The sequence below is a fragment of the Nycticebus coucang genome, chromosome 6 (assembly GCF_027406575.1).
Source record: "Nycticebus coucang isolate mNycCou1 chromosome 6, mNycCou1.pri, whole genome shotgun sequence".
NCBI lineage: Eukaryota > Metazoa > Chordata > Mammalia > Primates > Lorisidae > Nycticebus > Nycticebus coucang.
Window position 1 is genome coordinate 6186522 of NC_069785.1, and position 288358 is coordinate 6474879.

A 288358-nucleotide genomic window follows, 5' to 3' on the forward strand; every position below is an offset into this window, starting at 1 on the left:
CAACAGCAATAGGACCATGAAAGGTTTCCAGAAGCAGGTCTGTCTCCAAAGTTTATAGGGCAGCCATATGCTGTTTTGCACATGCTGAAGGAAGACAGCCCCGGTCTGCTTTCTGACGCCCTCTGTCCATCTCCATTAAGATTATCAGGTGGAATTACAGGCAGGCCAGTTGGTTAAGTTCCCTGACCTGGGTCTTCAAGGCAGTCTGTGACAAAGAAGGCATGGGCACTGGCTTCCCAGCTGTGAGGGATGTGCAGGAGTGATGTGTGCTTAGCCGGTGGGCTAGAATTGCTGGTTATACTGCAACTGTGACCAGTCTCCAGCTGCAGAGCAACGGGTCAGTAGCAAAACTGATTACTACAATTACTACAGTGTTAGTATTACTTGAAAGTACTAAGAGCTAATCCAGGTGCCAAAGGGAATGTTCTTTGACTCTGAATTTATTTCAGGAGAAGTAATAAGAGGGTATTTCTTTTTCTCTTTACTCCTGTGATGGTTCATTTTCTGTGTCAACTTGAGCCAGCCATGGGTTGTTGGATTAAACATTGCTCCCAGGCGTGTCTCGAGGCTGTTTCCAGATGAGGTCAGTGTTTGGATCAGAGGACCCTGTAGGCTGCCCTTCCCAGGGTGGGTGGGCATCACCGGCCCCTTGAAAGCATGAACAGAACAAAGGCAGAAGGGAGGATTCACCCTTTTCTGCCAGCCTTACTGCTTATGCTGGGACTGGGATTCACATCATTAGCTTCTCTGGTTCTTGGGCCTTGGGACTCCGACTGAATCACACCCCCTGGCTTTCCTCAGGCTCCAGCTTACAAACAGCAGACCGTGCGAGTTCTCAGCCTCCATAATCACACATACCAGTTCCTCCACTAACTGTGTGCCTGTGTCTCCGTCTCCTATTGATCCTGTTTCTCTGGAGAAGCCTGGTAACACAAGCCTCTCTATGTAAATTTGCAGAGGAAGGAAGTCAGGCTCTGCTTGCAAATGTCACCCCTTCCCTGAGATAAGTGGTGGGATCTCCAGATGTGGGTTCAATCTCTAGATGAATTCCACCTTTCCCTCACCGAGGAGAGATCAAGGTACCATTTTTTATTGTGGTAAAATATACATAACTTAAAATTTACCATTTTAACCGTTTATAAATGTGTAGTCCAGTAGTATTAGGTGCCCGCACAATGTTGTATGAAAATCTTGCCCATTAAATATGCATAATAACTCCCTATTCCTCCCTCCTGGCAACCACCATTCTATTTTCTGTGTCTATGAATTTGACTATTCTGTGTACTGCATATAAGAGGAATTATACAATATTGTGTGACTGGTTTACTTCACTTAGCATAATGTCTTCAGGGTTCATTCATGGTGTAGTGTGTGTTAGAATTTTATTCTAAGATAAGGCTGAGTGCTCATCTATGCCTCATTTTATTTGTGTATGTGTTAGTGGACATTTGGGTTCTTTCTACCTTTTGGCTATTGTGAGTAATGTCACGATGAATGCTGTACACAGGTGTCTGAGTCCCTGCTTTCAACCCTACTAGGTATTAAAAGCCTGTCACACCTATTTGGTATAGTGTACACTATCCTAGGATTCCTATTATACTAGGAAAGGAATTATTGGGTCATATGGTAATCTGAGGCATCACTGGACCTTTCTTTCCTCTTCTTGTTTTTTAGCATCTTTTAAAAGATTTTTTTTTATTTCAGAATATTAGGGGGTACACACGCTTTATTTACAGACTTTGTTTTTGTACAGACTGAGTCAGTTATAAGTGTGCCCTTCACCAAGGTAGTGTGTACTGTACCAAATAGGTATGACTGCCTTTTCTTCACAGTGGCTGCGTGATTATATATTCCCACCAAGTTTCCCATCTTAATGCCCTTGAGAAAGTATAAACCTCTATGTCACTTGCCCAGAGTCCAAGGTGCTAGGGGAAGATGGCCAACAGACCAATCCTGGGAATCAAATACATTTCTCCGATGTTACCCTGAACTCCTGATTAATTAAAGCCAGTACAGACCAGTTGAATGGCTACTCTGAGCCAGCCACATGGCAGGCATTGAAGATACAAAGAACTCACAGCCTGGTGAGGCAGACAGACATTTACATGCAATAGTGTGGTGAGACAAATCCAACACGGAGGTACCAGGCAATAAGAGGGCAGCAAAAGTTTTGCAGAAGGGACGGGGCTAGGTCTTTAATGATGAACAAGATTTTGCCAGGTGGGAGGAAGAAACACAGGCCAAGTGGGGAATAGTAAATACAAAGAAGATCCACAGGAATGTGGCCCTCTCAGGGAACTGCCTATGGATCAGCATTGGCCACAGCTTGCTGCCTGGCTTCTGGCCAATGGTGTCCCTCAGATACCCTGTGGACAGAGGAGGAAGGCATGCACACGTGCTAGCACGCACTCATATGTGGGCTCGAATCTGAGGGTCACACGTGCTGGCACACGTTCATATGTGGGCTCAAATCTGAGGGTAGGAAGTGGTGCACTTCACAAGGTGGTCTCTGGAGTCCTGTGACTTGTGGTCAAATACAGGAGCCCAGAGGTGCTGAGTCAAGAAGATGATTGCAGGGTGACCTCTGACTCCTTGCAGCACTGAGGTGGTTGTTACCAAACAAAATTTTAAGGCTACTGGAGATGGGAAATATGACCCATTTAGAACTTCAGAAAAATCTATTCCTGATTGATCTAATTTCAGCAATATGGCAGACTAAGAAACTTGAAAACCCGCCACTGCTAGTCCCAGAAAGGATTTACAAAATACAATAAAAATTATTTTAAGAGCAATAGCAAATTCATATACACCCCAAATAGGAACATCACCAAGTGTCAGAAAATAGGTCATCGGAAGCCAGAGCAGTAATCTGAAACCACAGGCCAGGTTGTTTCAGGGAGAGGGTGCAGGATGGGTGGAGAAGGGTAAGGGAAGGTTCACCAGGAGGAATCGGGAAACCCACCATCACCATCAGATTGTCAGGCACCTCTCTCAGTCCAAGTAGATGGTGGGTCAGGACCTAGGTTTGAGTAATAATTAGCATCTTCCTTGCCAACCAAATATCTTAGGAACTCCAGCCAAGGAGCAAATTTCCATGATATGGACGTGAAATGTGATTCCCTCCTGTCTGGGATCATGCATTTTATGTGACTCCTGATGTTGTGACAAATGAGCACATCTCATCAGGGACAAAATGGATGAGAAGGATTCTTTTGACCCTGATTAGAAGGGAAGAGGAACAACTGAAAAATAAATATTAGAATTCAACGATTGTTAATGTGACTGGGCGTGGTGGCTCATGTCTGTAATCTCAGCACTCTGGGAGGCCAAAGTGAGAAGATCACTTGAGCTCAAGAGTTCTAGACCATCCTGAACAAGAACAAAACCCTGTATCTACTAAAAATAGAAAAATTAGCCAGGTGTTATGCTGAGTACCTGTAGTCTCAGCTACTTGGGAGGCTAAGGTGGGAGATCACTTGAGCCTTGGAGTTTGAGGTTGCTGTGAGCTAAACTGACACCACAGCACTCTACCCAGGGCAAAGAGTAAGACTCTGTCTCAAAAAAGAAAAAGAAAGAAAAGAAAAAAACTGCTGTGAACATTTATTAATGTATTAGTTTTCTATGCTTTATCACACATTACCATACTCTTAATGGCGTAAACCACCACTAAGTGAAAGAAGTTTAGTCGCCAAAAACTGCATATTATAGGATTTCATTTATACGAAATGTTTTGAATAGGCAAATTTATAGACAGAAAGTGACTTAGCAGTTAGCTAGGGCTGAGGGCTGGGAAGTGACTGCCAATGGGTATGGAGTTTCTGAGGAGGTGAAGTGTTCTAACATTGTGGTGATGGTTACAAACTCAGCACACACACTAAAAATCACTGAATTGTACACTTTAAATGAGTGAATTATGTGGTATGTGAATTATATCTCAATAAAAAACTATTAAAACATACAGACATGAACATATACGTTTACCATGACACAGCTTCCACAGGTCATGATTCCAGAAACTGGTTAGCAGGGCACTTCTCTCGCATCTTTCACAAGGCTGCAATGAAGGTGTCATCTGGGCTGTATTCTTTTTGTTTTTTGTAGAGACAGAGTTTCACCTTGTCACCCTCGGTAGAGTGCTGTGGCGTTACAGCTCACAGCAACCTCCAACTCCTGGGCTTAGGTGATTCTCCTGCCTCAGCCTCTTGAGTAGCTGGGACCATAGGCACCTGCCACAACGCCCAGCTATTTTTTTGTTGCAGTTTGGCCAGGGGTGGGTTTGAACCTACCACCCTCGGTATATGGGGCCAGCACCCTACCCATTGAGCAACAGGGACTGCCCACAGAGGCTGTATTCTCATCTGGAGGCTCAATTGAGGTAGAATTTTCTTCCAATGTCACTTGATTGTTGGCAGGATCCATTTTCTTGCATCTGTAGAAGAGAAGGCTTCAGTTTCTTGCCATTCTAGAGGCTATGCTCAGCTCCCAGGGGCCGCCTGCATCTTGCCCATGAGCCACCCCAGAGGCAGCTCATGGCAGGCCACTTTCTTTGATAAAGTCAGCGAGAGCAGAAGTGAGAGTTAGCTGCACAGGGTCTTAGCTAATGTACTATAATATAATATGATCTTTCCCTTTGCCATATTTTATTGATTAAAAGTAGGTCACAGGTCCCCTTCAAACTCAAAAGGAGGGAATTTGAATACCAGAAGACAGGGGTCACTGGGAGTCACCTTAGGGTCTGTCCACCAGTGGCCACCACTTGGATACAGTCACTGTGTGTTGCTACCTCCCAGGAGTGTCTTTGAAGAGAGTCCTGACAGCTGCCAGAGCGGACTACTGACTTCCCGTATATCCTTGATATACTATTGCTATGGTCTGTCCCACAGCCATTGCCTACAAATGTTTGGGAATACAAGATATGTTGGTTTTTAATTTGTGTGCTTTATAAAAGTACTAGCCAGTTAGGGAAACATTCCAGACAGTAGAGATAGATACGAACAGAACTACGGATCCTCCATCTGCTATATCATTCACAACCCCCCAGTCGAATTCCCAGAGGTCATCTGTGGAAAGCATTTCTGGTACAAATTATCAAGACTATCATCATGTCAGTACACCAAGCAAAAACAAGAGCTGTCCTGGGGAAAGTCAGCTACTTAGTTTTCTGAGTACCCAGGTGAAGATGAGCAGACGAGGTCGCTGAGGGGCAGAAGATGTGAACACAGGGCGTCTGCAGGGAGCAGGCTCCAGCCGCCCTGCAGTGCTGCGGCTCAGAGTAAAAGTTCAATGACAGGTTAAGAAGAGATAAAGCCAAAAGGATAACTAGAGGAAATTAGAAGGAATGAAATAAATTTACTTAGGAAAAAGATTACTTAGGAAAACTATTAATGTGAAAAACATAAAGTAAATAAAGGTCAAAATTAAAAAAAAAAGTCACAATGAAGGTTAAAGTCCAAACAAGGAACTACAAAAGTTAGATCTCATCTTTTTGAAGGACAAGTAAAGACCTGAGCTACCAATTCACAAAAAAACACAGATGCCCTGTACGTGTGAAAATGTTATAATCACCCTTATAGCTGAAGAAATACTAATAAAAATCACGGACACTATTTCTTACCTGTTACATTGGTACAGTCTTATAAGTTTGGTAAAATCCATTGTAAATATGAGGAAAACACTTAGTCTCTCATGTGGTTGGTAGGAATATAAATTTCCATGACCAGTTTAGATGGCAATTTGATAATATCTATAAATGTTTTAAGTTAGTTGAATTAGCAATTCCATTTGTAAGAATTTATAAGTACATTTGCATGGTCTGTAGGGTATATACGTGTCTGTGTATACGTGTGTGAATGTACCATACATCTCTGTATGCAAGCTAGATAGCTAGATACGTAGGCACATTGATCAGCATTGATTATAATAGGGAAAATGTAGAGCAAACTGCATGTCTGTCAATTAGGAATTTGTTACATGAGTGATTGTTATCCCCAGTGAAATGACTTATTCTCACAATATATCCATTTCCGGAAGACCTGAAATGATCTTCCCTTCATTTTCCTCTTTTAGGAAGCCTTTTCAGAATAGTCCATGTCTTCATGCTGACTTATTTAGTAGATGCTAAGCTATTCCCCATGGTATCATTTTTCACTATTACTATCCTGCAGTGATTGATCAATTGCATTATGGTCCCAGTTGATGACCCCTGTGCAAGCAGCCCTTTGCTTTGTAACTTGGTAGTGCTCACTCAATTTGATCTGGGTTTGGCCATGTGGCCTGCTTTGACCAATGAGAAAGTAGCAAACTGCGCGTGCGCGCGTGCGCACACACACACACACACACTCCACATGCTTGCCAAAAAGACTAGTCCAGTCATCCTAGCTCAGCAGTTCTCAACCTGTGGCTTGCAATCCAAAGGAACTGTATTAAAGGGCCGTAGCATTAGGAAGGTTGAGAACCACTGTCCTAGCTGAAGCCATTATAGTTAGGCAAACTGACAGCTAATTGCCAAGCCAGCAAGTAAGCCCCACCTGCGACCAAAGCACTGCCCAGCCATACCCAGTTAAGATCAGCAGAACTACCCAATCAACATGTAGATTCATGGGAAATAATAAGTGGTTATTGTTTTAAGTTACTGTATTTTATACTTGTTTGCTACATAGCAACCGCTAACTGATACACCTTCCAATGTACCTCTTTTAAAATATGTATATATTTCTAGGCTTCTTGTTCTTCTTGATATTCACTGTCTATCTTTAAAAATATTTTAAAAATATAATCTACTTTAAGTTCAAGATAGTTTACTATCCTTAAAGTAGTTTCATTATTATATCTCCTATAAACCTATGTGTTTATTTTAGTCTTTTTTAATCTACCTCCATTATTTGCAACAAAGAACCAAACATATATGTAAAATATACATTTAATATATAAATAAAATCAGTATCCATGGAGGACTGATTCCAGGACTCATGTGAATACCAAAATCTCAGATTGCTCAACTCTCTCATATAAAGTGGTATAATATTAGCATACAACCTGTACACATCTTCATGCTGACTTATTTAGTAGATGCTAAGCTCTTCCCCACTGTATCATTACTTACATTACTTCATTTACGTGGATTCATTGTAATACTTGGCATGAGTCAAATTCAAATTTTGCCTTTGGGAACTTTGTGGAATTTATTTTCCAAATAGTTTTGATCCATGGTTGATTGAATCTGGATGTAAAAGCCACATATGTGTCTGTTTCCCTTTGAAAAATGAAAGGTACAAATATTACATATTTAATGAAATAACGAATTCAGTGGTTGGAGTTTTTTGGTATTTTTTAAATGAAGCTATGCTATGCTCAATAGTGTTATAATCAAGAGGACAGTGATTATGAACAAAGGGGAGAGAAAAACCTTTGGAGAGAATTTCCTAAAGTCACTAGTTTAGAGTTTGTTTCCCTCCATCGTATCCCAGCTTCATCCGTGGCTCAGGTTCAGTTAACACAGACTGGCTTTAAATATAGGAAAAAGATGTGCACCCACCATTGATTACCTATGGGAAGAGAATTTTATTTTTTTAAAAAGGCAAGAGCTTTTCAGATTGAGATTAATATGTCTTTATTTTAATCTTGAAAAAATTTCATCCATTTTTACAACTGTCTATGACACAAGTTAATTTTACCCACTGTTCTCACTTGCACACTCTAAAAGCCTATGGAAGGTAGATACCACCCAAGAAGAAGGTGTAAATATTAATATTTTAAATCACTAACTTTTAAGTCCATCAACTTTTCTTTCTGCTTAGTGCCTTTTCTGAAAACTAACTTTTCTTCATATTCTTTAAAGAAAAAAAAAAAGCAGTCTCTAATTTTCCAAAATAAAGGAGAATTGATTAGGTTCTTTCTTTGTGCTTTGGGGACCCCATCCTTGGAAGATGGAAAGCTTCTTCAGACATCTTTTCCAAACAAGTTCTTAAGTTAATCACTCTCCTTTTTTGGTAATGTAAAACAAATTGTACCATTAGTCATTTCACACAAGCAAAACACCTCTCTTTGTGAAAATCACCAAGCCATTTGGTTAAAAACCATCCTAATGGAGGGAACTTGATTATTTCTCCATATGTTTTTACTAAAATTGACACCGCAGAAGTTGCCAACAGGAAGAGCTAAACAGTACTCTAAAGAAAAAAAAAGTTGTTAAGCCCTCATTAAATGTATCTTTGTTTTAAAGTTTGGTTCTGTGTCTGCCAGGAAATTAATCGCCATTTTCATTTATACCTTTGCCTATAATTAAACAACTTAAAGAGCTGTTTTCAGAACAACTGGTATTCCCAAAACCAGTCCATGGAAAAAGCAACATTCCCAGGTAACTTTGTATGATACTTAGGATACTTAGGCTTATAAATATGATCTTTTTATATTTCATGAAGCAACAAAAGATGCCCACATCTGCATCATTTTTTTCCTCAGTCGACCTTGGCACTGAGCTCCCTCAGTTGGACAGAAAACTGAAGCAGAAATGACCTAAGATCAAATTTCTTTTTCTGAGTTCAACCTGAATCACTGAAGGTCATTGCCAATATCAAAACATACGCTTGCTTCTGGTAATTATCCTGTATACCAAAGGAGCTTCCTCTAAAGAAACTGAAAATTCCATCATTGCGTTTTGTTATTTGGCAATGCTTTTCCAAAAAATTAATTGAGAAAGGCTGTAATCGCAGGCAAAAATCACCACACGCCATGGCAGGATGCCATTATTAAATACATATATATATATATTTGCCTCACACTAGTCTTCCTTATTTTAATTTTTCAAATAGTTTTTTTCACTTGTCCAGAGAGGACACAGCAAGAGACTGTTCTTTTATAATAAAACTGCACAGTGTTGTGGTTCTGGAGTTGTTGAAAAATGCCTCTTGCTTCATCTGCTAAAGAGAAGTTCAACTCAAAGAGAGGGAAATATAAACTCATTTATTTTATATTCACAAGCTAATTTAGTTTATATTTGCAAGCTCTGTGTGTGTGACCATACTTAGCCCTCATGACCAGGCTGTAATTGAATATTAACATTCCTGTTTTATAGTTGAGGAAATTAGGGCTCTTAAAGAAATTAAACAACCTGCCCCAGGCCATGTATGGAATCAGAATTTGGTTCCCCATGGATCTGACTACCAGGGCAGTGGCCTATCCAGTTCCTACCCAGTCAAATTTGAATAAGACATATTTAAATGACTCTTGTAATTCATCAAGATTGATTTAATTTCATTTCTGCATCTAGGATTATTTCCTCATCTTTTTAATTTAATCTACAACTTGCTTATATTTGACCCCTTTGTAGTTACCCAAAATTCAAGTTATACAATTAAAATGCAGTCCCTTATTTCAACAAGCAGGGCTTCCTTGGTTTACAGGCAGGAAAGAAGCTCTTTGCACCGGCTCAGAGGAAGCTTATGGTTTAAATTTCTGACTCTGTCATCAGCCATCCTAAGTTCAAATCCTCAGGGGATTCATTTGAGCACTAAATAGGGCCCATATGTGTAAGCCCCTGATAAACTATAAATGTTTACTGAGTAGCAAACAAACCTGACCTTATTTCTGATCCCATTAGAGGGGCGGGGCCATGGAAGGAGGCAAAGGGAATAAAAAGCGAAGGGGAAGAGAAGAGAGAAAGGGAAACGTGCCTAGGCCCAAGGAACAAACACTTTACACAGTCAAGGGCATGGCTTTTCATTATATCTGAGGCTTGATAAAGCTTTTCTCTCTGTTTAGAACCTTCTGCTTCCCACTGAGAGGGAAACAATCAAGCTTGGCAGATAACACCCAGTTCTGTAGACAACCTCAGACATGAAGCCTGTTGACAGGACAAGCTGGCAAGTTCATGCCCTCTATGTGGGACTGCAAATTCTCAGATCTGTTTTGACGCCTTCAAGTGCAGACAGATGTATTTGGGGAAAAAAATGATTCTATTACAAATTGGATTTTTCATGTGTTGCTGAGCAGCCCCTGAAGTTTTGACAGGTGCGGGAGAGGCAGTGGAGGCAGGTTTGCCAATCCAACCAGGATGCCTCCCCCGGCTGAGCAGGGCAGGTGATCAGCTGCATGTGCTGATCGGCTCCTACAGTTCTCTGTTCCATCAGGGTATAAGCGACAAGCCCTGCTGGAAGAAGCCATCCTAAAACTCCACCTCTGACATTCACCCGTGCCAGGGAACTTCTCTGGAGAGGGTAACATCAGCTCAGCGCCGTTCTGAGTGCTGTGTCTGTGATAAAGCGCTTTACCTTTGCATCAGCCTATGAGGTGGCCCCTGCATCCTCCCCATTTCATAAATGAGGGAACAGAGTCACAGAGCCTTTCAGTAACTTGCCTGTGGTTCTACCTGTAAGTGAGTGACTGCCCATGTGCTTTACCTAAGCAGAGAGCTGCTCACTGGAGTCCACAGGACACATGGGGCCTTGTGTTTGAACAGCAGAGACACTCTGCCTCCCCTCATGGGAAGGCTGTGTTCACTGGCCTTCTGTGGCCCAACCTGTGCTAAGTGTCTTCACTATGTTTCCATTTAACACAGCACCTGGAGGAAGTCAGTGTCCCCACTATTATGCTTACAAATGGGGAAACTGAGGTTTAAGGAGGTTAAAAAAAAGACTTGCCCAGGTTTCCAAAACAAGTAAGAATTGGAGCCAGCATGAAAATTCAGTTTGTCTGACCCCAGCGCCCATGTTCATGGCCACCGCAGCATCCTGCCCCCACCCTTGTTGCCTGGGCTCCATCACTCCAAGTTGCAGCCTCCTTCTCTGTGGCGGGGGCAATGTTAACAGCTCTCTCAAGAGCTTAACATGCACGTGAACATGGAAAGGCATGTGAACGTCTGTGACGTTCTACCTGATCTTAGTATCATTTTTCCACATTGCTCTAGCTTTGTTGCTTATCCTTCAAGTATTTGCGGCCAACTAAATCCAAGTTTCTCAAGGGTGGAAGCAATGATTTCTCTGCTTGTAATTTTATCTCCCATATAATCTGGCGGTTTCTAGGTACGGAACTGGGGCTTGATAAATGCTTCCTAAGTAAGGCTTAACTAAGCATAGACGTGTGGGACAGCAATGCCAAAGGTTTTGTCACGGGAGGAAGCTTTGTTAAGCCATTTTTCAGAGGTCAATTTATGCTTTAGCCAATAGTCATTCTATTTATGGTGTAATGATCATGAAATGCATATACATTCTTTTAGTTTAAAATACACAAACTGATGTAAATCAACCTCAAATCAATGTCTGAAAAGACACACACATTGTCATGTCATGAAATCCCTTAACCTGAGATGTCCCCCCTCTACATCTGTTCCAAAGGGTCATGTGATCACAACAAAGACAGTCTCCTTTATGCGAAATATATGATTAGTATATCAAGACTACTGAATATGACCTTCCTCCTTCCTGAATTTTCTAACCTATTCTCCCTGCACCAAACCCCCAATCACTGAAGCACAGCCGGTGTCTTGGTCTTGAGAATAGCCATGAACGTAACAGGGCCTTTTCTACAAACGTGGCCATTCCTTACACACCTGTGTCAGGATCTTTGCCTCTGCTCCTCCTTCTGTCTGGGTGCTCGTCCTGTGTTTCTCCTTCCCATCTTTCAGCCCCTTTTCTCAAGAGGGCTCTTCTTCTCTGCCAAAGGAATCCCCGCTCAGTCCTGCCCAGTGACCCTCTATAAGCAACCACGCAGCACTTTCCTGGGCCTGAAGTCACCTCGTTTGTTTATGTGCTCACGGTCTGCCTTTCTCCGCTTGAGTATAAACCCCTCGAGGACAGGAACCCTGCTGTGCCCACTGCTGCCCCCGCAGATGTCTGGCCCAGCATAGCTCAGCAAGTATTTGTGGACTCAACTGCAGGAAGGCAAGACAGCCGTCGCCAAGCCCCAAGCCGGCGGGGCCCCTGGTGGCGTCCTGCAGTCACAGCTGTGGCAGCCTCTGTATAAATCCTAATCCACACTCTGAGTGTATTGCCGCCGGGTTCAAATCCCTGCTCTGGCTCTTACTAGTGGGGTGACCTGGGGCTGGACATGTAAGCCCACTGGGCCCAAGTTTCCTTGTACTCACAAGGGAGATACATAGCACGGATCCCACTGAGTTGTGATGATTGAATAACACACACGCCAGGCTTAGCCCAGCATCTGGCACAATGTAAGCTTGCTATAAATTGTATCTCTGAGTTTATGACGGATAAAAGGTAATTTATTCTTGTGCCACTAGTCCCTCTCCCATGGTAGACCTAATTTATTGTGGCATTTCTTTCTTAAAAAAAAAAAAAAAAATCGGCCTCACAGCCTTCTCAGTATTCTCACCTGGCTGGTCACCACCCATCAGTCACTTGGAGCTGGCGTGCAAATTGCCATCTCTTAGTTCGACCTGAGTCAGAAGGCACTTAACGGGCTGTCAAGCAGGATTATTAACATTGAGGGTGGTGTCCAAAAGTAAAATGGTAGTTAATTCCCCCTCAGGGCATCCCTAGACAAACTCACTGGCAAAAAGGAAGAGTAATGGGAGGTGCTTGGCAGATAAGAGAGTGGAAGGAAGGGCCTCCCTTCTTCACTGACTTTGCCTCCTCAGAAGTCACAGAAATAAGAACTCTTAGAGGATAGGGTGTGAACAGGGCTCGGATCTACTTCCTGATGTGCTCTTTGAGATGAAACAGTTCCGATGGGAATTGGGGGCCCACCAGGAAAACCATCCATGATGTTGACTGGCTTCCTGTGAACGCTACTAAACATTCCAAACACTCCCTAATAATTTCTGGATTCTAGTCCATATCAACAGAGTTCTATAATTTTTAATAACCTATTTTTAATAACTTATTTTTAAATGATAGAGAATCTAGCAGATTATTACTTTTTTTTTTCTTGGCTCTGTTTCAGAAGGGACAATGGGATTTGTTAAGAAGCTTTTCCAAGAGCTGAGGAGCCTGCTGTCTTGGTTGGAGAGCAGTGACGCTTTCAGAATAAAAATGAAAAGCTGGAAAGATAAAATATAGAAGCAAAAAATAGAAAAGGATGCTGTTTAATTTACTTCCACAAGTTTGGCCCTGCCCAAAACAGCAGACTGAGAGATGCTGACCTTCTAGTGTTTTTTCTCGCTTCCACTTTCAGTAGCTTTTCTTCTTTCCCTACAGGAGCCAGAGCCCGCAACTTTCTCCATCAGTTTCCTCAGCAGGAAATTAGTTGGGGAAAGAATAATTTACATCACAGTAGAAATGGCTGGCTTGATATTTCATCTTAGAGAAAATCCATGGACTTCATGGTTTGAGGACTGTTCCGGGCTGAACTATGTTCCCCCCAAATCCCTATCTTGGAATTCCTAATCCTCAGGACCTCAGAATGGGACTATGTCTGGAGATAAAATTTTTTTGTTTGTTTGTTTTTGAGACAGAGTTTTACTATGTCACCCTAGGTAGAGTGCTGTGGTTGCTCACGCAACCTCAAACTCTGGGACTTAAGCAATTCTCTTGCTTCAGCCTCATGAGTAGCTGGGACTCCAGGCACCTGCCACAACACCCAGTTTTTGTTGTTGTTGTAGTTGTCTTTTTCGTTTTAGCAGGCCCGGGCTAGGTTCAAACCCACCATCCTGGCATTTGTGGCTGGTGCCCTGAGCTATGGGTGCCCAGCCAGGAGATAAGGTTTTTAAAGAGGCAATTAAGGTTAAATGAGTTCCCTGGGGTGAGCCCTGATCCAATCTGGCTGGTGTCCTTGAGATTAGGACACAAGTGAAGCCACAGGAGAAGACCGCCATTTATAAACCAAGCAGAGGTCTCAGGGAGATCAACTCTGTTGAGACCTTGACCATGGACTCCCAGCCTCCAGAACTGTGAAGAAACAACCATCTGGCGTGGAACCTTGTGACCGCAGCACCAGCAAACTAACGCTGACCAGAGTCAGTCAAAATCCGGTTACAATCTCAGCTCTTCCATTAGAAACCATGAAGCCTCAGGCAGTTAACATCTGAGCCCCAGTTTCCTCAGCTGCAAGTGGAGCCGATAATGCTATCCTCCTGGGCTGGGTGTGCGGGGCACCTGGCACTCAGTACTCAGTGTTTTACAAAGTATTACTATTACTGCGCACGTGCTAGGCTGGAATTTTAACTGGATACAAATGGCGGAAATCCGTGCTTCTGCACCATCACTTATCTCTCAACAGTAGCGATAAAGATATTTACTAATGACCACACTGCTCTGGTGGCCGCGCACTCCTGGGGGCCCTTAATTCCCATACAGGTGCCATCAGAAGCTACAGCCTTGACATCTAAAACGTAGACGAGAATAGTGCGAAAGGAGAATCAAAGTCCATCTTACAATAAAATATTCAGAGAGGAGTCTTCTCTGTGAGAAAATGCCTGTACCAACAAATGAAATAAATGTGAAACCTACAGAGCAGCGAGTGACAATGGTTAAACAATTGGCTTATTCAACCTTCTATACTAACAAGGAAGTAGCTTGTCTCTAATTTTCTAGGAAAGGTTCTTAAACATAGGTTCTTAGGTAAACGTCTTAACTTAGAGGACAGTTATCTAATAATTATGGTTTCAGGTCAGACGCATTAAATCTCAAATAAATAATATGAATTTAAACATTTAAATTATTTTTAATATAAAGTGTTTCTCTAGCAACCGAAACTTTCAACGTGGGAAGAGAAGACATCAATGAAACCTGCAGCGTTTCACAGAGACATTCTGGGACAGATCACCCCAAAGGATCACCCACAAGGCGTTCTGCTGGGCCGCCTGGGAATGTCACAGAGCCCGGTTTCCCCAGGGCGTGGGGACAGGGCCTGCGCAGGCCCGGGATTTGGGGCTCTGGGCCCCGGATCTTAGAAGTGAGCACGTGAACACCCGCTGCGTATTTCAGGACTTCCGCCTTGATTGTATGTTGGGCGAAAATGAAATGGAACCAGTCAAGTCAAGCTCAAAACATAAAACCTGGCGAGCCACGGACGGCCCTACCTGGCCACTCCTTCCCGGCATCGTGGAACCGTCTGCGTCCCCTTGGTCTCTTTGCCCAGCTCGGAAGGGGTCGTCTCCATTCGCTCATCCCGAGTCCATAAGGTGGCCCGCCGTGCTCTCTGCGCCATCCCCTCCTTCTTGCCAGGCCTTCCCTCCGCTCTTTGGCGCCCACAGCCCAATGCGCCCCCTCTTCCCAAGCGGCCCGCGTACCTGCTTCTCCGCGACCTACGGCAGGCGGCGCTGCGCGCAGACCCCGGGAATCCGCGCGGACGGGCCAGCTGCGAGGACTGCTGGGCTCTCAGACCAGGCCTCCTCCCGAGTGCCCGGCGGCCGGCTGTGCAAAGCGCTTCATCAGCCTGGAAACTCAACCTCTCCCCAAGTCCAGAATTGACCCAGGTTAATCTTTGAGATGTGGTCTATTGAAGAAAAGATTAGATGAAGGTTTGCTTTTCCTAGACTGCTTTTATAATTAATGACCTCTTCAAGAACAGCGTAAACAAGCTAATTTCTTTTAACGTGAGGTGAAATTCTCTGTTGTAAATGGTCGTGTATGTGAGTCTCAACTTCATCAAAACAGAGATGACCCTTAGCTCCTGTTGTTCCCTTAGCTCCGTTGTCTTGACACTTCCCCATTATCCAGCAGAAGAAAGTAAAAGCTGATTTATAATTTTTATAAACAGTATAATTGAACTTTATTGCATTTATATTTTTGCTGAGAGATCAGGAGACCCAGTAAAGATGTCAGTACTTGTTTTCCACTTTGCATAATTAATGACAACTCAATTGGTTTATTGGGCTTACATCTCATAGTAAATTTGGAGGGTAGAAAACAGGAGCTCACTTGATTTCCTTCGCATTGCATCCTTCAGTCTCCAAGAAGCTTTCCTGACTATTAAGGTGACCTCCCTACCTAGGCTGCTTAGCTTGTCACAGGTGCACTAGCTTTGCTCATGTGTAGTGATCCCTGCATCACTGACTTCCATACACTGTCTCTCCTTTCATCACATTGTAATTTGTCAATCAACTTTATTGACCAGTCATTGTGGTTTTTTTATTTATTCATTTATTTTTTAAAGATTTTATTAATTTTTTTTTTTTTTTTGCAGTTTTTGGCCAGGGCCAGGTTTGAACCCACCACCTCTATATATGGGGCTGGCGCCCTACTCCTTTGAGCCACAGGTGCTGCCCTGTGTTTTCATTTTTTAAATTCTTTTAGTCTATACTGATAAAAGAAAACAAAAGCTAATTACATTCTAATCCTCTGCATTTCTTTTTTAGAATCCTTAGTGGTTCACGAAGGATTTTGGATTAATACCACTGAATGTGCAGGCTGCCATGAACACCGGAACTGTCTCTTACAGAACCTGATAAAATCTTCATAGGCTCCCACAAGCAAGTCTAGATGTTGTACGTGCAAAACAACATACCAGAGCATACAATTATGACGAGCCTAATCACAGGATCCCTCCAATACAATAAATATAAATAAAAGCAAAGGTTAAAGATGAAATTAAAAGCAGCAAATATAATGCAATGCTCACTACAAACATTTAATAGATGGCTGGACACGGTGGCTCACGCCTGTAATCTTAACACTCTGGGAGGCCAAGGCAGATGGATTGCCTGAGCTCAGGAGTTTGAGACTAGCCTGAGCAAGAACAAGACTCCATCTCTACTAAAAGTAGAAAAATTAGCTGGGCACAGTGGCAGGCATCTGTAGTCTCAGCTACTCAGGAGGCTGAGGCAGGAGGATGCCATTGCACTTTATTTTTTAAAGATTTTATTTATTTATTTATTTTTTGCAGTTTTTGGCCAGGGCCGGGTTTGAACCCACCAGCTAGACTCTGTCCCCAAAACATTGAGTAGATGTCATTAACAAAGTAAAAGACAAGATACCAAATGTAACCCAGGCCTACACTGTCATAGATGTGCCACCACAGATATTCATAGCCTGAGGTTTCCTTAGTCCCTGCAACAGGTGATGAGGACATTTGCTTGGGGGAAGTGTCCTTTAAAAGGGAAGTGTATTTTGTGGTGGTAACATCAAAGGAATGGATTTCTTTTGTTTAGTGAAAATCACCTGACTAAGGAAATTCATATTTATTATTAACTGTCTAGTCAGCACTCACCAGAAGGCATATACTCCGACTGGGATGCTCAGTGCTCTGCTCCATAACGTACTGGGTCTTTGTTTGCCTTTAGTATAAGCAGAAGAAAATTTTAAACTGCCACTAAGTTTATCCCTAGTCTGTACTGTCCTTGAAAATTATTGTTTATTCTAGTAATTATTAAGAACTGAATAAGGCAGGCTTTAGGAAAGGAACCATCAGCTACTGAACTGTACAGACCTGGGAACAAAAGCTCTGGCTGATGCTGATTCATTCGTAAAGGGACTGGGTGTTTCCTCAGTCAAACCCAGGGACAGGAGAAGACAGCCCATCATCAACCATCTCTGAATAGGAAGGGAGGTGTTCCTGGAAAAATTGGAAAAAATTCTGGCTGCTTCAGTCCGTGTCCTCATGTCTTATATGACCAAAACCACCCAGGACTAACTTCCCTTTACTGCGAACATATCTTCAAAGGCTCCAAACTCCAGTTTCTGTGTCTACTTCATACCCTACTAAATACAACCTTCCCTTCCCTGACTGTTTCTTCTGAAATCCCACTCACAAAGACTTCAGACCTCCTCCACAACACTCTGGACCCCTCTCCTTACACTCAGTATCTTATGCTCTGATCATGAATGGCTTTTGTCTTATTTTCTCCAATAAAATGTTAACCCTAAAAGAGCAGGATGGCTTCCTTGAGTACCGCAATGCTTTTTAAAAATTAGATAGTGTTATTCTTTAAAATCAACCCCGTATCATCATCCCTAACCATCAGAGAAATACAAATCAAAACCACCTTAACATATCACCTAACCCCGGTGAGATGAGCCCATATCAGATGCTGGTGCAGATGTGGAGAGCGGGGAACACTTTGACACTGTTGGTGGGACTGCAAATTAATACAGCCTATTCAGAAAGGAGTATGGGGAATTCTCAAAGAACTCAAAGTAGACCTCCTATTTGACCTGGAAATCCCACTAGTAGGCATCTACCCAGAAGAAAAGAAATTGGTTCGGCACCCATAGCTCAGTTGAATAGAGCACCGGCCACATACACTGAGGCTGGCAGATTCAAGCCGGGCCCAAACATGGGCCCAAGGACAACTGCAACCATAAAATAGCTGGGCATTATGATGGGTGCCTGTAGTCCCAGCTACTAGGGAGGCTAAGGCAAGAGAATCGCTTAAGCCCAAGAGTTTGAGGTTGCTGTGAGCTGTGACACCATGGCACTCTACTGAGGGTGACATAGTGAGACTCTGTCTCAAAAAAAAAAAAAAGAAGAAAAGAAATCATTTTATAATGACCAGATTGCTTATCACATCTCAATTTACAATCTCCAAGATGTGGAAATAACCTAAATGCCCATCAACCCAGGAATGGGTTAATAAACTGTGATATATGTATACCATGAAATACTATTCAGCCATGAAAAAGATGGTGACATCACATCTTTTATATTAACCTGGGATGGAGTTGAAACATGGTCTTCTTAGTAAAGTATCACGAGAATGGAAAAGCAAGCATCCAGTGTACTCAATACTGACACGAAGCCAATAGCCAATTTAATTCACATCCACATAGGAGAAAAACTTATTCAATTCAAGTTGGGAGGGGGAATGAGGGAAAGAGGGGAGGGAAGAGGGGGTTTGGGGTGTTCTCACTGGATGGGCACAATGTAATGGTGTGTGGCACACTTTTGGGGTGCAGGACATAACTGCAAGAGGGACTCTACCTAACAAATTCAAATATTGTGACTTGGTTGTAACCTCACATTAAGCTGAAATAGAAAAATAAATATAAACAACATATAATAAATAAATAAAAATAAAATCAACCCCATAATTATCTTTACTCATTTTTTTTTAACTGCTATTTCAGGGAATCAGATATTTTCAAAACCAAAAAGAAACATGACACTCACATAAAAGCCCCCATGTTACAGTTAATTTGAATCCTTTAGACCATAAAAGAGGATGTCCATTTGAACCACAAATAATTATTTATCACCTACACTGCACAAGGAATTAGGACAGGAGAACTGGAAGTCACAGTGAAGAACTAACTGTATATCAAAATTTGAAGTGGCATAAAATAATTTAATAGGCAATGTATGGAAAGGTGATTGTAAGCAATTAAAGAGATTTAAATTGTGAATTTGGGGGCAAGGACAATGACTGTTCTCATTAAAAATAAAATCAGAAGGTCAGTAAAATCAAAAAAGCTAGGGCTCAAAAACCAACACTGAAACTATCCAAAAATTTACATAAGGCACTCTAATAGAGTATCCGTTAGCTGCATGAAAGAAGAGAAATACGGAGAAAATATCAGCCATCCCATAAAATTTGGTGTCTCATTTTACCAGGTAACTACTGTATAAATATTGTTGAAGTGGAGAAAACATCGAGTAGAATGTCACTTCTACTTCCAAAACATATGACAAGAAAATATTCTCTTATGAAGATAATTTGGCTATTCCTCTGAGGGACCTGAGTTCTTCTCTACCACTGTCCTGGACACACTGGGTAACCTTGACATTTCCCTTCCCTTCCTTTCCCCCTTCCCTTCCCTTCCTGTCTCTCTCTCTCTCTCTTTCTTTGTGGCCCTTGGTAGAGGGCTATGGCATCATATCTCACAGCAACCTCAAACTCTTGGGCCCAAATGATCCTTTTGTCTCAGCCTCCCAAGTAGCTGGGACTACAGGCACCTGCCCCAATGCCTGACTATTTTTTAGAGACAGGGTCTCGCACTTGCTCAGGCTGGTCTTAAACGTGTGAGCTCAAGCAATCCACCCTCCTGGGCCTCCCAGAATGCTAGGATTACAGGTGTGAGCCACTGCACCCAGCCAATCTAGGCATTCTTAAGACTTGGAAACCTAGGCCCTAAAAGGTACAGGAACTGTACTCGTGATCCTGAGAAATCTAATATTAGAACCATTGATCTGTCCCTCTTCAAGGAATAGTCAATTGAAAGATTCAGTCTATTTAAGATCTTTACATTCAAATCCAATCTCTTTACGAATTCTCTTACCTTGTTCTTTCGTGAATATTATTTTTAAAAATTAAAAGGTAATAAATTTATTCTTGCTTTTCTGCTGGGTCAGTGCAGTGGAACAAGAACTGGACTATCTGTCAGAAGTCTTGCCTCAAAGACCTGGCTCTGCTCATCACTATGTGATCTTGGAGAAGTCATGAGTTTTCTTTACATCCTAATTTGAGCACCTGTAAAGCTAAGATGTCTGCCTTGATTGCCTCCCATGTTTTAACAGATTAGATAGTAAATAGAATATTTTCTATATATTATACAGCCCTGAATGAACAAAAGAACCCTTGTTATACATCCTGTGATCTCCGCAAAGGTTTTTAAAGATTAAAAGAAAAAATTATATTCTATGGGTAGAAATACAAATAAACCAAATTCTGATTAAAAATGGAAGCATGACATCAGCAATATGATGGGTTAGGAGGTTCCATCCTAATCCTCCCACAAAGAAATCAATTTACCAACAATTTATGGAGCAAAACGTTTTTATGGAAACTCTAGAAGCTAATTACGAAGCTGTAGAATCCCTGGTGAGCACGAAGCAGAGCAGAGCTGGGATGAAACAAACACAAGCCATTGTCTCCTACCTGCAACCGCCTCATCCAAGTTGACTCTGCTCAACACAATCGGGGGAAATGCCCACTTTGTGGCTTCTTCCCAGGAAGAGAAGACAATGTTTTCGCTTTTCAGGAGCTGTTCAAGGCGCTAGTTTCCATTTTGCCTAAATTTTCAATTTAGCTGAAAGAACCCACTACTCTGAGGCCCTGAGACTAGGAGAGAGCTTAGCGGCTGGCTTGCTGCAGCCCCACTGACAGAAACCAGCACAGCTTGGTGCCATTAGGAAAAAATGCTCAATTCTTGGCTTTGGAAAAAAAGAATGCACTGTGCATCTGATATTCAGCTTGGCAGTGGGTGGGGAAGGATGAAGGACTGGTTGCTGTCTCTCCTGACTCTGTCAAGTGAAAAAAACTGCATACTCTGAATGCCTGGGGGCTACATAGAGCAAAAGAGAGCTTAGCCAACTTGTTGCAGCACCCAGAATCTGCAATACAACAAGACAGACACACCAGAGGGAGCAAGAGCGACTCAAGAAAAAACTGGCAAACCTCTCTAATAAAGAAAATACATGCACATGTCCAAAGATGAAAAGGTCCAAATTTTGATCCAGGCTGACTGGCAAAAGTCTTACCCGCTGCAAAGCTACTCCATAAAGACAGGGAGAAGTAGTTGGGGGGAGGGGGGGTGTTCTTGTCAAATGCCCACATCTCAGGAGAAAAAAATCTCAAAGCATATGAAGAAACAGGGAAACATGTCCCAAATAAAGGAAAATAAAATTAATCCATAGAGGAACAAAGATTTATAAATTACCCAACAAAGAATCCAAAATAGCAATATTAAAGAAGGTCAATGAGCTTAAACAGAACACAAATCGATAACTCAATGAAATTAGGTAAGCAATGTCTGAACAAAACAAGAATATCAACCAAGAGATAGACACAACAAAAAATGAAACAAATTCTGGAGCTGGACAATATAACTGAAATGAAAAATTCACTGCAAGGAGTACAACAGCAGACTTGTTCAAGCAAAAGAAACAATCATGCATGTTCTTGAAGGCAGGTCATTGAAAATTATTGATTCAGAAGGGGAAAAAGAAAACAAGAATGTACTATAAATATAAGCTATTTTATGTAAGCCTCACAATAACCACAAATGAAATACCTACAGAAAAGACACAAAAGAAAAGGAAGAAGGAATCTAAACACATCACTACAAAGAATCAATGAAACACAAAGAAAAACGACCAGAGACAAAACAATTAAAAGAACAAATATAACTCAGAGAATAAGTAACAAGATGACAACAGTTCTTCCCTGTCAATAATTACTTGCAATGTAAATGGGTTAAACTCTTCAATCAAAATACAGAGAGTAGAGGCAGGTGGATTGCCTGAGCTCACGAGTTCGAGACCAACCTGAGCAAAAGCAAGACCCCATCTCTAAAAAAACAGCTGGGCATTGTGGCGCACCTGTCGTCCCAGCTACATGGGAGGCTGAGGCAAGAGGATCGCTGGCACTCAATAGTTTGAGGTTGCTGTGAGCTATGATGCCATAGTACTCTACTGGAGGCCAAAAAGTGAGACTCTGTCTCAAAAAAAAAAGACATAGAGTAGCTAAATGGATACAAAACAAGACCCCACTGTATGCTATCTATAAGAGACATGCTTTAGACTTAAGGACACACATAGGATAATAGTGAAGAAATGGAAAAATATATTCCATGCAAATGGTAAACAAAAGAAAGTGGGCTGGCTATACTTAAATTATAGAAAATGGACTTTAAGTGAAAAAAAAATCACAATAGACAAAGAAAGATTTTTATATGGATAAAAAGATACATTCATTAGGAACATATAATTATTCTAAATGTATATGCACCTAGCATCAGAGCAACTAAATACACAAAGCAAACACTGAAAGATCTAAAGGGACAAACAGCAATGCAGTAACAGTAGGGAGCATGGATACTCCAGTATCAATAACGAATAGAATTCCTAGAAAGAATATCTATAAGGAAATAGCAGATTTAACACTATAGACCAATATACCTAACAAACATGTACAGAACTTTATACACAACAGCAACAGAATACACATTGTCTCTAAGCAGACACAGAAAGTTTCCCATGAGAAATCACCTGTTAAGTCACAAACGAGACTTAACAAATTTAAAAAAACTGAAATCATACCAAGTCTCTTTTACGACTACCATGGAATGAAATTAGGAATAACGGCAAAAGGAATACTGGAAAATTCACAAATGCATTGAAATTAAACAACACACTCTTTGACAACTAATGGGTCAAGGAAGAAATCACAAGACAAAGCATAACTTTTTTCATAAAGATGTATAAAGATAAAGCCGATTTCAACTCAGATGCAACGCTAAAGACACCATATCCTAACACCTCCTTTCACCTCATTCATACTTAAAAATTCAAGTGAATATATTTATACCTAGAGTGGATGCATTGGTTGCCTTTTAACAAAAGAGAATCACAATAACACATTAGCCTGCAACTTCCTCTTTTTCATTTGACAGGATTTCAGGGTAAACCAATATGTCAACATCTATTAATCTAGCCTTTTTCTTTCAAAATAGATGTGTGTTTATGTGTGTATATAACACATAGACATTCGTAAAGTTAGTTTACAAAAGCAGAATATCCTATATGCTGGGGAAGTAAAATTGGTACATTTTAATAGCTTCTACCTTCCCCCTCCATTTCCACTAATAATCCATCCCCTGCCCTTTACAGTTAAACATGGTTTACATCTTGGTGAGCAGGCTATAATAAGCTTCTACAAGTTCATGTAATCGTATATAAACATACATACATACAGGTGCTTTAAGGAGGAGTATTGTCAGCCTGCCAAAAGCAAAACTGTCTTGTGTACACGCTTATGTATCCTGCTCTTTTCAATCAACAATATTTGATGAAAATCTCTCCAAATCAAATGCTAATGAATTTCATTCTTTTTAAAAGGATTCATCATACTCCACAGTTTGGGTGAAATATAATTTATTTCACCATGACCAGTGGAAGTTTAGCAATGTGCTATGGTTTGAATGTGTCCACTAAAGTTCATAGGTTGGAAACTCGACTCCCAGCACAGAGGTGTTAGGAGGTATTTGGGTCTTGAGGATACCACTCTCCTAGATGGATTATACAAACTATAAGTTTGTTATTGTGGGAGTAGATTCCTTATAAAAGGCTGAGTTCTGGGCGGCGCCTGTGGCTCAGTCGGTATGGCGCCGGCCCCGTATACCGAGGGTGGCGGGTTCAAACCTGGCCCCGGCTAAACTGCAACCAAAAAATAGCCGGGCGTTGTGGCGGGCGCCTGTAGTCCCAGCTACTCGGGAGACTGAGGCAAGAGAATCGCTTAAGCCCAGGAGTTGGAGGTTGCTGTGAGCTGTGTGATGCCATGGCACTCTACCGAGGGCCATAAAGTGAGACTCTGTCTCTACAAAAAAAAAAAAAAAAGGCTGAGTTCTGCCCTCTTGCCCTCTCAACATGGGATGATTCAACAATAAGCCCCTCAATAGATACCAGTGATTTTGGCCGTCCCAGCCTCCAGAACCATGAGCCAACACATTTCTGCTTACTATAAATACCCAGTCTATGGTATTCTGTTAGAGTGGTACAGAATGGACTAAGACAGAGTGCCTTTTTTACTTTTAGAAGGCTGTATAATTTATTTCACATCCTTTTCATCTTTAAGGTTACAGAAGGAAGTCTGATGCCCTCTGGTTCTTTTGTTCTTAAAAATTAGGTTGTTCTTCCTTTCTGGGAGCTTATGTTCTTTGTATTTTCTGAGTTCAAGAATTATATCTGTATACAACTGGGTCTTTTCTCATCAGTGTCATCTATAATTCCAAAGTCCCTTCAGTATGTGAACGTTTATCTTTCTTTGGTGCAGGGAAATTGCTTTTTACTTTTGTGGTTTTTGCTCCATCTGTGTTATTTCCCCATTCTGAGTTTCCTATTATTCCGAGTTAGGTCTCCTAGATTTATCCTTCAACTCTCTTACCTCAATATAGGATACATTAAACATTCATTTTTCTATTACTAGAAATACTACACAATTTGAATAAGGTCATCTTCCAGTAGTTCTAAGTAGGCAAAAAAGCTCATAATTTACTGTATTAATCACAAAATTAAAAATATCAAAGAGGCAAAGCACAGTGGTTTATGCTCATAATCCTAATACTTTGGGAGGCTGAAGTGGGAGGATAGTTGAAGCCAGGAATTTGGGTGATAACAAGACTCTATCTCTCTACAGAAAGTTAAAAATTTAACCAGGCATGGTGGTTCCCACCTGAAGGCCCGACTATAATGAGGCTGAGGCAGGAGAATTTCTCTGCCCCAGAAGTAAGCTGTGATGATGCCACTGCACTGTAGCCGGAGCAACAGAGTGAGACCTGTCTGAAGAACTCAAAGAACATCAACAATAACTAAATGTATGTTATTAAAGGATCAAACAAAATATTCTAAGTATAAAATGAAATATTAATATGGTAAAATTTCCTCACAAAAAGGAATTTTCACAGAATTTGTTTTGAAAATAGAAACATCACTTTTCAAATAATGCAATTTTTACAAACCACATTCAGCAATACCCTTAATTAAATACTTTAATAAAATATTTTTATATATGTTTCAGAGTATCTTTTAAAGCAGGTGTCCTCAAACTGCGGCCCGCGGGCCACATGAAGTGGTGTGAATTGTATTTGTTCCCGTTTTGTTTTTTACTTCAAAATAAGAAATATGCAGTGTGCATAGGAATTTGTTCATAGTTGTTTTTTTTAAACTATAGTCCAGCCCTCCAACGGTCTGAGGGACAGTGAATTGGCCCCCTGTTTAAAAAGTTTGAGGATGCCTGTTTTAAAGGGTTAGAGCCTATGATCAGCTCCTTTCATTGATTTTTTTCCAGGTCAATTAAGGATAGCTGGGTCTCAGAGAGACTGTGGAGAGGAAATGAGAGAGAAACCGCTTTCTTCTCTGGACTCATTCACCAGACTCAAAGACGGTCTTGTTCATAATCAAGCATTGTAGTCAAAAGCAAATGGGAAAGCAGCTCAATTTTTCATTGAAAAACATTTATCTTGTTCTTTTTTAAAAAAATGGAAAGGCTGCTACTGCATTTTAAATTTGTTCAATTCATTGCTACAGAACATCTTTTGGATGAATAGTAAGTTTCAGGGGATAACCAAGCACTTTACAGAAATGAGAACATATGAAGTCACCCCAGGAATGATGAAATTACTCGGCCATCAGTCCTTGTGCTTCAGGGCATGGACTGATCACTAGCTGGGAGAGAAGCTATTCCCCCAATGGTATAGCATTTCTACAGCGTCATCAATTACAACCTGATTTTCATTGCCCTTTAAACATGACTCTTTGGACAGCTTTAAAGTACATTATGGCCACCTAGTGCAACACGACAGGAAAATTTTCAATGGCCACAAAAATCTTTTAGAGAAATTGTGGCTCAGTGAATAGGGCGCTGGCCCCACATACCAAGGGTGGCAGGTTCAAATCCGGCCTCAGCCAAACTGCAACAAAAAAATAAAATAGCCGGGCATTGTGGTGGGTACCTGTAGTCCCAGCTACTCGGGAGGCTGAGGGAAAAGAACGCCTAAGCCCAGGAGCTGGATATTGCTGTGAGTTGTAACGCCATGGTACTGTACTGAGGGCAACAAAGTGAGACTCTGTCTCTAAAAAAAAAAATAAATGAAAATAATAATATTAAACTCTCAGTGAAAGTAAGCAGAATATCATAGATACTAACAAAGAGCATTTGGGGTATTTATTACGCACAGAGCCTGACAGGGAGCGAAACTCAGCATTTGTTGAACGAAGGAATGAAAAAAGGAACCTGCAGGGGCCTGGCTTCTAATCTCGCCCTCACCAATATTAGACCTTGAGTACTTAGCCATGTGTTTTTGCTTATCCTCAGTATTCTGCTCTGTAAAGTGAGAATAATTATATATGCTTCTTATAATTACAGAGATTGAATCAAGTAATGTATATAAATAAACGCACTGCCTGAAATAGGGTGAATTCTCAACAAAAGACAATCATTCTAACAGCTCTCCTAGTATTCAATAATGTAGCTCAATCCTAACCAAACAGATGTAACCATTAAAACAGGTGAAGATACTTCATAATAGATGAAATCTCTCTATACTGACTGTTATAAATCTGTATTGTTCTTTTTCTTTGTAAACTCAAGACTGTATTACAACATCAGACATCCTCTAACACTGTGGCCCCAACCCTTAGACCATGGACCAGTACCAGTCCATGGTCCATGACCGTTAGGAACTGTGCCACACAGCAGGAGGTGAGCAGAAGACCAGCGAGCAGTTTTGTCTGTCTTTACAGCCTCTCCCCATCACCTGCATCAGGACCTGAGCTCCGCCTCCTGTCAGATCTGTGTATTCGGCTCCTGTGAGAGTATATACTGTAAATACTGTAAAATGTGCATATGAGTGATCTAGGTTGCACCTTCTTATGAGAATCTAAGGCCTGACTATCTCAGGTGGAGCCAAGGTGGTGGTGCTAGTGCCAGGAGCGGCTGCCAACACAGACTATTATTAGTGGAGAGGTCCAACTGCACAGATAGATCATTGCAGGCAGACTCATATCAAAGCCCTATCAGTGAGTGACAGTTAAGCTGCATCTGGTGGCAGGCTTTAAGTCAGCTTATGGCACTTATTTTAGTCCATGCATGGCCCACCCATTTTATTTACTACTTCCATCGATGCCTCTTTCCTGCACGACACACGTGTCTGTCACACGTGTCTGACACGTGTCTGTCACAGTTTCAGTAAGGTTGCAAATAAATCTTGGCAAAAGTGAGTAAAAAACAAACATCCCTGAAGAGCTTCTTTGTAAAGAGGGAAAGGCCCAATTGAAAGTAAATCTTTTTCTTGCCTAAAAAGCTCACTTTTTGAAGTACTTAAGGAAAAGAATCTGTCTGCTTGTCCAGACACTTACATGTGTGTCTGCACAGCAACATGCTACATGATGTGTTTTAATCCATAGTTTCACTCAGTAGTTTGTTGTGGTTGTCTTTGATCATTTAGATTTTCTGGGATTAATTTTTTATTTTAAAATATGCAGAATATGATAAATTTGACTTACATTCTTTTTTTGTTGTTTCAGGTTCACTGAGGGTACAAAGAATTAGGTCACACTGATGGCACTTGTTAGGTAAAGTCCCTCTTATAATAATGTCCCGCCCTCAAGACAAATTGGGCACTTGCCAGATGGTTTGCCATACACTGTAACCCCATTTCCCCACTCTCTTCCCCTCTGATCATTTAGATTTTGAACTTTATTCCCTAATGTCTTGAGGAAATTTGATCATTTGGATGGATGTAGCATAATTTCTTTAGTTTATCATAGGTAGATATTTTAGTGTTTCATTCACTTTTAAGCTCTGTTCACTTGCATAGAGTTTTATACAGCTAAATTTCTGTACACATCTATAATTAATCCATTTATAATTATATAAAAATGAAGAGTTGTGCTAAAAATTTGGCACATTGTATGTTTTGGAGATAATCAGGTGATAAGAAGTTTTTTTGAGTTAATATTTCCTAATTTTTTTTTTGTTGTTGTTGTTGGGGATTCATTGAGGGTGCGGTGGGCCAGGTTGCACTGATTGCAATTGTTGGGTGGAGTCCCTCTTGCAATCATGTCTTGCCCCCATAAAGTGTGACACGCGCCGGGGCCCCACCCCCCTCCCTCCGTCCCTCTTTCTGCTTCCCCCCCATGACCTTGGTTGTCATTGATTGTCCTCATATCAAAATTGAGTACATGGGATTCATGTTTCTCCATTCTTGTGATGCTTTACTAAGAGTGATGTCTTCCACTTCCATCCAGGTTAATGCGAAAGATGTAAAGTCTCCATTAATGTTTCCTAATTTTAAGACTATAATGAGTAATTACTAATATTTGTAAAATATCCAACAATATAGTACAAAGATGTTCAATAAAAATGTTTCACTTTGTTAAAAAAAAAAAAAGAAAGAAAGAAAAGAGGGAAAGGCCCAATGATGAGACAAGAAGACTCTGAGACTGCTAACAAAATGAAAACTACATATAAAAGAAAATACCAAGAGTCCTACTTAAACTATGGGTTCATGGCAACACGTGATTCACATTCTCCAAGGCTGCTTTGTGCTGTGTACAATACGTAGCAACCAGCTATCCCATGAAGCCAGGAGACCTTCAAAACTGCTTCTCCACAAGACCTGCATTACAAGACAAATGTTTGAGCTGGGCATGGTGCACAACCATAGTCACAGCTACTTGGGAGGCTGAGGCAAGAGGATTGCTTGAACCTAGTAGTTTGAGGTTGCTGTGAGCTATGATGATGCCACGGCACTTTACCCAGGGTGACAGAGTGAGACTCCATCTAAAAAACAGACAAGCCTTTGGAGTTTTCCAAAAGAAAAGAACACAAACATGAAGGACAGAAGCAACCATTGAAGGCCACCACTTTATCAAATGTGTTGGCGTTGAGAGCAGCTTTCACGCCACTAAAGCAAAGTGGAGAGTTCATCCTGCCTGCTGCTATTGACATTTGCCATGAACTTTTAGGAGAGGCTGCAGTTCCAAAGGTACCACGTGTTCCTCTTTTGGCTAGCACCATAACTAGACATATTGATGAATAAGCTGACTTGTCCTGTGACTTATCACAGCAACTGAGGCACAATTGTTGGAGAGGATTAACGATTCACCATGATACACAATCCAGGTTGGCGAGTCTACTGGTGTTGACCACAAGGCAACAGTGTTTGTTTTTGTGCAATATATTCTCAGGAGGATGTGCATAAGGCTATATTATGTGCACTTTTGTTGCCAACCAAAACCACAGGTGCAGAATTATTCAAATCTGAATGATTACACATCAAGAGAAGTGAATTGGCCATTTTGCCTGAAGGTATGCTGCCCTAACACTGTCCATCTTTACTTTGAACGAGGCATAAGCTTTCCGAGCACAGCTCTTGATGATATACTGGTCCAAGACTTGTGACTTGTGGTAAAATGCACAAAACCCAGGAAAGGACCAGCTAACCCTTTCTCAGTAATTAGCTACATGTTAAAAGTAAATTCCCCTGGGATCCGTAAATTAAACATATCCTGCAAGTACAGATAACCACCCAATCACACTTGCAGAAATTCTATGCCTGAAAACAGAAAACACCTATGGAGCTCTGCTCTCAACCAGTTAAAAGCCAGGTTTAAAATAAATCAAGTAGCATCTATGATCAACACGGCTTTAAATAACAATAAGGACTTTTTCCCCCCCATGCCATGGTCAACTGCTGTTCTCACTGCAACTAAAGAAGGGCTTGGAAAGATAACCTAGTTTACTGGACTACTTCTATGTGTATAAGAGCGGAGGTTTTTTCTGGGTAATAAAGTGGTTTCAAACTATAAATGTAGCTGCATATATCAATTATCTCTTTTCTGGAAGGTGGAAAATTGGAAGATTTTTTAGAACTTGCAAAGAGCTTTTGTCATTTACTTCATGAATCACTCAGCAAAAGCCAGTCATGTACTATTTCAAATGTTACTACCTCAGAATGTCACTTAAAGGTTTTCCTTTTCCCTTTTTTCCCCTCCCTTCCTCTCTCTTTTTCTTCTCTCTTCCCTCTACATGGGCTAACACTTAGAACCACCACCACCATCATTATCACATACGTCACTGTCACTGGAGGAAAAACACACCCTGCTGTGAGCTGTGGCAGATGCTCAGGGCACGTGGCACTGAACGATGCTGTTTGGAGTCAAACATTGAGACTCGGCACTCCCACAGTGATTCATTTACACAGCTAGTGCTAAACCATGGGCACTGGGAAACAGACAAACTATTCCTGCCTCAGCTGAACCCCAGGTCCTCCTGGTCTGATAAGAGCTCAGACAGGTGCTGAGGACAGGGTGCGGGGACAGCCGTGGGACGCAGGGAAGAGGCAGAGGGACAGAAGCACGTTCGTTCGCATCCCAGCCCGCTAGCCGGAATGTCAGGCGTGAAAAGAAGGGGGCGGAAATCTGAACTAACGCAGCGCCTTTACCTCGGTTACCCAGTTACATCTCACGGCAGCACGAGGACATCGATATTGTCAATCCTCTTTTGGAAACGAGGGGCTGAGTATGCAAAGGGGGGCGTCTCGCCACGGCTCCCGCCAGCGCCGCCCGACTCCCGGGGTGGGGGGTGATGCTCTGGCCGACTAGGGCGGCTTAGTGCAGGCGGTAAAAGCCCAGCTGCGGTGCAGAAACCCAGGCCCGGGCGAGCCGCCAGCAGCGGAAGGAGCAGGGGCGTCCTCCGCGCTCCGCGCGGCGCCCGCCGGGGGTGGGTGGGCGCGGGGACCGGAGCCGTCAGCCACACGCGCACGGTGCCGCGGCGCCCCAGCCCCCTGTGCCAGCCCCCTCGCCACGGGGAGGGGTTTCTCACGCCCCCTGTTCCAGGGTGACTGCGCCGGAGGTCGGAAGGAAGTGGGGCGAGAGATGAGTCATCCGCCGATTCCCCCTCCCGGTCCCCAGGCCCCCGCACGCCAACCCCCGCCCGAGATCCTGCAGCCGGGAGCCAAGCCTCCCCTGAGCTCCAGACTCCGCCAAACCCCCCGTGGCCTGCGGAGGCGCGGAGACGGACAGAGCATCTGGCCAATAAGAGCTTTGCTCTTCGCTCGCCGCCCAATGGGCCGCGGCTCACAGGCCGGGGCGGGACTAGGAGGACGGGAGGGGGCGGCCCGGGGCTGGCGCGCCGCGCGGCGGCTCCGCGGCTCACAGAGCGAGCGCCTGGCAAGGTGCAGGCGCCAAGACGACGCTGGAAGGCGCCACCGCAGCCGCCGCCGCCGCTGGCCAAGGTGCTGGACTAGACAGGCCCGTCGGCCGCCTCGCGCGCTCAGGCACCCGCTGCAGCATCGCCCCCGACCGGTCCCCATGGAGGAGATGGAAGAGGAGTTGAAATGCCCCGTGTGCGGCTCCTTCTACCGGGAGCCCATCATCCTTCCCTGCTCCCACAATTTATGTCAGGCGTGCGCTCGCAACATCCTGGTGCAGACCCCGGAGTCCGAGTCCCCTCAGAGCCGTCGGGCCTCCGGCTCTGGGGTCTCCGACTATGACTATCTGGACCTGGACAAGATGAGCCTGTACAGCGAGGCGGACAGTGGCTACGGCTCCTACGGGGGGTTCGCCAGCGCCCCCACCACCCCGTGCCAGAAGTCCCCCAACGGCGTCCGCGTGTTCCCCCCAGCTATGCCGCCACCGGCCACCCACCTGTCACCGGCCCTGGCCCCTATACCCCGCAACTCCTGTATCACCTGCCCCCAGTGCCACCGCAGTCTCATCTTGGATGACCGGGGGCTGCGCGGCTTCCCTAAGAACCGCGTCCTGGAAGGGGTAATTGACCGCTACCAGCAGAGCAAAGCTGCGGCCCTCAAGTGCCAGCTCTGCGAGAAGGCGCCCAAGGAGGCCACGGTCATGTGCGAACAGTGCGACGTCTTCTACTGCGATCCGTGCCGCCTGCGCTGCCACCCTCCGCGGGGACCCCTAGCCAAGCACCGCCTGGTGCCCCCGGCCCAGGGCCGCGTGAGCCGTAGGTTGAGCCCGCGCAAGGTGTCCACCTGCACAGACCACGAGCTGGAGAACCACAGCATGTACTGCGTGCAGTGCAAGATGCCCGTGTGCTACCAGTGCCTGGAGGAGGGCAAACATTCCAGTCACGAAGTTAAGGCTCTGGGAGCCATGTGGAAACTGCACAAGGTGAGTCCTGAGGAAACCCGCTCTAACTCCCCGCGCTTCCTATCCTCGGGTGTCGCAGCACACTGTTCCCTCTTTGGCGCACAGCGCATCCCCGCGGGGGCGCAATGCAGGTGCTTCGATGTTTACCTAGCTAGTCTGGTGCATTGCAGGCGGCGTGGGGGGATCCTAAAACGGCTGGCAGGGGAGCTGAATGTCCCTAGAGAGTTGGTGCGGGGATGCCTTGGAGCAGGCCTGCTCGTGCGAGCTGGGTGCAGGGCGCCCCCTCTCCGCAGCGGGTCTGCAGCCTGCGGCTGCGGTCAGCGTTCCGGAAAGCGCTAGGTATCCAGGCACGGCCGTGCTAGTGCCCTGGGCGTCCAGTCACGCTTCAGAGCTGGATGGGCTGAACTGGGAGAGAGAATGGGGTAGGGGTGTGTTGGGGGTGGTAGGGTCGCACGGGCACCAGCAGACTGGAGCTGCTGGTTGGGCGGACGCAGTGTGGCACCACGGGGCCAGGGAGACGGCGCCGCGGGCAGAATGCTGATGAGCCCGCGCTGGAGCCCGGGTGCCTGCAGCTTAAAAGCGGAGAGAAGCCTACAGTTGCCATGGCAACACGACGTATCAGCCCCGGCCCTGACCTTCCTGTAGGGGGACCTGGGATTGACGTGCCAAGACGCGAGTTTTCTGCAAGGTCTCAGCCTGAAAGTCAGTTGGGTGCATGTCCCTGGGACACCCCCTCCTCTCAACTACCTACCACACGCCAGAGCCCGCAGTAGTTGTTATGTGCAAACTCTGGGACACCTGTTACCAGGTTTATCTTTCCAGTAGCTTTTGATGGTGCTTTCACCATACCTATTTTAAAAGAGAAGCGTGTTTAACAAAGTATGAAGTCGTGCCATTCCTCTGCTTAAAGCCCTCTATGGTTCCCCGCACTTCTCAGACTGTGGGTAGAATGGCCTGCCAGGACCTATGTGACCCCCTCCCACTCAGTCCCTCGGCCCCAGCCACACAGTGTCCCTGGCTGTTCTGCTAACACCAGGCACCTCCCCACCCTAGGGCTTTGCATTTGGTGCTCCCTTGGCCTGAGCCTCTCCTTCCCCAGCACCCTGGGCTGCCTCCTTCAGGTCGTTACTCAGTTGTCACCTTTGCAGTGCCGCTCATCCAGACAGACCCCTCTGGTTCTCGCCCAGCTTTCTTTTGCTCACTAGTACTTCTCATTACTATCTGGCAGGCTGTATGTTTTCATTATCATGTTCCTTTTGTATTTATCTGTCGCTCCCCCTACACACACACTGGAAAATCAGCCCCACTAGGAAAGAGATCTTTATAATATTCCTCCTACACGGCCTAGAAGGAAAGGGACCGCTGCAGGAGAGGGGCATACAGTTGACTTTTATTTGTGTAGTCCGCTTGGTTGGGGGTGTGGAAGGCAGGATAGGGTTCAGGATTATAGGAGGAAGGTGTTCTTTGCATCACTAACTGGCACACCCGAGAATGAGGCAAGGCTGAAAGTGGTGTTCTTGCCTCCTCTGTGGCCCCACTCAGAGTTCACAGCACTCCTTGGAGACTAGAAAGACTGCCCATTGAGTTAAGGTTGAACATTTTTTTATTTACAGCAAAAAAAAAAAAAAATAGTCACCATTGGCTACAGTGAGTGAAAGTTTTTCTCAGTTCCTTATCCCAGGGGATCCCTATTCAGTTACCCTATTCTCACATGTAATCAATTACACCAGGTTAGGGGTAGTGGAGATCTCCTGTAGCACAGATTTTAGCCCCACCAGACATATGCTTGAAGCTTTCAAAAATGACATTTAATTTTGAAAGGTTTCAAAACTTTAGTTCACAGCCAATTTTTTCTTCATATTATGATTTCACTCTTAAGTTGCTAACAGTATTCTATGTTAAACCGCCCTCAAAGTATCCTTGGAGCTCGTAAATCAATCACTCTGTCTGGAAAAAGAAATTAGAGCCACAAGCTATTATCATGGTTAAACCACAGCATTATTTTTCTGTGAAGAAATGCCTCTATTGGATCCCTTAAGGCCAAAAGGAAACTTTCAATCTCTGTTGATCCCCGTGTAGATTTGAAATGTTACCCATTTGTTTTATTAGGAATAAAAGTTGTGGGGACACGGTGGTGCTGAAGGGGTTAAAATTTGAATATCTGTCTGCTAAAGAATAATTTAAAACCCTTGAGACATAAGATAAGTAGGACAAAAGACCATTCATTCTCTGATCTCTTGGACATTTTTTCCCAAAATAATAAGTTGGCATATTATTGTTCAGTCAATATAAGGATTATTAAACTGCTAAGAAAAAGTAAGGCAGAAAGATGACAGATTTTATCATTGACTTGTCATCTTTTAGATGAACCACAAACGCTACTCCCCCACCTATTTCCTTAATAAGCAAGTTGATGTGTTAGTGCTGGTTTTCTCCGGTAGTCTGTTTTGGTTAACGATGCTGTCTCCACAATAGTTCATGGGCTGGAATTTCTATGTCCTTCAGAAATAGGAGAACAAAGAATTATACTAAGCGTGACTCCCTAAGTTGGGCAGCTGGTTTTCAACACGGGTTATTACTAGATCTGAAGAATTTCCATTCATAGCCTACCATATTAGTCAGTCTACTAATAAAGAAAATCCTATGACTAAGGGTGGAGAAGGGATCCTCATGACCCTGACAAGAGTACAGCCATTTTGGGAGTCAGCTCGCGAGAGAAAATGGCCAGGAACCAAACTGCATGATCACAGCATGATCCGCCCCACCTCCTGGAGTGCTTCAAGGCCAGGGTTCCTGGGAACCAGAAGAACAGTAACTTTCTACCTCAGAGATAAGCCCCTGGTCCTCTCCACTGAAGGGCGTAACTCCAAGATTAGCCCCTGTGTAAGGATCAGTTCCTCTACAGACAAATGACTCCCCTAACAACCCGTTTTCACAATCCAACTACACCCATAAGGCTCCGATTAATCAAAGTCTCTTGAAACTGTGTGACAGTGAGCTGACTTTTGGTCAGTCTCCACTCTGCTTTTTTCCCCCTAAAAAAACTTCTCCTTAACCCCCAAACTAGCCTCTGCTGCTTGTATACCATCACCCCAACTCTGCTCCCCAACCCTCAGTAAGTATGTCACACATATTACACATTCAAGACAAGATGGATTAAGTTTATTTTTTAATTGGTTTTAAAAACTACTGGTTGAAATTCATTCGTTGTCATTTGACCAAATTAAAGTGTTTTTCAGATATGTGTGGCCTTCAAGAGCCATGAGAAAATAACAGTAAACGAAGTGGTCTTATAAGTCAAATGTCTGGTAGCAGTTTTTATTTGTATCAGTACTTTCTGTATCCCTTTATTCAAGTGAGGTTGGTAAAAGAGTGGCAATGCAAAAAAAAAAAAAATGATTTTGTGGACACTTTAAAATGGGCAGTTGGAAGCACTGTTATTTCTTTGTAATTTCAGGGAGTTCAGATCCCTAAACCCTAACATTATCCTTGAATTCCTGAGGTGTTTTATCAATCAGTAGATAAGTAATATATTTGTCACCATTCTTTTGTGTTTGTGCTAATGAGCAAAGACTTTCTTTTCCTTTCTATCCTAAACTCTAGTCATTCTGAATCTTGGTCACAAATGTTATTTCTCTCTTACCTTTGTATTTTCAGTGGAGATTTGCAATTTAAATAACATCTTAAATTCTCAGTTTATACACTTTCATTTCCAAAGTTTTCTGGAAAAAATACCTGCTTAGGTTTATGGTGGCATCTCATTAAATACTTGCATATCAAAGTGTGTTCTATAATGCTGCTAAAATGATACTCGGTGAACCATGGCCCAGTAGCAAACACATTCTAATCTGTATGTTCCTGTGCTAAATGGAACAGGTAGCATATGTTCATGTTTTTAAATTTATCTTACTTCTGGTACAACCAAAACATTCTGTGTTCAGAATGTTCATCTGTAAACATGTTTACAGATATGCATATTAAGACAATGCTACAGAGAAGACATTGGTTCTGCTTTGTACTGGGGCATAATGGAAAGAGGCTGGGTGACAGGAGATCCGTGTCTGGAGCTGATGCTGCCACTGACTTACGGGAGACTTTATCACGTCCCACGAGGATGTAAAGGAGTTAAAACAGTAACTGTGAAAAGATTTTGAGAAAATAATTGAAATTTTTATAATTTACTAATTTCAGTGTGGCACAACCATAAACTATTTGTGTAAAACTGAAGTCAGCATCCCACTGTCAACGATTACTACATACACAATGTAGGGCTGCATGGCACACCTTTTGGGTACGGGACACAACTACAAGAGGGACTCTACCTAACAAATTTAACTATCGTGACTTGGTTGTACCCTCACGTAAACCTGAAATAAAAATAAATAAATAAAAGTGTACATCTGGTAACACTGCTAATGTAGGACTTACCAGTTATATAATAACTAAAGTAAGAAAAATACACAGAATAAACCTAATAAATAATAATATTTCAAATTTTAAAAAATTACTGCATAAAACCCTCACCTCCCAATTTGGGGTACTTTGCTTGCTCCTGACTGATCATAGAGTGTAGTCCAGAGCTGCCCTGGACGTTGGCCTACAAGACGGAGCCATATCCTCCTGGGTCCAGAGAGAATACTCAGTTGAATTAGCTCAAGAAATGAGACTACTACCCAAAGATTTACATATTGAGCAAAGGTATTTTGTTTTTCCATAGCAAAGCTGTAATACAGGGATAACTGATAGGACTCAGTTTTTTTTTTTCCAAATTGTCTAATAAAGATACTGTTACTGCTTTGAAGTACTAGAAATTGTTTGTCCTGTAGACGCTATGAAAAGATGATACTAATTGGGATTTCAGGTCAAATCACAGTTTGCATAAAGTAAGAGAAAATTATATAGCCATCTGTTATCAGGTGATATGAATAATATACAGGCAACGAATTATCTTTTCCATTAGTATATTGCAATTCCCTTACCCTAAACAAGTTAATGGGTTTTTCAAAATGTATATTTCCCCATAATTTAACTTTGAGGATTAAAGGAGGATTGAACCCATTGAGTGATAAATGTTTAAGAACAAAATACTTCTGTCTCTTTTTTTTTTTTTACTAGTTTCAGCCAGGATTGTTGGTTGTACAGAACAGAAACTCACTTAGGAGATCTCAGACAATTTCGTGGGAATTGAAATAAAATCAGTTCATAAACACAGTAGAATTGGACAGTGAGTAAATAAGTTCACTGCTGATCAGTCGGCTTGGACTGTTATCCTGCCCTAACAGTCTTTTAATCTCCATGAATTACAACAGTAGCATCTAAGTTCTTACATCTCTACCCACCCAGAGTCCTTTTGTTTTCTTTAGCTGGTTTGTGTTGGTTTTCCACCACTCAACTGAGAAGTCCTTGCTTACAAAAGCACATAAATTAACATGTATAAACCTTTGTCTTCGACAGTTCTAATTCTTATTAATTCTAGATGTTATCTTTAGAATACTGAGTTTAGAAGGCTGTAGTCTCATTTGGGTGGGGTGTCTGGTGCCTACAATCCAAGCACTTTGGGAGATCAAGTTGGGAGAACTGTTTGAGGTCAGAAGTTTGAGACCAGTGAGGGTAACATAGCAAGACCCCATCTCTACAAAAGATAAAAATTATCTGGGTACAGTGGTGCACACCTAGTGGTGCACAGCTATGTTCCTAGCTGCTTGGAAGGCTGAGGCATAAGCATTGCTTACGAGTTTGAGGCTGCAGTGAGCCTTGATCTCACCATGGTACTCACTCTAGTCTAGTTAGCAGAGTGAGACCCTATCTCAGGGGGGAAAAAAAAAGAAGAAGGATATTTCTGATGCCATGAATACAAATAGAGAGGCAGTTTGGGTTCAATGGAGCAGAAATACCCATTCAGTCTGGGTGGATGGCCTTTACTAGCCTCTTGATTAGTTTCTCCAATGATTTTTATTGTGAGGCTGCTTCCAAAGAGACCTAAGGGCATTTTTTTAAAACTCTAAATTACTGGAATGTGGTAAAAGCATTTTTAAGAGCCTTGGACAGGGCAAGGAGATTTTAAAATCAAACTTCTGCCAAGAATCAATTTTGTTTCCTTCCAAAGGCAAGAAACCTCCGAAGATATGTATAAGCAATCCAGAATTTTTTTTTTACCCTTTCTTAGAATTTCTCAAACTGTATTCTCACAAATGTCCCATAGTTAAATAAGTTTGAGACTCTCTACTCTAGAGACACTCCCGAAAGTAAACGTTGTATGTTATATCTATATACTGACACCTCCAACAAAGAAAGCTATTTGATTCAACCTAGCATTTTTCAAACACAAGCAACTTTGGAAATTCTTTCTGAGTGGCACACAGTTTGGGGGAACGCTAGTACAGGCAATGATTAGTGAATAAGTTAATAGGAGGTAATAGTTTTTCATTTCTTGTCCATGCAGAGTAGAAAACCCTAAAACTCCATCCAGTGGCTAAATGTCTGCAGTAAGCCTGTCCTTAAATCACATGTCAATGCTTAAAGCAAATTTATGTTATTCTTTAAATATTAAAAGCCAAACAGGTAACAACGAACGTAAGGCTTGTAGTATTTATAGACATGGACTTTAACACGTGTTGCCTCCCTTTCTGTTATAAATAATTTAACTCCTGAAAATGTTAGGCACGAGGACTACAAATGTAATATGATTTTTTAAAACTACTTTGATCTATTTTTGACTTTTAGGCTTTGTATACATGATGCCAAGTGACTGGCTTACCTGAATTTTTCATTAAATTGTGATAGGTAAAGATTGTTTCAAAAATACTTTTTACAATGGCTCACACCTGTAATCTAGCAGTCTAGAAGGCCGAGGTGGGGGGATCACTTGAGCTCAGGAGTTTTGAGACCAGCCTGAGCAAGAGTGAGACCTCGTCTCTACTAAAAATAGAAAAACTAGCTGACCATCATGCCAGGTGCCTGTAGTCCCAGCTGCTTGGTACACTGAGGCAGAAGGATCACTTGAATCAGGAGTTTGATGTTGCTGTGAGCTAGGCTGACGCCATGGTACTCAAGCCTGGGGCAAGAGAGTGAGACTCTGTCTCCAAAACCCCCCAAACTTTTGATAAAACAAAAGAAAAAAAAACAGTATTAAAAATGTTACCATTCTAGTGTTGCTCCTGGAACAACATAGCACACCACAGTTTATGAAAGTTAGCTTTGCTAATATTTTCATATTGACATTTGGGGTCAGTTTCTAACTTAAGGGGAAGTCATCCACAAAATGGCCACCGGCAATGTACCTGGAGCCCCAGGCCCCGGAGCTGGGTTTCATGGGCAGCGTGTCTGATTCATGAGGACATCTTAAAGCCGAAACCACTGCCCGGGTGTTCTCGTGTCATCCCCGGCCCTAAACTGGGCCTCATCCTAAACTGAGAAGTTTCTCCAGGTGAGAGTACTCAGGAAAACTCAAGCCAAGCGCGTGTGACAGCAGTTATTCTGTTTCCTGCACCTGCATTAGGAAAACCATCTCACCATCATTTCATTTTTGTTTGTCCCCGGCTTTACCATCTTTGTGACCTTCCTGGTTTAAAGTGCTGGCATATTGGCCCTGGGTCTAACCACGGCCCCATCTGCTGTTCACATACCTTCCCCTCTGGGATACCATCTGGCCTTCCAGCTTCCCCACCCACCAGCCCCTTCCTCTCTTCTCGTCCACCCAGCTTGCCCACCACCATTTTCTTACACCAGACCTTCGGATCACCCAAATGACTCACCACACCCAGCTCCCATGAGCAAGCCTTGCTGGCCTTCAACCAGTCCAGGCTGCCAACTTACCAGCTGACCAGAGAGCCTGGTGTTGCCCGCTCCCCACAGTCACAGCCTGCTCCAGGGCGTCCCTCACCTCAGCTGGGTCTAATACAGGCTCCTTCCCTTTCCCTTCCCTTCCCTTCCTTCCTTCCTTCCTTCCTTTCTTTCTTTCTTCTGTAAAGAGGGAGTTTTCTTCATTTTGACTTATTCATTTTAAGCTGAAGAAGCAAGAAAATTTTTCTTGCATTTCTAGATAAACTTTTTCTCCTCAACATGCCTGTTTCTAGAAACTCACCAACTCTGTAGTTTCCATTCCTGCTCGTACCTGATTGGTCATCATGGTCACCTTCCCTTTCACAGTTTGACCCCAAAGTGTCTCTGCAGCCCTATCCTCTGTTCCTTGCCCCCTCTTCCAGGGCTCCCACGTCTGAGGATCTTCCACTGGGCCCTAATAACTCTGAGTCCTAGACTGTTTCTTTCTTTTTTTTTCTTTGAGACCAAATCTCACCCTGTTCCCCTGACTAGAATGCCATAGCTTCGTCATAACTCACAGCAACCTCCAACTTTTGGGCTCAAGTGATCCTCCTGCCTCAGCCTCCCAAGTAGCTGGGACTACAGGTGCCTGCTGCAACCCCCAGTCAATTTTTCTTTTTTTAGTAGAAACATGTTCTCACTCTTATTCGAGCTGGTCTTAAACTTCTGAGCTCAAGCAGTCCACCTACCTTGGCCTTCCAAAGTGCTAGGATTATAGCCGTGAGCCACTGGGCCCAACCATAGACTGTTTATTAAATATCTTCCTTTACTCCAATTTCTGGACTTAGTAGATGTTAAATGAAGTTTGGTTTGATGAAGAAAATAATCAGAGGAAAACTAATAATTAGCAGTATAGCCAAATGTTTTAAATTTCTCATATTAGCCTGACTGAAATCATTACATTTGACAACTCGTATTTCACACTTTTTGCTCAAATGGACTGTGCATCTGCTATATGCCAAGCACTGTTCTAAGCTCTTTACAGGATCCTCTCATTTAATCTTCGTAATTACCACATTTTCTATGAGAAAACTGGGACACAGAAAGATTATGAAGTCACGCCAGTGGTTAGTGACAAGGCCAAGAATTTGAACCCAGGCTGTCCGCTGGAGCTTATATACTCAGTGGCCATTCTGTCCTACTTTTCTGACAAGCCCAGAAAACACATGTCCTATAAAGCACAATTCCATGGCCGTATAAACGTCAATGACAGACACACCGCTGATGTCCTTTAGTTCATTATCAAAATTATTCAGAAATTAAGATTCATTTTTCTCCTAAGTTTCCTTGTGAAAAAATAAATTGAAAGAAGAAAATATGAGGCAGGAGGAAAGGAGAGACAAGTTTGTTGAGAATTCCACAGACCTGGGCATCAGAGGTGCAGGCAAAGTGACCTCATGAGGGGCCCAGCCTGCTTCCCTGTCAGAACTAAGTGATGGGCAGTAAGGCTCAATCAGTTCAGCCGTGGAGTCATTGTCTTTCCTCTTACAAAATAATGCACCTTCAAATTTACAGACAAATATAAAAGAGTAAGTAGATTTAGAAAATAAAAGTGGTACATAGACATCTTAACTATCTTTGTATTTCTGTAGATCTAAAACATAAGTCTACTTTTTTTTTATTGTTTGGGATTCATTGAAGGTATAAAGAATTAGGTTACACTGATTGCATTTGTTAGATAAAGTCCCTCTTACAATTGTGTGCCACCTCCAGGAAATGTGCTAGACACTGTCACCTCCATCCGTCTTTCTCCTCCCCCTCCCCACTTGCTCATTCCCCTAACCCCCCTTTGTATTAGATCATCTACTGCGTCATATTACAATTGCGTACATTGGATTCTTGCTTCTCCTTTCTGGTGATGCTTTACTAAGAATGTGTTCCACCTCCATCCAGGTTAATACAAAAGATGTAAGTCTCCATCATTTTAGTGGCTGAATAATATTCCATGGTATACATAGACCACAGCTTGTTAATCCATTCTTAGGTTGGTGGGCATTTAGGCTATTTCCACATTTTGGCGATTGTAAATTGAGCTGCGATAAACAGTCTAGTGCAAAAGTTCTCATGATAAAAGGATTTTTTTTTTCTTCTTGGTAGATGCCTAGTAATGGAATTGCAGGATAGAATGGGGGGTCTAATCTGAGTTCTTTGAGGATTCCAAAAAGGAAGGCAACAGAGTGAGACTCTGTGGGATCAGCTTCTGACTTAAGGGGAAGAGTCATCCACGAAATGGCCACTGGCAGTGCACCTGGAGCCCCAGACCCCGGAGCTGGGTTTCGTGGGCAGCATGTCTGGTTCATCCCAGAGGACATCTTAAAGCCAAAACCACTGCCCTAGGTGTTCTCATGGCACTTTCATCCCTGGCCCTAAACTGGACCTCTGTCCTAAACTGAGAAGTTCAGGAATAAAGAACAATGTACAGGCAACAAATTGTCTTTACCATTAGTAAATTGCACTTCCCTCACCTCAACAAGTCAATGGATTTTTCACAAATGCATATATGCCCATAACTTTGGCACTGCCAGTGGCCATTGTGCGGATGACTCCAAAAAGGAAGGAAGTACCTATTAGTACTGTACCAGTTTGCAGTCCCACCAGCAGTGTAAAAGTGTTCCCTTCTCTGCACATCCACACCAGCATCTGCAGCTTTGGGACTTTGTGATGTGGGCCATTCTCGCTGGGGTTAGGTGATATCTCAGGGTGGTTTTGATGTGCATTTCTATGATGATTAGGGACGTCCAATGAGCATTTTTTCCTATGTTTGTTAGCCATTTCTTCTTTACAGAAGGTTCTATTCATCTCTCTTGCCCGGTGATAAATGGAATTGTTGGTCTTTTTTGTTGATTAACTTGAGTTCTCTGTATATCCTTGTTATCAAGCTTTTGTCTGATTCATAATATGCAAATACTTTTTCCCATTCTGAAGGTTGTGTATCTGCTTTGGTTGTTGTTTCCTTAGCTGTACAGAAGCTTTTCAGTTTAATTAAGTCCCATTTGTTTATTTTTGTTGTTGTTGCAGTTGCCACAGAAGTCTTTTTCATAAAATCTTTTCCCAGGCCAATATCTTCAAGTGTTTTCCCCACACTTTCTTCGAAGATTTTTATTGTTCCATGCCTTAGTTTTAAATCTTTTATCCATCATGAATCAACTTTTGTAAGTGGTGAGAGGTGCGGATCTACTTTCAGTCTTTTACACGTGTTTAGCTAGTTCTCCCAACATCATTTATTGAATAGGGATTCTTTTCCCCAGAGGATGTTCTTGTTTGGTTTATCAAAGATCAGGTGGCTGTAAGAGGTTAGTTTCATCTCATGGTTTTCTACCTGGTTCCAAATGTCAATGTCTCTATTTTTGTGCCAATATCATGCTGGTTTGATCACTATGGCCTTGTTGTATAGCCAAAATTCTGGTAGGGTGATACCCCGGCTTTGTTTTTATTTTTTATTTATTTTTTTATTTTATTTTTTTTCGTAGTTTTTGGCTGGGGCTGGGTTTGAACCCGCCACCTCTGGGATATGGGGCTGGTGCCTACTCCTCTGAGCCACAGGCGCCACCCGCTGGCTTTGTTTTTATTACTAAGAATTTCCTTGGCTGTACAGGGTTTCTTCTGATTTCATTCAAAACAAAGAATTATTTTTTCCAAGTCTTGAAAGTATGATGATGGTATTTTAATGGAGATTGCATTGAATCTGTAGATTGCTTTGGATAGTGTAGACATTTTTACAATGTTGATTCTTCCCTCAACCGTGAGCATGGTATGTTCTTCCATTTGTTAGTATCTTCTGCTATTTCTTTTCTTAGAGTTTCCTAATTTTCTTTGTAGAGGTCCTTCACCTCTTTTGTTATGTATATTCCTAGATATTTCATTGTTTTTGAAGCTACTGCGAAGGGAATTGTGTCCTTTATTAGTTTCTCATCTTGGCTGTTATTGGCATATACAAAGGCTACTGATTTGTGGACTCTGACTTTATATCCTGAGACATTGTTGTATCGTTTGATCACTTCCAGGAGACTTGGGGTTGAGTATTTGGGGTTCTCTAAGTATAAGATAATATTATCCACAAAGAGTGAGAGTTTGACCTCCTCTGCCCCCGTTTGGATTCCCATTGTTTCCTTCTCTTGCCTGATTGTATTGGCTAGAACTTTCAGCACTATGTTGAATAGTAGTGGCCATAGAGGACAATCTTGTCTGGTTACAGTTCTAAGTGGAAAAGTTTTCAGTTTTCTCCATTCAGTATAATATTAGCCGTGGGTTTGTTGTAGATGGCTTCGGTCAGATTCAGAAATGTGCCACCTATGCCTAAATTCTTAAGTGTTCTAATTAGAAAAGAATGTTGCATTTTATCGAATGCTTTTTCTGTATCTATCGAGAGGATCATCTGGTCTTTGTTTTTGCTTCTGTTGATATCGTGAATTATGTTCATGGACTTGTATATGTTAAACCAGCCTTGCATCCTTGGAATGAAACCTACTTGATCATGATGAATGATTTTTTTTTTTAATGTGTTAGCTATTATCTATTGACTAGGATTTTATTGAGAATTTTTGCTTCTATATTCATTAGTGAAATTGGTCTGAAATTCTCTTTTTTAGTTGGGTCTTTTCCTGGTTTGGCTATCAGGGTGATGCTTTCTTCATAGATCATGTTGGGGAAGATTCCTTCCTATTCAATTTTTTGGAATAATTTCTAAGTATGGGTATAAGCTCTTCTTGGAAGGTTTGAAAGGATTCTGGTATGAAGCCATCTGGACCAGGGCTTTTTATTTTGTTGGGAGATTTTTTATTGTTTCTTTGATCTCAGTTCTTGAAATTGGTTTGTTCAAGAGATCTATTTCTTCTTGATTAAGTCTAGAGAGAGGTTGTGATTCCAGGTATTGATCCATTTCCTCCATATTGTCAAATTTCTGGGCATAGAGTTTCCTGTAGTACTTGGAGATGATCTGCTATATCTCTGTGGCATCTGTTGTTATTTCCCCTTTATCATTTCTGATTGAGGTTATTAGACATTTTACTTTTCCATTTCCAGTTAATCTGGCCAAAGGTTTATTGATTTTATTTATTTTTTTTGAAAAACCAACTTTTCGTTTTGTTAATTTTCTGAATGATTCTTTTGTTTGCAATTTCATCAATCTCTGATTTAATTTTGGTTATTTATTTTTCTTCTGCTGGGTTTGGAATTAGATTATTCTTCTTTTTCCAGCTCTATAAGATGATTCATGAATTTGTTGATGTGCTCTCTTTCTGTGTTTCAAATATAGGCATCTAATGCAATCAATTTCCCTCTTAAGACTGCTTTTGCTGCATCCCATAGGTTTTGGTAATTTGTGCCCTCATTGTTGTTATGTTTGAGGAATTTAACAATTTCTTCTTTTATGAACCTTCTTCCTGAATGCAACTATCATTCAGCATAATGTTGTTTAATTTCCAAGTCTTTGTATGGGGATGAATGTTTTTGTTGAAGTTGAATTACACCCTTATTGCCTTGTGGTCTGAGAAGATACAAGGTATAATTTATGTTCTTTTAATTTTGCTGAGGTTTGATTTGTATCCTAGGATATGGTTGATTTTGGAATATGTACCATGGGCTGATGAGAAAAATGTATATATTTTAGCTTTGGGACAGTGTGTTCTGTATATGTCTATTAATCCCATTTATTCTAGGGTCACATTTAAGGCCTTTGTGTCTTTGTTTAGTTTCTGTTTAGAGGATCTGTTCAGTTCCATCAGAAGGGTGTTAAAGTCCCCAACTATTATGATGTTATGGGATATCACATTGCTCAGACCCATCAAGGTCTATTTTATAAATCTAGAAGCATTTAAGTTGGGTGCATAAATATTTAGAATTGAAACATCTTCTTGTTGTATTGTTCCTTTGACCAGTATAAAGTGTCCATCTTTGTCTTTCTTAACTTTAGTTGCTTTAAATCCGCTTGTATCTGAAAATAAGATTGCAACTCATCCTTTTTTCTGAGTTCCATTTGCTTGAAAAAATGTTTTCTATCCCTTAACTCTGAGCTAGATGTGTCTCCTGGAGAAAGCATATGGATGGGCTTGTGCTTTTTTATTTAGTCATTCAGTCTGTGGCTCTTCAGTGGTAAATTCAGTCCACTGGCATTTATTTAAAGAATTGGTAAGTGTGGTAGAGTTCTATTCATCTTATTTTGTAAAAGTCTGTTGTGTAGTTTTATCCTTTGTGCCATTGTGGAAACTAAATTTTGACCTTTGGGTATTTACTTTGCTGGTGTATTTACTTTGCTGGTGGTCCATTGTGGTGGTCAGTGTTGAGAATAGGTCTAAGTATTTCCTGTAGAGTTGCTCTTGTTGTGACAAATTTCCTCAGTGCTTGTATATCTGCAAAGATTCAATTTCTCCATCAATTTTGAAGCTTAGTTTAGCAGGATACAGAATTCTGGGCTGAAAATTGTTGTGTTTAAGAATGTTGAAGGTGGATGACCATGTTCTTCTGTCTTGGAAGGTTTCAGTTGAAAAGTCTACTATTAATCCTAATGGCTCTGCCTCTGTAGGTCAGTTGGTGCTTATTCCTAGAGGCTTGCAGAATTTTTCTTTCATCTTGACTTTGGACAGTTCCATTACAATGTGTCTTAGAGAGGCTCTGTTTGAGTTGAGATAACCTGGGGTATAAGTACACTTTTGAAAACATAAAAATGTGTCTAATCTGTCAGCCCATTTATACTCTGTTTATTTTCAGTTTTTTCTTATACCTTTTGCCTATGTGGTTTAAGGAAAATATGTATTTCCATTCAAGAATAGGTATCTGACCCATCTTTCACCGTAAAAAGGGGTACATGAGATGGAAAACACTGTTGTTTAAGAACACATTTGAGCAGTGCCAAATAAAATAATTCTTCAAATACTGGTACAGAAACAGAACTGCATGTTTTATACCGAACAAGCAGAAACTGTTTCCTAAAGAGTTGGCTTTGGAAATGGAACACTAAACATTGTTCTATGGGGTAGGAATAGCCACATTCTGTCAGTAGCCAGGACACACAGGTGGTTCATTTCTCTCTACTGCTGATTTATTCATGTGACAGTGACTTTCCAGCTGGATAGCACCCATTCAGCTTAACTGGGATTTTATTTCATCCCTCTTTACTCTTACTCTGATTACAGCATTCATTTAAAAGAAGAAACAGACACCAAATACTCATCACTCAATCCCATGCACCAGGAAAGCCCGAGGATGGCAGACACTCCTCACCTGTGCTGGGTGCCAGTCATTACCAATTTTCCAAACAAAGCAGGTTGTAGAGGAATAAATGAGAATATGGGAGATTAAACAATTTCTATCTAAAGCAGATATCTGTAATAGGCTTTTTGATTTTGTAGGGAGCAAAATCTTAGATGCTTAAATATAACAGGCTCAACTATAAGGACAATTCACCCAAAAAGTCAAATAGAAATGACTGTCTAATATAATTAGCTTCTTTTAATTGTCTGTACCAGTGATTTTCAACCAGTGTGCCGTGAGAGGATCTCAGGTGTGCTGTGAAAACTTTTAAAGATAATTAATTGAAATTATTTTTAAAAGAAGTTAATATAGGCATCTACCCAGAAGAAAAAAAAACATTTTATCATAAAGACATTTGTACTAGACTGTTTATCACAGCTTAATTTACAATTGCCAAAATGTGGAAACAGCCTAAATGCCCACCAACCCAGGAATGGATTAACAAGCAGTGGTCTATGTATGCTATGGAATACTATTCAGCCACTAGAAGAGTTGGAGACTTTACATATTTTGTATTACCCTGGATTGAGGTGGAACACATTCTTCTTAGTAATGCATCACAAGAATGGAGAAGCAAAAATCGAATGTACTCAATTCTAATCTGAAGGCAGTAGATGAACTAATACAAGGCGGGTAGAGGAATGAGCACATGGAGAGAGGGGAGGAGGGAAGAGGATGGGGTCACAATGTATGACACACCTCTTGGGGGTGGGACACAATTATAATAGGCTCTTTATCTAACAGTGTACCTAATACTTTGGAACAATAAAAAAAAAAAGAAGTTCAAAACACAGTAAGTATATTCTTGTTTTTTATTTTTATTTTTTTTTGATGAACATGATTTAAGTGTGCCACAAAAGTTTAACTGTAAATTCAAGTGTGCTGAGAGATTAAAAAGGTTGAAAATCACTGGTCTATACTTTAGTTTCTTTTCATCAGCTGATTTTACTCCAGATATGTATAACTCATTACCTAGTGCTACTGATGACAGTTATGCCGTCACCAAGACACACCAGTTCATGAAACCAATACAGTAGTATTGCTTATGATGCCATCCTCCCTCCTGCCCCTAAGAAATGTTATCCCCAGAGAATTACATTACTCAGGTAAGATCAAACATAAAATTGGACTTCCACGCAAGTCTTACATGGCACAGATAAATTCATGGTGCTTTTAATAAGAAGATATTATTGATTTTATTGACCATCAGTCATCTAGCTGAGACTTAGCGAGGAAATATGATAAATAATTTTCAGCACACAATCCATGTAGTTTGAAAAAGCTTGATGTTTATATGCTACCTGTTGCCATTATGTAAGTCAGTCAGTCATTGGTAGAATTAAAACATTATTCAGTAATACTGAATGCAGCAATAGAATTTTTTCTACTTTCCACTTTGGAAACTAAAAAATATGGACACTTGTAGGGGCACTGAATTTCCAGGCTGGCTTCACTATGCTCAGTAAGCAAGGGTCCAGAATATAAGCACCATTGCCTCCTGGCTCACATATGGCACATGGACGCTCATACTAAGACATGGATTTCTGATTGCTATGATCATTACAGATTTTTTTTAAAGTGTAGAAAAGTTTGAACTGACAGTAAGCTCCTTCTAGGTAGATACAAGACATAATACTAAAACTGGCATTAACTAGCAAATCAGTGCATGAATATCTCACATAAATTTTTTAAAACCATCAAACGAAAAGAAAAAAATGAATGCTTCCAGCATTGAGAACAACTTCAATTCTTAGTTATTTAATTGACATTCATTGTTTGATGTGATACCAACACGTCATTTGAGATGGCTGGTTTCAGAGGGGTGGAGTGATTGCCGAGAACTACAGATCTTGACAAAGGTAGGTTGAACCTGAGCCTGTTTGCCTGTCAAGTCCACACCTTTTCCATGTGCCACACTGTTTTTCTGGTTAAAATGAATTTCACAGTGTCAAAAGTTCACGTTTTCGTAATTGAGCTCATATTTAGCCATTAATCAATCTTTTTTGCATTGAACCCCAAATCGAGTTTGCTGGCATCTCCACTTGGACGTACCATAACTGCCTCTCACGCAGCATGTCCAGACTTGAATCCATCATCTCTCTCCACTTTGTAGCTCAGAGATTTCCTCCTCTTACATTTTGAATAGAGCCAAAGAATGCAAGCATCTTAACCCCACAGACTGATGAGCAGTTGTCAATGCAAGGAATTTTAAAACTAATGGTCTCAAATAAAATACCTAAAACCCTCACATATTTCCAAACATAGGCATTAGAAAACTAAACAGAGGTGCACTTAGTGAAGAAAAAAATCAAATTCTAGAATACTGAAGAAGTGAGACTTCAAAGGAATCTTAGAAAAGTTTTCTTTAATAATTTTTGACCACTTATGACATTTCAAGTACACACCTACTCTACGATGCAGGTAATAGTACACGTATTATCCTCATATCATAGATAAGGAAACTGAGACGAAGAAACCAAGAAGCCCACGTTAACAAGTGCCAGAGACAGGCAGCCTTGTGGCTCAAAGGAATAAGGCACCAGCTCCATATGTTGGAGGTGGTGGGTTCAAACCCAGCCCCAGCCAAAGACTGAAAAAAACAAGTGCCAGAGACATGTTTTCCCCTCAGAGTAGTGATTTCCAACCAGTGTGTGGCATTAGAGGATTTTGGGTGTGCCATGAAAATTTTTAAAGATCATTAATTCAATTATTTTCAAAAGAAGTTCAAAGCACAGTAAGTCTATTCTTGTTTTTACTCTTTTTATTTGATCAATATAATTTAAATGTGCTGCAGAAGTGTCTAAGTGCAAGTGAGCCAGGAGATAAAAAGGTTGAAACGTGCTGTGCTAGAGAGTCAGTCTCCATACTCTGAGCCTTAGCACTACACCCACCATCAGGCCCAAACAATGTCCCTGTAGTGGATATACCACATTTTATTTCTCCATTCGGCAGTTGATGGAAATTCAAGTTCCGTCCACTTTTGCACTATTGTTAGTAATGCTACTATGATGCACAGGTTTGTGTGTGGTCCTATGTTTTTAATTATCTTGAGTATTATGGGACAGTAAATATTTGGTCCTTTGTCCTTGGATCCTGACCAGAACTCCAACAATTTCCTGAGTGGTAAAGGTATCTTTTGACCAGACTGGAGTGTGTGCTAATGAGGTGACTCAGGGTGGGGCCCTCCAATAGCTTCAGGAGGGGGCATGGCCACCAGAAAAACCAAACGTGAGATTACAGGTTTGGAACTTTCAGTCCCAGCCCTTGACCTCTGACCCCTAGAGAGGGGTGAGAGGCTGGAGAGGGACGTCTATAAAAACTTAGTGAACATAGGGAGGTGCTGCGAACATGCCACACTGAGAAATAGGGACGCTCACCCCTGCCACCATATTCTGCTGTATGTGACCCTGCCATTTGGCTGTTCCTCTGTTCATTCTCTATAATAAACCAACAAAGATTAAAAAACCAATTTTTTCCTGAGTTTGTGGGTCATTATAGCAAATGAACCTGAGAAGGGATTTCTGTCATCCCAGGGAGTTGTAATTAGGGCAGACAGAAGTGCAGGTGGCCTGGGGACCCAGGACCTGCACCTGGCATCTGAAATGAGGGCTGCCTTAGAGGAATCATTCCTTAAACCTGTGACCTCTAATCCAGGTAGTTTGTGTCAGAATAGAACTGAATTATAGGACACCTACTGGTGTCAGACAGTTGTCACTGAAATCTGTACCTAGGAATAGAATTATTGAATTACATGCTACCTCTGTGATTAACATTTTGAGGAGCTGTCCAGTGTTTTCCAAAGATGCTGCCCCCTCTTCATTCCTGCCAGCAGTATGCGAGGATCCCAGTTTCTCCAGGTCCTCACCAATACTTGTTACTATGTGTCCTTTGATTATAGCCGTTCTAGGGGATGTGAAGCGATGTCTCATTGTGGTTTTAATTTGAATTTCCGTAATGATTAGTGATGTTAAGAATCTTTTCATGTGCTTTATTTGCTATTTTTATGTCTTTTCTTTTTTTTTTTTTAGAGACATGCCTATTCATATCTTTTGCCCATTTTGAATTGGGTTATTCATCATTTATTGTTGAGTCATATGAGCTCTTCAGAAATGCTAGATGCGTACTCACTTTCAAAATGGAAGAGATGGAGATGTAAGCCTCTTACCTCTCAGATACTCACAGGAGGAGAAAAGCCCACACAAAGTGAGCATGAGGAGAAACTTGAGACTGGCTCCCAGTCTGAGCACAAACTCCCTACCCAGTCCCCTTAACAAGCCAGTTCTGAGTGGACCAGTTGGATAGTGTCCATCTGGATTGGCTTTGACAAACTAGAAACATGGACAAGTCCAAAAGCAGGAGGAAGTAATTTAATTTTCTAGGTGGCTGGACATGGCAGCTCCTCCTCCTCACCCCCGTCCCCTCCTCCTGATTTTGGTAGTAGAATTCACTTGAGCACCATACCATAATGCTCCTGGGTAAGGTTTCTGTTACTTAGTACTTAACATTGTGGTATTCAAAAAAGTCACTTTAGGGTACCAAAATAGTGGGGGTTAGCCCTATATTTGAGAGTTATCAATTGATAGAATTGGGACATTGGGTCTTAGAGATCATTTGCCAAAACTTCTCCAAAGTCAGAAAAATAAATCCCAAGGATGAAATACGGGGGAAGAATATAAATGTATATATTACCACTGAACTGTATACTCAAGATGGTAAAGTTGATAAAATATGTATGTTTATTTTACCTCAATCATTTCAATTACCAAAGTCACATAGTATGTATTATCAAAAAAACTCCAAGAGTTTACATTAAGAATTGTGAATACCCAAGGACCCGTTTTTAGTTGTTGCTTGTGTGGCAGGGGGGAGGGTGTTTGTCTGTATTATGTGTGTGTGTGTGTGTGTTTTGTGTGTGTGTGTATTGTGTATGTGTGTGTGTGTGTTCACTGAAGCTCAACTGAAACACCTGTTTTCCCTCTGGGGCTTCCCCACACCCTCAGACACCTATAGTCCCAGTTTTTCTATATCCATGTCTACAGCTACCAGCGTTGACATTACCTTTGTTTACTCTCTTCAAGAGCACAAATAGAGAAAATTTAAAAATAGCAGGTTTGACTCTGCCCCACACAGAAAGTGCTGCCATGTTGCATCACAGCTGTGACCTCACGGGGCTGTCTGCCTGGTACCCGCCCAACCAGAACCCAAGCAAGAAGTTTTGGGTATGAAGCAAAATGCTCTTCTCACCCCTCCTTTGTACCCCTTGCTCCTTCTTGGCACTTTCCCCCTCCCCTTCCCAGCCCCTGGGGTCTCCTGTGAATCATCTGGGTTTCACCCATCTCTCTGCCAGCCCAGCTTTGGTTCCACAGTGTGTACTTAACTTCCTGGTCATCTGCAGGGCTCGCTCTGACCTGGGTGCACCCAGTCTGCTCATCCAGCTCTAGATCCTTGACGGGGAACCACGGCGAAGTGCTCTCCCTGCCTAGCCCACCTGGTGCACGCGCCCGCTACCTGCAGCCTAACATTGCCCGACCCAGAGCTGGCTGCATTCCCACTGGAGGTCCCAGGGCTGACAGCTTCTTAAATCATACCTCCTGGGTGGGAGCATTAGAGTTGGCACTGGGCCTGACAATAGATTATCGTAATGTACTTTTGGCAATAACCTGTAATGTTAAAATAACATTACAGCATATACATCTCGGTTGTGTAAAAATGCATTCACATAACTCTTTTCTTTTGAAACATGCCATAAAGTGATTTAACTAAATGTAAACACAGAATCCATTGACATATAGCCACCCAGGAAATGAACTATGACAGATATTCAGTAGAACCTAAAAGTTCTGCTTACGTAAGGGAGGGAAGTAAAGAATAATTTATAAATTTCATCTGCAAAATGAGGAAGGAATAAAATAGTAAGTAGGAGATTATTATCCAATTTGGAGGCTAGCCAAAGGCTGGCCAATTCCTCTTTTCTCAGTGAAACCAAATAGTTCAATTATATTATAGTTCCACTCCCTTAAGTTTTCTATTTACTTTTATGAGAACAAAGCCATCCATTTACCATTTACATTATTTCATTTGCATGTTATGATGGCTTTTGGGCTATTGTCAATTATTAAGTTTTCTGAAACTCTATTATGTCCAAAAGGTTATTGTGAAATAGCTGCAAAAATTAACCAAGCATATTTTTATTTTCAAAATACATTTTATTGTATATAGTTGAGGTTTTCCACATGATGTTACAAGATACACCTAGATAATAAAATGGTTACTGTAGTGAAGTGGATGAACTTATCAATCATCTCACACAGTTACTTTCGTGTGTGAGAAGAGGTGCTAAAATCTACCTATTTAACAAAAGTCTTGAATGGAATTTTATTACCCGTAGTCCTCATCTTGTGTTACCTCTCTGAATTTGTTCATCCTCATGCCTGCCACATCGTGTCATTTGGTCTGCCCCTCCCTGTCACCTGCCCCCAGACCCCCAATAATCACTGTTTTATTTTCTATCTCCGAATATTAGTTTTGTTTTTGTTTTTTAAGATTTCATATAAGTGAGATTGTGCCATACTTTTCTTTCTGCTTCTGGCTTATTTCAGTTAGCATACTGTCTTCTAGGTCTATCTATTTTATGGCGATGGCAGGATCCCCTTTTTTAAGGCAGAATAACGCTACGTGATGTGTGTACTATATAGACACTTGTGTGTATATACATATTTCTTTATTAATTCTTCTCTTAATGGATGCTTAGGTTGTTTGCCTATCCTGGCTACTGTAATCCCAGGGTGTTTTTAGAGAAATTCATTATTGGTATAGCTGAAAAGATTGGTATAAATTTTGTGTATTGATTTGAAAATTAATTTCATTTAGTATTTGTTGTGTCTCATGGTTTTCCTCAGGGATTCAGTCACACGTAGGAACAATAGCTGTTCCCGCTACTTTCCCTCCCGCCTCAGTGATCTCTAATCTTCCCAGCCCTGTCAGGGGGCTTAGACCACCTCTGTTCACAGGCCCACCCTCACTGAAACTGCCCCAGTTCCTGACACAGACTGAGTGAGGCCCTCACTGCTCTGGACCCCAGCTCAAGATGCAGGTGATGCAGCAGACCACTGGCTCCGGGTGTACATGACTGCTCAGTTGGTGAGCTCACACAGTGCGGGGGACTTCCAGTTTGATCACATAAGCAAAGTGCTTCTACACACCCAGAAAGCAGAGTGGATAACAGTTACACAGGTGGGGCATCTGAGAAGAACATCTTCTTACACTGCACTGAAGCCAAGGTCATGGGGAGCAGCTGTTCCTGTAACAGGGTTTGTTGTGTGAACTGTGCTTTGAACTGTGATTTCATATCAGTGTCTTTTCCACCATGAACTTCTCTGTGGTGTATCGGGCAGCACATTGGACCTGGGTCTGCAGGGCTGCATGCGGGTTGCTACACACTGAGGGCCAGGGTGAAGTGTGACAGCTCCCGGTTGCCTCACCACAAACCTTAAAACACCCTGTCTCAGCTAACATGTCACCTGCGGAAAACCCGAGATTTTGCGTCCTCTGAGCTCCTAAAAACGGCTGAATGGGTGTACTGTAGTGTGGTGGCTGATTCAGTGCTGACTGGCTGAGCGCCAAGGGCGACAAGCATTTTGACACTGTTCATAAGCTGGGAGAGTATAAGATATACAGCAGAAATCACAGACAAGAAAATAAGAGAAACAGGAAATAGAATGAGCGTGACAGAAATGCAGAAACGGGCCTCTGGTTAAGCTCTGTTCTAGTGAAGGGCCTGGCGGAGAATCCTAACCCTGTGGTGGGGCGGAGAAGGAGGGGAACAGCGGCTACAGTTTAAGAAGACCATTTTTTTTCCCTCTAATTCTAAATAAGTAATTGACCTTGGGGCTTCTGCCTGAATCCCAGCATCTTATCTCAAGATAGTTTGTAACATAGCAACCACAGTTTTTTTTTTTTTTTTTTGCAGCAAGAGGAATAGTTTTTAACAAACTTTGTAGTAACTCTTTAATTGCTGGAAAGAGAGGGTTTTAACTACAAGTGAGTTATTTACACTACAATGCTGACTAACTCCCACCCAGAGATGTTGAGGGCAGTGGGAGACGTAGGGGATATGGGAGAGAAAGGCTAGTTAGCAGGGTGAGGCGGGGGGGGGGGGTGGGGGGGTGGGGGGGGTGGGACAGAGTCAGTCTTTCATCAGGGGCTGAGAGATTCCCAGCGGCCGCCCCCTGGGTAAAAGTTAGCCCTTGTACCCTAACCACAACCAGTGAGGGCCCGCCCTCCCGGGTCTCATAGCCTCCGGGCGGGGTCAGTTCCAGATAGAGCCAGCCAATCCAACATGCACGCCTTTGTTCTCACAGCCTCTGAGTGGGGCCGGTCCTAGACAGAGCTAGCCAACCCTAAACCTCCGAAGTTACCTCAATCCCTGCGCCAGCCAACCCCCCAACTTGCTCCCGGTTTCCCCCTGGGCAATTTCCCCCGCTTTGTTGCAACCCAAAATGCATCACGCCAAAAAGTATAAAACCTGACATCATCTCTACCTCGGGGTCGAGTACGAGGTACAGCCCAAGCCTGCTTGAATAAAGTCGCTCCTTTGTTTTTTGCATGTGTGTCTAGTGATCTCTCAGTGGCGGAATTTGGTCTTAACACTAGCAGTCGCTGAAATGAGAATTAGGCCCGGAGGGCTAGAGCCCAGCTGAAAGGGCCTTTCTGTGACCAAGCCACAGTGGGGACTGCCCACGGGGAGTGTGGCTGCTCACTGGTGTAGGGCTGGGAGAGCTGGGCTCTGCTCTGGCATCTGCTGCTGTTCAGACAGCACAGGGAGAGGGGCGAAGGATGCGGACCTCTGGCTTGTGGGGCAGGGAGAGTGGTTAGCCGTGTGTGAACTTGGGTGAGCTACTTGACCTCTGTGCTCCAGTTTTGTCATCTGTAAAAGGGAGATGACCTCCAAGGATCATTGTGAGAGTGAGAGGACTGGTAGGACCCGAGCCCCAGGAACGGCCTGGGCAGAATGAGCTCCTGATTGGTGTGAGCTAGTCACATCTGGTAAATGGTGCCAGTAATTTCTGCCTCCATCCAAGGCGCTGATGAGAACTGAATGAGAGAAGGAATGCACCAGAAAGCTTTTGCATTCCAGGTTTTTACTATAATGTAAAAATGCATAAATGTGTAAAGTCAGGGCCTCACAATGTGTACAAAGAACGTGGTTCCCATCACCTGTGGGTCTCTCCCCTGGGAAGGAGGAAAAGTGAAGCAGCCAAAGACTCAGCACCTTCCATAGAGCAGGCAGAAGGCAAAGGAATGAAAAAGAAAGGGTGGCCCAGGAGACAAGCGCAGGAAGTTGTGATGTCCCATAGAGTCACTCCTGATCCTGAGCCCCTATTATTCCTTGACAAAAACCCAGGCTGTGGAGCCTGAAACTGTCACCTTCCCGGTTGAACTCAAGCGTGTCTTTGGTAAGTTATTTGACTCATCCCTGCCTCAGTTTCCTCATCTGTGAAATAGGCACCACACCCCCTCCCAGAGGTAGGCTCAGTGAGATTGTCCTTGAACGTGCCAGGCGTGGCAGGTCTTCAGCAGAAGTAGCTTTTATTTTCAAAGGTCATTCACTCTCATAGGTATCGGGAATATAGCAGTGAAAAAGAGAAAAATAAAATAATAAAATAAAACAATAAATCAAGGATGATTTAGTGGGACATTTGTTGGATTCCTAGTGTAATCTCCTTTTAGCTTGTGTGTTCTGTAACAAGTGAGCCCATGACAGATTTTTTTGTGTTCAGTGGGTTTTGTGCCAAACAAAGAAGTTGTGTTAGTCAGTAGGTGACCAAGAGCAGTGAAAAACTCAGATTAGGACCCCCAGGCCCCTTAGCAAGTCCTGAGAGGGCAGCTCAGAGGCCCCTGATGGCATTTTTTCTTCCTTGGGGTCTGCTTCAAGACTCCCTGACTCACACTCACCTCTGGGTGTTTGTGAAGAATTCAGCCCATGACATCAAGGGGAGCAGCAAAAATGGAAAAGGATTGACAGGGAACAGGCTGCTGAGGGGCCCCCAAAATGCAGCCCCAAGTGGGTGTGTGCCCCAATATTTTGTATAAATTAAATTGGATTTTAAATGTACTAGAGTTGTTTTTACTATAAAGAAATCTTTGGTGTAAATTTTTTCAAAGCTCAATACATGTTGCAAATCCACCTTGCCTACATTCCGTGCACCAATATGTTAAGAACAGGCTTTTTATAATTTTTTCTAGGAAAAGAAATAAAGAAGAAAAAGAATTACAAAAAGAATCATAACTACACCCCAATTTCAGAAGCACTGACATGGAGTAGGCTGGGGCAAGGTCTGTCAAGGAATGTAGAACAGTGCTGGCCAGGCCCAGTAGAAAAGCCAGGATGCAAGCCCTGTTCGGATGCTTCCTCGGGTGACCCACCTCGCTCCTTTGGCCCTCTGGCTTCTGGTGTAGAAAATAAGGGTGCAAATTAAATAAGAGCTAAGTCCCAGTTAGTGGCACTTTAATTGGGGTCTGACTTTTTGATGTTTCTCTGGCTCAGTTCCTGACAAGAGTCTTTGGATAACACTGTCTGCTGCCTGCTGCTTGTGCCTTTGTGAAGAAACACTTTAAATTTCCTGTGTTTCAAGTTTCTCAGTTGGGACTTCAACATTTGGGGATCAAAGGCAGATGGACCATGTCACTGCAGCACCTCCCTTCCCCTGCCTTTCACCCGGGCCTTGGAAGTGCCCAGGGGCTCCACAGCCCGAATAGAGGGAGGTGGAACAGTGCAGCGGGGGCAGGATGGAAGGGCGTGGGCTGACCAGCGCTGGAGGCCCTGGGACAGCCCTCACCTGCAGGCCCCTGCACTCATCCTCATTTCTTGCAGGGAAAGAAAGAGGGGGAGCTCAGGAAGAAAAAAAACAAAAGCTGTTTCAGAGAATTTACTTCCTAAAATGCGAAGTCAGATCAGATCAATAGAGGTGAAAGGAGAGACGGGAAGGGTAAACACGCTCCTGCCACTCCCTGTCTGGTGACTGTGAGGATCATTGAGACTGAGATTGCACCTGGCCTGGAGTTCCTGACGGCAGGCAGGAGCCGATGTGGACCTAAACTTCATTTTAGATGCCAAATTCTTCCATTTCGAGTGATTACTAGTGCTTTTTAATGCAGATGTCTGGTTCTGCTGTCCTCATCACTAATAATCTGTGGTGGTGTGGTTGTCTTGCTGCAGAAGTTGTTGGATGTGGTTGCTGCTGGTCCTCTGTGGTGGTGTGGTTGTCGCTGGTCCTCTGTGCTGTGTGATTGTCGCTGGTCCTCTGCGGTGGTGTGGTTGTCGCTGGTCTCTGTGGTGGTGTGGTTGTCACTGGTCCTCTGTGGTGGTGTGGTTGTCGTCACTGGTCCTCTGTGGTGGTGTGGTTGTCGCTGGTCTCTGTGGTGGGGTGGTTGTCGCTAGTCTCTGTGGTGGGGTGGTTGTCGCTGGTCTCTGTAGTGGTGTGGTGGTTGTCACTGGTCCTCTGTGGTGGTGTGGTTGTCGCTGGTCCTCTGTGCTGTGTGATTGTCGCTGGTCCTCTGTGGTGGTGTGGTTGTCGCTGGTCTCTGTGCTGTGTGATTGTCGCTGGTCCTCTGCGGTGGTGTGGTTGTCGCTGGTCTCTGTGGTGGTGTGGTTGTCACTGGTCCTCTGTGGTGGTGTGGTTGTCGTCACTGGTCCTCTGTGGTGGTGTGGTTGTCGCTGGTCTCTGTGGTGGGGTGGTTGTCGCTAGTCTCTGTGGTGGGGTGGTTGTCGCTGGTCTCTGTAGTGGTGTGGTGGTTGTCACTGGTCCTCTGTGGTGGTGTGGTTGTCACTGGTCCTCTGTGGTGGTGTGGTTGTCGTCACTGGTCCTCTGTGGTGGTGTGGTTGTCGCTGGTCTCTGTGGTGGGGTGGTTGTCGCTAGTCTCTGTGGTGGGGTGGTTGTCGCTGGTCTCTGTAGTGGTGTGGTGGTTGTCACTGGTCCTCTGTGGTGGTGTGGTTGTCGCTGGTCCTCTGTGCTGTGTGATTGTCGCTGGTCCTCTGCGGTGGTGTGGTTGTCGCTGGTCTCTGTGCTGTGTGATTGTCGCTGGTCCTCTGCGGTGGTGTGGTTGTCGCTGGTCTCTGTGGTGGTGTGGTTGTCACTGGTCCTCTGTGGTGGTGTGGTTGTCGTCACTGGTCCTCTGTGGTAGTGTGGTTGTCGCTGGTCTCTGTGGTGGGGTGGTTGTCGCTAGTCTCTGTGGTGGGGTGGTTGTCGCTGGTCTCTGTAGTGGTGTGGTGGTTGTCACTGGTCCTCTGTGGTGGTGTGGTTGTCACTGGTCCTCTGTGGTGGTGTGGTTGTCGCTGGTCTCTGCGGTGGTGTGGTTGTCGCTGGTCTCTGCGGTGGTGTGGTTGTCGCTGGTCCTCTGTGGTGGTGTGGTTGTCACTGGTCCTCTCTGGTGGTGTGGTTGTCACTGGTCCTCTGTGGTGGTGTGGTTGTCATCACTGGTCCTCTGTGGTGGTGTGGTTGTCGCTGGTCTCTGTGGTGGTGTGGTTGTCGCTGGTCCTCTGTGGTGGTGTGATTGTCGTTGGTCTCTGTGGTGGTGTGGTTGTCACTGGTCTTCTGTGGTGGTGTGGTTGTCGTTGGTCCTCTGCGGTGGTGTGGTTGTTGTCGCTGGTCCTCTGGTGGTGTGGTTGTCGCTGGTCTCTGTGGTGGTGTGGTTTTCGCTGGTCTCTGTGGTGGTGTGGTTGTCTCTGGTCTTCTGTGGTGGTGTGGTTTTCGCTGGTCTCTGTGGTGGTGTGGTTGTCTCTGGTCTTCTGTGGTGGTGTGGTTGTCGCTGGTCCTCTCTGGTGGTGTGGTTGTCACTGGTCCTCTGTGCTGTGTGGTTGTTGCTGGTCCTCTGTGCTGTGTGGTTGTTGCTGGTCCTCTCTAGTGGTGTGGTTGTTGCTGGTCCTCTGTGCTGTGTGGTTGTTGCTGGTCCTCTGTGCTGTATGGTTGTCACTGGTCCTCTCTGGTGGTGTGGTTGTCACTGGTCCTCTGTGCTATGTGGTTGTTGCTGGTCCTCTGTGCTGTGTGGTTGTGGCTGGTCCTCTGTGGTGGTGTGGTTGTCACTGGTCCTCTCTGGTGGTGTGGTTGTTGCTGGTCCTCTGTGCTGTGTGGTTGTCACTGGTCCTCTCTGGTGGTGTGGTTGTTACTGGTCCTCTGTGCTGTGTGGTTGTTGCTGGTCCTCTGTGGTGGTGTGGTTGTCACTGGTCCTCTCTGGTGGTGTGGTTGTCGCTGGTCCTCTGTGCTGTGTGGTTGTTGCTGGTCCTCTCTGGTGGTGTGGTTGTTGCTGGTCCTCTGTGCTATGTGGTTGTCGCTGGTCCTCTGTGCTGTGTGGTTGTCACTGGTCCTCTCTGGTGGTGTGGTTGTCACTGGTCCTCTCTGGTGGTGTGGTTGTTGCTGGTCCTCTGTGCTGTGTGGTTGTTGCTGGTCCTCTGTGCTGTGTGGTTGTTGCTGGTCCTCTCTGGTGGTGTGGTTGTCACTGGTCCTCTGTGCTGTGTGGTTGTTGCTGGTCCTCTGTGCTGTGTGGTTGTTGCTGGTCCTCTGTGCTGTATGGTTGTTGCTGGTCCTCTGTGCTGTGTGGTTGTTGCTGGTCCTCTCTGGTGGTGTGGTTGTTGCTGGTCCTCTGTGCTGTGTGGTTGTTGCTGGTCCTCTGTGCTGTGTGGTTGTCACTGGTCCTCTCTGGTGGTGTGGTTGTCACTGGTCCTCTGTGCTGTGTGGTTGTTGCTGGTCCTCTGTGCTGTGTGGTTGTTGCTGGTCCTCTGTGCTGTATGGTTGTCACTGGTCCTCTCTGGTGGTGTGGTTGTCGCTGGTCCTCTGTGCTGTGTGGTTGTTGCTGGTCCTCTCTGGTGGTGTGGTTGTTGCTGGTCCTCTGTGCTGTGTGGTTGTTGCTGGTCCTCTGTGCTGTGTGGTTGTCACTGGTCCTCTCTGGTGGTGTGGTTGTCACTGGTCCTCTGTGCTATGTGGTTGTCACTGGTCCTCTCTGGTGGTGTGGTTGTTGCTGGTCCTCTGTGCTTTGTGGTTGTCGCTGGTCCTCTCTGGTGGTGTGGTTGTCACTGGTCCTCTGTGCTGTGTGGTTGTTGCTGGTCCTCTGTGCTGTGTGGTTGTTGCTGGTCCTCTCTGGTGGTGTGGTTGTCACTGGTCCTCTGTGCTGTGTGGTTGTTGCTGGTCCTCTGTGCTGTGTGGTTGTCACTGGTCCTCTCTGGTGGTGTGGTTGTCACTGGTCCTCTGTGCTGTGTGGTTGTTGCTGGTCCTCTGTGCTGTGTGGTTGTCACTGGTCCTCTCTGGTGGTGTGGTTGTCACTGGTCCTCTGTGCTGTGTGGTTGTTGCTGGTCCTCTGTGCTTTGTGGTTGTCGCTGGTCCTCTCTGGTGGTGTGGTTGTCACTGGTCCTCTGTGCTGTGTGGTTGTTGCTGGTCCTCTGTGCTGTGTGGTTGTTGCTGGTCCTCTCTGGTGGTGTGGTTGTCACTGGTCCTCTGTGCTGTGTGGTTGTTGCTGGTCCTCTGTGCTGTGTGGTTGTTGCTGGTCCTCTGTGCTGTGTGGTTGTCACTGGTCCTCTCTGGTGGTGTGGTTGTTACTGGTCCTCTGTGCTGTGTGGTTGTCACTGGTCCTCTGTGCTGTGTGGTTGTTGCTGGTCCTCTGTGCTATGTGGTTGTCGCTGGTCCTCTCTGGTGGTGTGGTTGTCACTGGTCCTCTCTGGTGGTGTAGTTGTTGCTGGTCCTTTGTGCTGTGTGGTTGTTGCTGGTCCTCTGTGCTGTGTGGTTGTGGCTGGTCCTCTGTAGTGGTGTGGTTGTCACTGGTCCTCTCTGGTGGTGTGGTTGTTGCTCGTCCTCTGTGCTGTGTAGTTGTTGCTGGTCCTCTGTGGTGGTGTGGTTGTCTTGCTGGTCCTCTGTGCTGTGTTGTTGTCGCTGGTCCTCTGTCGTGGTGTGGTTGTCGCTGGTCCTCTGTGCTGTGTGGTTTTTGCTGGTCCTCTGTGCTGTGCCGGTTGATGTGGGAAGCCCTGACTTGTACTCTTACCACCTGACATCAAGCTTCCCACCTGAGGTGCTAACTTTGGCGTTAAAAAGGGTCAGTACCAGCCAGCCCTAGAGCACTACTACTTGTATTAATGGTTAGTTCTTTAGCTTTACATTTGATGGGAGGAGCTTCCAGATTGTATGTTTCCTAAATTATTTCTAAAATTACTTAAGCCTGCAACTGGGAAAAGAAGATACGTTTCAGTAATTTCTAGTGTAGAAATGATGAACGTACAATCCAATGAGTTTCCACACACCGACCACACTTCTGTCATTAGCACTAAATCAAGAAATAGAACATCTTCAGCCCCCAGAAGTCCTCCTCGTGCCCCCCACACCACTACCAAGGACCACCAGTGTCCCAACTTCTAACTTGTTAACTTTACCTGGTGTTTACATGAATGGAGTCGTACAGCACGTACTGTATGCGTGGCTTCTTTCACTCAACTCCATACTTGTTAGATCCACTCATATTGGTATATGGAGCCCTAGGGCACTCTGTTTATTGTGCAGTGTTCCATTTCATCACTGTTCCACAGCTTACCCATTCTATCACTGGTGAACCTTGGGGTAGTTTCCAGGTTTGGGCTATTGGGTGTAGTGCAGCCATAAACATTACGGTACCTTTCTTTTGACATACAAATGTAAACATTTTTGTTGACTGTGACCATAGGAGGGGAACTGCTGGGTGACCAGGCACACAAACGCTCAGCATTCACATAACACATGCTGCAAAACAGTGTCCCCAGATGGTGTGCCATCAGGTAGCCCTGCCCACAGCGCTCTGCTTACTCACCAGCACTTATTGTTACTTGTCTTTTCACTTTGGTGACCCCGGTGAGTGCATAGTGCTATCACACTGTTGCGATGGGCAGTGGTATCTGCATGCTTTCATATTTTCTGGTTATTGGAATATATTCTTTTATGTGATGTCTGCGAAGTTATAAGCCATTTGTCCACTTTTCTATTGGGTAGTCTGCCTTTTTTAAAAACTCACTGTCTTTTACATTTTTTCTTTACCCACAAATAGTAAAAACAAAACAAAAACACTAATTCTTAAACATACTGCTTTTCCATGTGATTTTGCCCTGTGAGGCAGAATACAGATTGGAAACGCTCCCCTTGTTTGCTGGTCTGCGACCTCTGCACTGCACCCTGCTCTCTCTCAAATCAGACTTTGTGCAAATCTCAGAGCTTCGCTCAGAAACATGATAAAACAATTTAGGGAGAAAGGTTCTTAAGTGTAAACAGTACAAAATGCAAATAGATTTTCAACAGAGAACAGTTCCTAAATGAAAGTAAGAGCTATTCAAATAGTCTCTAGGTAAAGAAAGTAATAAGCTGAAATCTCTGTAACCTCAAAAAAGTAATTTTGATTAAATATGGCAAACCAGGGACTCTGGGGTCAGTTGCAGTCAGGTGTTGCCATGGAGAAACATGGGCCCCGGGTTAGCAGATTTTCCAAGAAAAACCTGACATCAGGATCATTTTAATGTGATCTCTCCTGATTTCACAAGTCCATTTAAATTAAAAACACCAATGCCACGGAACAAACTAAATCTATCTCTTCACCACACCTGCCTTGTGTAGACAGCCTTATCTCTTCACCACGTCTGCCTCGTCTAGACGGCCTTATCTCTTCACCACGCCTGCCTTGTCTAGACGGCCTTATCTCTTCACCACGCCTGCCTTGTGTAGACGGCCTTATCTCTTCACCACGCCTGCCTGTGTAGACGGCCTTCCCTCTTCACCATGCCTGCCTTGTGTAGACGGCCTTATCTCTTCACCACGCCTGCCTTGTATAGACGGTCTTCCCTCTTCACCATGCCTGCCTTGTGTAGACGGCCTTATCTCTTCACCACACCTGCCTTGTGTAGACGGTCTTCCCTCTTCACCATGCCTGCCTTGTGTAGACGGCCTTATCTCTTCACCACGCCTGCCTTGTGTAGACGGCCTTCCCTCTTCACCATGCCTGCCTTTTATAGATGGCGTTTTCTCTTCACCACACCTGCCTTCTGTAGACGGCCTTATCTCTTCACCATGCCTGCCTTCTGTAGACGGCCTTATCTCTTCACCACACCTGCCTTCTGTAGACGGCCTTATCTCTTCACCACGCCTGCCTTGTCTAGACGGCCTTGAGTTTGCAGTGTCTCACTGCAGTCCAGAGCATGCTGTCAGCCTTGGCACTGCTGACTGTGGCATTAATTCTAGATGCCAATAGCATGTCCATCCCTCACCCTACTACTCACCTCTGAGTTGTGACAACCAGAAGAACCTCCATCATTGCAGATGTCCTCTGGGGGGAGAATCACCTCCGGTTGAGAGCTGATCTCCTGGATTAACACAGATGGACCTGCTAAATTCACCTTATGACTTACATTTCTTTGTTCCTGAAGCTGCCACTTTCCAGATTATCCAGACCTCAATCTTCCAAATGCTTGGATATTTCCTTTACTCACATCTACTCCAATTCCAGAGCTGACCAGTACTCACATTCAACTCTTCCTTTGTTGCTAAGACCCTCACCTCAGTCCCCTGTGTCCCCTCGCCTAGTCCATTGACAGTGGGCACCCCCTGCTGCCTCCCTCTGAATTCCATCAGACCATCGCTGCCAAGTCGCTATTTCAAGTCACTATTTTTTTTAATGTTCTAAACTTTACTTTTTACTGATACACAATAATTAAACCCATGTATGAGGTTTATGTAATATTTTGATACTGGCCTATGATGTGTCATGATCAAATCATTACACAAAGCAAAATATCCATCACTTCAGATATTTATCATTTCTTTGTGTTGGGAATATTTCAAATCTCTTGCCATTTTGAATGCAATCAAAACATTCGTACCCCTGTAATATTCAAGTCACCACTTTTTTTAGCATATTGTTAACCTCATACCATTCCAAACCACACTCAAAAATGTCAATTAATGCTTCATTTAACAGACATGATTGCTCAGCATCCGACAACATCTGCAGCAGCTTTTCAGAAAGACAACATGGCAGTCGAAGGAAGTAGGTGCTCTAAGTGCCGGGCGCCTGATTGTAACCTGGCTCTGCAGCTCCACTAGCCTTATCACATCTCTTTTTCTAAGTCTACCCAGCTTTCCATCCTTCTTCTCTTGCCCCAGTGGTAACCCACCCACAGTGTCTGGTAGAAGGTGGGCTCCAAGATATACAAGCTGGTGTTAAAATTCTTACGAAGTTCCTTAACCTTTCTGAGCCTTATTTTTGTCATCCAGGGAATGGGGATAAAATTAGTACGCAACAAAGTATCTCAGGAATGGAAAAAAAGGTATCCAATGTACTCAGCTCTACTATGAAGCTAAATTATAGCTTTCACATGTGCTATAACCCAACTATTGCACAAGACTATGGGGAAAGGGCCAAGGAAGGGGAAGGGAGGGGGGAGGTTTTGGTGGAAGGAGGGTAATGGGTGGGGTCACACCTACAGTGCATCTTAGAATGGGTACAGGTGAAACTTACTAAAGGCAGAATACAAATGCCTATATACAGTAACTAAGAAAATGCCATGAAGGCTACCTTGAACAGTTTGATGAGAATATTTCAGATTGTATATGTAACCCTCACATTGTACCCCTTGATTGCACCAATGTACACAGCTATGATTTAACAATAAAAATAAATTAGTATGCAAAAGGTTGTGAGAATTAACTGATACTTTTGCATATAAAGTACTTGGCATATTGCAGGCACACGGGAAGCTGTTGATAGGTACGTAAATGTCACATGACATTTATTCTTACTGTGCCTTCCCATTGTGAGATCTTACAGATGTTTTAATTTGTACTGCCTGTTTTACACTTCACATATGCTGACTTTTTCGTGCACATACATATCTGCACCTTATTTTTTTCTACCTAGAGAGTGACCTTATCATGGGCCAGACATAAGTCTTTCTTTCTTTCTTATTACATGGTCCTAGCATCATGTGGGTAGAAATATAATGCAGGCTGACATTCCAGAAGACGGAATGGCCCTGGGCCTCAGCCCCCCACTGCTTAGCACACTTATGGTGACACTGGGGTTGGAATGTTTGCCTGCATAAACATAAGACTAATTTGGGCACATCTGAGTAAAATTCAGCAGCTTAGTGGAGAGAGGTTATCAGCAGAGTTAGACAATCTAGCCTTAAGGCTGTAACTATAGGGTCCTCTCCCATCCCCTAAGGCAGCGGTTCTCAACCTGTGGGTCACAACCCCTTTTTAACAATGAAAATACATTGTAGCATTAGGAAGGTTGAGAACCACTGCCCTAAGGCAACTTTCTTTGTTACCTACTTAGTTCTGCCCTTCAGAATTGTGCTATGATTTAATGCCTTCATCCTGATGACCTTCTTCATAATCAAAAGACCACTCACATGATTGAGTTGTGAGACTATTAACTCTTTATTTCTTCATTGTTGAAACACACACCCTAAAATCTCTTGAGAATTCGGTTCCAGGCAGCACCTATCTGTCTGGGTAAAGGTTAATGTGGTGTTCCTGGGTCTCAGCAGAATTTTTTCACAAAGACTCTGCATGTTGATTTCTCAGCACCATTTCTCCCTCTGCCTCTGACCCCAGGTGGTCAGGTCCCCTCTTGGGGAATTCTCAGCCCACTTCACTGTGGCTCCTTCCTACACCACAACAACTGGTGGCCCCTCTGAAGTCTCCTCTGAGGCTCCATCTCAGGTCACCAGTAGCAAAGGGGAAGGAAACTGTGCCAGGTCTCCCAAGCCCAGTGCTCAGTGCTGTTTCTGCCTCTGTCTATAGACCCTGAGTAGTGGAGAAAGTCCCCGCTGAGGGAATCTCAGTCCACTGTGTTGTGGCTCTTTCCCACACTGCAATAACATTGTGCTAAGAAGCTGGTCAGTGATCAGTAAATAATAGTTCAGCAGTTCTGAAGATATCCATCAAACCCATCACACCTCTCCACACCACCACCTAAAAACTGGAATGGAAAAAATGCAAAGTCAGCCAGGCATGATAGCTCATACCTGTAATCACAGCACTTTGGGAGGCTGAGATGGGAGGATCACTTGAGGCTAAGAGTTCAAGACCAGCCTGAGCAATATAGAGAGACCCCGAGACCCTATCTATACTACAAATAGAAAAATTATCTGGGCCTGGCAGCACACACCTATAGTTCCAGCTTCTCAGAAGGCTGAGGCAAGAGGATCACTTGACCCCAGGAATTGGAGATTGCTGTGAGCTGTGATTGTGGCTCTGCACTCCAGCCTGGGCAGCCAAATGAGACCCTGTCTCAAAAAAAAAAAAAAATTTTTTTTGAGTATATATAAAGTCTTGGGCACTATTCCAAACCTACGAATCAAAAATTCTGGGGGGAGGGATCCAGAAACCTGTGTTTTAACAAGCCCTCCAGGTGATTTTGATGCATGTTAAAGTTAGAGGACTTTAATTCATTTATTCAGCAAGTATCAGTTGAATTCCTGCCAGGCGTCAGTAACTTTTAGGAATGTGAGAAACAACAGTTACACAAGACCACCTTTGCTGCCATGGAGCTTATATTCTATTGAAAGAAATAGATGTAACACAAAATAAAATAAATAGTAGATTTTCAGGTTAAGGGCTGGTACTATGAAGAAAATAAAATGGTAGAACAGAATGGAGAGTGAGTGGAAGGCAGAGGCGAGTAAGGAAGTTTGTCCCAGGAGGTCAGGGAACGGCTCTGAGAAGGAGCGCTGAGCTGGACCCGGAGGAAGACCAGAAGGGCACCAGATGCCTCTGCAGGGAGGGCAACTACGTAGAAGAAACAGCAAATGCCAAAGATCCTCAGGCTGAAACGAATGGGACAAAAAGAAGCCCACTGGGCTGTAGCCAAGTGGGAACTAGGAGAGTTGATAAGGGAGAAAGTCAGAGAGGTAGGTAGTGGCCTAATTACGCAGCTACTGGCAAAGAGTTGGAATGTTATTTTAATTGCAACAGGAAGCCATGAGAGTGTCTTAAATAGGAGCATGATATAATCTGATTTTCATTTCATTGTATTTATTTATTTATTTAGAAAGTACTTATTTATTAATATATATTGATAATTATATTATGTAATTGACACATTATTATACATTATCAGCTATGTAATTACAATTTTATACATTTATGGAGTACAAAACAATGTTATAATTTTTTTATTTTTACATATACATGTGTTTACATTGTATTTATTTTTTCAGACAGAGTCACACTCTGTCGCCCTGGGTAGAGTGCCATGGCATCATAGCTCACAGCAACCTCAAACTCTGGGGCTTGAGTGATCCTCTTGCCTCAGCCTCCTGAGTAGCTGGGACTACAGGTGCCTGCCACAATGCTGGTCTAGTTTTTCTATTTTTAGTAGAGGTGGGGTCTCACTCTGGCTCGGGCTGGTCTCAAACTTCTGAGCTCAAGCAATCCACCCATCCTGGTGATTTGCATTTTTTGAAGACATTCTGACTGATACTGGAGGACAGACTGTAGAAGTTAGGAGGGTGTTGTAGTGGTCAGGGAAAGTGATGATGTGGCAAAGGCTTGGACTAGAAGCAGAGATGGTGAGAAATGATTAGACTTGGAATATACTCAGAGGAAAAAAGAGAAGAGAATTATGGATGACTGCCGTTAACAGAAACTGGCTAAATAATAGCACCATTTATAAGATGGAGAATATTGGGGAAGGAACCAGTTAATGTGGCAGGGAAGGAAGTGAATAGTTCCTTTTTGCCCACATTAAGTTTGAGATGCTTCTGAACATAGAGGTAAAGATGTAGAGTTGAAATTCTTAATACCCTGGTCAAGGAAGAAGTCAGATTTGGGAGATAAATTTGGAAGGCATCAGTCTTGTTAAACTAAATTTGGCCTAAAGACGTCTCCATACATAAGTCCTTATGTAACAAACTGCAACCTAATTTAGTATGTAAACTAACTGAAAGCCTAATTTAAGAGTATCCTTTTGTAACAAATAGCTCAGTCTCCACCAATCACAGCAGCTGAGCTGCAGTCAATTGCAGGCGGCCAACTGTTCAAACCAGGTTCAAATAAGGCAAATGCTGAGCTGTCCCGGGTTGAGCTGTCTCTGCAGTGCCCTGCAGTCTGCTGACCTCATTTCCACTTTCTGTCCATGATGCTTTCTGAGCACACAGCAGGCTGGAGTTCTTTGAACCTGTTCTGGTTGGGAGGGCTGCCCGATTCTAGAATCATGAATAAAAGCTAATTAAGATCTTCATGCTACATTTGTTTTGTTTTGTCTTTTAACAGTTCATAGATATGATTTAAGGCCATGAGATGAGATTAAACCACGAAAGAAAGAGGTTGAGCAGAGTGGGGGCTCAGTAAAGACACTGGGAAGCAACAGCCAGGCACACAGAAGGCAACTCAGGAATGTGTTGTTCCAGAACATAGCAAAGGAATCTTGAGATGAGCAGAAACCAGAATGTTCTCTGAGTCAAGGATTGCTGAGGGGTTGTATGAGATGAAGAAAACATGCTGCCCTTGGGTTTGCCAAGATGAAGATGAGTGAAGACCCTTTCAAGAGTGGTTCAGTGGAGCAGCAGGGACCAAAAGTCCCGTAGGAATCCCCCGAGGGGATAATGGGCGTTTGACTGTCAGACGTCGAGGTGTACGTGTGGTTTGGTGATTTTAAAAAAATGTACCTGCTTGGAGTTCACTGAAATTCTTGAGACAGAAATTTTTTAAGACAATTTGGTCTTTTTTTTTTTTTAACCCACTATCATATATGTTTTCCTGCATAATTTTTGCTTTTCTCTCCTTATTTCACTCTGATTAAATGTATATTAGGTTGCTTGATATTTTCTCGCAGGCACTGAAGCACTATTTATTTTTAAGCTGTTTTCTCTATATTCCTTCAAATTGAATAATTAGTATTGATTTCTTTCAGAAATCTTTCTAGCATGCTGATAAACCCATTATAGGTATTGATGTTTATTATAGATGTTGTACTTTTCTGTTCTAGAATCTTTATTTGGTTCAGGGTATTTTTAGCTTTCATTTCTTAATTGAAATTCCTCATCTGTTCATACATGATCATCTCTTTCTTTAAGTCATTTAACAAACTTATAATAGCTGATTTAAAAACCTTTGCTAATTCCAACACCTGGGTCATCTCAGGGTCTGTTTCTATTGCCTGATTTTTCTTCCTTTTTTCTTTTCAACTTCAGATTTAATTTTCTATTTCTCCACATGTCTTATAATGTTTTATTATATACTGGGTACTGTAGATGATACATTTAAAATGTTCTGACTTCTGTATCTGTATCTGAAAGTGTGTGTGTGTTTCTGATACACATATAAATTTCTGTGTAATCACTTTCATCCTGTAAAGACCTGGTGTTTTTCTGTGTTTTCTGAGTTTCTGGTCTTTGGAAACTCTAAAGGGATTATAAAGTAGTCCATCGTGGTAGAATTTAAACTCTGATTTCTTTTCACTGAGCAAATACAGACATCTCTGCCCATTTATTTTACTATTAACAGCTATTTCTTTCTTTTAGGCTTCCTGGAGTCTCTCATTTCAGGGGGAATTTCAGAGATCCATTCTCTGTGGCACGCTTTATAGAATAACCCTCCTGATTTCCATCCACTCTGGTAGATATGAACTCTGCCTTTTGTCACCACTGATATGTCAGCTTTTTAAAATCATCCTTGTTATAAGGGAAAATACCTATAAACATAGATGTACGTGTAATTTCTTCCAGTTCAGTTTACGTTTGCTTTCAATGGCTCTCCAATGCCCTCAAATAATTTTTTAACATGTATTTTGCCCAGGGCTTATAATTGATACCTTTGTGGGGGTTATTTCAATAAAAGCTACTCCACCCTTAGGGAAACTAGAAATTGTACTGTTTTTTACAATATAATTTCTGACATACATTTCACAATTGTGAGACATATGAGGAATGAAGAAAATGTGACCCTCCCCACCCTCGCCACCAGTCAAGACAGGAGCAGTTAAAATGGCATACCAAAAGGTGGCCCAGATGGCGGTATTACCAGAGATTTCAAAAGAAATATGTTAAGCATATTAAAGGATTTAGTAGAAAGCTTGGATAACATGCATAAACAGATGAGCGATTCCAGCAGAGAGAGAGAAAGCATAAAGAAGAACCAAGGTCAGTACCAGAAAAGAAAAGCACAGTATCACAAGTGAAAAAGTTATTCACTGGGCTCAGTCACATCCTGGACATAGCAGCAGAAATAACGTGGAGGAGAAATAATCTAAACTGAAACACCAAGAGGAAAGAAGAGTGAAAAGAAACAGAACAGAGAATCTGAAATTTGGAAGGTAATATTATATGGCCTAACATGCACATTAGTGGGGTCTCAGAATCATGGGGGGTTGGGAGGGTAGAAGAAATATTTGATAATTCCTATAAGTTTTCCAAAGTTGAATTACTTCAATCCATGGATCCAAAAAGCTAACAGAACCCTAAGTAGGATAAATGATACGGAAACAGTTGGATAGTGTATGGAAAAATAAGTAAATAATAAAAACAAAAAAAAGAGCTTCAACTCTTATATCAATTTACATACAAACATTAATTCTTATTGAGTCACAGGTATAAAAGTGTAAGTTAGAACCATAAAGCTGCTAGAAGAAAACATAAGAGAACATATTTTCAGTTTGGAATAGCAAAAATTTCTTAGAACGCACAAAACAATAGCTATAAAAGAAAAATCTATATAAATTAGCTTTATTAAACTCTAAAAATTTTCTACAGAAAAAAAGCCATCAAGACACAGACTAGGAAAAAAATATGACATTTACCAAAGGACTTAAATTCAGTACATATATTTTTATAAGAAAAAGTAAATAATTCAATTTTTAAAATGACAAAAGACTTAAGCAGACACTTTCCCAAAAATACAGGAATGCCATTAAGACATGAATAAGGACTCAGCACCAACCACCATCCAGTAAATGTGAATTAGAACTACAATGTGATATCACTTTATATAACTAAGATGCAAAAGACTGACAGTGCCGACTGTTAGGAAGGATATGAAGCATCTAGAACTCTCCACTATTGATAGCAGGGGAATGAATGACTTTTGGAAAACTGACAATCTATCATACAGTTAAACATATATCTACACAATGAATCAAAAATACCACTGTCAGGAATTTACCCAAGAGAAATAAAAATATATGTCCACCAAAGACTTGTATAAGAATGTTCATAGTAGTCATACTCATAACAGTGTTCATGATAGCCTAACCCTGGGAACCACTCAGGAGGCTGTGACTAGGAACGTGGATAAACCTATGGCGGAATAGCTACATCAGGGAACACAAGCCACTCAGCGTTACAGAAGCGTGATCTCACGGTACGTGTAACAGTATGAACAGATCTCAACACCGTTAGGTTTTCTGAAAGCAGCTGGCACAAAATACATAGTATGTGGTTCTATAAAAATAAGAAAAGGGTCAGGTGCAGTGGCTCATACCAGCCCAAGCAAGATCAAGAGCCTGCCTCTACTTAGAAAAAAAAAAAAAAATTGAAAAATTAGCAAGGCATGTAGCCACAGCTACTTGGGAGACTGAGGCAGGAGGATCACTTGAGCCCAGAAATTTGAGATTGCTGTGAGCCGTGATGATGCTACTGCACTCTAGCCTAAGGAGACAAGAGTGAGACTGTATTAGATAGATAGATAGATAGATAGATAGATAGATAGATAGATAGATAGATAGATAGATAGATAGATAGATAGATAGATAAAGCAAGCAAGCAAAATATGATACCTGCAGAGAAAGCCAGGATGCTGACCTAAGGGTTACTGAGAGACTAAAGAGGTCGGCAAGGTGGTGACAGAGAGCTGGGCTGATCGAGGCTCTGAACGCTAGGCTAAGACGGGGGGAGAACTGACCAAATACAAAATAATAATACTTAGGCTTTTAACTTAGTGTCTCAGAATATTCTGCTAGAAGCCAAGCACAGTTTGCGGAAGGAAGAAGCAAAGCTAGAAGGCCCATTATAAATTACGAAGTGTTTTGGGCAGAAGGTGATTCATCAGCTGTGTATTAAAGTGGGATGGGATTCTACTTTTGGAATGAAAGACACAACAAAAATCTTTTTGGCCATCTTACCAAGACCTACAAAATGTTAAAATTAAGTTGAAACACTTCTTTTACAGAATTTATTTCATATTTTCCACTTCCTGCATTATTTGGTGTGGGAGGTAGATAGGTTTACTTCTCAGTGGGGCACCCAGCCTCAATCCAGGGGTATCCAGGGAAACGTGCAGCAGGCTCGCTGTTCCCGGGGGGGTTCATCAAAACTACAGAAGATGAAAAGAGCAGGGAGGTGTCTGGACAGAACAGACTACCCCTGTCCTCCGAGCATCAACAGGTGGGAGGGCTAAATTCTTTGAACTTCTGATACGTAGTTAGATTAGGAACCGGGCTTATTTCCCCTGAGGTGATAGACCTAGTTTTTCCCTCCCCCTTTCTAAATACAGGCCTTGGCCCTTGGTTAGCAACCCCTCCTTACCCAGCCTCTCTCTCTATCCAGTCTTCCTGGGGCTTGGGACGCTTTCAACCCTACCTTTTCACCTTTTTTCATATGCACCTTTGTTAAAAATCAATAAAAATATTCTGAAGAAGCCAGGGAGGGGCTGCACATTCTCAGTTTACTGCGCGGCCTGAGATCAGGTGAGCCTTCTCCAGCATTCGCAAACTTCATGTTTTAAACTGGCATAGATTATTTTTCCTCAGCGTTCGCTTTCAAACCAGGTCGGGGTTCATGCGCCACGACACCCAACAGTTTGGGACCTGGGTTTAGGGCCTCCCTGGTAAGCCGTGTTCTAGAGAAGCTTCCCTGATGGTCAGATATCCCTCCTACAGGAGTAGGGCTCTATCCATGGGATTCCCAAGCTATGCCTCCGATTAGGAATATTGGTGAACAAATAGGAAAAAAGCTAAATGTCAAAAGACTGCCCCATAGTATCTGTATTTTTAACAGATGGTTTGCATTTCATATTATTAATGAAAGCTTCTGGGTAAATGCTATGCTTATCAGCTTCCACAATTGCTGTTTCTGTAGAAACTAATTCAAAAGTCTTGTGGTAACCATAGTAACAAGAGGGAAAGTTGTAGAAGGGCTGTTTAGGCGAAATGAAAAATCTCTGCCCTTCCTTTGCTATCTGTCTTCCGTGTGCCGCTGCTTCTCCCTTTGGAGGAGAGAGCTGATTTCCCAGTGGTGGGGTGGGGGTCCGTCAGAGGTCGTGCTGATTGATGTGAGGGCTGGTTGCCGGCCTGGTGGACTCAGCCCCTTTCACCAGGTCTTCCTTTACAGACCTGCCCTGCCCTACCGCCCCGGGGAGGGGGGTAGCTAGAGAATCCACCATCCTTCTTTGTTTCCTCCTACAGTCTCCAAAGAAAAATGAACCATCACATGAGAATTCTTGCTAGTCCGTGGAGAGCTAAGAATAACACATGAAGTTTAAGAATCAGTGATATTCCTCAAACATCTCATAACAAATCCCATCCATATTCTTCAGGACATCTTGTCATTTTGAATTCGTGTGACAGAGTCAAACATAGGCAGCTAAATGGAAGGGGCTCAAACAAAATGGAAATGTCTTTCTTTCATGTAGATCATCTGAGTGTGTCTGTTCCCTTGAAGCCAGAGGATCTCTGCACCTGTGGGCTCATTGCTCTCATCTTCACAGCGCGCCTGCCTGCTCACCACCACAATGAGGAAAGGCCAGAGGAGGCACATACCACTCCCCTCCCCCACCCCAGGGGTCAGAAGTCAGGTCTAAGGCCAAACCGGCTAAAGAGAAGCTAAGAAATGCAGTCTGTAACACACCTCACCTCTTGGGGGCAAGACACAATTGTAAGAGGGACTTTACCTAACAAATGCAATCAGTGTAACCTGGTTTCTTGTACCCTCAATGAATCCCCAATAATAAGAAGAAGAAAAAAAGAAATGCAGTCTGCTCTGGGTGAAGAGAGAACTCTTGTGCAGCTGAATCAATAACCTAACCTAGCTACCCTAATACATTAGCTACCCTGTTTCCCCGAAAATAAGATATCCTCTGAAAATAAGACCTACTCACAGGAAAGATAAGACGTCCCCTGAAAATAAGACCTAGCGCATCTTTGGGAGCACACCTTAATATAAGACACTGTCTTATTTTCGGGGAAATAGGGTAGCTAATGTATACGTACCACTGGGTTTGGTCTTCCCAGCCAATAACATTGTTAGGATAGGGAGGCAGAAATAACTCTTCCCATTCAGTAGATGTGAGGCTCCCATCACCCGAGTAACTAGCTCAGGGGCATCCAAATAATAAGTAGTTCTGTCTGGACTGGACTTTGGTTTTGGCTCTGAGTGCCACCACCATGCTGAGCTGTATGCAGAGACACCCCCAGGCTTACGGTGGGGGCCTGACCATGGTGGGTTAGGCCCCAGCTTTCCATGGATGTTTCTTGTTTTTCACTTGTTTTTCAGTCTCTTTACTGTTAGGCGATCAGCTATTGCTCTTGTTGGAATTGTTTATAGAAGCACAACCTTCAATTAGTTGTAGACTTCAACTAACTCATCAAGTTTGTTAGAATTTAATTTTAAATCAGAATAAACTGGCTTTGGAATCAGAGTCTAACGGGTCTATTCTTTGAATAAATCATCTTTAACTGATCAATAGTAGATAAACTTGTGTATTAACAGGGCTCTGTAGACATCTTTTTCCACTCACCTCTTATTTCTTATATAAATGTTTTAGTCTCAAAAAAATAAAAAATGAACAGATGGACTTTATAAGCTTGGCCTATTTTTCCAGTAAATAGGCTACCTTGCTAGAAAAATGATGAATAAATTCAGATTAAAAGGCCATGATTTTGATTTTAGGATAAAAATAGCAAAGAAAATGAAACATGATTTTCATCCCCCCTGAACTTTCTGACGTAGAATGACATGTCAGTCTATGCCCATCAAATTTTGAGTGGGTCAGACATGAATAGTTGGCAAATAGGTTTTAAAGATGAAAAAGTTCAAGGGAGATTTTTGAATATGACAAAAAAATTTTAAATTTAATATTTTTTATTTTAGCATATACAACATTACTATAAAACTCAAATTGTAATAATACTAATTATGATAACTTCCAGAAAAGAATCCCTTCCATTATAACCTCCTTGAAGACAATTGAAGAAATATCTGTAAATCACTTTGGATTATTTTGGAAGACAAACATTTTAATTCTGTAAAAATAGCAGCACTCCTAATAATCAGGCTAATAGCAGTAATCGAACAATTCATTAGCTCAGTCATTTGCTGTCACGGCCACTCAAGTAATTTGCTTCCCATTGAAAATGTGAGCAGCAATTTCTACTAAAGAGTTGTGGGGGGCTGGGTGACGAAAATAAAAATTAGAGAGCTTATAGCTCTAATTCTGCACCCTAAGTTGGCTACTCAAAGGGCCTTGTCAATGAACGCTCAAAAAAGGAGAGAAGGCTCCGGAATGATTTTGTTAATGAACGGGAGATGGATTCATTTATTTATTCTTTTATCTGACAGGCAGAAGCCAAGCCAAGCCAAGTGAGAATTAGCAGGGACAAAATAATGTCTTAAATCTCTGTTTTGCCTCAATAAATATTTGCTGCTTGATGCTGGGAGCTGGAAACACCTTTCCTTTAAGGGAAGGGAAGGGAAAGGTTCCAGCAAATTGTGTTGTATATGACAAGCTGGAAATGATAGAGGAAATAAACAGGAAAAACTGATAGAAAAATCTCAGACCAGCTACAATTAAGATCCTGGGATCGTGAAACTTGAAGGAAGGATAATGGTCTCAGAATAGCAAATAACAGTTTCTTCAGTGACTTGCTGCACCATTGGTGCAAACCAGCTGCCTGGGTCATCTCTTTTGTATTCAGAGTAGGTGCTCTCCGGTGGGCAGCTCACCATGCACAAGTGAGGTGACATTTCCAAACTGCCTGGAAAATGTTGAACTCTTTTGTCGACTGTCAGGTTTTATATGTGAGATTATGAGATCGGGGATCTAGAGTCTAGTGTATCTGGCACTGGGGATTATTTCATGATGAGTTTGCTTCTTCTATTTTGTTTTGAGGAATTGGGCTTTGGATTTATTTAGTACAGATGCAAATCATACATTGGTATAAACTTAATGTCTGATGTGCCCAATCCAAGCTTCACACAATAAATTTGACATTTTTTTAATTTGAAAAACAAATAAATACCAATTAATATTTTCCATTGTTTTATAGGATAAAGAATCACTGATTATAAGCTAATTTCTGATCTTATTAGAGGTTTAAAAACTGTAAGGCTATCCTAATTTCTTACTTGAATCAAAGATTATTAACCCATAAGCATGATTTTTGCCCCATTAAAGGTTTCCTTTCCCACCTCTGTAATAAACAGAAGTGAACTAATGTCATAGACAGGAGTGGAATATTAAGTAGTGAAGTTAGCTTTTGGACGTACTTATGTGAATTTATATATTCTAATGAAGGTTGTCCCCTAAGGCAAAGGAGTGCATTATTAAGCTCTTTTGAGATTCGCCAAACTATTTATTTATATTTAATAAGTTTCATAAATATATATCAGTAAAATATGTGTATTATAACTTCAAATTTGTGCAAGTTGTGTTGTATGCATGGATTCAAAAATGTAATTGCATTAGTTTTCTGATCTCTGCCATACTAAATTATACAAACTTAGTAGCTTGAACAAACAGAAATTGATTATCTTTTACAGTCTTTTACAGTCCTATAGGTTAGAAGTCTGTCACAGGGTTCATGCAGCTACAATCCCGGTGTCAGCAAGGCAGCTTTCCCTTAAGTCTCTAGTAGAGAATCCATTTCCTTGCCTGGTCCAGCTTTAGAGGCTGATAGCCTCTTCTTCCTTCCTTGTCAGAGCCAGCACACTTGCTACTGTCTGACTGCTGATACCTAGTCAATCTCCTGAGTCTCCCCTGCCTCCTCCACTCTTACAGACCCTCGTGATTACATTCTGATTATAATCCAGAATGATCTCCCTGTTTGCCGATCAGCAACTTTAATTCCATCTACAACCTAAATTCCCTTTTCCCATGTAACCTAACATACGAATCTAAGAATTAGGATGTAGGCATGTTGTGGGGGGGCATTATCCACCTGCCACATACTTCTTTTCACAGTTTATAATCTCTGCAATCAGGATATGTCTTGCAGTCAGTGTGATAAGAAAACATTGTTTCACAGTTTAATTTCCTGTACTTTTCTTTCTTATTGAAACATAATAATGGTGCATCTTAGAATTGATGCCTTTTGAATTAAATCAAATAACAATATCATAACTTCAAAATAATAAACCAGATGAGTATAAGGATTGGATATTCATATCCAATAGTATTGGATATGAATAAGATCCAATCCTTTCTCTTCTGTGTGAGTCATAAATCATGGTCTCAAAATGATGTAAAGACAATTTCTACAGAAAGATTAATTACTTCTGTAATAGTCTCTGGACTTCAGTTACATTTTAAGATAATAATTTAATTTTTAATCTTAATTTTTTTAGAGACAGTCTCACTCTGTCATTTAGACTGAAGTACAGTGGTGTGATCATAGTTCACTATAACTTCAAACTCCTGGTTTCAAGCAATCCTCCTGCCTCAGCCTCTTGAGTAGCTGGGACTACAGGCATCTGCCACCATGCCTGACTAATTCTTTAAATTTTTGTAGAGATGAGGTCTTGCTGTATTGCTCAGGCTTATCTCAAACTCCTGGACTCAAGCAATCCTCCTGCCTCAGCCTCCAAAAGTGCTGGGATTTCAGGCTAGAGCCACCATGCCTGACTTCAATTTTTAAAGTTGATGTTGGCCCCTCATCTGTCTTTAGAGATGATAGCTGATTAAATTGATAACATACTTTATTAACAATTTTAATACAGTGGAAGCCTTGTAGATTCACTCTTAACCTGTAATATATTTCCTTTATACTTAACAATTAGTCTTTATTTTTGAGTGACAGTTGGTAATCCTTCCCATGCATAGGAATGGCTGTTCTGATTAATTTTACAGTTGTGCTTGTGTGTCGAGACATTCCCAAAGAATGTCAAGTGTGAACTACAAACTGAGTCTGAATGAACTTTTCTGCATTTGAACTGAAGTATCTTTTATTATCTGTGTGCAATGCACATAGCTCCCCATCCATCAGACATTCTACCTCCTTAAAGACTCGGTTCTTTAAAAGAAAGTAGAATTTTCCCTCAAGATCTTGGGAGAAAATGGGCATTTGAAAACCTGACTTAGTTTAGAACTCAGAAAAGTCTGCTAAATACCCTGAGAACCTAAAATAAAGCTCATTTTGTTATCATTAATAAGACATTTTGTTATAGGAAATAAAAGTGCTCCGTGTAAGACATTTTTCAAGATTCTTTTTGATTCCTTTTTTTTTTTTTTTGCTAAACTCTACAAATAGTAAAATGACAAGTTTTCTTCATCAGTGCTAGCATTGAGGTCGCAGGCTTTTTTGGTGCCTCCAGTAATGAGCTGTGATTTCCTGAAGTTTAGGTCTCAACATTTACTGCCTTGTGGGCAAAGATGTCTGTATCTGCAGTCAAAAATAAGGGCAGTGAAGTCTGAGTACATAGTAGTGGCAGCTAAAGCGAGTGTTTCAGAATCTTGGCGGCCTCAAAAGAGTAGGGCACCTGCCCCATATGCCAGAGGTGGCGGGTTCAAATCCAGCCCCGGCCAAAAAAAAAAAAAGAACCTGTAAAATCAAGAGCTCATATCATCAAAGAGGTGGTGTGTCAGGTGACATGGGATCACTGTCTGCTTCCTTTCAAGTCCCTAAGGATTAAATATAAATTAAATGTTGCTAAAAGCAACATTAGCTAAAAGTAAGTAACTTCAAAGACTGGGGCTACTGATGGTAAAATTTAATTCCCAGGGGAAGAAGAATGCCTGAAGACACAATAGGAGGTAAAAGGTTTTGAAGAAGTGCTTGGAACTGAAAAGTAATTTCTAATTGTGTTCCCAGACCTTGGCTATTTTGCTATTTTTAGGGGATCTTCTCAGGTGTTAGAGTCAGTAGTTGGCGTTACAACCTTTTTATGGGCCTTTTAAAAAAAAAACATATTGATGATTTTGGAATAATATACGTTGCATGAATTAGTTTAATGCCACGCCTGATGAGGATATTAATGGAATTCAGTAGCTGAATCACTGTACCTATCATAAGAAAGGCCTGGTTGTGGGTGGGTTGACTCTTCCATCTGTGTCTTTGGGGAGCTCATGGGTGTAGCTCGCTATCTATCTCAGCTCAGGATGATTTATCCGTTTGCATTACACTCCTCTGCTAATCGCGCCCCTTCCTGGGGGCTTGGTGTAAATATCTTCAGTTTCCCAGCTGTCATGTGCCTGCCTCTTCAGTCATTTCTTCACAGTGGTAGTTTTGGCTCAGAGAATCACAGGTCCTCAGAGGGCCTCCTGGCCAGTCAAGGAAAAAAGGGATGAAGAATAACTTCCAGAAAGGAAGGGAACAAGAGTGGGGAGAGACAGAGCTAGAGAGACCAAGCTTAAAGAGAAGGATGGAAGGGATGAGACAGGAGAAAAGAGGAAAAAAGGCACAACATTTTTAAGGATAAGGAGGCTTTCCTGTAGCTATCTGGGTATAATAATTTTGTATCCGGTGGACAGAGCATATGATTTCCTTACGAAAACCCTCCAGATACTTTCCATCTTAGAATTGAACTTAAGACCCATAGCACAACCTACAGAGCCTTACGTGGTCTGGCTCTCAGACACTGCTTAGTGACGAAAATGATTCCCATGTCTCAGTTTCTATGGGCGGGAGTCAAGGCAGCTTGGCTCGGCGGTGCCTCGGGGAGTCTCCTGGGACGCTGTAGTCAGTATAGTCCTCCGAAGGCTGGAGTGCAACTGGGGAATCCTTTTCCCAGGTGACTCACTCACACGGCTGGCAGATGATTGCTGGCTGAGTTCCAATGGTGAGCATCCAAGGAGGAGGGACAGCCAGGGAGGGGCAGAGAGCACACCGGGGGGAGGCTGTGTCCTGGTTATGACCTGGCCTCCAAAGGCACAGAGGAGGTTTCTGTCATACGCCTTGAGGGAGCACACCCCCAGGCCCCTGCCCAGATTCACGGAGGGGGAACACAGGCCCCACTTGTTGGGGGGTTACTTGGAAGCACATTTACAAAGGAATACATTACAGATATGGCCATCTTTGGAAAGGGGTCTTCCCTGAGGAGGGTTTCCTGAGGTCATCTTGCTACGATAATTCTTCAATGTAACTGATAAATCAGATCATATCAATCCCCTGATGAAGACCATGTAATGTAATTCATATCAATTACTTCCAAAATCCCTGACCTGCAAAACCTTTCACTCTGAACTCCCTTCCTGCTGCTCTTGACTCCCTACGCCCTTCGGACACACTTTTTTTTGCCGGTTCTTACACATAACCAACTTCATTCCCTCTGCTTGGATTGTTAGAAATAATACTATAAAGTACAGTAGAACCTCTGTAAGTTGACACTTAAGGGAATATACCAAACTCATCAATCTATGGAGCTGCCCACTGTGAGGAACTAGGCCAGTGCACTGAGGTACATGTGGTGCGTGTCTGGTCTATGAAAATTAGATCTATTTAAGGAGGTGATCAGTGTAGGGAGGTCAGCTATGGAGGTTCTCCTGTATATATTTTTATTACATATTGTTACACTTACACATACGTTTGTTGAATGAATGAGCAAATGGTTGTAACTCTTTTTGAAGGCTGTCCTGAATTGCTCTGACTGATTGTGGCGGCACCCTGATAAAGGTCCCTGAGAGGGCTGGGAGGGGCAGGACTCTTCTGCACACACAGATGCTAACTGCTAGAAGCAGTCACATCACTGCAAGTCATAGTCACCTTGTAAACTTTTCAATCCAGATAAAAGAATAAGAAAAGCCCACAATGGTGCTTATGCTAAACTACGTTCTTATAAATGATAAGGCCAAGATGGGATGAATTTTAATTTGTGGATTCAGAATCTAACCCAGCCATTTGCTTTTGAATCTGTTGATCGTGCATACCAAATTTGAAATAGTAGAGTGCTATCTTAATGATGCTATGTCAGAGGATTAAAAGTTCAGTGTCAGTAGGATTCTACCATGGGTTTTGGAGGTGGTCTTGCCTTTCATATTACTGGCTACAAGGTAAATTGCACTGTTCTCATCTTTTTTGAAAGCCAGCAGAATAAAACCAAGCTTAATGCCTTTGCTTTCTATTTTAAGGATGTTAGCAACAAGCTGATGAGCAATGGGGACAGGGAAAGCCTCCAGGTGCCCCTGGAGCTGTACCTGGTGGTGGCCTTGCTCCCCTGCTGAACTGCTCACAATCCTCACCCAGCCAGGCTGTGTGACACCTCCATGCCTCCTCTGCCGGGCCTGCTACACTTCTTGAGCTTCACCTGTACTATGAGGTCTTTCTCAAACCACAGCACGCCCAGATAGAGCTTAGTGTTTCCTCCCGCTGACTCCAAGACGCTGCATCACACACCTGTCACAGCATGGTAACGTTGTTTACATACTTGCCCACTGTCCTGGATTACTGGCTTCTTGAGGACAGAGTCTGACTCATGTAGGTCCTTCTGTCCCTAGCAACTAACTAGTGCATTTCACCGAGGACACCACACTCAGTGGAAGGATTTGATGGCTGACCCATGGACAGACAGATGCATGAGTTCTTTGAATAGTGCTCTGTCAAGAAGAAGTGTGAGGGAACGCTTACTCAGTGTGCTGACACTGTGCTCAGTGGGGAATAGACTCTTCCTCGACTGTCACAATGAATGTGGCTCCTTTCGTACCATCTGTAAGGTGAGAATTCTCAGGACTGGTCTTTGGGGACAGAGCTGCATGTTCCTCGGCACAGCTGTTTGATCACATGCAGAGAGTCACCAGGCAGAGGCTGTCCACAATTTTCCTGAACTTCTAGGAAACCATTTAACCCTGACAACCCTGTACAACAATTGGGGGTTTTAATTTGATGTAGCTGTGTATTTATTGTTCTGACGTTAAGAGCAGAGTCTTAGGGGAATAAAATTTAAGAAATGGCATCTAAGTGTAGAATGTAAATGTCTTAACACAATAACTAAGAAAATGCCAGGAGGGGCTATGTTAACCAGTGTGATTAAAATGTGTCAAACGGTCTATAAAACCAGTGTATGGTGTCCCATGATCGCATTAATGTACACAGCTATGATTTAATAAAATAAATAAATAAATAAAAAAGAAATAGCATCTTAGAAAAAACAAGCTATTCATCAAGGACAAAAATGTTCCTTTGGGGGTACTTCAATGAAGGCACATCCTGTACAGCTGTAAGATCTGCTCCAAGGGATTTTAAAATAATAAATTATAAGAATATACACCTCTGTACAAACCCAAGGGATTGTAACTAGTCACCAAAGGAACCTACTGTTCTGATACTTGCATATGGTACATGGTCAGCCTATGAAAATTAGGTCAACTTGTAGAGGTGGTCAGTACAGGGAGGTGGTCAGTACAGAGAGGTGGTCAGTACAGGGAGGTGGTCAGTACAGAGAGGTGGTCAGTACAGGGAGGTGGTCAGTACAGAGAGGTGGTCAGTACAGGGAGGTGGTCAGTACAGGGAGGTGGTCAGTACAGAGAGGTGGTCAGTACAGGGAGGTGGTCAGTACAGAGAGGTGGTCAGTACAGGAGGTGGTCAGTACAGAGAGGTGGTCAGTACAGGGAGGTGGTCAGTACAGAGAGGTGGTCAGTACAGGGAGGTGGTCAGTACAGAGAGGTGGTCAGTACAGGGAGGTGGTCAGTACAGGGAGGTGGTCAGTATAGGGAGGTGGTCAGTACAGGGAGGTGGTCAGCTATGGAGGTTCTACTGTATATATATTTATATAGGCATACATCTCAAAAAGTATAAGAATATATACATTCAAAATTGGTTTTTCTTTAAATGTGAAGGAAATATAAAAATTTGTGTTAAACACTAAATATTTCCAACTCCATCCAGATTAATACAAAAGATGTAAAGGAGTTGAAGACATGCTCCTTCGTAAGGTGTCACAGGAATGGGACAGCAAGTGTCCGATGTGCTCAATGCGACTATGAAGCCAGCAGACGATCTAATTCATGCTCACATAGGAGAAAAACTCAATTCAATTCAAGTCGGGGGGAGGGGGCATGAGGGAGGAGGAACAGAGGAGAGGGGGATTGGTGAGCTCCCTCCTAATGGGCACAAGGTCAGGGTCTATGGCCCACCCCCTGGGTATGGGACACAACTATAACAGGGACTCTACCTGACAAATGCAAACATCTAGTTGTTGGTACCCTCACATTAACCTGAAATTAAAAAAAAAGAAAGAAAGAAACTAAGTATTTTGTACTGGAAAGCTTTATGTTGCATTTTTCTCATTTGGCACAAAAAAAGAAGAGGCTCTCAGGATTCGCCCTTGGCCTCAGGTAGGCCCCTGTCCTCCGGCCATTCTTCCTACCAGACTCAGGTGGCTGAGCACGTCCTTCCTGGGCCAGACCCCACGTCCTGTGTCCATGCGCCCCTACGCCATTTATCTTTCCTTGCAGAGTCTACTCCGATAACAAAACAGCCCTTTGGTGTCTTCATCCTATAAACTGGTTTTCAAAGCTCTTTCTTCAATCTTCATAAATCAACTAGTGCGCAACACGCAGGCCCTTGTCCTCAAGGAGTTCCAGTGGGAAACAGCCCGGAAAGGGTGACCGTCCGAGCCAGGGTGTGACAGTCAAGGATAGTGCCTCAGAGGAGGCCATGGTGGGGCCGGGGAGGGGTTGCTGGGATGGCAGGGAAAGGGATTTCCAGGAAAATGGGAGACCCAGAAACTGGCAGCCACGTGGCACCTGCAGGGTAAACACCAGTGTTTGCAGCAGGACAGGCAGACGTCACAGGACTCGGGAAATGGTACCCACTGAGGGCAGATGCGCTGCCTGTGTCCCCACCTTATCCTCAGAGGCGACCCTCTCTGGCATGTTTACAGTCTCACTGTACATATATGTATCCCTATTCCAGTATCACCTGTGTTAAACTTTACAATGTTCATATGATAACAGTTAAGAATTTACTGGGCACCTAAGATGTACCAAGCACTGCTGAAAACATTTATATATATTGAGCTTGCTGATCCTCACAACTCAGTGATGTGGGTACTGTTGTTAACCCATTTTACTAAGAAAGAAACCAAGGTGCAGAGTTTTTAATTTGCCCAAAGTTTTGCATATACTACATAGGGCTGTCCCAAGCAGTCTGGTTCCAAAGACTGCATTATTTTTTCTTGGCTTTAAAAGTAATTGGTATTTTTTTATTTTGGGACAGAGTTTCACCCTGTGGTAGACTGCAGTGACATCATCACAGCTCACAGCAACCTCAAACTCCTGGGCTCAACCCATCCTCCTGCCTCAGCCTCCCAAGTAGCTGGGATACAGCTGCCCACCACGACACCTGGCTAATTTTTTTCTATTTTTAGTAGAAACAGGGTCTTGTCCCTGCTCAGGCTGTTCTCAGGCTCCTGAGCTCAAGTGACCCTCACACCTCCCACAGTGCAGGGATTACAGGTGTGATCCTCACACCTCCCAGAGCGCATGCATTACAGGTGTGATCCTCACACTTCCCAGAGTGTAGGGACTACAGGTGTGAGCCTCACACCTCCCAGAGTGCTGGGACTACAGGTGTGAGCCGCACACCTCCCAGAGCGCTTGGATTACAGGTGTGAGCCTCACACCTCCCAGTGTGCAGGGATTATAGATATGAGCCACCGCACCTGGTCAGAACCTAATTTCATTAATGAAATTCACCTAATTTTTCTGTAAGTGTGAAATTTTTGGAAATATCTATCGTAGAACAGTAGACCAAGAATATTTCCCAGGTTTTTCATATATAAAGTGGTGTTTCCCTTTAATTTTGGATAACTAGATTGATGTGCAGTTATAATAAACAATGCACAGAAATCCCTTGTACACTTTCCCCAGTTTCCTCTAGTGGCAACATTTTGCAAAACCATCGTACGATATCACAATACTCTCCTATAACCAAGTGTTGACATTGATAAAGTCCATTCATTTTATTCGTATTTCCCAATTTTACTTTTACTTACTTGGGTGTATGAAAGAGAAGCATTTGATACAATTTTATCACCTGTGTTTGTGGAGCCACCAGCCAGGCACGATAATAAATAGACCCGACCTCACAAGTATCCACTGTGGTGCTTTCATGAGCATTATATTTTCCAGGTTTATAGATTGTGGATGTATATAGATCCGGTTCAGTCATTGTGACCACTGTGTGGGTCTTCTCTAATTTATTTATCTTGTCTTCTGTTGATGGACATTGAGGTTGGTGCCAGGTTCTCCTTCACCACTGCGAACAATTCCTGGACATGTTTCCTTGTGTATACTGTTGTTTCTTCTCATTTGAATTGGTTGTCTTCCATTAATGACCAGAGAAAGATGAGTGGAAAAAATTACTTATTACAGATAATGGACCTATTTGTCATAATTGAGCTCACTTAGAAGGGCAGATCAGTGCTGTTTCCTTTCCCCTTCCTGACAAACATCCAAATTGCTATATCTGCCCTCTCCTTTTTAATGAAGGCTTGAATAAAGCAACAGTGCCACGATAATGACAATAACATCCCATTTCCTCTTTTCCAGTATGAATTGGTGCCATGATATCCCTTGAATCACAGGCCGGCTACCTGGGAGGGACCTTGCAGGGAACCCACACCAGCTAGGTCTCGAATGCCTCCCGTGACACTGCAGCCAAAATGTGACATCTTCCACCCACCTTCCAGGGTCAGGTGCCCCTCTTCCAGCAGCCCAGCCTGGTAGCTCTGCCTCCAAAGTTCTATTTTATATTAAAATGAAATGTGTCTGTGATAGGCACTCTTTGGCCAGTATCACCTTCACAGAGCCACACAAAATAAGTTTCGTGTTCTTCAAAAATTTAGAAACAACTCTCACAGGGCGGCGCCTGTGGCTCAGTCAGTAAGGCGCCGGCCCCATATACCGAGGGTGGCGGGTTCAAACCCTGCCCCGGCTGAACTGCAACCAAAAAATAGCTGGGCGTTGTGGCGGGCGCCTGTAGTCCCAGCTACTCGGGAGGCTGAGGCAAGAGAATCGCTTAAGCCCAGGAGTTGGAGGTTGGTGTGAGCTGTGTGATGCCATGGCACTCTACCGAGGGCCATAAAGTGAGACTCTGTCTCTACAAAAAAAAAAAAAAAAAAAAAAGAAACAACTCTCACAACTCACTCTGTCTCCTGTTTCTCAGTTCCTCCCCTTACGGCAGGATTTTGAGAAGCAGACATAGTGCTCAGAGTGGAAGAAACCTTTGATTGCTCATCACAGCCCTGGGCTCACGAGCTGAGCTGGCAGTGGCTTACAGGCCGAAGCTAGCCCCAGGTGCCTCCAGAGCCCTCCTGACAACCTCAGCCCGTACAGTAGCTAAGTTTTTCTTCCTGATTTCATCTGATGACACTTAACAGGCGTTGAGAAGGAGCTGCCCTCTTAGAAGATGTCCAGTGCAGGGGATGAGAGGAGAGAGGCTTCACCTTGAAAAAGGTACTATCAGGCTTGCCTTTGTAACCAGCAGGGTAAAATTAATGTCACTTCAAGGTCCCCTTTTCCAGACCAAAATTGTTCCCACTCTCCTCAACATCATCAGAAATTCCTTTAACTAGGAAATCTTTCATCTAACAATTAGAAATAAAAGATTTAAAATGGAAACCTTTGGTTTAGATAAAAATTTAATGTGGATGAATTTCAGTAAAAGGACAGTGGGGTATTTGGCCAATCATCCTTAAATGACAGGCTTCAGATCTTTTTCTAAGCTTTGACAGGAGGAAGGAGGAGAGTGGGGACCGGCTGAGGGGGACAAAGGAAGTGGACACCACAGATGCAGACTTTACTAGATGTGTCATAATTATCCTCTGCTGGGTGGAGACAATGACAGGCCGGGTGAAAGCCAGCTCACTTAGCGAATGCAGCAGCACGCGGGATGGGGGGGGGTGGCTGTGTTAGCTGTAAAGTTTGCACTCTGCAGCGAGTCCTCAGCATCATCTTAAATATCTGCGTGTTTATTCAAATTGTGTACTCCTTCCCCACTCAGATCTGTGCCAGGGTCACCACCTCCCTCCTCCAGCAGTGAGTGAGTCCCACTGTCCCAAATTGGCTTGAGAGAGTCCAGGATCCAGGGTTACATGGAGGGCAGTGTGTTACCACCAGGTGAATAGCAATTTTTTCTTACAAGTAGGAATTAACTATTATGATTTGTATAATTGTTATTAGGAAACCATGTTTCTAAAACATTATTTGAAACATGTGATACCATGGTACATTTTTAGATTTCTTTTAAAAACTAAAAATATTCAGCCGGGGGTGGTGGCTCACCCCTGTAGTCCCAGCGCTGTGGGAGGCCGAGGTGGGTGGATTGCCTGAGCTCAGAGGTTCGAGACCAGTGTGAGCAGCAGTGAGCCAGAGTAAGACCCCGTCTCTACCAACATCAAAGAGCCGGACGTTGTGGTGGGCGTCTGTAATCCCAGCTACTGGGGAGGCGACGGGAAAGAGCATCACCAGAGGAAGAAAAATACGAACAAAAAAAAAAAAAAAAAGAGTACTTCAAACAAAGAAGAATGAACCAGCAAGCTGAAATTAAAAATTTAAATAAATAAATAAATAAAAATAAAATTAAAAACTAAAAATATTCTTCATATTTTTTAAGTAATAAAGTAAGAAGGCAGATTACAAAGAAGAAATGATGGTGGGGAGAGAGGAGGTCCCTTGTAGCTAGCAGCAGCTACCCCGTCGGAGAGACAGGGGATGAGGAATTCAGACTGTGCTGGGTGTCTTAACAACTGCTATGGGAATCTTGTCTTTTCAAGAAACTAATAGCTGCTGGAAATAAGAGGAAAGACAGCTGGGGGGTCACACTTGTCGTTTGCTACGAGGTGCTTTACCATCTATCCCTCCACCGACGTTAACAAGAGGGCCAGGCGTTATCCTGCACTTTGTTCTGAGTGTGTGATGTCAGCAGCAACCTCAGAAGTCACCTTGCCTCACCTCCCTCCCTCACTCATGCAAGCTTATTGCAGGCTTTTCTCTGGAAATGATTGCACAGTTATTCAGACATTTACAAATCAACCAATTCCCACAGCTCGCTTTGTTTCCATGGGAGGCAAACCTTTGGTTCTAGCTAGCAGAGAGAAACCGTTGCCATGGAAACCATTCCTAGTTTCACTAGGCTGGAGCAGCAATTCAGTTGCAGAGAAACGAATTGCCAAAGATGCTGAGGGAAAGGATGAATCGAAAACAGCCATGACTTACGCCCATTTTTCTGGATAATAACTGATGATCATTGTGAATTTTATTGTGATGGAAAGTGACCTATAAATACTAGATCTTAATAAGCCTTTCCACCTGAGGAGGGAAAAATCTAAATCCCTTATAGAAGCTGTTTAATATACCGGGAGAGTCTTTCTTTGGCCAATGAAGATGGTCAGTTTATTAGAATAAGATTGTGTTTTAGTGTGTTTCGAGAATAATTAAAGGAATAGTAGTGAGAGGGAGAGTTAAGGGTAATGTAATTGCCTTATATTCAGGTTTTTTATAAATGTAATGTTAGGATTATCATAGAAAAAATTATGTGGCTCATCATAAATATGAAAAGATCATGTGCCTCTCAAACTCTCATTGTCAAAGTAGCAGGAACCACGCACGTCTGCACACAGTTCTTACAAAATATGGCATCGTGCGTGACCAGGAAGGGCATGTGTGTATGACGAGTTTTGCTCACTGGGGCTTCCTAGAGGGCAGGGCCCTTCTCAGGGTGGATACGGGCAGAGGTGGCTCCAATCATTCCTGTTCCCTGAGAAGCAAAAGTAAAATTGTGTCATCATGGGAGGGCACACAGGCCAGAGACACCGTGGAGTCTTCATCAAAGGCAAGGATCATCTTTGGGTGGAGGGCTCCTAGTATCAAGTATAAAGAAAATTGAGCAGAATGTTTCTATTGGTTGGTTATAAGTGTCTCTAGGGTTTTGTGGGTATTTATTTGAATTCAAAGATCCAATTGAAAAAACATAAGACCATCTGAACAAAAACACGCTTTCTTACGCAGCATGGGGGGGGATCTTAATAAACAGATTCTATAAAGGATATTTATCCTTAGAAGAAATGCCCATTTTTTCCAAAAAACATAATTTATCTACAATAAAGTATACAAATCTAACATTTACAGTTTAAAAAACTTATATTTTTTCTTGTATGACCATCCTAGATAAAGACAGACCATTTCTAAACCTCAGAGAGCCCCTTCTAATATTTCCCAATCTCTGCTTCCAAATCTCACTACTTCTCTGACTTCTGTCATCACAGTCCTATTCTTTAACTTTGCAATATGTACTTCTTGTGTGCGTGGCTTCCTTTGCTCAACATAATGTTTTAAATACATTAATATTTTGCATGTATCACTAGCTTGTGCTTTTTCATTGCTGAACAGTATTCTATTGCATAAATAGATGTGATTTTTTTTTATCTATGTTACTGCTACTGTTGGTAGACATGTGGGCTGTTTGCAGCTTGGGACTATGATAAATAAAGATGCTGGGTGCATTGTATGCAAGTCTTTTGTGGACATACACTGCCATGTAGGGTAGGTGTGTGTCTAACTTTATTAGAAAGCACTCATTTTCCCAAATGATTTTACCATTTTAACTGTCCCTAGCAATGGGTGAGGCTTCAGTTGCCCCCTGTCCTCCCTAGCACTCCAAACTGTCAGTCCAGGGGATGGAACAGTCTGTACTCTGTGTGTCATCTGTCTAGAAAGAGGCCTGCTGATCTCAGGACTGATGCTGTCGTGGCCTCCTGAGGTCAGAATTAAAATTCAGATCTTATGAGTAACATTTCCCAGTCATTTCTAATGGCCCAGACCTTTAGAAAAAAATATAAGTTTTCCTATACTAAAGTAAATGTTCAACTAAGCTGACATTTCAGGGAAAACATTAGGTGATAACCAGAACGGTTGAATTGGAAAGGACTACTGTAGTTTCCAAAACATCTGCCAGTTGAAGCTTCTGAACTGAGCCATAGCCACTTGCTCTGCAGGGCCCTAAAGTCTACCCTGGGCCTACTTTTAAGAAGTCATTGCAATTCTGTGGCTGGTTCCAGACTGATGGGGAAGTTCCATGTGTGGCGACTGACCGGAGGGGCCAGTGAGCGTGCCCAGTCTCATAGAATTTTTAGTTTATTGGGAGATCAGATGCCTTGAATATGTCCCACATGGATGGAAAGAGCTGAATAGCCACTTCGTGTTTTTTAACCTTGAAATGTGCCCACAAGCTGTACTGAGCCAGGTTCCTTTTATACTTTGTGCCCATTTTGCTTTTCTTCTAAGGCCTCCAGGTCAAAGGGAGACCAGGAAATATGGATTCTGAACAGATTTACACACTTTGAGGGGAAGTGGTCTGGCCAGAGCCAGCATGGAGAGCTTCCTGCTCTCAGCTGCCTGCCGCAGGGGTGTCAGGCAGAACCCGAGTGGAGAACATCCAGCTCTCGGCTGCCTGCCACTGCAGGGGTGTGGGGTTTCTATGCTGCCACGAAAAAGCTTAGTGGCTTAAAACAGCACAGATTTTTTATCTTACAGTTGCAGAGGTCAGAAGTCCAACAAACGGGGCTGAGTTCCCTTCTGGATGCTCTAAAGGAGAATCCATTTCCTTGTCCTTGGATATACGTGGCTACTTCCTTCATCCCTCCAAAGCCAGTGGTGTGACCTCCCTCTGACTGTCATTCTGTAGTCACATCTCTCTCCCATCGACTCTAACCAAGAAAGGTCCTCGTGTCATTAAATAGAGCCTACCCTATTCATCCACTATCTCTCCATCTCCAGGTTTATAACTTCAGTGGCATCTCAAAATTCCTGTTATTCTAGGTAACATATTGGAAGGTTCTGGGGATTAAGACATGGACATTTGGGGGGACATTATTCTGCCCACCACATCAGGAAACAGAGCCAGTGCCTGGGTGTTTTAGCCTGGTCACCTCATTCCGTTAGCTGAGCCCAACTCTCTCCCAGGCTGCAAGGCCACGGGTGCGCCTCTGAAGGGAACATTTACTGATGGTACCTGAGGGTGCAGGAAGGACAATTTGGGTTTCCTCCCTCACAGGATGGCAATGCTGCTGGTTGTGTTAGTCTTCCAGTGAAGTTTAAGGAAGCTTGTGCTTTCATCTTAGATATCAGGGGCTGCTTAGCTGTGAGCTAGTCTTTGATGTTACCCTTTTTTAATAAAAGAGCCAAGAAGACCCTGTATCTCACCACATGGTTCCTAACTTAATACTAGAATAAAGAACATCCTGAAGATACTGAAGATTCAGAACCTGAGAACAGTCTGCCTGAGCCACCTGGGCATAGGCACTGGAATGTGTTCAGTGGGAGCAACATTACATAAAGAATGCGTGCGTTTCCTCGCAAACCCGCAGAATCACATAAAAAAGCAACACACTTTGGGCGGCGCCTGTGGCTCAAAGGAGTAGGGCGCTGGCCCCATATACCAGAGGTGGCGAGTTCAAACCCGGCCCTGGCCAAAAACTGCAAAAAAAGGAAAGCAACACACTTTTATAAAGTGGCTTTCCTCATTAATATCTAATAACTTATCACTTTAGTTTCATTTCCTGTTTGATCCAGGGATTAGTTAGAGTGGTGTTTCTTAATTTCCCAGAGATGGTAAACATTAAGTAAAGCTTTTGAGGGAACATAGGGAAGTGGTGGGGAGTCAAAGTTATTTAATTTTGATTTAGTAAGGGACAGAGTTTGGTTTATATGTAACAAAAGATGGGAAGGTAACAGCTTGCAAAATAGAGAAGCATAACAAAGTTGCCAAATTAATTAGGGAGTAGGACTAAGCTATTAAATGTGAGAAATCTATGAAAGTCCAAAAGGAAACAAATTAGTTTACTATAACTAGAAATATATACCATGTAGATAGAATAGACCCAAGTATATCAATTAACATATAAATTTAGATAGCCTAAATTTCTCTATAAGGGGGAAAACTGTAGATTAAGTTAAAAACAAATCTAGTTTTTAAATAAAGGATGGGCAAAGTTAGGCCATGAAGAGAGAAGAGGGTGGGGAGAAGGTCCACGGTCAGCCCTTCATGTTAGAGGATCCCACATTCATGGATTCAACCAGCTGTGGGTCAAAAATATTCAGAAAAAAATCGCACCTGTACTGAACATGTACAGACTTTTTCTTGTCATTATTCCCTAACCAATATAGTATAACAGTTATTTATATAGCTTTTATATTACATTAGTTAGTATAAGTGACCTAGAGATGATTTAAAGCATACAGGAGGATGTGCTAGATTATACACACAAATACTACACCATTTTATAACCAGGAATTTGAGCATCCAGGGACCTTGGAATCTGAAGGAGGTCTGGACCATCCCGCCATGGGTACTAAGACTATTTAACACCATTAGAGGAGCTGGAGTTCAGGCACAGAAGGGTGTTATCTAATGCTAGAAGGTTAAATAGACGGCACAAAAAAGATATAACAAACAACAAGGGTTCGGCATCGAAGCTAACACCTGTAATCTGGCGCTTTGGGAGGCTGAGGCGGGAGGATCGCTTGAGGCCAGGAGTGCAGGTTGCAGTGAGCTGTGATCAGGACACTGCACTCCAGCCTGGGTGACAGCGTGAAACTCTGTCTCTCTAGGTGTGTGTAGGTATATAAACAAAGCAATAGCTGGAACATATTCTTCTTAGTAAAGTATCTCAAGAATGGAAGAAAAAGTATCCAATGTACTCAGCCCTACTATGAAGCTAATTTATGGCTTTCACATGAAAGCTATAACCCAGTTACAACCTAAGAATAGGGGGAAGGGGGAAAGGGAGGGGAGAGAGGGGGATTGGTGGGATTACACCTGCAGTGCATCTTACAAGGGTGTATGTGAAACTTAGTAAATGTGGAATGTAAATGTCTTAGCACAATAACTAAGAAAATGCCAGCAAGGCTATGTTAACCAGTGTGATGAAAATGTGTCAAACAGTCTATAAAACCAGTGGTTTGTGCCCCATGATCACATTGATGTACACAGCTATGATTTAATAAATAAATAAATAATTATAAACAAAGCAATAGATTACATAAAGCAAAAACTCTAGAATAAAGGAGAACATGATCAAAACACAATTCTTGTGGAAAATTTAATCACCTGTTTATTTTAGAATAGATTAAGTAGACAGATAATAAGCAAGAATATACACTCTCGGAATACCCCAATTAACAAATTTACTTATGTTTATGAATGTATCACAAAGATTTATACTATTTGTATTCTCTTTATATTATATATCTCTGCTTATAGAATCCTGCACTTAATATCCATTGAAGTTTACTAGAAACTGTCATGTACTTTTACCTGTCCAGAAAATAGTGGCTCTAAATTCTAAAGAAAAGAGATTCTATGAACCAGATTCTCAGACTGTAACCTACCACTTACTAATCCTTGACTTTTAACTTCCTCTCCTATGGGCCCCTGGAATTTTCCAGGTTGTTTTCTCGTTTGGGGCCCCTGAGACTTTCTTAGTGGTAAATCTGGCCTTGACAACAATCATCAGCAGTGGAAAAAAACTAAGTTTGTTTAACAGGCATTTAGGAAGCACTGCCCCTGGCAGGACTAATCTCCAAGTGCTTTACAAACAAAAACTTACAGCTTAACTAGGAAGAGAGCAATAAGGAGCTTTTGGAAAAATCTCTCCACTACACACACACACACACACACACACACACACACATTAGTAATTTTAAAATGTAAATCTTTTAAAAGAGAGAGTCCATTCTTTGTCTATCAGACTATAAATATACAAATGATAATATTTAGAGTGAGATATACAGGAAAGAATCACTCTCACCACCTTCAGTAAATTGTACAACCACTCAGAGGGGCATTTTGGTTAACATAATTTTAAAACCCCTCTAAATTTGAAAGTTTATTGATCAAGAAATTTCACTTCCGGAAATAGGAATAACCAAGAATGTGTCCAAATATTCAGTGCACAAATTTTATTTTAGCTCTTTGTAACAAGATGGAAAGAAACTAAATATTCTAAAATAGGAGATTAATTAAATAAATCATTAATTCAATGATACAGTAAATTACACTACAGTTTAGCAGTTAATAGCAAAAGTGCTGGCCCCAGACTGCCTGGGTTTGAATCCACGTTCTGCTTCTTAACAGATTTGAGACTTTGAACCATTTAACCCTCTTTGTCCTATAAAGCCTATAAAAATTTTAAATAATAATAGTGCCCTTCTTCCTTGGGTTATTTTGGGGGAAAAAAAGATGCATGAATATGTCTAAAGCTTGGCAGGCACTCCCTAGCACCCAGTAAGCATTATCTCTGTATACTTAGCTATTAAAAGGGGGTGGTAGTGTATTTAGTCATAGGGGAAAATATTTATAGCATATTATGTGAAAAGGGCAGAGTTCAAGACAGCGATGAATGTGTAACATGACCCCAAATTTGTTAATATAAATTATTTAGAGACATCCGTGTCTTCATTTACATGGTTTCAAAGCATAAACATCAAGGGTTTATCATCAAGGCTATTCATGGTGTGCCTTTGGTGAAATTAAGGAGTTTTTCTCTTCTTTTTAAAACCTTTTATTTACTAGTTTTTCTGAAAGAGGCATGTTCTGCTTTTGAGATAAAGAATAAAAAGATGTAACCGAGAACTGAAAGGATGAGTCAGGAGTCTGCCCTGGTCAGCACTAGAATTACGTAAGTCTCTAAGAGCAGCGGGAAGCATTTCTGTCTGAAAAAATACTGCTCTGAAGTCTCACTTTATCACACATCTTCCTAATAGCATGTGTTTAATTACTTACTGAAAAATCCTTATTTGTAGAACTGAAATTTTGTGTCTAGAGAACTGAACTCGGTTTTGCTGCTCTTAAAACTGCTCCCTGGTGGGGCAAAGGAGAAGGCAGTCCCTCCTGGAAGAACAGGTGGTCCAGCGGGGTCTGTAGAGAAAACCGCTGTCTAGAAAAGAACTCGGAGACTACTGGTTATGGCCCTCCAAGCAAAGAGAAGAGATCTTTTTTTTTTTTTTTGTAGAGACAGAGTCTCACTTTATGGCCCTCGGTAGAGTGCCGTGGCCTCACACAGCTCACAGCAACCTCCAACTCCCGGGCTTAAGCAATTCTCCTGCCTCAGCCTCCCAAGTAGCTGGGACTACAGGCGCCCACCACAACGCCCAGCTATTTTTTGGTTGCAGTTCAGCCGGGGCCAGGTTTGAACCCGCCACCCTCAGTATATGGGGCCGGCGCCTTACCGACTGAGCCACAGGCGCCACCCAAGAGAAGAGATCTTTTTATAGTCCAACTCAGGGCTGTAAAATCCAATATTTACACAGAGGCTTAGCCCAAGGACAGCATGTCACCAAGTTTCCTCCGTGTGAACACTTGGTAACCGCCTAACAGCACACATATCAGGGTTTAGAAGCTTCACAGCGAGCTGTGCTCTCTAAGAGGCTGGGGCAGAGCGGTGGCGTCTCCTCGGTCTGTATTCCTGTCGCTTTATTAACGTTGCATGTCTTCAATCACAACGGCCACTGCAAGAATTCTTCCACTGCTCCCAGCACTTGGCAAATCAGTTTTCTCCCAACAAATTATGAATATTGGGTGAAGCGACAGTTTCTTTGTGCTGTGCCCTGAGGTGAAAAGCAGCCGTATTTCATTGCAGAAATAAAAACAAAATCTGCCAAGCTGTGCAGAGAACACTGTGTGTAAGGCACAGGAATATCAGAAGTGTGGTGGATGGAGGCTGGGCAGAGTATCTGCAGTCAACTGTGTGCTTATACCATAGAAATGGACAAACACTATAAATAAAAATGGGGTTTTGTTTTTATTTTTGAGAGCCTATTTATCAAGCACACCACTGATAACCTGTGACACAGAAGAAGAGCAAACGAGCCAGCAGAAAATGACCTAAATTTAGGTTAACGCTGGTCCTGTAGCCAAGGATGACAGTGAAGCGGGACACCTGCTCCACCCTCAGAGGCAAGTCCCGTGACAAAAATGGAAAGGGAACAACTAGTTGTGAACAGCACTACAATACACCCTACTGTTCAAATAAAATTGACCAAACCCCAGGCTGGGACATATGGTATGACAGAATGTTTTAATGATTTATGCATGTATACTTGAACATTATTTATATCATAAAAGTAATACTAGTTGAGCATCCCTTATTGGAAATGCTTGGGACCAGAAGTGGTTCAGATTTTTTTTTTTTTTTTTTTTGATCCTGGAATATTTACATTATACTTACCAATCGAGCATCCCTAATCCTGAAATCCAAAATCCAAATGCTGATGGGAGCATCTACTTTGAGCATATTGTTGGTTCTAAAATAGTTTCAGATTTGCGAGCATTTTGGATTTTGAGATTAGTGATAGGCTGTACTATTTATTGATTTTTTTTTTTTAAATAACATGCCAGGCATTATGTAGGAGAACTTTCTTTATATACGTGACTCCATCTCATGCTCGTCACAGGCAGAAGGTGCGGGTACTGTCACCCCTTGCTGCAGATCGGGTTCCTGGACACGGACTCTGGGAGTGGCATAGGGACAGTTAGTTGTTGAGCGCTCTCGGCAGACCTCCCTGTAAGGAAGTGAGGAAGCCAGGGTTGAACAGAGACAGAAAGGGCCACACAGTGGCCTCTGCCAGTCCTGCTGGGAGTTCTGGAGCTGGGATGGGTCTTCAGGGTTGTTCCAAAATTAAGGGCTGGAGGCCCCAGCCATTCCCTGGCTGTGGGACACCCCCAGAAGGAGGCATGACCTTCAGCAGGACAGGTAGTTCACCGCAGCAAAGACCAATTCCTGGTGTCATCGCTCAACCGCTGATACTCCAGAGGCCAGGAAACGGGTGCACAGCTTCTAAGAGGGTTCTGGGCAGAGCACCAATGGGTTCACTGTGGCAAGGTGCTGTGTCCCTGATCACACAGCTGGTAAGAGGCCAGAATTGAAACTCGAGTTCATCAGGCTTTAAAGGCTGTCCTCTTAACTCCAGTGACATATTGGTCCCATTGCCCTGTCTGATTCAGTTGGTACTGTCTGGCAGAATAATGGCATTTCTGATACATTTTTTGGGTTTAAAGAGTGCATGAAATAACATGTTTGGATTCAGTTTGGCATAAAAAGGGAGGTTAGTGGCACCGTGCTTTAGCTTCTGGTGTGGAGGGCTGCATGCTGGTGTGTGCAGGTCTAGCAAGGGGAGACCCCTCTGACACCAGCCTCTCCCAAAGCCAAGAGCCTCCCATACTCCACTGATAAGATGGCTCACACACACACAGGTGCAAACGAGTACACACACATTCTCACTCACACATCTACTCGTATTCTCCCACACACAGTCCAATGTATGTACTCACACACACGCACACACTCACATGTACTCACACACGCGCACACACTCACATGTACTCACATGTGCACACACATGCACTCATACACACGCACTCACATCCACTCACACACGCTCACATGCACGCACACACGTGTGCACTCACTGTAGTCACACACATTACTCACACACATGCACACACTCACATGCACTCACACACGCATGCACACTCACATGTACTCACACACACTCACATGCACTCACACGTGTACACACACATGCACTCGTACACGCGCACACTCACATCCACTCACACACGCACACACTCACATGGACGCACATACACATTACTCACACACATGCACACACTCACATGCACTCACACACATGCACACTCACATGTACTCACACACACTCTCACATGCACTCACACACGCGTGCACTCACATGTACTCACACACACACTCACATGTACTCACACACGCGCACTCACATGTACTCACACACACACTCACATTACTCACACACATGCACACACTCCAGTGCATGTACTCACAGACACACTCACATGCACTCACACACGCGCACACCCTCACTCACACGCCCCTCGTCCCCATGCTGTGTCCTTCACTCCCCAGATCCAGATACTCATTTTGCATATCACAACCTTGTCTTTTCTGGGCCAGGGTGGCATCTCCAGGCAAGCTGACCTCTGAGAATTCCTGCCCACCTGACTGTGGGCTTGGCTGTCCCACCACCAGAGAAAGCAGAGAAGACTTCCCTTCCTGTGGGCACGAAAAGTGCAGGCAGGAAGAACAGAGATCTTGCCTAGTAGGAGAATCAGGCACCTTGGACAGCTCAGCCTGAGGGTTCCCCAAGTCCCTGTCACTTGGTGAAGTCACTGTCCTTCACCTCCTTTCCTCACTCAGCCCAAACTCTGCCCCAAACCTCAGGCCAGCAGGGGGTGAAGCCAAACCTCAGTGCAAAGCTTCTTCCCCCTCTGCCATGAGACTCTCTGGCGGGAGTCTCTGTCAAACTCACCAAACAATTTTATGCAAGAAAAAAGAAGTTGGTGTTTTCTAGGCTAACTAGCCAGGCCGCACTTGGCATGTTATCTGACTGTGAAGGACTGTCAGTGACACCCGCCTCAGCCCCCTGTCTGGTGTCACCTGCTGTCCCTGTGGGGAGGTTTCCTTCCCTTCTGCAGAGGGAGGAAAGGATTCTCTTTGGGAGGCCGAAGCCAGGGGCATGACTTTGGTGTCAGATGAGGGTTTTTGTCTGGCTCCTCCACATGTGAGTGGAAACAGCCTGACACAGGTGTGTCTTTCCTGTGCCCCGATTGGGATTAAATAGGCTCTACACTGAAAGTGCCCATCTGAGCTGAGTAATGACCAATATGTGGTTAACTATTAGAATTTCTCACTTTTGCTTTTTAATTTACGATGTCAGTAACATAGCATAACTCAAAAGTCAGTATTTCATCAGAAAAACCATCCTTCTCCAGTGGGCACTCTCCTGCCGAGCATGTTTACCACGGAGGCTGGGAAGGAGATGGAGGGGACCTTGGCACCCAGGCTGGGCCAGGCGCCGGAATGCGGCAAGGTCATTTTCTGGACTGTCAAGCTGTCTTGGCTCATTGGCCACCTCATCTGTTGAGGACCAATTCTTTGGCTGACCCTTTTGACCCATCTGGTGCCTGGAACTTCAGATCCCAGACAGCCAGGAAGTCTCCTCTCATTTGTCCCAGTTTGTCTTCATCCGATATTTGTAGTCAATCAAGGAGAAAATGACACGCGGATGATGTTTATGGCCGGGAAAGGAGAAGACGCGGCCTTGGGCCTGGGCCTGCTCAGCAGTGTGGGCAGAGGCTTGGTCGGGTCATCTGTTCGCTGATTGCCAGAAATAGGTTCTGGAATATCCACCAAAGGCTGAACTCCTGATCTGTCCTGAGAAGGCAACGGGGAGGCAGGATGGGAGGTGGAGGGGAGAGCCAGCAAGCCGGGAAAGAGGAACAGCCTGCGAGCTTTCTGGGGGGCCGTGGGGTGGAGCCTGCGAGCACAACTCAGGGAAGGGCTGCCCCTGCGGGCGGCTGCACCCTTGTCCTGCTCTCAGTCACCCTGATCATGCCAGCTTTTCAGTAAATTAGAAAACAGTGTCAGAGAAATCTGAATAGCAGTGCTTGTGCATTTGAAACAGCTTTTAGAACCCTACCGTGTCCTTGTGGGCAGCCCAGGGTGCTCTGTGAGGCAGCACACACTGCCCGCCTGCATCCTCGGGGCTCTGGGCACGCAGGGACAGGGCTGCCCTGTGGTCTTGAACACAGAGCACCTCTCTTAGCACACAGCCAGGATTGAAACGCCGGGAAACACAGTAAGAATATTCCTCTACATCAGCTTATAAACATATATCGGATAAAAGCAACACAGAGATCAATTCTTAGGCAAGAGCACTTTCTGGGGATAACTAGTCAAGGAACTTTTTGTTGTCTCCTGCACAATTTCTACAAGTGGATAAAGCTTAAGAGAAAGGTTTTTAGATCTTCACCCTCTACTGCAGTTGTTTATCAAATATCAATCATTAGCAGTGGAGAAGGCCTCCTTGGGACTGAACAGAGATACCCAGAGATGAAATCTGGAATTAAATTGATCCCTGCCGTTCACCCACTGCTTTGCCATGTAAGATCTGCGCGAAGCCAGCGCTCTTTGTCCACTACCAAATAATTTCTTTCTAAGTATAATAGCAGCACCTGATCCGTGACTTACATCTACAGATAGAATTAATTACAGGGTGTGGAGTATAAGACATCAGGTAGTTTCACTTCTCTGTAGCCAAAGGAATTTGACTTCTGTATTCAAACTTGCGAGTGGTTACCAAGAATAGGTTATAATAAAAAGAGGAAGAAAACTGTGGTAGCCTAGCAAATTTTTATTCATTCAGGAAAAAAAAAAAAAAGATAGGAATTCTAAAGTAACAATGAAAACAAAAGTCTACTTTAAAATGTATCTCTTATTTTATTGCCTACACTTCCAAATGAGATCCTTTCCCCACCTTTATCCCCTGGGCTCCTGGAAATATCAATAGTTTGAGGAGAAACTTTTATCCCAAGTAGCGTTACAGCTAGAATTTGGTCATAAGAATCGAGCAGGCCTTTGCCTCTGCAGGATTCCTTTGCTCTTCTCCTTACTCAGCTGTGTTGGTCCAGCCCCTGGAGTTTGAGTACACAGAGCAATGTGCACGCGATCAAAGATGTTCCCCCGCAGATAGGAACTCGTGCAATGCCTGTGACACCCAGAACAGTATTATTCTTCTAATGAGATGAGGCAAAGCTGTTTATAAAGGGGTGAACAGTAACTGGCTGCGTTTATGAATTCAGAATAGTTCCCTTAACCGCTTCCCTCCCCTAGGAGGATTTCCGTTGGCCCATGCTGTCAGCCCTACGGCAACCCAGCTACCACACGTTATTATGATCTCCATTTTCCCCATTGCAGTAATTCAGGGAGAGGTAACTTTCTCACTTAGAGAAAGGGTCACACTTAGTAAGGGACAGAGGCAGGACTGGAACCTTCTCAAAGCCGCTTGCTTTCTGCCGCCCCGCATTCCACCAAGCATCCCGCCTGCACATTTTTAAGGAGTCCGTGCTCAACTCCGTATTTGATAAAGCAAGTATAAGAGAAAAACATCCACAAGATCAAGAGACATAATTTTAGGATTCTTTCACTAAAAGGAAAGGATAGAGGAGGTGCTGTGCTGGCGAGGAAGAGAATGGGCGTCATTTTCCAGAGAAGGCCGCGTGGTAAAGCACTTCTGCCTGTGTCCCTGAGGGCCGGGAGGGTAAGCCAGGCTGCTAGGGGAAGCAGTTCTGTAGAAAGTGTGATGATAATGGCTACAGCCATGGAAAACTCCAGAACAGGGACTAACGAGAAGCCTGGTGTAGGTGCTGGCTTAGCTGCGCGAAGATGCCGTCAGAACCCAGGCTCCCTGTCTTCCTGCCCCACTGCCCACATCCTGGGGCCCCCCACATCCATGAGTTCCATCCATCATCATGTCAGGAGGCTAAAGGGGAGAGGCTGCATGAGCCACCACCATTCCCCTGTCAGCAGAGAAGCCAGAGCTTCCTCAGACCCCCTCCAGTCCTCAGCACCTCTCCACCACGGGCTCATCCATCAGTGCGTGAGCCAGGGCCACCCGCAGACAGGGGCTGGGACAGCAGGGCCTCGCTGCACACCCTGTCCCCCAGCTGTGGAGGGGTGGTGCGACAGGTCAGGGAGCAGTGAGCGTTGGTTTAGGAGACCCATGTGGACAGGAGTTCCCCCTGTCCTTGGGGGAGGTGGGGAGTGGAACCTAACCCTTCCTTCCTTCCGTCCTGATGGACTCCCGTCATTCTGACTGCTCCAGTCCCAAGCCAGCAGTCCTTTGGGTTAAGTTGGTATCATCAGACCATCTGACTCACCGTTTTGTTAGTCCTTACGTAGTAGACCCGAGGCATGAATGAAGTTATTATTTCATTAATAAGTGAGATGAGGAAATTCTAAGCAGATACCAGCTGGTGAGGGCCTTTGGCTGCCATGGCTTGAAGCTTCCACTGTTTCAGAGGAGAAACCGCTCAGGAGCCCCAGGAGTCTAGATGCCACCGGCACCAGAATCCACACGTATGAATGTCACCTGGCCCAGCCTCAGACAAGAGCACTCTGAGGAGGCTGGTGGCCCTTCTGCCTCGGGGTCTTGCTGCAGGTGACGGTGCGTGGCCTCACATTTTCTTCCTGTGGTTCTAGCCCCGTGGTTCCTTTGTCTCCGCAGAGCCAGCTCTCGCAGGCGCTGAATGGGCTGTCGGACAGGGCCAAGGAGGCCAAGGAGTTCCTGGTGCAGCTGCGCAACATGGTCCAGCAGATTCAGGTACGGCCTCGCCTGAGACACGGCGGGAACACAGCAGGCTCATAGCAACCGGGTACGGGGTGGGGGGTTCTTCTCTTTTATTTTTACATGTTGTGGATAGACTCCTATTTATTTTTTTCTGCTATCTCTCTTCTATTCACACAAACATATATACAGACCACCTTCAAACAGCCCTTCTTGACGTGGTTACCTTTTGCCAATAAGCCAGAAACACAGCCTGGTTTTCCGAGTAGTCCCTGTCTTCTACACTGAGGTCCTAATTCTCTACTACTGAATGAACATTCAGAAAGAGGCCTGTTTCTTTGTGAATTCCGGATCATTATTGCTGAGTTTTTTAAACTGTATACGTTTCCAAAACACCTTGTGATAATTATATCTTATTTAATGATAACAAGTCACATTTTCTTTTTTTTTTTTTTTTGTCTGCCTTTCTTTCCTTTCTGCTTTTCTTCCTTTTTTTTCCTCCTTCCTTTCTTCCTTTTTGACCTGTCATAATGCTTCCCCTCCACTTAGTTACTTAAATATTTTTCAACATGATCCCCTAGGGACTGTAATTTCACATTGCAGTGAAATTCAAATTCACATCTGGACACGGTAACCAACAGGTCAGCCAACATTTGAGAACTCATAAATTCCCCACCATTGCTGAAGGGGAAAGGCCACAAACTGCATGAAATGCCAAAATAGTGACCCTCTGCGCTGTTCAGAATTTTTAGGTTTTGAGATTTGCCTCCCAGAAATAACCTTAGCTCTGGTCTGCAGTAAATTGGCTTCCTAAGTTAATATGTAACCCATGTCAAGGCAGAAATGGATTTTTAAATGTAAGCCAGCCTTTCAAAGCTTTACATACTGATTTCTTTGCCATTTTTTTTTTTTTGGCATGCATGTCTGTGTCAAAACTTCTGATCCCCTAACAACCTAGCTGTTTTATATACTTCCTTCTGTTTTCCAAAGCAAGAGTCTATCAATCAGTCCTTTCTTTGCTTTAGCTGGCATAAAATGTGCAGCCCTAGGCTTGCCGCACCCGGGCCTCTTCATCAGAGCAAAGCTTTCTTTCTGCTAAAAATCAGTGACAGAGCCTAGAGGACAGTTCCCCCCCAAAATTTACATCTGTAGAAACCATTGCTCAAGCAATTACTAATGCACACCATGTACAAAGACCTCTCATTGAAGACAGTGAGCAAATACCTATCAGTTGGTTATTGTATGAGGAGACACGGTTCTTTAGGACTTTGGGACTAAATTAAAATTTGATAGGCTCAGCTGTTCCTTCCTTGCCAGCCCTAGGTTTTATAGTTTACTCAACTAGGTGTTGCTTTTTCAGTGCTGTTGATGCACATGTGAGTATTTAGCTTTTGTTTGCTATAAATTACATTTTTTCAGATTACGGTTAAGAATCAAAATTTTATATACACACCTCCTTGAAAGGATTATCTGAATGTTTATAACTCATTGAGAGAATTACTTAAAAGAAATAAATACCTATGGGCTGGACAGATTTAAATCAAATAAAAATGCCATAGCCAGCGTTCAGTGTAAACCTCCTGGAGGAGCCATACCGTGTCTGGTACGTGGTCATCTTTGCCCGACAAGCTGCTGGTTCGTGTCTGATTTTTACAGCAGGTTAGGGTGGCTGTTCGAAGCATTGATTGTTCCTAACTGCCCCCTGTTCACTATTTATTTTTCTTAATGAAAGGAGCAAGTATTTCTGCCACCGTCCTTTATGTACTTCTATCGTCACTGCACGATTATTCCGTGTTGAAGGCCATTGCATCCTCTTTCCTTTCTCCCCTTGTCCCTCATGCCCAGACAACAGCCCACTCCCTCCCGGCTGCCTTTCTGCCTCCCGCCAGCTTTCAACGTACATAGCTGAACATACCTGGCCCCCAGAAGGATTCATTTCCAACTCTACAAACCGAAGCTCTTTTTTACTTATAAATTGTGAAGATGATTTCCTTTAATCATAAAGGAAAAATAAATGTAAGTGATAGTTATCCTTTTTAGTCTACATTTAAAGCAAAACATTACCACTGTAGAACAAAGTTTATCCAGTTATTTTTTTAAAGTTCCCGTGTACACTGTGGACAGAGTCCCTTTTGGTTCCCTTCAGCAGGGATTTCTACCCCATGTGGATGGGTTGGGGGTGGACTCTGTTCTCTATGGCAGCTGAGAAAGGCGCTCTATCCTGCAGGAGAACAGTGTGGAGTTTGAAGCCTGTCTGGTGGCCCAGTGTGATGCCCTCATTGATGCCCTAAACAGAAGGAAGGCCCAGCTGCTGGCCCGGGTCAACAAGGAGCATGAACACAAGCTGAAGGTGAGCGCTGGGTCTCTGGGAGGGCAGGATCCACAGGCGGAAGGAACCCTCCCTAGGCAGGAGGGGAGGAGACAGAGGTGTGAGGAGCCTTCCATGGGCAGGAGGGGAGGAGACACAGGCGGGAGGAGCCCTTCCTGGGCAGGAGGGGAGGAGACACAGGCGTGAGGAGCCCTCCCTGGGCAGGAGGGGAGGAGACACAGGCGGGAGGAGCCCTCCCTGGGCAGGAGGGGAGGAGACACAGGCGGGAGGAGCCCTCCCTGGGCAGGAGGGGAGGAGACACAGGCGGGAGGAGCCCTCCCTGGGCAGGAGGGGAGGAGACACAGGCGGGAGGAGCCCTCCCTGGGCAGGAGGGGAGGAGACACAGGCGGGAGGAGCCTCCCCTGGGCAGGAGGGGAGGAGACACAGGCGGGAGGAGCCCTCCCTGGGCAGGAGGGGAGGAGACACAGGCGGGAGGAGCCCTTCCTGGGCAGGAGGGGAGGAGACACAGGCGGGAGGAGCCTCCCCTGGGCAGGAGGGGAGGAGACACAGGCGGGAGGAGCCCTCCCTGGGCAGGAGGGGAGGAGACACAGGCGTGAGGAGCCCTCCCTGGGCAGGAGGGGAGGAGACACAGGCGGGAGGAGCCCTTCCTGGGCAGGAGGGGAGGAGACACAGGTGGGAGGAGCCTCCCCTGGGCAGGAGGGGAGGAGACACAGGCGGGAGGAGCCTCCCCACTTACTCCTTCATCTACCTAACCAAGATCTGCTGAGTGACTCTTGTGGGCCAGGAACTGCTATTTATAATAAATAAATATCCCTGCCTTCATGGGCACATAAAAGGAGGGATAAATAGTAAACGAGGTAAGTGGCATCATTCATTTTGTGTTGCTTTCATAAACTATGGCCAACTAAACAATTATAATACAAATGGTAGACGTTCACTGGCTCACGATTCTGGCGGCTGTGAAGTCCAGGAGCATGGTGCTGGCATCTGGTGGGGACCTTCAGGCTGTATTGTCCATGACAGAAGGGCAAGTGAGCACGGGCACACAGAGGGGACGGGGCCCAATCTCAACCTTGTATCAGGATCCCACTCCCACAAAAGCTGCCCCACTTCCTGAGATTTGGCATTAATCCCACGAGGGCAGGGCACTCATGGCCTGATCACCTCTTAAATACTCCTTTTAATCCTGTTACAATGGCAATTAAATTCCAATGTATATTTTGAAGGGGCTATTTAAACTACAGCCACAAGAAAATTGTGCAGTGTTTTAGTAAAAAGTACCAAGAAAAATGAAATTTGAAAGGCAGGATGGGGGTTGACATGCAAAAGTACATTTTTGAGTTGGGAAATGGAAACCAAACAAGATTTCTCTTAACTTCTGAAAGAAACTTCACAAGTGGCCCCAGGCTTTTGTCACCACATGGCGGAATCAATTGGCTACAGGTATGGAATCCTCTTGGGTGGGACAGGTCTGCCTGGGGACATCTGCTCTCCTGTCCATTGCTCCACTGGAGAGAGTGGCAAGATTTGAGAGGAGGCTGGATGAGATGAGGGTGGCAGAGGGAGCCCAGCAGGGACCGTGAGCTGCCAGTGTGTGTGTGTGGTGGGCGGGGGGGTGGGGGGGTTGTTAGGTGGGTGCAGTTTTGGCCTGAGATTGGGGCAAGGGAGAAGTGACATCAGGCCATGGGCCCAGAGCAGGGGAGGGCAGGACATGGAGCAACTGGGGAGGAAGGAGCTTTCAGTTCAGTGGAGGAGGAGCTTTCAGTTCAGATGAGCCACACCCACGAATGACTCCGACCAGGGTAGAGAGGGAACTTCCAAAAGAGAGAGGTGCTTAGAAGATTCAAGGAGGGCAGGATTACCTGCAGCTGAACGTCCCGGGCACCTGGTCAAAGAGCTGGCATCAAGCAGCCCAGACTGCCAGGGCCGTGTGCCCAGAGCCCCTTGCTTCTGTTCCTGCCTGCGGGACTCAGCAGAGCTGCCTGGGGAGAAGACAGTGATCACCACCACATGCACCTCAGTCCTGCACTGAGGCCTGGGATCAGGGGGTGTTTTGTTTTCATCGCCTGTTCTAAGGTGCCTGAAAGAGTGACCACAGCCCTTCAATTTCAGTACCCCTCAGAAACCCGAAACTGCTATTGTCATAGCAGTCCTCAAAATAGCACTCAAATCACATAGAGCTTGTAAAATAGAACTGCAGGTGTCTTTGGGGAATGAACTAGACAGTGAGGGTCTTCCTTGCCACATAGTAGAGCAACTATATCAGTAATTAGACATAACATTTTTACTTTCTATTAAGGGAAATCTCTTTTTCAAAACATTGCAAATAGGCCAGGCTCATGCCTGTAATCCCAGCACCTTGGGAGGCTGAGGGTGGAGGATTGCTTGAGGCCAGGAGTTTGAGTTTACAGTGACTCATAATCACACCCACCACCATACTGCAGCCTGGGCAACATAGCAAGACCCTGTCTCTTAAAAAGAATGGAAACACTTTCCTGGCACTTTAATGTTTTTTATATTAAAGAAGAAATTCATTATAAAAGTATAACATGTTACTGGTTAAAATTTTCAAAGAGTAGAGAAGAATATAATTTAAGACTATAAGAATAAGAATATTATATAAATAATAAGAATATAATATAATATTGGCTGGGCACGGTGGCTCACGCCTGTAATCCCAGCACTCTGGGAGGCCCAGGGAAGAGGATTGCTTGAGCTCAGGAGTTCAAGACCAGCCTGAGCAAGAGTCAGACCCCCTTCTCCACCAAAAATAGAAAAACCAGCCAGTCATTGTGGCGAGTACCTGTAGTCCCAACCACTCAGGAGGCTGAGGCAGGAGATTCCCTCGAAACTAGGAGTCTGAGGTTGCTGTGAGCCAGGCTGAGGCCATGACACCCTAGCCTAGGCAACAGAGAGAGACTCTGCCTCCAAAAGAAAAAAACAAAAAAGAAAAGAAAATGAAGGAAGATGAAGTTTCTCCCCTACCCGCCACCCCTCACCCTGGGGTTGGAGGGTAGGGGAGATAGTTCCCTTCAGCAAGTGGTGATAACTGTTGACAGTTTGCTGAATCTTCTGGATTCCTTCTATGTACAAATAAACATGCTAGGTCAAACCATGTAAAATTTCTGACCTTTGATCATTTTGACTTACTAAAATACCAGTTTCATATCTAACCTAGATTCGACCTAATTTTGCACACATATTTATTTTACAAACATTTCATTAGGCAGCTTTTTTCATGTGCCTTTCCTGGCACTTTTAAAGCAAAGCATGGTGGATAGCTTGTGGCAAGTCACTTGGTAACTGCAGTGGCAACTCAGGTCTTCTACGTGGGAGAGACAGCAATCCGGAGGGAAGAGGGAATCAGGTAGAGAACGCATCATTTATCCCCATCAAAGATGGCAGAAAGCAGGAAAATCCCCCTTCCCGTCTACTTAGTGCTACCTTTGCAGGGCAGGACTATGTGACAGTTAGGGACCGTGCAGTGGATACAGCTGTATTATAGATTGCACAGGCGTGGCCTTACCACACCACTGGACACCATGCACCGTGACTGTGTCCTCTTGCTGTCCCCTGACTGTCCACCTGCACTGACCTGGGATGCCCTGCCCAGCGTCCCACAGTGCAATGGGGCCTGCGGGCAGAGGCAGCTGCCTGTCCTCACCACACCCTGCCCCAGGCCTCAAAGGACTGTAGAAACCAGAGACAGGTGGCCAGTTGCCCCCACGGCAGCAAAGCTGTTCTGTCTTCTGTCCTGAGCAGTTTGTTTCCCTGCTGTTTGGAGTTAATTGTGTCTGTCACTGCTCCTAAAAACAGCCCTGATGCCACTGCAGGACCACTGACACGGCCGTCCACGGCCCCTCCCTCTGCTTCTCTCCCCTGCCTTTCCTCTCTCCTGGCATTTTTGTTGCTACTCAGATTTATGAGAAAGACTGGCCCTTTGTAGACATCACTTGCCAAGCACAGTGCCTCTTTCTGTCCATGTTGGCTGAGCCATTGCTCACTGTCCTGCGGGGTAATCTTAGGTTCTTCCGCTTCCCTTTGGCCGAGTTCTTGGGGGCCCTGCTTTTTACTGACAAAGAGGGGAGTTGTGTGTGCATTTTTCTGGCAACTGTCTCTCCTTGAGCAATCCAAAAGGCTAGGGATGCTGGAAAGCCAGTGTGTATTTACGCAGCCTTCGTAATCTACTCATGTCCCTCTCTGAAAGCCCTGAAGGCTTGAACAGATTTCATAGTTCTTGTTCTGAGACAAGATGGAGCTGAGTGGTGAAGACCGGGATTCTGTGCCTTAGAGACCAGGGCCAGACGACACAGCTTATCACTGACTGAGTCTCTAGCCTTGGGCAAGTCGGTGGCTCAGCTGATTTCACCTATATGTAAACCACAGCTAAAAATGGTATCTCTGGCGGTACCCGTGGCTCAGTGAGTAGGGCACCAGCCCCATATACTGAGGGTGACAGGTTCCCCGGCCAGACTTCAACAACAAAAAAAAATAATAAAAATAATTAAAAAAATAAAAAGTGGTATCTCATAGCACATTGTAAAGCCCTCGGCACAATTCTCAATATTAGCTAGTATTGTTGTTGTCACCCAGAGAGAGTAACTGGAAATAGTGTTCCATTCAGCACATTGAAGAAGTGTCCCTGGGGCTTGCATTCCGTAAAACCAGAAAGTCGTGGTATAGGATTCGCCCTGTGCTGGGATTGTTATCTCTGAATTCAAGAGATTCTTTGGTGGCCTGAGTTTGTGATTGATCATTGTATAAAATAGCCCCCAAAGCGTGGTGAGCTATTTTTAAAAACTAAGAAAGCAAAACGGCACGGAGACAAATGCAGATGTGATCATATTTTAGGAAAACTGTTTGCAATGTAAATTAGAGTTAATACTGTTCTGTGGTTTGAAAAAATGCTGGGAGCCAAAGAGCTATTTTCAGGATGTGGCAAACTAAAGCAAATGTCAGAAAGCTACTGGAGGGAGAAAGTGGTTTTGAGTTTCCTGGAAATATTATTAACTCCTATTTGGAGCTACCTGGGCAATAGTCTAGCAGTCAGCAGAGTGAACGAGATCCCCAGGGGGGTTCGTCCCCATCAGTATGATGTGTCAACCTCCTTCCTAAGTCCTCCCTACCTGCGTAAAGCCCTAAACTTCCTCACTGTCAATGATCCTCACAGGGCAATCTGTGACAACATTGCACTTAAAATGTGTCCCAAGTGAGAGCTACTCTGTTTTGCGGAAACTTTTCATGTTCTTTTGGCAAACCACAGAAATATTTGAGAATTATTTTTGTCCATGTAACTTTCAGAATTTCTGAAATCATCACACAGGCATTCTCTCTAATATTCTAGAGTGATTCAAACATTGAATAATACAAGATGATATATATCTTTTTGGTTGCCTTTCAATTCTAAGGTCTTCTAAAAAAAATGATAGTTCTTTGAAATGATTCTAGAAAAGAATCTCATCTTTAATTTCTATGTGTGGCTGGTAAATGTGACATACCAACAGAATTACTCAGCAAAGATGCTGGGGGTAATGACAAGGCTGGCTGTGATTTAGAGTCTTCACACGCGTGTTCACAGGGGGCAGTGCCAGTCGTAATTGCCTGTACAATGCTTGACTTTGAATCCTACTATGCCACTGGGTTTTGTTAGAATCATTATCATTATTGTCATCCTTTGTTATTATTTACCATGTATTGCCTGTTATGCTCCCATTATGTTTGAAAAAATTAATTATAGGACCGTATCATTAAAAGTACAAATTTACATTATGAATATTATCAGCTTATCAATTGCTTCCTTTAGCTATTTTGGCACTGCTTCAAAAAAGACAAACAATTTTTTGATGCAGATGAAGGAGAAAATGAAAGGAAGGGAGTGGGGGAGGGAGGAAAAGAAAAAAAGAAGGAAGGAGGGAAGGAATTTAAACATAATCAGATATGACTTCACTGGCTATAACCATTACTAGAAAGAAAAAACAACCAATCCAAGCCAGTAACCAGCTCAATCCTGATAAAACTAACGGTGAACAGTTTAGTTAGTCCATTTCCATGAACGCGTTTGGGAAAGCGAGGCACGCTAGAGCAGCCAGAACCTCCACGGCCTCAGTGGAGGCTGAGGGGCCACTCTGATCACACGGGCGCAGTTATGATCCATTACACGACCATCAGGGTAAAGGGCTCCTTTTAGAGTTTCATTTGGCAAATTGTGTGGTCTTCTGCTTCCCACCTCATAGGAGCAAAAGTCACAGAGAATCTGTATAAGACAGAGTGCCCAGGGCCCATGGGGTTACTGGGGAGCCCCCCACACAGCTGGGGTTCCCCTGTATTAGGGGACACGGCCTTGGAAACCACCCAACTCACTTAGGCAATGCCAGTGAGGGGCAGTCCCAGAACTCCTTTAAGGCCATCTGCCTGAACCTGCGTGTAGGTGACACGCCTCACCTCCAAGGGGTGCCTGACTTTACAGACAGTGGAGAGTGACCACTCTGCCTCCTGCCCCTCACACCCCACAAACACCACCCTGCATGGCCCTGGCCATGAGCCGCCATCAGTGCAGCATGTTCCCCCATGAGGGGACCCACACCAGCGAGTCACTCTTCTCTCAATGTCCTGTCTTCTTCCTTGGTTAACTTCTCGTGAGGGCAGCCTGCTTTGTGTATTGCACTCAGCATTTATTGATAAGACGGTTGGTGACATTCACATTTCAGGAATAGAAGGTTCACAGCTTTACTGTTAAGCAAGCCTTCTTCCAAACAGATGCATGTTTTATTTCTTTAATGGGGCTAAATGATCCTTTTCTTGATGAAAAACTCAAAGCCTCAGACTTGTCTTTGAAATGATTAGTTGCCAGTGTGGGTACATTAATGACACTGGTGCAGAGGGTGGTGACAAGAAAATAAGGAACATATTTGCCTGAAACCATGTGGGAAAATGGTGGCATGTGAGAAATTTAAAATTTTCTTTCTTAATGTAAATGCCTCTAGGTTTCAACAAACGTAACAGCAATATGGTAGATAATACTCAACTCTAGGAAAAATCAGAACTCTTCGTTTTACCAGACAAGTCTAACAGCCAAAGCACCTTACCTTTAACTCACACATGGTCAGTTCAAAGCATCAGTTGGTCATTGTACTTCAGGATGTGATGTGATGGGACACAGAGAAATAACCCCCTATCCCGACCAAAAGTACCCACGGAGGACTCACTCTTCAAGTTTGCATCTTAAAATTACAGTCAGCCCTCCACATCTGTGGGTTCTGCTGTGTGTATTCTGCATCTGAATTCAACCAACAATAGATCAAAAACATTTGGGGGAAAAATGTACTGAATGTGTACAGATTTTTTCTTGTTATTATTTCCTGAACAGTTCAGTAACTATTCACGTAGCATTTATATTGTATTAGGTGTTATGAGTAACTATTGATGATTTAGAGTATACAGAAGGATGTCCATACCTTATACGAATGTACAACACCGTTTGTATCAGAGACAGCCTCCAGGGATTTTGGCGTTTGCTGAGAATCCTGGAACCAATCCTTCATGGATACTGAGCAACAACTATAACTAAAAACAAACAAAAAGGATTAAAAGATTAGCTGTGCTTAAGGAAAACTGTTACAGACTGTGATGGGAAAGCACACGTGTGTATGTTTTGTGCATGCAAGCACGTGTATCTTTAGAGACAGGGTCACCCAGGCTGGAATACAGTGGTGTAATCGTAGCTCACTTTAACTTTGAACTCCTGGGTTCAACTGATCCTCCTAAGCTCAGCCTCCCAAATGCTGGGATTATAGGCATGAGCTACCATGGCCAATAATATTTAAGAAAGAATTTTTAGAAATGAGAGAATGTTAGTATTCATGTGTTTACTTAGACTAGTAATTCCTTAGTGATATCCCCTCAGAGCCTATGATGAGAAAATGGTGAGAAAAGGTATTTATTAAAAAGAATAAATATAGAAAAATCTTAACAGAGCCACATGTAAAGTGGAGAAGTAAACGGAGGTGAGGAAGGTGTCAGGCTCAACGCCGGATAGAAACTGAAATTCCCCTTCATTAACCTCGAGTCTGGCTGCTGGCTGTGTCCCACGACCTGATGGGGAAAGAAGGTTGGCCTGGCAGCCATGGGACCATGCTCAGGAACAGACAGAACGAAATTTTACCTCGGTAGTGTACACGTGCTCCTGGACCACTCTAGGCAACTGAAAAAGTGCGAGAATTCAAAGGGACACAACTATCCTTCAGACTCTCCTTTAACAAATGGTGTCAATGTGATATCCTACTCCAAGAAATGACCTTTATAAATTTGCCTCTTAACAAAATAGGACTGTTCAAATGATCAATAGGAACTTGCCTTCCAGAACAGATGGTGGCTCTGCTGATACAATTTTAAAAGCTTCCTCTGAAACTGTGGACCAGAGATTAATTCACTGCCCCGTGAGAGCTGGCTCAGGCTTTCATACAGATAAAACAGGAATATTGTCCTCCAAGTCCCTATTCATGTCATTCCTGCAATTTGCACAGTTCCTAAGAAAAGGAACTCTTAAGAACAGCCAGCTACTAACATGGTGCCAAGGGGTTCTCTTGTGCGTCAAAACCAAAATACAGAAAAGTGTCACTCAGAAAACAAAGTGGCATGGCCTAGCTTCCTAGGAATTTACATTAAAAAAAAAAAACACACAATGTGGAAATAATTTTAAAAAGTGGTGTGAAAAACACAGGTTGAAGGAAGTAGCAAATAAGACAGTTGATAAAGACACTCAAGTAGTAAAAAAAAATACTTTTAAAAGATCTAACTATCTGGCTAATTCCCATAAGGTGGGAAATCTTGCTAAATTAATTCAGAAACTATAAATCAATGACAATGCACCCAAAATGCTGCTGTAGGAACTTGTGGTTTGATTTTTAGTAGTGTTTTATCACAGGCCATTGTGATCATGGTGAAAGACTCCGTTTCCCTGAAAATAAGACGTCCTCTGAAAATAAGACCTACTTATAGGAAAGATAAGACATCCCCTGAAAATAAGACCTAGCGCATCTTTGGGAGCACACCTTAAAATAAGACACTGTCTTATTTTCAGGGAAACAGGGTAGTTGATTAAAATGTAGGAAGATGGGCCAAGTCAGTTACAGCAACAGTGGAAGCTGAGCACCAGGAACTTGGGGATGTTGACTCCTTCCAAGAAACTTGAGTCATAGAAGATAGGGACCAAGGGCAAAGCCCTGCTGAAACTCAGCAACCTTTTAGCAGTACAATTAATTAAGCTTCTTAAGAGAAGACAAAGAGCCCCAATGCTCAGACACCCTGTTAGCACCAAATAAACTTTGTTGAAGGAGGAAATTTATAGAAGCAAACACAGAATCCTATAAGGACCGAGTAATATCTTTATTTCAATACATGTATGTGTCGTTGAGCTGAATCCTCTAGAAGTAAACACAACAATTCAGTCTGTTTTGTCTCAAAAGCAAACTCACTTTCGGTGATAGTACTCAGCTCTGGGCTCTACTTAGTATTATTCATACTTTTAGTACCAGTAGTCAGGGGACAGATACTATTTGGTTAATGAAATGGTGACTTCTGAGGTTTCTGATACCTAGCAGCATTAATATATGGCTACCAAAATATAAAAATGTTTTCAGGGAACAATTTAGTTAAGCCTCATACTGCAGAGGGGAAAAGCATATTAGCTGTAGATTACCTGTCTGGGATTTTTAAACGTTTTATTTGTGAAGTTTTCTTTTACTCCAAGAAGCAGAAGCCCAGTCTTCCTGTTATTTTCTGAATAAAAAATAAAAGTAATTTGCATTCCTTCATTGCATACCCACACATGGTGCTGGCAGTTGTCAAAAGCATACTGGATATCAGAAGAAAATAAATCAACCAGTGAATTTAGAATTTTTTTTTATTAAATCATAGCTGTGTACATTAATGTGATCATGGGACACCATACACTGGTTTTAGTGAATTTTAAATTTAATCCCCCCCAAAAAATTACCAAAATAATTTTCACATCATAGTTGGTTTCTTTTACCAATTATAATAGAGATTTTTAAATACAATAACTTATTTTTCCTTTTAACTGTTAAAAGTTAAAAACCAATAATAAATCATCCGTCAGAAAATTAGAAGACCCAGACACCCAAAACAATCTCGAAAATGAAGAACAAAGTTGGAGGTCTCATACTTCCTGATTTTAAAACTTAGGACAAAGCTACAATAATCAAAACAGTGTGGCCCTGGCATAAAGATAGATACATAGACCACTGGAATAGAATAGAAAGTCTAGACGTAAATCCTCATATATATGGTCAAATGATTTTCCACAAGAATGCAAAGACCATTCAGGGGAGAAAGGACATTTTAACAAACGGTGTGGGGGAAACTGGATATCCATATACCAAAAAATTAGTGGACGCTTACCTAACACCATATACAAAAACGAGACAGTTAATCTAATACCCTATCCAAAAATTAACTCCAAATAAATCAAAGTACTAAGTGTGAAACCCAAAACCATAAAACTCTTACAAGAAAGGTTCAGGACGTTGGGTTTTCCAGTCATTTCTTGGATATGACATCAAAAGCACAGGAAACAAAAGAAAATATAAATAAGTCAGACTTTATAAAAATTGAAAATATCTGTGACCCTAAAGGACACAAGAAGTGAAAAGGAGTAAAAAAGCAACCCAGAAGGGTGGCGCCTGTGGCTCAGTCGGTAAGGCGCCGGCCCCATATACCGAGGGTGGCGGGTTCAAACCCGGCCCTGGCTGAATTGCAACCAAAAAAATAGCTGGGCGTTGTGGCAGGCACCTGTAGTCCCAGCTACTTGGGAGGCTGAGGCAAGAGAATCACTTAAGCCCAGGAGTTGGAGGTTGCTGTGAGCTGTGTGATGCCACGGCACTCTACCTAGGGCCATAAAGTGAGACTCTGTCTCTACAAAAAAAAAAAAGCAACCCAGGGAACAGGAGGAGTATTTACAACTCATACAGCGGATAAGGGATGGCTATCCGGAATATCTACAGAACTCCTATACAACTTGACAGCAGCAGCAGGATAGCCTGTTTTTAAAAATGGGCAAAGACTTGATCTCCAAAGAAGATATGCTGGGTTTGGCACCCGTGGTTCAGTGGTTAGGGTGCCAATCACATATATGGGGGCTGGCAGGTTCAAACCTGGCCCAGACCTGCTAAACAATAATGACAACTTCAACCAAAAAAAATCCAGGAGGGCTATTATTGTGGCAGGTACCTACAGTCCCAGCTACTGTGAAGCTGAAGCAAGAGAATCACTTAAGCATAAGAGTTTGAGGTTGCTGTGAGCTGTGACGCCACAGCACTCTACCCAGAGCAACAGCTTGAGTGTCTGTCTCAAAAAAAAGATGCTCACCATCACTAGTCATTAGGGAATGAGATACCACAATGAGATACCACTTTGCACCCACTACAAAGATGGGATGGCTACATTTTTTAAAAAGACAGAAAGGAAATAATAAGTGTTGCTGGAGAAAATGGAACCCTTGTGCATTGCTTGTGGGAATATAAAATGTTAAGCTGCTGTGGAAAAATTCTGGTGATTTCTCAAAAATGAAACACATAATTACCATATGATCCCCAAAGAAGTGAAAGCAGAGACTCCCCCAGGTATCTGTCCCCACATGTTTATAACACCTTTAGTCACAATAGCCAAAATGTGGAAGCAATCCAAGTATTCATCTATACATGAATAGAGAAAACAAATGTGTATGTCCATACACTAGACTGTTAGTCTTTTTTTTTTCTTTTGCAGTTTTTGGCCAGGGCCAAGTTTGAACCCACCACCTCCAGTATATGGGGCCAGTGCCCTACTCCTTTGAGCCACAGGCGCCGCCCCTGTTAGTCTTAAGACAAAAATTTAAAGACAAGCTGCAATGTGGTTGAATCTCGAAGACGTTATCCTAAGTGAAATAAGCCAGTCTCTAAGGACAAATGCTGTGCGATTCCACTCAGGTGGGGTTCATGGCACAAATTCATCGAGAGAGAAAGCAGAAGGGTGGTTGCCAGGGGATTAAGGAAGGGAGACATGAGACATTATTATTTAACAGGGACAGAGTTTAGTTTGGGAAGATGAAAAGTTCTGGAGATGGGTAGTGGTGGTGGTCACACAACAATGTGAATGTAACTAATAGCACAGAATTGTGCACTTAAAATGGTTAAACTGACTAATGTACACAGCTATGATTTAATAAAAATAAAAATAAAGGTTTGGTAGAATTAAAAAAAATGGTTAAACTGGAAATATTTTTGTATGTTTTACCATAGTTTAAAAAACGAGGAACGAAAAAGAAATAATAAATGAGTTATTAAAAAATCTAGATAGTAATTAAAAGTCCAATAATAGGGTAACAATAATCCTTAAGTAAATTATGATTACCCACTCACTGGAGTCTTTATGTAGCCGGAAATACTTGTGGATGGTGGCAACATGGAAAATGCTTCTGATCCAGTATGGAGGGGCAATATTGTCATGTCTCACGATTGCAACTTCCAAAATAAGTCTGGTACTAGAAGAAATATGAAGAGAAAATATTGAAATGTTTTAAAATTCTACATTAGGATGATGAGATTATTTTTTCATCTATTTTTTATCCTCTTTTTTCATCTATTTCTCAGTTGTTTTGGAAAGTGGATGTAACACTCTTTAATGAAAAATACATTTTTAATAAAAAAAAGAACAAGGAAAAGTTTTTTAAAATAATTATTAAAATCCCATTTAGTTGTTATCTATAAAACCCAAAAACAGTATCTATTTTTGAGACTTTTGCAAGGCAGTATAAATATTGAGGATGTACTTGTACGTGATTAAGTTTCCAGGAAAACCCTTCTTCAATAAGGTGCTTCAAAAATCATTCAAAGCTGGAGGCAGGAGGATCACTGGAGCCTAGGAACTGGAGACCAGCTTGGGAAACATGGTGAGACCTCATCTCTGGAAACAAAATAAAACTCAAGACCTGGGACCCTGGGCAGAGGGTACAGAAGAAGACTATCTCTGCAGGAAGAAACTTTTCAAGGAATGTCTTGCATGTATCACTAAAGGCCACTTCCCAGGGCTGGGAACTGCGTGCCAGGAGAGATGTTAATCTCGGGTAAAGCAAACTCAGACCTTGGCGAACAGAACAGCCTTTCTACCTGCTCTTTCAGATGAGCCAGGGATTCTAAACAGGTTATTGTTTTGTTTTCTTTTCTGTTTTTAATTTTTTTTTTAATTGTTGGAGATTCATTGAGGGTACAATAAGCCAGGTTACACTGATTGCAATTGTTAGGTAAAGTCCCTCTTGCAATCCTGTCTTGCCCCCAAAAGGTATGGCACACACGAAGGCCACACACCCCCCTCCTTCCCTCTCTCTGCTCTCCCCTTCCCCCACCCCCATTGTGACCTTAATTGTCATTAATTGTCCTCATATCAAAATTGAGTACATAGGATTCATGCTTCTCCATTCTTGTGATGCTTTACTAAGAATAATGTCTTCCACTTCCATCCAGGTTAATACGAAGGATGTAAAGTCTCCATTTTTTTTAATGGCTGAATAGTATTCCATGGTGTACATAGACCACAGCTTGTTAATCCATTCCTGGCTTGGGGGGCATTTAGGCTGTATCCACATTTTGGCGATTGTAAATTGAGCTACAATAAACAGTCTAGAACAAATGTCCTTATGATAAAAGGATTTTTTTCCTTCTGGGTAGATGCCCACTAATGGGATTGCAGGATCGAATGAGAGGTCTAGCTTGAGTGCTTTGAGGTTTCTCCATACTTCCTTCCAAAAACGTTGTACTAGTTTGCAGTCCCACCAGCAGGGTAAAAGTGTTCCCTTCTCTCCACATCCACGCCAGCATCTGCAGTTTTGAGATTTTGTGATGTGGGCCATTCTCACTGGGGTTAGATGATATCTCAGAGTTGTTTTGATTTGCATTTCTCTAATATATAGAGATGATGAACATTTTTTCATGTGTTTGTTAGCCATTCATCTGTCGTCTTTAGAGAAAGTTCTATTCATGTCTCTTGCCCATTGATTTATGGGATTGTTGGCTTTTTTCATGTGGATTAATTTGAGTTCTCTACAGATCCTAGTTATCAAGCTTTTGTCTGATTCAAAATATGCAAATGTCCTTTCCCATTGTGTAGGTTGTCTCTTTGCTTTGGTTGTTGTCTCCTTGGCTGTACAGAAGCTTTTCAGTTTAATGAAGTCCCATTTGTTTATTTTTGTTGTTGTTGTAATTGCCATGGCAGTCTTCTTCATGAAGTCTTTCCCCAGGCCAATATCTTCCAGTGTTTTTCCTATGCTTTCTTTGAGGATTTTTATTGTTTCATGCCTTAAATTTGAGTACTTTATCCATCTTGAATCAATTTTTGTGAGTGGGGAAAGGTGTGGGTCCAGTTTCAGTCTTTTACATGTGGATATCCAGTTCTCCCAACACCATTTATTGAAAAGGGAGTCTTTCCCCCAAAGTATGTTCTTGTTTGGTTTATCAAAGATTAGGTGGTTGTAAGATGTTAGTTTCATTTCCTGGTTTTCTATTCAATTCCAAATGTCTATGTCTCTATTTTTTTGCCAGTACCATGCTGTCTTGACCACTATGGCTTTGTAGTACAGACTAAAATCTGGTGTAGTGATGCCCCCAGCTTTATTTTTATTACTAAGAACTGCCTTAGCTATACGGGGTTTTTCTGGTTCCATACAAAATGCAGAATCATTTTTTCCAAATCTTGAAAGTACGATGTTGGTAATTTAATAGGAATGGCATTGAATAGGTAGATTGCTTTGGGAAGTATAGACATTTTAACAATGTTGATTCTTCCCATCCATGAGCATGGTATGTTCTTCCATTTGTTAATATCCTCTGCTATTTCCTTTCTGAGGATTTCATAATTTTCTTTATAGAGGTCCTTCAGCTCCTTTGTTAGGCATATTCCTAGGTATTTCACTTTCTTTGAAACTATGGTGAAGGGAGTTGTGTCCTTAATTAGCTTCTCATCTTGACTGTTATTGGCGTATACAAAGGCTACTGACTTGTGGACATTGGTTTTATTTCCTGAAACATTACCGTATTTTTTGATGACTTCTAGGAGTCTTGTGGTTGAGTCTTTGGGATTCTCTAAGTATAAGATCATTTCGTCAGCAAAGAGGGAGAGTTTGACCTCCTCTGCTCCCATTTGGATTCCCTTTATTTCCTTGTCTTGCCTAATTGTATTGGCTAGAACTTCCAGTACTATGTTGAATAGTAAAGATGACAGAGGACAACCTTGTCTAGTTCCAGTTCTAAGAGGAAAAGCTTTCAGTTTTACTCCATTCAGTAAAATATTAGCTGTGGGTTTGTCATAGATATCTTCAATCAGTTTTAGAAATGTGTCTTCAGTGTTCTAATTAGAAAAGGATACTGGATTTTATCGAATGCTTTTTCTGCATCTACTGAGAGGATCATATGATCTTTATTTTTGCCTCTGTTAATATGGTGGTTAACGTATATGGACTTGTATATATTAAACCAGCCTTGCATCCCCGGGATGAAACCTACTTGATCATGATGTATGACTTTTTTGATGATAAGCTGTAATCTATTGGCTAGGATTTTGTTGAGAATGTTTGCATGTATATTCATGAGTGAAATTGGTCTGAAATTCTCTTTTTGGTTGGGTCTTTTCCTGGTCTAGGTATCAAGGTGATGTTTGCTTCATAGAACGTGTTGGGGAAGATTCCTTCTTCCTCAATTTTTTGGAATAATTTCTGCAGTACAGGAATAAGCTCTTCCTTGAAGGTTTGATAGAATTCTGGTGTGAAGCCATCTGGACCAGGGCATTTTTTGGTTGGAAGCTTTTTTATTGTTTCTTTAATCTCAGTGCTTGAAATTGGTCTGTTCAGGAGCTCTATTTCTTCCTGGCTAAGTCTAGGGAGAGGGTGTGATTCCAAATATTGATCCATTTCCTTCACATTGTCAAATTTCTGGGCATAGAGTTTCTGGTAGTATCCAGAGATGATCTCTTGTATCTCTGTGGGATCACTTGTTATTTCCTCTTTATCATTTCTGATTGAGGTTAATACTTTTCTATTTCTAGTTAGTCTGGCCAATGGTTTATCTATTTTATTTATTTTTTCAAAAAACCAACTCCTTGTTTCATTAATTTTCTGAATGATTCTTTTGTTTTCAATTTCATTGATCTCTGATTTGATTTTGGAGATTTCATTTCTTCTACTGGGTTTAGGCTTAGATTGTTCTTCTTTTTCCAATTCCATAAGATGGCTTGTGAGTTTATTGATGCACTCACTTTCTGTTTTTCGAATGTAGGCATCTAAAGCGATAAATTTTCCTCTTAAAACTGTTTTTGCAGTATCCCACAGGTTTTGGTAGCTTGTATCTTCATTATTGTTATGCTCAAGGAAGTTAATGATTTCCTGTTTTATTTCTTCCTGCACCCATCTGTCATTCAACAGAAGGTTGTTTAATTTCCATGCCTTTGTGTGGTGTCGAACATTTTTGTTAGAGTTAAGTTCCACCTTTAGTGCCTATGGTCTGTGAAGATTCAAGGTAAAATTTCAATTCTTTTGATTCTGTTGATGTTTGTTTTGTGTCCAGGATATGATCAATTTTGGAGAATGTTCCATGGGGTGATGAGAAGAATGTATATTCTTTATCTATGGGATGGAGTATTCTATATGCGTCTATCAAGAACAGTTGTTGTAGGGTCTCATTTAAATCTCTTGTATCTTTGTTTAATTTCTGTTTAGAGGACCTGTCCAGCTCTGTAGGAGGAGTGTTAAAGTCCCCTGTTATTATGGATATCGTATTGCTCTGACTGAGTAAGGTCTGTTTCAAGAATCTGGGAGCATTTAAATAGGGTGCATAAATATTTAGAATTGAAACGTCTTCTTGTTGTATTTTTCCCTTGACCAATATAAAGTGACCATCTTTGTCTTTTTTGACTTTAGTTGCTTTAAATCCACATGTATCTGAAAATATTGCAACTCCTCTTTTCTGCTAAATTCCATTTGCCTGAAAAATTGTCTTCCAACCCTTGACTCGGAGTTTTGTCTTTTGAAGCCAGGTGTGTTTCTTGCAGACAGCAAATGGATGGCTTGTGTTTTTTAAACCAGTCAGCCAATCTATGTCTCTTCAGTGGGGAATTCAAGCCATTAACATTTATGGGGATAATTGATAAGTGTGGTAGTATTCTATTCATCTTATTTTGTAAGAGTCCATTGCTTCGTTTTATCTTTTGCATCAGTGCGGAAGTTAGGTTCTGTCCTTTAATTTCTGAGTTCTTTCTTTGCTGCTGATCCATTATGCTGGTCATTGTGTAGAACAGGTTGAAGTATTTCCTGTAGAGCTGGTCTTGTTATGGCAAATTTCCTCAATGTTTGTATATCCATAAATGATTTGATTTCTCCATCATTTTTAAAGCTTAGCTTAGCAGGGTACAGAATTCTGGTCTGGAAATTGTTGTGTTTAAGTAGATTAAAGGTAGATGACCATTGTCTTCTTGCTTGGAAAGTTTCATTGGAGAAGTCTGCAGTCACTCTGATGGATTTGTCAACTGGCGCTTACTCCTGGCAGCTTACAGAATCTTTTCTTTTGTCTTGACTTTGGACAGGTTCATCACAATGTGTCTTGGAGAAGCTTGGTTAGAGTTGAGGGGACCTGGGGTCTGATATCCCTCTGAAAGCAGTGTATCAGAATCTTTGGTGATATTTGGGAATTTTTCATTTATAATATTCTCTAGTATGGCTTCTATTCCTCTGGGACATTATTCTTCTCCTTCTGGGATTCCTATAACTCATATGTTGGAACGCTTCATAAAGTCCCCTAATTCTGACCGTGAATGTTCTGCTTTCTCTCTCTTCTTTTCTGCCTCTTTAACTATCTGAGTTATCTCAAGAACTTTGTCCTCTACATCCGAAATTCTTTCTTCTGCATGATCTAACCTGTTGCTGATACTTTCCATTGCATCTTTAAGTTCCCTAATTGACTGCTTCAGTTCCTTCAGCTCTGCTGTATCCTTTCTATATTCTTCATATCGTTCATCTCTTATTTGACTCTGTTTTTGGATTTCCTTTTGGTTATTTTCCACTTTATTAGCAGTTTCCTTCATTGTTTCCATCATTTCCTTCATTGTTTTAATCATGTGTATTCTAAATTCCCTTACTGTCATTCCTAACATTTCTTTATAGGTGGAATCCTCTGCAGTAGCTACCTCATGGTCCCTTGGAGGGGTTGCTCTGGACTGGTTCTTCATGTTGCCAGGAGTTTTCTGCTGATTCTTCCTCATGAGTGATTTCTTTTATCTGTTTCCTTGCCCTACTTTTCCTATCATTTCCTCTTGGTCTTTAACTTCCCGTGCCTGTTGACTAAGGTTTCAATGCGTCCTTTTGGTACAGGACCAGAAGGCTGAGAAGGTTGAAGAGGAAGAAGGGATAAAAGAAAGAAAAAGAAAGAAAGAAAGATAAGATAAGAAAATAGAGAAAGGAGAGGGGGATGGGTAAAAGGGAATATTGACAAAAAGAAGAGAGGCACAGAAGGAGGGAGACAGAGCAATACAGGTGTACAATAGGGTACTTTGACACAACCTTAAAAAAACCCCAACCTCTGGGGGTGCCCAGTTGGGTGGTTCCCTTGAGGTCAGCAGCTCTTTACTAACCTGATTGGACACAGTACACCACCTCCACCAAGTAGAGAGGAAAGACAAAAATGCCATAAATCAAACCAAAACAAGCAAACAGAAAACTTTATGGGATAAAATTGGGTAAAAAACCAAATAATAGGGGTAGAAACACTAGCAAAATGAAATTCTAATTATTGAAAAAGGCAGCAATGGGAAATTGTATTTAAACTAGAAAAATGGAGAAAGAAAAGAAGGGGGGAAAAGAAAAGAAAAATCTGTATGGAAAAGGTTGAAATTAAAAAATAAAACAACAAAATAAACAACAAACAAACAAAAAATAACCAAAAACAAAGCAGTATATATATCTTGTTGAATACTGTCTGGGCAACAGGTGGTCTTCTGGGGTATGACATGTTAATCACAATGCTGATATGACTAGAGGCCTCCACTGATTTCTCAAACCCCACAGGGTGGAGACTGTAAATCTCTCTTCAGCCCTCTTAAAAGGCACTTTAAACTTTTAGACTTGGCTAAGCAGAAGCTTTCCCAGGAAAGTGCTTGTTGCTGGGATCACTGCTGAAGTGGCTATCCACTTACCCAGTGTGCCAAAACTGGTCTCACTCTGCCCCTGAGGGTGAAGGCTGTAAGGCGGCTCAGTCGCCTTTAGGCTGCTCAGTCACTAGGTTACTAGCTCCTGCCCAATCCTTGCTCTGTGACCCGGAGGGCAGAGCTTGCCGGGGCAGTTCTCTCAGAATGGCTCCCTGCGGCCCACAGCCGATCACTATTAGCTCCGTCTAACTCAGCGGCTCAGTCTGGGGCCCTAGACAACGCCCAAAGTTCTCCGCACTCCTGCTCAAGCTCTCCCCAAGGCAGTTCATCTGAGTTCCAAGTCCAAAAACACCAAAACAGTTCACAGGTAAGGCCTTTCCGGTTTGCAGCCTTGCTGCTGCTGTACTTACAGCTGCCAGCGGGATTAGATGGATCGAACACACGCAACCACTTGCCAGTTTTCCACTGTTTTTGTCCTCCTTTGGAGTCCAGAAGTCTCTCGCTGACTCCCTGTATCCTCAAAGGGATGATTATAGGCAGATACCACAGGCAGAGATGCCTGGAGTCTTATCTCCCCAGTCTCAACAGTGCCCAGGTGCAGGGAAGCTGTTACTCAGCCACCATCTTGCTCTCACTCCAGGTTATAGTTTTTTAATCCCTATTTCATTTTTGTAAATTTAGGGGTTACACTGATACAGTGCATAGCTGTAAGCTGTGACCATCATCTGGAGAGTGTCCACTATACCACTTAAAGTACTTGTCCATCTCTCACTCCTGCCACCCTTTCTAGTCTCCAGCGTCTATTATTCCGTTTATGACACTTAGTTCTACATCATCTTCTTTCTCCAGCTGACTCGTCCTTCTCTCTTGGTCTCTCCCAGGCTCCCCCTTGGCCCTCCAGCTCCCCATTGACCCCCACAAAGGAAAGAGAAGCAGAATGGATGCCCTTGGGGCCATGGGGAGGGGCAGGAAGGGACAGGAACTGGGTCCAGATGGTGACGGTCACCCTTTAGAAGAAACAGGCAGAGGTGGGGGAAGTAGGTGGCAGTGTCACAAAGCAGAGCAGTGGCCACGCATGGGGGGGCTTTGGCTCCTTCACAGACTCCCCACAAGCAGCTTCCTGGGAAAGAGGGGCTAAGGCAGACCTCTGCAAGGTGCACCTTGATGCAACAAGGTCACCAGGTCCACAGGGTTGCAACATCTGTCCCTTCCTCGTGGGTCCTGTTATTACTAATTTCCATTAAGAGCCTCTTCTGATCTGCCTCCAGAGCCATCGTCCACTGCAGACATTGCCACAGAATATTCTCGTAAATGTGGTTCCATTCCATGACACTCTTGGGTTCTGGTTTGCAGACACTTTCCAAAGTCCCAGGTCCTTCTTATCTCCCCTCTGCCATTTTGGACCGTTCAGTTCTCTCCTCAATCCCAGGTGGTTCGGGACCAGATCTCTCACTGCACAGTGAAGCTGCGCCAGACCACGGGCCTCATGGAGTATTGCCTCGAGGTGATTAAGGAAAATGACCCTAGTGGCTTTTTGCAGGTAGGTGTTAACCAGTTTCTGCTTCAGATTCTGAACGTCCCAGGGGGGTGAGCCCAGGCCACTTGGGCTGGGCATGGGCCCCCCCAGTGACAGAAGCTCCCCCACCCCACAGTGTGCCAGGGCGCCTGCTCATTAAACTCTGAGGACTCTCAGAGGTCTCTGCCACCACGCACTGCAAGACTGAGAAGGGCGTGGGGCTTTGTTGGATTTGCTTTTGTTCTTGTGTTCAATCATGAAAACATAGTTCCCTGTGCCTTCTCCCAAAGTGCAGTGATCGCCTTGCCTAAGGACTGTCTCTGTTAATATCTCGTTGAGAGTTTTGTTGGCTGCAAATGTCTAAGTTTGCCAAGCTTTTACCTTCCTGACACCTTCTACTGGCCAGGAAGTCAGTGATTTATCAAATACAGTGAAGTTTGGGGTTTTTTACATTCTTCTGTTATTTCAATGAGCAGATACCATGATGTAAGCTGGGTTTGGCTTAAGTTTTGATCCCAGTGATAAGGCAGCTTTTGTTATTGGCCAAGACTAGCAGAGGGAGATTGAACGTACAAGAAAGGAGGCTGGGCAGAGTGCCTCACACATGTAATCCCTGTACTTGAGGAGGCCAATGCAGGGGAATTACTTGAGGACAGGAGTTAGAGACCAGCCTGAGCAACTAAGAAAGACCCCATCTCTACAAAAAAAAAATAGGAAAATCAGCCAGGTGTAGTAGTCTATGTCTGTAGTTCCCACTGCTTAGAAATCTGAGGCTGGAAAATCTCTTGAACACTGCACTCTAGCCCAGGCAACAGAGTGAGACCTTGTCTCAAGGGGAAAAAACAAGAAAGAGTAGAAGTGAAAGAGCACTCTCTCTCCCAAGACATACAGCTATATTCACTCGAATATCATGTGCTTAAATGTAAGAAATTTCACCTGCAGCCTCTAACCTATTTTATAAAACTCATTTCCGAGTCTTGATAGCATATCCACAGCTCAAATTAGTTGGTTCTAATAGGACTTAACTAAACTCCAATGCATCACTCTTTAAAGTTGCTGGCTCTTAGCGGTCGGTCATAAATGCCTAATCATATGACCATATATCCGGATCTATCTATTAGATCAGTTAATACCTGCTAATTATTACAGTGCCTCCCTCAACTGTGTTGTTCCAACTCCTGAGTCACTCTAGTCACAGCAGGGTCCTCCTCACCAACGGCACTGTGTGCATCCCAGAGTGGTTTGGGGACAGCACCCCAGAGCTGAGGCACAGTGTCTCAGACTGTGGTCTTTGGTGTGATTAGATTTCTGACGCCCTCATACGGAGAGTGCACCTGACTGAGGACCAGTGGGGGAAGGGCACACTCACGCCCCGGATGACCACAGACTTTGACTTGAGCCTGGACAACAGCCCGCTGCTGCAATCCATCCACCAGCTCGACTTCGTGCAGATGAAAGGTACGTGCTCATGTCCCCGCATCCCCAAATCAGAGAGCAGCATCCCCCCCGCCCCCGGGTGCTGCTGATACTCGAAGCAGGATCAGTGCCTGTCTGGCTAATGTTAGGAAAACCTGAAATGGTTTCTATCTTACCATATAATCAAACGTCTCCTTTCCTCAACTCAGATAAATTCAGATAAACTCAGTGCTCGCCTCCCTAAGACTCAGAGCTCAGCACCAGAGAATAACTGGCATAAAAGAGGTAGGAAGAGAAAGGGTCACTGCAAATAAATAGGATCTTGATATAAAAGGAGCCAGAAATAGGGCGGTGCCCGTGGCTCAGTGGGGAGGGCGCTGGCCCCATATACCAAGGGTGGTGGGTTCAAACCTGGCCCCGGCCAAACTGCAACCAAAAAATAGCCGGGCGTTGTGGCGGGCGCCTGTAGTCCCAGCTGCTTGGGAGGTGAGGCAAGAGAATCGCCTAAGCCCAGGAGCTGGAGGTTGCCGTGAGCTGTGATGCCACAGCACTCTACCGAGGGTGATAAAGTAAAAGTCTGTCTCTAAAAAGAAAAAAAAAAAAAGTAGCCAGAAATACTGGCATAACTCATGGGAGTCCAAAATTGAAACAACTGCCTCCATGTGGGGATGGGCAGTGGTCTCGGGGGACCCGCAGGAATCTGAGAGCGTCACAGCTAGACGGCCAATGCCAGCAAGAAAACAAGAGCCTGGAAGGAAAATGAAAATCTGAAATGAACTTTAAATGTGGCTTATTTGATTATGGGATATAGCCAGGTCCCTTTTAGACTTTTGAGGGGCTAAAGGGAAATACAAATCCCTGAAGCATTTTAAGCAAAATAACTCTTTCAAAGGAAAATAACCTCTCAGGCTACCCACACGATTAAAGTTATATGACAGTGTAACTCATATTCCTTTGAAGAATATTTCTTTTAACTTTTTGTCTTGAAATACAGATTCATAGCAGGTTGAAAAAATAGTCAGGAGGGGTCTGGCTGCTCCTCCCCATATCCCCTTGGCAGTTAAGTCTTGCCCAGTTATGACGTAGCGTCCAACCCCCATTGGTACCGTTGTGTGTGCTTCTGTGCCATTGTGTCACTTGTACAGAGCCACATGAGCACCACTATGACTGGGACACAGAACCATTCCTTCAACACAAAGATGTCCCTGGATAGTCACAGCCCTCCCCGCCACAACCCCAAATCCCTGGAAACCACTGATCTGTTCTCCATCTCTGTAATTTTGTCATTTTCTGATCTTACTGATTTGCTCTTTGCAATTCCCAATATACTTATCCACATACTAAATGTCTCTTAGCGTTCAGTGCTTTAAACATTTTGTCTCTTAAGAAAAGTCTATCTTTTTCCTTTTATTGGACAAAGAAGATCATGTAAGCAAGCAGGTTTTAGGGCCATGTCCCTAAGACTCACGTGGTGGGGATAAAGTCTTTCCTGGGCTCAGAATGTAAACTTCTCTCACCCTTGTCGATGGAGTTTTGCTCTTTCATTTTCCATTTTCTCTTTTTTTGTTGTTTAATATGTTTTGCTTTGGGAAGATGCCTCAATCAAACTTTGAAGCAATATATATTATAAATAAATATGCTTTGTTACAGTAATACAAGCATTTGCATTTATTGAGCATAATTAGCATTTAACTAACCAAACCAGACATCCCCCTAAGTATTTTCCATATACCGACTCATTTTATTCGCACAGCCCTCGTAGTTAGCTGAAGAAACTGGGGCCCAGGAAGGCTGGGTTACTTGCCCGAGTTCACACAGCTGGTGAGTAGCAGGACCAGGCTTCAGCCCTGGGGAGTACAGCTGCAGAATCCACTCCTCCAACTTCCAGTTTATTCTGTAAAGCTAGCACCATCCTAAGCAGCTTCTTCAAGGAATAACTAATTCCTCTCTTAAGCTTAATAAATGTAACTTTTGTTGCAGCCATTTTTTCTTGCTGTTTAGAAATTTTTCTTGAATAGCAACATGGAGCCTCTAAAATAAAGCCATCCTGATAAAAGAGAGAGCCCCAGATTCATTTACATTCCCCTGGATCAGCGTCTCTCTGTCCCCAATTCTTTCAAAGAGATAAAATCACCGAAAGGTATGTCACAAGTAGCTTGGAGGAAAGAATAAGTCACAAAAGAGTAATATAAAAGCCTTGGTGAAAGGGGGGGAAATGCACCAACCCAATTAGCCTGGTGAGGGAGCAGGAGAGGGCAGTTAGAGGGTACAAGCCTCAGGGCCTGGGCATGCTTTAATTGGGCCGTCAACACCCCCCCCTTCCTCACTCCCTGCCCCTTCACTCCCTGCGTCCATCTGCCCACTGTGGCTTCCAGGCCAGTTGTCGGGATGGTGGAGATTGTGTTCAAGTGAAGAGGCCCTTCCTCGGGTGTGGGGACCACAGGTGCACGCGCTCTGCATCACAGCCCACATTTCTAAAGCACTGTCACTTGGCCACTTACAACTGCAGACAAAAGTAACAGTGGGCAGGCTGTGTGGTCCATGCACGCCTGCGCACACAGCAGAGAAGGCCTGAACGCAGAGTGCTCGCACAGCAGACACTCGCCCAGAATCAAACACCAGAACGATCATTTACAAAGCAAGTAGGACGCTGGACGCTAGTATTCCATTTTCCTTTTCTTTTTAACACTTAATCTACTTCTGGTGATTATCACTCTGACTACTTCATTTGTATGCTTTGCTTTGTGCTCTTTGAGTTTAATTAATTCAGTGAGAGTCCAGTCCTTTTTAGAATCTGAATAATTTTTGTCTGTCAAATGCTTGCGATGGAAAGAGAAAGGCAGAGGTCATGGTGTACTAGAACTTGATTGGCTGTAGTGAAGACTGCTTTTGGCTCCCATAAAATCTGATAACATAGCCACAGCTGTTACTGGGCGAGAGTGAGTCTTTTCATTTTTTTAATATCTTCTTAGTTTAATAAACTGCACTGTCACAACTTGTCAGTCCCAGCATCCCAAGAAGCTGCCCCTTCAGAGCCACATACAAATGGCCAAAATAAAGCAGCATTTGGAGTGGTATCGAGCTGCACCATTGTGAAACTAACAGTACATGGAATTCAGTGTGTGTTTTCTAATTGTGCCAAATGGATTTAAAATACTTTCGAATTTGTTTGATGTGTTGCTGGATTCAGTTTGTTAGAATCTTGTTGAATATTTTTGCATCTATATTCGTTAGTGATATTGGTCTATAATTTTCTTTGCTTGTTGGGTCTTTTTCTGGTTTGGGGATCAGGGTGATGTTTGCTTCATAGAACGTGTTGGGTAGTCTTCCTTCTTTTTCTACATTTTGGAACAGATTGAGTAATATAGGTACTAGTTCCTCTTTAAAGGTTTGGTAGAATTCTGACGTGAAGCCGTCTGGTCCCGGGCTTTTCTTTTTCGGGAGATTTCTTATGGTTGATGCTATTTCAGAACTTGATATTGGCCTGTTCAACATTTCCACTTGATTCTGGCTAAGTCTTGGAAGGTGACGTGCTTCCAAGTATTGGTCTGTTTCCTTCAGATTTTCATATTTCTGAGAATAAAGTTTCTTGTAATATTCATTAAGGATTTTTTGAATTTCTGAGGAGTCTGTTATTTCATCTTCGTCGTTTCTGATTGATGAAATTAGAGATTTTACGGGGTTTTTTTCTGATTAGATTAGCCAAAGGTTTACCTATTTTATTGACCTTTTCAAAAAACCAACTTTTTGATTTATTGATCTGTTGTGTAATCCTTTTGTTTTCAATTTCATTTAATTCTGCTCTAATTTTGGTTATTTCTTTTCTTCTACTGGATTTGGGGTTGGAATGTTCTTCCTTTTCCAGCTGCTTGAGATGTCCCGTTAAGTTGTTAACTTCCTCTCTTTCCGTTCTCTTGAGGAAGGCTTGCAGTGCTATAAATTTCCCTCTTAGGACTGCCTTTGCCGTATCCCAGAGGTTATGATAATTCACTTCTACACTGCTGGTGGGAATGCAAATTAATACATTCCTTTTGGAAAGATGTTTGGAGAACACTTAGAGATCTAAATAATCTGCCGTTCAATCCTATAATTTTTCTACCAGGTATATACCCAGAAGACCAAAAATCTTTGGTACATTATAACAAAGATACTTGTACCAGAATGTTTATTGCAGCCCAATTCATAATTGCTAAGTCATGGAAAAAGCCCAAATGCCCATCAATCCACGAATGGATTAATAAATTGTGGTGTATGTATACCATGGAATATTATGCAGCCTTAAAGAAAGATGGAGACTTTACCTCTTTCATGTTTACATGGATGGAGCTGGAACATATTCTTCTTCGTAAAGTATCTCAAGAATGGAAGAAAAAGTATTCAATTTACTCAGCCCTACTATGAAACTAATTTATGGCTTTCATAAATGAAAGCTATAACCCAGTTATAACCTAAGAATATGGGGAAGGGGGAGAGAGAGGGGAGGGAAGGGAAGAGGATGGGCAGAGGGAGGGTGATTGGTGGGATTACACCTGCGGTGCATCTTACAAGGGCACGTGTGAAACTTAGTAAATGTAGAATATAAATGTCTTAACGCAATGACTAAGAAAATGCCAGGAAGGCTATGTTAACCAGTGTGATGAAAATGTGTCAAACTGTTTATAAAACCAGTGTATGGTGCCCCATGATCACATTAATGTACACAGCTATGATTTAATAATCAAAGTCACAGTGTACATTTAAAATTATGACTCAGAATAACTAAACTATCTCTTGACTCAGAACTTCAGCAAGCCTCTCTCTGGTTAGGAAATCTCACTGTAGATGCCTTTGTTGTCGGTATCAAAGAAGGCAGAGCTGCCGCTGGTTTGCACACTTTCCAGGTAGCCAGCGACTGTCCGGCAAGTGTTCCCCACCTGCAGTTCTCTCTGACCAGCTGAGGATTTTATTCTTCTGGTTTTCTGATTCCACGTTGTTCCCGAATGACTGAGATGTATCCAGACACTGACTTCTTCGTTGACATATCCCCAAATTGTAATAACATGTTTTCCTTTTGTGTTTTAATTAGAAAATCACCTCACTCTTTCCAGACCACGGGGCTTTTAAACTTTTATAGAAAACAACATATTATGCTTTGCCCTCTATTTTTATCAGAGAGTAATAAAAACTTCTTTTTTCTTAATTATAAGTTGGTATCCACAATCCTTTCCCAGATCATCGGAAGGAAATTTTAAGAACCTTTTCTTAGTCTGCCAAGAGTTCCACTGACTGGGTAAGAATAGGTTTCAGATACCTACCTCCTCCCCCAAAATACTAACCTAGGATTGTTTGAGTACGCAAAGTATCCCGAGATTCCTAAGTCCTAGTGCTGAAATGAAATGCCAGTGTGTTTATTCTGAACCCGGACAAGACAGTGCCCAACATCCTGCCAGGCCGTTTCACTGCATAGACCATCGGCTGTTCATCCCAGTCCATAGTAAGTGCCTCTACTTACCACCCTGGGATGCAGTTCCCTTTTTTTTTTTTTAAGATGGTCACTTGCTTCAGCATCCAGTTTCCTTTCTTTTTTTTTTTTCTACTTTTTTTTCAGGTTAATATGAGGGTACATACGATTAGGCTACATTATTTATGTTTGCTAGGTAGAGTCCAAGTTGTAGAGGAGCCCTTCACCCAGGAGGTGTCCCGCCTACCCCTACATTGGGGAGAGCTTAACAATCTTCTTCCCTTCTCCTCTTACCCCCTCTTCCCCCTCCCTCCCCACTTGAATTTAATTATGTTTTTCTCTCTCGTGTGGGCATGTAGTTGTTCATCTACTGGTTTCATATTAGTATTGAGTACATCGGATACTTACTTTTCCATTCTTGTGCTACTTTACTAAGGAAAATGTTCTTCAGCTCCATCCAGGTTAATACAAAAGATGTACAGTCTCCATGGTACATATGTACCACAGTATGTTAATCCATTCACTCTTATCTTTAATCCCTCATGTTCTGTATGCCAAGGTCATAGGGCAAGGACCGTGGGATCTAAGCAAACGCCCCTATAAATTATAGGGGGGAAGCTGCCGGAAGATTGGCGGGGATGGGATGAACATTCACGCTTGCTCATCTCTGTTCATGCTTGATAGCTGGGGAGCCTGAAAGGTACGTCCTTAAATCATTACATTTATTCATAACTGCACCAGCAACAACTTTCCAGAGATGGCTTATAGCTGCACTGAAGTCAGAGACAGTCCTCCAGCACATGGAGCACCATCCTGACGTGTGCTCCATGCGCAGGCCGGGAGCCCAGTTCCCAGTCCAGCCTCCTGACGTGTGCTCCATGTGCAGGCCGCAAGCCCGGCTCCCAGTCCAGCCTCCTGACATATGCTCCCTGTGCAGGCCGCAAGCCCGGCTCCCAGTCCAGCCTCCTGACATGTGCTCCCTATGCAGGCCGCAAGCCCGGCTCCCAGTCCAGCCTCCTGACATGTGCTCCCTGTGCAGGCCGCAAGCCCGGCTCCCAGTCCAGCCTCCTGACATGTGCTGCCTGTGCAGGCCGCAAGCCCGGCTCCCAGTCCAGCCTCCTAACATGTACTCCCTGCACAGGCTGCGAACCAGGCTCCTAGTCCAGACTGTCCTCCCCACATTCCTGTGTGCTCACACAGAGGAATTCAGGATGGTTGTGGCTATTCACCATCCAAAAAGAGAAAATAATTAAGTAAGGAAAATGTGGAATAGAATTGGGACTAGAGAGGCCTTACAAGAGGAAGACATTTGGAAGTGTTGGTGTAAGAAGCCACTGTTAAACAAAATTTAGTTTTGTACCTTGTCCCTGACAGACTTTTTCAAGGTAGTCAATAGTAACAGCTGCCTGCTCTCATCCAGGAGGAGAATTTTCAGCCTAAAGCTTGATTTGACAGTCTGAAAGAAGACCCTGTGCTAGAATTCTGATCAAGTCAGGAGAAACTAGTTCTTAAAGAAAAATCTGAAGCTTTTCTTTAGATCATGAAAGATCACGAGAGCTGTGGCAGCCCTGATGACAGGAGTTTCAGTAAGATAAAATGTTCTTTCTTAGATGGAGGAACTGTGAGGCTAGGAACTGTGAGGCTATCCATTCCCAAATCATACTGTGAGGCTATCCATTCCCAAATCATACAAAATAGATTAGTCAGAAAGCACTTTGGATTTTTAGCAGACCATTTATTCTGTACCCAATAAAGTAAAGTAGGATAACATAATACCCACTACAAAATCTATTTTTCTAAAATATCAGCCTAAGTCTCTGCTCTTGAGGCTGTAATTTTGTCACATTTACCCTTTTTTTGAGACAGAGTCTCACTCTGTCACCTCTGGCTAGAGTGGAGTGACATCATCCTAGCTTACTACAGGCTCAAAATCCTGGGCTGAAGTGATCCTCCTGCCTCAGCCTGCCATGCAGCTTGGACTATAGCCGTCCACCACTGTGCCTGGGCCCAGTTAATTTTTCTATTTTCAGTAGAGATGGGGGTCTTGCTCTTGCTCAGGCTGGTCTCAAACTCCTGAGCTCAAGTGATCCTCCTGCCTTGGCCTCCCAGAGTGCTGGATTAGAGGCATGAGCCACTGCACCTAACACATTTACTTTTTATATGCGACATTTTAGGATAAACGAGGTAAAAGAAAAAAAATAATTCTCAGCACACTGAGGGATAGATTTAGACATATGAAGATATCTCCAGGTTAGTTCTCTTTCTCTGTGTATCCCACCCCTTGCTTTTTTGTTCATTTGCTTATTTGTTTAAATCTGGGACAATATTAAGACCTGAAGATTACTGAGAAGTTAGACTTATCTTTTTGGTCTTTTAAAGTATATCCACTGAAGACTCATAAATGAAGTTCTGATGTTTTAATTACACATGACATCATAGTTTTCATTCAATCTTTTAATAATACCTGTGTCTACATAGGGAAATTTGATTTTCTTATCCAAGACGTTGTGAGCGTTTGTATGATTTAAGTCGAAACCATCCTGTGATCTTATTCTTTGATTTTATAATTGATGAAATGTAGACTTGCCTGAACCATGAGCAAACAGGAAGAAAAAAGACTGCTATGGAGCTATGTAATAAGAGAGTCCAAGGAATTGTTTTATGGGAGGCTCTAACTAATAAGGACAGTTAAAACAGATGGATCATTCAGTTCGCTAGAGCCCTCTGAAGAATGGTCTGCCTACTCTTGCCATATTTTACTTCCATGGTAAACATTAAAAATATATTATTTTCATCAAGGAAACAAATTTTAAACAACAAAGTAAATTGCTGATATTTAAAATGACTGTAGGTTAACCTCCCACCTCACGGTGCAGGTAGGAGGACAGCGATGTCTGCTGTCGCCTCCTCTGTCTGTACAGGCCTGTAGTTTACTTGTTGATCAAGCCAAAGGATTTATCTCCCTTCCTCCAAGTAGAGATGTTCGAGATTCCATCCAAACTCTGCACCAGTGAAGCGTAAAACATGCTTTCCCTTCCTAACCTGATCACCTCCAGTTAACTCCAGTCTGGAGTTTTGATCCAATCCTGTCCGATTTCCGAGCTCAGACACATCCCACGGCAATGTCTCACTGTCTTGTCTTAGTAGGAGAGAACTGACTGGCTTCACATGCCCTCCCAACTCGTACGTTACAGCCACTGCTTTCGTTTTCTAGGTTATCCACTGTAGACTCCGTTTCTTAATCTGCTATTAAATTAAACGTCTCCCAAATGGAACCGAGTGTGCGGGACACAGAGCCCAGCTTCCACAGTTCAGCACACGGGTGTTCCTCTAAATGTCCCGGCTGTGGTCCAAGCTGTTCTCTGCTGCTGTTAAAGTGTGAAAATAATAATAAACTGATGTTTTGGTGCTAGCAACTTTTCAGCAGTTCCCAGTTACATACATTGAACTGGTATGATAGAAGCTGGAACCGTTCCACGCCTGAGTACCTGAAGGCCCAGGGAATCTGCAATTATAAGGAACACAGAAAATCCCAGCCAAAAGGTGGGGATGGGGTATTGGGACGGCCGACACCATGACAGAAGCTCATAAGGCCGTGAGGACACCTTGAGCGTCCTTCTCATGCCAGTCCGCTCCTGTCACCACTCCCAGGCTCACGGCCACTGGGGTCAGGAAGAGGGCACTTGTCCCACTCTGCTTTCAAAGTATGGCCGCCTGGAGAGAATGATGTCACCTTCCTCGGAACAAAGAGAACACTGTTTGTGTCACTTGTTACTAAATTTTCAAAAATTCACTGCTTTCACTACTCACATGTCTAAGATCTGGAACAGAATCAGTGGTTTTTAAAAAGTTACAAGATATTAGTATATAGTGCTTTCAGAGATATTTCTCAGAATAAACCTTCTCTAGTTTTTAAGCCAAGTTTTTAATCTCAGAATAAATTTTATGATAAAACTATCAGCACAACTTCAGCCACAGTCAAACAGGCCTTAGTGGGCTGGACGGGAAACTCAGCCCGCATGTAACATCTGTCTTTTAGGGATGGGGTGTCCTGAGGGAGGTGACAGCAGAGCAGTTGTGAGAATGCACCTGTCTCCCCTCCACAGCTGTGATTAAGGTGGGAAGAGCCACTTCGAGCTTGGAAAAGTCTGGAGGCCCTGGGACTGTTCACCCCAGAGGGGCTGCTTCTGAGCACGTGTTTATCAGGGCCATGTATGTCCTGCCAAGACGCTGAAGTATTTGTGAGCAGACAGAAGTTAGGGTTATGCTAATTTCTGTTTAGCTTCCTCTCCAGTCCCCGCGACCCCCATCCTGCAGCTGGAGGAGTGTTGCACCCACAACAACAGCGCCACTCTGTCCTGGAAACAGCCACCTCTGTCCGCTGTACCCGCCGAAGGGTACATCCTAGAACTGGACGATGGCAACGGTGGTCAGTTCCGGGTAAGCAGAGAACCCACTGCATGTGAACCTGAATGCAGATGCTTCCCCTGAGGGCTGCGCAGGAGACTCAGGCCTGGTTCCCCATCTCTCCTGGGGACAGGCCATCCTGACAGGCCTGCCTGCCCTTCCGCAAAGCCCTTTCTCCCTGTACCATCACAGATGGATAGAGACTGCCCTCTTCTTTCTAAGGGACAGGTCTCCACAACTGCCCTCCCCTTTCTAAGGGACAAGACATATACTAGTGTGAGTTCTGGAGGCAGGAGGGCTGTGCTCAGATCTGGTCTTCTCCACGGAGCCATGTGACTGTGCCTGTGTGTTGCCTCTTTGAGCCTCCAGGTCCTCGTTTGTAAAAGAGGGTGATGACAGCAAGAATGTGTGTCACGCCTTGCTGCCAAGGGTCCATTAGATGATCTGTGTACAATCCCTAGCATGCTGCTCAGAACACGGGAAGCCACATTCCTGGCTGTCACTATCATTACCATTATCATTTATTGCTAGTAACATAATTAACCGTTGTCTGAGATTTACTTCTGCAATTCCCAGTTTCTAATGACTTTGACTACAGTTCCTTTAATCCACGTGCTCTCTGTGACAGCTTCCCTGTTCTAAGAACCTTTTATAGCAAACATTTCCCCTGCTTTAGGCTTCTCTTCTGGGATTTTTAGCAGAGAGAACTGATCCCAGCAGATCTTTACCTCCTGAAAGCAAGGGAGCCCTAACAACACGGAGAAGTTCACGGCCCACTCTGTAGGTAGGCCAGGCTTGCCTTTTGCTAAGACATTGGCCATGGAGCCTGCAATGATTCGGGTATGGCTATAAAAGAGGGGAGACGTGTGCAGCCCCTTCTCATCCAGCCCCTCCCCTCACCCCAGGTTGGCCTGGGAGATCTGATGCCTGGAACCTTCTGGGTACTGAGCCCAGTCCCTGTACCAATGAAGATGGGCCCAGGTCCCCAAAGAGCCCCAGGCCCCAGAGGACCAGGCTGCCTTTTGGCCATCAGTGGCCAGACCTGAGCCACCAGCTTTTAAGAGCAAAGCCTGTCAAGGTCTTTTCTCTAATGTGTTTTTGATTTTTCACCAGTTTAAACACTTGAGAATGAGGACCACATCTTCTCTAGTTCTCAGGGACAAAGGTCCCTCTTTTGGTGCAGAAGCCTCATTCACGTGTGTGACAATTCACTGGCACCACACAACCCATTGTCCTCCTCTCCAAGATAAGGGTCTCTTTCGCAGAGGATGTGTGGATGTGGGCAGAGACTCCTGTCTGCTCACCACTTTCTCGCCTCTGACTCTGCCTTTTCAGTTCTTGTTTTAGTACCCTTCTTTTCCCTTTTTTATTTTTTTCTCCTGGGGAACTAATTCTCAGGGTTCCCCGACATCTTCCTGCTCCTACCGGGCAGGTACCAATTTGGTCACAGCCCCTTCTCCCAGGTCTCCTGTTTGTCCTGCCTCCACCCGTCCGTGGGTGCTGACTCCCCCAGTTCCCGCCTCCACCCCTCCGTGGGTGCTGACTCCCCCAGTTCCCGCCTCCACCCCTCCGTGGGTGCTGACTCCCCCAGTCCATCCCTCACCCAGACTTCCCTCCCAGGTCCAGGCCTGGATTTCCACCTGGGCCCAGACATTCCCATTTCTACCTCCTGAAGCTGCTTTCAACTCAGCATGAATCAAAACTAACCCATAATTTTCTTTCAAACCATAGCTCTGTCTCTTCTATACCCTAGTTGTATATCCTTGCTTAGATATCAGACTTAAAATCTTGGCCCCATCGGGCACCACCATCCCCTCTTGCGCCCTGATAACAATAAAGAAGGGTCCTTCTAATCACCCCATGGCTCTCTCGTCTGGGCTCCTCTTATTCAGGCCATGTTGAGAACACAGGACCACTCCACAAAGGTCCCAGCCCAGCAGCCCTACACACCCCACTGCGTGCAGGTGGCCCTTGGCTTACTACCCACAGTGTGGCCCCCACAGGTGGCCCCTGCCTTACTACTCATGGTGTGGCCCCCACAGGAGGCCCTTGGCTTACTACTCACAGTCTTGTCCCCCCACCATGTGGCATTGGCTTTACCTAAGAAGTTGTTAAAAATGCAAAATCTCAATGCTAGTCCAGAAATTTCATTTTAACAGGATCCTCGCATTATTCTTGTGTACCTACCATGGGACGTTCTCAATGAGAGGACATGATATGCTGCTTTTTGTTACCACTGCAGTCGTAATGAATTGATGGGCAATCCAAGACCCTAATCTTCTTAGTAACCCACCAGAGAGTTGCCATTTTAAGGCTGAGCTTTAAATGCAAATTATTTTTGGTCATTACACAAGAATAAGTTTGCAAAGTGTACGGCTGGAGAGGGAAGCAAACGCATGGCCTATGCTGACGATGTGTGATGCTAGGATTTATTTTAAGCCTTTGAAATGTCATTCTTCCTCCCAGCCCTGTCCCCCCCGCTCACCCCGTACTGTAATGAAAACCTACGTCCTATGGGTTTTAGTCTCTGTGACATTTCCTGAAGTTATCAGCAGAGTTATAAATAGAGTGTGGAGACCACCCTCATTTTGTTCAAGCCTTTTTTTTTTTTTTTTGAGACAAAGTCTCACTGTCGCCCTGGATAGAGCATCATGGCATCATAGCTCACAGCAACCTCCCAGCTCTAGGGCTTGAGAAATCCTCTTGCCTCCGCCCCCCTAGTAGCTGGGACTACAGTCATGTGCCACAACACGCAGCTAGTTTTTCTCTATTTAGTAGAGACAAGGTCTTGCTCTTGAGCCCAGGCTGGTCTCGATGCCTGAGCTCAGGCGAGCCACCTGCTTCAGCCTCCCAGGGTGCTAGGTGTGAGCCACCACATTCAGCCTCAAGCATGGTTTTTCCAAACCACACTGGTGGGTATAGCACTCAGTAGTAGGCATACTATATTGATAAATGCCAAGTTAGTATTAATAAGCATCATCCTAACTATAAGCACCCCATTTTAACTTCTGAGGTCTAGTCTGTTAATAACTGCTGTCCACTAAGCTTCTGGGCTCATGCTAAGGACAAGGGCTGTGCCGACCAATCTGCTGATGGCATCCTCACACCAGCCTCATCAGGCGGACGTTATTGTCCCCATTTTACAGATTAGGAAGAGGCTAATGAAGGTAAATTAAGTGGCCTGATACCTTGCAGGGTTCAAATCCAGATCAGACTGATACCAAAGCGTGAGCTCCCCACTGCTCAGCGGCACTGGCCCCAGGGCTTCCTGCAGGGACCACCCTCAGTGACACCCTGTTGTCTTCTGGCCCCGCAGGAGGTGTATGTGGGGAAGGAGACGATGTGCACCGTGGATGGGCTTCACTTCAACAGCACCTACAACGCTCGGGTCAAGGCCTTCAACAAAACGGGAGTCAGCCCATACAGCAAGACCCTGGTCCTGCAGACGTCCGAGGGTAAGGCCCTTCAGCAGTATCCCTCAGAGCGAGAACTGCGTGGCATCTAAAAGGCTGGCAGCCTGGAGGTAACCCCACCTGCCCACATTGCTGACGTCCTCCCGTGACTTGCTCTGCACTCGGCACAGAGCCGCTGTTCCTCTCCCGCTTTAGAGCCCGTGGGATGTGGAGTGAGCAGCCCAAGGACGCCACGCGGCCGCTCCGCGGCTGGGCCGGCGCTTCCTTCGGCTATGCTGTAACTCAGCTGCAGTTGAAGACGCTGAAAGATGAAGGCCTGAATGTGCCCCCGTGTGTGAGACGAATGCCCCTAGGCTTAGACAGGCCCCCTTCTCCACTTGTGCTGCCTGGAAGGTTCTGAGTTTCTCTGTGGTGCTTGCTCGTTCCTGAAGGTGGGACCTGGGCTCTGTCCAGCTGTGGATTTGTATGACCCAACATGTTTCGAGTGGCGTGGGGCTAGAGCTGTTCTCAGAGGGCCTGTTGCCACTCCTGGCCTCACCGGCGTGGCCAGCTACATTTCCTACCCAAAGCCCCGCCACTGACGCCAGGACGGAGACTTCCTGTGGGCGCCAGACAGGAGGAGACCAGCAAACCCTCTCGTGCCATCTCACCTTGGCCCGTCCCTGTAGTCTGGGTTAGGCTGCGGGGGGCCACCATGCCAGGTTCATCTGAAGAGACCTTCTGTTTCTTGGCTGTACTTTAAACATTTTGGTCATCAAACACAAGCAGTTCGTCTCAGAAGAGAGGCTTGCATTTGATGGCCAGATACAACCCCTGAGGCTTTTAACATTTTCTTTTAAAAGCAAGCCTAACCCCTGAAAAATTAAACGTGCAAAGCAGTGTTTGTGGCCAGTGCCAAAGTATTCTGAGCCCTTGGGGTGTCATCTTAATCATAGAAGTCACCCCCTGATGGCATTCTCAATCGTTTCCCTCTGCAACACTATGTTGATTTGGCTCAAGTTCAAAATGTTAGCTAAAAAGCATCGCGGTTGGAGTTTTTCCCCATTCCCACAAACCTCAGCCCATGCCAGTCACCCTGCACATAGTTCACATGGTTAAAATCAAGCACAACTTCAAACCCCCCAGCCAGGGTGGGAAGCCCGAGCCCCGTGACAACAGTGCTTTGGCTGCAGTTGTAAGTCTAGGGATGGTGATGTTCAAAGAGAAGGACTTGTTCAAGGGAAAATGCCCACGTGACCCGTCCCAGGGAGAGCCTAGTGATGTGGTAGTTAGAGCCCCTCACCCCGGAATTACCATTTTGGCAACTTCTCTCTGGGTTGACCTACCAGCGTGAGAGAATTTGCCTCTTTTCCCAAAATACCATGCTAAATGCTAAAGTCCTCCGAGAGTCTCTCCTAGATGCAATGCAGAAGGCCTCTGCTGGGATGGCCTCATGCCCACGTGTGTGCAGGTGGTTTGAAGAGTGACGTGCGTGGCGGCACAGCAGAGATGCGCGGCAGTGTTCTACCCGTGTCGTCAGACCTGCGGGAAAACTATCTCTTTTCATAATACATCGTGGGAACCATACTATTCTGCTAAACTCAGTTGTTAGCATAGCAGAGCACTTACCGTCTCTCGTGTCACCGGCAGGAGGATGTAGTTTCTCAGTTTCTTTTAATGTTCATGAGATTATGGTGTCTAATTTAATAAATTACAGGATTGGAACTGCGACCCTTGGTACCACAGTCACAGAACTGGGGGTCATTTTCTAGATGAAACAGACGGAACAAGTTCTCTTCCAACAGAGAAACTGTACTGTAGAAATTAATTTCCTCCATGAATTTTATATATTGTGTACAAATACAAGGTATGTATATGAATACAAAGAAAACCTCTCATCATGTAGACATCAGTACTCTGTTCCTGCACAGAAGTGATTTTCTCATGATGAAATAAAGTTCACACACATACTTTCTCCAGAACTTTGGTTTGCTCTATTTGTTTCTCCCTCATTCTAATTCATTCAAACAGTGAGACAAGATTTAGAAATAAGAAAACAGAGTGAATAGTTCACTTAAAAAAAAAGATTGTATCAATTTGTAACAATACAGAAAGCCTATAGAATTAAATAATTATATCCTTTTTTGTTTTTTAGAAATCAATGAGAAAAAAATGCTATTATCAGAGTTTTGCTATAATCACTGCATTTACACTTTATTAATCTTGTTTCCTACAGTTCCTGGAAAGGTTTGCTTTGGAGATTTTTTTTTTCTTTCTGGTATTAGGGGTGGTGGGGTGGTTCATTCTGGCTTTAAAAAAATATTTCATATTCTTTGTAGGAGGAGTTAACCTTTTTTCAAAGTTCAAAACATAAGACTCTGTATCACGGAGTGGTACAGTTTCATATGTGGTAGAATGTCTGACTTGGGAATCTAATATGCACTTAGCTTGAGGTTAAAATTGCTTTCCACTTGTACTGTGTGAACTATCACATAACCTTATGCTGACCTAAAGGTAACCTAATGCAGGGAAGATCAAATGTCTACATTATTTTAAGCTCTGATTATTTTTTCTCAAAAGCAAATTTATCTATGTATCGAGCAGTGTGTAACCAGTGTCCTTTGTATGCTCCACGGTGGGTACAGAGTGTTAAATAGACATGACCCTTGCTTTCCTGGAGTTTACAGCCTAGAGAGAGGGCCAGGCCTTGAGAAATAAACACGCACATAGTTAACATACGTAAAAATCACAATAAACACTGTGAAAAAAGAGGATCAGCAAGAAGATAGAATGTTTATAGGAGAATTGGTCAGGGAAACAATAAAAAGAAATAATTTAATTCAGTGGAAGTTATAAAGAATGTGTTATGAAGAGAGAAGAAAAGCAGCCAAGCAGGGTGGCAAATGCCTGTAGTCTCCGCTACTCAGGAGGCCAAAACACTTGAGCTCAAGAGTTCAAGACCAACATGGACAACATAGCAAGACCCTAGCTCTAAAAAAAAAAAAAAAAAAAAACAGAGAGAGAGAAGGAAAGAAAAATGCACTTTATTATATGAATTCAAGTTTGGTTAGTTCCCTAAAAGCAAAAGATGTAACTAAGATACCCATGCAAAAAAGGCCAGTTGTAGATCTGAACTAAATTATCCTGATTTAGGAAATAGAACAATAAGCAATTCAGCATTTCAATGAAAATTTAAAATAAGGCCCCAAAACTTGGTTGTATATATCTTTAAAGTAATTTATTTAATAGCCATTATAACTGTGTCACAGTCTTTGAAACCGTCTGCAGAGTATCTGATAGCATTCTATAACAAGGCTTGATACGCAGAGTTCTGAGGCCCAGGCTGTGTATGTGAGACAGACTATCTAGCTATAAAACAAAATAGACGAGGCTGAGAACAGGACAGGAAATGTTCCCTTTATTTTTCTCTAGTTACCCCCTTCTGAGCTAAATGCACTGAGACTATTTTTTAATCTGGAGTGAACATGGGATAGAGCAAAGGTAATATTTCTGGGGTTCAGATCACTTACTGAGACCACTGGCTCAGAAGAGGTCCCTTTGCCCTCAGCCCTGTCAGAGCCAGAGTCGCCCTGAGGGGAATGAGAGTGGGATGGTTGCAACCTCTGCCTAAAAAAACACTCCTTAATACAAATCTTTAGGTCCACGTAAAATATTCTTTTCCTTGGAGAGATTCTTAGAAGTGAAATTACTGGACCAAAGCTCTATGTTTCCAAGTAGCTTTCCAGATAGATTTTAACACCAGGGATGTATGCACCATTCCATTTTATTATATCATCTTGATTCTACTTTTTACAATTAAATTTCGACTAACCAGCAGGCTCTTCTAAAAACAAAAATATTTCTAAAACAGTTTTTTAATTTACATTGCCATAGAAGAAACATTCTAATTGTTTTACATCTAATAACAATGCAAACTAAGTTGCAGCGTATTGCAGGGAAAGTGAGCAGGATCTACAGGTGGGGCGTGGGGGTCAGGACGTGGGAGGCTTCCCAGAGAAGGGAGAGGCCTGAACCCAGAATTACTGTGTGCCTTGCGCTGACCACAAAAAGGAAAACGTAGTAATTCAAAAACATTAATTGAGCACCTCAAGTATGTCAGGTACTGAGCTGGGCTTTACCTGCTCTAGAACTTGTTACTCCATCCTAAACTTCATGGCAACTTACTCAGCTCACCTAAAAATCATGGCAACTCACTACCTCCCCTCTCTAGAACAAGATACCCACGCTACTGTCTAGATGGCCATCTGAAAACCAGGAAGGGAGAACAACCATCTCTGATTGGCAGGGAAAGACACGTACAGACACATAAACACACAAACAATGTCCAGGTGCCAAGGCTCCGACACTGGCCTCAGAGCAGAACTGCTGGTCACAGTTCTCACCCAGTTTATGTGCAGGTCCACTGGGCTCACTGGCCCATTAGCTGAGACCACACAGGCTACACGCATCACATCGGGAGAGAGAAGAGAGGGAGTGTTACAGAAGGGAGTAGAGGCTGCTGGCAGCACTGAACAAGAAAAGTAACCAGAAAAACTGAGAAAAGACCAAAATAAAAGAAAGAAAATCAAAAGACAGTATGCATGACCCATGTTCTGATTTAAAAAGTCATGAAGCTGGAAGAGGAAAGCCACCAACTAAAAAGGGAAAAAGAATGTCGTAAAGAACATAATACATTTTAGAAAGATTTCCCTCTAAAACATATGAAATTCCATATATTTTCTGGAATCCTTGGGATTCCTCTGAGGTATTGGGTATATCTCAGAAGGTTTGGGGAAATCACAACATGAAATAAGTCAAAACTCTATTACATAATTTTATCCATACCTATACTTGTATGTAAAATATAAATCCTACTTCATTTGTGTCAAACTGCTGAGAACTTTCTTCCTCATTCATCAAAGGACTCTGTGAAAAAGGACAGCAACACAAAAGCCAGCAAGTATACTTAGGAAACCAAACCCAGCAGAGGAATCGTGTAAAAAGTACCCAGTCCATCTTTCACTAGAAGGTCCTACCAAAAAAAAAGGATTTACTTGTTCTGTTCATCCCAACATAGTTATAGGACTCCACCTCCACACCCATGGATAATGTTTAAGCCCCCCAGCCACACCCACCCCGTTCTCTTGCTGCAACATTCTAACACTCCAGATCTACCCTATGTATTCATTTTCTGCTGCTTCTGCAACAAATTACTACAAACTTGATAGCTTAAAACAACACAAATGTGTCATTTAGTTCTGGAGGTCAGCATCTGAAATGGGTCTCATTGGGCTAATAGTGTCTGCAAGACTGTTTCTTCAGGGGAGAATCTGTTGTCTTGCCTTGTCCAGCTTCTAGACGCCACCTACATTCCTGGTTTATGACCCTTTCCTCCGTCACAGCCAGCAGCCTGGCATCTTCCAGTCTCTTTCTGACTGTGGCCTTCCTATCTTCCTTTCATGGGGACCTTGGTGATTTCCTTGGGCCCACCTGGATAATCACGATAATCTCTTCATCTCAGGAGTCTAAGATCCTTAATTTAACCGTATCTGCAAAGTCCCTTTTGCCATGTAAGGTAATATCCATAAGTTCTGGGGATTAAGTTGTAGGCATTTGGGGTGGACCCTTATCCTGTCTACCACACTCTACAAGGAAACATTATTATTATCCCACTTTACACGTGAAAAAACTGAGCTTTTGCGGTCTGAACATGTCAGACCCAGAACTTTGAGCCTTCCGTGTCCGGCACCGCCTGCTGTGCTGCCAACATTAGCAAAGCGCCATTTGCACTTCACCCGAAGGAGAGAAAGAGAAGGGCACTATCTTAGGTCTGTCCGCAGGTGTCTGAAAATGTCTTGTCAGAACGGAGCAGAGTATGTCACTGTCTCCTGTGCTCAGCCAGAAATAAGGCTTCAATATTTTCAGAGTTAAGAGTTTCGTTGAATAGAATAACAGTGCTGCTTTAAGATGTGCAGGTGGCTGTCACTTCCAGTATAATAGTCAAGTCCCCCTTATACCGTCAGCCCATTTTCCTGTCTCTGTGCCCCTCTCAAGTCTCATCCCAGGTGAGCAGCTCATCGAGGAGGCCCTTGGCCAGTTGGCACCAGTGGCTCCTCCTGGCTGGCAGTGACAGGTCCCTGCCAAGAAAGGGGAAGTTGGAGCCCGTGTTTGAGGCCCTACTTCGAAGCTTCCCCCAAATGAGGTCTCGGTCTTGGAGCCCTGTTTGGGTTGAAACCCCAGAGCAGGTATTCACAGCAGCTTTCTAGCCCCCAGATCTCAACCAGGAGGAAAAGTGGGGAGCAGGGATCAAGGTGATTAGAGAAAAGGGCACTTTCAGCAGGCTTGGTGGCCTGTACTGGCAGCCATCCCCCAGCATTACTCATGACAATGAGTGGGGGATGGGATTCTCGAAATTCCATCTTCGAACTTCCTTTCCAAACAGTGGGCACAGACAGTGCTATTCATAAGACGTAGACTCTTTCTCCCCCGTTAGGTGTCACATCCTGCCACCCCTTCCATGTGGTAGCTCAGTTCCGTGCATCACAGGGAACCACCCAGAAAACATCTCATGGTGCAGGCGGAGCACAGACTCAGGCTTCCATTTGTCTGATACCAAATGGCCTCAGATGCGTCTGTCCAAAAGCTCTTTGCAGACATTTAATAGGGATTTGGTTTGGCTTAAGGACTGCACATTCAAAGCCTAAAGCACTGAGACCCCCCAGAGAAGTTGTCATCTTGTGAGAACAACTCCGCCCAGCTACCCCTGAGGCCAAAATTCCAAAGGAGAGCACTGGTGTGCTTGCCTCTCAATCCCTAAACACCATAGTCCATTGAACTCCCCTGTTTAAAGGAAACAAGAGTCTTCCTCAATAGAGTGCAGGTTTGCAAATGGTATGAGGTCATCTGCTCAAACCTTGGTCACCGCTGGGAACGCAGAGTCTGTGCCTACAGCACAAACCTTATCTTTTGTACATGTCCAGGTCGTAAATGAACAGCGGTAGCCTGGTCACCCCAAAACTTTATCCACCAGAAATTGATCCTCAATCTCTGTCCTCCCCTTCCATGGCTGGAAGTGCCTAATGTGTCCTAAACTCTCTCTGGACTTCAGTCTGCTTATCTCTAAAGCCATGGACTTAGAACAGATGACCTTCAAGTTCTCTACAGTTCATTCCTTGAGGGCTTCTCTCTTCAAAATTACTGTTAAGCCTGTTTCAGAAAATGCTGTGGAAGTGGCATTAGACACCCTCTGCTTCCTCCACACCCCTTAACGGGTCCCAACCTACCACCTGTGATACTGCAAATTCAACATTAATAGAAAATAGTTGATAAGGGATCGTGCAGGGAAAATTGTAGGGCCCACCGAAGATGTTTTGCCTCTGCCTCCACTTTTCTTTTCCTGATCCAGAATATCTGGGCCTCTCTAAAAATAGTTAGAAGAAGATACATTCCCAGAATAAAATTCTAAAGGTGGATAAATCATACCTGACCAAATTTGGGTAAATTTTATGAAATCCAGGGTAAGAGGCACAATGATAGGTTTCAGAGTCCAGGATATTTCCTGAATTTTTCTCTAGGACTGTATCGAAGTCACAGCCCTTTATGGTTCTGGGGAGTACACTTCACAGGTGACACTCTGGGGAACGGCTTAGCTGGTCCTTTAGAATCTTCTGTAGCTATCTGAAGTACAGGAGTCTCCAGTTGTTCTGAAGATAGTTCTTTATAAATTATGCCAGGGGGCTCTAAATTGGAGGGGGGGGCTTGGACGTGAACATGCAGCTGTCCTGGGGCTAGCAAGGGCTGCCTTGTTCTCTTAAAAGAAGGCTTTCAAAGCATTTGTTTCTCCCTTCTCGACTGCAATTAATGCTACCCCTGAGAAAGCTTAAAATACCACTTGTGTTATAAATTATGTACCAGTCGAACATAATTGTGACTTTGGCATCTTACTAGATCATTTAAGAAAACTCAGCCTTTTTCTTCATTCATTTCTTTCTCTTTTAAAATCTTCCCCTCCCCAGCAAATTATTTTACAGCTGGTTTATACTTGAAACTCATCTTAATACTTGGGAAATTCTTAGTGATGGATCCAGCTTCACTGTGCTCTGAAATGCAGCCGTCTTGTGGGACCAGGGCTCGAGGGCCCCCTACGTTAGGAAGTGTTCACAGCTAGACAGCAGGACAGCCAAGGCTTACAGCACAACGCCCATTCGGAGCCACTGCCCGTGTATTTCTCCTCCTCGAATTCCACAAATAACACCTCAAAGACTGTACTTTACATTTTCTTTTTTTTTTTTCTTAATTAAATCATAGCTGTGTACATTGATATGATCATGGGGCATCATTCACTAGCTTCATAAACCGTTTGACACATTTTACATTTTCAAAATACCCTACAGCATCCACAGAAGTCTTCAATACTCTGCACATACATATATGGAATCAGTCAAGAAATGCCACCCCTAGGAACACAAAGCCTGATCAACAATGTATGACACAGATTTTCTCTAAATTTTTATTTTTCTTGCGGTCAGCTCTCCTGCCAGCTTCATGTCCCCCAGCCGCTCACTGCTAATGCAGTCTGCTACCTGAGAGGTGTTCAGTTACTGTTGGCTAATGAACAAGTTAAAGAAACATGCATAGTTCAGGAGGAGGACCCCATCACATCTCCTTGAAGCCAAAAGTCAGTCATTAACGCACACGATCCCAAGCCGATCTTTACTTTGGCGATGCTTGATTTCTCTTTTCAAACTGAGGCCTCTGCCACCAGTTAAACCCCAACCCCAGAAGCCAACCAATCCCAGCTGGGAAGGGAAAGACGTCCAGGGAAGAGCAGGAGGAAAGTAACAGTCACTGGCAGGGTTGAAGGAAAACACGTCTTGACACATTTCTACTGGGAACACAGTCCCATCCCAGAGGTCTAGTCAGGCCTGGGCCAGCACCGTCCGCCACTGACACAGTTTCCCACTGCTTTTTCCTGCTCGGCCGCCTCCCTCGGCAAAGCTCTTCAACCAGACAGGATCAGGGTGATGGAACAGGGTGAGATATTACAAATCTCCTAAGGAGCTACTTGCCTATCTCTAGTGATCTATAAGTTAAAATTTAAGAATCACCATCCTTCCGAGAATTAGCTGTGACCTGAAAGATAGCTCTGTATCATGTATTCTGAAAAAAAATAAAATGAAATAACCTCATGCCTGTCTGTCTCCACTAATAGAACGGTAATGGCTGAGAAGCCCTCTCCGTATCTCAGTAGTTGTATTTTCAAGGGGAGATGAGAAGGTATGTACATCCTTCCTGCAGCTCGTGAGCTTGTCACAGAATACACACTGGGTAGTTCCGAGAACGTTCAACAAGCATTGACTCTGTTTTGACCAAACCAGGGACGGGCAACACTGTTCTCAATATTGTTATGTTGTCTGTGATTCATGCCTTTGAACGTGTCAGGAGGGGCAGGACTAGAAAAGTGAAGGATCTGAAATGCATGCACAGAGAAATGGTTGGAAACAGACTCTATTTAGCTCAGAAAAGGAAAATTTAAAAAGAATTGATGACTGGACTCAAATACTTGAAGAACTAGGGATGTGTTCTGTGAGGTCCCAGATAGCAATGCTATGATTGGTGAGTAGCATTCCCTAAGGGCCACGTCCAGACCAACACAAGCAGTGACTCCAAGCTGGACAGAGCTGGCTGGACGTCCCCAGGGGGCTTCAAGGGAAAGCCTTAGGGTCACTTCTCACCTGTTATTGGGATAAGCATCTGCCCTTCAAGACTCCTGAAATCTCAGACAATATGACTTGGCACAGACGACTTACAGGCAACTGACCGCTGTGTGCCTACGGGGAAGGAGAAAAGGGGAGCTGCTTGTTTAGTTGGGCTGGAATCAGGCGGAAAGTTCTCTCTCTCTCTCTCTGTCTCTCTCTCATAGTTTCATTTGGAAAGTTCTCATGGCAAGGTAGCAATTTTTTTTTCTTTTTAGGAGCTGCCTAGAGAAAACGCGGTAAGCGCCCAGCTGGCAGGGGATGGGAGGTTCTAGGTGGGAAGAAAAGAAAAACTCAGAACGCAAAATAGCATGGGATGATGGTGTATCCAGGGAGTCAGCCTCTCCTAGGAGAGGGTGTAGTTCAAGGGTGAGAGGAATCAAGGGAAATGGGGTCCTCAGGTAAAAGGACAGGAAAAACAAACGTCTTAGGGTCAAGTTCTCAGTCCTGTGACCAGACATAGCTACCCTCAACCCGTCCCCCACAAAAGGTGCCGCCACCAACTCTAAGCTCTTCTCGGTGCCAAGAGTAGAAATGGTGAGTACGGTTCACGCTGGGACTGGACACCCCGGTCTGCGCCCCGTACACATCTCCTCACTGGTTTTCAGGTAACTGTCTGGGGGCTTAGTACTCCCTGAAATTCATCTTCACATGCATGTCTACTCCCTCAGCTTTTAAAGGAACCAGTATTTCCAATATAATGAACCGTTACACCTGGTGAAAAGTGCATTTCCAAGCCAATTCTTCCTTCTAAGGAAATCTTTTACTGACATACACATGGTTATAAATGCCTCCTCTCCCTACAATAAGCCTGTGTCTGTTTGTGGCACTGTGCTGTGTATTTCAAATCTTTCTATTACACTGAAGGGCTAATTTCCCCTTGAGATGAGAACGTGATTTTGGTTTATCATATCTGAACAAAGAAATTATCTTACTTGTCAAGTCATCCAAACCATATGAAGTGTAGGTACAGGAAAACCTTGGCCAGGGCTGGTGGCTGGTGCCTATAATCCTGGCTCTCTGGGAGGCCAAGGCAAGAGGATCGCTTGAGGCTAGGAGTTCAAGACCAGCAACCTGGGCAACACAGCAAGACCCCCATCTCCACAAAAAATAGGAAACTTATCCAGGCATGGTGGCAAATGCCTGTAATCCCAGCTACTCGGGAGGCTGAGGAAAGAGGATCACCCTAGCTCAGGCATCTGAGGTTGCTGTGAGCTGTGATGCTACTGTACTCTAGTCCAGGCACCAGAGCAAGATCCTATCTCAAAGAAAGAAAGAAAATTTGAATGTATTATTCTTGGGAATGCAAAGTCTTAACTCCATAAATGGTAATGCCTTTTCTCTGAGATAGTTTGTACTTTTCTAAAAAAAAAAAAAAACTTCCCCCACAAACACCTCTAAAGCCTGAAAAGCTAGCTTTAATATTATAAGTTCAGAAATGAAAATGAGGCTGACTCTTGGCAGTATTACTTTAAAATTTGCCATTGCCTTGCTCTGAGCTCTTCTGAGTGTCTGCCTGCACAACACCAGTTATTTTTGCTGGAACGTTCACCAAGTGGCAGAAGAAGGGCATGTTTACCAAAAAGAGCAGCTAGCGGACTTAAACCAGAAACACGTTCACAAGAACACCTCTAGCACCGAGATTACATTTTTCAAGGAAAAGAAATGTCCTTGGTGGTTTGGACATGAACTTTTACCTTCCTGCCATCTGTATCCTCTACATTATTACTATAAAACTTCAGTTGGTTCATTTCTGAGCACCAGCTCTTGTTTAACAAGAGAAAGGTTGAATTTAGAGAAACTAATTCACACCAGAAAACCAGATGAAGTGATTGATAATTCCTTATTCTGATTTAATAACAATCTTCCTAAAAGACCTAACTATCTGAAAAGAAACAGACATTTTATTGCAATGCGCCTCACCACTGCCCACTGCCTGATTACTATCAGAGAACTAAAATCGGACAAATGATGGCCCTCCAGTGTAACCATGATTCTGAAATGGCCAAGGCGAGTCTCCTCTGAAATCTGCCCAGCCCTGTCTTCCCGAGGCTACACCTTTCCTCTACTGTTCACAGACCCAGCCTTGAGTGTGCTGGTAGAGAAAACCTTCTACACCTAGAAATGGAACAGGAAACAGTTTACAAAACTGGCTTGGTGCCTGTAGCTCAGCAGCTAGGGCATCAGCCACATACACCAGAACTGGCGGGTTCGAATCCAGCCCGGGCCTGCCAAATAACAATAACAACTACAACTACAACCAAAAAATAGCCGGGCATTGTGGCAGGCGCCTGTAATCCCAGCTACTTGGGAGGCTGAGGCAAGAGAATCGCTTAAGCCCAAGAGTTTGAGGTTGCTGTGAAGCCACAGCATTCTACCCAGGGTGACATAGTGAGACTGTCTCAAAAAAAAAAAAAAAAAAAAAAAAAAAAGCCCTCATGTCCTGCACAGAAACCTTTAAGGAGGCTGTTGGATAGGTAGTGACATATAGGGTAGCTGAAAGGGGGTGAAATATTAACCTACTCTTGGTCATCAGTGGGTAAAATTTCTAAATTCAACTCTAAAAAATATTTCATTTAACAAATATTTTTCCTAAAAGGAAACCTTTTAATAATTTTACTACTACTAAAAACTGGGGGGAAATGAAAACAATTGCCTGCGATGTCCTCTGGTCTTGGGTCCTGACCTGCCAAGAATTCCCTCCCTGCCCCCAGGCACGCTGCGTGTGACACCCCAGGGAAAGATGGGCTCTGTGTAAGTGTACCGTGAGGGCAGGTCTTGGGGAACTGTGCGTGGATAGCTAGGAGATTTCTGATCACTAGTTTGCATTGATCTTACATCTAGACACAGATTCAGAAGAACAGACCCTCCCTTTTCCAGTGCCTTCGGAAAGATTGCCGCTCCGTAGGATGAGCCCTTTCTCCTCCACCCTTAGTCTTCAGCCCAGCTTCCTGGGGAGGTCCTACTTTGATTTCCGGCCCTCACCCCACCAGCTGAGCCTGCATTCCTCTTTGCAGTCCCTCAATGCACCGGGTGAGCCGAGCCTAAGACCTCTCCCCCATCTCTGTGCCCTGATGGCATCTCAGTGCGTGTTTTGGTCTTGCCATTCGTCCGCGTGGTGCAGGGGATGAGCTAGTCTGTGTCTGTGGCCTGCTTCGGGTATGAGGAGCACTGGGGGATGGAGCTCTGTGGCATTCCCGTCTGTGTGGCGCAAAGAGCACCCATGTGGCTGTGGTCTGTGTATAATGCATTGGGAAGTGACGAGTGCAGTTGTTCTTTTTGCACAAGCTGGTACTACCGGAGATAACTGGCTGTCATCACATGCAGGGCACAGCACGGCTCGGGCTAGCTGGCGTAGGCCGTGGTGGTCATGTGGAGGGAAGTTTGCAGCCCCTCTGGATCCAGGAAACCAGCTGTGTCTGGGAGACTGGATCAGTGCATCAAGCCTGGAGTGGTCTGATTAAACATAGACTCAAGAGATCTTTATTGACAAAATAAAAGTAGACACACAGCAACAGCAGAATGTACCCTAAAACCAGGCAAACCAGAGAGCAGAAAGAATTAAAAGAGCATTTTCTGGGAAAGCCCATGCTCACTGCTCGGACAGTCGGGCTCGTGGCTGAGTGTTTTTCTAGCACAGGGAGGGACCACTGCTACCTGAATTAGAAACCTTAACTCCTGACGCAGAAAGATCTGATCCCATAATCAGAAAGTCTGACCCCCTCCAAGTTTTCCATAGCCGGGCCCGTTGTGATGTGGCTTACAGCTGACTCCAAGGAAGCTAAGCTTGTATTAGCCTGGCAGTGAACCCTGTCTAGCAAATAAAATCTTAAACTATCCAAGATCCAGACCTATTTGATCTCTTCAGGACTATATTATAATCATGGATACACATAACACACATTTCACATTTCCAAAGGTTTCTTTTGCTTTTTATTTTATTTTTGCTCATCCCATATCCTGGAATGAAGAAGGCCACAGCATGTCAGTGCAAAAAGGATGCAGGGACTTCAAGCTCTCTTTAAAATGACATTTTTCTTTGTGCTTTTTATGTTTCTTATTGTGTTTCTGTGCACTACCGGCTTTCCAACATGCTTTGTTATGAAACTATTTTCACTTGTGTCCAATGTACTGAAATACTGTTACAGTCTTTGTAATGTATATTGTCTCGAGAATAAAATGAGTGTGGGTTTGGGGATATTTGATGGGTGTATTTAGCAGCATTGTTCTAGTTGTATCATTGAATCTTAAATGTATGACAGTGTGCTTAAAGGAGTGTAAAAAGATTTTAGAATATTTGTTTTGAAAAAGAATTGCATGAGGCATGATTCATTTAAAAAATTAAAAGCCCTATTCATATTCTACAGATTTCTAAAGCTGGGTAGGAGAGTCAGTTTTAAAAACCTGGGCATTCCATATTCATTGTGCTTCAACACAAATAGAAATTGAAGTGACAATCACAGAAAGTAAACATAAAAGTCAGGAGTTGGGAGAAAATGATTCTTTTGTATGGCATTCAAAACACACACGTAAACAAACTAACCAAAAGTAAGGTTGTGATCTTTACATTTTGATTGTACCTCAGTGCTTGGTCCTTTTTTATAGTAAGTTGCTTTTTTAATTCTCGTAAAATTATTTCGAGTCAGTGTGTTAGTGTGTCTTTGTTTTAGTAAGGTCCTTACTAAGTTGGTTAAAATTTTTTTTCTTTATCCCCAAGTTCTTGTCAAAACCGCATTTTCTAGATGAGTCCCCAGTACTACTGGAAATTGAGGGTCACACAACTTTGCACATTTTAAGACTGGAAAGTCTTCCTCCACCCCAGTGCAGCTTTTGTGCGGTTGGGGAATCCAGATTTTAGGGGAAGGAGAGGTTTGTAAAAGTTCCGCAGGTGATTTCAGTTAGCTGTGAGCCCATCCTTTCCCCAGGTGAGAAGGGTTAATGGAGCAAAGCGGTCTCTGACGGAGAGGGGTAATTTTACTACATACAAATTGCCATTATGAATAGTTACCAGGTGTAACGATCACATGACACATTTGGTTATATGTGTATTAATTATGTTGGACTTGAGTGACAGCAAAGACCTTTTGCCATAACCAGAGTTCGAAGCAGATGACAGTGATCCAGAATTCTATCAATATCCAGTTTATCAATCTCCATTTCAGTGGGGCAAGTTTTTCTCATTTAAAAAGTCAGTTTTCTGAATATGGAAACTTTAGAGGAAAAGATTGAACTTGGGAAGTGATGAAAACATAAGCTGCTGATGACAGAATCAATGGGAGGAGGATTTATTAAAAGGTAAAAAGATGCACTTTGTTTTAAAGCAGAGAAGTAGTTTTTACCCAGCAAAGTCAACTAACATAAAAAGGGCTTTTTTTTTTTTTTTTTTTTTCATGAATCAGGCCTCTGGTGACTATGTTCAGCTGGTATTTTTTAAGTGTATACAAATAATTTTTATTAAGCTGGTTGTTTCATAGCTTTGATGTGTAGTATCTCTTTATAGGAGGCAATTTTGAGACACAGCCTGCACCTTACTCTCAATTAGGCAAGTATTACCTGTTGTGATTGTCACCTTTGATTTGTGTGATTGGTACGCTCGATTTCTTTCACAAAATAAATGGCAGCAGCTTGTTGTCTGTCAATAAAATTGTCTAATTGTCATTCTAATTCCATGATAAGCGTTGCTCAAGGTTTTTTTTTAAGTTACTTTATTATAGAAGTGAGATTTGAGGTGAAGTTGTTCTTAAGTAATTTTTCTTTTTTTCTTTTTTTTGCATTTTTTGACCAGGGCCAGGTTGGAACCGCCACCTCTGGTATATGGGGCCAGCGCCCTACTCCTTGAGCCACAGGCCCCACCCGTTGCTCAAGTTCTTAAAAGATGCCTATAATTTTTTTGGTTGTACTTCAAAGCTTACCTCCCCTCTCCCCCCGCCATTTTCTTACACACCAGTGCAAAGCACTCTTTAGGAGCAGTGAATGTGGGTAAAGGACGGTCAGACCGCCTGCTGTCCTGTATGTGGCATTTTAAATTAAGCCCATTTTGAGTACTCGGCTATCAAAAGAGGCTTGTTTTCTTATCCGTGTCAATTTTGCTTCCTGTCTCCTCCATGCTTTTCACTTGGAATGACAACAGTTGACATTAAAAAGCTGTTAGCAGGTATGGAATAACCTTATTCTGTTACAAATGGCAGAGACCACCGTGCATGGGAGGTGGCTCACAGGTCCAATAAAAGAGCAGTCACATCTCAAGTGTATTGTTCGCATGCGGGATTTAGAACTTGAGGCACAGCAGGTGCACAGAGACGGGGTTCTCTCTGTACCTAATGTCCAGAATACCTACTGCTTCAACAAAGCATCTTATCTCACATGCTAGTTTTAGGAGTAACACGCAAACTGTGCTTTTAAGTGATGAGGAAGGCACCTGTCCGGTGTCCAAGTCACAATCACTCATGAAAATTAATTTGTGTTGCTTAGAGCCCCGCGCTGTGACGTTCAGGAGAGCTGCGGGAATTCTCAAAGCGACTAGATGGTGGCTCTTCTGCCGAGGGCATGTTTCCCGATTTCACTCCTTAGGTCTTGTCCCTCCTCCATCCAGGACTCCAGCTCCACCCCCCACCTCACCCCAGGGGTTACACAGGCATCTTAGCGTCCCCTCTCCCTTTATGTCCCTGGGGCACTGTTCTGCCAGCCACCAGGAGAAGGGACTTACACCTTCCAAAATCGATGCCACTTCACTCCTAGATCCCCTGGCTGCGAGTGCCATCCGGCCAGGTTACCCCAGCTGACCGGTCGTGTGTCCTATCTGCTTCTGGCGTAGAGTACAGACTCCCAGGACGCCCCGGACCCTCTCCGGCGTGGCAGCCTGAAAACGCCCCTGCCGTGCCCTGCCCCCTGCCCAGGACTGTCCCTGTGTCGGTAATAACCCAGTCCCCTTCTGTTGTTCCCAGTGGCCTGGTTTGCCTTCGACCCCGGCTCGGCGCACTCTGACATCATCTTCTCCAACGACAACCTGACGGTGACCTGCAGTAGCTACGATGACCGGGTGGTGCTGGGGAAGACGGGCTTCTCCAAGGGCGTTCACTACTGGGAGCTGACCGTAGACCGCTACGACAACCACCCCGACCCTGCCTTCGGCGTGGCGCGCGTGGACGTGCTGAAGGATGCCGTGTTAGGGAAGGACGACAAGGCCTGGGCCATGTATGTGGACAGTAACCGGAGCTGGTTCATGCACAACAACTCACACACCAACAGGTACCCTGCAGCCCCGACCAGGCCGCCTGCGCGTCGGCTTCTGGGCAGGAGCGGAGCCCCAGGGTTAGAAGACCCAGAACCTGCCCACGGACCCCGGGAGGGAAGCCAGCCAGCTCCTCTTGGCTCAGCCCATCCTGGGGGCTCGTTTTTTGCACAGAGACAGAGCTGTGAGCCCTCCCCTGGGCCCGTGGTGCTCTCCTAGCCCTGGCTGGACACTAAGATCCCTAAGCATGTCCACCGTAGGAGGACAATCCCGAGGCCTGGACCCAAACCTGCCCCTCACCAGAAATGTGCTTTGGAACAAATTACTTCATTTTTCTGCACCTTAGTTTCCAAATCTTTCAAATTAGTGTAATATTTTTCAATGCAAGCGTGTTCTGAAATGTAAATGAGATGTGTGAAAACGCCTCACACTGAGGGCGCCTGGAAACAGAGGCCGTTGCTCTTAGTAGTAAGACTCATTCCATCCTACAGACGCTGGTTTGGATAGTTCACACTGGGGAACTCCCTGGCTATTATAAAGATGGGGAGCACCCCTTTATACTGAGTGCTGAGGGAAGAGAATATAGGAATGTCCTTAAGGGTTTCCTCTACCTCCAAAATACAGACAGTTACAATTTAACACAGGCTGTAATTTTTTCCCTGGATTTCCTTTTTCATTTGGTTGTGTTCTCATCTTCAAATGTATATTTTTTACAAATTTCCTAGGCAGAGAAGGATCATGGATCCTGGTTCACCTTATTCTCAAATTTCCCAACGATACACTTTCATGGGTGTTTCAAGAAAGAAAAAAAAATACAGTGGTGTCTGATGACGTAAAAGCCAAGGCAGCTAGGCAGACCCCACTATGTCAGCCTCCGCTGTGTCTCATCCCCAGCCCTTCTCTAGCCACGTCCTCCTGCTCCCTGGAATATTTTCTACACAACTCCGTTCAGCCGTGCCTGCTGGCTGTCACTGGCAGTGCACACACACACCATTGCAACTTGGTAACAAGTCCGATGGGATATAGGCAAGCACCTGCCTTCAGTGACTGCCACTCAGGGCAACCCTCTGTCACTAGATTTCTGATGCCATCACCCACCTGGCACACTTTTTCCCTTGTAGCATCTTTATTTTGAGTGAGAGAGTGAATAATAACAGACCCTCACCCTGTGCAGAGACGCACAGTCTTAGAGCTGAACACACCTGCTTGCACTCACCTGTGTGTCACATGGGTTTTCTTTGCTCAGCCTGTGAACTAAGGAGATGCACTCTGTAAGCCTGTCCTCTGGCGTCCAGTGACCGTGTACAGTTTGTGTCCTGTGTAAACAAGGAAGCAAGTGACACTCTCACCTTCTGTGCTCTGCTGAGTTGAGAATGAAGCTCAGTACTGCCAGATCTCAAAATGGGAGGAAGGACACATCCGATTAGCCATGTTTTAATGGCATTTTGCGAAACTACCAATTGAAGCAGAAGACACATTGCATTATAAAACGACATTAGCTATCCAGCTTCCTTAAAATCACTACCTTACCTGCAGCATGAGTATTTCACTTTGCAGGGAAGAATCCTCTCCTTTGATCTCATTTTAAAGGGAGCGACTCTAATGGCTTAATTACGATGCGGCAAGACAAAAAAATAACCATCTTTCTGGAATGCGTTTTTCTATTTAACGGGTAACAGAAAGCCTAAACTCCAAGTTCTCATGCAGAGAACTGGTGCATGAGTTTGACCTAAGTGCTTCTTTATTCTGACTTTCAAATTAAGTCATTTTGTATTTAGTGATGTTTGATTCACACCCTTCTTTCTGCAAGGTGAGAGACACTCCTATAGACAGAACGCTGATAGCCTAAAGGCCAATTTTTTTCTTTAGTCTTTGAGTCAGATCACTAAGTTTTGTCTCCCTCCCCTGGCTCGGTGCAGAGATCCTTGATGAATGAACTCACATCTCAGCAACAGCAGAGCAGCCCCTTGGTGGGGCCACATATCTCCTCCAAGGGACTGAACGTTGGGGGTGGAGGAGGGAGAACTCTCACTGTCCTGAAGTACAGGCTTTCACGCAGCCCGTAAACAGGTTTATGCATGTCTGCAGTATTAAAACTTTACCTGAGAGGCGTGGTTAGGGGGAAAATGTTTCAAAAGGTGGAGGGGAGACAATAATTATAAACAGGCTGAGAAACACTGGGGGCCTCTAGAGTGACAGCAAGTAAGTGAAACCCAGTGTTTTTCTTTTCCCACAGAACTGAAGGAGGGATCACGAAAGGGGCCACAGTCGGGGTCCTCCTCGACTTAAACAGAAAAACCTTGACATTTTTTGTCAATGACGAGCAGCAAGGCCCCATCGCCTTTGAGAACGTGGAAGGGGGCCTGTTCTTCCCTGCTGTCAGCCTGAACAGGAACGTGCAGGTAAGCGCCCTACCCCAGAGTGAAGCCTCCTCTGCCCATCCCTGCCTGCCTTCATTCATTCATTCAACAAATATCTGTTGGATGCCTTTAAAATGCCAGGCACTGTTATAAGCATTTGGGACACATAAGTCAGGAAAAAAACAATCATCTTACCATTATAGAGCTTGCATGATAGTTCTAGGACAGACAATGAATAATAGCACAATTACACATTGATTATATGGTGTGTTAGAAGGTGATTAGTGCAATAGAGAGAAGACCATGGGTAGGGCAAGGGTGCTGGAGAGGAGAGGGGAGTTGCCGTCTCAAACAGGCCTTCCTGCAGACGCAGGTGAGCTGAGCCTAACAGTGTGGAACTTTCCAGGTAGAGGGAACAGGCTTGCAAAGTTTCTACAGCATGAGGGACGAAGTCACCGCCCTGCCAGCCATTGTCAGAACTTAGATTTCATTTCCCTCCTGAGCCGGGCCTCTGACAACCATGAGCCTCACTCAGCAGATGGCTGCCTCAAGATGGGGCTCAAGAATCAAAACCCTGCAGGAGATTGTTGCCCCACCCAGAAACAGAGTCTTAGAAACTATTAAAAATATCTATACTGTTGTCTGTCAGTAAGTGCTGCCCAGGGACACCTGTACTTCTCTCTTCCTGCAAGGAGATGGGGTTATCTGGGAGGCTAGAATCTTATCTTTCAGAGTTCAGGCTCTAGATGAGGTGAAACAAACAAACGAATGAAAACATAATTGCCATAGAAGTGAATCTCAGAAAAACTGCATTAAAAGTTTAGCCATTTCCCTTTCAAAGAATATTACACTAGAGCCTCGTTGGTGATTTTTCAGAGTAAAGACTCAGGCAGGGGAAGACAGAGACGAGATGTGTGACATAGTTCAGTGCTGTCCACACAGCTGTCCATCAAGGTTTACAGCTGGGCAGAGGTTGGCAACATAGCGTAAGACCATGTTGCATCATAACTGGCCGTCGTGTGTCCAAACCCAGAGAGGAAGGCTTGCCCCTGGCAGGATAACCAGGAGACAACGAATAAGGGAAGGGCTGTCTTCGTTAATCTGCCCCCTGCCCATGGATGTGGCAGTGGTTACTGTGGTGTGGCTGACAGGCATCACTACCCCCAAATCAGTATCTGTGTCAGTAGCTCAGTAGGTAGAGCACCGGCCACATACACTGAGGCTGGCGTGTTCAAACCCAGCCCAGGCCAGCTAAAACAATGATGACTGCAACAACAAAAAAAGAAAATAGCCAGGTGTTGTGGCAGGCGCCTGTAGTCCCAGCTACTTGGGAGGCTGAGGCAAGAGAATCGCTTAAGCCCAGGAGTTGGAGGTCGCTATGAGCTCTGAGGCTACAGCACTCTACCAAGGGCAACATAATGAGACTCTGTCTCAAAAAAAAAATCTGCATCAGTCGGAAGGAACACAATCCCCCAGAATCCTTAAAAAGAGACCAGTGTCTGAGAACCATGTAGTCAAGTGTCACCAGGATTTGGAAGCCCACCATGGTGGCCAGGCTCTTACCACAGGCAGGATTCTGATAGAATTCTCTCCAATGTTTGTAAGTGTAGATGTTAAAAAGAAGTTAGGAAAAACACCCACTGTGTGCTATATTTGGGAGCTGGGGGGGACGGGCTTCCTCGCAGGACTCACAGTCTCCTTCCCCAGGTCACGCTTCACACTGGGCTTCCGGTCCCCGACTTCTACTCCAGCAGAGCGTCAATAGCCTAAGGATGTGCCCTGCAGGTGCCAGCTGCCTATTCCCACCTCCACCTGAGGGGACAGCCAGGAGCCCCACCGATGGGATCAGGAGAAGGGGAAAGCTGGTCCTCTACAGCCCCACAGCCACAGCTCTGCCCCTTGTCCTTCAAGTCCTCTCTGCTGTCACGCCGCGTTGACGTCATGTCCAGCAATGCTAACCAGCAGAGGACCTGGACAGCCCACCCTCCCTGTCCCTTCCTAGCCACTCCCAAATTTTGCTTTTATTTCACTTAATTTTTTATGTAGGTGATTTATATTATGTTTCTTTTCTGATCAGGTTGTTGGTGACCTAGTGAACTGTCACTTCCAGGAGAAAACTTCTCCTGCTAACTTTTTCTTAAGCTTTGTCAAGCCTCAGAGTTAGAGGGGGAGGTCTGAGCTGAAGTTGGAGCTTACAGCTCCCCTCCTAGGATGTCCTTGCCGTGTGCCTCTCATGCAGGGTCAGCTCTGCACAGCTCACCTTTGCGGGCTGGGCACAGTGACTCTAGTATTGACAAGTTTTACTGCGCATTGAAGCACAAAAATATCAGCTCCATGGGTTCACGGCAGGGTAGGCTTATTAGGGTGGCCCTATAACTAGGTCAAGCCAGAAGCCCTGGCCACTGTACAAAATGAGACAGTCTCTGGACATAGGCTAACCAGGGCACTTGCTAATTTGGTTCATTTAGTATAAACTTTTCATTGAGAAGCTACTTTTCATTGAGAAGCTTCATTGACCAGGCACTGTTCTAGACACCAGAACACTGTGTTCTAGACACTGTGGGGACACAGGTGGACAGACAGGCACATCTTTGCCCTTCTGGAGTTTATAACCTAGCAAGAGAACAAAGCAAAAATAATTACAAATTGTTATATGTACTAGAAAGGAAATAGGTGAGGGTCAAAGGGGCTCATTGCAGAATCTTTTGGGTTTCCTAGAATGATGCTAAGAACCCACACTTTCTGGCCGGAGCACCAGAAAGGTGCCCACTCAATGCCTAGTCAACTGCGCTACTCTCATCATGGCACCTGCTGCCAGCACATCACAGAGCCCTTCACTGGTAGAAATGCTGTTGGCATCCTTATTTGCTAATGCTGCAATGATACTAAGCCTTAAAAACATGATGAAATAAAAACAACGAGCGGAAAGCAGAGGATCCATTCTCAGTAATGGGGATACTGAGTTGCAGGCCACAGCACCCACATCTCAGGATAAACATGCCTGTCTCCACGGAGACTGTGCCTGTTCACATGACACTCCATCCACTCTGCTGCCGTTCACAGCCTGGACTGCAGGACTAGTCCAAATGCTGTCTGGGGAAATGTGGGCATGTCTGTCATCATCACTGACAGCAGAACAGCAACGCATGCGTCATGTGTATAGAGATGGACCCATCTAAGTTACTCTCCAGATTCTTTAGTTTGACATGAAGTTTTATGAAAGGTAGGACTTGGAAAGAAGTCCTTATTAGTTGTCTAAATATTTTCCAGTGAGCCAAGAAATTCACCATGAAAATCAAGAAAAATAAAAGAGATAGTATGGGAAAGCTAACAAAAGCTTTGGCAAAAAGTAGTATATGTAAATAGCTAATTATTTACCTTTGTGCTTACTTTATTTAGATTATTTCTGTCAGTTACAATCAGATTTTCTAGTTAATTGTACCTAATTTATTGACTGGGTGCTATCCTGTTTATTTCTATCTTGGTTCTCCTTGGCTACAGGGAAACTCAGTTGCAGGGCAACACTAGTTCAATATTTGATTTACTCTCCCAGGAAACTCGATGGCTGGGCCGCTGTAGACTCACTCTTGTTCTTTATTAAATTCCTCATGCTAATTAGATTTCTAGTGACTTATAACATGTAGTTTACACTGAATTGCAATTATAGATGCATACAGCTGCTGTACTAGAAAAAAGTTGTCATTTCTGGCGTGCCAATAAATGATTTTTATGAGCGAACAAAATGTCTCTGTGGAATTTTAGTTTTTACCTATTTGGGGTGACAATTCATCTTTGCCAGAACAATATTTCTTGCAGAGTCCCCCAGAGCTTGTGAAAACCCAGGCTCTTTACCCCATTTCCTTCAGAGCCTGGTACTGTCTGCTGGTTTTATTTCTCCTCTGAGCCCTAATTTGATGTGAAATTTCCACAGTTTAGTTGCAGTTGGGTCTACCCCCAGAACTGAGGACTTGACCTACAAAATGTAGTGTCACTGACTTTTTCAAACCTGGATCCTTTAATATTTCTTTGAATGGTTCAACCATCAAAGTTGTTTTAAAATAATTACAATACTATCAATCTCCCTGATGTTCTGATTAGCCTTTTAAAATGAACTTTTTTGTTAAAGGAAAAGTCTTACCTAAAAGTCTGTGATCTGGGTTATAACCCCAGTGGTGGCAGCTGCAACTCACTCCAGTTTCTGCCCTGTCCTCCTTCCTTCCTCTGCAGGCTCCATTTCTCTCCCACCCCTTCTCTGTTCTCTGCCTAATGGAACACATCACCCATTTTTGCTCTTCTTGTGGTACTGAGGTTAATGGAAACTCTGATCCCCATAATTTCGTGTAGGAGTAATTAAGTGACTTGCAAGAAACCATCCTATTGTCTAGAAATGAGAGCTTTTTCTCCCTTGCCTCTAAGGTGGACGTTACTATTGAACCCAACTATTCAACTCTTTGATAAGAGGCGAGGGCTTACAGCTAAGTCAGGATTTCTGATTATGAATCAAGGGAACTAACTATATGCTAATTGAAGCAAGTTCTCAGGTCCTACTATCTTATAATTTATATAAATGCATCAAGGACTCCTCTGTATATGCCTCAAATGTGTGTCCCAGGTACTGCCCCTGAGACCGATGTTTAGGGAAGTGTGGATCTGATACAATACATCACACATAACTGAGGCTACCTAAATCTTGCATTTATTTGAAAAGCAAGCTTTTAGGACAAATACAGAATTTATAGAACTGAATTCAATGCACAGAAACATCAATCTGGACCTCTTGGTCCATTGCTTCTCCACCTTGCCACAGCTGAGCTGAGAAAAACTACAGAAACAGGTGTCTAAGGAGCACTTACCTAGAAAAAAAAGAATGACCAACATTTATCAAATTTCCCTTACAGAAGCAGAGATCACAGAATTAGATAGTGGTGATGGTTGCATAATTTTGTGAATATACTAAAAACCACTAAAAAGTATACTTTAAGAGAGTGAATTATATAGCATATGAATTACCACTCAATCCAAATAAATAAATAACCAGAGAGAGAGAGAGAAAGTTTCCATGACATGTTCAAGGATCTCCAGAGCTGGAAACAAAGTGCACAGAGGCCATCAGGAGCCCTGTCCTGGGCCCTGCCGGCCAGATGCTGCCCTCTGTAGAGGCCGTGCTGCAGCATGGTCACGATGGGGCCGCGTCTGACCAGACCCTGAGTCTGATGAGGACTCTTTCTACAGCCTCCTTCAAACTACCTGAAACAGTCTGGGCCTACTTCCTTCCCCATAGCTGTCCAGATGCTTCTGTAGCCCCATCCTCTGAGACAAAGCCCAAAGCACAGGGGCAGAGTGTCCAGGACCTGGGATCTGACCTCCTGACCCTGAGGAGGCTGCAGGTGCACTCCCCCACCTTCCTTCTCTGCACCCACCATCCCTTAATAAATGGTAGGGCTTTCATTTGCTTCCTCTTCCTGCCTGCTGGGGACTCCCTCAACCTGCCCCTTTCCTGAGGGCCACAGTGGAGGAGAGATCAGGAGAACTGGCTGCCACTAAGGGAGCAACTCAAATTATCAGCAGGTCCCCACCCTCAGCGGTGGAGAATCTGCTCATGTATGGTTTTCCTTCTCCCATCAGGTAAAAATTAACATTCGGTGTGATATCTAACAAGGTTAATATTTAAGTTGACGTTCTTGCCTTTTTTTTCCTCTCAATGTTTTTTAGAATTCTCTAATAACTAATAATAATTATAATCTAATTAATAAATGCACTGAAGGTTCCATTTTAAAACCTATTAACTTACAAGCCAATATAGTTTAATGTCTGACCATGATTGTTAATGTGTATGGGAACCATAAAGCCAGTGAAACCCCCCATGGAAGAAAGCTTCACGAAGGTCTGAGCCGGGGGCTCTGCAGCCTGGCTAACGAGGACAGTGTGCTGTGTGTGACTTTGTATGTGTTCTGTGCAACAAGAGAGGCATGAAGCTAGATAAAGCATGTACATGTGCTTTGTGCAGTAAGATTAAAGAGACATTAGGTGTTAAGTATTAGTTATTAAGTAGCCTCTACCCTCTGCATGCTGAGAAGACCCAGAGAGGAACGCAGCCCAGTGAGGGACCCCACAGGACCTGCCCCCATGGCCTCAGTTCTGGTCCTGGTTCTAGGCTGCAGCCACCATGTGTCCTCTGGCAAGCAATGAAAACTCATCCACAGTTTCTACATCTCTAAAGTAGAGATGTTTGAGATCGCTTTAAAGGTTAATATCAAATAATAGAACGTAAAAGAGTCAGAACAGGAACATTTAATGAGTGCTCATGGTGTTAGGTATTTTTAATCTGTGCAATCCATGAATGGTTAACAAGATCCCCACGGCATGTCAATAAAGGTTTTACTGTCATCTCTTTGGGAAACGATATCTTTCTTTGGAAACTGACAAAATATTGTTAAATTCTTCTGCAAAAATTAATGGAAGAGTGAAGGTAAGTCTGAGAAAAAGCAGTAATCTGACTTGTTTGACACCTTAAGATCAATTTCAAAGTGATATTAATTAAAATAGTATATTACTAAGACCAACTACAGGATAACTCAAAAACCGATTTTAATACTATTAAACAGATTATCACAAAGAAGGAGATGAAGATTATTTTTAAATGGTAAAAAAATATTATTCAGAAACTGGTTTACTATTTGGGAAGCAAAATTATGTTCTTAATTTAGCCCATTTCAGATACTAAGGTGGTATACATACAATATTAAAAGCCTGGCAGGGCACAGTGGCTCATGCCTGTGATCCTAACACTTTGGGAGAGCCAAGCAGAATAATGTGAGCCCAGAACTTTGAGACCCGATGGGCTCTCAGAAACATAGGGAGACCCTGTCTCTAGTAAAACTTAAAAAAACTAGCTGGGCCTGGTGGCAGGTGCCTGTAGTCCCAGCTCTCCAGGAAGCTGAGGCAGGAGGATCACTTGAAGCCCAGGAGTTCAGTGCTACAGTGAGCTATGACTGTGCTTCTACACACCAGCCCGGGAGTCAGAGGGAGACCATGTCTCTAAAAATAATAAAAAAGGGATACAGACTCCACGAGAGTACGCCCTGCAGTGGCACCTGCCAGCACCGGAGTGGCTGGGACAGGCACACAGCTTCTATGAGTGCAAAATACGCCTTGCACTGTGGACTGACAGTGGTGAACACACCCAGGGTCTGAGGCTACTGGTGCACTCCCCAGAGGCCATTGAGCACTGGAGGGAGCTGGGCTTCAGATCCACAAGGTTGCCCTGGTGCCAGAGTACAGTGTGTGGGGAGGCACTGACTCCCCCTTGTCTCTGGCAGATCCAAATCCCTGCTGCTTTTGCCGCATAGGAGGCACCAATATCCCTGGCCTGACTCTTTGGCTAGGCAGGCCTTCCTGACCCCATTGACCACCAGAGGGAGCCAAACTCCGGCCTCTTGGGTTTCCGGGTCTGAGCTGCCCGTGCCTCCCTACCATCAGGTTGCTGGTCACTGATTGAACTCTCACAGTTGAGCAGTGATTATGGTGCCTGGGATAATTGGTTTGGAACTCTCAACCTGGGCTGTCCACCCAGGGACCTCCAAGATTGAGCCGGTTGTGAAGTGGGAGGGACTGATTCTCCCTACTGCAGTTGTGGGTGGGGGAATCTCAGTTGTTTGTATCTCCCCCCAGCTGAGATTTCAGCCTAATTTTGTGACTCAATAGAATTGGTTGGATGGAGGCTGGCTGACTACAAGACAGAGCCAGCTAGCCCTATCACACCAATTAGGTCCTCAGAGTCTCTGGCTGCAGGTCTGAAAAGGACCTTTGTAAATCTGTAGAGAAAATGCCACACTCACTAGTCCCAACTGTCTGGTAAAGGGCTAGTTAACTACAGTTCCTGGAACCCCCAATCCAATCACACCCTACCAGCTTTAATACCAAAACTGCAGAAAATAATTATTGGGCGAAACCAAAGGAAGAACTCTGGCAACATGAATAATCAGAGTAGATCAACTCCCCCAAGGAATGGTAAAGGTGATATATCAGAAGATGCCATTCATAAACAAATGGCTGAAATCTCAGAAATAGAATTCAGAATTGGATGGCAAATAAGATGAATAAATTGGAGGAAAAGATAGAAATTGAAATTCAAAGGGTTGTGCAAAAGTTGTCTCAAGAAATTAATGAATTCAAAGACAAAATTACCAAGGATATGGACATAATGAGAAAGGAGATGGAAGAACTCAAGGAAATGAAAAAAATATTCAAGGAGCTCCAAAATGCAGTAGAATCCCTCAGTGATAGAGTGGAACAGGCAGAAAAAAGGATCTCTGAAATCAAAGACAAAGCTTTTGAACGTTCCCAAACACTCACAGAGGCAGACAGATGGAGAGCAAAAACTGATTATTCCCTGAGAGAGTTGTGGGATCACTCCAAAAGATCAAACATTCATCTTATAGAAATTCCTGAAGGAGAAGAGGATGGTCCTAAAGGCACAGATGCTCTATTCCAAGATGTTACAGAGGAGAATTTCCCAAGCATTGCAAGGGATACTGAAATTTAGATAGTAGACAGCGTCAGAACCCCAGCCTGACTCAATTCAAATAAAGAATCTCCTAGATACACTGTAATTAACTTTGCCAAAGTTAATATGAAGGAGAAAATTCTGGAAGCAGCCAGACATAAGAAAAGCATTATCTACAAAGGAAGAAATATTAGAACGACGGCAGAACTCTCAGCTGAAACCTTCCAAGCCAGAAGAGGATGGTCATTGACCTTCAATCTCCTAAAACAAAACAACTTCCAGCCCAGCATCCCTTATTCAGCTAAACTGAGCTTCATTTGTGATAGAGAAATCAAATACTTTACTGATATACACATGTTGAAGAAATTTGCCATAACTAACCCAGCTCTCCAGGATATTCTCAGACCCATCCTCCATAATGATCAGCACAGTGGTCCACAGCCAAAGTAAATTCACCCAGAAACTTTTAAATAATATCTAATTTCCACAGTAGGGAAAGGATTAAAAATTTACACTAGACATTTGAAAAACATGACACCAAAACACTACCATTCTTATCAATTCCCTCAATTAATGTGAATGGTTTAAACTGTCCTCCAAAGAGGCACAGGCTGGCTGACTGGATACATAAACTCAGACATCTGTTGCATACAAGAGTCTCATCTTACCTTAAAGCATAAAAATAGTCTCAAGATGAAGGGATGGACATCTATAAGTCAGGCAAATGGAAATCAGAAAAAAGCAGGGGTTGTGATTTTATTCACAGATACAATAGGCTTTAAATCAACCAAAATAAGGAAAGATAAGGATGGCCGCCTCCTATTTGTCAAGGGAAACACTCAAAATGAAGAGATTTTAATTATTAACACTTATGTGCCCTAAATGCACCTCAATTTATAAAGGAAACCCTAACAAATATGAACAATTTGCTATCTTCCTGCACTATAATTGGAAATTTTAATACCCCTTTGGCAGTGTTGGATAGATCCTCAAAAAAAAAAAACCTAAACAAATAAATATTGGACCCTACAACAAATGGACTTAATGGACATCTACAGAACATTTCATCCTAATAAAACTGAATACACATTCTTCTCATCAGCCCATGGATCATCCTCCAAAATTGATCACATCTTAGAACACAAGTCTAACCTCAACAGACTTAAAAGAATAGAAATTATTCCTTGTATATTCTCAGACTATCACAGAATAAAAGTTCAACTCAACAGCAACAAGAATCTTCATACTCAAATAAAGTCATGGAAACTAAATAACCTTATGCTGAATGATAACTGAGTCAAAGATGAGATTAAGAAGGAAATCACCAAATTTTTGTAACAAAATGATAATGAAGACACAAATTATCAAAACCTATGGGATACTGCAAAGGCAGTCCTAAGAGGGAAGTTTTTAGCATTGGAACCCTTCATCAAGAAAACATAAAGAGAGGAATTCACCAACTTAATGGAACATCTCAAGCAATTGGAAAAGGAAGAACATTCCAACCCAAAACCCAGAAGAAGAAAAGAAATAACCAAAATTAGGGCAGAATTAAATGAAATTGAAAACAAAAGAATCATTCATAAGACCAACAAAACAAAAAGTTGTGTTTTTTAAAAGATCAATAAAATTGATAAACCTTTGGCTAATCTAACCAGAAACAGAAAAGTAAAATCTGTAATATCATCAATCAGAAATGATAAAGGAGAAATAACAACAGACACCTCAGAAATAAAAAATCCTCAATGATTACTACAAAAAGCTCTACTCTCGGAAATACGAAAATCTGTAGCAAACGGACCAATGACCTAGAAGCACACCACCTTCCTAGACTCAGCCAGAAAGAATTAGAAATGCTGAACAGACCTATATCAAGCACTGAAATAGCATCAATACGAAATTTCCCAAAAAACAAAAATGTCCAGGACCAGATGGCTTCTTATCAGAATTTTACCAAATCTTCAAAGAGGAACTAGGACCCATAAGACATAACCTTTTCCAAAACATAGAAAAAAAAAATACTCCAGAACATTCTATGAAGAAAATATCACCCTGATCTCCAAACCAGGAAAAGACCCAACAAAGAAAGAAAACTATAGACCATTATCATTAGTGAATATGGATGCAAAAATATTCAATAAGATCCTAGCAAACAGAATTCAACAACACAGCAAAAAAATTACACACCATGATCAAGTTAGTTTTATCCCAGGGTTATGAGGTTGGTTCAACATACATAAATCCATAAATATAATACATCACAAAAATAAAAAAAACAAAGACCACATGATTCTCTCAATTAATACAGAAAAAGCTTTTGATAATATTGAGCATCCTTTCATGATCAGAACACTCAAGAAAATAGGCTTAGAAAGGTCATTTCTGAAACTGATAGAGGCCATATACAGCAAACCCACAGCCAATATCATACTGAATGGAGTAAAATTCAAAACATTTCCACTCAGATCTGGAACTAGACAAAGAAGTCCATTGTCTCCAATTCTATTCAATATAATAATGGAAGTTTTAACCATTGCAATCAGGCAAGAGAAGGGGATCACAGGTATTCAAATGGGGTCAGAGGAAATCAAACTCTCACTCTTTGAAGATGATATATTCCTATGTCTGGAAAACCCCAAAAACTCAACTACAAAACTCTCAGAAGTGATTGAGGAATACAGCAGTGTCTCAGGATACAAACCAATACTTACAAATCAGTAGCTTTTATTTATGCTAACAATAGTCAAGCTGAAAATATAGTCAAGGACTCTATTCCTTTTACAGTAGTGCCAAAGAAGATGAAATATCTGGGAATTCATCTAACAAAGGATGTGAAAGATCTCTATAAAGAGAATTATGAAAGTCTGAGAAAAGAAATAGCCAAAGATGTTAACAAATGGAAAAACATACCATGCTCATGGTTTGGAAGAATCAGCATTGTTAAAATGTCTATACTACCCAAAGCCATCTACAGATTTAATGCAATCCCTATTAAAGCACCATTGTCATACTTTAAGGAGCCTAAAAAAATAGTGCTTTGTTTTATATGGAATCAGAAAAAATCTTGAATAGCCAATACATTACTCAGAAATAAAAACAAATCAGGAGGTATCACGTTACCAGACTTCAGGCTATACTATAAATCTACAGTGATCAAAACAGCCTGGTACTGGCACAAAAAATAGAGGAGTAGATTTATGAAACAGAATAGAGAACCAAGCCATGGAATATTTATCCAAATACTTATCATTATTTGATCTTTGACAAGCCTATCAAAAACATTCAGTGGGGGAAAGATTCCATATTTAACAAATGGTTCTGGGTGAACAGGCTGGCGACCTGTAGAAGAATGAAACTGGACCCTCATCTCTGCCTATTAACAAAGATTGATTCTCACTGGATAAAAGATTTAAACTTAAGACATGAAACTATAAAGATATTAGAAGAGAGTGCAGGGAAATTGCTTAAAGAAATTGGCCTGGCAAAATTTTTTATGAGAAGGACCTCACTGGCAATTGAAGCAACACCAAAAATATATTACTAGGATCTGATCAAACTAAAAAGCTTCTGCACAGCCAAGAGCACAGTAAGTAAAGCAAACAGACAGCCTTCAGAATGGGAAAAGATATTTGCAGCTCATGCTTCTGACAAAGGTCTGATAACTAGAATCCACAGAGAACTCAAAGTAATCAATAAGAAAAGAAAAAATCACCCCATTGCTATGTGGGCAAGAGACTTGAACAGAACTTTCTCTGATGAAGACAGGCTCATGGCCTATAGACACATGAAAAAATGTTCATCATCTTTAATCAGAGAAATGCAAATCATAACCTCTTTGAGATATCATCTAACTCCCATAAGATTAGCCGACATAACAAAACCCCAAAACTACAGACGTTGGTGTGGATGCAGAGAGAAGGGAAAGCTTCTACACTGCTGGTGGGAATGCAAACTAATATGATCTTTTTGGAAAGAAGTTTGGAGAACACTCAAGGAACTAAAAGTAGACCTACCGTTCGATCCTGCAATTCCTCTGCTAGGTATATACCCAGATGATCAAAAATCATTTTAAAACAAAGACATTTGCACCAGAATGTTTATTGCAGCCCAATTCATAATAGCCAAGACATGGAAACAGCCCAAGCGCCCATCGACCCATGAATGGATTAACAAATTATGGTGTATGTACACCATGGAATACTATGCAGCCATAAAAAAGATGGAGACTTCACATCTTTTATGTTTACCTGGATGGAGCTGGAACATATTCTTAGTAAAGGATCTCGAGAATGGAAAAAAAAGTATCCAATGTACTCAATACTACTACGAAATCAATACATAATCAGCTACACACTCATACGAATGGCAAAACCTAACTACAGTCCAGAAAGTAAAAGGGAAGAGGAGAGAGAGGGGAGGGGAGGAGGGATATGGGAGGAGGGTATGTGGGGGGACCTCACCTAATGTGCAGAATGCAATGATACATTTCAAAACTATTAAGAATAGACTATAAATACCTTACCACAACAAATAAGCAAGGAGACAGTTAATCAGTTAGATGTAAGCATTCTACATTGTATATCAAATCAGCACATTGTACCCGCTAAATGCATTAATGTACACAGTTATGATTTAATAAAGAAAAAAATAAAAATAATAAGAAATCATCATCCCTAATTATCAGATAAATGCAAATCAAACCCACCCTGAAATGTCACCTAACCCCAATGAAAATAGCCCACATCACAAAGTCCCGAAGCTGCAGATGCTGGCGCAGATGTGGAAAGAAGGGAACATTCTTACACTGCTGGTGGGACTGCAGCCTCTTGGGAAAGAAGTATGGAGAATCCTCAGAGAGCTAAAAGTTGACCTTCCAGATGATCCTGCAATCCTATTACTAGGTATTACCCAAAATTAAAAAAAATCATTTTACCACAAGTACAGTTGCCCTAGAATGTTTATCGCAGTTCAATTCAAAATTGCCAGGATGTGGACTCAAACCAAGTGCCCACCAACCCATGAACACACTAATAAACTGTGGCATACATACACCACGGAGTACTATTCAGCCATAAAAAAGATAGAGACTTTCTATCTTTTGTATTTACCTGGATGAAGTTAAAGAACATTCTCCTTAATAAAGTATCACAAGAATGGAAAAGCAAATATTCAATGTACTCAATACTAATATGAAACCAATAGATGAACAACTACATACCCACACAAGAGAAAAACTGAATTAAACTCTAGTGGGGGCGGAAGGGAGGAGAGAGGGGGATGGGTAAACTCTCACCTACGGGGCACAGTGTAAGGGTATGTGGCACACCTCTTGGGTGAAGACTCAACTACAACTTGGACTTTACCCAACAAATGTGAACAACGTAACCTAATCATTTGTACCCTCATAATAATCTGAAATTTTTTTTAAAGAATAAAAATAAAACTTAATAAACTAGAAGAGCACGAAAATAAATATTCATCTGATCTTTCTCAAAGAGGCTTAAGTCACTGTTGAATATTCTACACTACAGTCTTCTCAATTTTCTAAAACTCTTCTCCAACTTGTAGCCTACGTTTTAAATGCCTCTTTGTTATCCCCACACATAGATCATAGCCATGTTGTCTTTCCTAATTAGCTTGAACCCAAAACCCACTTCTACTAGCAAAGATTTATCAAATTTGATTTATTGTTTGGATGGATTTAACGAACTACTTTTAAGGCCGGGGGAGGTGCTACACATGAAATACTCCACACTGTTTCTGGACAAGGCTGTGCTTTCAACCTAGTAATTAACGAGTTTATAAAGAGTCACCTGCGGTAAATGAGGGTTGAATTGTTCCTACTGTAAGGCTGATCTCACATGTGATGTCAGTATACTTCTCTAATTATCATTGTGGCTGACAAATGTGAAGAAATTAAGTCTGCAGTCTTATTGGTTGGGCAGGCTTAAAATGACGAGCAGGTGAAGGTTAATTGCAGCTTCCCAAGAGGTTGGTTTTAGATTGGCATTTTGGCAGGAATAACAGGCTTTGCAGAATTTGCAAATTTTAAGTAGAGCCACACACTCAGATGTGATAGAGCAGCAGAAAAATCACAAATATCTTTGTCACAGAGAAATCAATCTCTCTTAAAATGTTCCGAAGTCCAGCTAAATTCCATGGACCTACCAAATTCCATGTCTTCAAGATTTCAATTCACACCAAGAATTAACACATATTCTGGGAATAAAGTTAGCTGTCATCCTGGCTAAGGGGACACTTTCCCGTGATGTTAAGGGAAGCTGACTGCCCTCCATGCCTTGGGGAGGGAGAAAGGGAGATCCCCAGGTACCAGATGAAACGCTGAGCTCAGGGGTAATCAAGTTGCCAAATTAGAGTCCCACTAGAGTACAGGACACAGGAGTGCACTCAGTGACAAGGAGATTCACATGCATTACACACAGAGCTTTTCTTGGCTTTTTTTTTTTTTTGCATTATTTTTCTTCAGAGGTCTCAGACATCAGGCTTGCATCCTGAAGCATCTTGCTGGGTCTAAGCAGCAGCTAAATTTAATAATAACTGGGGAAATTTAATAACTAAATTTAATAGCAACTTTTTTTGCTAGTAAAAGCTTTCAAAGACATTATAAACAACTAAGGAACACTGTTTCTCCCACAAAAGTGATCTGACCAATAGGGCATTTTTCATGAATCCTCCTGCAGCTAAATTAGTGATAACAATAATCCCCTATTTTCTCAGATGCAAAGGTTTTTGTGATTTTTGTTTTTACACCTTAACATCTCTCAAGTAAAAACACATCAAACAACACAAGTAAAAAGAAACTCACCAGCCATGGGTAGAGCAGTGGCTCCCAGCCTCCTTTGCACTCTGAAGTCATCTGGGAAACTTTAAAAGTACTATTGCTAAGGCGGTGCCTATGGCTTAAAGGAATAGGATGTCAGCCCCATAGGCTGGAGGTCCTGGGTTCAAACCCAGCCCTGGCCAAAAACTGAAAAAAAAAAAAAAAAAAGTACTGTTGCTAGAGTACTCATTTTTAATGGGTCTGAGATATAGCCCAAATCTGGAATTTTGTCAGAACTTTGTAATTGTATAAGTATCACCCCAGGTGATTCTAACATGTCTTTGGGGCTGAAAGTCTGAAGCAATGGATGGCATATACTCAGGACAGTTGTGTCTGCCTGCTCTTCAGAAAACTAAAAAGATGAGGGAGGGCATCACTTCATCAACCTGTTACATCTGTTACTTCTATTTGCATTGATAGCTGGTAAACTTAGATTCACACCATAATTATTGCTTAAAAGATTCCATTATAATGCAGCCTGGAAAAGAAAAAAATATATGGAATATGCACAAAATTAATAGTCATAAACTGGATAATATACAGTTAAAATCATGGTCAGACACTGGATGAAATAATTAAGAAAGTTGCCACGATGCTGAGAAACAGATCCCACGTTTTTCAGATCTAGAAAAAGCTGTGATCAACGAGGCATCAAGAACCAGTATTCAGATGTTCCCGTTTGTCAGAGGCTTTTAACTATTTCCCAGAAAAGCTCTTTACTTCCAGTTATTTGTAAGTCAATTAACAGCAACAATACAAACAAAATAGCCAAAAGGGAAATGGAAAAAACACACATAATCTCATTGTGTTTTTTAAAATTATACTGCAGTGTCACAAAGACGGTAACAAGGTCCAGATCACAGGCAGGGGCGACCATTACAGCACGTGTTACTGCCAAAGGCCACACTTGGTAGACAGGCATTTTGGACCCCAGTTTTGTTTGTTAGCTCAAAGAGGAAAGTAGCATGTATTTGGGGGGATACACACATGCTATTGTTAGGTTTTTTTTAAGTGTGTATGTTTAAAGTTGCACATGGCTTTGGTTTTCTCCAAAAGTGCTAATATTAAGTCAGTGGTGCATCTTACAACCCCTAACAAGAGCTTCCTACAATTGAGAAATGCAGTCACTCCCCATATGCACAGGGTCAACATGGATTGAAATATTTTTTGAAAAACAATAATATGACAATAATACAAATCTTAAAGATACAACAATTTAGGTATATACCTAGTAGAGGAATTACAGGATTGAATGGCAGATCTATTTTTAGATCTCTAAGTGTTCTCCAAACATCTTTCCAAAAGGAATGCATTAATTTGCATTCCCACCAGCAGTGTAGAAGTGTTCCCTTTTCTCCACATCCACGCCAACATCTCTGGTCTTGGGATTTTGTGATATGGGCTAATCTTACTGGAGTTAGATGGTATCTCAAAGTAGTTTTGATTTGCATTTCTCTGATGATTAAAGATGATGAGCATTTTTTCATATGTCTGAAGGCCGTGAGCCTGTCTTCTTCAGAGAAGTTTCTCTTCAAGTCCCTTGCCCAGCCTGCGATGGGATCACTTGTTCTTTTCGTGCTTATATGTTTGAGTTCTCTGTGGATTCTGGTTATTAAACCTTTGTCAGAGACATAACCTGCAAATATCTTCTCCCATTCTGAGGGCTGTCTGCTTGCTTTACTTACTGTGTTCTTGGCTGTGCAGACGCTTTTTAGTTTGATCAAGTCCCAGTAGTGTATTTTTGAAGCTGCTTCAATTGCCCGGGAGATCAAAAATCACATTATAACAAAGATATTTGTACCAGAATATTTATTGCAGCCCAATTCATAATTGCTAAGTCATAGAAAAAGCCCAAGTTCCCATCGATCCACGAGTGGATTAATAAATTGTGGTATATGTACACCATGGAATATTATACAGCCTTAAAGAAAGATGGAGACTTTACCTCTTTCATGTTTACATGGATGGAGCTGGAACATATTATTCTTAGTAAAGTGTCTCAAGAATGGAAGAAAAATTATCCAATGTACTCAGCCCTGCTATGAAACTAATGTATGGCTTTCACATGAAAGCTATAACCCAGTTATAACCTAAGAATAGGGGGAAGGGGGAAAGGGAGGGGAAAGAGGGGGGAAGTGGGCAGAGGGAGGGTGATTGGTGGGATTACACCTGCATCTTACAAGGGTGTATGTGAAACTTAGTAAATGTAGAATGTAAATGTCTTAACACAATAACTAAGAAAATGCCAGGAAGGCTATGTTAACCAGTGTGATGAAAATGTGTCAAACAGTCTATAAAACCAGTGTATGGTGCCCCGTGATTGCATTAATGCACACAGCTATGATTTAATAAAAAAAAAAAGATACAACAATTTACATAGCATCTATGTCGTATTAGGTATTATATGTAATGAAAAGATGAGTTAAAGTATACAGTAGCAGAGTAGACGCAAATACTATGCTGTTTTATATTAGGGACTTGAGCATCCATGGATTTTAGTATCTCTGGGCGGTCCTGGAATCAATTTAACATGAATACCCAGAGATAACTGTACTTACTAAGTTGCTATATATTGAACCTCATTGTTTCCTAAGCAATGTAATAGTTTTTAGTAATCATCTTACTTAATTCTCATCTTACTTATGTACTTTCATTATTACCATTTGAGAAGTGAAGAAACCAAAGCCCAATAGGTTAAGTAAATTGCCCAAGGTAAAATAGCAGGCAACTGTTAAGAGCTAGGATTTGAATTCAAATAGTCTAATCCCAGAGCCCATCCTCTTAACCAGTAGATTCTATGATTCTGTGATTGGTACACGTAGAATGAACCACCTGCAAGACATTCATTCAATAAATATTTAGTGAGCACCTATTAAGTGCTAAACACCATTATAACAATGCTATGTAGTATCACTATGAGTATCAATGAATAAAATAGACAAGGTATCTTCTTAGAGCTGATGTTCTAATAGAGAAATGCAAATAAATGTGGTAAGTAAATAAATAAGATCAAGATCATTTTAACTAGTAATAAATACCAGGCAGGAAATCCAATAGGCAAGGAGATAGAAAGTCATGGAATGGTCAACAATTGCCTCTCTGACGAGGTGATATTTGAGTTGAAGAAGCCAAGGAGGAGGGTAGGGTTAAGGCCTGGAGACAGGAACAAGCTCTGGAGCCCAAGGAGCAGCAGAGTCAGCAAGACTGAGGCTGCAGCTCAGTGAGAGGGAGGCGTGAGGAGCCATTGCGGGGAGGGTCCTGCAGGCGGGTACACCAGTTAGGAGCCTCTGCTTCCATAAACACTGTACTGAACTCTGGCTGACCTAAAGGCACAGAAAGAATGCATAAGAATGACCTGGAATGGCTCAGAAAGATGGGAACTGGGCAGCTCTGGAGATCACGGTAGTAGGAACTGATGAACCTCTGGTCTTTTCAGAGCCTCCCAAGGGAGAATAAAAACTCCAGCTCTTTCTCATACGTTTGCTTTGCTGTTCAAGATTTGATTCCAGAAAGCCAGTGTCTAATTTTGCTTGAGCTCTCTGTCTGCATCTTAGCTGAGGCAAAGCAGGACGTCATGACTTGGAATCCCACCTGTTGCGTCCAATCTGAGTGCCATTTCCAGAAAAGTGGGGATGGATGCTGGGCTGCAAAATGAGCAAGTACTTGGACTTATCCCAAGTGCAGTAGGAAACTGTTGGTGGGTTTCAAGCAAAGTAAAGTTACAGGTTATGCAAAGGAATGTCAAAGAGTTTGTGGAAAATGGAAACGAAAGATAGAAATTAAAAATATAAACATTATTCCTCAACATAAGCTCCATCAAGGTCAAGACACTTTTGTAAGTGATGATACCAACCATTTAGTCCACCCCCAAAGATCTGAGGGTCTTGGAGATTTAACCATGTCAATGCAGTCTTTCTTATATTATTAACTAAAGAAATATTGGTGCTTTTTCAAGACTTTTTTTAAGATTAGGAAACAAAAATAAGCCAGGTGGAACCTAATCAGGACTGTAAAGTGGATGTCCAGTGATGTTCCATGGAAACACTCACAAAATTGCTATAGTTTGATGAGAGGAATGAAAAGGAGCATTGTCACAGTAGAAAAGGACTCTGTGGTGAAGATTTCCTGAGAGTTTTTCTGTTAAAGCTTTGGCTTTCTCAAAACACTCTTGTAATAAGCAGATGTTATTGTTCTTTGGCCCTCCAAAAAGTCAACCAGCAAAATTCCTTGAGCATCCCCCAAAACTATCACCATGACCTTTGCTCTTGACCAGTCCACTTCTCCTTTGACTGGACCATTTCCACCTCTTGGTAGCCATTGCTTTGATCGTGCTTTGTCTTCAGGACAGTATTGCTAAAGCCATATTTTATCTCCTGTTAACAATTCTTCAAAGAAATGCTTCAAGATCTTGATCCCACTTGCTTAAAATTTCCACTGAAAGCTCTGCTCTTGTCCTCAGCTGATGTGGATGCAATGGTTTTGGCTCCCATCCAGTGGAAAGTTTGCTCAACTTTTAACTTTCAACCAGATTTGTCTAAGCCGAACCATTTGAGATGTCTGTGGTGTTGGCTTATTGTTTCTGCTGTTAATTGTCATTCCTTTTCAATTAGGGTATAAACAAGGTTATTTTTCTCCTTGCAGGTCAATGTGGATAGTCCAGCGCTGCAGGCTTCAACATCATTTTGTTTCTTTTCAAACCAAATTACCCATTTGTAAACTGCTGATTTCTTAGGGGCATTGTCCCCCTGAACTTCTCATAAAGTATCAGTAATTTCCTTTCTTCCATCCAAGCTTTATCATAAGTTTGATGTTTGTTCTTGCTTCCGTCTTAGCAGAATTCATGTTGCTCTGATAGGGAGTCTTTTTGAACGGAAGTCTTATCCTTAGTGCTTAGAACTAGATTCTGTTCAGACATGTTCTAACAAGTTAGTGTGAGTTTATTTTGATGCAAAAAAAATTGAAATGCACGATAGTTTTTAAAAATATACGTTTTCCATAAACTTTGTGACGTGCCCTCATATCTATGTAGTGTTTCGAATGAATGAAGAAATTCAGTTTAAGTCTGTGCTTTAACTTCTAGGATGTGTTCTTTTTTTACAAAAGCAAATGTTTTAGAAATGGCAGAAAGCAAGGAGACATTTACAGTCTAAGCAGAGAATAAACAGCAAGAGGGAAGTTCTCTTCAGTATTGACTTTATGTCTCAGAATACCAAATGCTCACAAATGATTTAGCTCAAAAACAACAGAGCTTATACAACTCAGTAAAAACTGGGACTACAGCCAATTTCATTCAATACATCTTTTCCCAGCAATGAACATGAGAAATCGCTGCCTCTAAGTTACTTGAAACTGAACTGGAAATTTTTTTCTCATGATAAAGATCCACAGAGCTGGTAAAAAACACACATACACACAAAATTTTTTTTTGAATGTCATTCTTTAAGTCTTACTGATCTAAAAATCCGTCTCAACATGAACTCTGGAGTCACAAAAATCTAGTTCCCTAGGTCAACCACTTACTGCACATGAGCTGAGACAAGTTAGTTAACCTCAATCGGTATGGCAGGTATTGTCCCATAAACTGGAGACCGTGATACCTAACCAGAGGGTGGTGGTGAAGACCAAGCTAGAAAGTTAGTGTCTAGTGCAGGACTTCATTGGAATTCCTGTGAAGTTCATTCTTGCAACGGAGAATGGTCAGTATGTAATTAAATACAGATAGCTAATATGTTTGCAAGAGGAGAAAAATGTTTTACAAAGGGTTTTGGCCTTGAGTAACTTTTAAAATTTTTGAGTATGGTTCCTACCAATACTTCATAGGACAGGTATTAATAATTGCTACCGTCACTTGAGTGTTCACAGTGTGGCAGGCACTGTTCTAAGCACTCATATTTATGAACTTGTTTAATCTATACAACAGCCTCATGAGTTTGGAATTACTATTGTCTCCCATTTCAAAAAGAAAAAATGAGGAAACTATAGCAAATAAAATCTGTGTAGCTGCCCAGAGTCATGCAGCTAATAAGTGGCAGAGCTGGGATTTGAACCCCCACACATAGGTTCTGGGGCCTTCGCTTTTAACCCTTCTTCTCTACTTTCCAAATAGTAGAGACCCCCCCAAGGGCTAATCCTCGCTCTTCCCCCCTCACAAGCAAAGCTGTTCTACATGGGACTCCAAGGAACAAATTAAAACTCTGATTTTATCTGTGTTTTGTAGCTCCTTAAAAATAGATTTGAAGGAGTTTCAAGTTAGGTTTAACAGTACTTTATGTAAACATGAGCTCTCTGGAGGCAGAGACCATCTCTTCTATATTATCCACACACACTTTGTCCTCTGTGAGCTGTCCCATGGGCATGGGGACAAACCAGCCACCCCACCTGCCCAGGCAGCTCCGACACTTACTGTTGAGTGAGCTTCTCAGCTGCATCTGCTCACGAGACTGGCTTATGTGGCATAAAGGACACAAGATGAGGTGAGTCCAGACACTAGCCTCGGAGGAGAGGGAAATGGGTCTTCCCCCATTTCCTGGAATACATTAAAACTGTTAATGCCCAGAACCTGGAGAAATTCTGATAGAGAAAAGTCTTCCTGTAGCCTGGCCGTGGTCTCTCAAAGGGTCACCAAGATAGTGTAAAGATGCTCACCTCTCTAGCCCCACCTAGTGGCCTGGAGGACAGAGAACAAAGCCAGCCTCAAAGTTCAAAGTTTCAAGGTCAGCAAGTTGTTTCCTTGGTACTCTCTCCCTTTCCTTTCTGCGCCTATGGCTTCACTGAGAATAAATGTCCAAAGTGTGGAAAGCGTCCCCCAGGTCCCCTCTGCTCCACCCCTCCAGAGCCATCCTCAGCTCCATCTCTTTTCCATTTTCCTCAATCAGAACTCCCAGGCTTCAACAATAATCTCTAATGCAATCTCTTGGAACTTCAACTAAGAAATCCATAAAAGTTCTTAAAATGTGAAGTTTCAACCTCATTAGAAATTCTGTCAACCACTTGACAGTACCCAAGAAGAATTTAGGGCAACATGGGCATAAAGGGAGCTGGACTGCAAAACATATAACTGTGGCCAAGTCACAAAAGGAGCTTGTTAGAATAAACAGGCTCTATCCACTAGGACAATAGGTGTGGTCAAAAGAAGCGTGGGTCGTCCCACAGCTCAGAAATGCAGCCTGCACAAAGCAGTCCCAGGGGCTGGGTGGGGACTTCTCTGCTACTCCCCTTTCATATCCAGTCTCGACAGTCCCTCTCAGTGACACCACAGCTGGAGACAGTGGGGACACTGGTATCAGAGGACAGAGATGCAAGGTCCTCAGAGACCAAATTTTTCTCTCAACCTTTAAGCTGTGATTGGGATGACTGGCTGTTCTCTCAGGCCTTCCTAATCATGCCTGAAAGTCCTGCTCCCCTTTTGGGGAGGGACATACTAACTAAAGTAGGAACAACAATAGGTCCTGAGACCAGGACCTATTCTATTACTAGATCAAGAAACTACAGAGTTAGTGAAACATATCACTTTGTTAGCTAAATTTCAACAAATCCTTAAAAGCTTCCCCACTACATTTTCACATTCAACACTAAAATAGCTTTTTTTCCTCCTGGAGATCTAGTCATGATCAAAACTCTTCCATCTGATTCACCTTCCCTAACCCCAACTTGGGAAGGCCCCTTTTCTGTTGTCTTATCTTCTTATACAGCTGTTAAAATTATGGGAATGGATTCCTGGATACATCATTTACGAGTAAAATCCTGTTACCCTCCACCTTCTATGGAAGCAGATTATGACGAGAGCCAGCCACAGTCCACCTACACTTGTGAGCCAAAGGAAAGTTTGAAGTTATTATTTAGAAAACAGCAAGAAAAATGTTAATATAAGTTTCTTATATGGTCACTGAATTAGTGCTTCTAACCAACACTGTCCTACCCTTGCCTTTTACTGATTATACTAATCAGATTTATATTTTTCAGAAAGCTCATCAAGCCACACACAGTAAAGATGGTTCCTGTCCAAGACCTGATTCTATCGTAGACCCCTGGATCGCTCTCCCTCCAGAGAAACCCAAACTGCCCTCTCCCATCATCACCCAATTCAGCAGGAAGCAGTTAGATTGAGTCTTCTCTCTTTTTCCCTAACAGCAGTTAGAGTTTCTACTCAGAGAGGGAGAATTGATATAGGACATGTGGCCCTGTGGCACCCCAGCCAGCTCAGCCGAGCTGAGCTGAAGGACCTGCCGCCTCCGCCTTGGCCATCTTGGTGTGGCGGCAGCCACCAGAGGAACCAGCGGGCTGGAGGGTAGGCAAGGAGGCTCCAATAGCCAAAGTGGCCCAACAACTGGTGGGGAGACACTGGCGCTTCAGAGTCTCTTTCTCTTTACACTTATGACTGAATAGGGAACCCCCATTTCCTATGCCTAGGTCAATTTCATATAAGTTTCCTAGGCCTCAATTCCGTGAATAGACTGTGTCCATTCATTAATATATTTGTTCACTATGCCCCCGCGGAAGGGACTGTGTCCATTCCTTTATACATTCATTCACCTTGCCCCCGCGGAAGGGACTGTGTCCATTCATTTCCTGGCCAAGGAACCCCTGCACCTATATATACCGCTAGACTGAGAGAGACGGAGAGAGCTTTTCTCCCCAACTTGGGTTTTCTCTCCGGGAACTTTATTGTTTTCATATTCTTTTCTGTAAATAAATTCTGTCTTACCGCCAATCTGTGGTCTGCGGACTTATTCTTCAAATCACCAAGACCAAGAACCTGAAACTCCAGTATCAACAGCATCTGCCCAGCAGCCTTTGGTAAAATGATGGCTGATCTCTACTTTTAAGGTGTTTCCTTTTTTATGAGATGATTCTCTTTCATTGCAACCCTCCCAGCGAAAACACCTGTATGATGGAAACTCAGTGATTTGGGGATTGGGGGGTAAACCCAACTGGGCAGGCCTAACTGTGAAGAAGCTGGTACCCAAGAAACCCCTTTTTTCCCCTATTTCCTCTAACATGTATCATGCTTTCGGCAAGGAGAGCTCTGTAAGTAAGTCATTCTGAATTTTACTACATAGTTGTACTTATTTTTAACTTTCCTTTTGTCTTCTGTACTGGAAGACCCTTCTCAATCCTGTCTATTGGATACATGCCTGTTTTGCTCTTGGTTTTCATCAAGTGCCTGGCTGTCCTTGCCTTGAATGTAAATTGAACTATATTTGTATTTGCCATTTTTTTTTGCAGACTGTCCTGTACTGGGATAGCCCAGAGCAGAGGAGGATGTGGATGAACAGGTGGAGTCAGACAGAGTCTCTCCAACTCTACCATGGCTATAAATTACCTGGGACCGTACTTTATTTCTCCTGCCCAAGCCTCCAGTCTTAAAGCCTCACGTTTGAGAACCACTCAGATAGCTGTACTCCCAGCTTTATCCTGAGGGCTACTGTGAAAGTAGAGGCAAGAACACTGGTAACATAACTTCCAAGTGGGTTATTGTCTTGGGGGTCCCCCAAGGCCATTCTCATGTTTAATGATTTGGTAGAAGGATTCACAAGACTCAGACGTAGATACAGTCACAGTTTCAGTTTATTGCAGTGAAAGGGTACAAAGCAACATCAGCAAAGGAAAATGGCACCTGGGGCAAAGTCCGAGGAAACCAGGCACAAGCGTCCAGGGTCCTCTCCCAGTAGAGTTGCACAGAACAACCTTAATTCCTCCAGCTGTGACATGGCAACACATGCAAAGTATTGTCCCCAGAGCAACTCGTTAGATTCAATGCTGTAAGGGCTTTCCTGGGGGCTGATCATATAGGAACCCTCTGCCCACCACATCCCCCCAATTCCAGATTCATGGAAGGAAAGCAAGTACTCAGCATAAGCCACCTTGTTTGTACAAGTGGCCTAGGCATAGCAAACCATCCTTGTCAATTAGGGAATGGTAGGAAAACTCCTGAAAGCCAAGCTCCCGGCTGCTGGCCATGGGCCAGCCTTACAAGCAGGCCTTTCTAAGGACAATAGTCTCAGGGCTTCTGCGTCCACTCCTTTTCCACCCCATCACCAGGAGATCTCCTCCCCACCCAAACTGCTAACCTTGGAGTTCTGGATGCTGTGTGTAAGCTCCAGTCTTGGAGTCCCTGTAAGGGGCTACAGGATTGCTGGTTCTATTCACTTTTGCCTTCAGTACATAAGAAGTTCTCAAAAATGTATGTGTTGAACATATAAGTTGTGTAAAAAAAAAAAAAATTGGGGAAAGTAATCCTAGCACTCTGGGAGGCTGAGGCAGGTGGGTGTTGCAATCCCGTTGCTTCAAACTCCTGAGTAGCTGCGACTACAGGTGTTCACCACAACACCCAGTTATTTTTTTTAGAGACAGGGCCTTGCTTTTGCTCAGGCTGGTCTTGAACTCATGAGCTCAATCCACCTGCCTCAGCCTCAAAGAGTGCTGGGATCGCTTGAGCCCAAGATTTTGAGGTTGCTGTGAGCTATGACACTACAGGACTCTACCGGGGCAACAAAGTGAGACTCCGTCTCAAAAAACAAAAAACTGAAAGAAAATACTCCAAAATATTAACAAACGATGACATTATTGACATTATTGCATGTGACTTTTATCTGTTACATTTTTATATGCTTTCCAAATTTTCTAGACTAAATACATTCTATTTTTGTAATTAGAAAATAAGGAAAAATAAATGTGAGTTTTCATCAAATCTTCTATGTGCTGTTCCGGCAGATTAGACACAGAATCTGCAAGGCTGCACCACAATCCACTGGGTAACTTTGACCTTGGCTCACATTCTGGGTGAGGCCATATTACAAAGCCTTGTGTCCTGGGACTCAAACTTAGCTCTGTTCCCTTTCATTTGCTCTTCATAGCTTATGAAACACAATAGTCAACACTTAACACTGATTTGTTAACTTATTAACTAATAATAAAAAATTAGAAGATTCACTGACGTTTCCTGGCTTCCAGTGATACATGTTGCAAACTGTAAATGCTGCAATCAGCTCTTGACCACCTGCACTGAGAGACATCATTTTTTCAAAATACTAAAAATACTTTCCTAAACATGCTCGCAGGATGAGGAATTCTAAAAATATTCTAGGTAGCACTGGGAAACTAACGTGTAAGTTTTTTAATTTGGCATGAGCAATGCAAAAATTTGTATTGTTACCATTTATTATGATTTGTGATATAACTAATGAAGATTCAACATTGAAAATTCTAAAATGATCAGTACCCAGCTACTCTAAGTAATGCCAACTCTTTCTTTCTAGCGTCCTAGTCAAATACACTTTTTTCATTGCTTTAATCCTTTTACTTCAAAAGAGCTGTACATCTGCACCCAAGCTCCATTTTCCTTACAAGGAAGATAAATTTTCATTAAGACTTACACATCGATCTAGCAAAAACATGTACAGAATGTTTATTGCCACTTAGTTCATAATAACCAAAACCCAGATGCAACCCAAATGTCCTTCAGCGGTAAAAGGGATAAGTAAAATTGTATAATGGGATACGACACAACAATAAACACATGCTTGGCAAGAAAAGAAATGAAACTTACAGAAGAAGTGATGCCGGTATCTGAAAGTCCAGACAAACAGAGATCACTGCACGGTTCCACTTAGACAAAGTTTAAAACAGGCAAAAGTGATCTGCTAGAAATCAGGGTAGCAACTGCCCTCAGGAGAGAGGATGATACCAGGTGACAGGAGAGGGCAGCTCGTGGTGTTCTGCAGCTGTCACTCCAGTTCACTCCAGCGACGGTACATGAGTTATCCATCTGGAAAAATGCATCACAACACAAACTCGAGATGTATACACCCATCATACGTTTACTGCTATCAAAATACCACTGGCCTTGCAAAAAAAAGAGAGGGTTTTTGCAGAGATTGTATGTTTTTTAAAAAAGACCTTTTTTGCAGTTTTTGGCTGGGGCCGGGTTTGAACCCTCCACCTCCGATATATGGGGCCAGCGCCCTAGTCCTTGAGCTACAGGCACTGCCCTAAAGAAAAAAAAAAAAAAAGACCTTGTTTATTGAAGTTCTTTTAGGAATTGTTTGGTAACTTTAAGAATCTAGACTATATATTACCATGGGTGCCAAAAAATATATACACATTTTAAACACTGTTATCTATGTATGACTTTTGCTCCAGCCATGATCAGAAGTGTCTGGACACTGATGCTGACCACTCCGAGCACCTCTGGTAATTCCAGAAGTCATCCACGATGTGCATTCATCGTTTCTCATCGGTATGTATGGAGTATTAGAAGTCGAATAGTGTTTTCCTTTTTTTAAATGTGTATACATATTTTGGCACCCTCTGTGTGTGTGTATATACTTATTACATAGATGTCAAGCATATTTCTCCAGTTCCCACGAGCCTTCGCAGCAGAGGACATTCCCTTAACTGCAACACAATGTCACCGGTTCTTGCTCCCTCCTGTCCTACAAACCTCCTACGCAGACGTGCCACACACTATGTTTCTGATCGTCTCTGGAAGGTGTTGCCTCATGCTGCCTACCCTGCAGGCCATGCCTCGCCCCAGTGGGCACCACAGCTGGTCCAGGCCCTCCCCCACCCCTCAACAGTGCAGACACAGATACAAGAGAATGACTCACTCGTTCCTGTTGGAAGGAAAACAAGGTTTCTGAGGTCTGAGGAGTTTTTGTGCAGCTTAATGAGAAAATTCTTTCAGCGTTCGCTGATGGCCTCTATGTGCCCTTTCCTCACATGCTTCTTAATAGCTAGACCAGAGGGCAGAATCCAGAAACTGCTCCAATGCCGAAATCAGATGTACTGCTCCCCTCTGCCAACCAAGACTTCTTCCTGGGTCGAGAAAACCTCAGGATCCTTCTCTCTTAGGGTGAGGACGTTTGCCCACAGATATCTAACCCCCAGCAGTGGGCATGACCGAACACCTTTCCCAGATGATGTACCTCCCCAAGGCGCTTTGAGTTCCCACAGGCCTGACACCACCTCATAGGTGTGCCCAGGCAGGCCTGAAACCCCGCTCTGGACCCCAGCCGAGCTCCCTGCACTCTGTGCTCTAACCCTGTAACTCCTGCAGTTGACTGGGATGCCCAAGCCACGAGCACATCAAACTTTGAGTGTTTTCTCAATATAGCAAAAGAATTTGAAATCTTATGCTTTTAAAAAAATTTTTAAAATTTCTCCAATGCACTGTTTCAGAATTAATTGCAGTAGCACCTTCTTGGTTAACCACCTCCCTACACTGACCACCTCCTTAAGTTGACCTAATTATCAGTACAGCAGGCCTCATTCCTTATGTTGACCAGATCTATAGGCTGAACAGTTTGTTACAGACCCCTGGGTGGTCAATTTATAGAGGTTCTACTGTATTTCTTTAGATTTCAATCAGTTTACATCTAAGATTTTGAAAGGGAGAAAGTGCCATCTCTATGCTCTAGCTAGAGTGATAAAAATAATCAATTTTTACTTATCTTCTTCAGATTACAAGTCATGTTTTCAAAGTATTTTGGTGCATAAATATCTGGAACAAAGAAAGAGACTGAAGCAGTGATTAAAATTGCAGGCACATCCCGCTGAACCATTCCCTAGCCGGGATGTGAATTCAAATGGCAAATCCCTCCCCCTGCTGGTATCGGCCTGTCACTGCAGTTTGCACACAGAGCAGTGTTCAAAAACCAGGAAAGACATAACAATTCTAAGCAAGGTGAAACTGCATGTTAGCATTGTAAGCTGGAAACATATCACGATTCAATGACTGAGACGCTATCATTCAAGAGGGTGGAGAAGGAAACAGAACAGTTGTTATCATTTGGCTTCTAGACCAATACAAGGTGCTCTCTCTTTCCTGCGACCTCAGGTAACATGTAAGGTTTGGGCTACTTGTATTTCCTCAGATAGTCTGCCTTGTATCTGCACGTGAAAACGGTGGCTTGACGGAGCTGAACGGTTCTTGGTAGGGGAAAGACCTTTTTCACACCATTACAGCCTCTGTTTCTCATATATCAGTGGTGAGCACGGTACCTGGTATCCAGAGTGTGCTCCTGGGATGTCTACTTTGCTGATGGCCCAGGCTGGCTGTTACCCCAGACCCTTCTTAGATCTGGACATGGCCCCAGGTAGGGCTGTACAATGGCCACTCCCACAACAAGCATATGGAATCATAGTTCAGTATAAGGCGGGAAGGAGGAGACAAAGGGAAGGAAGCCGTTGCTAGCAAATGGGCACTGGGGGGCACAACGTTACTCTATAATCAACTTGTTTCACGGAGGTATCCCGACGGCCCAGCACGATGCTGGACTCACAGTAGGTGCTTAACAAGTATTTTCCTAAGAAATCAGTAAATTAGAGATGCTGGATTTGAAGATCAGAGGCAGGTTATGCTATGTGAAACGGTGCTTTGATGAACTATAATCCTTCTAAGACAATCAGACCTGCAAAAAGAGAAGCCCCGTGCTTAATGTCTACAGTCAACTTTCAGTACATCATCCAGTCTCCAACACTCCGTCTTTGAAAATAACAAGTGAAAGGGAAGCTGTTTTCTCTCTAATTTTTAAGCTAGTAAATGTTACCTTCAGTATCTAAGCACCTTACTAGTTGGAGCTTTAAAGATGGATAAACAGCTCAGAGAAGTTACAGTATTTGCCATTTGAGAACCTGGGGTTTGTGATTCCTTAGGTTTATTCCCTTAAGGGAATAGAATTCTATAAACCAATAATATTTGTATAGGAGATGGTAGATTTTGTCTTGGTTAATGCTTGCAATTAATCAATCTTGTAGGAAGGACAGTAGAAATGTGAGCTCAGCTGGGGGTTTGCGTGACAAAGGCCCTGAGACTGGGGGAAAAGGGTACTGTCCTCTGTCACGTTGCACCACAAATGTCTTCTGAAACGCCGTGCTTAGCACACTTTCCACTTCCTTTTCTCACTCAGGATTTGCTCATACCTCTTTTCAAAATGTTCCAAACGACTCTCTTCATTCATTCTCATACCAAGCTGGAAGCTTTCCCTGAGACATGTCTCATGGCATTAGTGATAATACCAGAAGATGAAGCAAATACAACGGTATGTGTGCTCAGCGGGCAAGGAGTGCGGCTTATAATTTTTTATCAGTTTAATTTCATTTTTTTATTGTTTGGGATTTATTGAGGGTACAAAGAATTAGGTTATGCTGATTGTATTTGTTAGGTAAAGTCCCTCTTATAATTGTGTCCCACCCCAAGAGGTGTGCCATGCACCGTGACCACCCCTCTCCTCCGTCCCCCTCCCGCCTCCCCTTATCAGTTTAATTTCTAATGTGAGCTCTTATCCCTCCAGGGGAGATATCTGGTCTCAGTCAATTAGTCCACTCAGTCAGGGGCTGCCTAGTGCCAAGGCAGCAGTGGCCGGGGTGGGGGTGGGGGTGGAAACCCTGTAGCCTTGATACCTGTCCTCTTTGGTGTTCTTTAAATCAGTCTTTAACCCATGGCTGCCCTGAGCCTCCCTGGGGATCGGTGCAAGGGAAGGGTGGCCTTTGTGAACTTGTCCAAGCCACTTCCCACCTGAGGTCCTGCAAACAACCCTGGCTCTTTCTAGGAGGTAAACCAAAGGTCCTGAGCTTCTCACAGATCCTCCAGCTGCCTGGGGAAGCCAGCTCCAGGCCCCTGGCCCCAAGGCCAGTGACGTCTCCATCCTCCCCACACCCTCACATCATCTTCTCACTACCGCTCCACTCTCCTCAGCCCCTCACTCCTCACATGAGCTCAGAACCCGGAAGGCTCATGTCTTCCTCAGAGATTAGAAGCATTTCAAGTGCTAGAGTAACCCTCAGGGAGCTAGAGAAGAGGCAAACCCTCAGGAGAAAATTATAACATTGGTTAATATTTTAAAATATAACCCCCGTCTGAAAGTTTATATCTTAATGATGCTTTTAACATTTCCTAGCCCTTTACTCATGTTTTTTTTTTGAGCTTAGCCACCCTGTGAAGCAAGAAGGACAGAGAGAGCATTACCCTTAATTACACTGTGGAAGTTGAGATCCAGGGCACTGAGTGACTCTCCAGTCTCAGCTCATTCCTCAGCAGGCACGTCAAGACCGTTGGTGACTTCTCAGACAAGAAGAAGATGAGTTGTAAACATTTCCAGCTTTTCAGGAGCTCCCGCTGGACCACACCTAACAAACCAAACTATTGCACTAGGGAGCGAATCAAGTATGAAAGGACAGGACAGGACCTAACAGTGCCGAGGACGGCTGCTTGTTTGAAGACAAGCCAAATATACTCAGGTAACAGGTGAGTGGTCAGGGTCACCGCCAGTTATAAAGACGGCAATGCAGGCAGGGTTCAAAAGCATCCGAAGTCCAGGTTCTCAGCCATCTTTCTAAATATTTACAACAGGAGAGCCTGAGCAATAACTCTGACTGAAAGAGTCAGTCAGCAGATACACTGCGTGAAAGAGACTCAAATTCACTCACTGAGCACAAAGCTCAGCTCACCTTTTACAACACCCCTGTTCAGAGGGTAAATGACCTGTTTGGGGGCCACTTTCGACCTCTGGCATTCTCTGGGATTGCAAAACTCATCAGAAGTAGGCCAAAAAGCCAACGACCAGCACAGGCCAACCAAGTGCATGGACGATTAAGCAGAGTAGCTGAAACAAACGCAGTCAGAATCCAGGTTTACAGATCCCAACCTCTGTTTCAGGGAAGAGGGTATAATACTCAAGGATCAGAAAACTTTTTCTATCACTTTCTGGTGCAGTGACCTTGAGCAAGCTGTTTAACTTCTCTAAGCCTCAACTTCCTCATCTGTGAAGTGAGAAGAAAAATAGAACTTGCCTCACAGAGCTGGTGAGAAGAGGCTGTGAGGTGACACACGTGAAGAACCCTGCCCCCGCCTTTAGAAAGGCTAGTTGCAGTTTTGTGAACCTGAAAGTTGTATGCCACCTACTTTGAATCACAGCAGGTATTAACCTGGCTTCACAACTTGCTGTGCTGGCCACCAGAATGGCCCTGGAGACCCCCACCCAGGGCCCCAGGTATCCTGGCCAAGGCCGTGCTTCCCACCAATGACTGAGAAGACCACCCGGGACGCTTGACTGCTGTGGGCTCCAGAGCCGCCCTGCTGTGCAGGATCCTCCTGGGCTCCCCCTCCCCCCCCCCCCGCCCTTTGCTCTGGGTCACACTTGCATCATAGTCTGATACTCTTCCCGGATAATTTGACTCCCTCCCATTTTCTCTCCTGCAAGCATTTGCCCTCTTAAAACCCTTGCACGTTGAATCCTGTCGTGGCATTTGCTCCTCTGAAGACCCAAACCAACACACTTCCTGTGATTCTTTTCTGACTGTGGGTGATCTGCTTGTTCTGTGAGGTCTGCACAGTCTGGAGAGCTGGTCACAAATGCTCTGTCATTGCAGCGCCCTGGGGACGAAGCCACTGGGGAACAGGGCCTTGTCGGTAAGGCTGCTCTAAACATGGCAGCAGCTTAGATTGGGTGCTGCGGCAGGGTCCCACAGGCGCTGGTGTTTCTGGTCAGGAAGAGGCTAAGGAAAAGGTTTCTGAAGATATTAATTTTGTTGGTCTAGTAACTTAACCTCTCAAAGCCTCGGTGTCCTAGATTAGGACCAGAGTGAGCAGATGTTCAGATGTAAAAGGGGCCTGAGGCTCCACGGGGTCTCTTAAACTTCGGTTACACCTGCACCGCAGAGCCAGGCACCACGCAAACTAGACTTTTTCTTTAAATAAATTCAATTTAACTTAAAAATTTTAAACCAACATTTATATTAGTATGTTAACGTTTTGAGGAAGATGCGGTTGCAAGTTTGCAGAGGCTCCAGACTCGGCAAGAGGCCACACTGCAGCCGTGGCTTTTATTTTTATTTTTATTTAGAGACAGAGTCTCACTTTATCTCCCTTGGTAAAGTGCCATGGTGTCACAGCTCACAGCAACATCCAACTCCTAGGCTTAGGCAATCCTCTTGCCTCAGCCTCCCGAGGAGCTGGGACTACAGGCACCTGCCACAACGCCCAGTGCAGTTTGGCTGGGCCAGGTTTGAACCCATCACCCTCGGTATATGGGGCCAACGCCCTACCCTCTGAGCCACAGGCACTGCCCCAGCCGTAGCTTTTAAAGATACCAGGAAAACACCTGTAGAGCCAGAGGTGGCGAGTCACCGAATTAGAATTACTCTCACCAGCCACAACATAAAGTCCCTGGAAAAGGTGTGTGCTGACTTGATCAGAGGCGCAAAGGAGAAGAATCTTAAAGTGAAAGAACCAGTTCGGATGCCTACCAAGACTTTGAGAACCACTACAAGAAAAACTGCTTGTGGTGAAGGTTCTAAGTCTTGGGATCACTTCCAGATGAGAATTCAGAAGCGACTCGTTGACCTGCACAGCTCTTCTAAGATCATTAAGCAGATCACCTCCATCAGTACTAGCCTGGAGTTGAGGCTGAAGTCACCTTTGCGGATGCTTAAGTCAACTGTTTTAATAAATTGATGACCAGGTGCTAAAAATAAAAAAAAAGTTAACTTAAGAAGAGTCATTTACTATAAATGGAAAAAATATCATTAAATTCTAGCTATAAGCTAAAACTTAAAGAAGGTATAGAGTTTGGAGTTAAAGTACAGACTAGCAAAGCAAAAGACAGGCTAACACCAAAGACTTTCCAGAATGACTAAAAGTGGAAAAGAGTAACTGTCTGGCAATGTGATTTATTGTCATTTAAGGCTGGACCTGTGGAGTGAATCATCTGGTACTACCATGTTCTCTTTAACATGGGGTGCATGGTCCCTTCCCATAATTCTATAGTTTGAACACTCTCCAGTTCAGTTTGTCTCCCTGGAGAGCTGTTCAGCTCAAGGGTGTGGCCTCACTCACTGAATACTGGATGAAGAAAACAGTATGTTCATTCGTCATCATCTCCCTGGGTTTCCAACGAGCATTTAGTACATCTAGTCAACAAGAATCTAGCATCCACCTATTTGAAACTGTCTTCGGCAAAACTAAGAAATAGAGTAAGTTTGCTTTTGGTCTCTTCTTATGCTTCGCTAATTCCTCACTCTCCACCCAAGTGCCCAGAATTTTTTTTTTATTAAATCATAAAGAGGTAGATCATGTACACATTAATGCATTTATGGGGTACAATGTGCTGATTTCATATACAATTTGGAATGTTTACATCCTACTGGTTAACATATCCCTCACCTCATTTACTTATTGTGATAAGACATTTATACTCTATGCTTAATAGATCTGACATGTACCTCTGCAATATGCACCAGAGGTGTGATCCCACCATTCACCCTCCTTCCATCTGACCTCCCCCCTTTCCCTCCCATTCCCACCCTTCCTGGGCCATGGTTCTGATCTATTCTTCATATAAAAGTATGAGTGATTGTAAATTGGTTTCATAATAGTACTGAGTACATTGGATACTTTTTCCTCCATTCTTGAGATACTTTACTAAGTAGGATATTTTCCAGCTCCATCCATATAAACATAAAAGAGGTAAAGTCTCCCTCTTTTTTAAGGCTGTATAATATTCCCTGGTGTACATATACCACAATTTGTTAATCCATTCATGGGTCAATGGGCACTTGGGCTTCTTCCATGGCTTGGCTATTATGAACTGAGCTGCTATGAACAATCTGGTGCAAATATTTTTGTTATAAAGTGATTTTTGGTCTTTTGGATATACTCCTAGTAAAAGAATTGCAGGATGGAACGGCAGGTATTTTAGATCCCTGAGTATTTTCCACACTTCTTTCCAAAATGGACGTATTCCCAGCAGCAGTGCAGAAGTGTTTCTGACAAAGGTTTGATAACCAGAATCCACAGAGAACTCAAACTTATTAATAAGAAAAGAACAAGTAATCCCATTGCATTGTGGGCAAGGGACTTGAACAGAAGCTTCTCTGAAGAAGATAGACGCATGGCCTACAGACACATGAAAAAATGCTTATCATCTTTAATCATCAGAGAAATGCAAATCAAAACTACTTTGAGATACCATCTAATTCCAGTAACAGAAATTGTTTTTTTTTAATTGAGACAGAGTCTCACTTTGTCACCCTCTGTGGAGTGCTGTAGCATCATAACTCACAGCAACCTCAAACTCTTGAGCTTAAGCAATTCCCTTGCCTCTGCCTCCTAAGTATCTGGGACTACAGGCACCCACCACAACACCCAGCTAATAAAGAAAAGCTTTTTTTTTTTTTGAGACACCAATTGCCCAGGCTAGAGTACAGTGGCCTTATCATACCTCACTGTGACCTCAAACTCCAGGACACAAATGATCCTCCAGCCTTAGCCTCCTGAGCAGCTGAGACATCAAGCAGGCACCATCATGCTGAGCCAAGAAACACATTTCATTTTTAACTATGTAATTGTCAAAAGACCTTCTCCCCCAGCCTTCCCTGGAACTTAACCATGTGGTCCTTATTCATCTTTAAGGTCAATCATTTTGGGGAGACTTTACTCCCACACTTAATTCAGGGTATTTGGGGGCTCATCAAGATTAAACCCTCATCCTCATTTCTCCTAGAAACGCCTGCCTGTGCAATGCAGAGGCCCAACTCAGTCTCAGCTCTGCCCCAAAGGCTAGAGTACAAACCCCACAAGCCAGGTAAGCAAGGAGGTCTGAAGATTCTGCCAGACCTAAGATTTGAAATTTCATTTTTTGTGGGGAGGGCTGCATTTTGGTCTGAATCAAATAATCCTGCACCCCACTAATATATCAACTCAAAATAATCAGCTTTTTGGGTGGTGCCTGTGGCTCAAAGGAGTAGGGCGCCGGCCCCATATGCCAGAGGTGCTGGGTTCAAACCCAGCCCCAGCCAAAAACTGCAATAATAATAATAATCATAATCAGCTTTTCAAAGATAGGGAATCAACCTAAGTGCCTATCAACTAATGAGTGGATAAAGAAAATGGTGTATGTATACGCAGACACACACATTCACACACACTGTGGAGTATTACTCAGTGATAAGAAAGAACACAATAATGTCCTTTGCAGCAACTTGGAAGGAAATGGAGGTCATTATCCTCAGTGAAATAACCCAGAAAGAGAAAATTAAGTGCACGTTCCCACTTATAAGTGGGAGCTAAACTCTGGCGACATGAGGACACACAGTCAAAACAGGGGAGGGGAAAGGGAAGTGTGGGATGAAAACCACCTGTGAGGTACAATGTACACTCTTCAGGTGATAGGTGCAAAGCCCAGGCTCCACCACTGTACGATATGTACAGGTAACAGCACTCAATCCTATTAAAAATTTGTTAAAGGGGGGAAAAACGAACAGAATCAGCTTTGGTTTATTATTAAAAATAAAGTAGGGCCAGGCACCATGGCTCACACCTGTAATCCCAACACTTTGGGTGGCTGAGCTGGGAGGATGGCTTAAACCCAGGAGTTTGAGGTTACAATGAACTATAATTGTGCCACTGTACTCTGGCCTGGGTGACAGAGCAATACAAATGTCTACATACAATAACTAAGAAAATGCCATGAAGGCTACTTTGAACAGTTTGATGAGAATATTTCAGATTGTATATGAAACCAGCACATTGTACCCCTTGATTGCACTAAGGTACACAGCTATGATTTAACAATAAAAAAAAGACCTTGTCTCTAAAGAAGAAGAAATAAAGTAAAATATATTAATAGAAGTTGTACTAAACTTTTCTAGAAAACTTAATTCCAACAATGACAATTTCTAAAATAATAAATTAATACAACTTATTGAGGAAGGAAAAAATCCCTGTGACATCCAAAAATGCCGTGTTTTTGCCTTTGCCAAGGTTTAAAAAAACATACACACGTAAACACACACCACCAACACCGAGGGACAGGGCAAAGGTCAGGCTGGGCTGCAGGTCTGTTCAACGTCAAGGCAACTGGCCCAGGGAGTGACCCCTTCATTCTCTGTTCTGCACACAGAGATTCTTCTCTCTCCTCCCCTCACCCTCCGGGTTAAACGTTAATTTAAAGAAGGGGCCTGCGGTGACAGCCCTGTCACCCACTCCTCCCTCGGGTCTTGCTAACCTGCCTCTGCAGACGAGCGGCGGCGCCTCGGGCAGGGCCAGACCGAGTCTAGGACTCAGAAAACCTCAGAAGGTGAATGAGCAACGGGGCGCCCCGAGGGTCCCAGATAAGACGACGCCAGGGACTGACCAGGGAGCTGGGAAAGCCAAGTAAAAGCCGCTCCAGGGGAGAAATTATGACAATAATGACACATGGCGAATACACATCGGCAAAGCCCGAGTTTGCCAACTACACGTAGACACCCGCGGCTGAACAGCCCGGAGCTGGGCGCGGGACAGACCCAGGGCCGGGCCCCCCACCCCACCTCCTGGCGCTCGGCCCCGCCCCGCGCCCCGGGAGGAGCCGGCCGCGGGGGGCGTGGCGGGGGCGGACCCCAAACTTCCCGGCGCCTTAAGGGCGCGGCGGGCGCGGCCAGCGGTGTCCCCTGCCCGCCGCGCGCCACCGCAGCCATGGCCAAGCCGCTGACCGACCAGGAGAAGCGGCGGCAGATTAGCATCCGCGGCATCGTGGGCGTGGAGAACGTGGCCGAGCTGAAGAAGGGCTTCAACCGGCACCTGCACTTCACGCTGGTCAAGGACCGCAACGTGGCTACCCCCCGCGACTACTTCTTCGCGCTGGCGCACACGGTGCGGGACCACCTGGTGGGCCGCTGGATCCGCACGCAGCAGTACTACTACGACAAGTGCCCCAAGGTACCCGCGCCGAGCACCCTGGCGACGCACCCTGGGGACGGCCAGGCGAGGGCGGGGCACCCTCCAGAGTGACCCCCCCCAGTCCTTCTCCGTAGCTCCTAAGTCGGGGGAAACACGTGTGGGCCGTGGGTGGGCAGCGCCAGGCTGGGCGGGCCACCCGGACCTCCCACTCCGTGTCCACGGTGCCGCCCAACAGCGCGCCGCCCAAACCCCGGTGCCGTCCGTGGGGCAGCCCGGGCAGCGGAAGCCCGGGCCTCGCTCGCCGGGCCGCTGCACACACTTTTCCGAACCGCGTTTAATCCAGAGGCGACCGCAGCCCCTTGCCCGGTGTGTCCTCCCTGTTCTCAGCTCCTGACGTTCAGCCCTGAGCGAAACAGACACTAGTGCCGCCTCGGTGGCGCTCATGTTCAGGGAGCAGGAACAGATCCGAGGTTTCGAACTGTAGGAAGTCCCCGCAACTCCGGGCGCGGGAGTGTGGGCGGAGGGAGGGGCGGGGCGCCGCCGAGCGCAGAGCTCTGTCGCCCCAGCCCCCACCGTGCTGACGCCAGGGGGTAAGGGCGGGACCGCCCCCTGGAGACCGACCCCAGCTGTGGGGGTGGAGGCTGGAATGGAGAGCTCCTCCGGGGGGCTTCGGGCCCACAGAAGGAAGGGGACGCGAGGTAGATGGAAAGGACTAGGGAGGAGGGGAGGGCAGGGAGGAGTGCCGAGCTGTGTGCGGAGCGACGGTGACAGACGAGGCTCTGGCAGCTACTGCGAGGTGGGTGTGGGTTTGTCTCGGGAGAGAAAACTGGAAAAGCCGCGTGGGGGCAGAGGAGAGAGTGTGCAAGACCCGGATGCGTCCTGGAGTCAGCGGGAAACGCCAGTGAACATTCATTAGGATTGTTGAGAGTATGCAAAAGTGTGGAAAAGAAAAAGATGGGCCATAATCCCGGTGCCCAAGAACTCCTGTAGGAATTTTTAAGAGAGAAAAAGAAAGTAAAATCTCCTAGGAAGAAATTGCAGCTGTAACAAAGCTTTTCAAATGGAAAATAACCCTCCCTGGCCCCAGAGGCCTAGGCCTGTACCCCAAGATAAACTGCTAAAAAGCATCCTTAGAAAGCACGTTGCCTATACATATATTTACTGTATTTTTTTTTTTTTTGCAAAAAAAGGGATGTTAATAAGTACACCATATTGCATTTTGAATTAAAAATTACTTTAGCCAGGTGTGCGGGCTGCCGCCAGTAGTCCTAACGCTGTGGGAGGCTGAGGTGGAAGGATCGTTTGAAGGCAGGAGTTCAGGACATCCTGAACAAGAGGGATGGAAGCAAAGGGAAGAGGGCAGAAGGGAGAGAAAGAAGAGAATTAATAGGGCCTGTAGTACCAGGTACTCAAGAAGCTAAGACAGGAGAATCACTTGAACCCAGGAGTTGGAAGTTGCATGGAGCTATGATAACACCATGGCATGATTGGGTCTAGTCTGGGAGAGAGAGCAAGACCCTGTCTCAAGAAAGAAATTTCCTTTAAAATGTTTAAGCTCAAAAGTGGACCAATGAGTATAATTTGGAAAAACACACACACCCCAGCTTCCCAGCACTTGGCACTGTGGAGCACAGTACAGCCTTGTAGGTTTTGCTTAGCTGGTACTTGGTGGTCTCCTGGTGGCTACTTTCTTCTGGGGACTTCCCTTTCTGCTGGAGCACAGGTATAAGCCTGGTATTCTGACAGTGATGCAGGGGGGATACAGGGATGAGCTTGTTCTGTTTCCACACGTGTTAATCAAGTGTCCTCTGTGACAGTCCTTCATCTACACACAGCGTGACGGGGGAGCGGTAGGTGCGCCCAAGCTTCCTTCCCACCTACCCTGCCCTCTAGTAACTGTGCAGACGAATCCCATATCCCAGCCTCTAGTCTGAAATCATTTTCAAACTCCATTCCCAGATTTCCAGGTGCTTAGTGAACATACCTAGATCCTCCTCTTTCCTCAAACTCAGTGTGTTAAGAACTCAAATCATTATTCTTTCCACTCCTGTGCTGTTTCTGTGATGTCATTGCCATCTTGACAGTCATCTAGACTCAAAACTTTATGCTTACCTTTGACTCCCTCCTGTATTCCCATGCAACAGGTTGCCAAATTCTGTTTATTTCTGCAGCTTCCCTTGAAATTAACCTATTCTCCATCCTCACATTCTGCCTGACGAGGCCCTAGCTGCCAGTCTACTGCTGCGGACCTCTAAGTGCTGCAGACCTGGCTTCCAGAAGTGGTGAAACAGCCTAACAACGAACACGGATAACAGACATATTCTGTTGACCAACAAGACATCTTTCAGCCGTGTCATTTTCAGTGCCTTGGGCGGGACTTAGCTGCTCCAGTTCTTGGCCCCATATTCCTCATTGTTTTACGTAGCCTGAATGACTCAGTTACTTTCTCGGCCTCGCTCCTGAAGGCATTTGGGTGTGCTATCCCATCTCAGTCTATGTATGGTAGTCTGATTTGATTTCTTAAAGCAACACGTCTTGTCTTGTGCTCCGGTATCACTGGCTGCCACTGCCGCCAGCATCCTAAATAGAGCATTTGAAAGCTCCTGCCTGTCCCTCTGGCGCCTACCTTGCCCTCTGGGCCTCTGCTTCCAACTTGCAGTGCTCTGCCCCCCGCGTGTTTTGTGCCCACTTGTGCCTGTCCTGCAAGTCTTAGTCTCACTGCTGTTCCCAGAAGTACCCAAGTCCCCTGATTAATGCCGGAAGTACAATAAAAAATATTTTTAAAATATCTGTTATCATATCTTCCCATTTCAACAAGAACAAACACCCATTAACCACGGGTAGTCTTTTTACTCAGAAGAAACTAGTAAATAGGCTTTCTAGAATAATTTTAGTTTAGGATCAATTGTAAAATTCTTTGCAGTCATCAGCCTTGGAGTACGTGAAAGTTAATCTCTGTTTCTTGGATGACTTGAGATGGTCGTAGTCAACCTACCTGACTCAGACCCACAGAGCTGTCCTACAAATATTTCACGAGTCAATGATGAGCTATGGTAGGCTAACTTCTGTTTGTCTAAAACATATGCTTTATTCATGAGGCTCATGAACAGCAGGGGGAAAGAAACTACACCACAGAATCTCATTAGTTGGATGAGTTTGCTTTTTTCTCCCTGGGGGTAAAAGCTATTGAACCAAGATACTGCCAAAAATAGTGTGTAAAATGGTTTTCCCAAGCCCGGTGTCAGTAACATTTGTACGTGGCCATGGACGTGAACCTTGTTTATTTGTTTCTTAGTGGTGGTCTGATGCCTTGTTGTGTTTCTATGTTGACGAGTCAGTTTGCCCTCATAGAGGGAACATGACCTCTCTCTTTTTTTTTAATTTCAGAGGGTTTATTACCTGTCTTTGGAATTTTACATGGGCCGAACATTACAAAACACCATGATCAACCTTGGTCTGCAAAATGCCTGTGACGAGGCCATTTACCAGGTACCTTGTTCCCCTATTTCTCACCCTCTCCCTTTAAACTTCAACTTCATTTCAGGACCCTCGGGGACATAGCACAATAAAATAAAAATGACATTGTCTCTAGAGAGACAGCACTCACAACCTATCAGAAGCATACATTACTGGGAATGTCCGACTTAAGAGAAACAACCAGAAAAAGAAATTAGAGAACTGCTTGACTCATGGTAGCTTTCTTTTGCAATCCAAGTTTTTTGACAGCATATTCCCCAGCAAATTATTGTATTTTAGAAATTAGACCAACAAGCCTTTTAAAAGTGGCTCCTGCTCTTGAGGCTTCTGCTCTCAGAATCACAAGCTGTTCTTTGGTCTGCTGCTGTCTCTTTAAAAAAAAAAAAAGGATCAAAATTTGACTATTGCTCATATCTGTGGAGGCAATACATGAAAACAGGCTTTTAAAGTTCTGTTGACATACTTTCTCTCTTGCTTAATGGTATGTAAAATACACTTCCTCCTTAAAGGAGGAGCCTGAGGCCTTAGGCCCAATGTGCTCATTTGTTTTCACAAATATATTTGTTTCTTTTTTCAGCTTTACATATCTCCACACTAAAAACAAATAGTCCTTACCCTTTTTGATGTGGTGGAAAGGGGGAATGTGTATTTGCAAAGGCAAATTCTAAGTGAGACACTGTGGAGATTGTTTCCTTTCCCTTGACACAGCATTGTCCCGTCATGAGTCCTTCCCGTGGGCCAGGCAGGGCTGTCTTGTGAGGAAACCTGGCAGCTCTGTGCCACCTCCCTTTTCTTGTCATCCTCTAAGGTCAGCTGAAAATAATATACCTCCCTTGGAGCAGCAAACAACCAGTTGGTAAGAAGTGATCTGTGTCCCCTGCTCAGTGCTCACATTGCACTTTAGATTTACATTTTTAGAACGTAAACTCTCCTGATCAGTCTCACCTGCAGTTGGCTTCACAAGGGCCCCGGGAAGCTCTAGTCACCCATGAGCAAATCTGAGCGTCCCTTCAGCAGCGAACAGAGGACTAGGTTTGTCTTCTTGTAGGACTTACTATCAAGATTGAGGTGAGAAAGCAGCTTTGGGTATGAAGGTGGGGATCTGAATAAGTGGTTCCATGGAAACTGGGCTCACCATCAGGCACCGTGAGGTCTAGTGAATATGTTTTCAAATAGTGCATTCTTTGTTTTTCCATTTAAAAAAAAAAAAAAATCCCGTTTCATAGTTTGCCTAATTTTCAGATAAGAACCCAGTCATTTCACAACAGACCACCCTTTAGCTACACCACGCATGGGCTAGATTAGCATCTAGTCAAGTGGAATAGGCCACGTGGTTTATCTGAACAGCAGTTTCCACACTGTAAGATGAGCAAGCCACACTGGCCTCCAGGGCTGCAGAGCTCCAGGGTTCATGGGCTCTGCTGCGTGATCTCCAACAGGCTGGGGCAAGGAGCTGGCTGGCAGCCACTCCCATCCATGGCCAAGTTCACAGATGTTGCTTGGCCTTTCCACAGCCACTCATCCCTCCTCAAGACAAGGGGAGGATTTTAGTCCTATCTAGCTATGCCTCAGGACTGAGGCTTCCCTGACTGTCAGGCCCCAGGTCTGAGGGGCAGAATGACTCACAAGCTGATTTGGGGCTAACAACTTTTGACCCTACTGAGTCAATATGCTGCGGTCATGAAAAGATGAACTTTTGATCCATCCTGGAAAATCTGACCTTATACTTTCTGGTCATTTTCAACATCCCTCAGTCCAGTTAAGGTCAGCTTGGTACAGGACTGTTCCTACAGTACACACACAAATCTCTGAATAATAACAGCTCACACATTCCAAGGAATGTCTGTTCAATAGCAGTTCTGAATGCTTTGTTTTAATTCCCTGCAATCCTTAATGAAGTTGGTACTGGCAGCTCCACATTTTTCGAATAAGAGACGTTAGCTGGGCAATGTGGCTCACGCCTGTAATCCTAGCACTTTAGGAGGCTGAGGCAGATAGATTGCTTGAGCTGAGGAATTTGAGATCAAATAAGAGACGTGAGGCATGGGGAGGTCATACAGCGAGGAAGCAGCAGAGACCATAGTGGACATTTAGAGCCACATCTTCTCCATGCTGTGACTCACCATCTTGTACAGCCTGTACCTGCAGTTGGTGTCTGCCGCCAGCACGTGCCACTGGGGATCTGGTACTAGTTTCCGTGCACAGATAACCCCAAGTGCCTGAGCTAGAGCTGTAGGAAAGGGCTGTCCCCTCTCACATGGCCTGCGTCTGCCTCTGCTACCAACGTTGTTTCCTTTCGTTACCAGCTTGGATTGGATATGGAGGAGTTAGAGGAAATTGAAGAAGATGCTGGACTTGGCAATGGCGGTCTCGGGAGGCTTGCTGGTAAGGGACATCATCAGTGTGTAATATGATCTGGCCAGTTGATGTCTTCCCATGTTTCTGACTGTGCTTAAAAGAAACAGTCAGGCTTCCCAGAAGAACGGCAAGGTATAGCCTTGTTGTAGATGTGTTTGTTCTGAGTTTGCTCTGTGATTTGACCAATTCTAGACAAACACTAGAGAAGGGAACTTGAACAAGAAAAGCATTGCTTAAAACTCTTGGAGATGTTGCTTAAAACTCAGAGGTAACCAGATCCTTCCTGTGCACTGAAGGGTTTCCAAAGTGGCCCCTTTACTTCACTGTTATTTGCTCACAGTTGCTAAGGTCACACGCTCAGAGTGGTTTGACCACGTTGTTCAACCATTGACTTGCTTTTTGCTTGACTAGTAGGCAATTATATTGGTATGATTCAGTTAATTAATGTCCATTTTGTATTTAGATGCAATTTGAGGTTTTTGGTTTTGTCCAGGGAATGATTTTTCAGCAAATACAGAGAAAAACGCAAAAAAATAAAATACCAGCTCCATTAATTTAAAAACGTGCATCCCTATAGCAAAGCAATCCCACTTCTTGATATCTACTCTAGAGAAGCAGGCAAACATGTACACACGGAGGTGTGTGAAAAATGTTGTCACAGTGTTGTTTGTACAAGCAAAAGATTAAAAAGAATCTAATTGCCAAAGCATGAAATTGCCCTGCATGTACTTCCCTAGATAGACCTCCAATTAAAAAAATCAAATTGCCAGTGTATGTGTGTGTGTGTCTGTGTTTCTGTGTACACACACTCATACACCTGGAGAAAAAGGTCTGGAATTTTAAATGTTAACATGACAACTCTCTGTGACCCCGCCTCAAGAAAGAGTGCAGAACTCGGGTAGCAGCCAAAGGGGATTCCAGTATTTTAATTTTTTTTGTTTCTAATGTTTTAATTTTTGAAAAAAGAATGTATTAATGTATTGTGAAATTTAAATTTAATAATAAAAATGCTACCATATGTATCAGATTGTACTTTATGAAAATAATTTTTTTCATTTAGAAATGGTTCAAAAATCTTTTTTTGCACTACTTTTGAGTTACTAGAAAACCATTTGCATCAGTTTCAATTTTTTGCATCCTTACTACAATTCTTGGAAGTGGGTGTTAACATCCCTGTTAGTTATAAACAAAATGGAAAGGAACACTGCCTGGGGAATACTTGCCTAATCCTTCTGAAGTTAATCATCAGACCATCCAGTGGGCTTCCCGTGGGCTGAGGGGACAGCAGGTGTCAGTGGAGTTCACATCTGAGAACAAGAAGCAGCCTGCCTGTGTTTACCTAGAAACTGAGACCTCGTTCTTTGTTGCCTAGGTTAACCCCACTCGGTGAGTGATACTCCTGATTTGGTTAACCCCGCTCTGTGAGTGACACCCATGACTAGGTTAACCCCACTCTGTGAGTGACAATCGTGACTAGATTAACCCCACTCTGTGAGTGACATTCGTGACTAGGTTAACCCACTCTGTGAGTGACACCCATCACTAGGTTAACCCCACTCTGTGAGTGACATTCGTGACTAGGTTAACCCCACTCTGTGAGTGGCACTTGTGACTTGGTTAACCCCACTATGAGTGACACTCATTACTAGGTTAGCCCCACTCTGTGAGTGACATTCATGACTAGGTTAACCCCACTCTGAGTGACATTCGTGACTAGGTTAACCCACTCTGTGAGTGACACCCATCACTAGGTTAACCCCACTCTGTGAGTGACATTCGTGACTAGGTTAACCCCACCCTGTGAGTGGCACTTGTGACTTGGTTAACCCCACTATGAGTGACACTCATTACTAGGTTAACCCCACTCTGAGTGACATTCGTGACTAGGTTAACCCACTCTGTGAGTGACACCCATCACTAGGTTAACCCCACTCTGTGAGTGACATTCGTGACTAGGTTAACCCCACCCTGTGAGTGGCACTTGTGACTTGGTTAACCCCACTATGAGTGACACTCATTACTAGGTTAGCCCCACTCCGTGAGTGACATTCATGACTAGGTTAACCCCACTCTGAGTGACATTCATGACTAGGTTAACCCCACTCTGTGAATGACATTCATGACTAGGTTAACTCTACTCTGAGTGACACTCGTGACTAGGTTAACCCCACTCTGAGTGACACCTGTGACTAGGTTAACCCCACTCTGTGAATGACATTCATGACTAGGTTAACTCTACTCTGAGTGACACTCGTGACTAGGTTAACCCCACTCTGAGTGACACCTGTGACTAGGTTAACCCCACTCTGTGAATGACATTCATGACTAGGTTAACTCTACTCTGAGTGACACTCGTGACTAGGTTAACCCCACTCTGAGTGACACCTGTGACTAGGTTAACCCCACTCTGTGAATGACATTCATGACTAGGTTAACCCCACTCTGAGTGACATTCCTGACTAGGTTAACCCCACTCTGAGTGACATTCATGACTAGGTTAACTCTACTCTGAGTGACACTCGTGACTAGGTTAACCCCACTCTGAGTGACACCTGTGACTAGGTTAACCCCACTCTGTGAATGACATTCATGACTAGGTTAACCCCACTCTGAGTGACATTCCTGACTAGGTTAACCCCACTCTGAGTGACATTCATGACTAGGTTAACTCTACTCTGAGTGACACTCGTGACTAGGTTAACCCCACTCTGAGTGACACCTGTGACTAGGTTAACCCCGCTCTGTGAGTGATGCTCCTGACCTCCTCCATTGATGAATAAGATAACATAGTGAACTGATTCATGGAGCCCAGAATTCTCGTTGGATGATCTCATGTCAGTTAGCACCCCATTCAGGTCAGCCTCTAAGGATAATCAGATCGGGACTCACGGGAAGCCCCGGAGCCCCAGCTCACAGAGCAGGCCGTGCGGTCACCGACCCTGGAGGTGGTGGCAGGGCCGGCAGACCCGGCCGACTGGGTTTGCTGGTCTCTATCTCAGGAACCTGACTCTGCCCCTTTCCTTGGACATACTGCTTTCAGTGTTCTTTCCCGATTTAATTCCTGCCATGTATTTCCTCCTTCTCTGTGTATTTTTGTTGGAATGCCTGAGAAGGACTATGTGATTAGACTAACCCCTTAGTTTGCACCCAGCCCCAAGGTGGATTCCTGCCTAGCCTGTTGGCTGGCTGTTCTAGATCAGATGCTCTGTCATCAGAAAACTAGCAAAAAACAGAAAAAAAAAAAGAAGAAGAAGAAAAAGATTCAAGCAATAAGGCCCTGTGTGATCACAGAACAAGCACTGCAGAGGCTGGGCCATTCTGAGACGAGTTCACTCAGGAGCACGATTAGTCTCTGTGATCTTTTCCCCTTTCCCTTGGGGAAAAAAATGGTGGCAGCAGGGAAAATCTTCCCTATAAGTCTTCTGCACCCAGCCAACTTCCTGGCACCTCGCGTTGGGTTAAATCTCATTGTATGCCCATGCCCAAGCAATCGTGGCTGAAGGAAACAGATTTATATGACTGGCTTGGAGGATTGGACCAACCAAGCAAGATTCACTTTCTGGTCCAGCCTCCCTGCAGCATGTGGTCACCTGGCATGTGAACAGTGGGATTCCATGAGCCAGGTACTAGGAGAACTGAGTCGTATGTGCACCTGGTCATATCACACTCTCCTGGGGCTGTCTTTCCAGCAGGGATCCTGGAGGAGCTTCCCTTGGAAAGGGTGGCATGGGGTAGTAAGCAGCACGTGTGTGTCCTTATCTGTTCTCAAACAGAAAGCCAGCACGTCCACACCGGAGGTTTCAGATGGTGAGGTCAAGATGCTATTTATTTCCTTCTTTGTACGTTGTGGTATTTTCTACTTTTTCTATAGTATAATTAGAAAAATGTCATTTAAAAAAAATCAAAACCCATTGTGCCACCATCTCTGTGCTTTAAAATATAAATGTGGTTTCTTGTAGAATAATGTCTTGTGGCTGCCATGGTTTTTAGGGACAGACGGGAAAGCGTGTCTAAGCTTAATGCCTCTGCCTGTCGCCTGTGTTTGTTTAATTCAGCCTGCTTTTTGGATTCCATGGCAACCCTGGGACTTGCAGCCTATGGATATGGCATCCGATATGAATATGGAATCTTCAATCAGAAGATCCGAGATGGATGGCAGGTATGTGAGCCATCTTTTAAAATGTTACCATTTAAGTTCTTCTAACTTAAGTCCTCCCCCTCCCTCCACCCCCGGCATGTGGTTGAGATCAGTGAGAACTGTCCATCTTTCCCCTCTGGAATTCATGTTCCCAAAGAGCAGAGGGCCTGGCAGCATCCCCCCACCAGACCCACAGCACTTTAGCACAGGCCTGCCTCTCAGGAAGGCTCTGAAAATACGTATCACTGAGCACCAGCACGTGGACACCTGCATCGTGTGACCTGCACTCTGCACCATGCACCACGGAGGAGCACGTCTCTGACACATGAGAACCCTGAGGTCGGGTAGCACGTTGCCATTTTGTAGGTGAGAAAACGCAATTTCCTGATAGTGGTGTTACCTGCGAACACACTGCTGGCAGTGAGTCTGTGTCCCCAGACTCCCAAGTCCACCCTCCGTTTTCTCTTCTATGCTAAGTCTTGCTTTTGTAACGCTCCTGTTTTATAAGATACATAAGCCAAGGGTCCTAATTGTTTTCGTAAGCTGAGATCAGGCAATCTTGCTGTTATGTCAAATAAATCTGGCCCATATTTAAGATATACAATTATAGTGCTCCAGAGAAATTAACACAAGTCATCCAAACGCCACTAGTGTTACCTTGCATGGCCAAACCAGATACTTGGGTATTGGTTTCTTTTATCTCTAGTAGCTCTTGAGTCCACAGTCTGCCCTAGTGTGGAGAGTTTTCCGAGATACGGTGTGACTTAAGCTTACTCTGTCCCTGTCTTTGTGTCATACACACAACATTGACAAAGAAATAAGGCTTCAATTTCCAAAAAGCCTGAGTTCTATGAGCCCTTCCTACACTTACAGGATGGATCGACCACGCTGGTGCTCAGCGATTGGAAGGGGGGACCTAGGCTGCAGCTGATGCCAGGGTGCCAGAGGGAGGGAGACGACCAGTGAGACCAAGTCTAGTGTCACCTTGACCTCCCCCCTCCGTACTTGGACACACTCTATAGCAAGAAAAGGTTTCATATAGTGAGAGAACAGACTAAAAAAAGGCCCGGAAGGAGAATTTTAGGAACATAGTGAAATCTTTCACCCCCATAGTGAAATCTAAACTTCCAAACTTTGCTAAGGACTGGGAGGCAGGATGGTGTAGAAAATTAATTAGTTGAAATTTAGTGTCTAATTTCTAATTTGAAACACACTTTATGAGGTGTGTTGCCTAAATTAGATGACCTCACTTCTCTGACTCTCAGTTCTCATCTGCAAAGTAGAGATACTAACATCATAGAATTATTATGAAAATATATAAAATATCTGGCACACAAATGCTAATTCTGGGGTGGCGCCTGTGGCTCAAGGAGTAGGCTCACGGTCCCATATGCCGGAGGTGGCAGGTTCAAACCTAGCCCCGGGGGCGGCGCCTGTGGCTCAAGGGGTAGGGCGCCGGTCCCATATGCCGGAGGTGTGGCGGGTTCAAACCCAGCCCCGGCCAAAAACCAAAAAAAAAAAAAAAAGAAAGGATGGAGACTTTACATCTTAATGGGTGGCGCCTGTGGCTCAAGGAGTAGGGCGCCAGTCCCATATGCCAGATGTTGTGGGTTCAAACCCAGCCCCGGCCAAAAAAAAAAAAAACACCTAGCCCCGGCCAAAAACCACACACACAAAAAAAAAGAAAAAAAAAATGCTAATTCTGCCTAAGAAAAGGAGGACAGGTTCATAAATTGTGATATGTATCTATAGTAAAATATTCATGTAGCCATTAATATTATATTTGTATCAATTTTATATAATGGGAATTCATTTATATTACTTGAAAAGAAAGAAGAGGAGATAGAATTATGTGGCTCATGTGACCTCAGTTGTACAGAAGAGGCTAAAAAGATAAAGGAAACGTAGGTGATAAAACACAGCAAAACTAATTATTTCTGGAAGTAAATGGTGACTTTTACTTTCTTTTATACAAGCTGGTATTCCATAAGGAATGTGTATTTTATAATCATAAAAAATTAATAATTAGTTAGTTTCCTTTCCCAGTCAACTAACCTAGAGTTCCGTGCTAAGTGCCTAGCCCACTGGAACCTGCCCAAACAACACAAGATGTCCATGTTAAATCTTTGAAATTATACTGTGCGGTACTCACTATACCCCAGAGTGTTTAAGGATTTTCTTTCTTTTAACTACTGTGGCACGTAAGCTTTAAAAGAAACTCAGTAATTCATCTCAAAAAAAATTTTCTTCTCAAGTACGTTTTCCCCAAAATTTTGCAAAAGGTCACTATTATCATACCTACTTTTGCTCCTTGTAAATGGCCTTTATTCCACAAAACATGCCTTCTTCTTTTATTAGAGCAAAGAAGTGTGTATTTCCAGTGTCCTAGAAGAAAAAAGAGAGACCAAACAGGTTTTGCTAGGGCAAAATATTTCCAAGCTAAACCCGTTAACCATTATCCCTTCTTTCATTATGACTTGAAATCAGAAGAGCATAGTATAATTTTACTTTTCATTTCCATTGTTTACCGGGATGGGATTTTAAAGGGCAGACCTAATATGTAACATACCATAAAAAAGAAACCACTTCCATAAAAAAACAAAAAGCACCTGCAAGAATGCACCATGCTGTTGAGAGTAGGACTGGCTCCCGCCACGCACATCTCTGCTTTGGCAATGAATAGCACGTTTGGAGAAGGCTGATTCCTCAAGCTGGGGCCGGGCGCAGTGGCTCACACCTGTAATCCCAGCACTGTGGGAGGCCAAGCTGGGTGGATTGCTTGAGCTCAGGAGTTTGAGACAAGCCTGAGCAAGAGCAAGACCCCGTCTCTACTAAGAATAGCAGAAGAAGAAAAAAAAAAAGTTGAGTATCATGGCAAACACCTGTATTCCCAGTTACTCGGGAGGCTGAGGCAAGATGATCTCTTGGGCCAATGAGTTTAAGGTTGCTGTGAGTTATGACACCAGAGCACTCTACTGAGAGCACAGAGTGAGACTCTGTCTCAAAAAAGAAAAAGAGAATTCCACAAGCTAGGAATATTTTTTTTTTTTTTTGTAGAGACAGAGTCTCACTTTACTGCCCTCGGTAGAGTGCCGTGGCGTCACACGGCTCACAGCAACCTCCAGCTCTTGGGCTTACGTCATTTTCTTGCCTCCGCCTCCCGAGTAGCTGGGACTACAGACGCCCGCCACAACGTCCAGCTATTTTTTTGTTGCAGTTTGGCCAGGGCTGGGTTTGAACCCTCCACCCTCGGCATATGGGGCCGGCGCCCTACTCACTGAGCCACAGGTGCCGCCCGCTAGGAATATTTTTTTTAAGGTTGATGGACCTTTAATTTTGAGTCTCTACAAGGAAAATTCGCAATAATAAAGTATTCATTTGAACCCCTTGAGGAAAATAATCGTATGATTAAAATACTAGATTTACCGGGAACTCTAAAGGGGGTAGTTGAAGGCTGATTAGCCATAGCCCTCTATGAAAATGGTCCCTGGGAGTAGGAGGAGAAAAGGTGATTGGAACAACCTCCCACAGTTTAACAGTCCCTCCAAAGTTCGGGGGAGAAGGGCGTTCACAGTACGTATCTCGGAGTTGAATCAAACAGAGTCTCTAGAATCTCCTCTCTTCTTAGAAGCCACGCCAGGTCTGTGACAGCCGGTCACGCACAGTTCACATTACCCAGCAGCTTCCAGTTACCATTGTTGATTTCTTGGTATGCCCTGGAGACATTTTCCAATTATTTATGTCATGAAAAAAGCCAAGTTTGTTGACTCTGCTGATGTTCCCTGGTTCTTCGTGCTCTCCATCCCCTGGGTGAGGGGAAGAGCGTTTCTTAGAATTCAGTCACCAGCAGCCCCTGAGCTGACCTCTCTGCACAGGTGGCTGGGCTCCAGATTCCAGATGGAGAAGCCAAGGCCAGTGGTCAGTCTCCTCCCCCCGGCCAGCTCTTCTACCCCTCAGAGCCACACTTGCTGTAGCCAGGGTGGCCCTGAGAGGATGTTCATGCAGTCAGGAGCCCCATCTACGGGGAAGTCCAGGCTCTCGGGACAGTTGGTCAGTTCACTGGAGGAGAGCGAGGCAGAGAGGACGTGCATCCCACCCCCAGCTTCTGTGGACCAGCGAAGGCAGCCCAGGACAGTTGTGTTTCTCCTCGCACCTGCTCACACCGACTTGTGGTCACGAACTGTGTGTTTCTCAGTCCACCTCAGAAACACGCCTTTAAACCTGAGGGAACTATTCACTGATTCTTTACCAAATCAGCAAAAGACTCAAAGAATAGCAAGCAAATAAGGTCTCCTATAGATAAAATTAAAACCAAACATTATTTGGCAGGGAAAATGAAGCCATCTTTGCACTTTGAGGGTACATATGTGTGTACCCTCAAAAGTGCAAACGCAGCCTCTGACTTCCTTGGGGGCGCGCAGGACCCCCTACTACAGCACTTCAGGCTCCTAGTTGGCAGAGCAGTGTACAACCCCGCTGCATTTCTCAGCAGCAAACGTCTTGTCCGCCCACGTGATTTCCCAAAGGAAAACTGTTTCTGCCTCAATGTCTTCAATGCTTCACACAGTCCCCCCGAGATATGTGTTACGACAGCCCAAGTGCTGGAATGAGGCAAATAGGCTGACGGTTCTTTCCTGTTGCAGGAAGCAGTGTTCACATCGCCTGGTATGGTAAAACCCCAATCTGCCCTTGCCCAAGTCCAGCGTAAAGTAGTTTGCCTGGTCCCTTTGTTGATAATGACATTTCAGTTGTCATAGAGTTTCTCTTTATTAACATATACTCTTAGCAAGCTTATCAACTGGTAAACATCAACCATTTCCTTGTTAAAATTTTTAAAAATACATCCCCCAAATATGTTTTTGTTGTTGTTCTTGTTTTGGTGGTTTTGTTTGTTAGTTGCAAACTAAAATTCATTTGATGTCCAGGATACCCTAAATAGAAACCATGATTTTAAAATCTGTATAAGAAGTATTTTGTTATACAGTGAAATAAATGCCTGGGAAAATGTTGAAATTGTCAATAAAATAATTTCCTTACCTCTTAGTATTCTCTTAGTTACTTTCAAAATGAACCATACTGGGTAGTTATCAAATCAAAATGACATAAAGATCAAGGTTATCAAAGACTACAAGATGTGACGGTGTTCTGCACGTGTACCAACATAAGCTTTTTGTTTGTTTGTTTTGGTGTTTGTTTGTTTTGAGACAGAATCTCACTATGTCACCCTAGGTAGAGTGCCATGGCATCACAGCTCACAGCAACCTCAAACTCTTGGGCTTAAGCAATTCTCTTGCCTCAGCCTCCTAAGTAGCTGGAACCACAGGCACCTACCACAACCCCTGATTGTTTTTAGTTGTAGTTGTCATTGTTGTTTAGCAGCCCCAGGCTGGGTTCAAACCCGCCAGCCTCAGTATATGTGGCTGGCACTGTAAACACTGTGGGTGCCCAGCCAACATAAGCTTTGTTAAGGGAGTGTTCTCTCAAGGAGCATTTCATAGCTGATGGAGTGTATTCTAGGCCAAAGAACCTCCACTGGAACACAGAGACCTACAGTCAGATCTCAGCTCTACAGTCAGATCTCAGCTCTACCCTTTTACTCTCTGTGTGACCTTGAACCACTACAGTTTCTCAGGGAGAAATCATAGGGTTGCCATGAAGAGTCAATGTAACAATTCATATGAGACTTGTAGAGCCCTATTGGCAAGTATTGTTGATGTTGACTTAGCCTGTAAGATAACAAAAAAAGATGAATTGAGATTGACAGAACCAAAATTTTTTCTTGCCAAAACAAGATTCTTTGTGTTGTTTCAGTAAAAGATATTTTTAATTTGATATAATTGAAGGGCTTGGTCCACATCTCCTGGAAAATAAATTCTAAGCAATACCGCATCCTTTCTGCAGGTGGAAGAGGCAGACGATTGGCTCAGGCATGGAAACCCGTGGGAGAAGGCCCGCCCTGAGTTTATGCTGCCAGTGCACTTCTATGGAAGAGTGGAGCTCACCAAGACTGGGACCAAGTGGGTCGACACCCAGGTATTCACAGTGTCTTCATGGGAAGCATTCGGTTCAGTAGAACACCAGGGATAGTAACACACAGCTTAATGTACATATGACATTAAGTATAGTATATTGTGTGTAAAATCACAGAGTATATTTTTATGAATAAATCTGTGACTTCTCTTTAGTGCAAAATTCCAATCATTTTGGAGAAAAGGAGCTGAGACAGAGAAATGACTTTCCCAATGTCAAGTGACTTACCCAGGACCATTTTGCAATCAGCTTTATCAGAATTATCAGTTCTATAATACCCAGCATGCTTAGCTTTCTGTTTCTATATGAAGTTATTAATAGCAAAATTGAATAAATTTAAATGTCATACCTCACCCCACCCCATGTGCACATTTACTTACAATTTCTCAGGGATAAATATTTTAATACTGAAGTATTCAAAGGATTACCAAAGCTCTTATTCATTGTGAAGTCAGAAAAATAATGCAAAATATTGCAAATTGCACTCTGCTATTTTGCTGTGTATTGCCTCTACATGAATACGCTGGTGTCAGAGCACGTGTGCTCACTTCACGGGCAAGTATTTGTCCTGCCACTAAGTTTGAGTATTACTCTGTCACCGAACAAGGGCATGACAGTGGTGGTTGTGGTTTCCTGTACTGGACCATCCTGCCTGGTCATTGGAGGTGCCCCTAGAATTATTTGTTTAATAAATATGGTCTTAGGCTAGAAAATATTTGTCACTGTACATTCTTTTAAAACTTAAAAATAAAGTAGCTGTGGCTAAGTGAGCAGGGTGCTGGCCCCATATACCGAGGGTGGTGGGTTCAAACCCAGCCCCAGCCAAACTGCAACAAACAAAATAGCTGGGCGTTGTGGCGGGCACCTGTAGTCCCAGCTACTCGGGAGGCTGAGGCAGGAGAATCACCTAAGCCCAGGAGTTGGAGGTTGCTGTGAGCTGTGTGACGCCATGGCACTCTACCGAGGGCAATAAAGTGAAACTCTGTCTCTACAAAAAAAAAAAACTTAAAAAAAAAGTAAATGAGGTTCTTATTTATGAAAATTAGGAGTAAAACTCAGGATTGTAATGCTGAACTTGGTTGGTGGGTCACTGAGTGTGAACAAAGGCTGCATTTTACCTCAGAAGGGCCAAGACCTGTGTTATAGCTGATTTTTTTAATTGCTGTTTATTTTGCCAATGTATGTAGAGCTGTTCAGAATTGAGAAAAACAAGACATTTTTAAAGTCTTCTTATCATAACATAAATTCATTTAGTATATAAAATAATGGATTAGAAGCTGAAATAGGGAAAACAACAAAACCAACAACAACAAAAACACACATTTAAAGTACCAAGGAATAAAGAGTAAATTAATGCTGTGATTTAAAGATAAGTTCTTGTTTGAGTGAGGTTTTTCTCCCCTTTTTGTTAAACAGCAGACCACAGTCTAAGTTGGACTCAGCTGCAAATATCATCAGGAGAGCTGCAAACACATTAGTCGCCCAAAGGTTCACACATGTGTTTGATATTAAACTAGAAAGTATTTGGTATAGATTTTGGTGCCTAAACCTCCATCAGTGGCTCCTGACCCCATCTGAGGGTAGGCAGTTCACATAATCAATCCTGGAGCATCTGTTTACATTGAGGGCCCCACTCTAAGCTAACTTGTATTTACAAAGCCCCTCCAGCTAGTTCCTTAATGTGTTCAAAAATTCACTTAGAGTATTTCTTTGCCCACAGAAACAAGGTCATGGGGAAGAGGTGATCCAGCCCATGCAGCTCTGTAGGTCAAAGCCGTCGCCCGAATCAGGCCCAGACTAGTGGGTAATGAGGACAGAGAGCCCGAGGCCAGATGTACTCTGCGCACGCATGGGGTGGCACCCAGTAAACCGAAATGGCACAGCCTTGAGTTGGTCGGGAGTCCAAGAGGCAAACTTCAGACAAGGGGCAGTATAAGTGGGGTCGTGAGGGGGGCCGTGAAAGGTGAAGGAGAGGGAGCCGGGGAGCTGGAGGTCTTCAGACTGTGACACAGGTGTGCCACCTGTAAAGGAAGTCAGGGAATAGACCTGCAGGGGGAGCCTTGGACTGCAGAGCAGCTTTAGCCAAGTGGCCAAGCCCTCCGGGCCCAGACACCAGACTGCCCATCAGAGGGGTCCTGGCCATATCACTCCCAGCCACCCAGAGCATCCCAGCAAGAGCACTGCCTCGTTAAGAGCCTGAGGGAGCAAGTCCTCTTTGAAGTTCTCAGAAAGAAGAGCTGAGCTGTGACTTCTTAGGCTGCCTCACTTAGGTTTCAAGGTCAGGAGAGTCAGACTCTTGTGTGAACCCAGACTCAACCCCACTCTGTAAATGGCTTTCCCTGATGGATCACAACTTGCTTTACAAGTTTCCAGAGGTCTTTATTCCTCAATGAAAGATATTTAAATAAGGCTGGTTTATTACTTTGAGGTCATAGTGGTTATGAAAGGTGACTATCTGTGATTGACGTGGGCTACAATGCTTCATTCCAAATTAAAGAGACAGTGCTTAGGTTTCAACCCTGCCATGACAGTGACCTTGGGCAAGTCACCTCCCTCAGCTCCAACGCCCTCAGGTCCAAAGTGAGTGGGTTTCACTAATTGATGTCCAGCGTCCTCCGATTCAATTACTCTGTCCTTCTTCTTCCCGGGACCTTGAGTCTGATGAGGCAGGAAATGGAAATGAGTCATCCCGCCCATGAATTGTAGGTGCGGTCTGAAACACAGCTCCTCTTCCCGCTCTTCTCCATGTCAGCAACTGTCAAAAAGTGTGAGCTAGACTTTCCAGAGCTTCCCTCCAGACCCAACTCAGCTATTTTGCAGATCACTGTAGGAATCACTAAAAAACTCTATGCAACTTTTTAAAATTTAGCATAACATTTTAAATATCATACATGATGTTCTATTTGCATACGTTTTCCCTTCCGCTGATTTTCTTTGAATTTGAAATCAGATCATGGGAAACATCTACACAAAACTTATCCTAATTGTATTTGGGTGGGGGGACAGATTCACATGTGCCACTTTGTTGGCACCTCATGTTTTATTAGTAGTAGAACAGCGGCTTGATCTGAAACATGAAACAGACATGAATAAACGTTTTCCAAGTCAGCCTTCCCACTGCACCTCTATCGGGGCAGCAGGCTACATGAGAAATTAACATGCAAATGCCCCAAAGGACCCTCGGTCCAGATGGTTCCAGCCACCAGACTGTGGCACTTCAGGAGGGAGCCACTTGGCTTCTCATACCCTCTGCAGCCCTGGCTCCTTCTTGCTGTAGGCCTCACCCAATTTGGGTTGGTGGTGGGGCCAGGGGTGGAATCCTACTGCAGACGCCCAGCCTGTTGCTCATCCTGCGTCATCCCACTTTGGAAACAGTGAGCAGCTGCTTCTGTCCACACCCACAGGTGATCCTGGCCCTGCCGTATGACACCCCGGTGCCAGGGTACATGAACAACACGGTCAACACCATGCGTCTCTGGTCTGCCCGGGCTCCCAACGACTTCAACCTCAGAGACTGTGAGCACGGCGTGGGCCTGGCTTCTTTATGTCTGGCTTTTTAATGTTAGTGATGGCCAGTTAGGACCAAATTGAGCTTGAATAAAAAGCCTCGGGGCTAGGGCGCCCCTAGCTCAGTGGTTAGGGCACCAGCCACATGCCCTGGGGCTGGTGGGTTCAAACCCGGCTCGGGCCTGCTAAATAAAAAAAATAGCCAGGCATTGTGGCGGGTGCCTGTAGCCCCAACTACTTGGGAGGCTGAAGCAAGAGAATCGCTTGAGCTCAAGAGTTTGAGGTTTCTGTGAGCTGTGACGCCACAGCACTCAACCTAGGGTGACAAAATAAGACTGTTTCAATAAAAAAAAAAGAGAGAGAGAGAAAAGCCGTGGGTTTATGATCTGAACTCTTCAGTGACTAAGCAGGCAGTGTGTGGAGCACGTAGGAAGGATACTTTTAAAGCAATCCTTCAGCACTCTCAGACTCTACAGTGGAGCCCAGCATGAGGGTTTGTTGAAATCCATTTCCCTTTGGGGTTTTTAGGAATTTTAGGACTCCCACATGGCATGCAGCAAACAAGAGGTGAAGCCAAGGGGCTTCCAACAACAACACCTGGCTTGTCAACTTACTGTTTTTCTAACATTCCCCTCAGTTAACGTCGGAGACTACATTCAGGCCGTGCTGGACCGAAACCTGGCTGAGAACATCTCCCGGGTCCTCTACCCCAATGACAATGTGAGTGATAGAGCTTCTTTTCTCACCAGCGACAGAAACAACTTATTTCACAAGAGCCTATTCAGTAACCCTTTAAAACACATAGATAATGTTGATTTTTTTTTCTTCACGTGCAGGATCATCTAGATTTCCCCTCCCAACCAAGTAAGGAGAAAATTTATACAATTCATGAATTCAGAATTGGTATTTTGCCCTTGCTGAATGACCTCCTCACCAATGGGGAGGCTCTGTAGGTTTATTGCAAAACCAAAGCTGGGTATAAATGATGAGGTGAACTACAGAGAGGCATTGCATCCTTTCCAGACAGAAATTTCATCTGCCCTCAGAAGTCGCTGCAGATTCCCTGGCTGGCCTCTTCCCTTGCTGGCAGGGCTCTTTCTGGCCCTCTGTCCCCAGGGCGAGGGGGAGTCATAGACCTTGGGGCACACCCATGAACAAACACTTGTTTCTTTTCTACTTTTCTTTAAGCTTTTCCTTAGGTGATTATCCTAAATTTATTCTAAACAGATCTTCTTAATTTACAAAACAATACCAAACTTAGGAATGGACATTGGATCGCAGTGATGGATCCTTGGTTTAAATACACAAAGCTCTAACTTCTCATTTTCTTGAAGCCGTAATGATTGAATCTCAGACACAACCAAATAAGTACATCACTTTATAAAGATGGTAGAAAAAAAGAATCCTGGGGGCCAGGATGTAAGAGCAAATGTCCACTTGGTGTTAAAGCAAAGTCCCTCAGAGGGGAGCAGGGTTGTGTGGATTGGCCAAAGCATTTGCAGAACCTAATGGTTACTTTTCCCTTGGGGAAAACATTTGACTTTAGTGCATTTCAGGTAAATCTCTGACCCAAAAGCAAAAGATTGTTGGTTGTTCTAGTTCATGGTCAAAATAAGAATCCTTCCAAGACTGGGACTACTGCCGAGCCAAACCCAGGCCTGCAGGATTGTATAAATAGAAGGGTCTTACTTGAAATTGACCTTTTTTTTTTTTTATAGCTTACTGCAATCTCAGATGCCTGGCTTCAAGTGATTCTCCTGCCTTAGCCTGCCCCACTTCCCCACCAAATAGCTGGGACTGCAGGCACGCGTTACCAAGCCTACCTAATTTTTCTATTTCTTTTTAGTAGATATGGGGTCTTCCTTGGGCTGGTCTCAGACTCAAACGATCCTCCTGCCTTAGCCTCCCAGAGTGCTAGAATTACAGGAGTGAGCCACCTCTTCCAACCTTGAAATTTATCCTTCTACCTTCAGTAGGGACCAAACCTAACTTCTCTGGGGAATAATCATCTGCAGTAATTGACCAAACGTACAAAGTTAGCATGGGGTAAGAAGTTAACTACATTTGTTGGATAAAAAGTAATTCTTGGGATCCTGTTTTGTTTTTGTTTTTGTTTTTTTAACAACTTGATAAATCATTCTTATTCCATGAATACAAGAACAAATTCATTCCCTTTCTTAAGCCTGGCCATAGCCCTAATCCAGACATTAGTCTCTTCCACCAATCTTGCACCTGTCCTCACCAGTGAGATATTTGTTTCCCACTTAACACTCTTGAAAGGCTTTGATGACCTGGAAGAGACCAGAATCTTAGGTGTGTCTCCCAGGTTCTTCACTGACATGGTCACCAGTCATGGTGCAATATTGTGCAGTATTCTAAGTGTCTCATCTTGGGTGATCCTGCCCTAGCAGTGAGGCCCTAGCTGTGCAGAACTATCCACCTCGTTCTTCCCACCCTCAACCTGCACAGCCTCCTTTGCCTACAGGGAACACCCTGGCCCTCTGTATTCATCTGACATATTCCTACTCATCTTTCAGGGCTCAGATAAAGAATTACCAGATCATCCAGGTTTCCAAAGTACTGTATATATATCTTACATTATTTTTTTTAATCACATTAGGCTGGTGTGGTGGCTCATGCCTGTAATCCCAGCACTCTGGGAGATCAAGGCAGAAGGATCACTTGAGCTCCGGAGTTTGAGACCAACCTGAGCAAGAGCAAGACCCCATCTCTACTAAAAATAGAAAACATTAGCTGGGCATTGTGGTGGGCACCTGTAGTCCCAGCTACTCTAGAGGCTGAGGTAGGAGGATCACTTGAGCCCAGGAATTTGAGGTTGCTGTGAGCTAGGCTGAAGCCACAGCACTCTAGCCTGGGTAACAAAGTGAGATTCTGTCTCCAAAAAAAAAAAATAATAATAATATCATATTGTATTTAAAGACTTGTTTATACCTCTCCCTATTAATGTGAACTTCCTTTAAGGTCAAGGATTATGTTTAATTAATGACTTTATTTCTAAGGCCTTACAAATTTCCTGGGTCAATATATGTTTAAACTATATTCATTATAGATAGATTTCACATTGCTGTTTATTATTTTTTTAGAATGATTTCATTATATTTTTTGTAATCATACATACCATTAGGGAAAAAAAGTCAGCACTATAAAAAGTACCAGGAAGAAAATCAGTACCATTCCTAATTCCATCACCTATAAATTCCCATTGGTACAGGCTGAGTATCCCTTATCTTAAATGCTTGGGACCAGGAGCTTTTGGATTTCAGATGTTTTCCAGATTTGAGAATATTTTTCATATACCTAATGATAGATGGGGGACCCAAATCTAAACACAAAATTCATTTGGGTTTCATATGTAGATTATACACTTAGCCTAAAGGTAATTTTATACAATATTTTTTAAAATTCTGTGCATGAAACCAAGTTTTGATTGTGTTTTGACTGCAGCCTGTTACATGAGATCATGAGTGCAATATTCTAAGTGTGATGTCAAGTCAGTTCCCAGAAAGTTTCGGCTTTTAGAGCATATCAGATTTTGGATTTTCACACTGGGGATGCTCAACCTCTAGTATCAGTCCAGATAGTTTTCTATTAATAACTTTTAATTTTTATCAAGGTTATATGAACATATATGGTAGAATCTCTTTAAGTTAACCTCCCCAGGCACTGTGACAAACTGGTCACCAGTGAAGGAGGCTAACATAAGGAACCAGGCACGGCACCAATATGATCTATGAAAACTGGGTCAAATTAAGTAGCTGGTCAGTGTAGGGAGGTGGCCTCCTATGGAGGGTCTTCTGTAATTGACTTTCTGGGTACTTGCCTCCATATTTCTGAATAACATACGATTATTGCTATTCTTTGATTTTTACATTTTTCAATTGTTGACATAGAAGATGAACATATAGCTCACAATCTCACATACACTCCCATCTCCACCACACACACACATATTTCCCATCCCTGATTCTCTCAACATAGTTATATCATAATTTTCAGTAGCTCTTTAATCAGCTACACATTATTACAGCAATGCAAATGCTACAGACAGCTGATCTGTGCATATATGTGATTACGAATGATTCCTTAAAATGTTTTGTTTTTCCTGGAGTTAATAGCTGTTTGTTTGCTTATTTGGTTTTCTAATTTTCCCTGATTTATTAGTTCTACCCTCTACACCACTTACATAAATTTCCTCTCAGGGTATTCAAGCACCTTGATATCCCATGAACTCGGTCTTCTTTTTTCTTATAAATATCTTTTATTTCATTTAAATGTCCACTTTTCATAGTCAAATCCCAGAAGAAAAGTGCTGTTTTTAGAAATATGTTTAACTGGAAAAGCTCATATCTCCCCTAAAGTGTAGCAAACTTTTCTTACAGAAGTTAAGCGAACTTAATGTTGCCTGACAGGGCTTCCACCAAGTATCTCATATGAAGCAAAGCCCCCCATGTCATAGTTCGCACCTGTCATTCAGAGTACGTTTTACATCATCTGCGACCCAGGACATCCCTACTATCTTCCTATCAGGCTAAAGAAACAAGAGACACCAAGGGCAGTGGTTGTGCTTCAAGGGTTGGGGAGTCTGAGCCCCCAATGTTCTGAAGGCAGGCCACAGGCTCATGTCAGCTGGTTTAGTAAGACTCCAAGCCAAAGGCTCACATTTTTATAAGAATGAAATTCAACATGAATTTTAAAATTCATTTAAATTTCATAGAAATGAATTTTCTATGAAAATGTGAACCTTTGGACTGGAGTTTTACTACAGGTTTTCAATCCCAGGACTAGGTAAAGACCGGGCAGCCCGTGATCTATAGAACAGAAGGATGATGGCTCAATGTCGTGGGGGTGTTGAGATAGCTGGGATGGTGTACAACAAATCTACATGGGAGAACTTGGAAGTGTTGGCCACCTACATAGCATGGGAGGTCCCCACCCTGCACACTCCTGTCCTGAGGTCAGGTAGGGTCCACTAGGCCGCTCGCAGCTCTGGGGTGTCCCAATCCACTGCCTGTGGGAAATGCGACTGCCCATTGTCAGGTCAGGGATGTGGTGCCGACACACCCCTCTTGTATCCCCAGTCACTTCTGGACTGACTGCTCCACCATCGCCTTTCCCCCTGATCCAAGGACCGCTATGCTCATCTCCTGTCTGGCGCTGTCTTCTGGTTCCCAGGTTCTTCCCCTCATGGATTTCCCCCCTTCTTAGGTAGTACACACACTCCCAGGGCCTCCCAGGGAAGGCTGTGGGTAAGCGCAATTTTTTGAGACCTTACTTGTCTGGAAATGTCCATCCTAACAGTGACAGTTCGCCGGGATACAGAACACAATGATCGTCTTCTCATTTTCAGTGTTGTTGAGAAGTGCAATGTAGATCTCATTGGATTCATTAATATTCATAATTAACTAATCCCGGTGGAACTAATACCATGTTCTGAAATGTGGTTGGGAGAAGGAAGCCAAGGGTCTCCATGCTAGTACGTAAACTTTCACCTTCCCCTCCCCCACGTGTTCAGTATGGGCTGGCACCCCGTGCAGAGACCCCTGTTTCACCATCCCCAGCTTCTGCCTGCATCAGGAGGGGAAAGCGCTAACTGTGGGAATTGGAGATGAGGTCTGAGATGAGCGGCTCCTTGACCGGGTCTCAACTAACCTTCCCCAGACGCTCAGGGCGTTACCCACCCCTAGGCCTGTAGGGGCTGCAGGGTATAGACTGAGTTCTTGTTGGCTCTTCTCTACTACCGGGTTGGGGGTTGGCTTTCTGCGGTCTTACAGCCCAATTACCATTCGTCATCCGTCTGTTTTTCATATTCTAAAACAGTGGTTCTCAACCTGTGGGTCGTGACCCCTTTAATACATCCTGCCTATCAGATATTTACATTACGATTTATAACAGTACCAAAATTACAATTATGAAGTAGCAACGAAAATAATTTTATGGTTGGGGCTCACCACAACACGAGGAACTGTATTAAAAGGTCCCGGCCTTAGGAAGGTTGAGAACCGTTAGAATCTAAAAGGTTCGTGCTGCTGTCTCTCTCTCAGCTGTGTGCCTGTTTGGGGTAGGGGGGAGACTAACATCCTTATTTTTAACGAATTTATTTTATTACGTCTCTTTTTTTAAAATTGTAGATTAATCTAAGGGTACACAAAATTAGGTTACATTGATTGTGGTTTGTTAGGTAAAGTCCAGGTTGTACTGGAGCCCTTCACCCGGGAGGTGTGCTCTGCACCCTTACATGGTGCTCATCGGGTTTGAGGTGCCACACCCCTCCCCCTTTCACCTGACCCCGCTTGAATTTAATTGCATTTTTTTCTTGTGTGGACATATAATTGTTCATCTACTAATTTCACATTAGCATTGAGTACACTGGATACTTGTTTTTCCATTCTTATGACACTTTACTTAGGAGAATGTTCTCCAAATCTTTCCAGGTCAAAACAAAAGGTGTGAAGTCTCCATCTTTCTTTAAAGCTGAATAGTGTCCCACGATACCATAGTTTATTAATCCATTCACGAGTTTACGGGCACTTGGGTTGTTCTACATCTTGGATATGGTGAATTGAGTTGTGATAAACATTCCAGTGCAAACATCCTTATGGCAAAATGATTTTTTTTCTTCTGGGTAGATACTGCCTTTTAAAAATCCCTGTGTTGCCATTTTAATGGGTTTTCCGCAAAGAGCAAAGGCCTGCACTTTGGCATTCAGACAGCTGTCTCTCACCAGCCTTGAAGTTCCCAGGGGGGAGACACCAGGCACATTCTGGCCACACCTACAATGTGACCTCCTTTTATTCTGTCTCTCTGGCTTGAAGTTTTTTGAAGGGAAGGAGCTCAGATTGAAGCAGGAATACTTTGTGGTAGCAGCAACCTTGCAAGATGTCATCCGGCGTTTCAAAGCCTCCAAGTTCGGGTCCGCCAAGGGCTCAGAAACTCTGTTTGATGCCTTCCCAGATCAGGCAAGTAGTTAGTCTGTGGGCGCAGGAGGGTCGCAGGGACTGGGGGTGGGGGGCAGTTCTCATCGAAGGTGTGTCCCTCTCTCAGCACCGAAAGGTAGAGTAGGCAGGGTCCGCATCAGGTCAGTACATTGTTTGGGGCTTTCCCCAGACCCTGGGCCCCTGGTGACCTTCACCTTGACGTCTTCTCCCCAGGTGGCCATCCAGCTCAATGACACTCACCCTGCTCTCGCCATCCCTGAGCTGATGAGGATTTTTGTGGATATTGAAAAACTGCCCTGGACCAAGGTCTGGTTTTGCTGCTTCTTCCTTTAATTAGAATATCTTCTTGGCTATTTGCCAAAAGAGCCTTTTTTTCAAAGTAAGTTGCTGTTGCTAACTTCCAATACTTAACAGTATATTTCACCCTAACGCTAACATTTCTCCAACCTTAGTGCTTTATGGGAATAAGACAGTAAAATAAGTGAATACATACCTAATGGGGAGGCAGGTCAGGAGCTATATTAAGGCTTATATCATGTTCACCATTTTTGTGTCTAAAAAGATTGAAAATTAAATTCTCTAACCTCAAAGTCAGCTAACTGAAAGTGTCCCCATAACTTTGGAAGTCAGCATTTTAAACATACCTTGTTATCTGCTGAGCACATTTCGTTTTTATTCCTCAATCTCTATGTATTTAATAAACAAAATACATGTAAGGATAGTAGAGATTTGTCAGCATGCCATCTTAAGTTTTATGGGACAGTTTTACAAATAGCCGTTTTCCCCCTCCAGAAAATATTCCCTTTGTTCAGACCACTCAGGAACATAGTAGAATCCAGGGCATCTGACTGTGTATGTAGAATTGTCCGGTTGCAGACTGGCTAGAATTGAAGTGTTGGGCCCTGGGCAGGGTGAGCATCTGAAACTTCCCTTTCCCCTTAGGCATGGGAGATCACCCAGAAGACTTTCGCCTACACCAACCACACGGTGCTCCCGGAAGCCCTGGAGCGCTGGCCTGTGGACCTGGTGGAGAAGTTGCTTCCTCGCCATTTGCAAATCATTTATGAAATAAATCAGAAGCATTTAGATGTACGTGATTCTGAGAGGTTCTTACCGCTTATGAGAACGGGGCCTTGTGGGTCTCAGGGTGCCTACCATGTTCTCCCTCACCAATCCTGAGGCATGGACACCTTTCCATCACGACCCATCAGAAGTGCTCAGGTTGGGGTTGGGCTCTACTAAAATCCATCTTTTTGAAAGTGCTGAAATGGAGGAATGGCATCTCCCTAGGGATAACTCAGCCCCTCTCCATGGCAGTGAGATTTTATAGTCACTCTACCAAAGATTTTGCTTGGGGAGTGAAAAGCATAATTCCAATGGTGCCTTAAACTTGAGTGACCATCAAGGTCTTTGTCTTCCTTTGGCTAGAGAATCGTTGCCTTGTTCCCTAAAGACGTGGACCGTCTGAGAAGGATGTCGCTGATAGAAGAGGGAGAAGGCAAAAAGATCAACATGGCCCACCTCTGCATCGTGGGCTCCCATGCCGTGAACGGCGTGGCCAGGATCCACTCAGACATCGTGAAGACCCAAGTGTGAGCCCCACTCCCCAGGCAGTGGGCCTGACATGATCCATCAGTGGAGGGACGCTAGTAAATGGAAGGCTGCATTTAGGGAGCAGAAAGGACCCTGTTAAAATGTTTAAAGGATCTTCTTCTAGACAAATAACATTTCCTCAATGTTATTTAATGGAAATATTTTAAAAATTGAAAGGAAAGAGGGGAAAAAAATGCCTTCATCTCTGAACCATCCTAATTCTAGACTTAAGACACTCCTGCCCCCCCCCCAAAAAAAAAAAAACTATTCCACTGAAAAGGGCTGTCTGGAAAGCATCCAGCCATGTAATATGAAAAATAGTATTAACAATGGATGGATACTTTCTGGACAGCTGTCGAATGCTGGTGCCAGGAAGTTGGGTGGAGGTGATTAGATTTGGAATTTTTCTTGCAATTATTTTGAATTGCAAGTGAATTTCTGCATAGAAGGACAGCCAAAGCTGCTGTTAGCCCCTGCCTCTCTTTTTATTTAATCTTCCTAAGCCTATACTTGGATTCTTATTTTTTTTTTTTTGTTAGTTTGTTTGTTTTTGAGACAGAGGCTCACATTCTCACCCCGGTAGAGTGCCGTGGGGTCATAGCTCACAGAAACCTCAAACTTTTGGGCTCCGAGGATCTTCTTGCCTCAGCCTCCCAAGTAGCTGGGAGTACAGGTGCCCACTACCATGCCTGGCTATTTTTTTTTTTTCTTTTTTTGATTGAGACAGTCTCACTTTGTCACCCTGGGTAGAGTGCTCTGGCCTCACAGCTGATAGCAATTTCAAGGTCTTGGGCTTACGCAATTCTCTTGCCTCAGCCTCCCTCGTCTCTGAGACTACAGGTGCCCACCACAGTGCCTGGCTTTTTTTTTTTTTTTTTTTAGAGATAGGGACTTACTCTTGCTCAGGCTGGTTTCGAACTCCTGAGCTCTAGGAATCCACCGGCCTCAGCCTCCCAGAGTGCTAGGATTATAGGCATGAGCCACCCCACCCAGTCATACTTGGCTTCTTAAACATAGCTCTGAACTTTATCCATGTGCGGGACCCTACCATTTCAGCAAAATTCAGTGATGTATCTCTTCCATCTCCAGGTTCAAGGACTTCAGTGAGCTAGAACCTGACAAGTTTCAGAACAAAACCAACGGGATCACTCCGCGGCGTTGGCTCCTGCTCTGCAACCCAGGCCTTGCAGAGCTCATAGCAGAGGTATCAGGAAGGGCTTTTGGGGGGCTGTACGGGAGGGGGGCCAGCAGGAGGGGGGCCCTGCAAGGAGGAAGGGAGGGAGGGGAGGAATGTTCAGGGCACGTGAGCCCCTGTGATCTGCGGCTGCTCTGCTCTGCTCTGCCGCAGGGCTGGCTTCCTCTGGGACAGGTTGTGCACCAGCATCTGGCTCCACACTGGATTTCATTCTCTGCAGTAGCCATGTTGAAAGTTGTATTTTTGAGCAATGGGTCCTACAAATTACGAAGCTGGTTGTAGCCTATAGAATTCATATGACACCCTGATATAAGATGGCATTTCCATCTAGTAAAAGAGCATAACAACGCTCATATACACAACTAATAGAACTTGGGTCCTTGGTCACCCCCTTAAGTAGATTTCCTGCTTCTAATACTTGAGTACCCCCTGAAATTACCCTTATGATGCCAGCAAGTCTTCCTGTGTAGAACTTATAACCCCCACTTTGAGTGAAATCACTGATGCACCAGGTGGTATGTGAATTCCGCCTTGTGGGTGAGTGACAGCCACCGCCCACACCCCAAAGCAACTGCTCATTTGGACTTGATTCCTGTCCCTGAATTCAAGTCACCTCTTCCTTTATATTGAAAGAAAATTGGGGAAGATTACGTGAAGGACTTGAGCCAGCTGACGAGGCTCCACGGCCTCCTGGGTGACGACGTCTTTCTCCGGGAACTGGCCAACGTGAAGCAGGTGAGGCCTCCATCCGGGCCCCCCCCAAGCACCGCCTTCAAGAGCTTTTACTCTAGTTTTTAAGAACAGACTGCCCAACGCTCTGGCCCTGTGCACTGTCTCAACAGGAGAATAAGCTGAAGTTCTCCCAGTTCCTGGAGAAGGAGCACAAGGTGAAGGTCAACCCGGCCTCCATGTTTGACGTCCAGGTGAAGCGGATACATGAGTACAAGCGGCAGCTCCTGAACTGTCTGCACGTGATCACCATGTACAACCGTGAGTCGGCCCTGGAGGGAGCCGGACAGGCTCTCGGGGTGGGTCCCGCCCCTCCGGGCATCAGCTTCCTGTGTCCCATCCACATCTCTGTCTTTTTTCCAGGCATTAAGAAAGACCCTAAGAAGTTATTTGTGCCAAGGACAGTTATAATTGGTGGCAAAGTAAGTTGCTGTACTCGTTGGGGACTTGAGAGCGCTAATCTCTTGCCTTTTCTCCACTCCCCAGTGCTCGCCTTTGTTCCATGCCTTTCACATTCTTCCCCAAGGCTGCCCCGGGCTACCACATGGCCAAAATGATCATAAAGCTGATCACCTCGGTAGCAGATGTGGTGAACAATGACCCCATGGTTGGAAGCAAGTTGAAACTCATCTTCTTGGAGAACTACAGAGTGTCTCTTGCTGAAAAAGGTACTGTCCCCACTGCAAGATATACAGGGAGGGACCAGGGCAGATTCTAGAGATTCCATGGCACCAAAAATGGAGGGCCCTGACCTTGGAGAGCTTGTAACTTAGAAAAGAAGGTGTCACTGTAGGGCAGAATAAGGGCCTAAGGTGAGAGCTTTTAAAGTGATCCAAATGGCAGGAGGTGAATATCCTGGGATTACGAGTGCACTTTCCTCCCAGCCAGTGAGAGCTGGGTGCTGAGGGGGTCCTGATGAGGGGCAGACCCTGCTGTGCAGGACAGAGGAAAGGCCTTCAGTTCCTAGCTCCAGTTTTGCAAGAGAACACCAGTGCCCTGGTCCTCTGTCATTTGCTCATGTTGCAACAGGAAATGAGGGCAGATACCAGGCTGCCAAAGCACGAGGCTTAGATGTGCCTCACTTGGGCACTCTGGGATCAAGCATGAAGTTCCCACATGGGGACAGCCGGATGGGCAAGAAGCCAGTGTCCCTTTCTCTACTGCTAAGATCTTTGTTTATTTGTCTACATGCAAATGCCAACTGTGTACTCACCCACTTTCCAAAGTGGAAAGACAGAAAGGGAATTTTCTCTTTTTGTGGTGTTTGTGGGTCCCCCCAGGTTCCTGTTTAAGTAGACTATCTGCACACGGAGAAAAGAGCCGGGTTCCTGGGGTGCAAAGGAAGATGTATCTAATCCTCAAGCTCTGGGAGTGCAGCAGGGAAGTGGTCCTGACCTTTGTAGTTGTAGGAGGGCCTCCCAACAGCTCTAATCCGTGTGCTGATCAGCCTCAATGGTTAGAGACTGGCTGTCTAGCCCTGGGCACACCTCAATTGCTGGTGACTTATTTCCCTGTAGGGAAAGTGGAAGAAAGGTGTGGAGAAGTACAAGGAACATGGACAAACCAGTCTCAGGTTCCAGATGAGCATTTGGGAGAGATGCTCTGAATTTTGTGGATCAAGATTTGTTGTTTGTTTGGAGACAGGGTCTCCCTTTGTTACCTGGGCATGTAAGGGCAGCGGCATGATCACAGCTCCCAGCAACCTCAGACTCCTGGGTTCGAGTGATCTTCCTGCCTCAGCCTCCCTAGCAGCAGAGACTACAGGTGCCCACCACACCTCGCTCCTTTTTGTATCTTGTTGTAGAGACGGGGTCTTACCACATTGCTCAGGCTGGTCTCAAATTCCTGACCTCAAGCGATCCTCCCACCTCTGCCTCCTAAAGTGCTAGAATTAATAGGCATGAACCACCATGCTGGGCTGGGAAAGAGAAATTTGATACAATTTATAAAGTAGGGTATACACAGCACAAAACCATATAAAGGACATGAGAAACCAAGAAGGTGGGAGGCTAGAGGGGTGAGGGATAAAAACTTTCTTGTTGGGGACAGTGAACATTATTCTGGTGACAGGCCCACCAGACTTAAGCATTATATAAGGTATCCATGTAACAAAAACACTGGTATTCGCTCAGTACTTAGAAATGTAAAATATATCATGTAGAAGAAATAAAACCATAACAAAATTAGGAAGAAGAAAAGTATATGTCAACATTTATGGCAGAGAGTCAATAGATTAAAGTTTATAGGTCAAGAAAGGATTAGTATAAGCAGTAAGACCAAAGTGGTTGCCTTAATCAAGGGGAAGGGACGAGATCTGCCTTCTACACCACTCGAATGTCCCTCTTGACGTAAAACAGTATGTGTGTTGTTTTAATGATCCAAACAGCCCACCGGGATCAGTGCCCCCGCACAAGACAAGCAGCTCTGGAGAGACAGAATCACTCCTTTAACTTGCCTTTCTCGCAGTCATCCCAGCCACAGACCTCTCGGAGCAGATCTCCACTGCAGGCACTGAGGCCTCGGGGACGGGCAATATGAAGTTCATGCTAAACGGGGCCCTGACCATCGGGACCATGGATGGGGCTAACGTGGAGATGGCTGAGGAAGCTGGGGAAGAGAACCTGTTCATCTTTGGCATGAGGGTAGACGACGTGGCCGCTCTGGACAAGAAAGGGTGAGGAGCAGCTCCCCTCTGTTAGGCGGGGCCCCCACTGGGGCGCATGGCCTCAGGGCTTCCTACGGGGCAATATCCCACCCAGGTTGGACCATATGAGGGGTGGGAGCAGAACAGGTGCCGCGAGGCACTGTCCACAGATTAGAACTGTAGACCCAGCAATAAAAGTAAAGGACTCCTGGACACAGGCCCAGGGAGTAGTTGCTGTTTGTTATCAGCCATCCCAGAGCAGATCGCTGTAAGCTGCTCAAGTCTCTGTATCTGTGATTTTTACTTTACTCAAAAGATGAACCAGCTTCCAGTTGGAAGTATTTGCTGATTCTGTAAACCCTGACCTAGTGCTCCTTTAGAGAGAGACTAGAATGTGGTAGAGATGAGAGAGGGATGTGCTGAACCCCTTAGGAATACACCTGCTTTCACTTACCATCTAAACGGGGTGCTCAACCTTCCTAATGCCGTGATGTATTTTCATTGTTACCAAGGGGTCGCAATCCACAAGTCGAGAACCGCTGGTCTAAACTAATTTTTTAACCTGACTTGGAGCAAGAAATAGAGCATACTTCCCAAAGGAGCTGGGGCGGGGGGTGGGGGGGTCCACAGCATTTGGAGGGTGTAAATTTCTCTCAGTAACAACATATTCTGAGAATCTGCTGGTCCAACAAGCCATTGGCCCCCTTAGCACAGCACTTGTTTAGAGCTATGAAATCTGCCATGTTCTCCCACTCTCCACTATTTCTCTTTGACTCGAATTTTCGTTTCTTACTGTTCTCGGTGTCTTTGGTTACAGGAATCAGGTGGGAGGGGTGGGGGGGACTTCAGGATCTAGTCAAAAATTGTTTATACCCGTAGCAAAATCTATGATGACTTTGAAAAATTCTGGTACTTCTGAGTACATTTTTCACAGCATCGGTGCTGTCCACCACACACACACTAATAAACTTTGGCTTATCACACCCCACCCCCAACTCCTATCCCCACAGGTACGAGGCAAAAGAATACTACGAGGCTCTTCCGGAGCTGAAGTTGGCCATTGATCAAATTGACAACGGCTTTTTTTCTCCCAAGCAGCCCGACCTCTTCAAAGACATTGTCAACATGCTCTTTTATCACGACAGGTGGGTTATTACAAGAAGATGTGCTGCTAAGAATATCTTAAACCAGCTCCAAGCCACTCACGTAGATCAGCATAGACCTATGATCTAATCAGGTAACCCAGGATTGAACAAAAGGTTAGATCCCCACGACTGCATTAATGTACACAGCTATGATTTAATAAAAAAAAAAAAAAGAAAGAAAGAAAGGTTAGATCAGTGTTCCTCAACCTTCCTAATGCTGCAGCCCTTTAATACGGTTCCTCTGGGTCACAACCCACAGGTTGAGAACCGCTGGGTTAGATGCTCTCCACCAACAAGGCCAGTGAGGTTTAAGAATAACACTCCCTGCACAGCAAGGTGACTCATGCCTATAATCCTAGCACTCTGGGAGGCCAAGGCCAGCAGATCACCTTTGCTCAGGAGTTTGAGACCAGCCTGCACAAGAGTGAGACCCCCTCTCTAAAAGTAGCCAGACATTGTGGCAGAGGTTAGTAGGCCCAGCTACTTGGGAGGCTGAAGCAAGAAAATCGCTTGAGCCCAAGGGTTTGAGGTCTCTATGAGCTATGACGCCACAGCACTCTACCAAGGGTGACAAAGCAAGACTCTGTCTCAAAAAAAAGAGTAACCCCCCAAATCTGGTCTTCCTTTTCTCCTTCAACTGACATACCCAATTTTCAAATGCATGAAGATGCTAACATTCCTACATGTGGGAAGAGCCACACAAGGTTGAGGACTGGTTAAAATTCTTAAAAAACGAAATATGAGTTTGGTAAAGCAGCCATGCCTGTGACATTAAGCAAAAAAGAATTCTAAATGCAGTCTTGGTGTGCACCTGTTAGTAAAGCTTTTCATTTTTTTTTTCCTTCCAATCACACAAAAATAGGTTTAAAGTCTTTGCAGACTATGAAGCCTATGTCAAGTGCCAAGAAAAAGTCAGTCAACTATACATGGTGAGTAAGTTGCCAATATTTATAAAGGAAACCAGTTTACTTTGGTTAATTAAAATGTGGGAGTTTTTGAAAATTAAATGGAAAACAGTAGGGCCCCATTAACCAATTTCTAAAAAGTGAGGCAAGTGTCCAGGTGAGTTAGATCTAAACGTGACTTTTCCCAAGTTTAGGCAAAGGTTAGGATTTAACATTTCAGTAACACTTGTGAATTTTTTAATACCCAAAAAGTCACAAATAGTTAAATATTTATTGAGCACTTACCATGTAGCAGGCATGTCCCAGGAGGTAAGGGTGTAACACCTGGAAAAGGCACTGGGGGTCTCCTTTATTCCAAGAAATGTGCTGGCCCCTGAGAACAGCAGAATCCCCAAGGCAGCTTTGTCAGGGTACAGATGCCAGCCCCACACTGAGGGGCTCTTACCCAGCAGTTGGGGGGGGGTCACCGTCAGCAATTGAAAAACCCACTATGATAATTCCAAGGCTGCGCCTGGTTTACTGGCATAAGGACTGACCTTCTATTCTTTGAGAATTGCAAAGAATACCTCGTGGAGTACTCATGGAGCGGGGCTATATGAATGGAATATAATCGTGTAGAAAGAGGAGAGGGTTCATACTTGAAAGCAGAATAAGGAAGACTAGACTGATACAAAAAAGGCCAGAGCCATGTGACTAAGCTTTGTGCAACACTCCACAGCTGTATCAAGCTCTCAGGTGTGTTTTGTAAACATGTGGGAAGGTTGATCATCTCTGATAGGAGAAACTTGTAGGGCACTGCAGCTCCCCCAGAGGGAGAAATACAGGAGGCAGCCAGCAATGTGCTGAGACTCCAGGGGCGGTATTGCTAACATTTCTTTCTCTTCCTTTCCCACAGCAGATGACAGGGTAGTCCCTACAGTCATCCTAGATGACCCATGGGGGTTTTAAAATGGGCTCATTCAAGGCCTGTGCTGCCCTTGTCTTCTGGTAGAGCCACACCCCATCCGCAGCAGCTGGATGCCAGAGCACATTCATAGTAATGGTTACAAACAGGCAGGGCAGTGGTCTAGCTAAGTGGCTTGGTACCTCCTTCCTAAATATTGGAGAGAACAGCCACACACAGGCCCCAAGAACTCTAAGGCAGAGGAGAGAGAATGACCACCTCAAGAAATACAAATAAAACCGAGCAGGAAAGGGAAATATGAACAAGGGCACAGAAAAATGTGACTGTCAGTTTTAGACAGTGGGTCTCCTCTGTTAAGATTATGGCCCGAGGCTGAGCATGGTGGCTCACATCTGTAATCCTAGCACTCCAAGAGACTGAGGTGGGTGGACTGCTTGAGCTCAGGAGTTCAAAACCAGCCTAAGCAAGAGTGAGCTTCCCATCTCTACTAAAAAAATAGGAAAAAACTAGCCGGGTATTGTGGCAGATACTTGCAGTCCCAGCTACTTGGAAGACTAAGGCAAGAGGATGTTGAAGCCAAGAGATTGAAGTTGCTGCCGTGATCTATGATGATGCCGCAGCACTCTTCCCAGAGCAACAGAGTGAGACTTTTTCTCAAAAATAAAATAAAAATCATGGCCCAAATCCAAAAGATTCTCATCTAGAAACCCAAAATTTAATTTGATCTTTATAGTTCACTAGTGCAGTGGTTGTCAACCTTCTTAATGCCGGGACCCTTTAATACAGTTCCTCGTGTTGTGGTGACCCCCAACGATAAAATAATTTTTGTTGCTACTTAAGTAGTGGTTGGGGTCACCACAACACGAGGAACTGTATTCAAGGGTCGCAGCATTAGGAAGGTTAAGAACCACTGCACTAGTGCAAACTGCAGTTTTTTACTCTTAACAGTATTTGTATTGTTAAGCTTAGTAAACATAACCCACATGGATAGGAAGTCTATTCATTATCCATTTAAATAGTTAAAGAAAATGAAGAGAGGAAGTTTTTGTTCTTCTCTTATTACAATAAGTTTCCAAAGTATGAATAAACTAACTTCATACTCTATTTGACCAAACAATTAAGGACTATGCCTGGGACATCTGGAACATGGAGCCTTCACATGTAAAGATTTTCCTTATTGGGTAGCGCCTATGGTTCAAAGGAGTAGGGCACCGGCCCCATATACCAGAGGTGGCAGGTTCAAACCCAGCCCTGGCCAAAAACTGCAAAAAAAAAAAGATTTTCCTTATCCAATGAATCCAGCAATGGATGAACAAAGTCAGTGGAAATTGAATTTTAATGTCTCTAGAAAACAACTTTTTTTTTAACTTGAACATATTTGTAGCACCTTAAGAAATGGTAGTAGTTTGGGTCTTTCTGTTAAATGCTAATGCATTGCTAACAGCTTTGAATAATAGTCTAGTAATTTCCAATAAACTTTTAGAGTTCTTTACAAAATCATGAGGCTACAAAAGAAATAGTTTTATATATTCTTTGACATAGAAATTATGGAATTTTGATATATTTTTATTAAAGATAAAGACCTAGTTGGCCCTGTTTTGAAATCCCAGTGGAGTATTTGGGATTCCTGTAAACCTAGTGGGGCGTGTGCCTTCAGAGAGATAGGAAAAGCTCAGTAGGCCAGGAAAGCCTCCGCTGGAGGGTTTGCCCACATCTCAGCTAATGTTCCAGAGTAGAGATTTTAGAACTGTCAGCCACAGGCTCTGTCAGCCTGACATGGCATCTAGCTGACAATGAAATGTCAGTCTCTTCCTTCCCTGTGGCTTAAAGGAGGTATCTACATTCCTAATAAAGAATGAGAAATACAGCTTACATACCAAAACGTAGTTAACCACAGCAGGATTACCAATTAGGGAATTTACTTCCATGGTTTTTCCCAAAGTGGAAAATAATTTATTTTCACCCCTAAGAGAAATATTCTCTAAATATGAGAAAAGTACAGTCCATCCTACCTACTTCTCCGCAAAGTAACGAGTGTATTTTTTTTTTTTTTTTTTTTTTTTTGTGGTTTTTGGCCAGGGCTGGGTTTAAACCCGGCACCTCCAGCATATGGGACTGGCGCCCTACTCCTTGAGCTACAGGCACCGCCCGTAACGAGTGTATTTATAAATTCACTACAATCTATGCCTGTCATTCTCCTCATGCAATGTACCTGGCCATACTCGGCCCAGCATTTGTTGTAAGCTGGGCCATCAGGCCCTGGGCTGTGATACGCGTTTGTTTTTGACAGAATCCAAAAGCCTGGAACACAATGGTACTGAAAAACATAGCTTCCTCAGGAAAATTCTCCAGTGATCGAACAATTAAAGAATATGCCCGGGACATCTGGAACATGGAGCCTTCAGACATAAAGATTTCCTTATCGAATGAATCTAGCAGTGGGGTGAACAAAGTCAATGGGAATTGAATTGTAAAATGTCTCTAAAAAACATGGCTTCTTACCGAACTTGATCATCACTACAGCATTCATTGATTTTGTTTTGTTAGCTAAAAATCGGGTTAAGTATCTCTGGGAATGGAGAGGGAAAATGTGTGACTGTATTAGGGCTACAAATAAAGTGTCAGTTTCCATGGGCTACCCAAGTGCCAAAACTTAATTTAAAGCAGTTCTACTGACGTGACTGCTACTGCTAGGACTCGCTCCAACCTAATTAGAAAGCCAGAAAACTGATTGGAACTTTTTAAGGCCATTGAAATGAACTGAACTGAAATACAAATTATTTAACTACATGGGAGTAACTTTCTTACACTGCCATCTAAGTCGAAACTAAAGGCCAATCAAACTTAGTCCATTCAGGGATATTAAACCAAAATGGCACGACCTGGGTGCCTCACAACAGGAAGGTACTTCTGGCAGTTGTGGAGGCTGGGAAATGCGACCTGAAGGCGCTGGCAGACTGTCCACTGAGGGTCACCTTCTGGTTTGTAGACGGTGCATTTTCACTGTGTCTTCAAATGGTGAAGGGATACAAAGCTCTTTGGGGCTCATTTCATAAGGGCACTAATCCCGTCCTCAGGACTCAGCACCATCACATTAGTGACTGGGGTTTCAACATACGAATTTTGGGGATGGACAAAGACATTTAGACCCATAGCAATCACCTGGGTTTGATAACTACACATTTTTGGATGGGATCCAAACTTTATCAAATTCTGATTCTCCACAGTGAGGTTTTAGCATCTGTCACAAAGTGGAGCATGATAAGTTAAATGAGAACGTTGTTTACCACCCGGCATCTGGGCTTTCCCCTACTAAACGGGCAAGTGACCCCCACAAATGTCAATGGCTTCAGCTCACCCAGCCAGCCCAGGACCATTTTACATTAAAAGTACACATCGCAGGCGGTATCTGGAGATCTCCACTGCTCTCAAACCTCATGCCCACTGCTTGCTCAGGAAGTCTCTGCAGGAGAAGGACCCAGGTTAGTTCATATACTGTCCCCACCTCATGGTCTAATTTAGCCAGAGCAGCCCTAATGGCCTTCAAGGAAAAATACCCACATTGAGCAAAACAGCTTTTACCTCACGCTTATTAAGAATGTGGGGTTTTCACAAAGGAGGTTGTGCTTGAAGCCAGGAGGAAAGATGACCATCTGGACCCTCTCTTTGCTTCTGTACGCTTGGTAGGCGATCTCATAGAGCTGCAAGGGGCAGAGAGGTAGAGACTCAGAAGGCTGAGCAGTCAGAGCTCCGGATTTTCTAGTCCAGTCATCCTAATAGGGCATAGAATAACCAACTTGGGGAGTTTGTCCCAATAAGTCAGAGACACAGGGACTCGTCACCTGCCCCACTGGCTGCCTATATGGGGAAGGAACTGGACACAGCTCGGCTGACAGAACCCTGGGGAAACACCTCCCTTCTCTGCTCTGACCTCGTCACAAGGGGGTGAGAACTGCTGTGCACCACTCTGGTGGAGGTTTATTTAAAAGAAAAAGAACTACACTGCCAGTCTCAGAGCCACTATGGGAGAGACAGCAAGGAGGTTCCCCAGCAGCCGGGGACCTCTGCGCTGCAGAGCCCCACAGCCGAGAGGAGGAGCCAGGCTCAGCCACGGTCACTACCTTGAGCTTAGAAGCCAAGAAAACTAACACACAAGGAATAAAACAAAACAGTGTTTTAGGAGTGTGGAGAATCTCTTGTAATATCAGACACCTTTCTATAGGCTGTAATTAGACTTCAGCTGAATGAAAAGATGACTGGCATGTCTGGAGCATCGTCTCACCTTTGTCCCATACTCCAAGGGCACGGTCTTGTCATCCTCCCCATGTAAGATGAGAAGAGGGGAAGACAGGAATTTAACACTAGGGACAAGTAGAAGAAAAGCACTCAATTCATTAAGATTTCTCCCCTTCTAAGTTAAAGCTTTAGCAAAACATGAGGTTTGGCCAAATTACAAGAAATCTCTTTTCTCCCAGGAAATAACAATTTTATATATTAAAGAAAACTACATATGGTTACTTTTTTCTCCAGGCAAGGTTTCCTTCTCTTCTATTTGTACAATTTTGGGATTTTGTTGTTGTTTTTATTGTTACTATTATTATTTTTTTTTTTTTTTTAGAGATAGAGTCTCACTCTGTCACACAGGCTAGAGTGCAGTGGCACAATCTCATTGCAAACCCCAAGTTCAAATAATCCTACATCAGCTTCCTGAGTAGTCGCTGGGAGTTATAGGCAGGTGCCACCACACCCAGCTAATTGTTAAAATTTTTTATGGAGACGAAGTCTCTCCATGTTGCACAGGCTGGTCTTCAACTCCTGGCCTCAAGGGATCCTCCTGCCTCAGCCTCCCAATGTGCTGAGATTGTTCATACAAGTTAACAGTTTAATTTACTTGTATGTGATTTATGAAAATACTGAGGAAGAAAAACACTGAAATCATGAATTGGAATAGTATTAGAAGGACTTTACATTCTTCCTCATTCCACCTTGTTTTGTAACATCTGAATTATTTTAATTAAAAGATTACAAATTTTAAAACCCCAAGATAACAAAAACTTCCCAGAATCAAAGACATCTTTTTGTAGCAATTATTTACTTCTCCTCATAATGCAGAGGATGGACAGGAAATGAGCAGGTTGGATTAGCTTCCTGCTCAACCCCCTAGTTTGGTCGTTGCAAAGGGCTCTGGCATGAAGACTGACTTGTTTCCCTCCCAGTGACTGTCACAAACAATACCTCCCTGTCCCCCCAAATTCTGACATACATCCAGCCCTGCCACAGTGACTTCCTGTTACTCCTGGGGTTTGATTTCCCAAAGTGTGTTGAAATAGAAAAAAATATTTCAACAAATGCCTATTTGGAAGCAACCATGAGAGGCTAACTAGCCAAATTCCAGTTGCCGTATTTGCCGTCAGTCTAGCTGGCTGGATGACAGGTGGGTTTTGTTATGTGGGGAATTAGCCTAGGAGTTGGATCCCCCAAGGAGCGTTAGACTCAGCCCTAGAGCGGTGGTTCTCAACCTTCCTAATGCTGCCATGTATTTTCATTGTTACAAAGGTCGTGATCCACAGGCTGAGAACCGCTGCCCTAGAGGATCTTTAAAAGATCTTTATAGGCCATAAATACACAACGCCATGTATGGATTCCAAGAGGTCCCAAATTTATGAAGTCATTGAAGAAGACATGGGGAAAATAGCAGATACTAAAACTTCATAAAAACCTTACCCCAAATCCTAGTCCCCATCTATGAACCACAGAATGATATTCTAAGAAGAGTATAATAGTGAGACTTCTCGTCTCGCCATCCAGGAAGCTGCGTGAGAGTTACCCCTGTGTGCTGTGGAAACTGCACATCTTTCACCATCAGCTTACTTTTCATCGTTAGGGAAGACTATTCTGTCTTTTCTCAGGGCATCCATAAGTGTGCAGAGAAATCCTGGAAGCTTCCGGTAAATCTATGTTTAAAAAAGAAAAAAAAAAAAAACAATAATACCCCATGGTTAGTTAGGCCATTTGTTACAGTCTCCCACTGTGACCCACAGTAAGATAGAGAGTAGTGATTTTCTATATTTAATGAACTTTAAAAAACTTCTATGAGGGCAGCGCCTGTGGCTCAAAGGAGTAGGGCGCCGGCCCCATATGCCGGAGGTGGCAGGTTCAAACCCAGCCCTGGCCAAAAAAACAAAAAAAAACTTCTATGATTTTAAAAAGTTATGAACATGGGGAATTTGGGGGAAAAAAAGGAACAGGGGAGAAACGAGTCTCGCATATTAACATTTTGGGTTTACTTCCTATGTTGTTTGCAAATACAAACGGTACCATGAACTCGTACTTCTCCGTCCTTACACAGGAGCAGGGGTATGCAAAATCTAAAACTTGCTTCTGCTGTGAACGTAACCATGACCCCAGGACTCGCTAGGTGACAATGCTCACTCTAAAATTGCTTTCTTCTTTAACGGCAAATTCCAATAAACAGAATGCTAGCTCAAGTTGTGTTTACAGAGTTTTAACTCAACACATGTTATTATAACAGATTTGTTTGCATGCCCTAAAAAACATCCATTTCAACTGAAAATAGGAACACAGGAGCGCGACCCTGAGCAACACAACACCTTTCTCTGCAACTTGGACCCCACCTCCAAAGTGCATCCCAGATGCACCCCTTTAAGCCAGCCTCCTTCTCTCGCTTAAACCATGCCAACAATCCCCAATGGCTCCCTGCTTCCTCCCTCAGCCTTCTAAACTCCAGTTCCCACAGGAAAGCCAGACTCATTGTAATAACGTGCAAATCTGATACTTCGCGCTTTTGCCTAGCACTCTCCAAAGGCACATGGAGTGAACCCAAACATATTACGTTGGCCGCTGAGGCCGTACAAAATCCAACACAGCCTCTACCTCCAGCCTTATCTCTGGTCACTAAGCCCCTTCCTGCCCACCTTCAGGCCTTGTTGCTGGAACACACCAGCCCTGATCCCTCTTCCAGGCCCACGCCTTTGCTTTCCCTATGGCCCAAGACCTCCAGATGTTCCCACAGCTGTCTTCTCTGAGACCTCCAGATGTTCCCACACAGCTGTCTTCTTCTACTCAGGTTTCAGCTCACATGAAGTTTCTTCAGGGAGGTTTTACACAGCCAGCCAGTCATTCCCTGTCAGGTTATTTTATTGCTTTCACGGCACTTCTCCCTATTAAGTTTTTTTATTCTGTACGTATTTCCTCTCTGCTTCACCACCAAGTACACAAACTTCACGGTGTTATACACTAACACTCCGTGTGTCATCCTCAGAACCTGGAAAAGTTCCTGGCACATAACAGATACTCGATAAATATTGGCTAAAGGCAGAATCAAACTACTATGCAAATATACCTGATGTACACTTTTTCTTGTTTTTTGTTTTTTAAAAAGTCCATAATTTGAAAGAGGGTAGTAATTTCCAAAATACACTTCAGAGTCCCAACTTCCACATAGCTTTACTCACAAGCCCTTTGGCTTTTTAGATAAAATTTAAGAGTCCTCATCAAGCCAGAAGTATTGATAACCCCTCAATGCACCCCAAAGCAGTGTTCACTCCAATCCCTCACAAAAACTATGTTGTATAGACTTTGTGTCTCCCTAACATTTCTCTTACAGCTCAGGGGGAAGGTGGCTGCGGAGACACACATTCAGGATAAGCAGAAAGGGAAACAAAGCGGAAGCCCAGGCACTTGGGTGCAGGGAGGGGTAGGGAACACCACTTCCACTTTCCTTTGTCTATTCCTGTAAAAAAATAAAATAAAATGAAAAAATAAGGCAGGGATGTGATTGGTTGGGACAGTATGTAAGTTCCAGAGGTGGGTAGTGGGAACGGTCCCCAGAGAAGTGAGAAGGGACAGAGGTCAGGGCAATGCTTGCAGCGTCAAGTTCCTCAGGAGTTTCTGTCGGCCCAGCTCATAGTCCTCCTCATCCACGCTCACCAGCAGTTTAAGGGCTTCATGGCCCAGGGCTTGCTTGAGGGAGTCTGTGATGAAGACGCCTTTAAGTTCCTCTATTAATGAGCCATTGATGTAGTCGCGCCAGAATGCGTCCAGGTAGGTGAGCTCAGAGAACTTGACGTCACAGATAATGGAGCCCAGGCCCTGGGACTTGAGGATGCTGTTGGCCTGGTTAAAGCACTCAAACTGGTGCTCAAGTGGGTCCTGCTTGTCAGAGAAGACATTGCCCCACAGAGCAGTCTCGTGCTGGCAGTATTCAGCCCAAATCCACAGCCTGATGTCACACTTCTGCTTTTCTGTGGGATCTGGTGTCACAGACTTCCAGCAAGTTCGCTGGCTACCAAGTGTGGCTCTCCCTCAGGCTGGCCACTTGCTACCCATCTGTGGACCCAAAAAGGGGCAGCACACCACAGGACAGTGAGGAGGCCTCTGTTCTGGATCACTGAGGGCTCTGGGGGTCACATCGCGAACTGATGCCTCCTCCAGATACCTGTCTACAAGGTCAGGGCCCACAGCCCATCTCCTCCTGAGGGTGACGCAGGGCAGCAGGTCATGGCGAAAGATGACGCGTAGCAGCTGCAGCACCTGGCGAAAGTTACTGTCATCACAGCAGCCCTGGCGCTCCAGCGCCATCAAGAAGTCACGTCCATCTCGGGTGAGTCCACGCTCATGGTCATCAATGACATCAACAAAATGCCCACGCGCATCTCTAGGTGTTAGACGGGTGCCCACAACGTTGAACACGCGGTGCAGGCTGGACTGCCCATGCTCTGTTCACCATGTTATTCTGGCCACACCTGGCTTGCCCACCACCTTAGTCCCGCCACAGTGGGGGCTCAGGGGTGCGATGCCTTCCAGAAGCCCTGCTCAGCAGACGTAATTCCCACCGCGTCTCAGCCCAGGCTCGGCACCGCTCTCCCCCTGATGTATGCACACTTTAAACTGCCATTTTCATCATAGTCTGGCTGAATTTCAGACTTTACCCCTTAGAACAGATGTACAAAGGAAAGAGGTCTGCCAAGCGTTCCGTGGTCGTTGTCACGCCTGGGGCTGGGATCACAAATGGGACCTGTCAAGGGGGGCAATGGGTACGGAACAGCCAGGCTGGGGCCAAGAAATACAAATTTCTACTTTACTATTTTTTTAAAAGAAAAAGAAATCATTAGAACTTGCCCCAAGGCTAGAATGTCATTTGCTGCTGTTTCCTTCTGTGAACTGCAGTAATACTGAATAGTGAGTTCCTGCAATAAATAGAATGAACTTCTAAAAAAATTTTTCCTGATTTTAAAAAAGTAATTCATGTCATTATAGGGAACTTGGTGAGGAAATGGTATAAAATAGGCTTGCGCCAGTAAATACAAACTGCTGCTCACAGCTTGGGCTTAGCTTTGTTGTTTCCAGAAGCCCCTTGGTTTCCAGGATTTGTCTGGCTGCATTTCTCACCGGTGGCAGAGCAAACGCTTTGTATTCAGGTACGGTCTGGACATCCTAATACTGCCTCACTTCTCACTTCTCCTTCCTCTTCCCTGCTAAGGGCGGGATTCCTTGTTCGGTTTTCTGTTTTGTTTTGTTTTTTTTGTAGAGACAGAGTCTCACTTTATGGCCCTCGGTAGAGTGCCGTGGCGTCACACGGCTCACAGCAACCTCCAACTCCTGGGCTTAAGCGATTCTCTTGCCTCAGCCTCCCGAGCAGCTGGGACTACAGGCGCCCGCCACAACGCCCGGCTATTTTTTGGTTGCAGTTTGGCCGGGGCTGGGTTTGAACCCGCCACTCTCGGTATATGGGGCCGGCGCCTTACCGACTGAGCCACAGGCACCGCCCTTCTGTTTTCTTTTTCTTCTGGTCTCCCCACCCCGGACTCAAGATTCCTCTGTGGAAAGCTCACTCAGAGAAGCCCTTCAGTAATTCATCTCTAATTCTGAAAGTGGAGGAGGAAAGCACAGCCTGGTCAATCTACCCCTGTTATTACTCGTCCCCTGCCAGCCAGGGATGACCTTGAGACTCAGAGGTCATACCGTCCCCTCCAGCCCAGACCATGGCAGTGGACGCCTAATTGGTCTTCTTGCCTTCCTCTGTCTTTTGTAACAACACTAGATAAAGATTCTTAAAATCCCACTTACATGAAATCTGCTGCTATGAAGTCTGTCTAGCCCTGGCCACTGACTTTCATTCAAAGCCTGCCTAGCTCCAGTCTGTGTGTCTGGAGTTAGAAGATGTAGGACTGAATCCACCTTCCTCTTACAAGGCATGTCGCAATCAGACAGGCCTCTAAGCTCCCACTTCCGTCACATCTATGCGGAGACAATGACGCCACTGATGGGCTGCTGTGAGGAGTTAAAGGGGCGAGTGTGAAGGGCCTGCATGGGAGGCCTGTGACACACTCAGGCATCTTGTAATGTGTAATTGCCCCCTTCCCACGTGGGCTGTGGTTTCCTCACTGCATTTCCTCACCTCAGTAATGGACCACAGATGTAATCAGGCTATAAAATCTTCACTGACCACACCTGTGGGGAAGGCCGCCCCAGTCTTCAAATTCTCCCAATTCTCCCTCGCCTGAAAATACCGTCCTAACCCGTGCCTGAGCCTGTAGCAGAAAGAGCAGGAAAGGGAAGGAGCATTTGCCTGGCTGGGTACCGCACACGCCTAACCTCTCCCCGGGCAGTCTTCACACCAACCCTGTGCAGTAGGCGTTATCAACCCCATTTCAAAATCTGGGCAAACTCAGGGAAAGGTCAGGAAAGGTATGTGGCAGAGGCTGGATTTGAACCCAAGTCTGCCGGGCTGCACAGCCCATGCCCTTTGCTACGGCCTCATGCTGCCCTCCTATCCTAAGTAACAAACTGATTCCATGTGGCACATGGGAATCTTTGTTGTTACTTTACACCTCCTGGGCATGTCCTGTCTCTCCAAGTGAACAGAGGCACCCCAAGGGCAAGCCCATGCCCTTTACCACCCTGGGAGGTCACCCCACTCACACTCGCCTGTTCAGCAGTGACGGTTGGGGTTAGGGCACTCCACTGAGAGTAAACCCAGCTCACGTCCACCTAGTACAACTCCTCTGCCAGGCACAAGAGTAGATGCTTTTCATATATTAATTCATTTAATTATCACACCAATCTCGACTGGAACATTATTGCGCCATTTCACAGGTGAGGCAGTTAAAGCACTGAAAGTAAGGTTAGGCAGCTGTTATGACACCCCTGGCAATCAAACCTGGGAAGTTGGACTCTAGAGCCACGGTCCTTAAAGACTGCGTGACGCTAAGGGACTGTTATGACGCCCCTGGACTATAAAGTGCCATTACACTAAAGTTCATGATATTTTAAATTCAATTACAGACTTTAAAAAATCAGGAGATTTTCTCTTCTAATACCAGAGGAATTGTTACAGACTAAACCATTTGCCAGATACAACTAGAACAACTGAACAAATATTTAAAGAAACTATCTTAAAAGCATGGAGACAAACCAAGGCAGGGAGGTCTTTAGCGGTCTAGATCCAAGAGACAAGGGTCCGTCAGGGAGTAAGCCTGACATGGAAAAAGCTGCTCCCTGGGACACGGCTGCCAGGTCAGAGGATAACAGCACAGCAGAGCCGAAGAACAGAGACACCAGCAAAAAAGAACAGAGGCAGGACATCTGCCCCAAAAGATTTCATCATTATAACAAACATAAATAGACCACTACAATTAACAGAGTCTGCCATATCAGAAAAAAAAAGATCAAATCCTACTCTTTGGTGCTTATAAGACATGTTAAACGTGAGAATTCAGAGAAGTTGAGATTCCAGGAACAAAAAAGACGTACCACACAAACACCGATCAAAACAATACTGATACTGGACAAAGTTGACGTTAAGTCAGGAAGCACTATTAATCACAAAAAAGGGGCCATTTTGTGGTGACAAAGGGATCAGTCCACCTGGAAGACATAAAAACTACATCATTATACTATTAGGCATAGGCACCTAGTAATGTAACCTCAACCTAAAGCAAAAATGGACAGAACTGAAGTCAAAATAAACGACTTTACTATGACGGTGACGTATTTTAATACTTTGCTCTGAGTGATTGAAAAATAAGCCGTCCAGAAAAAATAGGCGAGAGTGCTGAAGAATTGAACATGATTAATAATCCTGGTCCAATCTGCATATGTGGAACACTGCACCAAAAAGTGCAGGACACAAACTTCTCAAGTAGATGAAACATTCACCCAAATGGAGCACATGTTGGGACATAAAGCAAGTCTCACCATATTTCAAAAGACTGAAATCGTACAAGTATATTCTTGGATCGTGATAGAATTGAGATTGAGAATTGAACATAAAAATCCCCATATGTACAGAAGTCATACTTCTAAATAACCCAGGTTGTTTTTTTTTTTTTTTTTGAGACAGAGTCTCACTTATTAACCCTTGGTAGAGTGCCCTGGTGTCACAGCTCACAGCAACCTCCAAATCCTTGGGCTTAGGCAATTCTCTTGCCTCAGCCTCCCGAGTAGCTGGGACTACAGGCGCCCGCCACAACGCCCAGCTATTTTTTTGTTGCAGTTTGGCCAGGGTTGGGTTTGAACCTGCCACCCTCGGTATATGGGGCCAATGCCTTACCCACTGAGCCACAGGCACCACCCATAACCCAGGTTGCTAAAGTAGAAATTACAATGATATAAAATATTTTTAACTAAATGATAATTAAAACATTTCAAAGCTGGGATGCAACAGGGTGTGGTTTGCCTGAATGCATATATTAGGAAAGAAGAAATATAAAGATACATGTTTTGATGCTATGAAGTACCATCCCAAGAAATGTTTAAATAAGAACAAATCAAATTCAAAGAAAGTATAAGAAAAATCATGGCAAGATCAGAGTTTATTTTATTATCTAAAAATACAGAAAGTATGCAATACAGAAGATGAACAAAGTCAAAGTTGGTTCTTTGAAAAGACTGAGAAAATTCGCTCCTGCCGTGAGTGTTGGCTGCCTTGGGTAATACTCCTGAAGGGTCATGCCACCCTCCTTCCCACCCCTCCTCTACTTCCTACTCCAGTGAGTTACAAAAACAACCAGCCCCTTGGCCCCAAAACTTAGAGCCACATGTGGGTAAAGACCGAGCTAGACTTTGCCGGAGGCCACATCCTTGCTCCAGCCCCCTCCCTTTCCCCGCCTCCTGCCCTCACCCTGGTGGGTTTTCCTGAGGAACACTTCCTCAGCACATCACACACACCAGATCTCTGCCTTGGACTTTGCTTCTAGGAGAACGTGACCTAGCGCAGAAACTAAAGACAACCTCCATGATAAGTAAATAATTCTAAAAATAAAGATAAACACGATGTTCATGAATTGGAAGATTCGATGTTAGAAAGATATCAATCCCCCCAAATTGATCTATATCTCCAATGCAATCCCAAAGGCCCAGCAAGGTTTTTGTACCATCTTCTAAAACATGTGGCAATGCCAAAGGTCAAGGATAGCAAGATAGCCTTAAAGACGAAGAACAAAACTGAAAACCTCTGGGTGTGGTGGCCTGTGCTTACGATCCCAGCTACTTGCAAAGCTGAGGCAGGAGGATCTCTTGAGGCCTGCAGTTCAAGGTTACAGTGAGTTGTGATGATGCCACTATACTCCATCCTGAGTAACCAAGAGCGACCTTGTCTCTAAAAATTAATGTTTAATTAATTTAAAAATGAATTAACTAAAAACTCTGTTTTTAGAAGATAACATAGAAGGGTATCCAGCCCGGTGTGGTGGCTCACACCTGTAATCCTAACACTCTGGGAGGCCAAGGCCGGTGTATTGCTTGAGCTCATGAGTTCGAGACCAGCCTGAGCAACAGCAAGACCCTGCCTATAAAAATTAGCCAGGCATTGTCATAGGCACCTGTAGTCCCAACTACTAGGGAGGCTGAGGTGGATGGATTACCTGAGCTCAAGAGTTCAAGACCAGCCTGAGCCAGAGTGAGACCTCATCTCTAAAAATATCTAGATGTTGTGGGGCGCCTGTAGTCCCAGCTACTTGGGAGGCTGAGGCAAGAGAATTGCTTGAGCCCAAGAGTTTGAGGATGCTGTGAGCTGTGACACCAGGGCACTCTACCCAGTGCAACAAGCTGAGACGCTGTCTCAAAAAAAAATTTAAAAATAGAAGGGTATCTTCATAATCTTTGTGTAAGCAAAGTCTTCTTATACAAGATATAGAAATATAAACCAAAAATAAAAATATTAAATGTAGGATTATTTCTTCATCATGACCCACCATTATAAAATGAATATATTTATAATAAAATAATATTCGTATTTTCATGCATTTATAAAGAAATTCTACAGATAAAAATAAAAATGGGCCAAAGGGACATGAACAAGTACCTCACAAGAGACAATGTCCAGATGCCTCAGGAATATGCGGTTTAAAACCATAACGCCATGAGAATATTTCAGATTGTATATGAAACCAGCACATTGTACCCCTTGATTGCACTAATGTACACAGCTATGATTTAACAATAAAAATAAATAATTAAAAAATAAAAAAAATAAAAATTGTAAAACCATAACGCCATGTGAATATGAGGACAAGGGTGTGAAGTGACTGGAACTCCGAAGCACAATTGGTGGGGGAATAAAATGGGAAAACTTCGGAAACCTGCTTGGCACTGTAATTACTAAAGCTGAACAAAGGCATCTCTTGGTACCTCCCAATTCCACTCCAACCCAGTGAAACTTCCCCGTTTACTTTTTTTGTGTGTGTGTGGGTTTTTTTTTGGCCAGGGCTGGGTTTGAACCTGCCACCTTCGGCATATGGGACCGGCGCCCTACCACTTTGAGCCACAGGCGCCACCCGTTTACAAAATACAGGTGCAAGAGCATTCGTAACAACAATATTATTAATTCCCCCAACCTGAAAGTGACCCAAATGTCTATAAACAATGGAATAGAACAATAAATTGTGTTATGTTCATACAATGGAATAGTATATAGTAATGAAAATGACCAAACTACAGCTCTACTATACATGCCACGAATAAAATCCCACAAATATGTGTATAATGATGGGGGGAGAAAGAATAAAATGCATCCCATGTAATTTTACTAGTATGTAAAGTTCAAAAACAGACAAAACTATATTGCTTAGAGAGACACATAAGAGTGATAACACTATAAAAAATCCATTGATAGGGTGGCGCCTGTGGCTCAAAGGAGTAGGGCGCCGGCCCCATAAACCAGAGGTGGCAGGTTCAAACCCGGCCCCAGCCAAAAACTGCAAAAAAAAAAAAAAAAAATGCATGGATATGATTGTCATAAAATTCATCAAAGTCAACATCTAAAATGGGCCACATTGGATTGGAAAGTAACATGCAGAGGACTTCTGACGTGCTAGTGATGCCAGTTTCTTCACTTAGGAGGTAATTACATGGGTGTTCTGTTTATAATCACTCATTAAATCGTGTTCATATATTTTCCCTATCTTGCTAAATTTCAAAACTTAGCAAAAAAATTTAAAAGCAAACTAATGAAAAGATGGTACCTGAATTCTGTTACAGGTTTAGAATTCTGAAATCTAAACGCCATGTGTCCTCCTCCATGGCCACTAGTTAATAAGCTTTTGTATCAGATTAGCAGAATTCAGACATACATATAAGGCCAAGTGTGGGAAGTAAGCTACTTGATAAACACACGTGCTCTTTGACCCCAGTGGAGAATAAGAAGGGGCTCACCTTTAACAAGGGGTAATTGATACTTGCAGTCCACATGTTGGTGAACGGAGCTTCCAAGACAATAGCATCTACTGGGCATCCTTGAAAGTAATAAAAAAAAAAGTTTAAAGAAATCAGAATCTCCCCTATTCCAATATCACATTCCCTAGATAAGGGGGTGGGGGGTCCTCAAGGTCTTGTACAAGAACTACCCGCACCAAAATTATTGGTGAGGCTTATTAATAAATAAATTCCTGGCTGGGTGGTGTGGCTCACGCCTATAATCCTAGCTCTTTTGGAGCCTGAGGCAGCAGCAACACTTGAGGCCAGGAGTTCAAGACCAGATTGAGCAAAAACATAGTAAGACCATGTCTCTAAAAACAATTTAAAAATCAGGTGGGCATAGTGGCACATGTCCCAGCTACTCAGGAGGCTGAGCCGGGAGGATGGCTTCAGCCCAGGCTTTGGAGGTCACAGTGAACTATGATAACACCACTGCCCTCTAGCCACAACGGTGGAGCAAGACACTGTCTCAAAAAAAAAAAAATGTAAATTCATGGAACTCCCCCACCCCATACCATACTTATTAGTCAGAATCTTGGGGTTGGGGACTAAGAATGTGCATTTCTAACATGCTCTCCCAGCCCCTTTCCTCCCGAGAGTTCTGTGCACATAATAGTGAAAAACCACTACCTTCTTCTAAGAAAACAACCAGGTCTCCGCAGCTTGCTTCTCTTAGCAATGTAAGAAAGCAAAGTTCTATAGGAAGAGTGTTGTGCTCTCCATTGTGAAGAACGCACCAAGGCTGACTTGTTGTTTGGGGCAAGACCCGCTCTGAGAACAACTGGGAGTGGGAGCAGGGTATGTATTTGTACATGTTTGAAGTTATCTGAGGCTACAGATCGGTAAGAATTTGCAGAGCTAATACCAAAAGGGGGAAAACCCAGAGAGTTTGAGCTTCTTTCCCCACAAAGCAGCAGCTCTGAAAACAACATGAGTAGCTGAGCAGATCAGAATTTCACAGAATCCAAAGGACAAAAATTAGAATTCAGGGTCTGAGAAGGAAGCTGACTCTAGTGCATTTCTCGGGCTTTTGGTTTTGATCTTAAAGGAACCACACTTTAGAAATACAGAGAACCAGAAAAAGACAAGCCTCATAAAGACCCAAGCCCGGCTTTGAATCAGCTCCATCTGTGATTGGACTAAGGTGATACGTTCCTAACCATAACTACCTTTCAGGAGAAAAGTAAATTATATCTGGAAGAAGATAACATCACCCCAAGCTTTATTATCTCTATAATTGTCCATAAATAATATCTAGCACTTAATAAAAAATAACTAGACATACAAAAATAGAGCAAGAAACCTAACCAAACCAAAAAAAGAAGATAATTCGCTTTGGAATTTTTAAACTGTATAGCATTAGGGTAATGAATATCATATTTTTACTCACCCAACATCTTTATATGTGGGATAAATTCTAATTTTTGGTCTTAAAAAATGACATGGCATTCACATAGATTCTAATTCATTCAGCCAGGTGTGATCTGGGAAAGCTGTATTTTTAACAAACAAGCACACCCAGGAGACTGTGATGCATGCAGTTATCAGATCACTTTGAGAAACAACAGAATCTTACATCAGAAAGACTGCAGGGAGAAGGTCCTGCTGATATTTCATAATGTATTGTTTTCCTCTCCTGTAATTCAAATTAAAATCGCTTCACAAAGTGCGCTCTTTTCTTAATATTTACTTTTAATTTCATAACCCGGAAAAACAGCTAGTATTTTATATTAAATGGAAAGGGGAAAGAAAATGTATTAGTCCATCAGAAGCTTTCTAAAGTTGGGGTGCTTTGGGTATCTGTGTACTCAAAGTGCACAAACAGTCTCTTAATTATTTTTATTTTTCCACCTCGAGCCAAGAAATTATACCATGTAAGCATTTTGTATTACCTTTCTCTTCCAGGACTCTGGCAGCATTTGTCGCAACTCTGTAAAGCAATGAGAATTAGTACCTAAGTGAAGCAATCAGGTAGCCATCACTCGACCAGGAAAAAGGCAACACCCAGGATGAGCATCTGGTTAAAGCTCTGGGGTCCCCACTTAGAAAACATATACAGACATAAAATGTTGCCCAGGATTTCAAAGGGTTGCACAGACCCTAAATCAAGAATCCTTTTCTTTAAAACTCCCAAAGAGAGTTCCAGAATGAACTTCAACGTCAAAGATAACCACAGAGCTGGAAGGCCTTCTCATGTTTTACAGACAAGCATGCAGATGGTGAGCTCTCTGGCCACCAAAGGGCCCTTGTCTCCTGGCTCAGTGCCCCTCCCTGTACTCACTGCTGCCTTTGCTATGACACTGAAGGGCCCCCCTATGCACCCGTATTCAGATCTCACTTACCCTGTCCCCAGAGAGTGGCCCCACAGACACACGGGGGTGCCTCCACTTCTCGCCTTGGCCCACTCATAGACACAAACAGCATCCACGGTCAGTCCCTCCTCTGTGGGCTTACCTGTGGAGTCCCCAAATCCTGGCAGCAAGAAAAGGGAAACACGGTATCACCTCCTCCAAAGGGAGGGGTCATCAAAGCCTCCGGCTTGTTGAAAAATCTTTGTAGCCTGTTCCTAACACCTACCTCGGTAGTCAACTGACAAGACGTGAAAGCCACCGTAGCTCAGCACCTAGATGACAAAGGAGCTGTTATCACTCGAATTTGAAGAAAAGGCTCCTCCTCCCTCCAGTTGCGATGATTTAACAAGTGGGGAGAAGGTGTACTTGACCTCAGAGGGAAAGATGAAATGCAGGAAGGGACAGCCTGGCTCCTGCCCTGCTCTGTCGCTCACCTGCGGGGCAACCCCGGCTGAGTTATTTAACATTTACTCATGTAAACATTATTCTGAAAAGTCTAAAACAATAACAGTTACCTTCTGGGTGGTTGGAAAATCCCATGAGATGACACAGTAAATATCTGAGTAACTATAAATGTCTTGTTCTAAGAATTCCCTTGAGAATAAGAACTCTGCAGTTCCAGTAGAGGCCATCAAATAATGGAAACTATTTATATTAAATACGAACAGACGAGTTAATTTCAATCAAAAAGTAAAAGCTAACCCTAACATATAGAGCCACTGCCAAGTCCCTAGTAGGTAAAGGAGGGAAGAATATGAAAACATTATTTTATGTGAGACATAATACAGTGATAGATGAACAGACGCAATAAAAAGGGACAAAGGTTACTGTGAGGCACTTTCAAAATGTTATTTAATCCTCACAACAGAACTGTAAAATAGATGTCCTCCCCATTTTACAGATAAGGAAACTGAGCCTTGAAGAGTCTAAATAACTCGTCAAGGTCACCCAGTTGGCTGGAGGCAGAACGGAGGTTCCCACCTGGCTCGCCTCTACCCAAATGCCCTGCCTGCTCCACTCCAGCTCAGATGTGGCTGCTAACCCTCATTTGGAACATACAGATGCAAATTGAGCCTGATGATGAAAAAGTAAATGGAACTTTTAAGTATCTATTGAAACTATGTTTCCTTCCAAAGTGTTAGCCAAGACATGGCAGGAAAGCATCCAGGAAAATGGGCGGTGGCCCGACGACCAGCTGACCACAGCACTCAAGAACAACAACAGCAACAAATCCTCGTCAGAAATAAATCTCCAGGGGAAACGTGGAAAAGAAGGAAAACCTCGCTGCTTACTATCTCCTGGAACAATACTACTTAAAGGTAATTCAGGAGGGAAGAAATATTACATCCCACAACAAGTGGAATAAATTGTTTACAAAGAGAATGGAGAAGGTTAGAGCCGTGAAGGTGTTTATGATGACGATGCAAAGCCATGGAAGAATGTTTCTGAGACAGTATTAAGTAAATGAGCACAACATAAAGTGTATCACAGACGTAATCATGGATCATGTGAAGAGAGGCAGAGAGTAGAGGGAATGCAAAATGAAAACAGCTGTACTAGCGCTTGCAGTGGTGAATGTGTGAATGGATGAGAACTTTATAATAACGACTTATTGCTTTAAAGAAATCACCCCTCTCGGAGGGAAGGAAGAGCAAAGGCGGCTTGGTCCTGTTGGGCAATGCCGATGGCACACTGCACCCCCACGATCTGCCTGGAGATAAGTCCTGCCACACCCGTGGCTCTTTCCCACCCGTCCAGATCATCTGGCTGCTCCGCACACCTGCAGCCCTGCTCCCTGTGGGAACGCTGAGGGCACTCGATTCAGCTTTGAGTGGGAGGGGAAGAAAATACACGTTCTCGGGCGGCGCCTGTGGCTCAGTGAGTAGGGTGCTGGCCCCATATACCGAGGGTGGTGGGTTCAAACCCAGCCCTGGCCGAACTGCAACAAAAAAATAGCTGGGCGTTGTGGTGGGCGCCTGTAGTCCCAGCTGCTCGGGAGGCTGAGGCAAGAGAATCACATAAGCCCAAGAGCTGGAGGTTGCTGTGAGCCGTGTGACGCCACGGCACTCTACCCGAGGGCCATAAAGTGAGACTCTGTCTCTACAAAAAAAAAAAAAAAAAGAAAATACACATTCTCAGGGACCTCGGCTCCGCCACATTCCATGGGGCAGCGCAAAGAGCAAGTGCTGAGGGGAAAGCGAACCAGACAATGAACTGGCGGGGAGGGTGGAGCCCAGGCTCTAAGAGGGCCGGGCGGGAGAGGAGCTTCCTGTCCGTACAGGGGAGGGAGGATGAAGAAGGTACTGGGGCTAGTGGGCCTGGCAAGATTTTAGGCCAGATTGTTGTATCAGGGAAGAACTAACTCTGAGGTGGGAGGCAGTATGTGGGAGGAGAGACCAAGGCCCATGGTGGGCACAGCCAGCCACCTGCAGAGAGGCCACCTCACCTAACCAGACTGTGGAAGATGGAAAACAGACAGCTCGCCTCACCAGTTCTATTTTGTTTTTTTTTGGGGGGGGGGGCGGAGGAGGGAGACAGTGTCACTCTGTTTCCCTGGGTAGAGTGCCATGGCATCATCACAGCTCAAAGCAACCTCAAACTCTTGGCTTTAAGTGATCCTCTTGCTTCCGCCTCCTAAGTAGCTGGGGGTACTACAGGTGCTGGCCACAACACTCAGATAGTTTTTCTATTTTTTTCAGGGGTCTTGCTCCTGGTCAGGCTGGTCTCAAACTCCTGGGCTCAGGCAATCTACCTGCCTTAGCCTCCCAGAGTGCTAGGATTACAGGCCTGAGCCACCCCACCTGGCCACCTCACCAGTTCTGAGGCAGATATGGCTAAGTGGAAAGCCTGCCACCTTCCTCACACCTAGAAACAAAGGGGCTGTCCCTGCAAAACCTGAGTCAAGTGACAGAGTTGTGGGGAGAGCGGAGCATGGCCACCATGCTACTCTGCAAAGCCTTATGTGGAGCCAAAGCTGGGTTTGAATAACTTTCAAAAGCAGACATTCTGTGTCCTTTTTCCTATTCCTCCAAAAAGAATGCTTCCCTCAAAAGGCACGATTGTTTCACACTTAATATACTCTCTTGATCCATCCCCTAGCTCTCCAAAGAAGCAAATAAAAGGGTCTTCACCTCCACCTGGCAATGAAGGTAGTAAGATCATGAAGATATTTTGAGACCCAGAGAAGTTCACATCCATTTGGATCTCCCATGGGCAACATGGAAAGTCCACTTGTGGGACAGCAGCCCCAGACACCACAATGCACACACGTGACCAGTGCCCTGGGGACCTCTTAGGAGGCCAGAACACTGAGGACCTGAGGACAATTCATGGGGACTTATAGAACTGGTGCTTTGAGGCCTCTTTAGACGTACCTTTGCCAGCTTAAGTCTGTGAGGAGCTGCCCTGTGGAGGAGAGTTGGGAAAAAAAAAAAACAGAATTAAGAATTAAGGATACAAATTTGATTAAAATCAGTCTCATGCTACTGGCATCTGATCTCTGCCCTTTCTTTTTTGGGTTAAAGAAATAAATAACTACCCTGTTTCCCCAAAAATAAGACAGTGTCTTATTTTAAGGTGTGCTCCCAAAGATGCGCTAGGTCTTATTTTCAGGGGATGTCTTATCTTTCCTGTAAGTAGGTCTTATTTTTGGAGGATGTCTTATTTTCGGGGAAGCGGGGTAGGAGAAAGGGAAGTTTTTTTGGTGCCATAGCCAGTGTGGATGTGGTAGGGTAAGTGACCAATGTGCCGGTTGCTGTGGCCTCCCAGTGAGTGACCAGCTGTGATAGCCTTCCTCCCAGTGCTCAATTTTGCTAACACTCCTCATTTAAGCTTCTGGTCACCTACTGATGAGCAGATTCCCTTCTACATAGCAAAACTTGTTTCTAAAAATATTGTTAGAAGTTAACGGAAAGTAAGTCCAAGAGAGCGGCTTTTCAGAGCGAGAGTGTGGTCAAGTCTCACTAAACCAAGATTTGCCTGAATCCTGTCACTCTGCCATGAAGTGCGGGATGAAGTTATCTCGCTGTAGGTGCAGAAAACAATGTTTTCCCCCCAGTGATCGTGTTGGCCCTCTCTGTTAACAGCATTAATAAAGGAGAGTCAGCGATGATTCAAAAGCCAGAGAATTCTCAAGAGCGTTTTGAATTTTGCCTCAGAACCAGGTTTCTTAAACTTTAGCAGGCCATGGAGCCTTTTGAACATCTAGTTAAAGCTATGCACCCATTTCCCAGAAAAAAAGTACTCATGCTGCAAATTTTATGCACAATTTTTCAGAAAGGGTTAGTGGACCCTCTGAGGCGTCCACAGATCTTTTTATTTATTTATTTATTTATTTTTGTAGAGACAGAGTCTCACTTTATGGCCCTCGGTAGAGTGCCGTGGCCTCACACAGCTCACAGCAACCTCCAACTCCTGGGCTTAAGCGATTCTCTTGCCTCAGCCTCCCGAGTAGCTGGGACTACAGGCGCCCGCCACAACGCCCGGCTATTTTTGGTTGCAGTTTGGCCAGGGCCGGGTTTGAACCCGCCACCCTCTGTATATGGGGCCGGCGCCCTACCGACTGAGCCACAGGCGCCGCCCCACAGATCTTAACTCTAGAACCAGCGGTTCTGACAAGTCACCAGGCTTCGCTGCAGACCCCCACCTGGACAGCACTGCTGGGTACCCAGTACTTCCAGCTCCTGCGCACAGCCAGCTGCCACTTCTGCGCAGAGGACAAGAAGCTGTGACTAACCCGAAAGCCAGGAAATCTGGGATAACTGAGGGCACTCACAGATTTATACGCAAGGGTGATGCACTGTGTGATCCCCAAGAACATGTTTGCACAACGAAAACAGTGTTAAACAAGGCTGGAAAACGTTGAGTTTCACAGGAAATCCATTAACTGTGATTCAAAAAATGGACAAGTCAAGACAGTCCCTTGAGAAAAGATGAGATTTGAGAAAGTCACCCACTGATAGGAAAGGGCAGTCCCCTCCAGGGACAGGAGATCCGTGGGGTTCTGAGGTGTGTCGCCCCCTCCCCCAAGCCGAAGGCTCAGTCCCAGCTGATAACCGTCACCTCGCCTAATTACACAGGCCCAGAGAGGCTCTGTCTGATCATCAAAGGACAGACAGACTTCTGGGAGACATTCTTTGTTACAAAGAGAGGCTGGAACTACAGAGAGTGGGCAGAGGCTAAAATTAGTCAAGATTGTCCCCACGACCAGTGGTCAGAATTCCAGGTGACCTCTCTTAAGGAGTCATGTTAACAGAACTAATCCTAAATAAAGAGCTGTCCACTGAAGTTTTCTGAAAAGACTTCTGATGTGGAAATTGCTCTTTCTTTTTCCCACAATGCAGGCCTCTTCCCTCTCCGGTCATCTGAGGCTTCAATCCATCATTTCAGACCCTCTCAGGGAATAAAGGGACCATTGCCTTCTTTCAAATTAACATCTAAATTTTGGAAGAGTTATTCTTTTCCCCCTCTCTGTGAAGGATCCGCATATTCTACATAGAGAATAGTCTTTTTAAGAGAAGCCTGTGGCCAGAACACCCTCAGATTTCCACAAAGGAAAAGGAGCTGTGAAGGCAGCCCCAGAGCTGGAAATGGAGCCCTGCCCTTCTTTGCTCCCCAGGGGACCAAAATGCCCTCAATCTCTCAAAAAGAAAAAATAGTCCACGCAGAACCACTGACCTGTGCTCTGCACTGCCGTGAAGATAAACAACAATTGGGTTCCCGTCTCCAAGGGCTGCTTCGTACCAGCAGTGGTCCTTCCCCCTGGCGTCTTCCCCCCGGCAGCTGGGGACCACGTGCCTGAAGGGCCAGGAAGGGTTTAACAAGCATGTACAAAGTCAGAGACCTCCCTTGTTTATATTCATTTATTTATTTATTTATGTATCCCAGTAATGTTTTTTTTTTTTTTAAAATATGGAACGCTTCACGAATTTGCATGTCATCCTTGCAGGGGCCACGCTACTCTTCTCTGTATCGTTCCAATTTTAGTATATGTGCTGCTGAAGCAAACACCCCAGTAATGCTTTATATGCATACAGTAAAAAAAGAATAATACCGCAAAACATCGTATGATGAGAACCACTCCACCCTATACCAGCTCCCCAGGCACAGAGACAATGCCTTTAAACCATTCACTGTTTTAGTTGTTCTGACGTCTGTACCTACATGTATTAATTGTCCAAGACTGTAGTTCTAAGGTGCAGTCCGTTGAAATGACCAAAAAAAAAAAAAAAGACGGAAACAAGTAAAGGATAATAGCTACTTGCCATCTTCCATTGGTTTGGCTAAAGAGACAAGTAGGAAAGAATTTAAAGAAAAACAAGTTTATGTAAGAGTAAATAACTTGAACACAAAACTAAGCTGTTTTCCCAAAGAAACCAAGTGAGAGGAGGGTCACACAGGTTCACCATAGCCTGCTGCCCCATGAGGACACTCGAGCCGCCCTAGGGAGACAGCCACGTGGTGAGGAGCTGAGGCCTCCTGCCTACAGCCAGCACAAACTTGCCCACTGTGTGATGGACTGCCTGAGCAGTGAATTCTCCAGCCCCCCCAAGCCTTCAGCTGACTGCAGCCAAGGCTGATATTTTGGCTATATGAGAGACCCTGAACCAAAACAAACCAGCTAAGCTCTCCTGAATTTCTTACCCCTGGAACTATGTGAAATAATAAATGTTTGTTGTTTCAACTCAAATAAAAAAGAAGGTCATAAAAAAATGACCTTGTGATTTTAAACCAAATGCTGCCACATGATGTGTTACAATGGAACTTGGAGAACTAGCTGAGCGTTGACAAGCCTGCAGTCCCCCCCACTATGTAGGGGCAGAAAGTCTGCCAGCATGCTCAGGGCCTCTGTCCAAGGATATGGGCACCACTGCTCTCAGGATGAGCTGGTCTTGGTAAGGAAAGCTGAACTGAGGACCAGTGGGACAAAAGCTAAGAGTAAAAAGATTTCTACATCCCAGCACTATTCACTGACCTGTACCCTGAAGAGCAGGAGGAAATCATGGGCACCCATAATAGTTCCTAAACATTTTATGATAGAAGCTTTAAACTTGGGGAGATGAAATATAAAAGGGGCAATGGAAACTTGGCAGCCAAAAACAAACAGAAGAAAGTATTGAGATTAGTACAGAAAAAAAGGACAATTAGAATGTTCATGACTTCGGGTGGCGCCTGTGGCTCAATTGGTAAGGCGCCGGCCCCATATACAGAGGGTGGCGGGTTCAAACCTGGCCCCGGCCGAACTGCAACCAAAAAAATAGCTGGGCGTTGTGGCGGGCGCCTGTAGTCCCAGCTACTTGGGAGGCTGAGGCAAGAGAATCGCTTAAGCCCAGGAGTTGGAGGTTGCTGTGAGCTGTGTGAGGCCACGGCACTCTACCGAGGGCCATAAAGTAAGACTCTGTCTCTACAAAAAAAAAATAAAAAAAGAATGCTCATGACTTCATTTGACAAATACTTTTGAGTGCCCTCCATGGGCCAAGCATTGTGCTAAGCCTTGAAATCTCACCAACAAAGTCCGTCACCTCCTACAGAAGCTACAGACAAATGTTAACCAAATACTGACAAACATTTATTTAATTACATGGAAATAAATGTCAAAAGGGACAGCCATAGGTGGCATGAGAGGACATACCTACAATGGGGGGTGAAGAAGAGTCTTCCCTAAAAATTACCAGTTAAATGAGATGCAAAAGATGAGCAAGGAGGCGGTGACTAGGTGACCCAGGTCCCATCAAGGAACTCACCAGACTCCCAGAATCACCTTCGCTTCTGCTCTGATGTAGACGTTCACTGTGTGCGGAATCTTTAACTCTGGTTTCTTTAAATCCACAAGAAATGGGGCTTTGACTGAAAAGCAGAAATCATTACCGATTCCCAGAATCAAATCCCATGTTTTTCATCACAATCCTCCCAAAAGGAATAAAACTTTGTTAGGTTAACAGGTTTCTGTGTTGCAAGCTACTACACCAAACTCCTAGCAAAGTATTTGATTTTATCAACATTTGGACCAGCCAGCAGAAGAAAGGCAGCAAAAACAACAAAAACAAAAGCTAACGCTAGATTTTAAATCAGCATCAGTGCCTGGCCATAACAGGAATGCTGTTCAGTTACTCCTATCTTCATCTCAAGGTAAAAGCAAAGGACACTTTCCTAAAAAGTTAAGATGGCCTAGAAGAAAATAATGAGTATTATGATACTTACGTGAAAACTAATAAGCCATAAGCCAAGAAACGTCTAGGATCAACTTACACCAGGACCAAGAAGGTAAGAATGAGCAGGACTGGGTCACACTAACAGTGCCCAGGAGAAAAGGCACAGAAAAGTGATCCTTACATCAGCATCTCTCTCTCTCTCTTTTTCTTTAAAAGATCCAAGAAAGAAGAGGAACAGACTGCAGTAAGTAGTTAGGCATCCATATTAACAGCTATTTTTTTTTTAGATTTCATTGTGTTTTTTTTAATTAAATCATAGCTGTATACATAAATGCATTTATGGGGCACAATATGCTGGGGTTTTTCTTTATTTTTTTTATTGGGGATTCACTGAGGGTACAAGAAATCAGGTTACCTTGATTGCATTTGTTAGGTAAAGTCCCTCTTACAATTGTGTCTTGCCCCCAAAAGGTGTGTCACACACCAAGACCCCAAATGTGCTGGGGGGTTTTATTTTTATTTATTTATTTATTTTATTTATTTATTTATTTATTTTGAGACAGAGCCTCAAGCTGTCATCCTGGGTAGAGTGCCCTGGCATCACAGCTCACAGCAACCTCCAAGTCCTGGACTCAAGCAATTCTCCTGCCTCCCAAGTAGCTGGGACCATAGGTGCCCACCACAACGCCCGGCTATTTTTTGGTTGCAGTTGTCATTGTTGTTTGGCGGGCCAGGGCTGGATTTGAACCCGCCTTAGCCACTTGAGCCACAGGTGCCGAGCCAATGTGCTTGTTTTATATACAATTTGAAATACAACAGACTGGTTAACATAGCCTTCACCGCACTTTCTTAATTATTGTGTTAAGACATTTATAGTCTACACTTAGTATTAACATCCATATTAACAGCTCCTGAATGGAAACCCCACCCACAAGGCCACCTCTCTGTATTCCCCATGGTTTCCAAGGATTCACACTGGACTTCAAAGTCAATATTAAGTAGATTTCAGACCATTCAAGTCTAGCCATAGTTTTATAATTGAGATGCCTTTTTTATTTAAAAAAAAATGTTTTTCGAGATGGAGTCTCATTCTGTCTCCCTGGCTAACCTGCTGTGATGTCATCATAACTCACAGCAACCTCAAACTCCTAGGCTCATGTGATCCTCCTGCCTCGGCCTCTCAATTAGCTGGGTCTACAGGTGCCCTCCACAATGCCCAGCTATGGTTTTTTTAGTAGAGATGGGGTCTCCCTCTTGCTCAGGCTGGTCTCAAACACCTGAGCTCAAAGGATCCTCCCACCTTGACCTCCCAGAGTGCTGGGATTACAGGCATGAGCCGCTGCTCTTGGCCCTTTTTCATTACCACTTTAAGTACAGTGAGCTCTTTGGGGGAAAAAATTACATAGAAAATTAACATTAAAAATTCATGAAAGGTATATACTTACAAAAATTTAAATAAATCAGCATCTCCATCAGAGGGGGGAAAATGTGTTCTTTTAAAGATTTACTAGTAAAGCTGTCATACAGAGCAGCGACTTTTCTTCTGAGTGTGGAACAGGAGTGTGGAAAGGATCTACAAGATATTGAGAAACAAACAAGGTTTTCAAAAATCAGCTCACATTTCGTCTTGGTTGTTTTTTTCTCTTAAGTTCCAAATCAAATTTCAGAGACTAACACTGGAATTCGGGATAACTTGGCATTTAAGCAAAATCCTTTACATAACACACATAATTATCTACAGGGCTGGGGAGCACTAGGCCCTGAGAGGGGAACCAGGTGAAGAAAGCAACAAGGCAGGACCCAGCCAGTCCTAAAAAGCCAGAGCCAGCCAGGGACAGGAGGGGAAGTGTTGAGGATGGATGCACCAGGGCTGGGCTCGGTCCTTTAGTGTAACCCCAGAGGTCACGGCTGGACCCGACAGTCATCTGCAAACAAGATTCAGACACTTTTAAAACAGTTGCCGTGGTCTTTAATACATTAAGAGGCAGCACCACCATGTCAGTCCAAGGCAGTGTGGGAATAATCATTAGGTCCCCTCTCTCTGGCTGGGTCTTGGGAGGAAATGAGGCAGGGAGAGAAGATCCCCCACCCTGGGGGTGACCCCTGGAGCAGAGAGACCTGTGCAGAGCAGGGCTGAGCCTGGAGGGGATGGGGCACGTACAGCTTGCTCGTTCCTCTGCTCCCTGTGACACCAACCACCCAAAGTAGGAGGCAGCAGCAGACGAGTGATGACTTGCCCATGAGGGGTCACTAATGCCACCTGCGTCTCCAGCCATGTCTCTGGTGAGTGTCAAAAGTGTCTCTGCCAGGCACGATGGCTCACACCTATAATCCTAGCACTCTGGGAGGCCGAGGCAGGTGGATTGCCTGAGCTCACAGGGTTGAGACCAGTCAGAGCCAGATAATTGACATGCCTTTTTTATTAAAAAAAAAAAAAAATGTTAGAGCAAGACCCTGTCTCTAAAAATAGCCGAGCATTGTGGTGAGCACCTATAGTCCCAGCTACTCGGGAGGCTGAGGCGAGAGAATCACTTGAGCCCAAAAGTTTGAAGTTGCTGTGACCTCTGACAACACAGCAGTCTACTGATGACAACAAAGTGAAAAAAAAAAAAAAAAAAGGGTCTCCTACCTTTGAGAGATGAGGAATACAAGTCAATGTCATCATCTCCTGGTCCTGGTTTTTCTCCACATTATTCATTAAATAAATTCCTTTCCCTGTTGTGAATGATCCATGTAATCAAACCATAAAGCCTAAAAAGCACTGCCAATGAATTGTTTCCATCCCCTACTCTGATTTCTCTGCTAGACTGAAGGCATTTTAGAAGATAATTATTACCTTTGATTTGCTAAGGGGACACTGGAAAGGTAAGTAACCTCCCCAAGGTTACAAGCCAGTGAATGGCAGAGCCACCCGTCCAGGTTAGTCTGAGCCCAGTGTCCTACAGTGATCTCCAGCAAGCTGTCACTGGCCTGGTGAATTCCCAGGCCTTCCATGGAAGCAAAAATGGATCCCAGGAACAAGGCCGGCCTCTGGCAAAGTTCTTTTCCCAGAGAGTGTTGTTTTAAGACCCTCTTCTGCACCTGTGCCCAGCCTTACCCTCCCCACTGCTGTGTCCCCAGGATAACAAAGCGGCTAGAGAAAGACCCCTTCAAAACTTAATTCTAACCCACGTGTTAATAACTTAAAAGTCAGAGCACTTATATGTGTTTGCAAGTGGCAGGAAGGGAGAAGATAATGAACTTCTGATGAATTTCAAGCAGTTCTGCAGGAAGTGGAAAGGGGGCGGTGGCTCACTCTTCAGATACAGCACACCCCACCAGGCAAGGGCCTACTCAGAAAATCAGCAAGAAAGAAATGAAAGTGGCTGTTTCATAACACTTTAAAATTAACCCCAGGAAGGCAGCAGGAAGGAGAGAACATTGTTATTCTTATTTTAGAGATAAGAAAGAAATCAAAACCTAAAGAAGCCACTTTGAGCCACAGATCAAGCCAAAGTGGACAGGAGTGAACATGAGTCTGAACTGTTAGGTCCTGCCTGGCTCCCTGCGCTGCAGCCGCTGCCTCCATCTCCCGCTAAGCAGGCCTTTGAAGGTAGGCAGGGCTGCCACCCGCTAAGTTAGCTTTTGAAGGTCTGCTTGGGAGGCAGAGGTGGTAGAGGGAGATGTGTTTCTGTTTTTAAGGAATAATTCATACAGACCCATCTCTCAAATAGCTCCAGGCACTTCTGTGGGAAGCGCTGTGAGAAGACAGCAGAGTGACCAGATCCCTTCCAGCATCAATAATGCAAAGCCACTTCTTTTAACCAGGGGGTTGTCAATTTGACTTCCCCTGATCAGTACGGGATCAAAAGTCACCAGTGGCTAATAGACCTTATTCTAGCAGAGATGCAGTTGCAGCCCAATCCTCGCTCACGGCCAGCCACATCAAACAGCCACCTTGGGGCTCTGCCATTCTTCTGCCTCCCTTTGATCAGCGCAGCTACAACCACACAGCATCCCATAGGGGCCACAGACCGTAACCGGATGGTTCTCACTGATGAGATCTGGTGTGTGAGTCACTACAGGGCAGATTGTTCACTCTCAGAGGTATCTGCACGTCAATTTTCAGAAGCCCAAATCTAATCACATTTAGCAGCACAGTTGTTTCAAACATTAAGACATGTTGTACATCCAACCTATATCAGTTCAACATTCAGCCTAAGTGTGGTGGACCCCAAGCACCAGGTGACACCCAACCAAATCCTTTCCTTCCTTCACACCTACTCAAGTGTCTCTTTTTCTTCAAAGCCTTTCTGGACAGTCCTGCCCACGGTGACCCTTCCTCTCTGTTCACCCCTCCCACAAATTATAACTGGGGCCTGTGTTTGACTGTGAATTTCTCTTTGATACTCTTCCCATCACACTGTGCCAGGTCCCCAGCGACAAGAACATGGCATACCCCACTCCAGCCAGGGCTGAGCTCAGCAAGTATTTGTTAACCCACAGGTTGAAAATTGAAGGAAAAAATTTTCTTTTGTAAGAGAAGCAACATTTGTTAGTAGCTTTGAGGAAAAGAGGAAGGGCTTCATTTTCTTTTTTGACTTACAATGCCAGCTCCCCAGAGCAGGGACTTTTGCCTGTTTTATTTACCATTATGTGCTCAAAAAATAGCAAAGAACTAAAACCATGGAAAAAATGAATACATTTATCAGCCCACGCACAGGTGTTTTCAGAGCACTCTCTGGGATTGTGACAATTTGGGATGAAATGGGGTAATAAGAAGGAAAATAGACCTTTAATTTCCCCCAATTTCTTTCCTGAGCATGTTTTCCACATTTCTAATTTAAAGAAATCCAGGTGCAAGTGGAGACTTACTCTCCCAGGCCCACCTGCTACAAGCATCAACTTGATCTGACAAAATTTTTATAAAATAAATAAATAGATCCCCAAGGCATTAAAAAAATAAATCACTGAAACTATGTGATTAAATGTTCTCCTGGAGTATCACAACACGTCCCCATGTTGTGGGGCAATGACAGGCACCTCAAACTCTCCAGGAGGATTTGCTTACCTAAACCAACCTGGCTCCAGGAAACAAAAAGGACTCAGGATGTGGGAATGGGTCTGTGCCTGAGCCCAGCACACTGTGCGTTAGATCAACAGTCTTCTGCAGAGAGGGACTACACTAGCACTTGGTTCTTTCAGGAAGCATCTATTGAGACGTATTTTTTTACTAGTTAGTAAGGCAAGTAATAGATGATCTCCCCGTATCCCACTCCATTATCGACAAAGTGGGTTAATCTCTAAGAGCATGAGCTGCACCTTTGATTCTCCACCTTAAAAATGTCCTTTACTGCCAAACAAATCCTAGATAATCAGTCATCAACTCTACAGAGCTGCTCCCAAGCCCAGAGCCCTGTTAGGAACAGGGCCGTGCAGAGGGGGTGAGACAGGCCAGGGAGGCTTCCTTCATCTGTGTTCACAGCTGCTGCTCCCCGACATCACTGTCAGATCAGCAGCAGCAGTAGCTTCTCAAAGGAGGGTGGATCCTGCTGTCAACAGCACAGCAAGGGCTCTAGGTGGCATCTCCTTACCAGAATCTAATCTCCCTGCTCTGCTTTAAAATTGTCCTCCATGAAACCAGGCCCTGGTGCCAAAATGGTGGGGGTGCTGCTATAGAGAACAGGAAAGAGAGAAGTGGTAGATGCCACATCCCCAGAACCTCCATCTGGGAGGGAATTTGACAAGTGTGGTCAATAAGGACATTCTGCCCGGTATGGAGATGCCCCCCAGAACCGGGAGGCCTGGGCTCCCCACGGCTGAGCCAGCGCGGGGCTGCTCTGAAACTCAGGGGAAGGGAAGGGGAAGATCCCTGTTCCTCACCATTGCTCTGGGCATTCCAAAGTGTCTGGATGTGATTCTTGGATATTTTATAATCAGCACAAATTAAACACAAGGAATAGGAAGGAGAAAGGTAAACAAAAATGTCCATATTTTCCCACACCAACAAAACAAAATACCCAAGCGTCCTGGGCTCTCCCGGCTTCAGCGCCAACAAGCCTGAACATACGTTGCTGGTGGATTCAGGTCGCCTAAGAGCGCTGTTTAAACCAAGGATTCAGGAGAGGGTGAAAGTGAAAAACAGAAACAAAACCCGGCCCAGGATACAAACATTTCAGGGTTAGATGATGTAAGAACATGGCACGGGGATGCCAAGGGTGGTGTCCGCGCGCTCTGCGTTCGCAGGCTCAGGTGCGCAGCTTAGGGAGGCTTCCCGGCCGTTCCCACCCGCTCCGGCCATTGACCTGGGAAGATGCCCTCCAAGACCATGACGTCCTGCCGCACGTGTCATCTGTCACTGTTGGCAGTGCTCCTTGGCGCCGTCCTGTTCGTTAGTGAAGTGGGCAGATAGGAGAGGTCGGTGGAAGTAGTTCAGAAACCTCTACCAATAGTTCCTGCAAAATCCAACCCGGGAGTCGGGCCCGGGCTGGGGCCGAGGCCGAGGATACAGCCCTCCGCAGGCCCCTGGGGGCTGCCAGGTCTCCAGGCAGCCAAAGTGTCTGACAGAGGGGCCCGGCCTGGCTGCGTCCCCACCACAGCCTAGGCGGCCAAAGCGGCGGGACCCCGCCGAGGTAGCCCGGGCGCTACTCACCGCAGGTTCCGCTCCACCATGTCCCACCAGGCGGCCACCGGGCCGCGGGCGGGGGGCTCGGGCGCCCCGCCGTCCTGCGCGTCCATCCCGCCCTGGGTCCGGAGTCGCTGCCACTCGGAGCCGCCGCGGTGCCCGCCCTCCTCCTCAGGCTCCTCCTGCCCTCTTCCTCCACCTCCTCCCGCTCCTCCACCTCTGCGCGCCGGGAGGAGTGGCGACCCGGGCTGGCCAGCAGGTGCGCTGGGGACACGGGCCGGGCTGCGCACGGCCGCCCCACGCACACAGGTGGACGTAGGACAGGAAGGAAAGTGTCCTAGGCTCGTAGCTGGCTATGCGACGCTTTATTTTCTATTTTATTTTTAAGTGATTTCCATTATTCATCTGCGTTGTGCACGCAGGTGCGAGGCCCCCACGGCCAAGTGAAATGGGATTTTACCGCGGGAGCCCTGAAACCGAAGTTGACAGGCGCGGCTTGAGAAGAGGCTGGTGAGGGCACAGCCTTCCTCTGCTGACCGCCTTTCCCTCTCTTTCTGGAGTATCCCCAGCCCCAGTCCTGTCCGCATCACTGTAGAAAGAATGCTTTTGGCTTCGTTTGGTTGAGTAATGGTTTGTGCACAGGGTTATGAACTATACTATTACTTCATGTATCCAAAATTTAAATATATTTATATATATTTAACATATATATTTTTATATTATATATATATTTTTTTGGTGAGTTGTTTATTTAGCAGCACGTAACAGAGCCGCGCCTTTGTGCCAAGGAGTCCAGGCCTTGAGATGACTGGCCCTTGGTTCAGGTGAGATTAGTGATTGTCTTCTGGGAGCAGGCGCTGTCCCTGGACCAGAGCTGCTCCTGGGAAGCCACAGGGCAGGAGTGTGGGTACAAAACAGGAAGAAAAAGAATAAGGTTTTGTTGGGACGCAGTTTGATGGCAGCAGCAAGGCTTTGTCTTGGAAGCAAGGTGCAGCAGCCCAAGAGGAAAAGGTTGGGTTTGGGGTGCCTGCTGGCATGGCAGAGGGCACAGCAGGGGACCGCCAGCCCAGTCACCTATCTACTTGGGGACAGTATAACAGTCTAGAAGAAAGTATCCACATTTTTTTAAGAAAGAGCAATTTTCTTTGAGGACGAAGCCATTTCACAGAACTAGCGGGGAAAGGGGACATTTTGATCACTGCCTCTTTTAATCACTCCGAGAATGTTCATTTTCTGACTCACATCAAGGTGGAAGAAGACCAGTGGTATCTAAGCTGGACTTGGAGCCAGTGGCAGGTGAGTTGCAGGGGCCACACCTACAGGATGAGAATGGTTCAAGCAGATGTCAGTTTCATCCTCAGAGTCCTTCATGGAGTTGGTCTGGACTCTCCCAGAACTTGTTCAGGGAAGCTCTGGATGACACTCTGGGGCCCTGACATGGGCAAATGGGGGGATCAGAGGTGGAGAGCAGAGGCAGGAGGCAAGAAAAACAGCTGCATGTAGTCCCAGAGTCCATTTCCATCTGTTTGTCCAGGTGGGGAGAGGTCAGAGGCCCACCTGCTGGTTGAGCTGACCAAGTTGCAAGCCCCAAGTCTCAGAAAATGTTTGTGCTCAGCAAGATCTCTGAAGTTGGAAATCATTACGGCCCATTTTTTAAAAGATTATATAAATTACGGCTCTGGAGAAAGGCCTTTCCCACCATAAATAGCCCCTTTTCTCAAATGGCACTTCTTGAAAATCAAGTGTTTGATATTATTTAGCAGAAGATTCATTCATTTACTCGGCACCTATTTATTGAGTGCCTTGCGGGTGCTGGGCACCACGCTGGGCACTACAGGGACACAGACCGAGATCTCCCCTGCTGGAGAGCTTTATATCAGGGTGAGTCTTGAGAACACAGAGTAGGAATTACAAAATGCCCTGAAGATAGTAATCAGAGTGGTGATACCAGGGAGGTGATACCAGGGAGGGAGGCTGACCACTAAGGGGTGAGAGGGAACATGTTAAGGTAGTGGAGATTGTATCTCAAGTGTGACAGTGGTCACATGACTACAGATGTTCACCCAAACTCACAGAACTAGAAACTCTTCCCAGATGAATCTGACTGAATGTAAATTATATGTCAACAAACCAGACTTTTGGAAAGTGACCTAAGAAAGGCCCAGATAAACTAGATAAACAAACATGGGCTGTGTCCTGTGCAAATGTTAAGACAAAACTGCTGGTACTGGCCTGGTGTGGTGGCTCACGACTGTAATCCTACCACTCTGGGAGCCAAGGCAGGTAGATAGCTTGTTCAAGACCAGCCTGAGCAAAAGCAAGACCCCCATCTCTACTAAAAATAGAAAAACGGACTCTTGAGCCCAAGAGTTTGAGGTTGCTGTGAGCTATGACACCATGGCACTCTAACCAGGGGGATAGCTTGAGACTCTGACTCAAAGAAACAAAAACAAAAATAAACAAACAAGGGCGGCGCCTGTGGCTCAAGGAGTAGGGCGCTGGTCCCATATGCCAGAGGTGGTGGGTTCAAACCCAGCCCTGGCCAAAAAATAAAAATAAAAAAATAAACAAACAAACAAACAAAAGCTGCTGGTACTGAATGTCAGAAACCAATAGTTGGGTGTTATTTGCATGAGCAGAAAAAAATATCAACTGGTGATGGATTAATATTACCAATTACAATAATTCTGGAAAAAAGGTAATGGGGGACAGACTGTCCATCTCTCAGCCACCTCCTAGGCTATGAAGGTAATCTGCTGGTAATAAAGGCTTTCTAGGATAGAAGAAGTAGCAAATGACAAATTTCTGCTTTTCTAGGAATTGGAAAATTTCTTGGAAAGGAAGTATCCATCCCCTTGCATTTTTCTTTTATTTTATATACAGCTTTATTGAGATAGAATTCACACACTATAAAACTTACCCTTTTAAAATGTATAATTCAGCATATTCACAGAGCATCTATCACCACTATTTAATTTTAGAGCATTTTTATCACCCCACAAAGAAATATCATCCCCATCAGCACTCAGCAATCTCTAATCTACATTCTGGCTCTGTGAATTTGCCTATTTGGAACATTTCACATAAATCAAACAATATGTAGCCTTGTGAGTCTGGCTTCTTTTACTTGGTGTGATGTTTTCAAGGTTCTCTGTGTGCTGTATGAATCAATGCTTTTTCCTTTTTGTGGCTGAATAATACTCCATTGTGTGGACATACCACATTTGGTTTATCCATTCTTCAGTTGATAAGACATTTGGGTTGTTTCTACCATTTGGCTCTTGTAAATAATGCTGCAGTAAACATTTATGTGCAAGTGTTCTCTTGAACACACACCTATAAGTGAAATTGCTAGGTCATATGGGCAATTATATGCTTGATTTTTTGAGGAACTGCCAAACTCTTCCAAAGTGGCTACCCCAGTGGACGCTACATTCCCACCAGCATGTGCACCCTGAAATCTACTACCTTGTTTTCCCCTTGCTCACCATTTTTTTCTTTTCTTTTCTTTTTTTTTGCAGTTTTGGCCGGGGCTGGGTTTGAACCCACCCACCTCTGGCATATGGGGCCAGCGCCCTACTCCTTTGAGCCACAGGGGCCGCCCCCTTGCTCACCATTCTTGCCCTTTCTCAGTTTTCCATGTGCAAATAGGGAAATTTTACAAACCCAATACTGTTGAGATGGAAATGAGACATTAGCTCAAGAGTGAGTGAGGTAAGGAACTCAGAACAGAACATTTGTTTTGCTGTTGTTAAAGTTCTGTATTGCCTTTGTCCATGTCAGATCTGATTGAGGACAATTCACGACAGTTACGAGAGTGGATTTTGGATTATTCTCCCATCCTTGGAGTTGAAGATGTTAATACAGGATGTTAATACAGCCTTCCTTTTGGCTAAAGAGGGGGTTTCTTTGAGAAGAGAGAGTTGCAATGGCCTGGGCCCCTTGCAGTTGAAACTGGGAGTGCCTGAGAACATTGAGTGCATTAGTCTTCTGAAGAGCTCTCTGTATTCCAAGATGTGGCCTGAAGGACCCCTGGCTGTTCTGCAGTAAAGGATGGGGTGCTCATCTTGGTAAAAGACATTTGCAAATAAGAGGTGGGACTTGGGTTCAGCACCCGTAGCTCAGTTAGGGTGCCAGCCACATGCACTGGGGCCGGTGGGTTCAAACCCGGCCTGGGGCTGCTAAACAAGTGACAACAACAACAAAAAAAAATAGCCGGGTGTTGTGGCGGGCACCTGTAGTCCTAGCTACTTGGGAGGCTGAAGCAAGAGAATTGCTTAAGCCCAAAAGTTTGAGGTTGCTGTGAGCTGTGACACCACGGCACTCTACCCAGGGTGACATAGTGAGACTCTGTCTCAAAAAAAAAAAGAGGTGCGACTTGGTTTTCCTGTTATCTGTGGAAAGACTCAGCTAGAACTAAAATCCAGCTGTTATAACCCCCTCCTACCTGTCAGGTGTTCCTTTCCAAGTTCCTCGGGCCATCCCTTCAAAGTCAGCTGCTCCCCAGGGTTTCTGCCCAGCTCTGCTTCCCTTCTTATGTTGTATATACTTGGATTTCCAAAACCACTGAGAAAGAAAAGAAACTTTACCTGGGGAATGCAAGCCCCTTTTGAATGGTCAGGCCCAGACTGAGCACATGCCTGAGTCTCACCGTCTCCCTCGCTCTCCGTTTGATCACCTCTTGCTGTGAGGGCTCAGACTAAACCAAGTATACGGCCCTCAATTGACCTGCCATTGCCACGTCTTGGACACCACAACTCACACCCTGTAGTTCAACAAAGTGCAGCCCGTCACTAATCAGAGTGATTGCTGTAAACCAACGAGACTTCCTGACAAATAACATTTATGAGCACCTCTCTCTTAATTGATCTTTTTTCTTTAAAAATGTGAGCCTCTCCTGTTTTCCAGAACACTTCCCAGTATTTCCCGGGCTACCTATATTAATTAACTCTCAACCTATAGTAAATTTTCCTCCGCTTCTATGTTTAATTATGTGGGGAGCTCTGGGTGAAACAGGTTCCTGTAACCAGGATTTCATATCTCACCATAGTTCCTTGGCTAATGTTCCTTGAGAATCTCCAGGAAGGAGACAATGAATTTCATTAAATTCGTTCAATTCATCCTCTCTCCAAACCTGTTCCACTGACAGGATCCCCTGCCTTGAAGAATGGCCTCTTCATTCACCACATTTTCCCACCTACAAACTTGATCTTTGTCTTGATTCTTCCATTTTCCTTTAGTGCAGCATTCCCTCTAGATTAAAATTAAGATTATTCCTTGATGTGATATCTATCTGTTTGATAAATATTTACAGAACACATTTCTTATAGTACCTGGCTTTGGTAACTTACACTCTAGTTGCAAAACAGGACCTATGTGTATGAAAGGAAAACTCACTAGCAACCTGAAAGGAAGCACCAGGTGACAAATACATAGCACAGACAATGCCTGTTATTGCAGCTGAATAAGAAACATCTTTGTGGGCTGAAGAGGTCAGGCAAGGATTCCAGGGAGGTACAATTCTGTTGCTTAGAAACAGCCTTGGAGATAAGAGATAATTAAAAATGGCTACCCAGAGAGACCCATGGAATGATCTGGAAGATACATAAGCACACATTCTCTAAACTCTCACTTAACAAAGAGGAAACTGAGCCCCAAACAGACCAAATGGTGAGCGATAAGCTGCCTTCAGTCCATCTTTATTCGGCGCCCCCTGCATGCAAGGCCCAGCCTGGGGGTGCACTCATGCAGAAGAGCACGTAAGAGGAGTCAGGCTATCAAATAGCACTGGTGCCTGGCAAGAAACAGAACTCGTGTCAGAGCCTCCCAAGAGTCAGACCTTGGATGGAAAAGCATTCAGAACCACTGGCAGTTGTGAACTGGGTCACTAGTTCTGCCACTTACCCTTGAAAATAGCAGAAAATTGCTTAGTGCCAGCCTTTGTGCTAGGTGCTGGAGCTATGCACAGCCTGTGTGTGAAATTTTGTCATACTGGCATGCATTCATTTACAATTCACTTACCCTAATTACTCTCAGGTCAGATAGGCACTAATTATTTCTGCTTCATGAGTAATCAGGGTGGAAGAATTCCACCACCCACGGTATCCTATCATATCTGCATATACAGATAACCAGGTGGGAGATGCTGAAGCAATCTGCACAGTGTCCACTCGAGGGAAGGTGACAAGCCCCAATTTGTGTGAAGTGGGAACACAGTGGTTGGTTTAGGGAACAGAGATGGGAAGGCATCTCGCCATCAAGGGTGATTTTTTTCTCGTCTTCTACTTGAGTTGTATTTTTTAATGCTTCTCTAATGCATTCAGAGTAAGGGCACCACCAGGGGCCACAGCTCAGTCTTAGGGCAAGAAATGACACTGAGGTCTTACCTCACAGGAAGTTCAACAGGAAAAGCTAAAAGATTAGCAAGAATTTGTAACGATAGCTTCCTGAAAATGAAAGCACATACATGAAGAAATTAAGAAGACAGGAAAAAAGTGACAGCCAGAGATAAGCAGGAACGGGTTTGTCTGTCCTAAGAGGTGAGGGGCTTCCATTGGTGGCCTTTTGACACCTGACAGCCATGTGAGCTCGCCCATTCCTCATTGTGTATAATCTTCAAAGACATCCTAAAAGTAGCCTTATTTCTCCGGTTACCCTGTCACACCCCAAGTGTACGTGCTCTCCCAGCACAGCTTGAAATTAGTGTATTTTTTCATCTTGGCCTTTCCTTTTTTCAACAAGCAGGAAGACATCCCTGGAGACTAGGATGGGCCTGCCCAGGGATGCAGTGATGTGGCGTAGCCTGAGGCAGGGCCTCGTTATCCATACCCCCTCCCCTAGAGAGGAGGTGTAAAATAATAATACGTAGTGTGAAATGAGATCGTAGATATGAAAGCTTTCCTTTGAAGTTAAAAAAAAATCTTCAGCCTACAAATGCATAGTATTGGATTATTTATTAATGGAAGGTATTTGATACTCCCTTTGTCTGGCTCCTGGGCATACTGGCATGCATTCATTTACAAAGACAGCCATCCCCATTATGGCTTATAGACTAGCAAAGGAGTTTCATTGCTAATAAATACTAATACACACACAAATATAGCGAGGAGTCCAGGCGGTCATTCTCTTCAACTTCACTGCCTACCAAAAGAAATTAAAATCGATGTCAGCAGGAGACTCCCTCCCTTCCTCACAGTGTGAAAGACAAAGGAACAGTGTGAGGGTGAGGGGAGGGCGTCCTTTCCCCTCCTGCCTGCTAAGTGTCAGCACAGGGACTCCCAAAGCAGTCCCCCCAACCAAGCAACCACAAATTCCCTGGCAGAGACTAACTAGCTCCAGAGGCAGCTGGGTAGGTTTGTGAGGTGACCACTTAAACGGTTTTTAAACAGAAGGGCGATAGTGTTCCGCGTGCAATCCTCTGGTCTTACGCTGTGTAAATCAGGAATCCTTTTTGTGTTTGGTGTTGTCAAATTTAGCACAAAATTTCACACACAGGCTGTGCATATCTCCAGCACCTAGCACAATGGCTGGCACTAAGCAAGTCCTCGATAAATAGTTTGTAAAATGAAGGGATAACTGAACATTTCAAATCTGTGCAGCCGGGCGGCACCTGTGGCTCAGTCGGTAAGGCGCCGGCCCCATATACCGAGGGTGGCGGGTTCAAACCCAGCCCCAGCCAAACTGCAACCAAAAAATAGCCGGGCGTTGTGGCGGGCACCTGTAGTCCCAGCTGCTCCGGAGGCTGAGGCAAGAGAATCGCTTAAGCACAGGAGTTGGAGATTGCTGTGAGCTGTGTGAGGCCACGGCACTCTACCGAGGGCCATAAAGTAAGACTCTGTCTCTACAAAAAAAAAAAAAAAAAATCTGTGCAGCCACCAGTCCAGCCCTGGGAAACTCCACTCTCCCCTTCACAGGTGTTCTCCAGGGGTCCCTCTGGCACTCTCTGGCTCCCAGCTGTGTGATTCTGAACCGCAGGTGATGGGAAAGAAGAGGCTGGGGTGGCAGGAGTGTCAGATGTGCCACCGCCGAATGCTGGCCCAAGGGCCCGATGGATGGGCACCTTGCCTCTGAGGGTTAAATGCTCACAGGTGTGCTGAGTCTAGACGCTCACCAAAAACACAGAAAACACTTTGGTCTGAGCAATTTAAACGGCCTGCTGCTAGACTTGCATCTCAGCCTGGGTCTCGTAACTTCTTTACCATCCAGGGTGATGACGTTGGTCTCAACCTAGTCACAGGAGCCTCGGGCAGGTGACAGCAGGGATTCCAAGACATGGTGAACTTTCCGCCTAGTGCTCCCCTTACAGACCGAGTGCCCTTCACTGCCTTCCTTAGGGAGCAGACCTGGGGCTGGGGCTAAGAGGCTCTGCCCACATCCGTCCTGAGTGGGCGCTGACTAACCACACCTGCTTGATTGCCTTTGTAGGAGGGAAAGCCAAGCTCCCTCTCCCAAAGCCATTTCCGGATTGAAGAGCCATAGATATACACACTCATGCTTTGGCTGGTGACTTTGGGAAGTGCCGCCAGAATCTAAGAAGATTCTGGGAACAAGTAGCCATTTCCACCACACGGGGAAAGTCAGAAGGGGACTCTACACCCTTTCTGGATAAGGAGCAGTCCCTTGATCTTCTACTCAGGATGGAAGCCACTTCCTAAACTCCACTTAGGACAGCGTGATACTCTGTGAGGCCCATAAAGCAAGAAATGATTCAAGCCACCAGAATGAGCAAGATGCAGGAAGAGGTGGCACTTGACAGAATCCGTAGCGGCAGCCTCAACGCACACCAAACAGGATCCAGGATCCAGCCTGCTGACGAAGGGCACCACGTGAGCACAGGAGGCTGCCCAGTGATGAAGCTTGTTGGAGCCACTTGTCAGAAATTAGCTCAGATCACAGAACTTTGTGCAAACTTTCAATCATTCTGCATATAGGGTTTTTATCGAGTGCTACAAAATAATCTCTAATGCAGATCAGTGAATAATTCTGTGGTTTCTCAGGGAGGGAGTGTCTTGAGTAGGTTTCACATCATTAATAGAATCATAATCACTCCCTCTCAGAATTAAATTTATCCCCTCACCAAAGTCTCGATGAACTGCAAAAAAAAAAAATTTGATACCTTCTAAAAGCAAAGACTTGTTGAAAATTCACCTAAGTTATAACAAGCCACAGCACTGCTTTTATTGCCGCTGGGACTCCCGGACTGGAGGGCACTGTCCACCCGGACTGGAGGGCACTGTCCACCTTTTATTCACAAAGCTGAAATTGAGAACGAGCTCTGTGTTGCAGTTTTCAAGGTAAGACGCACGGGGGCAGCAGTGAGCCGGGGAGAGCAAACAATAGCGACCCCTCGGAGCCAGAAGTTTGAATCTGGAAATTGAGATGCTGGGCTGGGTCTGCTCAACATCGCTTAAACCAAACAGAAACACCTTTCGAAAACACTGATAATTAAACGAGAAAATAAATCACTCTTCTCGCATATGTGTTCTACTCCCTGTTAGAGCTTAATTTTCTAATTTCTCCAATGTTTTTGCTTTTTCTATTGACAGTTTTCTTTTTTAATCCATTAAGGAGTTTCATCATTTAAAAAAGCTGAGCACCTTCTTCCTGACCCAGGGAACGGAGGCAAGACTTTCCCAGCCATGGCCAGGAAAGTATCTCCCTGCAGTGCAGCAGGACAGGGTGACAAGGTGACAAGGACTGCCTTTGTGCAGTGTCCACTTTGGCCAGGAGCTGACAACATTGTTCCAGCAAACTAGTTTCCAAGGGCTCCTTTTTATAAAGTGGGGGGACACCTTGGCACTCCCTCCTCTCCAAAGACGGATTTGTTTCATCCCTGCCTTTTTTAACAGGGCACAGGCAGGCAGCCCATCTCTGGAGAGCAAGATGGGCGGGTATGCGTTTCACCTTCACTGCAGGGGGAGATTCTGTACACAGAGGTGCCATCCAGCCCACCTTTATACCCCAGTGAGGGGTATTTGCTGAGGGCAGGCTGGTCCACCTGCAGGGGGAGAAAGAGAAAGGGCAGACCCAGGCCCACTTCTCAAGTGGCCCCAGAGGAGCACAGTGGAGGTGGCCAGGACAGCCCTTCTCCCCGTGCCTGACAAGAGGCCCTTTGTGGGGCTGTCTGGCAAGTGTTATTTTTAGACTCAGCCAGGGCTGCCCTCCTGCTCTGGGCTTTCCCCATGCAGCTGTTGCCTCTGCTTTCCAAAGCCCTACACCACCAACAGGCGACAGGAGCTGTGCTTCCCTCGCCTTTGTTTGCCTGGATGAGGGGGAAGAGTGACAGTAACTTTAAAGAGAGGGGTGGGGGAGGTTGCAGCCCCCAGACAGACTCTGGAGCACTCCCCCTCCTCTCCTCACAGAGGCCTGTCTCCCCACCCCACCCTGGGCCTCCAGGCCAGGCATTTTATTTTACATTTGTTTTGTTTTGAGACAGAGTCTCACTTTGTTGCCCTCGGTAGAGTGCTGTGACATCACAGCTCACAGCAACCTCAAACTCTTGGGCTCAAGCGATCCTCTTGCCTCAGCTTCCCCAGTAGCTGGGACTACAGGCACCTGTCACAAAGCACGGCTTTTTTAGAGATGAGGTCTCTCTCTGGCTCAGGCTAGTCTCCATCCTGTGAGCTCAAGCAATCCACCCTCCTTGGCCTCCCAGAGTGCTGGGATTACAGGCATGAGCCACAATGCCCGGCCCAGGCCAGGCATTTTAAAACCAAATAATCTAGGGCCCCAGTATAGCTGGCCTCCCTGTGCTGAGCACCCTTAACCACAGGGCCCGGTTACTGCCCTGAGCGTCCCTCATTGTACCTAGCCTGACCTGCTGAGTAACCAGTGAGACAGCACAGAGCCAGAGTCAGACTCCAGAGCCGCTCCCACCCACAGGCCCTCCCTGAGGAAAGGGGACCTTGTGGGGAGTGCGTTCCTGATAGTTCCATCCACTGTAAGAGAAACATGCATTTCTTGTCACATTTCCACCCAACTTGGCTCTCTAAACAAACCAAAGCATCATTTTACCTTCCTGACTTATTTTTTAACATAATTGGGGCCATAATGGATGTGTAACTTCTAACTTCTGGGTGTGTATTTTAACGTCTGCAATGAAGGCCAGACACGGTGGCTCACATCTGTAATCCTAGCCCTCTGGGAGACCAAGGCAGGAGGATCTCTTAAGATTGGGAGTTCGAGACCAGCCTGTGTAAGAGCAAGACACTGTCTCTATTAACAATAGAAAAACTATCCCAGTGTGGTGGCAGGTACTGGGGAAGCTGTGGCAAGAGGATCTCTTAAGCCCTAGAGACGAAGGTTGCTGTGAGCTATGATTTCATAGTACCAGAGTGAGACTCTGTCTCAAAAACAAAAGCAAACAAACAAACAAAAAAAAACAAAAAACACTGTAGTGAAACAGAATCCCATGGGGTGGGAGACTGGGAAATTAGGCAGTTTACTTTTTTTTTTTTTTTTTGAGACAGAGTCTCACTATGTTACCCTCAGTAGAGTGCTGTGGTGTCACAGCTCACAGCAACCTCAAATTCTTGGGCTTAAGCAATTCTCTTGCCTCAGCCTCCCAAGTAGCTTGGACTACGAGCACCTGCCACCACGACCAGCTATTTTTGTTGTTGTTGTTATAGTTGCCATTGTTGTTCAGCAGGCCGGGTTCAAACCTGCCAGTCCTGGTGTATGTATGTGGCTGGCGCCCTAACCACTGAGCTACGGGCGCCGAGCTGTTAGTTTACATTTTTACTTTCTACTTTTCTGTAGTGTTGAATTTTTTCCCAAGAAGTAAATGATTTTTGCAATATAAAAAAGGAAGGAAAGAGGACAGCCCTGACTTTAGGCCACTGCCATGTCGGACAGGCCTCAGCCAGGACTTGGCTTTTCTCTTCTGTTCTTGAAAATATTAGACTCAAATTCTTACTCCTCCCGTGGGGTCCCTTTAGCTACAAGAGTTTGGAATGGCCGTGGTGTTTCTGGGTACCTATTTTTGAGGAACAGGCTGAGAGCCCCTTCCTCTGCCCAGTGCCCCCCTCCCCCTACACACACCTTTTCCCTCTCTTTTCATGATGCTTTCAGGCCCAAGAATGAGCCAGGAAAGGATCGGTACAGGGCCACTCAGAAAGTACACTCTGGAAAGCAAATTCTCAGGCGACTGGAGAGCTGGCCACTCTTCATATTATTAACAGCTTGTCCTTTATTTGTATTCTTTTTCCGTTCAGCTTCTGCTACCAGCTGAACATTTGAGTATCAGCAAAATTCACTTGTGGAAAGCCTAACCCCCAAGGGGATGGCCCGAGGAGGTGATCGGGCCATCAGGAATGAGTTAGTGCTCTTAGGAAAAAGGTAGGAGGAAGCTTGTTTGCCCCTTGTACCAAGCGAGGATGCAGAGAGAGGTGCCGTGTATGAGAAAGCTGCCCTCCCCAGACACCGGGTCTGCCAGCACCTCCATCTTGGTCTTCCCAGCCTCCTAAACTGTGAGAGTTTCCATTGTTTCTAAGCCACCAGCATGTGCGGCGTTTTGTTACCACAGCCCCCACAGACCACGACAGATGAACACATCCTCCACGCCTGCCCTGTGCCTGGCTGTAGGCAGCTCCTGGGTCAGGGAGCCACAGTTCCCCCCTATGGACTCTCCATGGTCCTACCAGAGTGGGGGTAGGGGGCAGTGGGCAGTGAAGGCCAGGGCAGGCGGTGGCCTAGCTCAGCCCTCCTCAGAGACGTTCTCAGGGACAAGAGATGCCTATACGTCAAAGGACCCACTAGCCATGCAGGGGTAACAAGGTCCCTCTGCCATTGAATTGTTCTACACGTCCCAGCGGGGCTCAGGGCATTCACAGGTAGCCTGTCACTGGATTCCCACAGCCCCGTGGGCACGTCCTTTTACCCCTCCCAGTTCAAAACAGGGGTCCCCATCGCACACAGCCGCCAAGCAACTGCCACCAAGGCCATACCATGAGTGAGTGGCAGTACCAGGATTTGAATAGGGGGACTCTGACTCTGGATCCGGCTTCTACCCCATGAATGATCCTGCAGTTTGGGGAACTTTAAGATGTGAGGAGTGTCTGGAACACAGTGTTGCAGGAGCTGGGTTGGAAGGCTGAACAGAGGGCCCCATTCTGCTGAGGAGCCTGAGCTTTATCTGAACAGCGAGAGGGTCCACAGCAAAGGCACGTTCTGCTCCGGTGTGGTGCCAGGTAGACGTGTGCCCTGGGAGGAAGGACTGGGGAGGCCAGACTAGACAGCAGTGGGTGGCTATGGAGAGAGGAGGGGAAGGGGGGACAGAGGGTGCCAAGTGTCGCTCTGTGGAGGGGCGGCCCTGACGCCTGGCACAGGGAACACTTGGAAGGCGGCTCCCCTCAGGGAGACCAGGAACACCAGAATAACACAGGCTCAGGAGGAAGGGGAGGACGCAATGGGTGCCTGTGGGGACTGCACAAGAAGATAAGGACTCTAATTAAGTCAGTGTTGGAGGAATAGAAATAAGGTGGCCAATGCCAGCCGTCCCTTCAAAGCAAGGGCCCTTCACCCAGCCAGCACCGCGGGAAAAGCTGTCCCTTTATTTCCACTTTCCTTCTACTACAGTTTATCATCTTCTCCAATTATTAGTATAAGAAAATGACTCTAGTAATGTGAACAATGTTCTAGGACTTAGCCATCAATAAAAATCACAGATTTTTCACAGCACATTTCAGTCTTCACAGGTATTGCCAGGTTTTATTTGTGTTCATCACTCCTTAAACAAGATCCGAATATTTAATGCTGTGTTAGTGCATGATTGCATGTATCCCCGTATCAAAATTCTATAACTTTGGAAAACTATATTTCTAAAAATGTTTCCTTTGTAGTCCTTTCTATTTCTATTCTATGGGGGACAAAGCATTATTTTGAGAAGTAGTACAGAGTCTTCATCAGACTGCAGAAAGTGCTAATAATACAAAAAAGGATTAAGAAACCTGATTTAAAGGTAAACTACATTACTCTTGCTAATGACGTGGAAGGAGGAAACAAGGAGGCTCCAAGAACACCTGGCCAAGGCCCGAGCGACTGGTGGTGACTCCCTCTGCTGTGGAGGAGAGGGGGGCGAGGAGCTCACTCAGGAAGATGTTGGTGTGCGGAGCCCACGGGACAGCACTGGGGCTGGCAACATGGCCGCAGAGTGGCAAATGGGGACAGAGGGCTCATTGCAGAGTGAATTGCAAGGACTCATTACGAAAGAAGCAAATCCGAGAAGAGAAAGCGAAATGGGAAGATTAAGAGGGCTGACCCGGGCCACAGGGAGAGGTGGTGGCAAAAGAGAGACTGGGTGGTCAGTGAGGAAGGGAAGCTGGCACCGTGGGGGCGGGGAGAGAGGACTTTGCAGAGTGGTGTCAGCCTTATCAGATGCAGCAAAGAAGCTGAATCAGAGGATGGATCCAAGCCCCGGAGTCAGACGGTGATGCCTCCTGAGGGCAGTTCCCAAAAGCTGTAAGAATCCAGACCTCAGGGAATTGAGCTAATCAATCAGAAACAAGAAAGGAGAGATGGTGAGGGTGAGCTACTTTGAAGACTTTTCTGCAGCTGGGCACAGCGGCTCACACCTGTAATCCCAGCACTCAGGGAGGCCAAGCCGGGTGGATTTCTTGAGCTCAGGAGTTTAAGACCAGCCTGAATAAGAATAAGATCCTGTCTCTACTAAGAATAGAAAAACTAGCCTGGGGTGGCGGGTATAGTATATATTTCACTGATTTGCCTGTTTTCTGGCCCTTGTTACTCTGTGAGGGCAGAGCTGTTGGCTGGGCTCACGGCTGAGTCACCAGTACCAAGCACGGTGCTCACCACACAGCAGGTGTGTAGTACATCTTTTGTGATTATATTAAACTTTTAAATTCTCCCAGGAAGTAATTTAGTTGGAAAATTGCCAAAGAAAATGAAAATAAGAGGGAGGAAACACATACCAAAAAATGGGAAAGAACTCCGCCCGCATGAAATCCCTAGGGGAATACAGCATTAGACGTGTTTCGAGGTAGTGAGTGCCGTGCTAAGTGTTAGTAAATCACAGTCCCATGTGTCTCAGATCCAGTAAGCTAGGAATGATCAAACAATTTCAGATGCTCTGGCATGTCCAGCTGAGATTTAACATTCAAAATTTGAATTATGGCTCTAGCTGCCCACTCCATTAATGCCCTTGTGTGCGCCTAAACTCAGGGGTCTACCCGAGACTCCCTGAGCACCAACCCTTGTCCCCTGTGTGGCTCCCTTTACTCTCTGACAAGATGAAAGAAACTCTCAAGAAGCAAGAGAAATTCGCCAAACTGCAGGCACAAGTGTGTACTGGTGGGAAAGAAAATGATCTATGAAGCGAGTGTATGATGCCCCATGATCATATCCATGTATACAGTTATGATTTAATAAAAAAATAAAAATAATGCAGAGAAAATACAAAAAAAAAAAAAGAACAACTCGCAGAAAGAAGGTGGTTCATAGAACAGCTACAGCAGGTAATAAAAACCTTCAGTTCTCCTTAAAGAAGTTAGGGGTATCACGCCTGGAATCCTAGCATCCTGGGTAGATTGCCTGAGCTCACAAGTTCAAGACCAGCCTGAGCCAGAGTGAGACCTCGTCTCTAAAAAAAAGTAGCCAGGCATTGTGGCCAGTGCCTATAGTCCCAGATACTTGGAAGGCTGAGGCAAGAGGATCACTTAAGCCCAAGAATTTGAGGTTGCTGTGAGCTCTGACATCATGGCACTCTACCTGGGTGACTAAGTGAAACTCTGTCTCAAAAAAAAAAAAAAAAAGTTCAGGCATCTCTGGTAGCAAACACTTTCACCATTACAGGCCATGCTGAGACCCAGCATCTTACACCAGCTGGGTACAGACAGCCTGACTAGTTTAAGAGGACAGCTGAGGCTCTGCCTGAACAATCTGGGGATGGAAAAGCACCACTCTCTGCTCCTGGAGAGGAAGGTGCTGATGAAGTTCCAGTGGAGAATTTTGATGAGGCTTCCAAGGAGGAGGCACACTGAATTGAGTCAACTTCTGGAGATGAAACTTGAATTTACTGGAAGCTGCTATTTCATACTATGACTGCTTTTAAAATTGCTTTTGTTTATGAATCTAATAAAATCTAAATCTCTAATATTTTTAAGCCCACGCCCATTGGACATTGCAGCTCTTTTCAGTTTTTTGCTTATACATAATTCATTCTTTGCAGTTAATTAAGTGAAGAATTAATGAAGCTGAAGAAGGCTGGTAATAAAGTTTGGAAGAAAGGTTAATAAAAAAAAAATTGAATTACCACCTAACTGCATGATTAGGTGGTTTTTCTCCAGTAATATAAAGAGCCAAAGAAAACAGAGGGAGGGTTGGACCCAAATTGGAGGATTTCCTGGCTGGCTATGCTGACAAGTCAGAGCAGTGAAGGAGGTGTGTCTGCTCTTGAAATTATCCCTAAAGCCAAGAGCACTGGGTGCTGCTAGATGGAGGCTTGAAGGGCGGATGCCTGGGGAGACTGAAGCTCAACAGGGCGAAGGTGCCAGGGAGGGACAGGATGTGAGGTTGAGCTCAGAGTGGAATTTCCCAGTTCCAGATTTCAGAGGCGCAGCGGTTCTAGATGATGACAAGGTCTTGTAATAGGATAGGAGGTATTGATGGCAAGTGAGGAAAGCTCTGTGCTGAGTCCAGGGACATTGGAAAATCTGATACTATGTGGGATAGACACTAATGTATAGGCTTATGAGCTTCAGCCCTGACTTGTTAAAACTGCAGACTTTAAAGCCAGCTTTAAATATCACCTTCACCAACACTGCATTTTCGATTGAAAAAAAATACTTCACAGGAAATTCTAAAATAACAATCCTCCCAAAAGAAACCAACCAGGATACTAGCATCACCTCATTTTGGTAGGTTTGTGAAGTTGGGGGCTGTGAACTTTGATTCTGCTCAGGGGGTCATTTGCAACTAAACACACACCAAAGATTTATAGCTTCGGACTCAAGTCCCTTTTGAGATAACACAGAAGAATCCATATTTCATTTAGTGGTACATACATAATGAAAGGTCTTTTGTCTCCAGAAGTTCACATTCTAAGGCTACGAAACACTCAGTACCTCCCAAATATGTCCAGCAAAACCTCTGTGAGGTGTTCACACCAGGGACTGTGACAAAAGTCAGCATAGGGAGGTGGCCACCATAAGGAACTAGGTCTGCTGTGCTGACACGTACTTGCAGTACAAGTCCAGTCTGTGGATATTAGGTCCATTTAAGGATGTGGTCATTGTAGGGAAGTGGTCAGCTATGGAGATTCCACTGTATTATGGTCAATAATGGCAGGATGGAAAAAAAAGCACCTGATCCATTGAATTCTCAAATTACCAATATAACCGGCTGATTTTTAGAGAAAAAAATTACTAAGTATCCTCTAGTTGGTTAAAAAAAAAAAAAGATAATAGGAGCTTAAAATTGGATGTAGTGTCCAGTGTGGAGTAGAATTTCAACTTCTTTCCCTGTCAACTGTAGCTGGGGATAGGGAGAGAAATGTTTTGGGTTGTTTTTTTTTTTCCAGATTATTGTATCCAGTACTTAGCCTGAAGCATTGAAGAGATCAGAATCCCTTATCAACTGGAGCCAACAAGTAAGTGGATTTCTATTCTCCTTTGAAGAAATTCATAATAAAAGACCCAATCTGACCTGAAGTGACACGGGGCCTTCCTGGAATCTTTCAAAGCAGCAGCCGGTGAAACCCTCCTACCCAGCGAGCCTTCTCACCAGGAAACAACAAAGCACTATATCCCCTTTGGGAGACAGACACTTCTGCGGCCAATGCATCTGCTTGGGAGACTGACAGACTCCTGAGAGCATCCATGCACTCAATCTTAGGTGCCTGTGAAGTAATTTTTAGACATTGTATAAAACTGGGGACACCACTTTGCCCTTTGCGTCCCTCCCCCACTAGGTTTTCCACCTCGCTGAGACAGATGGAGCGTGTGCAACCAACCAGCCACAGGCGGAGGGTGCAATCTGGGATATTAAAAATAAAATCTTTTCCAAACCTTCACAAGCTCCTTTAAAAACACTTCTACCCAAGCGCTAGAGCATTAACAGCATATCTAAAAATGGAAGGAAGAAGCGGTGCCCCGAGGGTTCTGATTTCAAAACCAGCCAGAAATGGTATTTACTTCTCAGAAAGGGTGCTTCCCACACCAGCAAAGATGGCCAAATTGCGTCAAAGGTGAACTTGAAAATAATTATATCCCAGAGGGATATCTATGAAGAATATTGAAATAGAAAAATGTTGAATTGAATCCAGAAATAAGACAAATCAGCCAGTGCAATTAGTACCCACATAAAATGTTACTATAATTACAGGACTCTAAGTAAACACTCAGTACCATTAAGTTTTTCAAAGAAATCATTAAAAAATTATATGCTCATATATGTGTATATACACTTATATATGGCTAGCTAGATTTTGACATTGTATTCTCTTACTATAAGCTACTTATTATAGAAACATAACTTACATTTTACATTTTCATAATATTTAAATTTTATATTTTCACAACATTTAAAAATAGGAACCTATCAATAATGGCTCCTGGGTTTTAAGTTTTCTACGTAAAACTAATTTATTCTGAGCCATATGTAATTTCAGATTTTTCTAGGGATAAATTAACTTTACAAAGTCATGTTCACATATCACTTACTCTATTGCCACCATCCAAAGAATACATCAATATTCAATTAAATGTAATAAAATTAATTATTTTTTCCTTTTTCTCTTCTCTACCAGGACATAGAAGTAAATTGTTTGAAATACACTGCTGGTGGGAATTAAATGTCAATCACTTAATTCTTAATTTGCAGAGCCTCTGGGCACTGAGAACGGCTCTGGGTGTGGGGTACAGCCACCAACAAGGTGACCAAGTCCCTTGGGGTCTAACAGGGGGTGGCAACAAGCCCATGAGCTCCAAGTGAACAGACAGGACGGTAGCAGGTAGTGACAATGCCATGATGAAAATGCCATCTGCTAATGGGACCAGGGGCGGCTGACAGGAGAGAGGGGGGCAGGGGGATAGGAGACCAGGCGATCAGGCGACTGGGCCAGGCGATGTCTAGATCAAGCCAGAGGAAGAGAAAAGGCCGGACTTGTGAAGAGCAGCCGCGGGAGTGGGGTGGGGGCAGGGTGGGGGCGGGGTGGAGCATCCCAGCTAATGCCAAGACCCCCAGGCAGGAAGGAGCTTGGTACGTTCGTTGGTGTAACAGAAAGACAGCCAGTGGGACTGGTGGGCAGGGAAGGGGCGGAGTGAGAGATGGGATCCAAGGGTTAGGCAGGGCCAGATTAAAGAGTAAAGAATTGGGGCTTTATTCTGAGAAGGAGAAGAAGCCAGAGGAACTGACTGCATTTTTTAATGGCACTCTGTTTACCATGAGGCTAATGGATGGGGCAGTGTGACATTAAAAAATGCTTGTTTGTTCTGTTCCTGACACAGAGCTTCACAGCCCTTATGATTTCCTGAGCAAGAGGGGCGCTGGATGCATCTTCTTTTGCTCTAATATTTGTCTTTGACCTTGATTCCTGACCCAGGGCTCCTAATCCCTTGGAATTTCCTGGGATTTTCCCTCTCAGAGGAAAAGAGGCCGGAGATTGAGTTAATAATCCTTCATGCCCAGGTGATGAATGTCAGAGATTGAGTTAATAATTCTTCATGCCCAGGTGATGAACGTCGGAGCCATGATGTTAGGTTGCCAGCCCCAGCCCATGAAGCTGTCAGGATGTGGACCAACCACTGTACAAGCTCATTCAGGATATGGTTCCCCATAGGTGCCCGGGAGTCCGTCGTGTCAGTCAGGTAAGTCTCCCCATCAGGAGGAGCCAGTTGTCTCAGTCAGGACAGAGGTGCTGGACCGCCTCATAGGTGCAGCAGTCAGTCTTAGTAGGCGCCTCGACTAACTTCTCCCCTGGCTGTTTACACCACAGGTGTGGAGACTGCCAAGCAATGATGGATGTGCTCTCATGCTTTTCAGCGAGAGCCCAATCCCTTCCCATTCCCTTATGACCAAGGTGTTTCTTTTCAGGTGTCTCCTTTAGATGAAGCCTTGATAAAAATCACCGAACTATGGGGTTTGGTGAATTTCCAGGTAGGTGAACCGCTCCAGGTGTTGAGAGGGTGGCACACCCACCTTCCCAGGGGCAGAAGCTGCTGGCCCCAGGCCTCTTGTGCACCTTACCCTGTGTAACCCTTCACCAGGCTTCTCCTTCACATCCTTTTAAACATGCTTTGTAATACATAGACAAGAATAAGTGGGCTGTTTTTCTGGGTTCTGTGAGCCATTCTAGCCTCCGGTGTATAGCCACGTTGGACAGAAGATCTGGGTAACTTAGCAACCTATGACGTGCCATCAGCATCTGAAGAGGGGGCTGTGTTGTGGGACCAAGTGCTAACTTGTGGCATCCATGTGTGAACCCTGGTGGCATCAGCTGAGTTGAATTCTAGGGTCCTTAGCAGGTGCCACGGCACTGGTCTCTGCTGGGGAAACCCACACATTTGGTGAGCAGATGTGTTCCGTGTTGATATGGAGAAGAACAGTTTGGTTTTTCCCTGTTCAGATAGGGACAGGAATGGAACTGGGTTACCAGCGAAGACACTGACAAGGGAGTCAGGGAGAGACAGTGTGGTGACGTTAGGTTGTATTAGCAGTGACCACAGAGGGGAGGTGGGAAATGTTCAGATCTGAAACATGTTTTGGAGATACCACCTATAGGACTTGCTGAATTTGATGATTTCATTTTCAAGTATTGTTATTCTCTTGAGCTACATTTCCAAAGGTTTTCTGAAATAATTTTAGCTCCCAGCCACTTGCCCTTACCTCCCCACTCATGTGCACAACCACCTACTCCTTTTGTGCCTCAGAGAAATGTCCCCACTCTTCTAAACTCAGCTGGTCCACGTGGCTCACCCAGCCACCCACTCCAGCATACCACGTCGCCTCAGCCACTGCTGCAGGACCCAGGCCTTCAGACCCACACCCTCCAGGGACTCCTGGACAGATTCAGTTCATATTGGTGCTTGACTCTGCTGCCCCTCTGAGGGTCTGCCCTAGACCGCAGCCCCAGTCGTGCTTGGCGGGTGCAGGGCCCAGGCAGGAC

At 44.1% G+C, this 288358-nt stretch overlaps 3 protein-coding genes, 1 non-coding gene and 2 pseudogenes across 11 annotated transcripts; 3 read left to right on the plus strand and 3 right to left on the minus strand.

The window, feature by feature from the left end:
- Window positions 1-31269: 31269 nt before the first annotated feature.
- TRIM9 (tripartite motif containing 9) lies at window positions 31270-164571 on the plus strand. Of its 6 annotated transcripts, none has more exons than XM_053594603.1 (13): window positions 31270-32460; window positions 103749-103844; window positions 106036-106158; window positions 126746-126856; window positions 128137-128290; window positions 137983-138128; window positions 141412-141550; window positions 154087-154275; window positions 156743-156784; window positions 157373-157396; window positions 158187-158490; window positions 160710-160875; window positions 162541-164571. In XM_053594603.1, exons 1-13 carry the CDS (start codon window positions 31393-31395, stop codon window positions 162601-162603), a joined length of 2625 nt encoding a protein of 874 aa, XP_053450578.1. In that variant the 5' UTR covers window positions 31270-31392; the 3' UTR covers window positions 162604-164571. The 6 variants fall into 6 exon arrangements, with proteins under 6 accessions (XP_053450578.1, XP_053450579.1, XP_053450580.1 ...); XM_053594604.1 differs by having other exon boundaries at window positions 31444-32460; window positions 137971-138128; XM_053594605.1 differs by having other exon boundaries at window positions 31444-32460; window positions 137971-138128; window positions 158187-158436.
- A 28568-nt stretch (window positions 164572-193139) lies between these two features.
- On the plus strand, window positions 193140-194612 carry LOC128588590 (40S ribosomal protein S20-like; annotated as a pseudogene).
- A 3931-nt stretch (window positions 194613-198543) lies between these two features.
- Window positions 198544-237056, plus strand: PYGL (glycogen phosphorylase L). The gene is made up of 20 exons (XM_053596234.1): window positions 198544-198876; window positions 202225-202326; window positions 204621-204699; window positions 208728-208831; window positions 214712-214843; window positions 218245-218356; window positions 218985-219067; window positions 225181-225324; window positions 225517-225609; window positions 226246-226392; window positions 226732-226895; window positions 227986-228100; window positions 228725-228826; window positions 228934-229081; window positions 229184-229242; window positions 229347-229488; window positions 231287-231494; window positions 232475-232609; window positions 233472-233538; window positions 236709-237056. The coding sequence occupies exons 1-20, from the start codon at window positions 198634-198636 to the stop codon at window positions 236883-236885; spliced, it is 2556 nt and encodes an 851-aa protein (XP_053452209.1). The 5' UTR covers window positions 198544-198633; the 3' UTR covers window positions 236886-237056.
- ABHD12B (abhydrolase domain containing 12B) lies at window positions 208845-267381 on the minus strand. Of its 3 annotated transcripts, none has more exons than XM_053596235.1 (14): window positions 267268-267381; window positions 262082-262209; window positions 260229-260331; window positions 258163-258282; window positions 255861-255891; window positions 252713-252758; window positions 252478-252607; window positions 252028-252065; window positions 250094-250173; window positions 240290-240372; window positions 238701-238779; window positions 238001-238119; window positions 233800-233887; window positions 208845-211195 (listed from the first exon to the last, which is right to left on the minus strand). In XM_053596235.1, exons 1-14 carry the CDS (start codon window positions 267351-267353, stop codon window positions 211109-211111), a joined length of 1218 nt encoding a protein of 405 aa, XP_053452210.1. In that variant the 5' UTR covers window positions 267354-267381; the 3' UTR covers window positions 208845-211108. The 3 variants fall into 3 exon arrangements, with proteins under 3 accessions (XP_053452210.1, XP_053452211.1, XP_053452212.1); XM_053596236.1 differs by lacking the exon at window positions 208845-211195 and adding an exon at window positions 226883-226964; XM_053596237.1 differs by lacking the exons at window positions 208845-211195; window positions 233800-233887 and adding an exon at window positions 236913-237881.
- On the minus strand, window positions 242263-243639 carry LOC128589261 (death effector domain-containing protein-like; annotated as a pseudogene).
- LOC128589386 (U6 spliceosomal RNA) lies at window positions 258391-258495 on the minus strand. The gene has a single exon (XR_008380978.1). It is a non-coding gene; the product is annotated as a U6 spliceosomal RNA (small nuclear RNA).
- Window positions 267382-288358: the final 20977 nt, after the last annotated feature.

What these genes read in the sequence shown, in the direction of transcription:
- TRIM9 (XM_053594603.1), top strand. Translation starts at nt 31,393, where the DNA reads ATGGGCCGCGGCTCACAGGCCGGGGCGGGACTAGGAGGACGGGAGGGG. An exon ending in TGCACCTTACTCTCAATTAG is followed by an intron (nt 156,785 to 157,372) that starts GCAAGTATTACC and finishes GAATGACAACAG; the next exon opens with TTGACATTAAAAAGCTGTTA. An exon ending in GCCTGAACAGGAACGTGCAG is followed by an intron (nt 160,876 to 162,540) that starts GTAAGCGCCCTA and finishes CTCCTTCCCCAG; the next exon opens with GTCACGCTTCACACTGGGCT.
- PYGL (XM_053596234.1), top strand. Translation starts at nt 198,634, where the DNA reads ATGGCCAAGCCGCTGACCGACCAGGAGAAGCGGCGGCAGATTAGCATC. An exon ending in CGGTCTCGGGAGGCTTGCTG is followed by an intron (nt 204,700 to 208,727) that starts GTAAGGGACATC and finishes TGTTTAATTCAG; the next exon opens with CCTGCTTTTTGGATTCCATG. An exon ending in AAAAACTGCCCTGGACCAAG is followed by an intron (nt 225,610 to 226,245) that starts GTCTGGTTTTGC and finishes CTTTCCCCTTAG; the next exon opens with GCATGGGAGATCACCCAGAA.
- ABHD12B (XM_053596235.1), bottom strand. Translation starts at nt 267,353, where the DNA reads ATGGACGCGCAGGACGGCGGGGCGCCCGAGCCCCCCGCCCGCGGCCCG. An exon ending in ACAGACTTAAGCTGGCAAAG is followed by an intron (nt 252,759 to 255,860) that starts GTACGTCTAAAG and finishes TTTGTCATCTAG; the next exon opens with GTGCTGAGCTACGGTGGCTT. An exon ending in GGCCACTCTCTGGGGACAGG is followed by an intron (nt 252,066 to 252,477) that starts GTAAGTGAGATC and finishes ATTGCTTTACAG; the next exon opens with AGTTGCGACAAATGCTGCCA.